General features: G+C 37.1%; 7 protein-coding genes and 1 long non-coding RNA gene across 15 annotated transcripts in view; 4 read left to right on the top strand and 4 right to left on the bottom strand.

Moving 5' to 3' along the window:
• The window catches only part of LOC111193758 (uncharacterized), a 7,860-nt gene extending 7,347 nt beyond the window's left edge, over positions 1–513 (bottom strand). The window contains exon 1 of the long non-coding RNA XR_007439274.1: positions 278–513. This is a non-coding gene — a long non-coding RNA (uncharacterized LOC111193758). The remainder of the gene's footprint in view (positions 1–277) is intronic.
• An 8,982-nt stretch (positions 514–9,495) lies between these two features.
• gli1 (GLI family zinc finger 1) lies at positions 9,496–73,596 on the top strand. The gene is made up of 13 exons (XM_007253396.4): positions 9,496–9,940; positions 60,368–60,471; positions 62,351–62,550; positions 64,659–64,760; positions 64,867–65,065; positions 66,046–66,202; positions 66,287–66,394; positions 67,513–67,650; positions 67,786–67,935; positions 68,091–68,255; positions 68,369–68,611; positions 68,743–69,055; positions 69,214–73,596. Exons 2-13 carry the CDS (start codon positions 60,401–60,403, stop codon positions 71,757–71,759), a joined length of 4,392 nt encoding a protein of 1,463 aa, XP_007253458.3. The 5' UTR covers positions 9,496–9,940; positions 60,368–60,400; the 3' UTR covers positions 71,760–73,596.
• Positions 73,597–80,598: 7,002 nt separating this feature from the next.
• Positions 80,599–128,039, top strand: LOC103034067 (zinc finger E-box-binding homeobox 2). Of its 3 annotated transcripts, none has more exons than XM_022675637.2 (8): positions 80,599–80,682; positions 116,057–116,308; positions 119,940–120,137; positions 120,711–120,928; positions 121,605–121,713; positions 122,290–123,626; positions 124,954–125,137; positions 126,003–128,039. In XM_022675637.2, exons 1-8 carry the CDS (start codon positions 80,625–80,627, stop codon positions 126,614–126,616), a joined length of 2,970 nt encoding a protein of 989 aa, XP_022531358.2. In that variant the 5' UTR covers positions 80,599–80,624; the 3' UTR covers positions 126,617–128,039. The 3 variants fall into 3 exon arrangements, with proteins under 3 accessions (XP_022531358.2, XP_007253496.3, XP_022531359.2); XM_007253434.4 differs by having other exon boundaries at positions 120,708–120,928; XM_022675638.2 differs by lacking the exon at positions 80,599–80,682 and adding an exon at positions 108,690–108,851 and having other exon boundaries at positions 120,708–120,928.
• Positions 128,040–134,516: 6,477 nt separating this feature from the next.
• On the bottom strand, positions 134,517–201,637 carry arhgap9 (Rho GTPase activating protein 9). 5 transcript variants are annotated; one of them, XM_049479135.1, is made up of 20 exons: positions 201,507–201,637; positions 177,179–177,655; positions 173,135–173,466; positions 164,403–164,633; positions 162,920–163,006; positions 154,988–155,044; positions 154,228–154,392; positions 151,753–151,824; positions 149,394–149,455; positions 147,413–147,500; positions 145,932–146,027; positions 145,284–145,382; positions 144,724–144,841; positions 143,094–143,213; positions 141,246–141,344; positions 141,034–141,111; positions 140,809–140,862; positions 138,752–138,886; positions 137,200–137,305; positions 134,517–136,359 (listed from the first exon to the last, which is right to left on the bottom strand). In XM_049479135.1, exons 2-20 carry the CDS (start codon positions 177,555–177,557, stop codon positions 136,167–136,169), a joined length of 2,571 nt encoding a protein of 856 aa, XP_049335092.1. In that variant the 5' UTR covers positions 177,558–177,655; positions 201,507–201,637; the 3' UTR covers positions 134,517–136,166. The 5 variants fall into 5 exon arrangements, with proteins under 5 accessions (XP_049335092.1, XP_022531357.2, XP_049335093.1 ...); XM_022675636.2 differs by having other exon boundaries at positions 151,753–151,821; XM_049479136.1 differs by having other exon boundaries at positions 164,415–164,633.
• A 2,047-nt stretch (positions 201,638–203,684) lies between these two features.
• On the top strand, positions 203,685–226,526 carry mars1 (methionyl-tRNA synthetase 1). 2 transcript variants are annotated; one of them, XM_049479133.1, is made up of 22 exons: positions 203,685–203,977; positions 205,410–205,500; positions 205,606–205,681; positions 207,597–207,728; positions 208,668–208,737; positions 209,002–209,174; positions 209,268–209,377; positions 210,610–210,726; positions 212,294–212,497; positions 214,053–214,254; positions 215,534–215,608; positions 216,288–216,458; positions 217,579–217,674; positions 217,767–217,884; positions 219,403–219,616; positions 221,351–221,482; positions 222,845–222,953; positions 223,561–223,752; positions 223,931–224,002; positions 224,470–224,496; positions 225,164–225,292; positions 226,057–226,526. In XM_049479133.1, exons 1-22 carry the CDS (start codon positions 203,701–203,703, stop codon positions 226,204–226,206), a joined length of 2,937 nt encoding a protein of 978 aa, XP_049335090.1. In that variant the 5' UTR covers positions 203,685–203,700; the 3' UTR covers positions 226,207–226,526. The 2 variants fall into 2 exon arrangements, with proteins under 2 accessions (XP_049335090.1, XP_049335091.1); XM_049479134.1 differs by lacking the exon at positions 224,470–224,496 and having other exon boundaries at positions 203,686–203,977.
• A 151-nt stretch (positions 226,527–226,677) lies between these two features.
• ddit3 (DNA-damage-inducible transcript 3) lies at positions 226,678–232,014 on the bottom strand. Its single transcript, XM_015606928.3, has 4 exons — positions 231,877–232,014; positions 229,722–229,786; positions 228,905–229,110; positions 226,678–228,575 (listed from the first exon to the last, which is right to left on the bottom strand). Exons 3-4 carry the CDS (start codon positions 229,043–229,045, stop codon positions 227,874–227,876), a joined length of 843 nt encoding a protein of 280 aa, XP_015462414.1. The 5' UTR covers positions 229,046–229,110; positions 229,722–229,786; positions 231,877–232,014; the 3' UTR covers positions 226,678–227,873.
• Positions 232,015–244,769: 12,755 nt separating this feature from the next.
• Positions 244,770–264,363, top strand: mbd6 (methyl-CpG binding domain protein 6). The gene is made up of 13 exons (XM_007253406.4): positions 244,770–245,309; positions 248,522–248,694; positions 249,637–249,776; positions 250,083–250,185; positions 251,015–251,183; positions 251,664–253,703; positions 254,244–255,064; positions 255,276–255,438; positions 256,695–256,834; positions 258,419–259,135; positions 261,354–261,403; positions 261,491–261,554; positions 263,077–264,363. The coding sequence occupies exons 3-13, from the start codon at positions 249,661–249,663 to the stop codon at positions 263,134–263,136; spliced, it is 4,443 nt and encodes a 1,480-aa protein (XP_007253468.3). The 5' UTR covers positions 244,770–245,309; positions 248,522–248,694; positions 249,637–249,660; the 3' UTR covers positions 263,137–264,363.
• A 44-nt stretch (positions 264,364–264,407) lies between these two features.
• Positions 264,408–286,676, bottom strand: dctn2 (dynactin 2 (p50)). The gene is made up of 14 exons (XM_007253405.4): positions 286,477–286,676; positions 284,026–284,094; positions 275,099–275,195; positions 274,927–274,988; positions 274,720–274,818; positions 273,399–273,559; positions 272,897–273,047; positions 271,838–271,903; positions 271,581–271,619; positions 271,355–271,432; positions 270,908–270,979; positions 269,020–269,122; positions 265,359–265,450; positions 264,408–265,236 (listed from the first exon to the last, which is right to left on the bottom strand). Exons 1-14 carry the CDS (start codon positions 286,510–286,512, stop codon positions 265,150–265,152), a joined length of 1,212 nt encoding a protein of 403 aa, XP_007253467.1. The 5' UTR covers positions 286,513–286,676; the 3' UTR covers positions 264,408–265,149.
• Positions 286,677–288,358: the final 1,682 nt, after the last annotated feature.

Below are 288,358 nucleotides of genomic sequence, written 5' to 3'. Positions count from 1 at the left end.
ACATTGTATGTGTGACTAATCGCAGTATATTAATATATAAACACTTTATATCAGCATCATTGCATTGTATGTGTGACTAATCGCAGTATATTAATATATAAACACTTTATATCAGCATCATTGCATTGCATGTGCTTCTAATCTAAGCATAATAATATATTAAAACTTAATAGCAGCTTCATTTTGCATTAACTGATGTTATACTGGTAGATTAAAGACATCCAAAGACCGTTCTTTTAGCAGTTATTGGAAATGCATGCATTATTAGATTATTTACCTGTAATTGCAGCTCTGCAGGTTTCTGCCCGTGCTCATTGCACAACTGCACAAATAACATCGCTCATCTTCTCCTCTGATTTCTTCTGGTTGTTTCTTGCTCTCCTCCGGGTTCTGCAGAAGTAGAAGACAGTGAAGGAGAAGCTGCCTTTTATGCAGAGCTGTGTGTGGTGTATCAGTAGCAGCTCTGGATCTCCAGCCAATGGGAGGAAAACATGTGCACGAGACCATCTGCAATGGAAAAACAAATCCGGTAAAGATGGTGTGGATTTTGCAGTGCAGGGGAGTATCGTCCAGATGCCTGAGGCCCAGGCAGCAGATGCACTCGTGCTCTATTTAAAACACACATGTACACAAACACACACCTTTCTATCTTCACACACACTCTCTCTGCCCATGACTGAGGCTTAAGCCAGGATGGCACTTGAGGTAAAAGCTTTTACTGGAGCTCTTGTTTGCTTTTGGCATCAGAAATCCTTTGCACTTTCAGACCTGAGGTGTTCTAAGTTCAAATGTCCTAGACTGAAACGCAACCCAAATATGGACAAATGCTAAGATGCTCCAACATTTTAACCTCTTAAAGCATCAGTCCTTAAGAGTTTTCTTCTTTTTTTTCTTACAAATTGAAAGCAGTAGTATTACTGAGTGAGGAGAATACACAATGTTCAAATAAATGACATCAGTATGCTTCTGCAAAGCACAGCATATTCAATCTAAAAGCAGTGTGAGGTCTGGTAGGTGTTTCTGGAGCTTTTTCTGATCATGTCACTTTCCAAAACTTTTGTTGTTTACCAGAACAAACACAGTGCTGCTTATGGTGCTGATATAAGTGCTACTGCAAACATGGAGATATCATAATGGAAAACCCAGTTCAAAATTCATCAGATTCAGGCAATCGAAAAAGAGACTGCACTACAATGCATGTTTTAAAAGTACTTTACGGCAAGCTTGGTGCAATTACACATTCTTACCAGAGGGGTCTCTAAATCGCTAAAACTCATGGACTGGCGCTTTTAAGGTCTTAGAACTACTTTTGGTTTGTAGCATTTGTGTTTAGTAGTATAACTTTTAAAAAAAAATTAAACAGTTGTTTTGCATATAACTACTGATAAATCTGTCTATTTCTCTGCCTGTCTCTCTAACTATCTATATATTATTCACACATAACTATATATTCCTTTATTATAATAAAATTGAGTTTCTTAAATTCTTAATGTAATGTTTTATTATGAACACATTTAAGATACATGCAACAAAATGAAGCCTGTGATACCAATTAACATAGTAATACATAATGTATCACATATTGATAAATTAAATTGTAAAAAAAAAAACACATTATTGCATGAAAAAGCAGCAGTGGGGATTAGATATTTTATGACTTTTTACTTTATATCCTACCTTTAGCTTGATTTTGATCCAAATCTATTTATAAATTTGGATAACATGATCAGAATTTACTTCCTGGAGTCTCAATCGTCCTTGTAAAGTGATGAGCAGTGAGAAGTCTCATGTTAACCATGTCCAGAAGTATCGTAAACTTCTTTCTGGGCTCAGAAGCATCCAGGATGAAACAGGCAAAACCTTTATAGTGGGTCAGACAAATCAAAATTATAGATAAATAAACACTACCAGTAAAAGGCCTAAATAATCTAAAACAGTATTTGGTTATTTTTAGTGATATAATGCATATAATGTATGCACTAACATGAAAACAAGAGAGCACACTTTGGATACATACATAAACACACAATAAACCAAACAACAGTTCTTCTATTAATGTTTCAGATTAGATACATTATGATTTCACACTTAATATCCTACCTCTCAGTTGCTGGAGAACTATTTTACTCATGATTCAGATCTAAAATCCAGTTATAAATGTGCATACTATGATCAGAATTGAGTTCCTGGAGTCTCACTCTTGATTGGAAAGTGAAGAGCGGTGATGAGTCTTCTCCTTTTCACTTCAGTGAATAAATTGGCACATTAACCTGTGTTCTGGCTGACAGCGTGCCATTGAACTAATCCGCCAAGGGTTGTAAGCCCTCAATGAGCTCGGCCAGACATCTGTGAATGGACACCTGTAACTTTTAGTCTATTTGTGAACCAAGTCACCCTTCTCCCATTCTTATTCACAGAGCTAAGCACAGGTGGCCCATACCTGAGCCCGAATAAGCTCAACTTTATCACAACTTTAACTGAGGGACAGGTGGGTTTCTCTTTAAAGCTTCTTTTAAAGTCTACTTTTAGATACAGCAAATGTTGCGTTTGACCTGAGGAGAGTGCAGATCAGACTATTAGAAGATACGACACTTAAACTGGCAAATTGCTGATTAGCCAGTTTAAGTCACATACACATGCATATGCACACACAGACACACATATTCTATAAGTCCAAAAGTGTGTAGACACCTGTTCATTCAACTTATTCGTATCATACTATTATCTATTATTATCTTATTAATAGAGATTCAGCTGCTGTAACATCCTCTACTCTTTAAGTAATCACTTTCTTTTGCAGGATCAATAATACATCAAGTTAGCTTATTTATTTTTGATTATGTAATGCCTTTCCAACTTCTCCCAAAGTTATTGGATAGATCTCCATCACTCTAGAGAACAGTACATTGTTGAGGAATTTATACTCCTCTAAACCCTTTTATTATTGGTTTAAACACAGTATCTACGAAAGGCTGAATCTTTAAAAAGTGAAGATATGCAGAGGATCTTCAGTTTGTAAACAAATATTCGAGAAAATGACTAAAAAACAGTCCTCAAGAAAGTGATTATGCTACGTAATTTCTTTAACAGCTTCAAGATGTTAAATAAAATATTTAAATGATCTATTAGCCAAACTGAGAATATTCCAAAGGGAATTCAGATTCATTGACAAAAAAAGAAACTGACATGAAGGAATGTGTGTGTGTGTGTGTGTGTGTGTTTGTTTTAAGTGTGTGAGTGTGTGTAGCGGGAAGCTGAAAGGGAGAGAGAGCGAGAGCTTATTAAGGCTGTATTCTGGTCTCCAACTGGCATATGGCTGTAGCATCTGCCTGAGAATAAGCTCTCAGTATCTGACTCGCCTAACTACTACACTCACACTCACTGACTCTCTCACACACACACACACACACACACACACACACAGAATGAACTCTCATTCACAATCTGCTCCTGGCAAGAGGCTAAATGCTCTCAATGAGATAGAGACAGATCGAGAGAGAGTAGCCTACTCTCCAGAACTATCAACACCCTGTTGTTATTCAGCTTCATGTGAATTCAGCTTCACTGTAGCATATACGAAATGAAAGATATCTAACCAACCCCTAATAGTTCTTTACAGCATATTTAAAAGATTTATTACAATACACTAGGAATACGATTTTATCCAAAGTGTCTTACAAATAATGATGTAGCAATAAGGGGAAGAAGGAAATAAGGTTAGAAGTAGTTAGTGTGTTTGAGGTGTTAGGAGAGTAAGGGCTCTTTGAAGAGCTCTGTCTTCAGGAGTTTCTTAGAGAAAGTGAAGGATGCTCCTGATCTGGTAGTGGAAGGTAGTTTGTTCCACTATTGCAGGAGAACAGTCTGGATTCTTTGTGTGAATATTTGGTAAAGCTAGGTGACGTTCACTATTGGAGCGCAGCAGCTGGGAGGTAACATAGACCTTTAGGAGTGAGAAAGAGGTAAGAGGGAGTTGCTTTGTTGGTAACCAAATACAGTTCCCTCAATTATTTAAGTCATGATAGCTATTATATATTACAGTGTACTGGTTAACGTAATTAAACCAAATCAGGGTCTAGATACTTATAAATGTATAAATTCAAAGTCTGAAAATTATGTATATTAGAAGATAGCCAGCTCCTTCACTAGTATAATGTGACAAAATGTAACATTCAGAAAGAGTAAATTAATTATTTTTACTCTTTATCGCTCTCAAAACAGGAGCATTCTACAAAACTGAAACCTGACAGCCTAATCCATCCTTATTTAACCCCAGCTCTTTATACACTATTTTCTGTGCCTTTCAAGCACTACGTCTGTTTAAGTCAAGTCAAGTCAAGTCAAGTCAAGTCAAGTAGTTTTATTGTCAATACTGCATATGTACAGGACATACAGAGAACTGAAATTACGTTACTCTCCTTCCCAAATTTTACACCAAGTACAGATAATAGATATAATAAAAGAGAGAATGGGAGACAGTATGTGTTCAATACAGCAGGGACACAAATAAACATACATGAGACAAAAACAAGGTGCAGTAGTGGTGGGGGAGAAATAGATATATAAATAGAAATAAAAATAAATAAGATATATAATATAAAAGAGTGGGAGACACTATATGTACAATACAAAAGAACACAATAGACATACGTAAGATGGAAGACAATAGTGCAATATTGATGGTGATTGAGATGGAATGACAGTATAAATAGAACCAGTATAACAGTAGTGCAAATATGGTATATAGCTTAAGGCTGTTAAGTAAAGTGAATGAGTGTGTAAAGTTCTTAAAGTTTTGGGGGAATTAAAGTGTGTATTGACAGTGCAAGTAGAGCAGTAGTGCAGGTATTAGGTGTGTAGTGCAAGTCAGATTGGTTTAACACTAATTCCAAAACCCCACATTTTAATCATTTTAACTCCCATGAGCCCCGGCGGCTCACACAGACTCACAGCCCAAAGTGAATCATGAGAGCAACAAATCTACCATGTAAGCACACTCCTAAAAGCTGGACTAAGCCACAGTGACATTATAGTGTATTGACAGTCATGTGTGTTTACCCTAAAATCTACTACTAAATTTACTAAAAGTAAAAGTACAAATATTGTTTTTTTTTTTTATTTATTACAGAAAGCAACAGTCAGAAGTTTGAATGTCATAATGCAGGCATGCAGCAAAGTGAAGGGCAGAATGGGAGTAGTGAGGTGTACTTATTAGATTAGCTAGATCTCCTGATTCAGCATTTATCATTGTAACGAGCAACGATGCAGCACATAAACAATGTGTTAGAGAAAAAGTAATAATCTCATCCAAAATATGTAGTGAAGTAAAAGTGGAAATAGAAGTAAAAATTATACTCCAGTAGATACAGATACAGTATTTTAATACTTTGGTACAGTACTGACTAGGGGTGTGCCATATCATATCGTACGCGATAATAGCGCCAAAATTTTTGAATATCGTGAACGATATTATACCCTGAAATATGGTGCCATAACACTCACCCCTAATTATCACATCAGGGTACTACTTTTTTGCTGTTTTAAGCAAAATAAAAATTCACACATTTATCATTTCCTATTATATATCTACTAGAGACAGATTATATCTCTCCAGTATCATTTATTTTTCTCTGTAATCCTGGATGTATGGAGATAATTGGCGTGCATTATTATTATTAGTGTCATGACATTCTGAATCATTGACTTCTGTTACAAATCTGCTAAAATTATTGTATTTTTTTAATATCTCAGCTAGAGATGTGCCATATCATATTGTTTACAATAATGAAATGTAAGTTTTGATTTGTTGCATTAGTGTTGTTTTTTTTTTTTGTCATGTCGCCAAGAGTATCGTTATCTCGATAATGCCATGAAATATCATGATATTATTTTAGGGCCATATCGCCCACCCTTAGTACTGACGTACTTCTACTTCATTACTATACATCTCTGCTGAAATCTTTTGCAACAAATGTTCTAACAAGTAGCCAATATTGGGTTGAATCCTTAAGAAAGCATTCACATTTTTTTAATCTGCTGACAAATCATGCCCTCGTAATTTTGAACATTGTACATTGTACAAGTTGATGGTTCTAAAGTGCTTGTCACATGTTCGGGGGTGTGGTCAAAGTTTGTTTCTAATTAATATATTCATTCGTTTATTCATTTAGTCATAAAAAAGGAAGACAATGTCAGTGGGGGCAAATGAACTTTAATTTCTGTACTGAATTAGCGGTACTGAGTGAGGTCTTGGCAACCCGGGCTGCTCTGCTGGTCCTCGGCTCCGCAGTCCTGCTCCGGGTAGTAAACCCGCTCCGGGTTTTCCGCTGCACCGGAGCGCGCGCTCACTCAGCCACACACAGCGAATCACTGCTGCCCAAACTCTGATATAGATATCGATCATTAATAACGTACAGATAGGTGAGGAGGTGTGTGACCTCATAAACACTGACAGATCCGGAGCTAAAATAACCACAGCTCGAGGAGAAATACCTCCACTTCTGTACATTTTAAGTTTCTTTAACCCAAAACTGTAAAATAAAATATAATCACCATGACACATAATACAACCACATAATACAACAGCTATAATAACAATACTAATAACATTGTTATATTATTATTATTGTCGTTGTCATATTAATATTCTTTATTTACTATTATTACTATTATTGCAATTATTGTCAAATATTAGTAATATTAGCAGTAGTTGTGTTGGTAGTAATTTTGGTAGTATTTAGGCCTGTCAGTATAGTTTTTTTTTTTTTTGAATGATATATTGTGCCACAAATTACTGTGACAATTGAAATTGTTATTCATTTAAGACCACTTAATGTCAATGATGTAATGATAATGGAAGAGCATTGCACATTTTTAGAGAGTAAGCTTTTAACCATAGAGAATATTTGGACATTACAAGACATCACTGTTATAAACATTACAGCCCATTCATACTAATATATTTATATTAATATTAATGGACTGCCAGTGAGCTTCCATGTGGGAGACTGGTGTTCAATTCCCGGTCTGTGGGACTGAATACTGCACTACACCAATAAGAGTCCTTGGGCAAGACTCCTAACACTACATTGGCCCTCCTCTGTAATAATAAAAAACAATGGGCCAATGTAGTGTTAAGTCTCCCACATGGAAGCTCACTGGCAGGCAGTGGTGTTATCCACTGCACCACACCAACCAATATATATATATACACAATTTCTTTTTTGTCTTTTTTTGTTGTATTGTTATTTAATTAATTTTTTGATGCTAATTATTTTGCAATATTTGCCTTAACTATTTTAATTTTAATCTATATTGAACATGATGTGTGTCCCCGTTAATGTAAACCTGAGGTTAAGTAAGGAATGATGATGATGCAGATTGAAGATGATCATACAATGTTTTACATTTATATAACTAGTTGTGACCTAATTTTCATAGAACAAATGTCATAAAAATACAGTGAGTACATAGAGTGTTGTGGTGTCATTTATATTACATCAGAAGTTTAATCTTTAAATAGTAACAGTCATGTTCCCACAATAAGGAAGAAAAGAATGTAGCATCAATACTCAGAAACAGAATTATTATTGTATTATTATTATCAATATTAATCAGGTTTTATCACATTTTACTGAAGGCACACACACAGAAATTATTTCAAGAATACAATACTAAAATATTAACTTTTTTTTTTTTACCAATATTATTACATACAATATCATATGTCAATTGAAATTGTATCAGACATCAATGATCCAACATGTCATGATACTAATAATGCACTTCATATAACTAGGATTGAAATAAACAATACATTTTTTTGTTTGTTTGTTGAGATTGATTAATAAAAAATTAAATAGAAAAAATAAGGCCCTCTGAGTCCCATTTTTTAAAGCATGCTCTAATAATTAATAATTCATACTCTTTAATTTATCTCAATAAGGTTTTATTGTTGTTTCATCTGTGTAATTCAACATTTCTTTTTTTTCCATGATTCCTAATGACTTCCGTGGATTGGATATAGAGCTGGACGTCATGGTGCGCCTCAGCACTTCACATATGTATGTATATATATATATATATATATATATATATATATATATATATATATATATATATATATATATATATATATATATATATATATATGACGCCTGAAGGTGGAATAGGAAATTTCACAAACCAATTTTAGTCTCAGCTACATTTTATTTGTTAATGAATTAAGAACAGTTATAAAAATAAAGTGGTTTACCACAATACTTCTATTTAACTTAAAAAGCCAGCTTAATGTATTACAATTTAATATATTTTAAAACGGCACCTGACAGAAAAACTAAGCTAACTAACACAGTCAACAGCTAGCTAGTTCACTTGCCAAATTACATTGAAGGTGGAATAGGAAATTTCTTAAAACAATTTTAGTCTCACAGCTACATTTTATTTGTTAATGAATTAAGAACAGTTATAAAAATAAAGTGGTTTACCACAATACTGCTAGTTAGTTAAAAAAAACTTAATGTTCTTTAAAATGGCACCTGACAGAAAAGCTAAGATAACTAGCTAGCTAGTTAGCTATCCAAATTACATTTAAGCTGGAAAGGGAAATTTGGCAAACCAGTTTTAGTCTCATAGCTACATTTTATTTGTTAAAAAACAATTCTAAAAATAGTGGTTTACCACAATACTTAAAAATGCCAGCTTAATGTATTAAAATTTAATATACTTTAAAATGACGCCTGACAGAAATGCTAAGCTATGTAACTTAAAGCTAGTTAGAAAGATAATAGCTAGTATTTTAACAAAAAAGGGTCTCATACAATATATGTCTAATCCTTGTTTAGCTAAAATATTATTTTGCTAAAATACATATCAACAACAGAACATTCTATGAAATTTTAAATTCATTTTATTACCTTATTGGCCTTAAAACTGCTTCCTGCTTCTTCTGTCAGGCTGTGGAGGAGTGTGGGAGGAGGAGTTATTTTTATGTTATTATATATATATATATATATATATATATATATATATATATATATATATATATATATATATATATATATATATATATACCCTATATATATAAGTGTGTAATTCCTTTATGATTTTTTGTTATCATTATAGGAGTGCCAGTTTTAAAGTTTTAAAATGCCAACAATATCGTTTATCGCAATAATTTCTGGGACATATAACATATCCATCGCAAATATCTGTTATCGTGACAGGCCTAGCTCTACATTATACTTTAAGTTCTTTAGAAGGCTCACCCCAGTGTCTGGAGTTTACCTGAGCGCACCTTTATTAGGAGGTGAGGTTGGGGATGTGTCCTCGCGCTGGTGGCTTGGAGCGGCTGGAGCGCGCGCAGGCCTCTCCGGCCCTTTCTCTCCTTTACCCCCTTCAAGAAAAACAAAAAGTGCACTTCCTGTTTCGGGGTGGTCCGGGGAGTGTGGGGCAGAGGGAGGGGGTGGAGGGGAGAGAGCAGGAGGGGGGGAGCAGGAGGAGGAGGAGGAGGAGATCCGAATTCTCCCACTCTCTGCAGCAGCGGCAGCTCAGCAGCTCTGACCGTGCGGGACCCGGACAGCCAGACATGGAGCCGCGCGCTGGAGAAGCCCCCTCTCAGCCCTGCCCGCAGCGCCCGCTGTAGACTAACTCTCCCCCGCAGCAGAGCGCTGCACATGCGGCCCACGAAGAGAAAAAGAAGCTGGAGGAAGGAACTCTCTTAATATCTGTCTCTCTCTCTTTCTCTTTCTCTCCCTCTCTTCTTCCATCTGCATGTGTGTGTCCTGCAGCAGAAAGAGGGGCTTTATTGGAAATTCTCGAACCCCCAGTGGGACGCTCTCGGCTTTCAGCTCGACTCCACAGCTCGCCCCTTTTTTCCCAAAGTTTTCCCGGGATCACTTTAAGGCCACACAAACTGATGCAGACGGCTGCGAGGCTCTGAAAGGTAGGCTGCTGTCCCACTTTCTTAATTCTTACCTAACTGACAACTTTAGAGGCAGTGTGCACAACTTTAGAGGCAGTGTGTACACTGCAGAGTTCACTCAGTGACTGGTGGAGGGGTGGGTGGTCTTCCCCAAGAGAGAAAGAAGGAAAGAAAGAAAGAAACTAAGAAAAAAACTTTGAAAACGTCTTCACTGTTTGCCAGTATTACATGTAAGATGTTTAATGACTTCATTATATAATATATGAAATTGTAAGTATATACTCTACTATTGACTATGCTGAGTGGTGGTCTTCTCAAGTAAAGTAGTGAGTTGGAGTGTTAATCAACTGGAATGTTTGCGGATTGATTAGCAAACCAAACACTCTCTCTATCCCTCTCTCTCTCCCTCTCTCTCCCTCTCTCTCTCTTTCTCATACATAAACTGCTGTGTGTGCTGGAGAGTCACTTGACAAAGATAGTGAACATAAGAACATAAGAACATAGTTAAGTATACATACAAACACTGCAAACAATCCTTCCAAAGCTTAGACAAAAAAGAGCAACATTACCATCTCCTTTAGAGATGGACGATATGACCCTAAAGTTGGGATAACGATATTCTTGATGATATGACAAAACATTATATTTTAAAAAATGTAAAAATAATATTTTTTAAGAATACACAACTTCAACAAAATTAATTTTAAAGTTTATTTACATAATACGTACACTGCATACATTGTATTATGGCATACCCCTAATTGAGACTGTACCAGATTGTAACTAATCATGATACTAGTAATGCACTCAATATCACTAGGATTAAAGAAAAATAAATGATACTAGACAGTTTTTTTTAGTTTTTAAATTGTTCCTTTTGATACAAACAGTAAAAAAGTTGTACACTAATTTAGCCAATATGACCCTACAATAATATCACAAAATTCCAGGGTATTTTTGCGATAGCCACAATATACACTGGTGTTGATTAGAGCTCAGGTTCTTCAGTGCTCCAGCTCTTGCAGGCCATCAACACAAACAAGTTACGTAACATAAACAGGTGTTTATTAGTCGTTTTTTGCATTTTTTTTCAGGGCCTTCTGAGTCCCATTATTTTAAAAGCATGCTCTACTAAAATGAGTGTTAATTTAACTCAATAAGATTTTATTGTTGTTTCATCTATGAAATTCAACATTTCTTAGTTTTTTTTCATGATTCCTAATGGCTTCAGTGGCTTGGTTATAGCTTATAATTCTGTATTTCTTATTTAAGTATGCTTCAAACATCATTTTGTTTTAGATAAACATAAAACAATACGTTTGTCTGCTTTTTATTACAGAATCAATCATATGTATGTACTGTACATTATCCTTAGGTTCTTTAGACTCACATTTACTCACATTTAAATAGCAAGCTAGATCCAGCCACAGGTCAGTTCAGTTACGTGTCATATTTAGTCATCAGACAGGGCAAAAAGTTGTCTGCTGGTGGTCTCAGTGTCCCGGGGTCAACTTGAGTGTGGTCTGGTGATCTGCAGCCCTGTAGAGGCTATACCAATTATACCAAAATGTAACACTCATACACATGCTTCTTAACATCAGAACTTTCACTCGGTACCTACTGAAGTTCTTCCCAGAATTCCTCCTCGAGGATGAGCCTTTTCCCTGGAAACTTTGTCTCTCTTTTGTCAGAATATCCCAAAGGAGCCGTCTGCTTGTGTTCGGAGGTCATGGAATTCCTGTGTGGGTCATAGGCTGCACCTCGGCAGCTGTTTCTTGTAACCTGAAATACTTGAGGTGCCAATATCTTTTCCAAATGTGCAGCCCACCACGCAATAGCCTCTCAGTAGTGACGTAGGTAGACTCTTGTTTTTGGGTGTACACAGTGCAGACAGAGTATGAGTGCGTGCTGGGATAACACGGATGTGGAGTTTTTGGGAACTTTTTTTACAGGCCTACACAGAACTTTCTCAGAAACTCTCTGAAAGATGAGCTCATTCACGTGTTTACATGGTTATATTTTCAAGTATTCATGTTCACATTATGTTATCTGTTGGTTTGGCTTGGATTTCATTTCTGTGTATTCCTTGTCTTGATATGAAACATAAAGCAGGTTGGAAGTGTAAACACGAGGCAGAGCAAGAGAGAGAGAGGGAGCAAAGGAGGAGAGAGATTTCTGAAAGAGGGAGGAGGTCCACAGTGTAAAAGCTTATGTAATCTTTGCTAATCTACGTAATTGCAATGTAAAGAGCTCAGTTAGGCTTTTACTGTGGTTAGATCCACTAAACATCTTAAACACAACACCTCAGAGTTTTTTTGGCCTCCTATTACTCGTTTTTATGAATTGCATAAACCTGGGTATTTCCACGCGAGCTAAGAGACCATACAGATTGATCTTATGATTTCAGGATCAGTAGTCTTGCCTCAGTTTTGTGCTTTTAAAGTGCTTTTTAAAAGTTTTAAAGCTTAGCTTCACAGAGCCCAAAACTATCATTATCCTTCCTCAAGCTCTGTCTGCAGGGCCTGCTTCCACTCACGTCTCTTGTCATTTCATTTAGCTCTGAAGAGGAAATCAGGAACGCAAGTGATTTACAGGATGACGTTTTCCTAGGAAAAGTGAGCCGTGATGTTTTGTGCTGATATGAATTAACTGTCATTGCACTGAAAGCCAGTAAACACACACACACACACACACATACATTAAGCACACTGTGACAGTGCTCTGCTCCAGGTTGACATGGTAGCTGAACTTGCTCTATGCGAGGTGAGAAAGGCTCAGTAGGGTTTCTTCCTCTCCCCTGTTATTCATTATCAGTGTTTGATGGAGCAGTGTTTGGGCCAAAAGGCTCTCGTTTGCACACACTCACACACACACTGCCCAACTTCCTTCAGACTCGGCCTCCCAGACCGCTCAAAGTCCTTCACGCAGAGGTGCGAAAGAGGTGGTGTATGCGTGCCACCTTTTGCTAACATGGAGGTGGAGAACTCAAGATGAAACCTCACTGTCAGATGAATGGAGCTGTTATGCCATTATCACGAGTGTATTATCCTGTAATAGAGCTCTTTAAGGATGTGTGAAGAGACATTCAGAAGCTCAGTCAGGGCTCTGTTGGTTGACTTCAGTTCTGTCTGCTGCATCTGTAACATATGGTTAATTACAGCAGAAAGTAAATATGGATGTGAATTGCTTAGCAATATTCTTGCAATATTTACTGTATATAATTCAATTTTCCTGCTCTATTTGTTCTTCTAATATTTGTTCTTCTTCTTTTTTTCTTCTGCTTTATTTTTACTGTATTTGTACGCCATTCCTCAGTGTTTTTGAGATATCTCCACCATTTTAATTCTAGATTTTTTTTAATAATAGTTGTTAAGGGTGGTTGATATGGCCCTAAAATAATATAATGATGTTTCATGTTTTTTTTTTTTTTGCAATAAGAATACACTTGGCATTATGACAAATCTCATTAAATAAAAAAAATATATTTTAAGAGTACACTACTGCAACAAAAATATTTTTTTAAATTTTTATTATTGCATACGATATGATATGGCGCACCCCTAATGGAGATATAAAAAAAAAAATACAAGAATTGTATCATATTTGTAACAGAGTGATTTGTCAATGATACAGAATGTCATGATACTAATAATGCACTCCAAATATCTATATATATATCCAGCATTAAAGTAAAATAAATATATAATCTGTCTCTGGTAGATACTGTATATAGTGAGAAATAAAAACAGTGTGAATTTTTCTTTTGCTAAAAACAGCAAAAAGTAGTACCCTGATGTGATAATTAGGGGTGGGTTATATGGCACAATATTTCAGGGTATAAAATTGTTTCTGCTTTCAAAAATAATTGTGATATTATTGTGTACGATACGATACGGCACACCCCTAATAGTTATAGTTGTATAATAGTATGATAATAGCTTTTTGGCTGTATGCATCCATTGGAGGTGCAATTTCTGTGTACCAATAAGCGCTGCACAATATATTGTAGACTGTCATCAAATGCAAAATATACAGTGCAGACTTTTTTGCTGCTTAATGCAAAATAATAATTTCCACTGTTCTCTTTTTCTATTGGATTTCAACATGTGGTGAGTTATACCTGCTCAGTCATTTTTTCTTCAAATTTTCTATGTATGCAGTTCATTAATAATATCAGAACATGTTAGATCATTGGATGATTTTTATATAGCAGTATATAGTGCTATAATTCTCAAAAATATATTATATTATATATTTTATTTTAATGTATTAAAATAAACTGTTCACCACTGTTCTGATTGCGTTAAAAATAAACTTTCCTTTAACTTAGAATTTCTAAATGTAAAAAGGTTTTCTTAAACATCTTTTACGCAATCATAATATATTTATATTTAATGAATCGTAACCCCAGTATTGTGCTACTTTCTGTATTGTATCCCCAAGTTCTTGCCAACATACAGTAATATAATACAATAAGAACCAACTGGGATACCACAACAACATCTCAGAAACAACTGAGCAACACCGTATCAGCCACAGAGAAACAACATAACAACACCATAACAACCCCCTGGAATACCACAGCAACCATGCAGCAGCCTAACAACTGCCTGGGTCATTTTTCTAGTTTATATTTGGTTCCCAAAATCGTTTAAAATTATGTTTTGACACTACACACACTAGAATTTCCATTAAAAATTATATTCTAAAGAGTGGCTGGTGTGGCACAGTGGATAACACCACTACCTGCTAGCGAGCTATAGGGCTGCAACTAATGATTATTTTGGTTGTCGACTAATCTGCTGATTATTTTTGTCGATTAGTCGACTGGTCAACAATTATTTCTGCCATGTCCTCCAACCCCTAAAATGATAGCAACAGCTGAACATGAGATTTAACAGGCATTTAAATGTCTAGATGATGTTAAAACATGGAAAGATATTACTGATATTTAGTGAGTAAATATGTAATCTGTTGTGTTTGGGCACTTTTGGAGACACTGTGTGAGTGAGCCATTTTCCCATCACCCATTGCACTTCTGTCTCCAGTACTTTGTGTAATAAGCAGTGCTGCTTCAAATAGAGATTAGTCGACAATGAAATTTGTAGTTGACAATTTAAAATAATCGTCATTTGCGATTCTATCGACTAATCGTTGCAGCCCTAGTGAGCTACCACATCATGTGTGAGACTGGGGTTCAATTCCCGGTCTGGGTGACTGAATGCTGCATTACACCAATAAGAGTCCTTGGGCAAGACTCCTAAAACACTACATTGGCCCACCTCTGTAATAGAAATAACCTTCTATAAAGTCACTTTATGTAAAAAAGTGTCAGCTAAATCTCCGTAAATGCCTAAAGATAATGTTGTTGTTGTTGACCATGATGTGTTGTTGATGTTGTTGTTGATGATAATGATCATGTGATTGCTGTGGTTGTTTGTACTGGATTTCTCATGGCATCTCCATTCGTTAGAGAAGAAACTGCTCATTTCTAATAGATCTGTTATCCTTTGGTGCCACTTGATTGATGAGAGTTGCTGTAAATTGTAAACAGCTAAATGAGCGTGGGTGGGATGCTCCTTGCTGTTCCTCCAAAGTGTGTGTGTGTGTGAACAGCATAGGCAGAGTCCCGGAGCAGGCAGGCAGGCGGCAACAAGTGGTGTGTTTTTTTTCCGTGCTGGATTCCTTTTTGGGGCTGCGCAGCGAGACGCACTCGTCACGTGAGCTTTCCCTTTGCCTCAGTCCCTCCCGCTCCTCCCCCAGTGTGGAGACCACCCTCATAGGGAGCGTAGCCCCCAATCAGCCCCTTTCACACCCTGTGAACCTGAAACAATCAGAGTTTAATAGCAGCTGTCCATCCTCGCCACAGTCAGAGAGAGAGAGAGAGGGACAGAGAGAGAGAGAGAGACAGAGACACATAGGGCCTACAGAGAAAAGAACTTGCGCTAAATATCCTCTCTCTCTCTTTCTTGCACTTTCTCGCTCTCTACCTTTCTGCCTTCCTCTCTCTCTCTTTGCTCTTTCTCTTTATCCCTTAGAGAAGCCTTTTCTTATGCGATCCATTCTGGGTTCTTCTTCTTTTTTCTGCAAAAAAAGGATGGAACTGATGCTGGGCATCTTTTATCTTCTTCACATTAATGAGGCTGTATTTTTATTTCTCTTTTTTTTCAAGTTTTTTTTAATCTTAGCTTTCAGTTCCTTCTTTATTTTTTTCCTTTCTTTCTTCTCCCAAAGCCACAGGTGTAGAAAGTGTAGAATGTCCCTTATTAGAAAGAGCTGAGACGTATCAGAAGCATTCAGGTGCGCTTTCAGTCTCTTTGTAAAGTTTTGGTCAGTTGATTGCTGGGTCAGTGACTCGGTCTACTCAACAAGACTTATTGAAGTCTTGGGGGAGGGGTTGAACAGCATTGCTAAGTAGATGGTTTGACACAAAAGGCCAAAGGCATTAGATGTTTAGCCTCGGGATCATCACTTCAGAGTCACCCAGACAATGGATGTGGCTAAAGGACGCTGCATCAGTAGCGGGAGCAACCAAACCAAATCACACTTTCTATCAGCGGCCTACAACTGGAGAATTATCAGTGAAAAATAAGACATGCTTCGGTATCTATTAAAAGCTCCTCAAAACTTCCCTAACATGCTCACTATCAACTCCTCCTACTCCTCTTTCTCTTTTTCTTCTCCTCCCCGGATCTGCCTCTTTGATCGGGGGTGGCTCCAGGACGGCCCATGTGGTAGATATTAGTAATAATACTGTAGTTAATGAGCTCCAGGTGCTAACGCAATTGTGACTAGCCTTTTTCAGCTCTCCACTCCTGAGCGTTCCTCTGTAAGAGCTTGTTGCTGGGTCTGAAACTTAGGGCAGAAGAATGGAAACTCTATCTGTGCTGGAGGGGCTGAGGAAAGGAGAGGAGCCACTTTGATTGCGGTGCCCCCTGAATTACGCTCCGGTTGCATGCTGAAACAGTTGGCTAATTGAGTTAAACAGAACTAGGCATTAACTTGAATAGTCCATTAAACTACTGAAGGGTACTGAAGCTGCTGAAACTGCTGAAAACTGCTAAAAAACTGCTCAAAAATAACATACAGTATTTTTTATAAAAAATGTGTGTGAGATATGCAGTAAACGTCGTCAAAGATGAAAAATCAATAATTTAAGATGGTATTAAGGAACCTAAGCAAGGAATCTAATAAATCTACATATACTATAAGTCCAAATCTTCCAATTCATGCATTCAACTACTTTATTCTGCAATCGGCTGTTGTGTTTCCTGGAATAATGGTCATTCATCCAATTCTTTAGGATGAGTTTGGTGTTTGAGGTTGAGGTGAGGGATGATCATCCAATATCCTGACCACTTTGATGCTCTCTGTTACTGAATACATTCAGATCCTCACAACATTACTCTGAAGTTTAGTAGAAAGCCTTCCCTGGACAGTAGAGACTGGACAGTTACTCTAACAAAGAAAGAACAAACTCACTTTTCAACAACCTTGCTTTTTGAAGAAAGCAATGAATAAGTGTGGGTCCCAAGATTCATACTGTGTCCACTGGGAGGTGCAAAGTTAGTCAATTTAAATCAGTTTTCCTCCATTATTTTCCCCAATCATGTTTCCAAAACTGTTTAGCATTATGCTAGTGTTGTGCACACAGAAACCATGACCATCCTAATTCTACCCACCTAGAAAGGGCAAGGACAGTTGCTCTCTCTGGGACTTGCAGTCACTGATTTCTGTCAGTAGGGATTGAGCTGCCGATCTCCCAATAATATGCCCAGTGCTTAGATAGCTGCACCATTTTGGAGGCGTGTTCATCTGATAGGTAATTCAGTATGCAGCTAGAGTAATGTTAGACTGGAATCCGAGAAGGTCTGGGTTATATTACAATATATATATATATATATATATATATATATATATATATATATATATATATATATTGTTATTGTGCTACATTAAAATGTCAAAATACATTTTTAGGCATATCATGGACATTGTCATTGCAGTTTATTTACATACATAAGTGGGATGATCCCTCACCTCCCAATTTAATTTTAATTCGTACAAAATAGTGGTTTGGATGTTGAATAATATAAATTTTTAAATGTCAGAATGAAAGATGAAAGACATTCTTGTTCTGCTTTATATTCTAATTTCAATACCTGACTTACATTTCAAATATTTTAGTTAGGCTGAAATCTGATTGCCGTGTGGGAAATATACAAATTTGCTTGTTGAGTCAAATTAAGGAAATTATTACTGGTTTGGTTGTATTGGGAGGAGTTTTGGTTGTTGACTGTATTTGGAAGATACAGAGAGGTTAGCACTGCTAAAATGTGGCTCCACCTTAAGATTAATTGCAGAATTGTACGGCGCAAAATGTTAAATGGAAATTGTGTGTACTTTTTTGTGTGTATTTTTTATTTTTAGTATTTTCAGTGCGCCATCACGATCATGATTTTTACTTTGCTAATCACATGTCAGAAAATATTTGGCTCAAACTGTTAATTTAACCATTTCCTTGCATCTCAAGCAAGCTTAACATATCCTGTAATTAAGTCTATATAGGCAAATCTGTTCAGTTGATGGTCATCACTGCAACACTGACCAGTCAGACAAAAAAAATCTGACAAGACCTAATGAACTTATTTTTTTCATTTTGTTCTCCTTGATCTTCACATCCAGTGGAGCTTCCTCTCCTGCATGCTGACCTCATCTGATCACAGCTTAACTAGCAATCTGATTGGCTTGTTTTTTTGAAAGGCGGGACTTAATCTGTAAAAAAATGCCATGTTAATCATAATGAAAACTCCTTTATTTCTACTGACTTTATACGCTAGTTTGATTAATCAGTGATTCAGTAAGTATTACCAGGTTTTGCTGATGGTGGACATTTCAGATTTCTCCTCATGCTGGAGGCCAAACCTGGAACTGAGTATTTCTGGCTCATCACTGAGAGTATAAAAGAAAGAATGGTTCAGAGATGTGTGTCAAACTGTGAATAACACATACCAGAAATTACTATGGCATTTTCTCTCTCTCTCTCTCTCTCTCTCTCTCTCTCTCTCTCTCTCTCTTTATCTCTCTCTCCTTCTCTCTCTCTCTCTCTCTCCTTCTGTCTCTCTCTCTCTCTTTCTGTTTTTCTCTCTCTCTGCTTGTCTCTCTCGCCCCTCTGTGGTTCTGTGCAGAGTAGAAAATGTGTGTTGTTGTATATCTCTCTAGTACAGTGTGTGTTTGTGTATGTTTGCGTGTGTATGCATGTGTGTGTGTGTGTGTGTGTGTATGATGACTCACGGATGTCCACCTCTGTGAGAACAGAGAGGGGGCGGTGTTTATTATTTGCTCGGTTGCCACAGAGACGGAGGAGTCTTGTGCTGTCATCAGTTTAATTATACGGATTTGATGTTTCCTTTCGCCTGGATTTTACTGCGTTTGACAAATTAGATACAACAGAGCGTCCACTCAATTAGCAGATCTGCTCGAAACAACGCTAGGATCTCCACTGTTTACTGGTGGGACTGTTCTGCAGACGTGTGAGAAGGAGTAGTTCTGAAGAAGAGCTGTAATTTATGGAAAAGTGGGTTCGACTGAGACCCTGCGGAGAGGCTTCATGCTCTGATCAGCCTAATTCACTCCATCAGAGGCGGGATAAAGATTTTTTTTTGATGGCCACACACTCGCTCACACACACATACACTCACACACACACATAAGCCGTATATCTAGTTTGCAACCTTGTATTAAAACAAAATTCTCAGCCCACACACACACACATACATTTTCTAAATGGCAAACCCAATTAATTCTCAGCCAAATAATATTGTTGGCAAGCTCTGAAAAAGAGTTTTGTTTCATTACCAGCTGAGCTTTTCAGAGCAAGAGCAGGAGGGAAAGATACAGAAAAGAAGGAGTGAGAGTTAACGTACAAAGTTAGAAAGAGAGAGAGACAGAGACTCAGACAAACAGAAAGAGAGAGACTCAGAGACAGAGAGACAGAAAAAAAAACTCAGAGAGAGAGGGAGAGATTTACAGAGACTCAGACTGACAGAAAGAGAGAGAGTCTGAGAGAGACAGAGAGTCTCAAAAAGAGAGAGAGTCTCAAAAAGAGAGAGAGAGAGAGACTCAGAGAGAGAGAGAGATTCAGAGAGACTCAGAGAGAGAGAGAGAGAGAGCTGCAGATTGTTTTAAATCCACAGTGAGTCAGGCTCTCAGATTTATGCCCATGGGCTGCTGCTGCTTCTTGGGTGGGCCGGAGCGGGAGGCTCAGCGAGCGAATCAGAGAAAGCTGCAGAAAGAGGGAGCTCTGCAGGCTTTCCTGTGAAACACATTTCACTCCAAACTCTCCCTCTTTTTTCTGCCTTTACTTCTCTCTTTTTCTTTACATATTTACTTTATTTCTTTCTTTTGTTTTAGGAATATATCCCTTATTAATACACCCAATGTCAATTTCTTTCTCCTTTTATTCCCGTTACTATAAGAAAATCAGTTCAGTGTTCCACTGCACTGTTTATATTACTCAGAAGTGAACCATCAGCAGAGGAATGCATAGATGATGACCTGAGAGAGACACAGAGAGAGAGAAGACAAAAAAGATTAGTCAAAGAAATGAGTAAAAATAGAACAGAGAGAAGGGACAAAATGAAACAATGTGGAAAAAGTCGAGAGAAAGGCAAAGAAATAAGGGAGACATTAAAAGAGAGAAGATAGAAAGCAAGAGAAGTAAAGAAATAAGGAAAAGAAAGAAAAGTGGAAAAAAGAAAAGGTGAGATACAACAGAAAGAAATAAGAAGAAAACAAAGACAGAAAGCAAATAGAAAGATTTAATGAAACAAGCTAAAGAAATGAGAAGAGAGGCAAAGAACAGAGTCAAAGGAAGAACAGCGGAGAGAGAAAGAAGATATATTGAAAGTAGAGACAGAAAGAAGAGGCAGAATAAAATATTAACAAAAGAAAAATAGAAGAAGCAAAGCTGAGAGTAAAATAAGAGAATAAAATGAGATGAAGAAAAGAGAGAAGAGAAAAACAAGAGAAAGGAATAGGAGTGAAATAAAGTACAGAGCGAGGGAGAAAGAGAGAGCTGAAGGTTGTAGACTCACTCTTGCGAGTGCAGGACTCAGTTTTACATCACACACCACGTGCCCGGGGACAGATCATGTTAACACATTCCTGTGTGTATTAATTTGTATTTTTCTGAACATCAAAGTCCTGCTGCTGCTGCTGCTGCTTTCTGTTCTGTGTAATGTTGGTTAGATGTCTGAGGGTCCAGAGCCCTTGTGCTGTTCTGCACTGTGTTCGTTTACAGGTTTGTTGAACGGTGTAGTGCGTATTTAAATAGAACTCAGTGCAGCTGTGAAGGCCAGGCTGAAGGGTGGGGTGGGGTGGAGGGGGGGTTGAGGTACAGTGAGTTCTCTGCTTGCTGCACTATAGGCCTGGTTTTCAGAGGGAGCTGGAGATCTGATAAGGCTCACTCTGCTATGAGCGCTTTCGTGCCAGTCTGCTCTGTTTGTTTTACACGAGAGAGAAAAAAAAAAATCAGAGCCCGCATCTCTCCTCCGCCTCGATTCCGCCTGGATCTAAGATGGAGGATGTGTTGTCGTGCCGACACTCTCGGCCTATAGGGGCGTCTCTGACTGACAGCAGAGTGACTGACAGATATGAAGACTGACTGTAGTAATGGATTGAAATAGAGCAAATGCCTATAATAACTACAAAATGCCAAAGTTACAGTAGAACGGAAAAAAAAACCTTCTTAGTAGGGGTGTGACGAGACTCTAATATCACGAGACGAGACGAGACATGATACTGGGTTCACGAGAACGAGACGAGACGAGATTTAAAAATAACATTTTAAAGAAAACGTCAAAAATAAAAAATGGCTTGAAAACTAGAGTTTTATTTGACAAAATCTTATAACGCAAACTTAACAGACTGGTTTCTCTCACACATTGATTTGATAAGAAATAGAAATAAGAATAAGAATAAAAAATAAAAATACAACTTTTCTCGGTCTTATATAGTGCAAACAATAAGTGCAAACCACAACCAGTCATATTAAGCCTATGGTTTGTGTTTTTTTTTTCTCCTAAATCTCTTGTAGTTTAACTATGCGTAGTTATTTACGCATGCGTATTTACTAGGGCTGTGAATCTTTGGGACAGTAAGAGCACTGTCTCATGGAGCTTTTTAACTGTATCGCGGAGCTCACCTACTGTCGTGCGGAGCTCTTTAACTGTACCACGGAGCTCACCTACTGTCGCGCGGAGCTCTTTAACTGTACCACGGAGCTCACCTCACCTTTCCCCGCGAGACAGGTTTAAGCTTGACGAGAAATAACATCACATTTTAATCTCGCGACATCTCGTTCCACACCTCGTCACACCCCTACTTCTTAGCTTACAATTGTATGTTTTCACTATGGTTGGTGGAAAAAATGAAGAGGCTACTCATTCTGTTATTAATTTCATAATAACAATGAATCTTCATTATAACCATGTTTTGTTTTTGGGATGAATGTTGTAACGGGGCTCAAGCTCTTTTATTAAATGCTTGAAACCAGGGTTCTCTCCTACTGTCATCATGAGAGGCTCCATCTTTTGGATCTTGTTGGAACAAACAAACAATGAGCCTGATTGTGGGGCTTTATTAAGAACAAAAACAACAGCATTACCTTAACTGCTTAAACTACACATATTTTTCCTAAGCATATTACTAGAAAGAGAGAGAGAAAGAGGGTGTGCCTGTACCGTGTATTCTGCATGCGTTTATGCGAACCGAACTGAACTATGACCCCTGTATCGTGACGGTTCGTAGAGAATACACCCCTACCATTAATGCATAAATACATTATTTACTCTCAAAACATTAGAATATCATTGAAAAGTTACTTTAAACTCATATATTATATGGATGTATTACACACTGAGTGATCTATTTAAAGCATTTATTTATTTTATTGTTGATAATTATTGCTTGCAGCCAATGAAAACATGTTTCCCTCTGCTGACAACTTTTATATAGATGTGGATTTAATTTTCCAGCAGGACTTGGTAAACTGCCCACACTGCCAAAAGTACCAATTGGCCTTATATAATATTCAGCTTTTCTGAGACACTGATTTTTGGGGTTTCATTAGCTATAATTCATAATCATCAACAATAAAAGAAATAGATCACTCTGTGTGTAATACATCTATATAATATAGGAGATTCACATTTTGAACTGAATTACTGAAATAAAGTAAAATTTTAATGATATTCTCATTTTTCTATATGCACAAGTAGAATTGTGTGCAAAAGACTAAATGATGATCTGGAGGTGTCTTGAGGAGATTGAGAGATTTTTTTGGGCTTTATTACAGAAATAAGACAGAATGGTGACCATCTAAACTAAGGAGTTGTTAGCATATCGCTTTCATCTCCAGTTCTAAACAAAAAAAACAGCTTCAAATGCTATTTTAAAGATCAGCCTTAAAGATCAGACTGATCCTTTCTTTGTTTCTAGACATACTGTACATACACACACCAAAAGTTTTAAACACTTTTAACACAAGAGAAAGTGTTTTCTCCCCTCCAGTATCGCTTATTACATTTTAAGTCTTATAACACGTCCGCTGTACTGCGTCTGCCTTCAGACTCATGCCTGCTAATACGTTATGAAGGTTTTATGGTAACAGACATGCTCGTAAGCCATTAAAGCGATTATTTACTGGCAAAAAGTGTGTGCATATGTGTGTGTGTGTGTGCATGCACAAGACCAGGTCATGTCAGTTAAGGAGTGACCGCATGTGAAAACAAGCAGAATGCGATGCTGGACGCCATGCATCTGTTTTTCATTGAGCTGCAGTCCCTCTTCAGGTCTGTAATAATTGCGGCCATTAATTACATCAGGGGTCTCCACCGTGTCCTGCGTTCTGCTCCTGACTCACAGAGCTCTCAGCTGCAGGGGTCATGTGAAGGTCTTACAGAGATATGCACAGAGAGATAGTGCCTATGAACCTTCAGTGTTTGCTCTCCTAGATCTCAGCAAATAATAGGGGCAATGGGAAAACATTCTCTTCCAGTAATTGTAAAGTTTCACTTAAAACCAATAATTAGGAGTAGACAGTGTAATGATACGTTATTACTGCCATGATAAAGTGCGTCACTTTATGCTTTATGATTAGTGTATTCAGATATTATAATTATAATCTTCTGCATCAAAAAAAAACATGTCTATTATAAAGAAACAAAACAATAACAGCAATTAGTAAAATTGATTGAATACAAAGTTGCTACATTTAAAAAATTCAACTTGCAAAAGTTTGAATGACTATTTTTATAAAACAGCAACATGTTGAGTTAAGATTATTTGAGTCAGCTAGAAAAAAAAATGTGAAAATGTGGAAACAAGTTTTTGTTGCATAAGATCATTTTTGTTTAAACTGTAGACAGATGAGATGCTGATTAGATGATATCAGAACATTGCCATACTCCTTTTATTTATTTATTTATTTATTTATTCATAATTGTTTTATCAATTATCAATTTATCACTTGATCATACAAAACATGTTTAGCATTTGGAATTTAGCTTTTTTCAATGAACAGAAGAAGCTAACAATTCCAAGCCTCTTAAAAAAATGTATCTTTACCTACTTAAAACATTAATTAATGTTTAATTTGTTTATGTGGCTTACTTAATCTGAGATTTGCTCACGTAAAAATAAACTTCTCTGTGGAGCTGAATGGTGGGGCTTCCATTCTGAGTATCCAGAATCACTTTTACCTCAGCACAGCATGTGGTATCATTCCACACATTGGAAAAGAGAATAGTATTACAGGGGGGTTGGGGGGTAGGTAGCTCCACTTTTAGCTTAAATGTTTAAATAATTCATATTCATGTTGTTTTTAAATCATTCTAAAATAGTTTGCAATACTTTTTTAATAGATTTATGAGACATATAAAGATCTAAAGGTAAGTTGAGGTTTTGGGGATATACTGTATTTACTGAGATGAGATTTGCTGAGATGCGGAGAAGGTACAGTGTTGTTAGCAGCGTTAGCTTAGCATCATCCATTGTAAACCAAAGAAGCACACATTGGATATCTCAATTGTTTTGACTAAACGAATGCGCTTGAAACAAGTGTTCAATTAATAGCTTATTCTTTATATATATATATTTTTAAATCAATGTTTGTAGTTATAGCTTATAGTCCTGTATGTATATATAACAATACATTTTAAATTATTTAAAAATATATATTTTCTGTATTTCTTCTTATATGAAGTTGCCATTTTGGAGATAGAATGTTTCATGTGACAGCAACAATATACTTTGCATATATAAATCTGTTTAAAAACTCAGAATTCCATCTGATTTCCATCTTAAAAATGTATCTCAAAACACTAATTAATGTTTAATTTGTTTAAATAGACACATATGTGGCTTACTTAAGTCTGAGATTCTTTTTGGAGCTGAATGGTGGGGCTTCCATTCTGAGTATCCAGAATGGACAACGACTGCACTTGAAACAAGTGTTCAAATAATAGCTCATTTTTAATATATATATATTTTTTTTAAATCATTGTTTGTAGTTATAGCTTATAGTACTGTATGCATATATAATAATAAATTTTTAATTAATTAAAAATATATTTTTATATATCTTCTTATATAAAGTTGCCATTTTGGAGATTGAAGGTTTTATGTGAGAGCAACAATATACTTTGCATATATAAATCTGTTTAAAAACTCAGAATTCCATCTGATTCCACCCTCAAATGTTATCAAGTATGTGTAATGTGCTTCACTGCAAAAAAATCCATTGGCAAAAACTAGACAAAATATATGTCAATTGATGAACATGCTTATATTAAACAAAACAAATCTGCCAGTGGAGTGAGCAAATTTGTCTTAGTGAGATTTCTCAAAATAAGTAGCTGCAAAGTTTCAAAATGCGTTAATTTAGATTTTAAATTACATATTTTTTTTGCCTTACATTTTGATAGAAAAGCTTAACTGTTGTATTTTAAGTATTTTAAGGCTGATTAAGAAAATAATCTGTACTATGTACAATTCTTAACCCTTGTGTGGTGTTTATATTTTTGTTACTCGTTTACTTCGTTATTTGTATTTAATTCAGCAAAATTAAGCAATTTTACATTAAAATGCTTTACACATGCTTGCTTCACCTAAATTGCAAGATATATAACCAGCTTACATGGTTAATATTTGCCCTTTTCCTTTCTTATGTTACATTTCTTTTAAAAAGTGCTACTCTTTTTTTATTAGTTTTTTAATAAAATGTAAAAGAAAATGAATTAAACTCAAGATATGAGTAGAAAATTTGTTTAGTTTCAAATTTACGAATGAAGCAATGTTTATTAGCCCTTGGCCAAACATACTGTATGTAATATAAATGTGTGTGTGGGTGGGGGGTGGTGTACAGTGTGTGTTTATCGAAAATGTGTTTTGATATATGTTTTTCACAAAAAATGAGCCAATGCCAATGAGTTTGAGTTAGAAAAAAAAAAAAAAATTGTATCATTTGATGAAAAATGAAAACGGGTCCCACAGACCCGAACACCACACAAGGGTTAAAAAGCCAAATAATCTTATCAGAGAAAGTTGCCTGAAAATGAGATCATTTCACTTGCTAAGATTTAGTTTTTTTGCAGTGTCTGGATGTTTTGAGGCTTTGTCTCAAATGTTTTCTCACCAGAAGGAGTGTCATCGCGTCACACTGCTACTGATGAGATGGGAAGATACCTTTTTAGCATAACAGAGATAATTATCACCAGTCAACTGTGTATGTGTGTGTGTGTGTGTGTGTGTGTGGGTGAGTGTTTGAGTGTGTGTGTGTGTGTAAGGGGCATGTAAGAACAGAAGAGGGTTAAAGTCACTGTTGCAGGGGCATATTAAAGCTACACTGACACTAATTCACTGTATGTACCAGTTTCGTAGCTTCACTCGTAAAATGATTGTTTGGGGTTAGGAGGAGATGGTCCTGCATCAGCATGAGATGGCTCAATTTGCAGAGACAGGAAGCGTTCTGGCAGAACTAGAAGGCGAAACAAAATAAACATGTGTTGATATGAACGTGGTGTTATTCAGCTTGTAAAATTGATTCATGATTCATTAGGGTTCTGTGAAGAACCATTAAGAACATTTAGTTGTACAACATGAATCTTGTCAGCTTTGTCCAAGAACACAGCAGCAGAATGTTAGAATGTTTTAAACAGATTAAAGTGTGTGTAAGTAAATGTAGGACCTAAAGCTGTCTGGAGATGTGTGTCTTATGTGTGTAAAATAGCATGTGGTAATAGATGTAAGCATTAGTATATAACTGCAATATAACTCCAAGGGCTTATTCTATGAGCAATATTGTAAGAGTTTGGTAGTCATAAAAAAATAAATATCTGAGTGGATTTGTCTATGATGGCCTTATTAGTAGCATAAATAGATGCTTAATTCTATGTTTATGCATCATTGTTTTCTTTTGATTTAATTGCCTTGTTTTTTTATGCTTTACGAAGCCTGGAAGCAAAACTGCTTCAATAAGATCCTTGTAAGATACTTGTAAGAACATTTTAGAAGTTTCTCATATTTTAGATACAGCTCTGGGAAAAAAAGAGACCACTTAAAAATGATGCGTTTCTTTGATTTTACCTAATTGAAAACCTCTGGAATATAATCAAGAGTAAAATGGATTATCGCAGCCATCAAACCAAGCTAGACTTCTTGAATTTTGAACCAGGAGTGGCATAAAGCTATCCAAAAGCAGCGTGTAAGACTGGTGGAGGAGAACATGTCAAGATGCATGAAAACTGTGATTAAAAACAGGGTTATTCCACCAAATATTGATTTTTGAACTCTTATATTTTTTGTTATTTCAGCTATTTTTAATTTTCTGAAAATAAATGCATTTTTATTTGGAACTTGGGAGAAATATTGTCTGTGGTTTATAGAATAAAACAACAAAGTTTATTTTACTCAAACATATACCTATAAATAGCAAAATCAGAGAAACTGATTCAGAAACTGAAGTGGTACTGTTTCCGGAGCTGTATACTGGATTTGACAATGGTATCTGGGTCAATTTTTAGAGATAATTCCATGCTATACATAAAGCTCAACCACTTTCACAAGTCTATTAAAGTTTACTTTACAACTCAACTGGATTCTAAGTAATAGTTGCCATGAATTCTGAATGTTAATTGGTGTAAAACACTTTAATTATGTGTTAAGTACTGTATATTAGTTAGACTTGTCTTGAACACATGCCTAACTAATTAATGTTAATACATTTTACATTTCTCCACCTTTTCACCAATCTAATCCCTTTAATTAGGATTAAAGTGACAGTCAGCAGAATCAGTCATGTCCCCTTGCTCCTCCTAGTCCATGGCAAATGTTGCACTGTCGGAGAACCACAGCAGCTGTTGTTGTTTCAGGTTCTGGGCTGATATTTCTCCTTCCCCCAGATGCAACTTCCCACCCCCCGCATATCCTTTTCCCCATCCCTTCCCACCCTCATCCCCAATTGCCCTGTTTACCCCATTTGAAAGGTTTCTGTCAGGATAGTCCACCTGCTGTCAGAGGTTTGGGGGGAGGTAGAGAGAGTTGGAGTTAGAGAGAGAGAGGTGCAAGTTTAGTGGAAGACCATGGCACATCTTCAGTGGCCTCACAACTGAGAGCAGCAGAGAGCAGGAGGATAAAAGGACAGAAGAAAGAGAATAAGTGGGTTTGCTCTGGGACTGAGGACTGAAGGCCCATGCTGAGACCGGCTCTCTGAAAACAGACTAAAAGGAAGATCATTTGCAGGCAAGTTCAGCAATAGTGAGATTGGTGGTGGGAAATATGGTGAAAATTTAACATTGGCATACATTAAAACTCTGACAGTGGGGGTACACAATATATATTTAAATTGTTTGGGTCATGAGATCAAAGGTCTTGTATTCTTCTTGTATTAAATCAAATTTGCAAATAAATAGTAAAAACAATTGTTTCAGTAAGTAAGAATTGGCAAAACATGGTTAATAATTTAAATGAATTTTAAACAGCAATACATATTTTCTGATAAAATGTGTGCACTGCCTATATAATCTGTGTAATGTCTTTTCATATTTTATGATGTCTGTAGATCTGTACTGCAGATACTCATTATATACTCGTTATTATGTCATTTACCACAATAACACTGATATATCGTCATATCGCCCACCTCTATTGGAGTATCTTCAGTCTTTTTGATTGCCTGTTGTTGTTATAATTATGGCTGTATAATGGCTTATAATGATCTGTTGAGATCATTATGAGGTAGATGGAACTTGCAATGGATTTGAAGTGTGTGTGTGTGTGTGTGTTTGAGAGAGAGAGAGAGAGAGAGAGAGAGAGAGAGAGAGAGAGAGAGAGCGAGGGAGAGAGAGAGACAAAAAGATAGCACTGTGTACTCTGAATTGGGAATGTAAATCCATTGTTCTGGGAAAGTCTTTCTCAGATGGACTCTTAGACTGACAGAGAGAAAGAGAGAGAGAGAGAGAGAGAGAGAGAGAGAGAGAGAGAGAGAGAGGAAAGTGTGTTCACACCTGGTTAAACAGTGAGGTGAGGGGTTTGTGGCCCATCCCCACAGCTCCACACACACACACACACACACACACACACACACACAGAGCCTGCATTTACTCTCTCACCTCTGCTCAGGTGCTGTAAACAACTGTATGTGGGAATCCCAGAAAGACACACACTCACACACTGATCGTTCTGTGAAGTCAATTTTATTAGAATTTCATTTCAATTAGGCCTAGAAAATAATTCAATATACGTATATACAGTATACAGCTCTGGAAAAAAGAAAATAAGAGACCACTTAAAAATGGTGAGCTTCATTGATTTTACCAGATTAAAAACCTCTGGAATATAATCAAGAGGAAGATGGATGATCACAAGCCATCAAACCAAGCTGAACTGCTTGAATCTTTGCACCAGGAGTAAAGGCATAAAGTTATCCAAAAGCAATGTGTAAAACTGGTGGAGGAGAAAAAACTGTGCATGAAAACTGTGATAAAACACCAGGGTTATTCCACCAAATATTGATTTCTGAACTCTTAAAACTTTATGAATATGAACTTGTTTTATTTGCCTTATTTGAGGTCTGAAAGCTCTGAATCTTTTTTGTTATTTCAGCTATTTCTCATTTTCTGCAAATAAATGCTCTAAATGACAATATTTTTGTGGGGAATTAGCGAGAAATTTTGTCTGTAGTTTATAGAATAAAACAACAATGTTCATTTTACTCAAACGTAAACCTATAAATAGCAAAATCAGAGAAACTGATTCAGAAACTGAAGTGGTCTCTTAATTTTTGTTTTAATAATAGTGATGTGATTTCTTTAAACATGTTTCTGATATTTCGGAGTATGTTATTTACAGTATCAGTCACTGACTGTTTCTCATTACATCAATTTTAATAATTACATGAACTGGCAAACTCATGTTTACATAAGTGTGTAGGTACAGCATCCACTGTGGGCTTTATTGGCAATTTATGTGGCATTAGCATTGCTTAAATCAATATCAGAATTACATAATATTGACCGAAATTACAAAATATATTGTAATATTCATTTTGGACATCCATTTTGGACAACGTCCACATCAGATTCCAATACATTTACAATATCAAATGAATAGTGTCTCTAACGTCCCATCCAGATCTTTAAGAACTCCCTTTGTACTCTCTGCATACTTTATCTGATCCAACCAGTCAGCTAATTACCAAACCCTCTAAAGCTAAAGTGTTTTTTGAAGCAGGAAAGCACTAAAATGTGCAGGGCAGGGGGGTGGGGATGGTACTCCAGCACCCAGGCTGGAAGCACTGCTCCAGTAGAAGTGTTTGCTGAGCTGGGATCAGCTGCTCATAAAGGGAATGCTGGCTTTTGTCTCTGCTATAGTGTCCATTAGAAGTCTAGAGGTCTTGTTGTTGTCATTGTTTTTATAAATAGACAGTTGTGTGACATTTTACATGTTAAATGTTAAATACTGGATTAACTTTACATATCAGTTTGTGTTATTTAAATGTGAGTTTAATATTTGATTCAATGTTCACACAATATGTAAAAGTAGCCAATATGTAAAAGATGACTGTATGAACACTAATAACTTTTTATAATTACTTTTTTTTTGGTTTACCCCTTGGAAATATAAAGTTAAAGTTGTTTGCTAATTTAATGCAAAGAAACTGTACTGACTTGACATAATTTCTTTACCATGATGGTGATAAAAGTCAGGAATCATGATGTCTACCACACAAAATGGGCATTTTTAACTTTACATTTATTGACCAGTGAATGTTTTATGAAATGTATATGCTAAACTAGTGTCAAATCTGAAAAAAGTAAAGAAAGCTTTGTTCTTTTGGGCCAGTTTTGCCTTACAATACTCTAAAATATATTTAAGGCTAAATAAGGCTCAGATCTCAAAACAAATATCTTAATAACTCTTTACAGATAACTGATACATAATTAAATAACTTTACATTAATTGAACAGTGAACATCTGAGATTAACAAGCTAAAATTTTATAATGTCAAATCTGAATGTTAAAAAGGGATTCTCTCAAACAGCATCTTAATAACACATATAATAATAAATAAGTAATACATTAATTTTCCTTTTAATCATTTGATTAATTAATAAAAAAGATTTTTGGTTCTATTGACCATCAGTCACCATGTGAAAATGTGGCAGGTTTATCTTTCATCAAAAAACTCACTATACCTTTGCTTGCAACTTATACAAAGTTACATAACTGTTTATTTATAAAATGAATTTTTGAATCGTCAATGAATTTCCACTTTAATGTGATACTGCAGTGCCTTAACATTGTCATCACTGGTGCTTCTAGATGTTAAAACAAAACCATAAATATAGATGTTCCTGCTGATTTTTTATTTTATTTTAACAACAATATTATAAACAAGCCTTTCCCGTTGCCCATTTCTGTGATGAGCAGGTGTGTGTGTGTGTGTGTGTGTGTGTGTGTGTGTGCGTGTGTGTGAAGCGCAGTCAGCAGCTCCCTGCTGAGGCACCTGTATCCAACGACACCTATTAGCCTGTCAGGCTGTAGAGAGGCCTGTTATAGAGGGAGATTTATACACACGCTGGCTGAAAGGGAGTGTGAGAAAGTGTTTGTGTGTGTGTGAGAGAGTGCACACAATAGCTGTTTTAGAGGAGAGTGAGGGTCAGAGGGCAAAGGCTCTCCATCAGAGCCAAAACCTCTTCTTGTACAGTACGTCTGTGGGGGTGTGTGTTGGGGGAGCGGGATGCTCACGTAGCATCACATGCATTCACACACCCAATGACACACTTACTTTAAGAGCAGCTCAGCTGCACTAAATATTTTGTTGTTTTATACTGTGTACTCATGAAAAACAAGGACACTTGTCTTTTTTAGACATTTTAAATGTCTGGACCTTTGACCTTCATTTATACAGAAATGAGACATGAGATTACTGAGTATAAGACTGGAGACTGCCAGAGAACACCTAGTCAAAACCAGGACTTATTTGGAATAGTGTGATTTAGACAGATAAATCTTAAGCTTTGCTGGGAAAAGGAAACTTGTTTGGTCTCTTTTAGGGCTGCAACAATTAGTTGATATAATCAACAATGTCCATTATTTAAATTTGCCGACTACAAATTGTATTGTCGACTAAACGTTTATTTGTAACAGTATTGCATTACACCAGGGGTGTCCAAACTACGGCGGTATTTTAGAAATAGAATTAAAGTTGGCCCGCTGTTAAGCAGGTTTTTATAATGTGAGATTCAAAGTTTGAAGGCTAGGTGTCAGAAACGGGCCAAAGAGTCTAAAAGCGGAGAGGGTGCGCATTTCTAGCGCATAAAAACGGGCCAAAGAGTCTAAAAGTTGCTGTAATTAAGGAGTTTAATATTAAAAGACATCATGAAATTAAACATCAATTTGAAAATTCTTAGTTTACACAACACTGTCAAAGATAAAGATAGTAAGTCAAGTAAAATGGTGTGTAAATGAAATAATCAGGAAAAATGTATTATTTAAAGTGGTATATTTCATTATTTGTTTTATTACAGAGTGTGGCCCGTGACTTCAAATATATTTCTCCTTCTGGCCCCCAACAAAAAAAGTTTGGACACCCCTGCATTACACAAAAACAAAGTGGGAGATGGGTAAAAAATTCACTCATAGTCTATATATTTACTTAGTCTTGCTCTAATCATCTGCAGCTGATGTGGTGCATTTGATTCTAATTTTGGTTTGTTTGATTTTTACAAAAAATCTTTCAGTGTTATAAGTTTAGTTTTATTACCTCCATCTCTCAATATGGCCTTTTTCAGCATTCAGCATTTCTCAATTCTCCAAAATGACCTGAAATAAAGCATTGCATTGACTTTCACTGAAAATTAAGAAGTTTTTTTGCTGTAAAGTTGCTGTTTTGAAGATACTTGTTTTTCATTGGACAACAACATCAATCAAGTTTTGTATAAAGAATAAAATGTGAGTGAATTCAGAGCATACTCACACATACATACACATCAGCTTGTTATTAAAATGCAGTGTCTGGGTGTGTGATGTTGTTGTTAGTATTTTGATGGTGGGAAAAATGAATTTTCACCTCAGTAAACAGTAGAGGAATTCCTTAAGGTGTTAAGCTAACAGTCTGTGTGTGGATGTGTGTTATGAGGGAATGTCATGCTATGAGTTATGGGCAATTTTCCGGCTGTGGGAGAATTACGGTTACTCGCAGTTATTTACCGTTATTTGCTCATCTTTGGAGCTGACGTTCTTCAGTCAGAGAGTGAGTGTTTGCTGAGGCTCTGAGGTGTGTGGCTCACCACCAGGTGATCCACACACACATACACACAGTTGGTTTATGCAATGTGGAGAATTATGCAGGGACCAGACCTGTGTTATTCTAACCATCTTGTTAATAACTTTACTGTCCATGATTATGGAAAAGACTTTTTTCTTTTTTGCATCTATTTATTAAAATTGAAAGTTATGAGTGTTTCCTATTCAAGTTTTAAAACACAAAAAAATTTTGTTAACAGGAACTTAAACAAATTGAGGACCATTTTTGGTCCTCATTTTTCTTCTGTCCTAAAAATGTACCAAAACCAATCCACACACAAACACACAAACTGGGTGGAATCTGGACAGCATTTTCCCCTAAAAGCCTCATCCAGCTCAGCCCAAGAAGCCTTGAGGCATCGTTCCAAAGACTGGACACACACACACCACACACACACACACACACACACAAACACACACACACACACATACAAACACACATAGACTGGAACTCCTCTCCAGTGGTACTAGACACGCCGGTCAAGGAGGCAGCTGTTTTAACCCCAGTTCTGGAGTAAAGGAAAGGAGGGGGAGATGGAGGGATAATTCACTGCCTCATCCCTCCGTCAAACAGAGCGGGTGAGAGCGAGTAAAGGCGTTTAGCAGGCTGAAGTGTGATGGCCGCTCAGAGAGAGGGGGTTTCTGTGTGGAACGAGCGGATGCTAAGGAACGGCAGCCCCTCTGGCTTTGTGTGCACAAGGGTCTTTACATAACCCACATAACCAAGTACATTGTCTAGCAACCGGCCAGCCGGGTCCTCCGCACAGGGGCCTACGTGTGTGTGTGTGTGTGTGTGTGTGTGTGTGTGTGTGGCAGGACAGGCTTAGACAGGCCCCCAGTCCGACTGTTAAAATGCTAATGTGTCCTCTCTGGCTTTAGGGCTTCATTCATTTAAGAGTTTCTGATCTTATGGATCTATTCTGTTCTCGTTCTCTCAAGTGATCGATTCTTGACTTGATTCTTGAAGCTACAGAATACTGTTTGTCAACCTGTTGAACTGATTGTGATAGTGTGCTGATTGTGATCTTATGGCTGATGAGAGGAATCAGTTAAACCTGTTGAATCCTGTTTAATTGATTGTACAGTATAATAAGTATTTTGGCTATTTTTTATCATTTATAGGCTTGTCAGAATAACTACATTATCAATTTTTTGTTCAGTATATGAACAAAACCTCAGTTTTAAAAAAAATGTCACATTTTTGAGGAGTGCATCACTTCACATTGGTTGTGATTTTGATCTCATCATCAAAAGCATCATTGTTTAGAATAAATTATTGTATCTTTTCACTTATAACATTTTCTATCAAATATTTGGGTTACCCCTAATTATTCGCCATTATGGTATGGTAATAGTAACACCTATAGTTGTGGTTCCATTCATTTAAGAATTAACCTCTCATGCTGTGGGACTTTTGTTATACACTAAGGATCATTACTAAGTAAGCTGGACAAGTTATAACTGCAATGTTTAATCATAATAATACTAGTTATAGTTAAATTTCATTTCGCATAGAATTGTTTAAGTATGTGCAAGTAAGATTTATTTTTTCTTTTTAGTCCTAATGTATTTTCATTTATCTTTCATTTGTCTGTGAGAGTGTGTGTGTATATGTGAGATTGTGTGTGTGTGTATGTATTTTGGTTGTAAACCTTAAACCAATAAATAAAAAAACAATGATAACAAAAGAATTGTTTAAGTATAAACCTAAAACACTGAGTCATTGTGATCAGATTTAAGATTTGTAATGCTGGTACTACATTAAAGTTGTGAAGTGTAAACATATTAAATGATTAGTCAGTAGTCTTATAAGTTCATTGTTTTAGTTGGATTTAAACATTGACTGGGCGACATAAGGATTTAACCTTGCACTGGATAATGAAATACACTTTGGGACTGTGCAAAATCAGCCTCAGTGAAGTGTGAAGTTTCAGCATATTTATATATTTTTAGAGGCACTGTAACAATATGTCTATTGAGATTTTTCAGTTCTCAAGGGCGTTTAGTGGTAGTCAGTCAAGATGATTGCAGGAAGCCAATGAGATGAGTGGTGACATGTCTTTAAGATTATACAAGAAGTCTGGCCGCCATGATTTACTGCAGCTAAACGATTTTATTGGGGCAATAGATGCCAGTCTCCTGCTGTTGCAGCTGGAGAATCTGGAGGCTCTTCTACTGCTTAAGTAGCCTGCTGCTAAACTTGGGGCAAGACGATAATTTGATATCAATATATGTTGTAATAGACAATGTTCCAATATTGATTATATGATTTTTAAACAAATTTTCTAATTTTTATATTTTATGATTTCATATTTAGAGAATCTGCTTTAAATATTTACTGATTGATGTTTATTACAGAGTAGGTACAACCATTTGTTTTTGGCATTCTTGGTATTTTATGTGGGGTTTTTATATTGTTCATATTGATATTAGAATTATGTTGTGTTGACCAAAATTAAGAAATATATTGTAATTAGGGCTGGGCTAAAATAATATCATGATATTTTCATGATAATGATTCTCTTGGCTACAAAACAAAACACTGAAATAAAAAAAATATATTTTAAGAATACACTACTGCAATAAAATAAAAACAAAATTTTATTATTGCATATGATATGATGTGGCACATACCTGACTGAGATATGAAAAAATGTATACGAATTCTATCAGATTTTGTTACAGAAGTCAATGGATTTTTATTTTGCTAAAAACAGCAAAAAAGTACTACCCTGATCTAATAGTTAGGGGTGGGTGATATGGCACGATATTTCAGGGTAAAATATTGTTCACGATATTCAAAATTTTGGCAATATCATTGCGTATGATACGATATGGCACACCACTAACTGTAATATAATTTTTGGGCAAATCATTCAGCCCCAACTATACTACAGTATATCATTATCAGTCCATACCAAAGTGAAATATACAGTAATTAGAAAAGTAAAATTTTATATTTCAAAACTAATGAACCTTTTGTGGATTTGTTAACACCTAGACTCACCCTCTTCACTAGACTGTTACTGTCAATAACTGTTACTACATCTAGAACCCAAATGCATAGTTTGGGATCCTAGTATTGCATTGCAGTTCACTGCCCTATAATTCTGAGGTTAGAACTTGCAACAGCATTTTCTCCCACAGAGACAATTAGCTTCTGTTGTAGATAGACCTCAGTGTAAGCAGGGATTTGTTAAATGCTGACTTTTGTATGATGTTGCTTAATTCTGTAATACACAGGCCTTCAATCAGGGTAATTAGTGTTGCTACCTGGGCTGGGATTTGATAAACAAACTGTAGACATTTGGGCAAATGGACTTTTAGATTTGGTTCTGGGTTCTGATAAAGGAAATATGACTGGGTCTTGAATTATATTATTTTTAAAGACATAACTAAAGAACTAACAGAAGTGTCCTCATGGCATTCACACCAGTCACACACTCCTTTGACAGAAGTAGAGACCCTGTGGCTGTCATTATCACGCTCTCACCGTCTCACCTTCTCATGGTAATGACCCATTTAGCAGCGACCATACACACACTCACACACTCCCGCCAGGCCGGAGAGGAAGCATTTACAGCAGTGGTGTGACATCTGCATTGTTCTCCAATACGCAAAGAGAAGGTGCTGCAGCCAGGCTATTGTCATGGGTCTGTCACCGAGCGCGGAGCAGCAGCTAGAGACAGAGGGACAGATAGAGGAGGAGGGGGATGGACGGACGGATAGGGCTTTGAAATGATGCGTAAAAGGGGAGCGCTGGTATTAGGCTAAAGGGGGCTCTGCTGTGAGCTGGACTAAAATCCCCTGCGGAGATCCATGATCTGTCTGCGTTAAGGTGAATGGAACCCAACCTCAGGCCTACAGTTCGGGCCAAAGAGCTACTAATGAGCAGCTGCTCCAAACCAGCCCCCTGCTACTCCCAACAATTCCCCTCACACACCTCCATCAAACCGCCATCAAATGACCCTTCTCCACCTAACACACACTCTGCGGTTCAGTCCAGAACTAATTACCAGCAGCCTCCCCAATCAGCTATTCCAATACCATACTTTCCACTAACGCCTACTGCAGAGCCTGGAGTCTGTGGACTTCTGTAGCTAGACTGTATCTGCGCCTTCTGATATTCTGATTTCTGCTGATTTTCTTCTAAACTTTAAGTTAATTCCACAGATATGCAATACGCAAAGTGAGATTTTTGGTAGGGCCATTTTTTCTTTGTCTAGTTACTCAAATGCTGAAATGAAATGTATCCTACTGTAAAAAAACAAAGTCTCTAGGAATACTGCATTAGAATACTGGTCACGCATAACAATATTCAGTATTAGTAAATACTGGCTCAAGCCTAAATGCCACCACTATAATTTGTTACGTTTGTACACATAAGGTGACAATTGGTCTATGTACGATTTGTTAACCAATATAACCTTTTTTGAGGCCCACACCACTAAATCAGATTGGGAATTTCTTGAATTGAGTGCATAAATGAACAATACCAAAACCAGACTAAATATGTATGAAAAATTACTGAAAAAAATCTACGAACATTAAAAAAATACTAAAAATATGAAAAATTTGCTCCATGTATGTAAGAATATTAGTATTGTTAGACACTCCTGCATTTCTCCCTTTTGGGAGAAATCAGATATTTTTTTAGTAATTTTATTTCTCCCAAACCTGGGAAATGGTTGATACATATTCTTTATTCGTTGAAATGGCTTAATTGCAGATCATATTTTGCATTAGGGCTGCACTGATTCGTCGATATAATCGACAGTGTCGATTATTTAAATTTGTTGACTACAAATTTCACTGTCAACTGATCATAAGTTTGTAACAGTACTGCATTACACAAAGTGTTGGAGCGCAATGGGTGATGGGTAAATGGCTCACTCACACAGTTTACACTCAACTTAGTCTGTGTCTTCAAAAGTGCCCAAACACAACAGATTACATATTTAATCACTAAATATCAGCACTTTCTACATTTAAACAACATCCAGATATTTAAATGCCTTTTAAATCCCATGTTCTGCTGTTTCTATTGTTTTTAGAGATGGAGAACATGGCAGAAATAATCGTCGACTAATCGAAAAAATTATCATCAGATTAGTCGACTACCAAAATAATAATTAGTTGCCATTTTGCATTTGAGAACACAATTATTTTATCTGGAAGAACATTATATAAACTGTACTGCATTTCTAACTGTATAGAAACAAATGCATAGATTTTATAGCAAACCACTTTATAATAACATTATAATAACTATGAAAAACAAACGCTTATGAAGACTAAAAACTAAGTGTGATATCATTTTTATCCATGTCCATTCCATTAAGTGAACAGCAAAGTACTAACCAAATCAATTATTGAAATTAAAAATGAGGAGTTGCTTTCTCAAACAATGTTTTTTAATGAAATGAAAACCGTATACATTGTATTACTTCGTATTTTAGCTAAGCACTCAATTAACTAGATTAAGAGTCTTTAAAGAGTTTAACTTGTATTGTGCCTCAAGTTAGATGTGCACTTAAATGTGTATGCGGTGTGTGTCCGTGTGTGTGTTGCAGAGATTGCGAGTGTGTACAACGCATATATTTGCACAGTGTTATCCAGCTTGCACGAGGCCAACAGAAGTGGAGCGACTGTCAACAGTGGGAGTCTATAAAAACGGCTCGTTGACAAAGCGAGAACAAACAGCCGTGGTTTACTCAGGATTTCCTAACAAACACTCGAGGAGAGGGGACACACCGCGGAGGACAGGAGACCGAGAGATGGAGGGAGAGAGAGAGAGAGAGAGAGAGAGAAGGAGAGAGGGAGGAAGAAAGGGGTGCTTGCTTGTTCACTGTAGTGTAGGGAGAATGAGAGGTCACTTCAGTTTCTGAAGCTCTCTGGTCATGTTAAATTGTTGTGTGATGTTGTTTACAGTGATGCTCATCACAGATCAGGTGCATCAGGTCGTAACTATAACAGTATTAATCTTTTCTACCTTTGATGACAGCTAATAATGAGATCATAACAGTCTGATGCTTCATGATGGAGGACCAAGAAAAACCCACATTAACTTATTGGTAGAGTGTAGAGTTACTGTAGGTCTGTCATGATAATTACATTATTGACTTATCGTACAGTAAATGGACTTGATCTGAATAATATTTGATAATTGATAATAAATAACTCTTTAAAATAAGACTACCTTTATAAAGACTTTATGAATGGTCATAAATGAGTTTATTAATGGTTATTAATTAGGTTGCAAATACTTTAAAAACCCATTAATAAGCAGTTAAATATATAATATATAACACATAACTAGAAATGGCAACAGTGAGTTGAAATTGTTTTTAAAATGTGGTTCCACACTTATTTATACCGTCAAACTTCAGATCTTTCTAAATACTTAAATTAAGTTAACTAAGTTGATTTATATCACTAAGCAAACAATAAATCACTGTAGCCCTTTCAATTGATGTGTTGTAACTGCTTATCAATGCTTTTTAATAAAGCATTTACAACCTAATCAATAATAATTAATAAACTCATTTATAAACCATGTATAAACCGTTTATAGGGGTAGTCTTATTTTAAAGCGGTACCGATAATTGTAATATTGACTTTTGAGTTTATTTGTATGTTTGTTCACATATATAATAGTTAAGAAACAGTGTATTATCCAGTCATACTTCAATAATGACCAATCAGTGCTTCAATAACTGTGTCTCCATACACACAGTGTGCACAAACTGCAGTAGGTGAAGAAAAAAGTATATATTTCCCAAACTATTATTAATTAGATAATTATAATGTTATTATATTTAAAAGGGTATAACTGCTTTGATATTCTATTCAATTATCATTATGTTAGTGGCATTAAATGGTCTTAAAACTACTCAAAAGTAAATTAAGACATGATATTGTATGGTATTGTGATACATTTTCTTATCGTTTTGAGAATATGCATTTTTTAGAGCTTACAGATCACTGACCCAACTTTTCATTTAATTCCAGACAAATTAAGTGCAATTAGTCATATTTAATTAGATGTGCAGCATTTTTTAAAATAAAATCACTGTGCTATTCATGAAAGAGTATTTAAATAGCAGTTTTTAAGTTCCATTGCGATAAATATTGTATTTTGAGAAAATGCCTTTAAATATATTGATATAACATACTTTTTCCCCGTCGCACACCTCAAGCAGCTGGTTAATCAGAAGCTTATGTAGTTATATATTATAGTTATAAATGATATAGTTATGTAACTGAAGATTATGAGTGTGAGGTAATGTAGGCCCACACACAGATTCAGCATTTGAAGAGGTTATATAAGGTAAAGGTGGGTTAACTCTGAGCTAAGTGTGGGTAGTGGTGTTATGAGGTCATTTCTGATAGGGTAAACAACAGGTATAGATCGTGGAGCTTCTGCCTCAGTAGAACCTTGGACTCTATTACAGACCTATACAGGGCCTCACAGTCACTGAACTCAAAGTACATTAGATACATCTCTGTTCTGCAGTATACAGCTCTGGAAAAAATAAAAGACCACTTTCTTTTATTTTACCTAATTGAAAATCACAGGCCATCAAACCAAGCTGAACTGCTTTAATTTTTGCACCAGGAGTGACATAAAGTTATCCAAAAGCAGTGTGTAAGACTGGTGGAGGAGAACATGCCAAAATGTATGAAAACTGTGATTAAAAACCAGGGTTATTCCACCAAATATTGATTTCTGAACTCTTAAAACTTGTTTTATTTGCTTTATTTGAGGTCTGAAAGTTCTGCATCTTTTTTGTTATTTCAGCCATTTCTCAATTTCTGCAAATAAATGCTCTAAATGACAATATTTTTATTTGGAATTAGGGGGAAATGTTTTCTGTAGTTTATAGAATAATACAACAATGTTCATTTTACTCAAACATGTACCTAACATAGCAAAATCAGAGAAACTTAAGCTATATTTCCTAATGCAATTGACCATTTACTGCTGCTGTATTAAGGCCAAGCAAAACACACTTATGTTAATAAAGTAACTAAATACATTTCATTTGTATTTATTATTTTAAAACATTTATTTAGTTTTAAAAATGAAAAAAAAAAAAACTTCAGTGCATCAAACTGCATCCAAATCATTGTGTTACATATACATAGAAATAGTGTAAAACACTTTACAATAATGATACATTAATTATAATAGTAGTTAAGACAATATTAATCATTACAAAATGTTGAAATAATGTCTCAATTTCATTTTATTTACAACATTCCTAAGTATTCAAAAGTAGTCATGTTTAAAAATGTCTTAACTTGTGTCAGTTAATGTTTAGTCAGGACATTACGTTTTTAACCATTTAACCATTAAAGTACTGTTAATTGTAGCCTTATTGTAAAGTATTATTATCTTCCAATCTCATTTGTGTTTTTAAAAATAATTTTCTGAATTTGAAATTGAAATGTGGTTTTAATATAGCAAAAGGTAACAAATGAATTACAAACCAATTTAAATATAATTAATAAGTAATTAATTTGTAATAGAGCTTCATTCACATCTACACCATATCAGATATGGTTTAAAGCTGGCTCTACTACTCAGCCTGTGGTGAAGTGGGAATCTCATTGGCTGAGCTCATGCAAATTCAACACAAATCAATTGAACTGAGTTTACACCACTTGATATAATGGAAAAAGAGACAGCTCTGTGTAATGTGTTAAATTCACTTAAGTCAAGTGTTTAGATCATTTCCATATGAATGAAATGTATTACATAAACTATTCATTTATGGGAAGACAAAATTGAATTAAGTTGAAATTGAATATGTGGCAGTGTCTCAAAGACAAGATTTGTTGAAATTGTGTTAGAAGCAGATGGCACAGGCCTTGAATACACACTGAAAGACTATTTCCTGATTAAAGACAAATATACTTTTTTGAGAAAGTGCAGCACAAAATGTACCTTGGTACAGCTGCAATGTGTGCTCCCAGACTCCTAAATTATGTTTTTTCTTTTTTTAGCTGGAGTACAATTACGCTTCTGTAGGATGCAGGAACACCACTAACTCTTCCTTATTAAACTTTTTCTCCTTTGTTCTGAACTTTTCGCTACATTTTTTGGGTCTTCTAAACTGGACGTCTTATAACTGGACAGTTACTGGGCAGTCTACAGCTACAGCTACAGCTTTAGCGAAGCAAACATGCATGCATATTTCACATATTTGCTTTTATGCGCTTCTGCTTATGTCGGAGACAGCGGTGTACAGTTAGGTAATAAAAGAGACTACAGGGATGAGCGGGGGAGGGAGGGAGGTGGTGAGTGCTGAGCGAATGTAGGAGGAGTGGGTGATTAGAATTCATCCCATGGAAGGAACAAAAGGAAGAATGAAACAGGAGAAAGAATGCAAAAGGAGGAGAAAAAGAGAGAGAGAGAGAGTGAAAAGATTGTACGTTTCCCCTCTTAAATCACGGCCTTTGAGTCGCAACACAATCGCACCGAGACAAGGGAGGAGAGGAGGGGAGAGGAGGGCCAAGAATAGAGGGATGGAGAGAGAGAGAGAGAGAGCAAGAGGGAGAGAGAGAGAGAGAGAACATTTATTATTCCGGAGGCTTTCTCCTCAGAGTAGGCCGGGCAAGCTGAACAGGAGGTCAACAATTGACTCAATTACAAGACAAACTTCCCCAAAGCCCTACAGCCTGGCTCTCAGCAGAGCCGCTCTCTAAACCACAAGGGCTTTTTTCTTCCTCTCCCTTCGCTCCTTTTGCACTCCCTCCTTCCTCTCCCTTTTCTTCACTCCGCTCCTCGTCGTAAACGTTTGAATGTTCGCCCCTCCTCAGGTAAGAGCGAGCCTTTAGCCTCTTCATCCACTCGAGCGTTCTGAAGAGCGGTGGGTAGCAGGGGAAAGAGAGAGGGAGCGAGTGAGTGCAGGTTAGAGGGGTAGAAGGCGTCTCTTTGTTTTCCCTCTCTTTCTGGCCCGCAGTGAAAAGAGGAGAAGTAGCTGGTGACCTAAAGAGAAGGGTCTAGTTCAGAAAGCTAAACCAGCTCCACTTGTGCGCTGCCCCCATTGCCCTGAAGCTCAAGTGCAAGATGGTGTAATTGTGGTAGAACACACCGATAGTAGTAGTTGTGGACACACACACGATTAAGGATCTGTTGGAACTGTGGAGAGGTGTAACGATTCACAAAATTCATGATTTACTTTAATACATTATAGCACAAATGTAAATACAGCTCTGGAAAAATGTAAGAGACCACTTCAGTTTCTGAATCAGTTTCTCTGATTTTGCTATTTATAGGTATATGTTTGAGTAAAATGAACATTGTTGTTTTATTCTATAAACTACTGACAACTTAGAACAACTTAGAACATTTATTTACAGAAAATGAGAAATGGCTAAAATAACAAAAAAGATGCAGAGCTTTCAGACCTCAAATAATGCAAAGAAAACAAGTTCATATTTATTTTAAGTTTTAAGAGTCCAGAAATCAATATTTCGTGGAATAACCCTGGTTTTTAATCAGTTTTCACGCATCTTGACATGTTCTCCTCCACCAGTCTTACACACTGCTTTTGGATAACTTAATGCCTGCACTCCTGATGCAAAAATTCAAGCAGTTCAGTTTCGTTTGATGGCTCGTGATCATCCATCGTCCTCTTGATTATATTCTAGAGGTTTTCAATTTAGTAAAATCAAAGAAACTTATAATTTTTGAGCTGTCTTTTATATATTTTTCCCAGAGCTGTATACTGTTTGTCTGAAAATGTGTCATAATAAAGTTCATTTTAATTTATTTTGAGTTTATTTACCCATTAAAAACTGTGCATGGTCCCTCTCACTCTATCGCATTCTACCTCAGTTTACCTCACTTACCTCATGCTGCCTCACGCTATCTCACTCTACCTTGCTCAACCTCACTCTACATCCAGCCTTGTTACTGTATGTCATTTTAGTTTTTGCAATTTGAGTTTGCTGTTCTTTATCATGTTATTTGCTCTCTTGTGGTGCGTTTATTGCTAAAATACCTATTGTGGTAATGATGAAAATATGATTCACACATCTTAAGTCCTTTTACAAACACATTACAGAATTACAGCAATAATGGAATCATATTTGTATGGAGATGTAAGCCTACACAAAATACTTTTTTCTATTTTTGTAGGAATGATATTTTTTATTATATTTTTTAAATTTTATATTAATAAAACAACGTTGTGCCTAATGCCTGAACATACTGTGAAGTATGGATTGAAAATAATATGGTGCTGAACCTAAATTAGAGATTAGCATCTAAATTGCGCTAAAGTGTTTCTCTGTATCCCAGATTAAATACTAGCTTTTAACTCAAGTTTCCAAATGTTTGTAATGATGCTCTACATGTAGTTTCTGAATAATCATGAAGGATTAAGAAGACAATGCAGGCTTTGAGTAGATCAAACACGGCTTAATCTGCACTGAAGACCAGGTTAACACAATGAAGCGCAGACTCAGAGAATGAACATTCACTCAGCTCAGCTTCTGCTGTGGTAATAAAAGACTGTAATTATATAACAATGAAAGAGTAGTGTAGATATTATAGATACTACAGATGATTTAGCGTGTGCATTTAGAGAATCAGACAGACAAATCTGGTGCCCAAAGACCGGCTAGGTCTGTGTGTTTAAAGAAAGAGTGCAGCTGGTATGTTGGAGAGTAATGTGTGATGTCTGAGAGAGAGAGAGAGAGAGAGAGAGAGATAATAGATCTGGTAAGCATGGCAGATTTATTAAAATTTAGGAACAGAGTCGCTTTTGTTTGCTTTAAATGATATTTAATACAGTCCTCAAATTATGTAGCCACATTACATTTTCAATTAACACAAAATTTGAAATTGAAGAGTCACAATGACCGATGTGTGCAAGTATAGTGATTAATGTGAGCATCAGAATATTCTTATCTTTAAAACAATCCCAATTCTAATTTATAGAAAATTTATAAACCAACATTTTTTTCACAATCTAGAAATGTTCCATCTTCTCTGAACCAAAGCTTATTTAAATTGTATTTAAAATTTGCCATAAAATAAAATTTTACGTTAAGGATTTTTTTTCTGAAATTTTTAGACAATTTTTTGCAAATTGGTGAAGCTCTCTCCATCTTTGCTTCTGAGAGACTCTACCTCTCTAAATTGCTCTTTTTATACACAGTCATGTGAGTGAAGTACCACTCCTAACTTTTTTTGAGATGTGCTGCTGCTATCAAGTTCTACATGAGTTCATGTTTTTAATTTATGAAACATGAACACAAAGTCTTATTTTCATATGATCTGATATAGGAATATCATGATGAGTTCTATGCTTATATCATGTATGAGATATGAATCTAGATTTGGAGATTTGGAAATCCTTACATTCTGTTTTTATTTATATTTATTTACATTTTTACACATTTTTACACAGCATCCCAACTTGAAACGGAAAACTGAAGTTGGGTTTGTAGCTCTGCTTTGTTGATAGGTTAATAGAGCAGTGATGCTTTATGGAACCTCAAAGGAACTCTGGGGAAACCAGAGATTTGCGCTTTGCTCTGTCTTCTGGATCAATGAGATTACTCAACCATAGAAGTTCTCAAGCAGAGCTCTGTCTATTCTTCTATCTCTCTCTCTCTCTTTTTCTCTTTCTGACTCCCTCTGTCTCTCTCCCTATGATTCACATTACTGGTAGAAGAAGGTGGAGGAGGGCAGGAGGCCTAAATGCCACACACAGTCAGTCTCTCTCTCTCTCTCTCTCTCTCTCTCTCTCTTTTATGCACACTCAAACCTATGCAGTGCCAATACCAGATTTTTTTCCATCTCATGTTCAGCTCCTTTTTTAGATGGCCTACATTTTTTTTTTTTTTTCTTTTTGATTCTGCGATTCTTCTCCATTTCCTCTCATTTTATTTTGGACACCCTAAAACTGAAGGTGAATGTTTGAACTCCTCAGGAACAGTGTGTGTGTGTGTGTGTGTTTGGTGTGTGTGTTTGTGATTACTTCACGATTTCAACATTTCTGGCTCTATTCTAAAAACTCATCTTTTGTGTTTTGCTTTGCTGAGGCTGTCCAAGTTTCATTTATGAAGCCTTTTATAAAGTTGTTATAGAGTCTGCTGCCCTGTTGGGTGTTGAGAGCAATTACGAGAAGCGTTTGGTTCTCTGCGTGCGCTCGTGAATGTGTGTGTGTAATGTGATCAGTGTGAATCCGTCTGCGCGGTGTGTGTGTGTGTGTGTGACCGCTGGCTGAGCGGAGCAGCCGTTGAGGCCACACACAGGCACTACAGCACACTCGGCTCTATGAGCTCCAGCGAGACAGAAAAATGACTCACACAGTTCCACCCTGCTCCACACTCAGAGAGGAGGAGCTGATCTGTTAGCTGTTAGTGATATAAATGGGAATGGATTAGATTATGATGTCCTCTTTATCAGTTTTGAAGGGGAGGTTCTGCATTTGTTTAGTTTCCTTTGCTCTACCACACCTGATCCAACTAATCATGACAAGTTTGTCATCGGTTAGCGTGAGGGTTTTAGACCAAGAATTATTCAAAAATGTGAGTGAAGAATGCCAGGAACTAACTTTTATAAACTTAAAAGACTCCTAACAGGTTCCTAAAGGTAAAATTAGGATTTCCTAGAAATTAAGATTTTTTTTTCTCTACACAGTATAATTAGTAAGATTAGAAATTTCAATCAAATCAATCAGTCATAATTGTGAAGCAATAATTGTTCACTATATGGTCGTGAGGACCCAGACATATGAAACCCAGACACAGAAAAATTGCTAAAATATAATATCTATTACATATAAATTGTCTGCTGACTCATGAGACATTGTTTTATTAAATAGGACATTTATAGGACATTAGGTATTTTTAAGACTTATAAATTATTTTAAAAAAAGGTAAATCCAAAAAAATGTTTATTTGTTATTCATTTTGGTTATTTTTTCAGATTTACCTCAATTATTCCTGTTTAAATAGTGTTTAACATGATCATGGCCCAGTTTCCCAAAAGCATTTTAGCATTAAGAACTTCCTCACATGAAGAGAGAGTGCTTGGTGCTAAGTGTGAAACTCTCTCAACCATCAACAGTAACACATTATTTATTTTATTTTATTGTATTTTTTTTGTACCATTTTTATCAATTAACCAATTTATACTTGCGCACTGTCCACATAAAAATACATGTTTTTTAAAAATATTTCCCCCGTCTGTGGCTTACACCACAGGGGGTAGCTTTATACTGTTTATATTTATATTGGAAAGTATTGCATTGATATTGACCGAAATTAAGAAATATATTGTAATATAATTGTTGGCACTACAATCACAACAAATTTATTATGCACTGTTTTGTTTTATAAGACAATGACATTTACTTACAGCCTAATATTGACACATACAGTACTGTACAATTGCTTTGGAGTTTTAGGCTCCAAAGCAAATTACACTAATCCATTTATCTCAGCAATATGAGTGTTTTTTTTACCTAAAAAAGCACCACATATGATTTGAACAGATGCAAATAAACATACATACAGTAAAACATGACAAGGAATTTTCATTTTTAATGAAGTATGTTATATCCTGTGAGCCGAGCTGAAGAACAAAGTGTAACTTAGTTCCAGATTTCTCCTGGATGCTCCTCAGCCAGCATGTGTATATTATGTTCAGTTCCATCAGCAGCTCACCTGATTTACCACATTTACCAATTTACCAAACCAGGTGTTGCTTAATATGATGAGAACTAGAAATAACTCTATTAAACTCAGAGGAGGAGAGATTAGGAGATGTTTTAAGGAAAACAGGGCTGTAAAAGCTCTGCTTTTTGTAAAATTGCTGCTTGTATTTATTGTAATGCTGTAATGTGTTTTACTGAGCTAATAAACACTTACTGCACAGATAAGAAGCTTTTTTATTTACTGAAATTCCCACAGGTGCCTAAAACCTTTGCACAGTACTGTATAAAATCGACACATTTAGCCTGTGTGTGTGGCCATTGTTAACCTTGTGAGACCCTCCAGCTCTGGGTGACCTGCTGTACATCAGAGAAAGGAAAATCCTGAAATTCCCTCTGACTGATGCATCGTCTCCCCTCAGGCACCCTGAAGCTTTTCTTAGCATCTAGGAAATTCAGAAGAGAGGCTGCTGAGAGAGGGACAAAAAACGGGAAAGTGGGGAAAGAAGGTGAGAAAAAGTGAAAGGAGATGCTCCTACAGTGTAGCGGGAGGGGAGCCAAAACACTGACTCATAGCTCTGAGTGTCTGTCAAATGCTTAAACACACACACACTCTCACAAACACACACACACATACACACACACACACAGACAGTTCACACGCTGAGAGCGAGTCTAGGCAGGCGACTCATGAGTTCAGACTTCACCTAAACAGCGTTTTAAACAAGGGACGTTTTTTACACAATAGTCCAGACCTGTGAAGAAGAGCACTGCAGATTTACTGCAACATTAAAAGAGCAAATACTGTTACAGTAACGCTTTGCTCATTCATAAACAAGGATTACCGGCCTGTCTTTACCGTTTGCATGATATTTTCCCTCATTTGCATGAGCTGTCAGCAAAAATCATAACAGAACACCACCATTAGTGATAAATTAACCATAAGAAACTGTTAAATACTGTAAATATATTTCAGGAAAACACTCCATCTGTCAACTTTCCACCAGTTTGACTGATATCAGGAGTTTGATGGTTCACATCCTGTTTTATTGTGTTTGTTGAGGTTCTATTTTTTTTCTTCCGAAGTTAGATGACTAATTTTAGCCACCTTCACCTTCAGCAGCCAGAAATACAGTCTCAAATAGGGCAGCCACAACAGACCAATCACATGACTGAAACCCCATAATAGAATTCAGAGGTGGTTTAAGCTTAGCTTGTTACAATTACTTTGTAACATATATTGTCCCAGATTTACTATAAAATAATAGTGATAAATAATACTGATATTATTGTCAATTTTAAAGCCCTTTTATACACATGACTTAATAGTAATATAATAGCACAATAATACACTTACACCCTTTTTGAGAGCAATGTAAATATATAGTTTATATAAATATTTTAATGAATGAAGCATCTTCTTGCTAAACTGTACATTAAGGCCATCAAAAAATATTGAGGTCATGTCCATATATTGTATGATAAGTGGATAATATGAGCCCTTTCAATGAAAAAAAAATAAGATTTTGGAGAAATTATTTATTTTCTCTACTGTTTTATGTAATTTTATGTGAATTCTTTTTTATGTATTAAAAGGTCAAAAAGTCAAAATAAAACACATTTTTTTTAATGTAAGAAATCAGATTCAGATTGATAACTAAAAAAATAACTGGGAAATAGCTGATTTTACCCAAAAGTGTTTTCCATTGATTGGAATGGCTCAGTTATCATCTTGTTTAAAGCTGATGTCCGTAAGTTTCAGGATTTAGTGCCCTCTCTGGTGAGAATGGGGAATTGCATCGAGCATGCGGATGAATCATTTTAAACTGGGCGGGTGTGATGCGGTCTCCTTTCAGAGCGGATGAATTCCGATTCCAGGTTATGTTCAGTCAGAAAGATAGAGAGCGCTTAGTCAGAAACTTCACTTCAACTATACACTTAGGTTTTACTATGAGTGAATGAGGTACTGAGCTCTGAGTTTCCTCTTCTGAAGTCTCCATTGCTCCACCAGCTGCTCGCATTCAGTAAAACTGAGCCGGATCCTCGTTTAGAGGCTGTACGTGTGACGTAAGTCCGTAAAGATGCTAAACGTGGCCAGAAGAACTCTCGCAAAAAGCAAAAACACCCCAGTTTGTAGAATGAATATATTATGATTAACAAGGATGGTCGTTTCAGCACACTGGTACCATTAAACACAATATTTTATCCATATTTTTCTCCACTCAGAAATGCTTCTGCTTTTAGTTTACAAACAAAATAATACAGACTGCCATTTTAAACACCTTATAGATATTGACCTATATTAGGTGTTAACTATGGAATGGCATTATTCCTAAAACACAAAAAACAACAAAGTAGTTTTTTAGTTTTAAAAGCATTTTCTTTCAAATAATAGCTCTAAAGATGTTGATTTTACCCAAACGGGCGAAAAAAATGATTTTTCACAAACATTTTGTAATACTTAAAAAAGAGCTGAATAAACCATGTGAAGGGCCATTGCATAAGAGTGAAAGACGGTTGTTTTCCTGATAATTCAGGAGATTATGAGTGCAAACACTCGCGACCGACAGTATCTCAGCTGCCGTAACCCACTGAAACCTGATCCTGGCCTGCGTCACAGTTCCAGTGTGTGGTCCGAGTGCAGGAGGACACTCAGCATGCGGTCGTGCCGTAAAGCCTGTTTGAAACTGTAAAGGTCCCTCGCGGTTTCTCCTGCCGTTACCTCCTCCAACAACCCAGGCCCGTTTTTACCTTCTTCTCTCCTCCTGTTTCTCTTTCTCTCTCTCTTTCCCTGTGTCTCTCTCCCTCATTCTCACTTTTTTTCTTCTTATCCTCCACCTCTTTTCCTCTTTCATCTGTTCTTCTGTATACCACAGCCCCCTGCTTTCCTGAGGTATTTATAGTAAAAGTAGCAGTGCTTTAAATACTCAGCACACACACACACACACAAACAAGCACACACACACACAAGCTACTGGGCCACCCATCATTATTACGATTATTATTTTACACACAATCCTTGTGGTGAACTCCAGTGGTTATTACAGAGGGTTAGCGGTGCTATTCTGGGTTGAACTGGCCAGAATAGTGACAGCATATGGGATTTTTCTGGTGTGTGTGTATACGTGTGTGTGTGTGTGTGTATGTGTGTGTATGTAAGGCCAAGAGAGAGTGCGAATAGTTCACTGACAGAACTGACCTTGCAGAAGGGAGAGAGAGAGAGAGAAAGAGGGAAATCACTAGTTTTCTGAAATTGTGTGTGTGCATGTGTGTGTGTTTGTGTAAGTGAGTGTGTGTATGTGTGTGTGCGCGTGCCTGTGTGTGTGTGTGTGTGTGTCAGGGTATGGCGGCCGCAGCTGGGTCCCAGCTGTGCGTCTCAGCCTTTTGGTGGAGCTGTTTTCCACTCCTTCTCCTCCTCATCTGTTCCATCCCTCCCTCCCTCCCTCCCTCCCTTCTTCCTCCCTCCCTTACATGGAGTTCAAAGAGATATCTGTGGTTTAGACACATTAATAAGCCAATACTGTAAAGCTGCACCATTTCAAACGTTACAAACACAGAACAGAGCCTGAAGAACAGCAGAGAGGATATCAGTGCCAGAAGGATACAGAAGAACATATTTAGGCAGAGATAGAAAGCTTTATTAGAGAGAGAGAGAGAGAGATAGAGAGAGATAGAGAGAAAGAGAGGAGAAATAATAGTGCTGAGCGAGGGAAAAACTGATGCAGTTTGGTTTATTTCTTCTATTCCCACCATAAATATCACCTGTAATAATTTCCATTACTCTCCTGTTTTATACTGTAACAGTAAATCAGATGTTCTCTTCAGTTTTTTCATGTTTTAACTCTATTCACCCTCTGAGTGACTGTAATAGAGCACCTTTTTTTGAGTGCAACAACTAATCACATTGAAAAGCAGCCAGGCTAAAGTACAGCTTCCGCACCGTTGGGTTAGTTTAATACAACTTACATTAAACTATGTTAGAAGTACACATCCCACACATATAAAAGTGTAATGGTTTATGCCAGGTTGCTTGTGCGTGGGTTCATCTATGTTTCGAGTGAAACTGACCAATAGAAACGCAGGAAATCAGTAAGGACATGACTGTATAACTGTGAGATGACTTTAAATGCAGCATTTAAATTGAACAAGTTCCTAGTATTTTCCTGAGCGTCCATTTGTCAGTTTTTACACCAAATATAGATGGATGCACAAATCCACCAATCCGAGATCTGAGGCAGATGACGGACCAGATAGACACAGCAACTCTCACCTACACAGTATTATCACAAATATTTTATAGATATATATTATAGAATCAATAAGAAACATAACATTTAGTGTAAAGTTTAAATGAACTTTAAACAAAAGAGTATTAGGAATGAACTTCTAAAACCTTCAGATTGTAAAAATTCTGATTTATCTGTTTATATAAAATACTAATAAAATAATAGTAACAAAAGTGTTATTAGTAAAGATATACATTAACAGTAAGAAGGAGAATGTTCAGAGTAAGACTAAGTGGCTTAAAGCAGAAATGGAAGGAAAAATGAACAGAGCTGGAGGAGGAGAGGTGTGTGTTTTGTGTGTGTGTGTGTGAGTGTGAGTGTGTGTGTGTGTGTGTGTGTGAGGTATAGGGGTAAAAACGGAGGGAGGGCGACAGGAAACCACAGGTATGCACCGCACAGGAGAAAGAGAGAGAGAGAGAGAGAGAGAGAAAGCAGGAGAGAGAGAGAGGGAGGAGGGGAATATTAAACTTTCCCTAACAACAGTTTACACTTGCCATGGCAACTGTTTGTGACATCACTGAAATGTCGGCTTCTTCATCTTTTCTTTAAATGACATCATCACAGCTTCTTTCTCGCTCTCTCTCTTTCTCTCTTTCTCTCTCTTTCTTACACACACACTAATACACTCACACACATGACACTTTCTAGTAGTCCATCATCTGTCAGCAGTCTCTCAGTGTGTGTGTACTCAGAAGATGAAGAGATCACTCTGCTGAAAGAGGCGGGTCCTGCTGAACACTCCAGTAATACAGGCTCCTCACCAAACCTATAAACAAACGTTTGTTTCCCTAAATCTGTTGTGTTACCAAATCCCACCTGGACTATTTACCAGTATGCTTTGAAACCTTGCACTCATAGGGTCCTATTTTACACCATGTGCAAGGCACATTGCGATGCTCATTGCTATCTTACACCCCTTCTAACAGGCTCACTGAGGTGTGAAATCAGTAATCGTAGTCGGGTGCAGATCAAAACAACCACACCGTGATCAGCTAGTGGAGGTGGTCTTGGTCCAGTTCCAAACGAAGTCTGGAGTGGTTTGCTTGTGGTGAGAATGTGATCTGGTCTCGATCCGACCCAGCTATCAAACATACTCCTTTTATTTGAGGTAAACTGCTGATAAGGCACAGTTTCATCTGATAAATTATCCAGATAACAATGAACAAATAGCATTTCTGCTCCATGCTGTTTACTCGCATGGTATGTGCAGCGTTCACTGTTCACAGCTGGATAATTTATCAGATTCTGAATAATTTATCAGATGAAACTGTGCCTTATCAGCAGTTTAGCTCAAATTAAAGGGGTATGTTTGATAGCTGAGTCGGATCAAGACCAGATCACATTCTCACCACAAGCGAACTGCTCCAGTTTTTTTCGTTTGGAACCGGACCAAAACCACCTCCACTAGCTGGTCATGGTGCGGTTGTTTTGATCTGCACCTGAATACGATTACTGATTTCACACCTCAGTGAGCCTGTTAGGAGGGGTGTAAGATAGCAATGAAGAAGCTGACATTTCTGTTTACTGCTTGGACATCCCATTGAAAACACTGTGTTTGAAAGCACAGCGGCCAGTTTCCAGCATTCAGTGTTAAAGCAGCTTCACACTGCACAGATATTCGTTCTGGAACACAAACTAATGAAATTCATTAGGTGATGTATTATCATCTGGTAATGGGAGAAGTTCATATGAATTGGGATTGGGTAATGGCCTTCCAAATTGGGAAGAAAATGTGGTTAAATTAGTTAGAAATTTAACAAAAAAAAGTTTAAGCAACTGACATACCGAACAAATAATGTTATTTGGCTCTTCTCATTAGGTAAATACAAGGAACAATATCTTAATCTGTAGAAATGTTGTTTTATTGTATTGTATAATAACTTAATAATGTAATTATTGTGACAAATCTAGAAGAGGTTATAAAAACAATGGTACAATGTAGCAATAGTTTACCATTGAAGAAAAACAACTGAGTGAGCGAGGGGGAAGAAAAAACTACAGTCTTGCTGTAGTTTGCCAAAATCTCTCTATCTTCTCTCTCTTTCTCTCTCTTTCTCTCTCTCTCTCTCTTCCTCTCTCTCCCTCTCTCTCTCCCTCTCTCTCCCTCTCTCTCGCTCAGGAACGGCAAGCTACATTAGAGCTGCCATTATCCTCTCCAGCTCATAACAGCCAGAACACCCACCTCGACACTGCTCAGGAGGGAGGGAGGGAACGAGGGAGAGAGGCAGGGAGGGAGAGAGAGGGGGAAATGTTTGAGACGAGTACGTACAGCCCTCTGACTTGTTTCAGGCCTCTTTCTCTCAGTCTGATGCGGAGCCAGTCTTTTGGCTGGAGACAGTCTCAAACTGTTTATGCTGCAGATGCAGCGAGTGCTGGACATGCTGGAAATGAAGCGCAAGTTTTTTTGAGAAGGGGACAAGCATAGGGGACGGGAGAAAAGAGAGAAAAGTTGAGAAAATTAGGGTCTGAGAAATGAATAGAAGCAAATGCTACTATCTTTTCTGTTGTAGTTGTTAGCCTATGCATTTTGGATTAAAACCTTACATTTCTGGTCTTTAAAGCATGTTGTTGGTTGATTCTTTATAAGAATAAGTATCAAAAGCCAAATTATGTCAAAAATGTAAAAAAAAAAAAGTCAAACAAACGAGTTACAAGCTTGCAAAGCGTATGACAGCAATAATGTATTCTTTTATTATTTATATAATCTGTCAAATTCAATATTTGTGTTATTTAATAATGTTTATATATAAGTGTTCATGATATGACCAATGTAGTGACTCGATTAGAGAGGTAAGGACCTTATAGAGACAAATCAATCAAATTACTGTTGATTGGGTAACATATGAGTAACAATGCAGCCATACAGTTTAGATAAGATATGCTGCTGTTTAATACTAAAGTAAAATCTATTTTTTATCAACAGTTTATAATCAAATAAGACATTCTAGATGTTTTTAATTAGCTATGTGACATTCTTAGTACAGTCAAGTCACTTTCTGTATGTGTGTGTGTGCGTGTTGTGCACAATGTGGGCTGATATCTGCTTTTTTTATTTGTCCACTGCTGAAGTGAAATGTGTTTTATAGTGTTTTATAGTGATGTAAATCTGCTATGTAATTGGTTTGTGTGTGTATTATCGTTAGCATAGCCTCCACCTATTTCTGAGTGTGTTGTTTAGTGCTGGTTTAAAAACTAAGAGTGTTTTCACAATAGTTTTATATAGTTTCAGGTATTATGTTATATCATTGTTACATAGTTGCATAGTTCAACACTGCAGAGTCTAAATAAACTCTTATTTACCTTCTAATCAATTTTCTTAGTGATATGGGCTGGGCAGTAATGTCCACCTTGAGGACACCGGATAGTATTTTGGAAACAGTGGTTAAAACAAAGAGTCCAGCAGTCTAAAGCACTGCCACTATGATCAGGAGATCGCTGGTTCGACTCTTAGTCATGCAGCTTTCCATCAGCTGCCGGAGCCCCGAGAGAGCACAATTGGCCTTGCTCTCTCTGGGTGGGTACAGTAGATGGCGCTCTTTCCCCTCATCACTCTTAGGGTGATGTCGATCAGCACAAGGCATTTGTGAGCCTTTCTGATGCTACTCGGTAATGTTGTAAAAAGGCGGAGTTCGAAAAAGAGGTGGAGTCTGACTTCACGTGTCGGAGGAGTCTTCACCCTCCTTGTGTTGTGGCATCACCAGTGATGGGATGCTAAATTGTTGGGACAATTTGCCAGCAAAATTGGCAGAAAAATGGGAAAAATTGGAAATAAAAGTCGAAACTGGATTGGGATTTATATTGTACCCTAATACCAATACTGAAAGCTTGAACACCATCCATTTTTTTTTTAAATATAGGCAGATAAGATAAGCATTCTATCATAAGATAAGCAATTATACCATGTGACCTACTATAGTATGCTATACTTTATGTTGTGCAACAAGCAGTTCTGCTTTATTTCAGGATATAGATATAAGTAGATAGGATATTTGCCCAATACTGCTTCTGGGTATTGGATCAGTGTGCTTTCTAATACACCTCTGAAACCGCATACAGTTAACAGCAGTGTACGAAGCAGACGCTGCCTTAGGGTCATGTTGTTGTGAGAATGAGGCAGTGTGTTGACAGGCGTTCAAAACATCATTTACTCATTAGCGTTATCTAATCTAGTGTTTTAGCATTTAGAGTGTCAGTTTCCTGGATAGGGATTAAGCCTAGTCCTGGAGTACACAGCACTTTCAATGGAGATTTTCCATTGTAAGGAAAATGTAGTCCACGGTTAGCCTTAATTCTTGATATCAAAAAATATCCTTACTCCTTCATCCTGGTACTTCATCCTTTAGGATTGTTTTTTATATTTTTCACTTTGCTCAAATTGTCTATAAAAGTATTTATTTGTTTGTTCCCTTTAACATGTGGTTGCTGTTTGGGAAAAAAGTCACTGTTAAAATTACGAGGAACCTTCAAGAAACATTTTTTTTTCTGAAAACATTTTCTTAAAGGGTCCTTAAAGGGTAAGGATCCCCTAGAAGTTCTTCAAGAAACATATACTGTACATTTAACAGTGTAAATGAATGCTGAGTGGGTTCTGGGTGGCTTGTGCAATGAGCTAGATGTCCGGGTCGTTCCTTTATAATGAACAGAGATAGGACTGAGAGATAAGACTGGGTCACAGGGAGGAGATTTAAAGGTCGGCGGGGGTGTAGAAACTTCATTTAAAACATAGACTAGAAAGGGGAGGAGCTTTAGGCATGGAGTTCATTTATTTCCCAATAAATAAGGAGATGTTTCTCCTTTGGGTGGTTATGTGAACAAACTATAAAAAAGGATGAACCTTTTGCTCAAAAAACATTACATTATATGTCCAAATGTTTGTGGATACTCCATCTAATGAGTGAATTTAACTACTTTAACCTTCAACCAGAGACAAGCATTGTTAATAGAACAGGACTTGAGCTGTAGGGGTAAAACCCCATTCAGCTCTGAGCTCAATTTTCTGGATAGTATTGTCATTTAAAGACATTTTAAAGGGCAATTATTATTATTTTTTTTAATACACTGCCTAGCCAACTAAAAGTCGCCACCAAAAAAAGGTCACACACTCTAATATTTTGTTGGGCCACCTTTAGCTTTGATTGCAGCACACATTCACTGTGGCATTGCTTCCTTCAGCTTCTGCAATGTCACAAAATTTATTTAAATCCAGTGTTGCTTAATTTTCCACCAAGATCTTGCAGCAGCATTGATGGTAGAGTCTGACCACTGCACAAAGCAGCTCTTCTCCAGCACATCCCAAAGATTCTCAATGAGGTTAAGGTCTGGACTCTGTGGTGAACTCTCTCAATCCATGTGTGAAAATGATGATCTCATGCTCCCTGAATCACTCTTTCACAATTCCAGCACCATGAATCCTGACATTGTCATCTTGGAATATGGCCGAGTCAGGGAAGAAAAAATCCATTGATGGAATAACCTGGTCTATATTCAGTATATTCAGGTAGTCAGCTGACCTCATTCTTTCAGCACATACTGTTGCTGAACCTAGACCTGCAGACCAACTGCAGCATCAACCCCACATCATTTACTTACTTAAATCCAAGTAGGGACTTTATCGTATTTTTTTTTTACGAAAAAAATTACGTTCATATCCATATACTTTACTATTTTTCATTAACATAAGCATCCTAACAGGCCTAACTGTGGACAACTGGAACTGTGTTCTCTGGAATGATGGTGCTCTAGCCAATACTGTTGGGAATGAGTTGTAGACTTGCACTGGATGATAAATGGGGTCCTGACTATTGCTCCTCTTACTGAATGCAATCAAATCCTCACAGAAATTGGACAGATTTTAGTAGAAATCCAATAAAGACAGTTACTTCTAGACAAACAGAATAAACTCCTTTCAGCAGAGGTGTCCCTATACTTTTGTCCATATAGCAGTAGCAGTAGAATGAAGCAGTAGAGGCAGGGCAGGATACCACTGCACCTGTAAAAGCATGGTGTGGCGTGTACCATACTTCTTTTTTTCCACTCTCTCTCTCTCTCTCTCTCTCTCTCTCTCACACACACTTTTTTGGACAGATCAGCAGTCTTCCATACGCGCACACACAGACGTAAGCTTTCCCACAGAATCACAGACAAAAACACACACACTTTCATTTTCTCCACACATCCAGTCTAGCCTCCTCCCAGTGACCCGATCCCAGAATCCCATTCCCGTGGCCCCTCTTGGTTACGTTCAGTTATTTATATAGATATAAACACATTGAGGTATGGTCTTAACTTACTGTATATAGCCTCATACACAAATACTTTCACACACTTTAAGTGTAATTAATCAACAATTCCTCTCTCCCTCTCTCCCTCTCTTCCTCTCTCCCTCTCCTAAACCGTCTCTCGCTCACAAACACCTGCCATGCGCTGTGCATTTAGTCACTGAGGCATTAACACTTGTTCTGTCACACACTCGTGAACACACCACACACTCCCTCGGCGAGGCAAAGCCACTGCTTTTTGTCACACACACACTAATCTCAGCTATACCCCCTGCTGATTTTGACAGATTTGTATGTGTGTGGCTATGTGGCTAATAGATGGGACCCCCCGTCCCAACTGCAGCGGTATTTTGTTCGGCTGGCAGCTGTGGCTTCATAAGAGATCTCTATTTACTGTATCCAACACATTAGCGCACATGTTATCAGATATACACCTCACAATACACACTCACTCACACACACACACGCACAGAAATATATTACTTTGCCAATATACAGTGGGCACCTGAGAATTTCACAGCAATTAAAAATGTAAAAAGTCAAATAAGTATAGACAAATACAGCTCTGGAAAAAAAGAGACCACTTAAAAATGACGTTTCTTTGATTTTACCAAATTAAAAACCTCTGGAATAAAATCAAGAGGAATGGATGGTCACAAGCCATCAAACCAAGCTGAACTGCTTGAAGTTATCCAAAAGCAGTGTGTAAGACTGGTGGAGGAGAACATGCCAAGATGCATGATTAAAAACCAGGGTTATTCCACCAAATATTGATTTCTGAGCTATTAAAACATTATATAAATATGAGCTTGTTTTATTTGCATTATCTAAGGGTCTGAAAGCTCAGATGAAAGTTCATTTTTTAGATGACAAGAGACTCTTGTTTTAGTACCGTTGCTTTCAGAACAGACCATACATGAGCTTATATCTCAGTGTTTTTGTACATGTATCTTTTCAATATGATAAATTCATTTGACTAGCTACAATAATGAGTCCAGGGGAATTCAAGGGGTCAGATGTGTAGAGGCATTGTAACTTAATTGTATTATGATTGTGTAACAGCTTGTTAATGACATATTTTGTTACATAAATCCTTTCCTTACAATCACACATATGGTACTACAGACTGTAAATCACTTCCCACACAGTTTTCTCCACTTCTTTTAACAAGATTTGAGACAGACATCATTAATATCTGATTACATGCTTCTTCTCCTTCCAGAGACTTCTGTCTGGAATAAAAGTGAAGTTGTCAGACTTTGCTTAAACGTTTCAAAATTTCTTTCATTTCCTGCCTCTGTGGTCTGAGCTGAGCTGTGTGTGTGTGTGTTCTCACAGGGGCTCGCAGGACTAGAGGGAGGGCTGGTCTCGATGCCAGTGGATATGCAGCCACACCAGGGGCTGTTTCACTACAACACCACTGTCAATCAACCAAGCAAAGGGTAAGGGCTGTGTTTATAACACACTACCACACAGAACACACTCCTCATACCTGCAGGGAGACGCAGAACAGAACAGAAGCAGCTGAATTTCAGCTAAAACACAGCTAACAGGGTTCTGTTCCCCAAATCAGGCAGTGCAATCAGGGGCTGTTGTAGCAAAAACTGCTGTACAACAGAGTTACAGTCTCAAACTTTCTGTCTTTCTCGTTCTTTGTGTTCTGATATTGTTGTAGAGATGGCAAAGCAGCTAAGCTCCTCCCCTCATCCCCTTCTGCACCCTCCTCCTGCAGAATGCCACCCAGGTTGAGCCAGAGTCAGCCTCTCTCTCTCTCTCTCTCTCTCTCTCTCTCTCTCTCCTTCTCTCCCTCTTTTTCCCTCTCTCTCTCTCTCTCTCTCTGGGGTAACCTGAGTGGTGTTTGGTCAGTCATGCGGAGAGTAGCAGCTCCCTGACCAGTCAGTAATAAGCAGCTGTCAGAGAGAGAGAGAGAGAGAGAGCAGTAAAAAGAAAGGAAGAATGTTCACCAGGGCTACCGAGTAGAGGACAGAAAAAGAGGAGAAGAAAGAAAGAGGGGTGTGGGGTAAAAAAAAGAACAGGGGGGTATAAAGGGAGGTAGATGGGGGCTCGGTGGATTAGTGCAAGGAGATTAGGCTGCTGTGGAATACACACGGTGTTCTGAGAGAATTACACTGAGCAGGCACAGCGGAGAACATGCTGAAAGAGAGTGGGAGTGAAGGAAAGACTGGAGGGATGAAGAGGCCAAGGGGAGAAATGCTGTGTGTGTGTGTGTGAGAGAGAGAGAGAGAGAGAGAGAGAGAGAGAGAGACAGACAGATCTAAAGGAAGACACTGAGAATCGAAGGAATGTGGGAATTCCCCTGCTGTGTTCCCTCAGACTTGCCTCTTGGTTGCAGAATAAAAGCACTTGGCGCCACCCAGTGGTAGTGAAGATACATCACACATTTTTTTATCGTTGCTGTCCAATGAAAAATAATAAAAAATAGTTTTCAAAGAGTTTCTTTGATTTTACCAAATTGAAAACTTCTGGAAAATAATCAAGAGGAAGATGGATGATCATAAGCCATCAAACCAAACTGAACTGCTTGACTTTTTGCACCAGAAGTGGTATGAAGTTATCCAAAAGCAGTGTGTAAGACTGATGGAGGAGAACATGCCAAGATACATGAAAACTGTGATTAAAAACCAGGGTTATTCCACCAAATATTGATTTCTGAACTCTTAAAACTTTATGAATATGAACTTGTTTATTTGCATTATTTGAGGTATAAAAGCTCTGCATCTATTTTGTTATTTCAGCAATTTCTCATTTTCTGCAAATAAATGCTCTAAATATTTGTATTTACAATATTTGTATTTGGAATTTGGGAGAAATCTTGTTCATAGTCTATAGAATAAAACAACATTGTTCATTTTACTCAAATATATACCTATAAATAGCAAAATCAAATAAACTGATTCAGAAACTGAAACTGAAAAGTGGTTTCTTAATTTCTTCCAGAGCTGTATATGAATGTTTGTCAATAGTTGCTGCTTTTCCTTCACACTGTGAAGCTCCAGCTCATCCTAATATAATCACCTCAAATCGCCATCTCACTTCATTTGGTTTTGATTAGGGGGTTAATGTGAATGATTAACACTTTTTTACTGTTTACTATGTAATTCCATATGTGTCCCTTAATATTTTTTTTGTCTTTAATATTGATATACAATGTAGAAAACAAATAAAGAATAAATAAAGAATAAATTAAGAAAAACATTAGATGAGAAGGTGTCTCCAAAGTTTAGTGACCTTTACACTAAGTTGATACTAAATAAATTTTTCATAAAACTCATATATTGATCTGCATCTGTGTGTGTGCAGTCTGGCGCCGTCGGTCCGTTCAGTGTACAGCGAGGTGTCGTCCGTGTGTGTGCCGCCCCCTTGTGGCCAGCCTGCACAGAGCAGAGCAATGTACAACCCATCCCTCACCCCTGGAGCCTGCATGGACCCCTACATGAGGGCCCCTCAAGCACCTCCACCCCATGGCATGCTGGGACACCGTGGCATGCCACAGCCTGAAGGTGAGTTACAGTACTGAAGTGTGGGTGTGCATACTGGGTTTAAAATATTAAAATATTGAAGCTCTATCAGGACAGGATTAGTTTCTCAGGGGGTTCTGGGGTAATTCTGTGATTTTATTCCCATCCAGAACGATCACGTATGTGTTTTTTTTCTCAGACGTCCTTTGACAGGCTGAATTACCTACTATTTTTCTCTGAACTCTATATACAGTGCCCTCCATAATTATTGGCACCCCTGGTTAAGATGTGTTCTTTAGCTTCTCATAAATTGAGTTTTGTTCAAAATAATATAGGACCACGATGGAAAAAAAGAGTAAAATACAACCTTTAACTCAAGTGAATTTATTCAGTAGGAAAAAAATCCCACATTAAGAAATAATTATTTAACATCAAATCATGTGTGCCACAATTATTAGCACCCCTGATGTTAATACTTTGTACAACCCCCTTTTGCCAACAAAACAGCACCTAATCTTCTCCTGTAATGTTTCACAAGATGGGAGAATACAGAAAGAGGGATCTTTGACCATTCCTCTTTGCACATTCTCTCTAAATCATCCAACGACCTGGGTCCTCTCCTCTGCACTCTCCTCTTCAGCTCACCCCACAGGTTTTCAATGGGGTTGAGGTCTGGGGACTGAGATGGCCATGGGAGGAGCTTGATTCTGTGTGCGGTGAACCATTTCTGTGTAGATTTGGCCACATGTTTAGGGTCATTATCTTGCTGAAAGACCCAGTGACGACCCATCTTCAGCTTTCGGGCAGAAGCCACCAGATTTTGTTTTAAAATGTCCTGGTATTTTAGAGCATTCATGATGGCATGCACCCTAACAAGGTTCCCAGGGCCTTTAGAAGAGAAACAGGCCCACAGCATCACTGATCCCCCGCCGTATTTCACAGTGGGCATGAGGTGCTTTTCTGCATACTCAGCTCTTGTGTTACGCCAGACCCACTTAGAGCATTTGTTGCCAAAAAGCTCTATCTTTGTTTCATCTGACCAAAGCACACGGTCCCAGTTGAAGTCATAGTACCGCTTAGCAAACTCCAAACGTTTGCGTTTATGATTGTGAGTGAGAAATGGTTTCTTCCGTGCATGCCTCCCAAACAGCTTGTTGGCATGTAGATAGCGCCTGATGGTTGTTTTGGAGACTTTGTGACCCCAAGAAGCTACCATTTGTTGCAATTCTGTAACAGTGAGCTTTGGAGAACTTTTTATTTCTCTTATCATCCTCCTCACTGTGCGTGGTGGCAAAATAAACTTGCGTCCTCGTCCAGGCTTGTTTACCACTGTTCCAGTTGTTTTAAACTTCTTAATAATTCCTCTGACAGTAGATATGGACAGGTGTAGGCGAGTAGCGATTTTCTTGTAGCCATTGCCTGACTTGTGAAGGTCAACACACATCTGCCTCACTTGAATGGTATGTTCCTTTGTCTTTCCCATGTTGAAGATAAATGGCCTCTGTGTCACGTCATATTTATACCCCAGGGAAACAGGAAATTGTGAATTACTAATTAAATGATCCTACATACTCTGATCAACTTCGTAAACTACTGTAGAAGTGACAGAAATACTTTTATTAAATTTATTTCCTAAGAATTGTTAGGGGTGCCAATAATTGTGGAACAGGTGATTTTATGAAGAATAATTATTTCTTAGTCAGGGATTTTATTTCCCCCTTAAAATTTACTTGAGTTAAAGGTTGGACTTTACTTTTTTTTCCCATCGTGGTCCTATATTATTTTGAACAAAACTCAATTTATGAGAAGCTAAAGAACACATCTTAACCAGGGGTGCCAATAATTATGGAGGGCACTGTAGCTATTTGTCCACTGCTATGCACTGTAATTGCACTTTGGGCGCACGTTTCCATGGAGATCCATGTAAACACAACAGCGAGTGGAAATGGAGGAGCTACTGAACGCAATGTCATGTGACTGAAAAAGCCTAAAAACTCACTGGTCCTCCTGTTTTTTCAATTGCATTCTGGATGCAAGAGTTTTATCACTGAGTAGAAGTGTGAAATGTTTCTTACACACGTCCCTCTGAGAAACTAATCCTGTCCAGATAGAGCTTAACTCGTATTATTTTGTATTTCTGTGTGTTTTAGGAGGCAGTGGCACCCCCTACTGTAGCCAAAGTAATATGATGACAGCGCATCACGGCTTCACTCACAGCCAGCCAGGCTCAGAACACATGGTTTCAGGAGACGGTAAGCAGGTCTTCTCAATGGCATCATACTGTATGCAAATTGAATACAAAAGGTTTTACCTCCTTCTCACACCATCTTTTTTTTCTCTCTTCTCTCGGTCCATCAGGATCTCGCTTCTCAACTCCCCGCTCCATACTGAAGTTGAGTAAGAAGCGAGCGCTGTCTATATCCCCTCTTTCTGATGCCAGTGTGGACCTGCAGACAGTCATACGCACCTCTCCCAACTCTCTGGTGGCATTCGTTAACTCGCGCTGTGGGCAAAATGCTGCCAGCTCATATGGACATCTGTCAGTGGGAGCCATGAGGTAAATGGAATACATAATAAGAATGTAACAGTGGTGGTTTGTGACAAAGTAAATGTCATTCATTACTGTACTTAAGTACAGTAATTAGTTTTATCATGTATCGGTCCTTTACTGAAGTATTTCCAGTTTCAGTCACTCTACTACACTTGAAACTCAAATATATTAACTCCAGTGCTTTAAGTTAGATCTGTCATTCATTTTTCATTATGTGCATGAAAACTCTATTTAACCTCTATTTAATGTTTATTGTTTTCAAAGTAATTGCAATATACAGGAAATAGCACATTAATTCATCTCAACAAACAAGCAAAAATCATTTGTTGGTAGCACACCAAAGATAATGAGCACCAGTATTACTAAAAGATTAAAGCAATAAAAACAGAAATTTAAGAAACATTACACAGCTACAAGTTAGTCAGATTTCAATATTCTACTGCCAGTACTGCCTACTGTTCCATTAAAACAATTTAGTAGTTTTACATCACACAGTGCGACAGTGTAAAATTGTGGGAGTGTCCATGCCTACATAAATATGTGAATAAATTAAATACAAAGATTTACTAAAGTTAAAGGAAACCACATGTTTGAATCTTTGTTTAAAACAAGTTTTATTCAATTTAAACATGTGGCAAATAATAAAACTTAAACTGAAATTTTGCTGGTTCACAAAAGCTAACTTGCCACTTGTTTTTTTTTTGTGTTTATGATAACTGTAATAGACATCAGTGTAATCAGACTAATTATGTCTAATAAAAAAAATGGTGATGCAAGAAGGACACAAGACTATTTACACATTAAATTCAATTAATTGAATCTTCTTATAAAGATAATAGTAGGACATCAGAGTCATAATAATGTATGCTACTTTAACTTTCAATACTTAAATATCATCATAGACCATGACTGAATGTTTTGAGTTTGATATAATTATGTATTAATTTTCTCTTATGTTAACCATTGCTATCTCTGTCTGGCTGCAGTCCATCAATGGGTTACTCTCCCTCCATGAACTACCAGTCCAGGCCTCAGGGGAGCATGTACGGAACTCCACTCGGCCACCATCCAGCTTCAGTTGGCCCTCCGACACGTCTGCCTCCCCACAACCCCCGGCTTCATGCACCCCCAAAACACGGACATGTAAGAGAGCATCCTGAGAATCCTTTTGTATTTTACTGTGATGAAATGATGAGAGATTTGAGCTGTTGTGGTTTGTGTGCTTAGCTGAAGACTGAACCTGTGCTGGGGAGCGTGATGGACGGAATTAACGTGAAGAGTTTAGAAGAGCATTCAGAGGGAGATGTGGCCAGTCCGTCTTCCACTGGAACTCAGGTATATATAATAGGTTGTTGTATTGTTTTTGTGTCTAAAACAGAAGAAATGCTGCCTTAATGCCTTAATGCTTTAATGCCCAGCTACACTTAATAATAAATAATATACTGGATCTACTTCTTTGTAACAATTATGTAACAATTTGCATGCATCTTTTTAAGTAATCCCAACTACCCCGAAAAAAAGGATGCATAAAATTTACTTTACATTTTTTTAAAGTAAATTTCATTTCTTTTAAAGTTTCTTTTAGTAAACTTATAAAAATAAATAAATTAATTGTAATTAGATAATATTGTATGCAGAAATAAAGTTTACTAACAGAAAGGATTGATTCAGCAAAAATAAATTAAGTAAAGTTTAATAAAAGAAAGGATTGAAAGTCTTGAAAAACGAGTTACTTAAATTTACATAAAATTACATTTTCTTAAAAAAGCAAATGCAGAAAGTTGTGAAATTTTCTTTAAGTAATTTTTACACATATTTTTTTCGGTGTACAGTAGATTGTTGTTGAGAAAAATCCATAAGCCTTATTATTATTGGACTAACTTAGCTTAGCTTAGCTAGTTCCATCAATTGCTCTTTTTTTATCTCCAGTGGCAGAAATATTTTTGCTGGATGAACTCAAAATTTGTCCGTTGTTGTGCTGATGCAAAATTGTTTGAGGTTTATATAAAGATTAAAAAATGCATCCAAACAAAATTACATTTTAAATTTGTCTTAACTTTCAATAAAAAAAAAAAAATCTTAGAATGTAATTAATGTTTTTGGTTAGTTGAACATTTTCTAAACGTTACAGTAAACATAATTGGAGCATTCAGTCTGTCAAATATTCGCAAAATATATTGCAGTACAGCAAAATACATATATCTCAGTGTAAACAACAGCAGTAAACAAACTTGTTTTCATGTTTTCTAACGTGCTTCATGATGTTAGAGAGTGTTTCAGACACTTGTTTGAATTGGAAAAGGCATGTACTATTAACCCTCTACTCTATTATGTCTATGGAAAATTAATTGAAGATGAATTTCACACCAGATACTTATGAAATTACTCTCCAGTGTTTATGCAAACATGATTACTTACATTACCTTGTACTGAATAAAACGTATGCTCTGCAGGATCCTCTTATTGGTCTTCTGGAGGGCCGAGATGATCTGGATAAAGAGGAGAAACCAGAGCCTGAGGCTATCTATGAGACCAACTGCCACTGGGAAAGCTGCAGCAAAGAGTTTGACACCCAAGAGCAGCTTGTTCATGTAAGATATGAGACAGCAGATTGCAGTGGATGGGCTTAGGAATTTTAGGGCCAGAGCCTTTATACAATACAGTGTGCAACCACTACCTGTCTTTTTTGCAAAATAATAATATATATATACTGTTTCCCTCTCCAGCACATCAATAATGAGCATATCCATGGAGAGAAGAAGGAGTTTGTGTGCCACTGGAAGGACTGCTCTCGTGAGCAGAGGCCTTTTAAAGCTCAGTACATGCTGGTGGTGCACATGCGCAGACACACCGGGGAAAAACCTCACAAGTGCACTGTAAGTTTCTATATGTGTGTTTAAATTAGTGTGCGTTTAAGAGTTTAAACTTGCGAAATGTATGTGTGTTTAAGCAACTCATAATGTGTTTAGTCTGGATTAACATGCCAGCGTTTTTTAATGTCAGTTTTCTGTTTTTTTTGTGTGTGCTTTAGTTTGAGGGTTGCAACAAGGCGTACTCTCGCCTGGAGAACCTGAAAACACACCTGCGCTCTCACACAGGTGAGAAACCCTATGTGTGTGAGCACGAAGGCTGTAACAAGGCTTTCTCCAACGCCTCCGATCGTGCCAAGCACCAGAACCGAACACACTCCAATGAGGTATGAAGCCAACATACATCATACAACTACAGACTAGTTCATTCTAATTCAGACAGTCACTGAAACTTTTAATTTTCACACTAATGCTGTATGTGTGGCCTTGTCTTTCCTAGAAACCCTATGTGTGCAAAATTCCTGGATGTACAAAGCGGTATACAGACCCAAGCTCTCTGCGTAAGCATGTGAAGACAGTGCACGGGCCTGAAGCGCACATCACTAAGAAACACCGTGGGGACACAGGACCTCGACCTCCTGGTTCTGCCCTAACTCCTGGATGTCAAGGTTCAGAGTTGCTGGTGGAAAAAGAGGAAAAGACCAGAGAAGATTGCAAGCTGCTCGCTCCGGAAAATGCAATGGTAAGAAATGGTTCTGTCAGTCTTAAAACATCTTACAAGTCATCATCTTACAAAGTCTTGCAAATGTGTTTTTTTATATTTTTTTCTCTCTGTCTGATTTTATATATCTTTGTTATATATATATTTTTAAGAAGTCTCAGCCAAGTCCTGGGGGCCAGTCTTCCTGCAGTAGCGAGCGCTCACCACTGGGGAGCACCAACAACAACGACAGTGGCGTGGAGATGAACCTTAATGCAGCTGGGAGTCTAGAGGATCTGACAGCTCTGGAGGATGGAGGGGGCAACAGTGCAATGGAGCCCAATGGAGGAGTGTGTTCTGGGGGCATGGGCATGTCTACACAGGCCCTGAAGAGGCTGGAGAACCTGAAAATTGATAAACTGAAGCAGATCCGCAGGCAGACACCACCAGGCCGGGGGGCAGGAAACAAATTACCAGCACTTTCAGGTAGAGGAGATGTAGAAATATAAAGTCGCATGTATATTTCATTGATTCTTTCCAAGTAACACGTCTTTAAACAAGAGTATATTGGACCTATACTGTTCCATTTGTGTACTTGAACTTGCTGGTTGTTAATACAGATCATTTTCTCTTTCTCCCCTCAGCATCAGGTGAGATGATTGGCATGTGTGGCCCCTCCCCCTTGCTTTCGAACCGTCGTGTGATGGAGCTTTCTACCCCTGAGCTGGGTGGAGGTGGAATGGGCGGAGGAGGAATGGGTGGAGTCGGCGGAATGGCTATGCCCTGCCCTCCCAACGACCGCCGTGGAAGTGGCACCAGCAGTCTTAGCTCCGCCTACACCGTGAGCCGCCGATCCTCCATGGTTTCCCCTTACCTGTCCAGCCGACGCTCCAGTGATGTATCTCAGGTCGGAACAGGTGGACATTGCCAATCTGTCATGGGAAATAATGTAGGAGGAGACCCATTATCCCCAGAGAGCAATCGCAGGACTGGGTTGTGCCAGGGCGGTGCCAGTGGATTGCCTGGTCTGCCTAGTCTCACTCCGGCACAGCAGTATAGTTTGAAGGCCAAATATGCAGCAGCCACCGGTGGCCCACCTCCAACACCTCTACCCAACATGGAGCAGCCTGGTACCCCTGGCAGACGTTGTGGTTTTATGAGTGACTACCAGGGCCAGCCGCTGCCTGCATTCCTACATCAAGGGGGTCCAAGGAGACACAGTTCCAACTCAGAGTACGGCACAGGCATAATCTATCCACACCAGGCACCTGGGAACAACACACGTCGTGCCAGTGATCCGGTGCGCTCTGGTGGGGACCCTCAAAGTCTCCCCAAGGTGCAGCGCTTCAACAGCTTGAGTAACATGGCAATGATGGGCCGCCGCAATGCCCTGCAACACTGTGGTTCTGATGCCAACCTCTCAAGGCACATGTACTCACCACGACCACCGAGCATTACTGAGAATGTAATGATGGAGGCCTTGGCCATGGAGTCTCAGGGGAACCCCACAGAGGGCAGAGAGCAAGGCACCACAATGCAAGGTGGAGACCGAACATACCTGGGCTTTCAGCAGTCTCAGCACCATCCTCATGCAGGCAACCAGCTCTCCCCTGGACATGAAGGCATTGGATGCATAGATCCATCCTATCAGTCCCAGATTCAGGGACAATACCAGGGCCAGCGTGGGGATATGGGCACAGGAGAAGTGATGGGCCAGAATGACATAGCCAACTCCCTTCTCCAGCAAGCCGAGTACAGTATGAGCACTTGTCAGCTTAGCCCATCTGGGCCACACTACCCAAGCTTGGGCCAAACCAATGAGGGAACAGGTCCCTGGGGACAGACCAGTCAACTCCAGAATCCCCATGTTGGTTTACACACAGGGATGCAGTTTCCAGATACTGGAATGCAGACTCAGCAGTATACTCAAGGCATGTATGATCCTAGTGTTGACCATAACCATCCAAGGGTCACTATCAAACCAGAGCAGTACCATCCAACCATGGGAGGGTCCAATGCATGCCAGAATGCCAAGCCTCTTCAGCACCGCCAGCCTGGTGCTATGGAGCTATGCCCGCAAGCATTCCCATCACAAACCCAAGAACAGGCTTTAATGGGCAAAGCCTCCAATCCCAGCTGCGACTTCCATCATGGTCAGATGAAGGTCCAGACAGGTCATGGCCAGCAAAACCAGGCTGGAGCGTTCCCAAGTGGTGGAAGCCTGAGTCTCGGCTGTGCAGGCTCTGTGCTGACCGAGGGCCGGAGGTCACAGACACCAATGTTGCAGGTGAAAGAGATGATGGTCCGAAACTACGTGCAATCACAGCAAGCCCTCCTTTGGGAACAGCAGCAAGAGCAGCAAGCAGCAGACAGTAGCCTCTCGGGGAAGCCAGACAGCATCGAGATGGGAGGACAGCCAGTCGTGATGCAGCACAGCCCACAAAATCAGCAGCCTACCCAAAACCTGTACCATAACACTTACCAAGGCTACACAAATCAGAATGTCATGAGTCCCCCAGCACAGAGTCAAATGACCAGTTCAGTGACAGTCAAGGAACAGATGGGTGGCATGCAGAGTTCCTGCTATGGTCATGACATGGTGCCGCATCCACCTCAGAGTCGAAAGCCACTGAGTCGCCAGAACAGTGTTTCCAAGCAAACAAGTGGTGCGTACCTGGGCAGCCCACCACACCTGAGCCCTAACCACTCTACTGCTAGTCCCAGGAGAGGAGTACGGTTACCACCTGTCCAGCAACAGCAACAACACACAGAGAATTTCTACTACTCAGGTCAGATCCACATGCACCACAATGTGGATAAGTCTCTGGACCCCCAGGATGGATCCTGCCTACCCCAGCAGCACCTTGCAGGAATGGAAGCTTCTACAAAGGCTGCCTCACTGGCCTATCCTGACTCTACCCCCATGTCCAATACTTTGGAGAACCTGGACTTGGAGAATGCTCAGATTGACTTTGCTTCCATCATCGATGACCCAGATCCTTCGTCTTACAGCCCGGTTAATCCAGGCCTGGGTCACCACACTTCTTCCTCCCAGGCTTCATCCCGTTTAACCACTCCCCAAAACTCCATCACCCTTCCCTCTGGCCTTTCCAACATGGCAATCGGAGATATGACCTCTATGCTGACGTCCCTTGCTGGGGAGAACAAGTATCTGAACACACTGTCTTAATGGGTCAACTCATGGACATGGACCATCATTCTGGCAATATTGAAACGTAATGAACTAAGTTGACTCCAGATGAATGACCCTCAGTGAAAACCAAAGGTTCTTGTGGACCTTCCTCCACTCGCTGTTTTCAGTGAGCCGCACTAGACTGGAATGGTCTCTAAGGATGGGTTGATTCTGGTTCTTCCCAGGATCTTACCCTTTCTGTTTGTTGGTTTTGTTTGTGTAATAATGATTCCTCAAACATTGCGTGGCGTTTCATTATCAAAGCTAAAGGGGCATTCCATTTGCCGTGATGGGACTGTTGATAATGAAGCGTTTTGTTTAAATGTAAATATATTATACCTTTAAATCAGAAATGGACTGTATATTGAGACAATGATATGGAAAAAAAAATCATCTGCTTTCTTACAGAGAGTAGCAAGAGTATTATAGAGCACATTTCAGTTTAGGTACTCTACAAACCAGCCTTTTAAACAGAGTCATTGGTACAAGTTACAACAGGCCAGAAGTGCATTTGCCCATCGTGGCAAATGATCGAGGTACAGGTGCAGGAGTTGGCATCTAGAAAATGACTGAAACAGTCAGACAGGTGGATGGAGAAGGTACACAACTCTGAAACTCTTAAATGACCAACAGTCATAATGCCTATGCGCAGTGCAGTATTCAAAGCCTTAACAGTTGTTAGTGTTGCTGATTATTATTCAGTTGAATGTGGAGGGTAGAAGAACTAAGTCTGAATCTGAATTCAGTGGAATCCATTTGACGTTTTCTTATTATTCTTCTCGTTTGTTTTCAGACAGGTAGCTGTAGTCAAATGGCACTGAGTCACTGTTAACTGTTGTCTGTTGTTTGAAGGCCTGGATGCACTAAGCTGATTTACTCTGATAAAACAGCTGGACATACAGTAGATTTTTAATGAGCTCATGATCATTCAGTACACAGAAAAGATGATGTAAGATGTAAAGTGCAATTTCAGTTTAGATTTCAACATTCAGTGTTAATTATGTGCCTACGAACATTTATCTACAATAAAAATAAATGGTTGCTCTTTGTCATTACAGTGTGTCATAATACCAGATTTACTTGTTGCCTTAGTGTTTCCAGGTCCTGAGCTGTCCTGACCACATCATACAAGCTAGCCTCTTAGCATTGCACTGACAACAGCACTAAGCTGAAGAACAATTATGAGAAAAATAGATATTCAGTCTTGTTACCATTTTTAAAAGTTTTTTTACCGTTTTTACAGTATAGTGTATGGATGCATTGCATTCAGGCGGCATCCAGTTGACAAGCTAAAGGTCTTTACGTCCAGTTTTAGCACACTTTACTCATGTGATGCCTCTCTACAGTGTGAAGAACTCTTTTTCGTTCTTCTAAGTATTATAACAGGGCAGGGTACAGTTTCAACCCCTAGCAAATCCCAGTGTTTCCCTACAGCTGGTCATGGCATACCAAAGATGATTGGCACTGAGAAGAGTGCATGTGCACCCTTTCGTAATACAGTCATGTGGCCGTGCCTCCGTAGTGCTGATAGAGAATGTAATGTGTTTAACATTTCTTTTTTTATTTTCTTTTTTTTCTAAAGAAGATTAAAACAGTTTGTGGATTTTGCATTTCTCTGTGTGTTCTGATGTTTGTCACAGTTCAGACTTTTTTCCTTTTTGCTGGCAAAAGATCATTAATGTAGTCATACAATTTTATGCTAGCTGTTATTACATCTATTTACAGGAAAACAAGTGATATATTTTTTGCATACCATTTTCTACATTTTTATACAAAAGTAAAGGTACTATATTTTACCTGTTTATTAATAAACACAGCCTGTGATGAAAGCAAAGCTTGTCTTGTTGCATCTTTTACATTTGCTTGGTGATGAAAATGATTATATAATGTTATAAAATAACGTGTATCTGGACTGTGGAAGAGGAACCAAACAGATGTGCTGCAATAATAGATTGTATAATAACCTGTTGGAAGAAGAGCATACTAAAACGGATTGGACCATTGAATTTTATCGAGCTTCTAAGGAGAGGCTCATTATTTAAGGAAGCTCTGGAAAGAACACTAGATGGAGCCAGCACTGAAACTCTGAGCCCTGGGCAACGATCAGATTTACTGCACTTCTTTCACACAACTTTCCTTCTGCTTTAGTTATTCTGCTACTATTTAAGTCGCGGACGCAATATTCTTCAATTTACCCACTTCTTGATATAAGATCAAGAGAAAGATTTTCCTGGACGGCACTGCTGAGTGTGTAATTTTGTGACCACTGCTCCCTGGAAGCCTGGGGTCAATAACAGAGAGCTTACCCTGCGCCTGTGTGTCTGTGTGCAGCACTAGAGAAAGTTCCTCCTGGCATAGTGTTCCTCTCTGAGTCAGTTTTCCTTATGATCTTCTTCTACTCTCTTGAAGGTGCCACAGCTTTATAGGGTTTCCTTGAGTGATGCCACAGAAGAACCATTTTTGAATCCACAAAGAATATTTTTTGCAAAAGAGCCGATCATTAGATATCTTAAAATTGGTAAATATGTACATTTATATTGGATTAATTGATGATACCTGTGGAAATTAAATCTCAACATTAAGTGTGTATTTTACTCACTGATTCACTGATATTAAAGTAAACACAAATAACAGTAATTTAAAAAGTATACATTTTGCATTAGTGTATCATTAAGTGATGGGAGTCTATTATTATTTATAGTTCTCATAATATCAACACCTGGTTTGGTAAATCTGTGCCTGATTTGGTGCTTTCCGAGAATTTAGCTTTTTGATGAATTTAACTAAATGATCTGGAGTTAAAGCTGCAGTTGGTCTGCAGGTCTGGGTTCAGCAACAGTATGTGCTGAAAGAATGAGGTCAGCTGACTACCTGAATATACTGAATATAGACCAGGTTATTCCATTAATGGATTTTTTTTTTTTTCTTCCCTGATGGCACGGCCATATTCCTAGATGACAATGTCACAATTTATGGGACTGAAATTGTGAAAGAGTGATTCAGGGAGCATGAGATCTTCATTTTCACACATGGATTGAGAGAGAGTTCACCAAAGAGTACAGATCTTAACCTCATTGAGAATCTTTGGGATGTGCAACACTGGATTGAATTATATATTGAGACATTACAGAAGCTTATCAGAACAATGCCAAAGTGAATGTGTGCTGTAATCAAAGCTAAAGGCAGTCCAATGAAATATTAGAATTTGTTTTTTTTTTGGCCAGGCAGATAAATGGTTTAAAATAATGTGATCAGCTGCCTAAAACCTCTTTTTGTAATAGTTTTGTATCTCCTCTACAAAAATGGTTCTGTTTTATGGCTTTTCTCAAAGATACCTATTTAAGCACCTTAATTTTAGAGTGTATGTGTAATTCTATACTAGTGTCCACCTACATAAAAACATAGTTTTACATTATTTTTGTTTTGTCCCACTCACACACTTCTTTAAAGCAACATCAGCATGGTTTTTAACTAGCATATCGCCACAACTTTGTGCTAATGAGTGTATGAGTCTGACCTGATTTAGCTTTTCTTATAAATAACCATATATCAACAATTTCTTTCTTATGGAAGAGATAAATTATTCTCTAACATCTGCTTAAATTAAATTTAGTATATTTCTTGGGGGCACTTAAATAAAATAACTTAGAAATTAAATAGAAATTAAAGGAACTGAGTTTTCCTAATAAGAGAATTTTTTGTATATGGTAATTCACAAAAAAAGCTTTTTTTTGTTACAATAAATAAAAACTGTTTATGAAAGAACATACAAAAAGCTCCAATATGATTCTGAATGAAATCATTTTACATTGACTTTCATTAAAAGTTTTATTAATATATATTTTTTTTATATTTGAAGAAACAAGATTTTTGTATGACAGTGACAATATCACTATATACAGGGCAACAATTCACTTTTCTAGTTATTAACACTTAACATAAAACCACTAATACTAAAATACCTGTATCTACCACTCCTAAATAAAATTAGAGATAAAGGTAGGTTTGACATTTCACCTTGGGCTTGAGAAAATTAACACAAGAGGAGTATTAATCATGTGCATCATATTTGATGTGTATCGAGATAATGTTTCATGATATTGTGTATCATGAAAATTTATTAAATATATTTATTTTAATCACCTACGCCTAGTTCAGAAGGATGGTGCAGAGGGTTAAACCAGCTTCAGATCTGCAGCCTCGGCCTAAGCCCTAATGCTTGGCACGCTGAGCTCGGTGATACAAATGGAAATGGTGAAAAGAGAAGTGAGGTTTTCACATGCGAGAAAAGTGAGGTGAGGATAATGACTTGTCTTTTCTTGCCATTCAAGTGAAAGCTTCTTTTTTTTTTTCTTTGTCACTGTTGGCATATAATTAACTACTGCTTAATATGCTCTTGGGGAGAGCTGCTCCCTGTGCTTTCTCTCTGAACCCCAGCCATACCTACACACACACACACACACACACACACATTCAAACACACAAACATAGTAAGAAACATGGTCAAAATCCCTGTGGATCACCACACTCTGGGCTCTCATGTGTGTGTGTGGGTGTGTGTGTGGCTGTAGGTGTATGTGTGGGTTTGACCATTTGGTGCCCAAATTCCTTAACTCCCTTAACTGCTATCAAGTAGCAACTTCTGGGGTTGCACACACACACACACACACACACACACACACACACACACACACACACACACATTTACAATCATCAGATGTTGTTTACAGCAAGTCTTTTTTTATAGATATCTTCCATTGTCTCATCAAAATCTCACACTTTCATTTTCCATTTTTTTTTTTTTTGTTATTTTGAGAGAAAACTGCATTCTATTCCAAAATTTGGTAAATACCTAAAGTTCTAAACAGAGTAAAATGTTATGGAGTTCTATTTACACACATTTATTTTACAAGTCTAATTAGCTTCACTGCCCCTCTTTATATAAAGACTATATAAAGTTCCTGATTTGGAAATACAGTGTGATGTTTAGTTTATGTTACAGTGTAATATAGATTACAGAGTGTAAACTCAACACAGAGAAGAGTATTACTGTCCCCCCCTCTCACCTCCTCCCTCCCCTCTCTCCTCTCATCCCTGATCCACAGCAGGGTGTTGCTTTCTTATCCCCTCTCCACCTCCTTTCCTCTGCCGGACAAAAGGCCTGTGACCTCTCATCCCTCTCTTTTTCTCTTTCTTTTCTCCACCTGGAATCCTCCTTTTTATGCTCCTGAAAGGACAAATGTCCATTAGCAACTCCAGAGAGGGTCAGCAAGAGGATTAGGGTGATTTTACTGTCAGTCCTCCTGTATTGGTGTGTGTGTGTGTGTGTGTGTGTGTGTTGGGGGGGCTTAATATATATGATTTTTTCTTTTTACCTTTTTTGAACTTCTTCTGATATTTTAACACCTCTTTTCTGTGACTGTAATGTAACCAAACTAATTAACTAATTACTTTCCCAGATTGTCTGGATAGGGATGGAAAGGGGCGCCATGTTCTGCGAATTGGTGTTTCCAATTATGTGTCATTTTCCTCCCAAAATAACGCAGTAATTCTGTGGTAACAATTAGCATGGTGGGTTTGTGGTGCTTTATGAGGGGGCTGAATGAGTCTCACACTAAATCCAGAGAATGAGATAACGTGTTACTTTGTGGGCCCTGAATCAGGACACCTCACCCGCTTGTAGTCAGTTTAGGAGGCTACACTCTAAGAAATATAAGTACAGATTTGTACTTAAAAGAGTACAAAGCTTGTCGCTGGGGCTGTACCTTATATTGAGGCACAAAAAAGTACCTTTCAGTGAAAGTCCTTTTTTGTACCCATGGTTTTTGTGGCAGTAAAGATCATAAAGATTATAAACATTATCATCAACTAAATATGGCTCAAAAACTTGATGATACAAAATTGTCTGGCTTTCAAATAAAAAATGTGCAATTTAAATATATACTGTTCATTAGTACAGTGATGCAGAATACTGAATGTACCCTTAGGCTGGTTAAATGGTACAAATTTGTACTTATTGCTGTTAGGAATGACTTTGTACTTCAGAGGGAACAAATCTGACCCCGTAAAGACCAATATTGTACCTTTGAGGGTACAATTATAAAGAGTGTACCTTCGAGTACAAAAAAGTACTCATATCGTACCTCTGTTTTTTAGAGTGTACAGTATGTAGAGAAATCATAGGAACACTACATTATTAACTTCTAAGTCTTCAGTAGACATTTAGCTCGTTGGGTTTTTTGGGATATAGTAAATATACATTTTTATAACTATTAATTAAAAATCAATTAACAGGATACTTATACACAACAACAGCAAAAATAACAATAAAACTATTATAACAACTAACTACTATTAATACTTCTATTACTACCCCTAATATTACCTACAACTACTTTCACTACTACAATAACTACCAATAGGGTACTATTAGTATTGCTACTACTACTACTACTAATAATAATAATAATACCTACTACTAGTACCTAATAATACTTATTATAATAATAATATTACTATTATAACAACAAAATCACTAGTCATACATTATGATTACTACCAATAGGGTTCTACTAGTATTACTAATAACACTACTAACTACTATTACTATTACTACTAATTCTATTACTACTACCACTACTACTTCTACTACTACAACACTGTAAAAATAACATTATGCCAAAAATATATTTGAATTCGGACTTAATTTAAAATGTATTCTTGCTTTTTTGTTGTATTTTCTAAGACGTTTTGTTCAGTCAGCTTAATAATACTAATAATCACTATAATACTAAATCAACACTACTACTATTATTATTATTATTATTATTATTATTATTATTATTATTATTATTAAAAGTTACATGTTATTAACTGATTGATCGGTGGTGTGCCAGGTGTGTTTGTTTGTTTTACAGGGTTAAGAGCACTAACAGTAAGAGCATGCATTAATCAGTAAAGTGTGTGTTGATGTATTAGCTCAAATGCACGATTAACGGTTTAAGCTGAGAGGAATCGTTTAGTCATTTTTACTCCTGCATTATTATGCCTCAGTGTGTGTGTGTGAATGTGAATGTGAGGGCAGGGGTCCTGAGTGCTGATGCTGCTGCGTTTTTCCGATGTGTTTTTCAGTTGCTAAACAGATTACGGTCCCATCATTCACATAATGAGCGACCAATACAACACTTCCTACAGCGATCAGCTGGACGGGGGGGGGGGTATTATTTGGGGGGGTTAACGGGTTAACGGGTCGAACTGTGAGCACAAGAGCACAGTACAACCAAAACCAACACAGTGAACATCTCTTTAGTGCAGCTATTCGCTTGGGATTTGTTTAATTATGTGTTTGTTTGTTTCTTTGTTTGTTTCTTTCTTTATTTTGTTGTTTTCATACTTATAATAATACCAATCAAGAAGAACAATGACTTTGAAAATTACACATTACTACTGACAACAAGAGTCAAATATGATTAGCATCACACCACATCACGTGTTATTAATAATATCTCTATATAAACATATGTAAGGAAATGTATGTTTGGTAGATTTTTTCTTTGTTGTAACAACGCTTCTTAACAATAAGTCATATATCTTGGAAAGACTGTAAATTTCGCTTTTAAATGGACCCACGTTTGTAAGGAAGTGCATGTGTGGTATAAGCAGCAGATTTGAATAGATGGGTTGCATCCATGAAAAAAAAATGCCGAATATTCTCTGCCAATGCAAAACAGCTTATTTTGCTGTTACTATTGACACTTGTCAGACTGTTCGTATTTGTCTACAAAAAAGTTACTTCTCAAAACCCACCTTTTCAGACTGCTTTTAATTTATAATGTAATGTAATGTAGAAATTTGGAGAAAGTATATTACAAAATTATTATAAAACCGCCTATATTCTTATTTTTTATGACTGTATCCCTTATTATTATTGTTATAATTTTACCTTTTACTTGTCCTATCTTTGTATGTATAGTGCCTATATAAACAAAACATATTATTATTATTGTTACTTGTTTATTTGAGCTTCTGGTGCATCCAGGCGCTGCCAATCAGGTGCTGCCTGATTAAGAGCACCTGTGAGCACGGGTCCTGCTACAGTGGTCAGTAGGTGTCTGCTCCAAGAATCAGCATAATTTCCCCAATGGTTGAACAAACTGCCTTCCACTACCAGAACATGAGCGTCCCTCTACATTTAATAAACTCCTGAAGACAGAGCTCCTTAAAAAGCACTTACTCTCCTAACACCTCTAACTACAAACTATTTTGACCTCATTCCCTGCTTCCTCGTCCTTTCCTCCTCTATATCCCACTATTTTCCAATGGCCTCCATTAGGTCCTTTCAAAAAATGTCTTTGTCTTATTGTTAAATGTGGGCTTCGCAAAAAGATGACACCCAAATAAGATCAAATTCGAGAACACTGTCATTCTTCTCTAGCATTGGCAGAGAAGATTTAGGATTTTTTTTTTCATGGGCACAACCTTAGCACATTCTCAATCCCACAATGCATGTTCATTACACGTTTTACAAATTAACAGGCTTTTCAACAATATGAGACTTATTGCAAAGAAGCATTGTTACAACAAAGAAATGCCGAACACAAATCATATAATAACTTTTATCTGTGCGCGTGCTCTGGCCTTCTGGCGCGTTCACTTTCCCCACTCTCCCCAACTCAACACCAGTCCAGCTCGTGAGTGAAGAGCAGTGTGTGTGTGTTGGGGGGAGTGTATGCAATCGTACATGCGTGAGTGTGTGTGCGTGTGCGCGTGAGTGTCAGTGTGCCCGGCCCCTTAATGACATCATCAACGCTGGAGCGCGCGGCTGTGGCGCGGCCGGAGAGCCCGGAGCGCCGGAGAGAGGAGATGGCGGAGATGAGAGGAGGGAAGCGGAGGAAGCAGGCGAACCCGCGCAGGAACAGAGGTACGGGTCGACCGGGAACCACCGGGGCTATCGGGGGGTCGTACACTTGTGGGGAGACACTGGTATACTGGCTGGAATGGGGTGATTTTGAGATGCGCGCATTTCCAAACTTCCACACATTCGGTAGCGCCGTCTCTGTTAAAGTAACGGGGTTTATGGGTTCTGGATGGGTTTAGAACATCTGAAGGTGCTTTGAGGAGGAACCTTAAAGAAAATGTGATATAAAAGCACATTTTCTAAAGGGGTTCCACCACAGTTCCAAAACTAAGAACCCATAAAAGTTCCCAAAGGAACATGATAGATAGCTATACTTCTAACAGCGCGCGCCGTGGCACACAGGCAGCGCACACAGTGAGCGCTGAACGCGGTTCTTTGAGCGCTGAAAGCTGAGGAGGGAAGCCGGTGAAGGTCTGAGGTGAGGCGGGCAACAGAAGTCCGGAGAGACCCTCAAAAGTGCTCAACATTTGGTGCACGAGCATCGCTGCTTCAGCCTTTATCACTTGTTGCATTAGATACGGAGTACCGTGAGTGAGGAAGCGCGCGCCGAAAGGTGCTCATCGCTGTCCTGCAAAAAAACTTATTGTAGCCTTTTTTGTCATTTTTCACTTCTGGACCTGGATTCTAAAGCTGACCTTTAGATTATCTTTTGATTTATATGATGAACTGAACAGTAGAATTGCTCAAAAAATGTTGTAGACAATCGCAGAAAGAGCCCGATATTCTGCAATTAATTTGGCACCTTTAAACATTTGCGAGAACTGTTTCAAACAGTTCTTTCAAACCCTAACTATAGTGTTTGTTCATTTCGTGTGTTTGTTCATAAACTGTTCCTCAAATGTTTTTTTGTTATTATTTCCATTAAAAGTTAAGAAGCTAAAACTGTAAAGTTTGCGATTTTGTAGAGATGCAAGGTTTTTAGTCACAGCGACGGTAATGGTTTGCGTTTTATTTACAGTAGGTTTGTAAAAAAAACGGTTCGTCTGTTCAAAAACAAGGTGGATTAAAAAGATTCACAATACATCTTTTACAGATTTTGGAGAATCCCAGGCTTAAAAACCTGCAAACCTGTTCTTTTTTTACGCTCCTTTTTAAAACTGTAATGTATAATTGTAACGTAAGACCCACACAAGCTGCATATATTTTTTGTTAAATTCTATTCAATTTAACTTTGCTATTATACTGATATAGGGTTGCACTCTAAAAACAGTGAAACAGCTTATACTTAATTGACACATAATATCACACATCTTTGTTTTTGCATTTTTTTTTATTAATTTTTAATTTTAGTTCTTTACATTGTGTCAAAATTTCATAGTTAATGGACCTATAGAAATACCCAGCTGGCTTCCATTAAAACATTTTGCAATATTGCAATTTTGGAGATAAAAGTTTTAGCATGACAGTGGCTGTATATTTTATTAAGAAGGTGAGGATAGAATTACCCACTAGCTAACCAAAATTCTCCTGGTCCAACATCGGTTTGCGGTACATGCTGTAGGCGACCCATGCAGGAACAGGAGTGTTTGAAAAAATATGCATGAAGGTGAAGAACCTTCACATGATAGTAAAGAACCTTTACATGATATTTAGATCATTTAGATCTCTTTTATGTCAGGTCAGAATTCGGCAATATGAAACATATCACACTAAAAAGATTAAAATTCAATATATTGTGATGTATGACAATACTGTAAGCTAGATAATATTTTTTAGGAAAACTGTCATAGTATAAAAACAGCCTATTATATTTATACACTGTGAGTAAAAAAAACATTTACTTTGATCCAAAATAACAGTGGGTTTTAATGACAGAATACAACACTGCTATTTAGTGGACAGGGTTTAAACACAATATAAACCACTTCTGACACCATTTTTTACATCCAAAATAATAATTAAAAATCAATACTGTGTTTTTGTAAATTGATACAATGTATTTTTTAGTACAAAACAAAACATTGTGATGCTTCGGTACATCCTTATTTTCTTTCATTCCTAACATTACAGTTCTCTACACTTTGAAAAGTTCTCCATTCACATACAGTATTGTGCAAATGTTTAAGGCAATTTCTTTACCAATTTCAGTAAAGAAAAAGCTTCTTATCTGTGCAGTAAGTGTTTATTAGCTCATTAAAACAATAGCATTGCAATAAATACAAACAGCAATTTTACAAAAAGCAGAGCTTTTACAGCCCTGTTTTCCTTCAAACATCTCCTAATTTCTCCTCCTCTGAGTTTAATAGAGTTATTTCAAGTTCTCATCATATTAATCAACACCTGGTTTGGAAAATTGGTAAATTTGGTAAATCAGGTGAGCTGCTGATGGAACTGAACATATACACATGCTGGCTGAGGAGCATCCAGGAGAAATCTGGAACTAAGTTACACTTTGTTCTTTAGCTTTGCTCACAGGATATAACATACTTAGTTAAAAATGAGAATTCCTTGTTATGTTTTAGTGTATGTATATTTATTTGCATCTGTTTAAATAATATGTGGTGCTTTTTTCAGGTAAAAAACTCATATTGCTGAGATAAATGGATTAGTGTAATTTGCTTTGGTGCCTAAAACTTTTGCACAGTACTGTACGTCATTCATTTTATTTTCAAAAAAGTTACTTTTCCTAAGGAACTAAAAGTGGTTATTCTGTGGCATCATGCAAAGAACACTTCTGGCAACCGTGATTTTAAGAGAATATCTGCTTTGACTTTATACCACTAAGGATTATTTTTATACAGCGCTGCACTGTGTTTATATCCTGTTATTAGATTTGAGGGTTGAGACACGGATGACTGATGATGATTGCTGAAGGCAGTCTGTGCATGCTTTAGCCCAGCCAGCGTTTTTTTATGAAGTAGCTCTTATTTGTACACTTGAATTAAACTTTCTTGATTATTGATTGACTGATTTATCGATTGATTGAATAATTTCACTATGGTTAGAAGTTCCTTGTATAATAAGCCTTGTCTGAGTTACTAAACAGGATCAGACCTGATAACATGCCGTTTATGGCAGTGGAAGAACTTTTTTTCGCTGGTTTGTGATTGGCTGTTGAAAAGAACTGTATATTTTGTAGACTTACAGAGTTCAGCGGAATGAAAACAATATGGACATATTAGGAACGATCTTACAGTCTAAAAGCACACATGTGAACTGCAGCAACTCATGAGTGTGTTCACACTTTAAAGCACACTTTGTTCTTAAAACTAAAATAAATATGCATATGTGTGTAAGTAAGTGTGTGTGTGTAAAGTGTCAGTGTGGTGTGAGAGAGGTTCCTCATTAGCATGCACCATGAGGTGTTAGCTTTTTCAAGCTCACACCCCGTTGTGAGCTCCTTCAAGCTTTGGGCTAAGGCTACTATCCACTGCACTTTCTGTAACACACACACACACTCACACACACACACACACACACACACATATGTCTGTAGAAGATTTATGCGGAAGTGGACAGTGAGTGAGGTGTCTCTCGCTCTTCACGAGTTGTGTAGTTCCTCTATTAGGTGGTAATGTTCCTGGCTGATGCTGCAGCTTTTCAGCTGAGCTGTCAGCCACAGCCTCACAATGGCCGGCACATTTCTCAGAAGTGTCAACTGCCTTTTCAGTCAACTTACTGTAACCAGTGACAGCCAATGACTGTAGCAGACAGCCAGGGTCAGAACGAGATAGATGAACCAGATGGAACCGTGGATGAACCAGATAGATGGAGGTATCTGGCTACCCTAAGTTGCACCCGGTGCAAACGCACACACACAGCTTGTCTAGTCCCTCTAGAGAAGTACTGCCAATGGAATAGGGCTACCATACCCCATACCAAACTCCAATACTCTTTGGAATAGTTGGAGAGTTTGAGATGAGATGAGGTGGGGTTTTTATAATCCAACATTTTGACCTGAACTAATGCAATCAAATCCTCACAGCAATGCTCCAATACTTTAGCAGAAGGCCTTCTCTTGACAGTATAGATAGATAGATAGATAGATAGATAGATAGATAGATAGATAGATAGATAGATAGATAGATAGATAGATAGATAGATAGATAGATAGATAGATAGATAGATAGATAGATAGATAGATAGATAGATAGTTTCTGTCAGGTCACATTCGTCCATTAAAGCTAACAAATCAGTGTAAACAGTTCAGAACAAGAAGGGCTGCAAACACTCTTAAAACTAAAAAACTGAACTGAACTAATGCAATCAAATCCTACCAGCAATGCTGCAATACTCTTGTAGAAGGCCTTCTCTTGACAGTAGAGACAGGTACTCCAACAAAAGCATGATATACTCTTTTCCATATGTCTTAAAGTCTTCAGAAGAAACCAGGAATGAGGAGATGCCTCAAAACGTATGCCTAAATAGTGTATAGATAGGTACAACACTCTTAAAACTAAAAACACTACAAAGGGTTCTTTGAGCCATGGCATGAAATTACCATTTTTATTTCCTTAAAAAGTGTGCCGTGTTTGTGACAGAGATCGTGAGTGTGAGTGTAAAGAACCTTTTAAACTGGTAAAGAACCTTTAAACCAATCGAAGGTTCTTTAAGCTATGTTGAGTCCGATTTTTGGAATATCCAGATTGATTGATTGAGTTCAGAAACCTTGTGAAATGAACTGATTTTTGCAAGTCAGATCCAAACCTCAGTTTAAGGTCAACTGAAATGTGATTACAATCAGATTTGTACTAATGCCCCTCAGTCTGGATGCTCTGGTTGCTCAAATTTGTATTGAATTTCAACGTGTCTTTTGCGTCACTCACAATTTGACAAACAACGATAGTTCTGATCTGCTCTGATCACTTGCAAAAAGCAGTGTGGACAGTCATCTCAACAGATGTGATTTGAGATCACATCAGGGTTTGCCTGCAGTCTGAACACAGCTTTAGACCATTTTTTCTTCAATTTCTGTTTTCACTTTTTATGGAACCAAAACATTTCTTTCTAATACTGCAGCCAGTTCAAACTATTGCAGATTCTATAGTGTAATTCTAATATCTGTGGTATAAATCGCAATAACTTTCCTGATAAGACTAATCTTACTCAATTAGAGCTACCCATGCATTATCTTTCTCATCTTCTGGGAAAAATTAGGATCATGTATCAGTGATGTACAGTACAAATGTCAAACACACACACACACACACACACACACACACGCCTTGTCTCCCACACACATACACACATCAGCACACCCCTTCGAGACGCTGCATCCTCTCCTGCATCTCTCCCACACCACTCGCTTCTCTCCGTCTGTCCCGTTCTCCTGTCATCTGGCATATGAGCATGTGTAGGGCAGATGACTGCGCTCTGCGGCGAGAGAAAACACACAGCCAAGCAGTTCAGAGACTCTGGGAGAGTTCCCTGGAATGCTGCTCGCTCACTCACGGGCTTGTTTCATGGGAAGAGTGACAACAACATAGTTCTCCACAACTCCTCAACACACCAAGACAAAGAGACACAGGGACATGCAACATTAATGCACAGCAATTTAGCAATTCATAAGGAAAGAAAAATGCCCTGCTTTTATTGTGTTGGCATGTTCCGTGGTGTGCCTCTGACCAAAGTATGTTTGGATGGTGGATAAAATTAAACAAACTCGACGAACAGAGAGGCGGAGAGCTCGGTGCGTGCTTTTTCGAGGCCAAAAACATCTTTTATGCCTTTTTTCTGCCTGTCTCGCTGACCAAAATATCAGAATCGAACTGAAGAGTGTTTTAAAATTTAATAAAAAATCACGTATTGTTTTATTAGGGGCCACAAGCGGCACAGTAAAAATGCAAGTCGGCATAACTTAAAAAAAAAGAGAAAATAGGTTTACATGAAGGAGATAATTATTAAATTATTTCCTCATTCTCCTAAATCTCATTTTTAGTTCTGTTTTACTGTCTCAGTTTGCGTAACAATCTACAGCTCTGGAAAAATGTGGATGACCACAAGCCTGAATTTTTGCACCAGGAGTAAAGGCATAAAGTTATCCAAAAGCAGTGTGTAAGACTGGTGGAGGAAAACATGCCAAGATGCAGGAAAACTGTGATTAAAAAACAGTTTTTTTATACCACCAAATATTGATTTCTGAACTCTTAAACCTTTTTGAATATAAACTTGTTTTATTTGCATTATTTGAGGTCTGAAAGATCTGATTTTTTTTCTCATTTTCTGAAAATAAATGCTCTAAATGACAATATTTTTATTTGGAATTTGAGAGAAATGTTGTTTGTAGTTTATATAATAAAACAACAATGTTCATTTAACTCAAACATAAACCTATAAATAGCATAATCAGAGAAACTGATTCAGAAAATGAAGTGGTCTCTTAATGTTTTACAGAGCTGTATATTGAGTAGTAAATGGGCTGCAGCTGAATTTAATGAAATAATGTGTAAGATGTTTAGTCTGTGTTCCTCTTATTTTATTACACTTGATGAGTAGTGATTAGACCACTGTGCTGCTATAGAGCTGTGAAATTACACTTAATTAGTTCTGAATAAATTCACTGTTCTATTCTTTCTAGGATGCTAAAATGTGTGTGGTTTCACAGTTTTAGAGTGGCTCAAGTGTCTAACTGCCTGCTCAGCAATAAACACCACAGTCCTCCATTGCCAGGAGTCTTCAAATAGTAAGGCCTCCATTCAAGTGATAGGGGAGACCTAAACTGTAGATGTTAATAAACATTAAACTATTTGAGGGGGAGGAGCCACAGGCGAATCAGTTTTTAGCTTATTTATTTTTAAGGCTCAATTCTATACGATAAATAGGCCTGACTTTTTTTTACATTCCATATACCTCAATCTAACTCAGTCTAACTCAGTCTAAATTAAAGTGTATACTATATATAGTTTATAGTATACATAGTATAGTTTATAATAGAGTTAAAACCTCATTAAGTGTTATGTAGTGAGAAGGTGTGCTACTGAAACACACGGATAATGGCATGGATGATGTCTAAACATCTAAAAGTAGTCTAAAAATAGTATTCAATATCTTATGTATGATTTTTCATATTATGCTCTATATGCATCCCTCCATCAGTGTCAACAGTTTTAAAAAATCCACTTTGTATTGTTTCTTTATTTTGGATCTTCAGTGCTCTCTTACTACAAAACCCAGCATGTATTATGCAAATACGTCATAAAACCACAATGCATCCCTGCAGTGCTCAACCAATGACTGCTGACTGCTAACCCATCCACTGATCTATACAACCTAGCTAGCATTAGCATTTCAAACAGCCTGACCCCAAAAAATTCACCACAGTCACTCAGCAGTGGTGCTTTTTTTAATGGTTTAAAGTACATGATCAACAGGTAGTTTATTTTGTTTTAAAGCAAATAAACTATACTCTTACTTATTTTTGCTTCTTAAATTATAGTTGACCATATATTAACTATTTCTCTTTGAGATAAATCAATTATAGTCTCTACTATTGTAAGTTATTTTATTTTATTTGCCTTCATGAATTAAGAATTTAAAGTTTTCATATAGCACACTTTAGATATTAATATTAATAGAATGACTTAATGCATGGTTATTAGTTGAACATGCTCAATTATTTCTCTATTGTAGTTAGTTACAAAAAGCAGTTTTATGTTAGAAAGTTCCCATGATTTTTTTTTTCTATTTTTTTGAAATTCAGACCATTGTTAAAAATCTTCACTGCATATTGTACAATGTAATTACATAACTAAAAAATAATAGGTTCATATAATAAACATACAGCTAAATAAAATTAAATAATTAAATAATACGCCCTCTGAGGGTCACCTTTAAGGGAATCTGACCTGCCTTTATACCTGGATTATATTAGAACTATTTAAAAATGACATATACTTTACGTATACTCAAAAAGAGCAGATAATGAGTGACAGAAAGTGATAAGAGAAGTTCATATGGTTATTATATGAAGTTATTGAGGTCATTGACCTGTCATTTTTGCACAGGTTATGATTCTGTTGGATGGTTACATCTCATTTCCTCTCTCATTGTCTCTCCTTATTCACCCCCCCCCCCCTTTCATCACTAACACCACCCTGCTCTGTTGCTTTCAGCCTCTAAATTGCCTCCCTTCTTTTTTTCAAGTGCCAATTTATTTAAACTCTTTCCCTTTTTCTACATTCTCCTTCATTGATTTCCAAACCTCTCTTTGTAGGCAGCTGGGGTCCAGCTGTGTGTCTGCTGTAGTGTGCGTGTGTGTGCGTGTGTGTGTGTGTGTGGTTCTCTGGCACAGTCTTGTCACAGTGGGCAGTGCACGAAAGAGAAGGGGGGAGGTGGCAGAAAGACTGTAAGTGGGAGTCGCTTGTCGTTTTGGATGACAGAGCAGTACTGGGCAAGAAATCAGAGAGATTCTAAGAGAGAGAGAGAGAGAGAGAGAGAGAGAGAGAGAGAGAGGGAAATAGAGAGAGAGAGACGGTGAAGAGTACAGGCTCCAAGGTTTATTAGCAGGGCTTCCCATACGGCAGGGCTGAGGCGTCAGACCCAGCAGGAGGGAGAGAATCAGAGAGACAGAAAGAGATAATCAGCAAATGGAAATACCGAAAAGAGAAGTGTGTGTGAGTGTGTGTGGTATGTGAGAGGTTATTCGGCTAAGGAAGAAACTCTTACACCAAAATAAATGTCAAATTTAACTTTTTTTTTTTGTCATTGATAAAGGGTTTAAGTACATAAGCAACTAATTAAAATAATGTTTTTCAGCAATAAGAAAAAATGTATGCTGTAAAAAAATCGCACATGACTTACAATAATACAGTAAACAAGAATAAGAATTAATTTCTGAAGTAGAGTTTAAAGTTTGAAAGTAGAGAGCAATATTTTCCATAAATAAGCAAAGAATACAAACTTCCATAAAAAAATCACAGTATTTAATAATATTAATCAATTTTAATCGATCTCAACTCTGTTTTTATCCCAAGTAATATTAAAATATAAAATTTTAGTCAGTTCTACATGAAAAACAAAGGAAAAAGAACCACATGATGTTCTGATTTAGCAGCAAGTATATTTTCTATAACGGACAGCATAGAAAAACATTATTTTTTAAAATAATTTTAATTTAGCAGTTGATTAGTGATTCATTTATATATATATATATATATATATATATATATATATATATATATATATATATATATATATATATATATATATATATATATATATATATATAACAAACCAGACAACCAAAAGGCCCTGTTTGCCTCACAGATGGTGAGGAAACCACAAAAATATATATTCATATAGTTTTTATAGATTGTTTTAGAGCACTGCATATATGTGTGTGTGGGTGTGTGTGTGTGGAAAACAGACCTTACACCAACTCCATCTGATAACACTAATAGATGTAGGTGTACATGTGCATGTGTGTGTGTGAGTGTATGCATTTGTGCATGCATTTGTTCATGTATATGTGTGTGTGTGTGTGTGTGTGTATTTCCTGGTGTTGAATGTGGCTTCTCCTGAGTGGGAGATTGTGTGTTCTGATAGGATGTTCACACGAAATATGTGATCCTCACTGTAACACACACACATGTTCATCCGTCCTGTGGTCGTAGAGGCTTTTATACGGAGGGCTGGAGTCGTGTACATGAATCTCAGCGAACACAGATTCCACAATCTTATAAAACTAACACACACATTGCCCTAATACAGCTTTCCTTATAGCTTCTTAAATTACTAAACGTATTAGTGGAATGCAAAAAGCTTGAAAAAATTATGGTATGCATTTTATGCCCCAATTATGACATCTGTATTTATCGGGACTAGAGCTTTTTTAGATTAGAAAACCAGAAAATGTTAAATGTTTATATATATTTTAAAAATATCATTACCTATTATTTACACTAATAAACTTGAATCACTAATGAAGTGTAACATAAAATAGTCTTGGATTTAAGGATTCAAAAGAGACATTGTTGTAATTTGCATAATATGTGGTACATGATGTAAAACTAAATTTTAATCTCATGCTTAGTTCCGATGAGCAATTGTTATATAAGATAAAATAAAACAAAATAAAACAAGAATAAAATATAAAATAAGAATAAAAAATAGTCAAGATAAATAGGAGAGAGTAGGGAAGTAGGGAAATGCAACTAGTAACTTTACTACATTGCTAGCAGTATTAAAAGTATTAGTAAATGAAGCAATGTTTAAGGCCCTTTTAGTCAATGTAGAGCATATAAAATACAATATTATTACCTAATTAAATAACACACCTTAAAAAAAATAAACTTTCAAAAGGGCTATTTTTATAATGAAAAACTTTCAAAAGGTTATTTAAGTGAGCTGATCCATTTAGATAGATCACACTAATAATTTTATTAATTTACTTTAAATAAAAAAATCTGTAAATGGAAATCTATTTAAAGTACAATTGTAAGTACAATTTAAGGACAAAAATGATGTTTAAAATGTAAGATTTTAGTCATTTAACTGCAATACATTTTTGAGTACACCTAAGTTTTTTCTAAAAAAAAATTTTTTTTGGGGGGGGGGGGGCTCCTTTCCGGCTCCTTTATCATTTATAAAAGTATATTTAAGGCATTTAGCTGAAGCTCTCATCCAAGCAGAATTAGGGTGTGCCCCAATTATGTAGTAATTAGTAAAACTCGTTATTTTTAAGTATAAGGTTTGTATTATAGATGACATGTTAAAGTTAATATAGGTAACATTTAAAAAATCACAATCCAGAAATAGAAACATAACATTTTTGAGTATGGTTCTGGCGGACTGCTGTAGTATGGTGTGGTTTGCTTATCTGGCTGAAATTGAACCCTAATCCATCACCCAATAGATACTGTTCTTACCCACTACAGTGAAACAACCATGTTTTAACAATAATCAATCCTTCCTCTCAGTTCCTCTAAATTCCATATTAATATTAGGTATTGATTGAAAAGATTTTTAGTGGCCAATGATTTCAGTTTCAGTTTCATGCACAACACTGTGGTTTATAAGAACTCGGCAGCTATTTGAGGAATTATTATAATAACTCTAAATGTCTGCAAATTAATCTTTATTATAATTAATAATTTGGTACATCTGCATGTTAACATTAAAGCATTAATGTGATCTGATCTCAATCTGACTCATCTATCAAATACACTTCTTTTTAATTGAGCTAAACTGCTAATAAAGGCACAGTTTAATATGATACAGGTATTAATCTATACAGGTATAAAAACACTCTTTTATACTCAGTAAATTAAGTACTAAATCAGAAATCATTGCAACCAAGCTGATATGTTTACAATAAAAAATCCCTTATTCAATTAAAACAAAAATTTAAAAAAATCCTTTATTCAATTTATCATGCATTCTTTATTACAGTGCCCTATGTTGGCTTTATCTCCCTTCAAACATACAAGTATATGCTAGTATTTTAATTGACAACACTAATATCAAAATAGCAAAATTGCATTTTTACATTTCTCTATTTTTTTTATTTACATTTAATTACTCACTATGAAAAAATAGCGTCTTAAGAAGAACAAGTGCGATTAATCGCAGTTAATCACAAAAAATTGTTGTGATTAATCTGATTAAATTGTTTTATCATTTGACACCACTAGTTTTGAATAAAAAAGTAATGGAGAGTAAATCCAGAAGAATGTAAGACCAGAATGTCTGATGTTTGATGGACAGTTACAGTATGTACTAGATCAGGTTCTGGTTCAGGTCTTCTGACACACTTGCAGCTGGACTGTGTGTGTGTTAGGACAGTTGTGCTGAGCGGTATGTGTGAGAGGAAGGTGTGAGTGCATGTGTCATCACTTCTCGTCTCGTGTTTGTGGAGTGGAAGTGTCCCATCTGCAACACTGATGAACCAACGCTGGACCGGCGCACGTTACACTGAGACACGAGCCGAGCTGAGCCTTTTGTTTACTCGTGAGGGACTGTGATACTGGTTGTGCTCGCACACACACACACACACACACACACACACACACACACACTCCTGCAGAGTCTCATTTGTGTGTGATGTGCTGTGATGGACTGGAGCTGCCTCAGAGCTGAGTGAAGTCTGTTTGTCTATTTGCTGCTTGTGGTAGAAACCCGCCACGCTTAATTTACACTGTTTTTTTACACACACTTGTAAATACAAATAGACAGACAACAGATGCAACAGACACACACAAACACACATTTGCTGGATTATGCATGCACCATTGCTGTATAGCATTTTGACAGAAAACACAAAACAAAACACACTAATATATCGTCATTTTAGACTTTTTTTCAGATTTGACATCATGGAATCTGCCCGTTTTGCTTGTTTATACTGCGTTAAAAGTTACTTGCAATAAAATATGTTAAGATATTACAATGGTTATTTAATTCTCATGTAAAAAGACTTCTATGTATGCTTAAGAACCGACTCATGTTATTTAAATACATTTATCTTAGTAATAAAACGAAGAAAGACATGTGATTCTCTCACTGGTAAAAACAGAGCTTCTCCACTATAGTTTTATATAGTTTTAGATTTCATGTTTTGTTTTTATGTTACATTGTAAAATACACTGCTGGGCCAAAAAAAAGGTCACACTCTAATTTGGTTGGACCATCTTTAGCTTTGATTGTAGCACGCATTCACTGTGGCATTGTTTCAATAAGCTTCTGCAATGTCACAAGATTTATTTCAATCTAGTATTGCATTAATGTTTCACCAAGATCTTGCAGCAGCATTGATGATGGTAGAGTCTGACCACTGCACAAAGCAGCTCTTCTCCATCCAGCACATCCCAAAGATTCTCAATGAGGTTAAGATCTGGACTCTGTGGTGAACTCTCTCTCAATCCATGTGTGAAAATGATGATGATCTCAGGCTCCCTGAATCACTCTTTCACAATTCCAGCACCATGAATTCTGACATTGTCATCTTGGAAGAAAAAATTCCATTGATGGAATAACCTGGTCTATATTCAGTATATTCAGGTAGTCAGCTGACCTCATTCTTTCAGCACATACTGTTGCTGAACCTAGACCTGCAGACCAACTGCAGCATCAACCCCACATCATTTGCTTAGTTTATTGGCCAGGCTCTGCACACTCTATACCTCTTACCTTCTGAGAACTCTCCTCAATGATACCACTCAGAAATAGACTCTACAGAAGACTAACTTCTAGAGTTTAAATTGTTAATGCCAAATCCATCCTAATATGCCCAGATCAGCCCTAATCCTGAGTTACTTGATTGGATCAGTACATTTCTAATTAGAACAGATGCAAATACACATACATGCAGTAAAAAGCAACAAGAATGTCTCAATCTTAAAAAAAAAGTAGAAGATATCTTGTGAGCTAGTCTGAAAAAGAACAAACCTGGAGTGTTCAGTTCCATCAGAACTCACCTGATTAACCAAACCAGCTGTTGATATATAATGATAACTAAAAAGATACTAGACTCCTTGAAGAGAGCTTTAAAGATGTTTCAATAAACAGTGATATAAGCCACCACATACTGTATGAATCTTATTTCGACCACCCCTACATCTCCAACATTGCTTTTTCAAACCAGCACAGCTATAAAACACAGCTCTGACCAGCAGCTCTCGTCTTCAAGCAGAAGGTTTAAAGCACCAGAGCACTGCACAATGGAAATCTCTAAATCGCCACCACAAAAAATCAAAATCAGGAAAGTCTGCAACCTCTCGCTCACGTTTAATGCCCACTCGCGGTAATAAGCTCCGAAAAATGTGGACATGTCCTGAGAGGACCAGAGCGCTGTGCTTTCCAAACCACAAGCCCTCGTGCGCTCTGAGCAAGTCACAAGACATGACAAAACGGAGCTCAGCGTGCAGTGAAATCGCTGCAGCCAGTCAGCGTGCGGCAGAGCGTGTAAATCCAAGCCTGTCTAATATACGTGTGAATGATGTGATAGATAAACTGCATGGAAGATAAACTGCTGTGGAAAGAAATTATGTAAGAGATCGATTCTTTTGAACTCTGTGGTGTCACTGATAAAACTCTTTCTTGCTGACACTGTTTTAGTCCTGCAGCTCTGGAGTGGACCAGCAAACGCTGACGTCCTGGAAGCACTGCTAATATAAAGCGCTTTAAATACCCAGATGCTTGTTTGGCAAAATAATAGTTGCAGAAGATGTCGAAACATTGCTGTGAGGAATTGATTGCATTCAATCAGAAGAACATTAGTGGGGTCAGGATGGAAGTGGATAGGTGTTGGTTAGATGGTTTTGGATCACCAGCACCACTCTTTCTTACTCAATCCATCAGAGAGTAGTACTGGTACAGTCAGAGAGTATAGAGCCAGCAGGAAGTGGATATGAGATGCATTGTCTAGAACATTGGTTCTGCCATTTGGAAAAAAAGAGGAGTGGTATTAAAACGAATAAACATTTGTGGTGAAAATGTGTGTGAGAAAGAGAGGGAGTGAAATAAAGAGAAAAGGGCAGGGAGAGAAAAAGAGAGAGATATAATGCTTAAAAGACAACTTTTGTAAGAGCTCAAACTGGAGAGCAAGTTTCAGAACTGGCTGCTAACCGCCAGAGACAATATGAAGAATAGCATCTGGATCATTTACAGAAAATATGTTTAACAAAAGCAAGAGAGAAAGAGAGGGAGAGAGATTTGAGAAAAAAGGTTAAAAAAGGAACAGATTATAATTTGAGAGAGAGGAAGATACATAAAAAGAACAAGAAAATAACAAGTAAAAAGGAGATTTTTTTTAGAAGCAATCGAATGTGGCAGAGAGGTAGAGAAAAAGAGTGAATCAAATTAGGAGATTTAAAATAGAGTGAAAGAATAAGAGAGAAAGATACATTTAAAGAAAAGGCTAAAGAGTTAGAAATGTAGAGAAAATAGATTTGATAGAAAGAGAAGAGGAGAGAGATAATACAAAAAAAGAACAGGAAAAGAGAGGGACAGAGGGAGAGAAGGAGTGGGAGAACAGGAAAGAAAGATAAATTTGGATAAAAAGACAGGAAGAGTGAGAAATTTGAGAGACAAAAGAGGGAACAAGAGATAGAGATAGGAGAGGGGAAAAGGGAAGAGAAAGGTATAGAGAAAAGCAGTGAGAACTGAGAGAGAGAACATGAGACAAAGAGAAATGTGAGGGAAAAGTAAAAGAGATGGAAAGAAAAAGAGAGAAAACAGTGAGATTTGAGTGGTAGAGAGAGAAAGATAGAGAGACAGAAAGAGAGAGCAGTATCTCAGCAGTAATGTAGGTTCTTGGCCGTGGATCTGAGAGTGTTACATCATGTACAGGATATAGGTAATACACTTTAATATCAGTAATGGAGAGTGGAGGTGTGAAATTATCCAGAGAGGCCTCATCAGAACACACACACACACACACACACACACAGAGGAGGAGGAGGAGATAAAGCAGGAGAAGGGAGAAGGTTGATAGAAAGAGAGAGAGAGAGAGAGAGAGAGAGAGAGAGAGAGAGTGATGAAGGAAGAGAAGGGAGAAAGAGGAGGAGGAGGGTCCCACTTTCCCCAAACTGTCGCCATAACCCCCCCTCACAGAGTCCCACTGACGCCACACGCTGCTCCTTTCCCCCAAAAACCACATCACACACACACACACACACACACACACACACACACACACAGAGTTACACACACTTCAAACGCACTCAAGCCCGCCAGCTTTCTGCTTCAACTTACAGAACTCAAATCCCAGTCATACTCTCTCTCTCTCTCTCTCTCTCTCTCTCTCTCTCTCTCTCTCTCTCTCACACACACACACACACACACTCCTCAGTGATACACATCAAAGGTCCTCTTAAACTTCCAGTTTGCCTTTTTAAACTTCCCATTTTTTTCCAACTCTCTCAATTTGTTTTATTGCGTTACGTTTTTTTCCACCATTCGTTTCTTTTTCTCTCCCTTTTGGAGAGATTAACACAGTCTCACACACAGTCACACACACACACACAGTCACACACACACACAGTCACACAACCACTTCCTCGCTGAAGAGGGTCGTTTTGCTGCATTGGCACTTTCTTTGACTTTAATTAGAGTGTTTCTCAAGGCGTTGGTTTAGGTTCATGTACGTGCCACACACACTCCAATTGATTCCAGCAAAATCACGCATACACTCTAGCACAGGCACAAACTCTAGCACATGCATCATGCATACACTCCAGCATATGCATACATACACTCCAGCACAGGCATACACTCCAGCACAGGCATACACTCCAGCACAGGCATACACTCCAGCATATACATACACTCCAGCACATACTCCAACACATGCATACACTCAAGCACATGCGTACACTCCAGCACATGCGTACACTCCAGCACAGGCATACACTCCAGCACATGCGTACACTCCAGCACATGCGTACACTCCAGCACAGGCATACACTCCAGCACATGCGTACACTCCAGCACATGCGTACACTCCAGCACAGGCATACACTCCAGCATATACATACACTCCAGCACATGCATACACTCCAGCACAGGCATACACTCCAGCATATACATACACTCCAGCACAGGCATACACTCCAGCATATACATACACTCCAGCACATGCATACACTCCAGCACAGGCATACACTCCAGCATATACATACACTCCAGCACAGGCATACACTCCAGCACATACTCCAACACATGCATACACTCAAGCACATGCGTACACTCAAGCACATGAATACATACACTCCAGCACATGCATACACACACTCCAGCACAGGCACACACACCAACACATACTCCAACACATGCATACACTCAAGCACATGCGTACACTCAAGCACATACATACACTCCAGTAAATGCATACACTCCAACACATTCATATACTACAGCACATGCATACGTACAAACACACCAGCACATGCATACACACACTCCAGCACATACACACACTCCTGCACAGGCATACACTCCAGTTTTGCACATGCATACACTCCAGCACATGTATACTTATACTTCAGCACATGCATACACTCCAGTTTTGCACATGCATACACACAGACTTTCACATCATGAGACTGTGTAAATAATTGTATCAGTAATAATGAAGCAGGCATAATAATGAATTATTATTATTATTTATTTGTTCCTTTATTTTGGGGGGTTGGGGTTGATATGCTTCCAATATGTAGATATATTTTTGATTATTTTATCTAAAAACAGTTCATCTGCAGTTCTTTATAGAGAAAGCTCTGCCGTGAGCACAGGGTCTGAACTCATACTCACATGCATATCCCTACATTGTCACAAGATGGTGCTGATACGTACCTGTTCATGTTCAAACAGAGCCATTAACTCAGACCTTATACTGTATCTTAGCAGTTGACAAGTGCAGTAGAATACCGGTACTTTAGTACACTTTCACATACTTTTTTTGGCAACAGCTGTGCTAATGTAATACATCATAAAGTAAAACTGTTAGGACACACTGAGAACATATGTCCTTTGTTATACATTTAAACATAGGGATGTATGATATTTATTTAAACACTATTAAAAGATGGATATGGTAATAGGTAAGCACATACAACTGAAGAAATATCTTACAATTATCTTACAATTATTTGTAAAAATGTCATTAATAGAAATTACAATTTGCCTGTATGGAAAAGTTGGAACACCCCCAAATGTATTGCTACTTAATATATGAATCAAATTAGAATCAAGCACAGCTGTAGATGATTAGAACAGGGTTAAAAATAAAGGGTTAAAAAGGGTATGGCACAATATCACCTCATAAAGAGAAACAACAAAACAACAAACAAAGAAGGAAGAAAAAAATAATCTTAACAAATTACTTTGGTTTGGTCTTGATCGTGAAGTAAGTGGATCACTATGGGAAGCTCTAAGAAAGAAGGATCAACAATTAGACTTTAACTATTTACAAGAAAAGCAACTGGTAACATAGCCAGATCAGACTGTTTTAGAACGTTCAGCCCAAGAGCAGACCACAAAATGAGTGAAACATCTCCAGTTATCTTAAAATGTCATCTTGAGGTCTGCAGGTAGCTGTTCTTACCAGTTAACAAATGTGCTGATGTAATGTGGCCTATATATTCTCACACCCAGGCAAAAATCTTTTTAACGTAATGTGAATCTGCTATTAGTTCTTCACTTTTCCTTCACCTGTAAAGCAGTGTTTTGTGTAAGTGTGTGTCTGTGTGAGTGTATTAGTGCTGGATGATTTTTTTACAATTAATTTGGTTAATTCGTATACAGTTTTAATGCGATTTTTAAAATGAAGTAATCGCGATTTTACATACAGACATTTTATCTTTTTAATCTAAAATATCCGAAAATGCTCCTCATTTCTGAAGTGTTTTTGTGTCTTACCGGTGCCTCCCACAGACCAAAGTGTGCATATTTTCATTATGGACTGAGCTAGTACCAGAAAAAGTTCCAGCGCTGTTTCAGCACTTCTGACACAAACACCCGGTGGGATAAAGCATATATTTAACTAGAAATAAATCCCACCCTTTCTAAAAATGCAGCGACATCGCTCTCCGGTGAGGATCTGTGATTAATTGTGGAAAACAATAATAATCTCTAATTCAAAGTTTCTTTTGTGACTCGTTTATTGCATTATTTTTTTTTCCTTTTTTTTTACAGCTAAACCTAATTTTAAACCAATTCTTTGTCATCAGGGGGGAAAATCGATTATAATTGAAGATCGTATTTTTTGTGAAAAAATCGAAGATTTTTTTTTTAGGCCATAATCGCCCAGCACTAGTGTATATATATATGTATATATATGTCTGATATATATCAGGACGATGTGTGGAAAACTGGATTCGTTAGGGATTTGAGGTAGAAACACCACTCGAGTTCGTAAAAGAAGAACCCGCTCTGCCTCTGTGGATACCAGGCATATTTGTCAAACCCGAGAAACTAATTTCTCAGAAGTGTTGCAACCCAAGTGCGACTAACGAACTCTCACATTATAAAGCTGTTAAGCTCAAAGAGACACTTTATTTGGGACCTCCTATTAAAACTTCAAACTTTTTGTGTGTGTGTGTTTGCATGTGTGTGTGTGTGCGCGTATTTGTGTGTGTGAGTTAGTGTGTGTGTTTGCGAGTGAATGTGCACTCGGATCCCTGAGAATGTTTTAATATTCACGAACCACGACGGTGCGGTTTGAGCAAATGCACAAAATAAAGAGCCACATCAGATAGCTTGGAAGAGGTTGCAAACATTTTCTTATGTTGGGAGGAGAAGGGGGAAAAAACACGAGAGGAAAACAAATTTGGAGGGGAAGAGCTGGTATTTATAGTGCGGTGTGAGCAAGAGCGAGGGAGGAAAGAGAAAGAGAGAGAGAGAGAGAGAGAGAGAGAGAGAGATGTGTGTGTGTGTGACATTACAAGAGTGTAATGAAGAGGAGTTTGATTGAGTGTAGTGCATGTGTGGGATCATACACTCTCTTCTGCATTCCAGTACTTTCCCACAAACCATATCACACACACACACACACACACGCACACACAGATATAGACTCACTTATACACGTACAGTCAAACTCAAATAGACTCTCACTTACACACAGACACACAGTGGAAACACTCTGTTGCTGCTACTTTCCTACTATCCTTTATATTTTTTCTATTTATCTTTATCTATTTTGTTATATTTTATTCTAATCTATTTTATTTTATTTAATCTTTATATTATGCTCTTTTGTGTGCAACTGAACCATCAGAATACAATGTCGTTCCATCTCATGTAGCACATGTGATGTGAATGACAATAAAGTCTCCTTGAATCCTTAAAAACTCTGAGTAGTTATAATCAGCTATTTACACAAAACCGCGTATTTTTAAACTTTGATGTTTTTTTTTTTTTACTTTTTGACATAATTAGAATGTGTATCAAGCTGTCATAATGAATGGACCAATAGAAATGCTCCAAAATAACTCAATTGAACACTCTAAAGTTTCTGTCCTGTAAAGTTGACATTTTGGAGATACAAGGATCTTAGAACAATTTCTTAAAAGTGAAATAAAATGAAATGAAATGATGTTAACCTATTTAAGCAGCAACATTAAGCAAAACAGGTATTTTTGCTCCTGAGCTCGGCCTACAGCATGGAGTGTACGGTGATTTGGGTCTGGATATGTTTGGAAGCTGCCCTTTCACACTTAAGAAATTTTAACATAAGAGATTCTCTGTGAAAGACATTTTCTTACGGCTGCCAGTGTTCATTGTGGATAATTAGGTATTTGTGTAAGAAACTGCTCTCATTGGCAGCTGTACATGTGTATTTGTTGACAAATGGAAGAGAAAGAAGCATGTGGACGGAGGCACTAAATTGTCTAACTTGTCAGAATTCTAAACAAAATTCCACAGTTCTGGTGAGTGGTCTTGTGCAGCTTCACCAGAGTTACATAGTGCAGTTAGCAGTGTTTCAGTCTGGAGTGATAATGACAGAGGCACAGATCATTACTATGATTCTGAAGCTGCTATTTTAAGGTACACATACTAAATAATGCTAATTAAAGTACCTGTGTTGGGCCTGAAAGTTTGTGACTGACATATAAAAGCAGGGAAAGAATGTAATTGAGAATTCTAATCATATTATTTTAACCAATAGTTCAAAAATGTTACTAAAAAAACTCAACTTTCTGTATTTATGTTTAATTTGAGATAAACACACTGATTGCAGAGATAATTAGTATGTAATGCTTTTGCATTATAGTACATAAACTGGACTGGCAGAATAGAATTAAAAGCTGTTAAATTCATGTTAAAATGTGAACCACACACACAACACACACACTAGACTCGCGTGTCAGAGGGGTCTGCATTCACACCTAGGTTTGATGAGAAACTTACCTGAGTCAAACAGGATGTAGTGTGTTTTGTGGCTCCTGACACAGCAGTAAGACGACTGCAGCCAGAAGACACACACACACACACACACAAATACACACACACACACACACACACACACACAAGGAGATGTGAAAATAAGAGATTTTCTCTAGAGAATATACACCCATCTGCAAGCACACACACCTCAGAAGTTTTTTGGTAAAAGGTGCGATTTGCGTGTATCTCATCTCGCTCTGATCGTCTGATTAGAGGATACTATCAGATGCTAATTTTTTCCATTGGTTTCTGACACACACACACACACACACACACACACACACACACACACATTCACACACACACACACACACACACACACACACACACACACACACACACACACACACACACACACACACACACACACACACACACACACACACACACAGGTTAACACACACACACACACACACACACAGGTTAACCTACTCACAGTTTTTTTCTCCCTCACTTTTGCTTTCTCTGCATTTTTCCACATCTCTGTGTATAAACCAGGCTACCATAATATACTATTACTGATTATGAACCAAAAATGCACATATTTAAATGTGTATATGTATAACAATGTGACCAAAAAAAAGAGGTCACACACAATGTAAGATCTATACAGCTTTTATCTTTAAGTTAAAGTATGTGGGCATTGATGGTTACATTGGTTGGAATGGACAGATTCATATTTTTTACATAAAGGGAGAATTAAGGAGTCTTATTAATGTTTTAAAATGATTGTAAAATAGGCCCACCTCTGGTCTAGACTTTCTCCCTTACATGGCTTTGTCATACTGACAAAGGCTTGTACATTAAGTCATGGCACATCAAATAACTGACTGTATGATTAAATGGTTATTTGCTTGGTTAAAGCCTTTTTTATATGGGTGGAAAACGTTTTGTAGACACCAAAAAGAGTTTTACTATAATTATGAGCCAAAAAATCATGTTTCAATACAATATCAGGTACCACTTTAAAATATGACTACCCTTATAAATGGTTTATAAATGGTTTATAAATTAGATTCTTAAGTATTATTGATTAGGTTGTAAATGCCATTGATAAGCAGTTACAACACATCCATTTAATGCTTTTTAATGCTTTAATGCTGATTGATGAAAAACACAAAGTAAAATTAGTATCTAGAGAGATCTGAGGTTTGACAGTAGAAATGAGAGTGGAATCACTACTTTACCATTTTTTTTAATCACTGTTGTCATTTCTATTCATATTGTTATTTATTTATTAACTGCTTATTAATGAGTTTTAAAGTATTTGCAGCCTAATTAATAACCATTAATAATCTCCTTTATAAACCATTCATAAACCCTTTATAAAGGTAGTCTTATTTTAAAGTGGTACCCAATATAATTATGTTTTTTGTTGGATTATCTTTTCTTACATGTTTCTCAACACATTTGTAAGCAAGTTCTCACTGGGGTAGTTTAAATCTACTAATTTTACTACACTGTAAAACCTGATAAGTTGAATTAACTGAAAACTTTTGTTGTAACCGATTACCTGATAAATTTTAAGTTCATGTAATATAATTTTTAAGTACAGTGAATTTAACAAATACATATACATATGTATTTAAAATTAATATTTTCCTGAACTTGTATTTAGTCTTCTTTCTGGTTTCATTCAACTATTTTTTTAAATACTCATAGAAAAGTAGATGAAAGAAAACAGTAAAGAATTAAAAGTACTGAGAGCACAGCGAGAACACAGAGTTACTGCAGCTCAGTAAATGATGCTTGTTCTACAGCCAACAACACAGAGACCAAGCATTTAATCCTAATAGGTGATCTACAAGTTTATCTAAGGTAGCACCAGGGGAATCACTACACACTGATGGTGAGTGTTAGTCAGAAACTGTTGGACACACCCAGTATGCAAATAGATTGTGACGACAGAAGCCAATGGAAAAGAAGCTATTAATGGCAACAGACTAAACTCAGTTATTAAAAGTTGATTCAACTCAAAGATCTCAGTTTAAGTGTATATGTACCCATGAATGTTCAACTAACTCAAAATAGTTGAGTATTGTTTAGAAATCTCCAATTTTATGTAAAACAGACTTAATTTGTTTGAGTTCAAACAACTTCTGTGTTTACAGTGATTTTTTTTTAAATCACTGTTGTCATTTCTATTCATGTTGTTATTTATTTATTAACTGCTTATTAATGAGTTTTAAAGTATTTGCAGCCTAATTAATAACCATTAATAATCTCCTTTATAAACCATTCATAAACCCTTTATAAAGGTAGTCTTATTTTAAAGTGGTACCCTATTTAATTATGTTTTTTGTTGGATTATCCTTTCTTACATGTTTCTCAACACATTTGTACGCAAGTTCTCACTGGGGTGGTTTAAATCTACTAATTTCACTACATTGTAAAACCTGATATGTTAACTAAACTAAACTAAACAGACTTAATTTATTTGAGTTCAAACAACTTCTGGGTTTACAGTGTACTAGTTTTCCCATGATATCACCTGAACCTCCTCACTCCTCAACACAATCCAGCACTGGATGAACAGTGTGGTATCTTGTATTGCCTTGTTGTAAGATCAAATCATTTTTCATGGTTCTCCACCAAGAAAAAATAGCTAGATCGCCCAAAAAACAATTAAAACAGTTGTTGTTTAACAGTGAGCAGCATCTCTCAGCGTCTTTATTGCATATATAAGCCTCGTAGCAGAAGGTATGGGCCGTTTTCAGGTTGCATCAGGTGTTCTCTGAAGCAGTGAATCTACAGTTTGTTTCTTGTGCTCTGATGCGGGGATGGTGTGGGTGTAGTCGTGAAAAAAGCGTTGTCATCATGCCCTTGGAGCTCAGCTTGGGGAATTTCCCCTGATACCTCTCTCCTCGCCTGCCTGAATATCTGCTCTAGAGTGATCTGAGTCAAGAGTCAAGGGTCTTACAAAAACACACACTTGTTGCACATTACTTTCGCTTGGTTTAATCTCTATTTCCCCGTTCAGTCTTTCTCAGAAGTCTTCCCTCTTTCCTGTCTCTCCTCAACTCAAAGCCACCCGCGAGGGACGAGCCCTGTTTAACAGGCCTACAGGGCGACGCTGTAGAGCATCCAAGCAGCACCAGTACACAGTTTAATGTGCTGTGAAGTGGAAAAGGAGGGCGCAATTTTTTTAGATCTGACCTTTTATAAAGTGTATGAAGTCAGTTAGAAAAACCATGCACTCAGGATAATCAAAAAGGCTTTAAAAAATCATATATCTTTGAGAATATTGAAACATTTCACCAACCAGGTAAAGAGTCAATTACATTTTAAATGCTCCCTCTCTTGTGTTGCTCTAGCTGGCTCAACATAGCAAAGAAAACCCTTGAAGAACCTTAGTTTTAAAGAATGAACAATCTTAAAGTATATATTATCCACTCTCAAATTAGAATTTTGATGCATTTCTATCATTAAGTTCTTAAGTCTTTGGTCACTGTTTTCAGTGTGAAAGCTCATTTATTATATAACATTTAAAACAGATAGAGATACATTCAAACATTTTTAGTGGCTCTAGTTAGGATGTAAAACCCTTGAACAACCTTTTTTTTAACTCATATATTAAGACATTTTTAGTTGAACATTCTTTAGGTAATTTTGACACAAAGTAAAATAAAAAAACAAACAAAACAAATACTAGCACTTTAAGGCATTTGAATTGTTAAGTTAGCTCTTGGTCATTGTTTTCAGTGTGAAGGCTCATTTATTATATAACAATAAAATATACAGATATAGATACATTAAAATGTTTTCCTTCTATTTTTTGCTCTAATGGCTCTATATAGAATGGAAAACCCATGATGAACCTAAATTAAAAGAAAGTACAATCTCAGCTTATATATTATCCCCTCTCAAATGCATTTTAAGGCATTTATATTGTTAAGTTATATCTTTTTTCAGTGTGGAAGATGGAAAACTCCCGAAGAATCTACTTTTTAAAGAATGTACAATCTTAACTTATATACAGACATTTTTGTTGGAAAAAAACAAATACCAGACTTACATTTATGTCCTACATTTCAAAAAGCCAACATAGTCCAGCTTAGTACCAGTCCAGCATAGTAGCATTTTAACCCTTTATGTGCCACAGAACCAGATTTCCAGCAGTCTGTGCTCCAGTAATTTAAGAATAACTCAGTCAGTTTAAATAGTTTTCCATGAAATTAATCTTATGATAACATTGACAACTGGAAACACAGCTACAACATTGAGATGAATGGACATTTATCAATATTTTGTAAAGTTGTCTAACCTCTCAATAATTGTAGAATACTGTATCTTGATTTTGTTCAGTCACTTTGTTTAATTGTCTGAAACAAAACTAGTTAAATAAATTGTTCCTATGTTTTATGTTTTATTTTTCATAGTAAATTGAACCTGAATGAAACATAAAACATTTTCTATATTTAAATAAATAATTAACAAAAAATCTGAAGGCAAAAGAAAGAGGAAAATTTTAAACTGAATTATGATTATAAATAATGTCAATTTTACATGTGGCCTATTTAACCCTTTAGACTCCATAGTGTTAAACCTTTTTGTTTCATGTTAATCTATTAATTACAGTAATTAATAAACAAATTTAAGGCTTCAATATTTAAAACATTAAGAACACAGTTTTGTATGTATTTCCTAAAACCTCTCCAGAAGGTTCCACAATTAAAAAAAAAACATATTGTTTAGTGCTTAATCAATTAAGCTCAAAGAAACTGAGCTTAATAGGCCATTTCTTTGCAAATAATACATTTTATAATTTCACAGTATGAGGTTGTGACACTACCTACTGCATTGTGGCACATACAGCTGACGTGTATATCATACTAGGATCAAACTAACCACGAAATTGGCATTGAATCTAGTGACAAAATACGATTTTTCATGATTTTATGGTCTTATAAAGATTCTCCTGTTACAAGTCAGTTACAAAGGTCTTTGGGAAAAGCTCAAAAATTTTAAGAAGGTTTAAAAAAGAACATGATTACAAATGGCCTAGCCTTTTACTTAGGTTTTGAGAAACCCAGCCCTGAACTATACTGGACTATTTATACTGATTAATAAAAAAAAATATTTTCTCGGTTTTATGGTTATGATTTAAGGTGTATACACCAAGATTTAATGCTTTTGTCGCATCACAAACACTCACACCCAAGCAAACTTTAATCCACATATACACACACACACACAGAATGAAAGAGAGAAAGAGAAACACACACACACACACTCATCCAAAGGTTTATAAACACAAATTTGGCTCTGTATATAAACACCATAGCCCAGCTTTATTACTCTAAATCTACTCGAATCCCTTTTTAGTGTGGTAGTAATAAAGTCAGACCGGGCCTCTGTAATCAGCTACAAGAACAAAGCAAACCACTTAAAACGCCTTTAAAAACAGCTACAGATACACGGCTGTAAGTGTGTGCGTGTGAGTACCCTCGGAGGAGCGTGATTACATCTGTTTAGTGTGAAAGAACAATCATTCATGTAAACAAGTGCTGCCAGAGTCACATACAGTAGAACTCACAGTGAAGATAACATCGAGCTGAACATAGAAACACACACTCACACACACACACACACACACACTCACTCACTCACTCACCCCACTCACCTTATGCTACCTTGTTACGCCCCTACGTGAACGCAGAATCTCACACACATATATCTATCTATCGTCCCCACACACTCACACTTCCAGTGACACACTTTGAAACTTGTAGTCAGTGTGGCACCTGGGTTTAGCTGAAGAAGCATGTTTTGCACGGGTTATCACTGCCAGACATGACTGTCCTCTGACACAGGTATTAAAAACAAGAAAATGACAAACACTGCGACAGAACCGCTAACGACTGATACACACGTTTCACAGTCTTCACTCTGAGCTTCTGAGCGTGGCTGTTCCGTTCTCTTTCTTCTCGTGTGTGTGTGTGTGTGTTAGAATGGCTGAAGGTTGAGTGTGCTTATGTGCTTTCAGATTATTGTCATGTGTTGCATATATGTGTGTGTGTATGTGTGTTTTTATTGTTTGTGACCGTGTGAACATGTGAATGTGTTTGTCTGTGTATGTGTGTGTATGTGTGTTCATTATTTCTGACTCTATGCATGTGTATGTATGTGTGTGTGAATGTATGTACATGCGTATGTTAATGTGTATGTGAATGTGTATGTGTGTGTGTATATGTGTGTGTGTGTTCCTTATTTCTGACTGTATGCATGTGTGTGTATGTATGTATGTGTGTGTGAATGTGTTTGTGTGTGTTTATTATTTGTGAATGTATGAATGTGTGTATGTGAATATGTATGTGTGAACATGTGTGTGTTTATTATTTGTGACTGTGTGAGCGTGTGTACACACTGTATATATGTGTGTGACTGTATGTACATGTGTGTGTGTATGAGTGTGTGTTTATTATTTGTGAATGAATGAATGTGTGTATGTGAACATATATGTGCAAACGTGTGTGTGTGTGTGTGTGTGTTTATTATTTGTGACTGTGTGAACATATGTGTGTATGTGTATATATGTGTGTGACTGTATGTACATGTGTATGTGAATGTGTATTTGAATGTGTCTGTGTGTGTGTGTTTATTATTTGTGAATGTATGAACGTGGTTTGTGAATATGTATGTGTGAACGTGTGTAAATGTGTGTGTGTGTGTGTGATTATTATTTGTGAATGTATGAATGTGTGTATGTGAATATGTATGTGTGAACGTGTGTAAATGTGTGTGTGTGTGTGTGATTATTATTTGTGAATGTATGAACGTGGTTTGTGAATATGTACGTGTGAACGTGTGTGTGTTTATTATTTGTAACTGTGTGAACGTGTGTACACACACTGTATATATGTGTGTGACTATATGTACATGTGTATGTGAATGTGTGTGTGTGTGTGTGTGATTATTATTTATGACTGTGTGTACATGTATGTGTATGTCTATGTATGTTTGTGTGTGACTGTGTACATGTGTATGTGAATGTGTATGTGTGTGTTCATTATTTCTTGATTGTGTAACTATATGTACATGTGTCTAATTGTTTGTGTGTGTTCATTATTTCTGACTGTATGTATGTGTGTATGTATTTGTGTGTACGTGTATGTGTGTGTGACTGCGAGACACCATAGAAGGCTGTAGGAGGTGTTGTAGCTGTGATGTGGTGTGCGTGTGACTCATTGTTAGAGTGTGAAAATAGTGGCGTCTGATAATTCCCCAAATGTTTTTAATGTTTTAAGCTTTAAGGACGATACAGACGCTGTTTCACGCAGAGTTTTATGTAGTAAACTCTTAAATGCGGTGGATTCAGATATGAACTCTCTTCATCTCGGCTGCAGAAGGTAAAAAAAAAAGCCTAAATCTTTTAATCTTGTGCTTGTTCTGCCTCGAGTGCTCAGCATGTTCTGTCAGAAATATAAGAAGCGCTGTGCTGTGGAGTAAAGTCTGGCTTATTGATTATATTCACTGATTCTGAAGCTTCATTTGAAGAGTTTCAGTGCTTGAGTTTATTCTCAGAGAAGAAAAGAAGCGTAGAGATTGATCTTCTTCTTTAAATAGCTCGAGCTGCTACGCTACTTTGTGTTTTCATGTGGCTTCTACTGTACTGATATCTTTTTCAGACTGTAAGTTTCCACAGGTTCACACACTAGACTCAGTGCAGGGATGCTCTTGATTCATAAACTATATGAACTGTATGATTTTCAGACAGAAGTTGTTCTCGGTGGTGAAGTTGAATTGTGAACTTTGCCTATGGCTTTTCTTGTGTGCAAAAATGAAAGTTGAGAAACACCTACATGCCATATAGCACCGCAGTGTTGAAATAGCACTTATTGTATTATATTACTGGATTGCATTGATCAATTGTTGTATTTTAGAACAAAATAATCAGTACAGAACATTTCAGATCATTCATTTCAGGAAATAAGCCAAATAAGTACAGTTTCTCAGGTTGTGTAGGACAGTTTTTAATGTATAAAAAACATGAGGTGAAAATATTATAAGTTTTATAATATATCGTAATGTCTAAAATGCTTGTAGATTGAAACACTAAGTCTACAATAGATCACATATAGCTCTAATGTTTCTAGTATATGTGTATATATTTGTGTTTATATATATATATATATATCATCAGCTTTCTACTGCTCCCAGATATCCTATGCGTATGTATATTCTGCACATCAGATAAAAAAAGTGTATCTGAGTAATTGAGTGATTTTTAATTATTATAGCTTCAAAATTTTGCTTATTGTTATGATTATTACCATCTGGTGCAGACAAGAACCAACAATGAAGTGAATAATTTTTAAATCCGTCTCACGAATGTTACTTAGGACACAATCTGCAGTATACTGGATAATATCACATATAAAAGTAACATAAATATGATAAATATCATATATCATGTCATATATTTAATTTGTGTCTTTTCTTATGTCTCATTTCTCTACACTTTACTGCTGGAATTTCTGTTTTTAATTAAAGCGTAATATATTTTAAAGATGACAACTTCAAAGACGTACATATAGTGAAATTATGTATGCGTGTAAACTCTTTGTGGGTTTGATTCGTTTGTGTAAAGGATACTTAAAGCAGTGTATGCGCAGCTGGAGGATGCCTGACTCTTCTGACATTCTTCTCTGAAACCCAAACTAATGACAGTAAATAACAAACAGACCAGGAAGACATGACCCATTTTTATGCATATATGATTGCTGTCAGGCAAAAAATTTTTTTTTTTCAAAATGTCAACTTTACAGCAGAAAAAAAAACTTTATTAATGGAAGTCAGTGTCAAAAAAAATAATTCTATTTATTTTGCATCATTTGTATTAGTCTGTTAAAAAATGTACTGCCAGATTTACTGTATTTTTTGACAGTGACAAAATAAATATTCATTTATTCCAGTCTTCACTTTTTGACATAATGTAACCATTTGATGATTGATCTTTACATTTTATCAAAATAATAAAGTTGCCATTTTGTAGATAAAAATCAGCAGCATCAAATTAAAGTTGTATAATTAGATACATATAGTTGCCTTACAGTACAGGTAAAGGAATCAGAGAAAGCTAATTGAACATGATAAATAGATTGATGAATGTATTTACTTAGATAGAAACATTCAAATAAAAACATTCAGATAAATTAAAACAAACAATACTGTCCAAAATTAGCAAAAAAAAAACATTTGTCACTTAAGTAAATGAGGTGATCTGCTAGTGGAACAAACAAATCCATGAATCCAGTGAATGTCAGTTGTTCTGACTGTGATTATCTACCTATATTCTTTCTACCTTGTATTAATTGTCCATCTTTTCCTACAAACAATATAAACATTTACATATTGACGTTTATATAGACTCTGACTGGATTTTTTTTTATTTGCGCCATTTTTACTATTATATATATATATATATATATATATATATATATATATATATATATATATATATATATATATATATATATATATATTTACTTTTAACCATCAGTATTGTTTTTATTATGTTTACCATGACTATTACAGTTATATTATTACAGTGACCTTTTATCAATAATTTATACAATTTATTAACAATTGATCATTGTTTTTTTTTTACTAGCAGATTCTGCAAAGCTGCTTTGCGACAATATCAGCGAACAAAAAAAATCCTGTATTAATACATTTGATTGAATGTAGTTGTGATAACAGCACATTCTTTCTGTGCTTTACTGTATTCATGTTTATTTGCAGTTCTTCTGATGTTACGTAAACTTAAACTATACAAGCGAAAATAATGAAAGCGTGTGAGACTGCTTAATACTTGCACGTTGCACAATAACACTAAATACTGTATTTACCATCATAACATCAGTTTCCTCACTGTGCAGTACCTGTTCCAGCCCTGTTTACTACATTTATGGTTCAACACACACAAATATATAGAGAGTGCCTGTTGGGTGATTTGTGCTCAGGTGTGTGTACGCAGACACAATCACAAGCGATCACACGCGATCCCACACGATCACACGCACCCCCACGTTGGCCCAGAACTTTACTGGCTGAAATTTAAGAGCAAGTGAAGAATGCGATTCAGCCCAGATATATAAATAAATCAGTCAGAGGGAGATAATGAGAGCCATCCCCGCACAACGCAGACACAGGCCACTGTCATTCATTCCCTGCCACGGCAACACGAATTATCCTCCACTCAGCCCTAATGCAGAGCAGGCCCTCTGCTCCTCCGCTCACAGGGAAACCCCAGCAGAGGAGGAAGCACAGCCCATAGAACTGACCATTCATATCAACAGTTCAGCTAACTTGTACAGTAAATCTGTTAAAAAAACATCTGAAAGGAGGAGCAGCAGATTAATATGTATATATATATATATATATATATATATATATATATATATATATATATATATATATATATATATATATATATATATATATATATATATCAGCACTGTCATGCAAAGAAAAAAATCTAAAAAAATAGCAGCTTTACAAGAGAAGGAATAAAGTTTTTTTTCCAAGTCATTTTGGAGCATTTTTATTGGTCCATTCATCAATAATTTTTGCCACCATTTGATTAATAACTGCCATATTCACCATATTTAAAAAAAAAATTAAAAACAGCCATCATGGCAATCATTAATATCCAGGATTTTTGTGAAAGGAAAGTTTAACATAAGTTGGTTTTCTTTCAAACTTTCCAAATTTGTCCCTCAATTTAAATACTGCTAGATTTACAAAATATAAAAAAAATTAAAATTGCCAATCATGGCTATTATTTATTTACAGAATTTTTGTGAAGAATGTGCTATAAAGGAAAGTAAACAAGTTGGACTTCTTTCAGACTTTTAATGCAAAATTCAGTCACTTGATCTTATTTCAAAATATTATCCTTAAGTAAAAGTCCAAACAAAAAGTCTGTTAGGTGTCTTTAACTGTAGATGTGCTATACTAGTCTAGTCTTATTCACAGATTTTCACTGCTCTTATAATGATGAATTTCTGTGTCCTTGTTAACTAAACAAATTAGGAACTTATCACTCATAAGGAAATACTGCTGAATGTCAGAATCTTGGTTAAAATTGAGTAAGTAGGTTTTAAGGATATATTTCTTCTTTCTGGTTGATGATCCACTGCATAAATTCATTTCACCAGAAGATGACCTGATTTACTTTAATCAGGGATCGATTAACTATGATAAAGTAGGAACTCTGAATAGTAGCTGCTCATCATCAACTACCGGTCAAACGTATTAGAACACAACCATTTTTTTTTTTTTTTTTTTTTTTTATTAGCAAGTTCTTCAGCTCCAGTGAAAAGCCTGAAATGATAGAGTAGTTAGCAGAGCAAATAAATTTATTTTTTAAAAACAAAAAGTTATGGCTGTTTTTTTAAGGAACAAGTCATTGATTAACATATTACAGCTGGTCTGTAGCAATACAAATAAACTGAGCATTGTTACTGCTGTTACTCTCTACTTCATCATTTACATGCTTACACACAGCACATTCAGACTTTCAACATCATAATAACTAGAAAAAGACCCAGAAACACAGAGAACTCTGTAACTATTAAAAGTAGAAGTCTTTTCTTTAGAAAAATTACAGATGAAGCCAGAGAGCGGTGAGTACTGTTTCCTACACCTTCAGAAGGTGCAACTCTTGGAAACTGGAGAAAACTGCTACAGGAAGAGTCACGTCTGGCTGACCCACATGGAAACAGCTTGCCTGGGCCATATATACTTATAAATACACTCTCTCACACACACAATAAGTAAACTGATATGTAAACCTTACAGAAGAAGGAAAAAAAATCATTATTATAAAATTCAGATTATGAATCAAAAAATTAAAAGCAGCACAAATGGAGATACAAGGTTTTTTTTGTAGTAATATCTGTAGTAATACAATATGCACTTTGAAATAGTATAATGGCAGTGTGTGTATGTGTGTCTGTGCTGATATAAGCTCTCTCAGAAGTCTACACACATGTGAGTGGGATTACTGCCCCACTATTCTGCACAGTCATAACAGTAAAGGTCATGTTGTGCACAGTGTGTGTATATGTGCGCAAATATAAGGTCTTATCCAAAACCTCAGACTCGTCTACATTTGTCCTTTGTTGGGTCATCGTACTGTACAGTCATTTCAGAAAAGGGCAAATTCTGTAGTTTGTGTGTGTGTGTGTGTGTGTGTTTGTGTGTGTGTGTGTGTGTGTGTGTGTGTGTGTTTGTGTGTGTGCATTTATGTGTGTGTGTGTATGTATGAATTTGCAAACCAAGTGGTGGGAACCCGCACTTGGTTAGTCCTGTACACTACTGCTGCAAAGGTGGATTACTCATGAGTGAGCAACAGTGGGATGGACACACACACACACACACACACACACACAGACATGCACGTACTGTCAGTGCTGCATTGTTATTTTTTTTTCCATCACAGTCGAACTGAAACTGCAGTTTCCTGCCATGCAATGCCAGCATGTTCACACTTTGACTACGAACTGATTAGCGTGAAGGTAGTGAACCCAAACGTACACACACTTACACACACTTACACACACACTTACACACACACACACACTGTACAGACACATCGGTCAAATGGGGAAAAAAAATACAGAATTCTGCACCCAACGGGTTAAAATGAATGTTTTCCTTTACAAGCAAAACAGCGTTTGTATATATTTTGAATTAAGTGAATTAAAATGGACGTTTCTGTTAAATAAATGTTTACGTAAAATGTATGTGGTCAATCTGATTCAAAAACATCGATCAGCTGTAGCCCTACAAGGAAAAAATCATATCCATATGCTTATAATCACCCCTTTCTGAGCAAAAAAATAAATAAAAAAATAAACATGCCTTAATGATTGAATTTGGATTCTGGAGCTCTGGTTACATTTGTTTACCATTTCTGAAGGAATTCTATCTTTGTTTTTTAATTACTACTCATTTTGGCTCAATGTCGAAATGCTAAAGTCATTTCACAGAACCGAGAGATAAAAGATATTCAGCTTCTTTTGAATAAACTGAATCATCAATCTCGTTTTCGGAAAAGCGCAGAGAAAGACAGTCCCAGCTGACTCGATATTCTGTTTCTGCCACAAATATCTTCTCATAATGCAAGTTTCTGGTGCAAAGCATGCTCAGCAATCAAAATCAAACAAATTAAAAAGACTTATTCTTTTTTTTTTTCAGCTGAACTTTCACTCTGTAAAATGTAAAACAAGACGCTCTTCAAAATGCTGGCGGTTGTTAATGTCTTTCAGTTCTTCATTTTCAATTGTTCTTCAGCCCAAAAATACTTCACATCACTTGGAAAAATTATAATGAAGCAAGTCTGGTGGGTGCCAGTCCATTCAAGTGTACATATAAACGTATTATAGCCATCTGATATGAATCATACGCTCCTTTTAATCAAGTCCCTCCGTTTCTGACTTTAAACAAAATAAGAGTAATAAAAGCTCAATAAGCAGAATAAGAAATGTAAGTCTGCAGGGCCAGCGCACATAAAACTAAACGACTCATTATATTTGAGCAACAGGGGATGAATGCAAACAATTTTACTAATTGTAAAATCAAAACTGTTTCAAACCCCTAATTTTAATCTCTTTCTTATGGTTCACCTCATATTCGCATATTGATTGTTCTATTGTAAGAGTCTGTTTATTTTTTTATTTTTTTCAAATTGAAAAAAGTAGTCTTAAGCAGTCTAGTTCTAATTAATACACTAATACTCAGCCTGAAACATATTGTTATGAGCAATAAATACATTTTCATGCACTATACTCCCGTGCTTAGTAAACACAGAATTGTATTTATCTGACACCACCTTATCTGCATCTGTATGTGGCAATGATGTGGATGTTGTTGCTCATTACACAGAATGTGCTTTACACTGCAGAAAAGCACATTAAGAAATGTGCATATAGTTATATGTAAGATTCCTGCATTAGTTACTGTATTAACATGTGTTTTGCATGTGGTTTGTTTTTATTTTATACACATAATAAATACACATGAATGAATTTGAATGTATAGCTCTGGAAAAAAATAAGAGACCACTTAATGATGATGTTTTTTCTTGATTTTACCTATATGAAAACCTCTGGAATATAATCAAGAGGAAGATGGATGATTACAAGCCAGAAGTGGCATAAAGTTATCTAAAAGCAGTGTGTAAGACTGGTGGAGGAGAACATGCCAGGATGCATGGAAAATGTGATTAAAACCAGGGTTATTCCACCAAATATTGATTTCTGAACTCTTAAAACTCTTATATGAATATGAGCTCTTTTTCTTTGCATTATTTGAGGTCTGAAAGCTCTGCATCTTTTTTGTTGTTTCAGGCATTTCTTGTTTTCTGAAATAAATGCCCAAAATGACAATATTTTTATTTGGAATTTGGGAGAAATGTTCATTTTACTCAAACAAATACCTATAAATAGCATTTTTTTCCAGAGCTGTATTTCACTCATAGTACCAAAATTATATTTGAATGATTTTTAATATCTCTCTTTATCTCTTTCTCTCTGTGTGTTATTAGTTGAAACAGAGTGCTCTCTGGACTCTGAGGGAGAGGATGAGGGGTGTGTATGGGGGACGGATGTGCCGGATGAAAGAAACGGGCAGGATAAGATGAGTGTGACGGCCAGCGAGGGCACAGAGCCCAGCAGCCCCTCTCGCTTTGCCCGCGCTCACAGCCTGAGCCCCCCTGACGAGCGCTGGGACGAGACAGAGGCCACGGGTCCCCCAACTACACCCGGGGAGACAGACAACCCTGCACACAACATGTACAGTAAGTAGCTGCCATTATTCATTACCAGATCTGTGCAAATAAACCTTTTAGATCTAAATTGTACTAAATTAAACTTTTTAAAAGGGTTTAAATAGGGTCCAATAGTTGTAGGCCTCACGTATGATTATACAGCAGAATTCATGTTAGGAGATTTAATTCAGTACTACAAATCATATTGTAAGTGATTTGATTTTAATATAAAATGCATGTGGTTATAAGATAACTCAATCAATTATTGGATGCTCTGAACCAGAACAAGCAGCCACAAACATAGAACTGAAAGGCCTCTCTTTTGGGTTATTCTGAAATTATTATATTTTCATGTTCACTTCCCTAAAGTGCTGGCCTATATTGCATTTATTAATAACTATTAACAATGAAACAATGAAAAATACAGGTGCTACAAATGTTTTTTGGGATCTTTAATTCAGTAAAGAGCCTTGCTTGTTCTCCACACTCTCTTATATTTCCATCATATCTCCATCATATTACAATTCTTTTTTATGGGATAAAACATGTTTCTTTAATGGCATCACTTAAAGAACCATATGTAGCACCTTTATTTTTAGGAGTCTAGTCCCACATTCAGGCTCTTTCCATTTAAACAGCTAACAGATCATGCTGGCTTTGGTTTTAAAAGACGAGCAGCACTGTATATGTATAGTGAAGAAGAGTTAAAAAAAAAAAAAAGCTCTGGGGGTTTTGAAGCACAAATGAATACCAGTTCTGTTACAACGCTTCTCATGGCCAAGCGTAAATCTAAATTTATACCATATTTTAAACCCATCAGCACTATTCCAAGCAATTATCTTTCATTACACTCATACACTTAACCCTCTATGTTTATTTTCTGATGAAATGAGTGTAATAATAGTCATCGCAGTAGTCGACTCTGTACCAGTTCTGAGAGTTCAGCAATTTCCAACGCCTCCGAGATATTAAAAATGATAATAGCCAAACCGTGGACGGAAATTGAAACCTCTTGCTCGCATCCAGATAACGCTGAAGTCACTGCAGTATGAAGGGCTCCTTTTCAAAATGTTGCCTCATCAAGCATGACAAAGGCCTGTCACATCAAACGAGGTGACGTTCCCATTCCGCAATCAAAACTCCAGCTTATGAGGCTTTCTTTTTATAATTACGGACATCAAAGAGCTCCGCAGCCTGCCTAGAAACATTGGCCGCGCTCTCTTTCTAATGAAGAAGAAACAGAGTTTTAACTGCAGTGAAGCACTCTGGCTCTTCTCTGGCCACATTAGAGAAAGCTGGAAATATGATGCCAACATCTGCAAACATTTGAAAAATCCTCCTCAAAGTCACAGCGCTCTGCTGGCATCTGTCCCTCTCTCTCTTTCTTTCGTTCTGTATTATTATCTGATGTTTTTCTCTGTCTTTTTTTTCTGCTCTCTGGCTGTTATTGGTCCCATGGGAGAATCCCAGAAACATTTCAGTTCTCATCCATCCAATTATAGAGCCTTTTAAATTCCCCTGATGACTTTCTTTTTTTTTCTTTAATAAGGACTGGACACACACACATATACACACATTTCTGTGTTTTATATTTCTGAATTGTTTCATATGGTGGTTCTCAATCTCAGTCCAATACAGGAAAGTGTTGTGTCTCCCTGCTGTAGCTTTCTCCTCATCACACTTAAATTCTACATAAACCTTTTAAATCTAAATTTTACTCAAGCAACTTTTTAAAAGGGTTTAAATTGTGTCCAATAGTTGTAGGCCTCACTTATGATTATACAGCATAATTTATGTAGATTTTTTTTATTCAGTACTACAAATCATTTTGTAAGTGATTTGATTTTAATATAAAATGCATGTGGTTATAAAATAACTCGAACAATTAATGGATGCTCTGCACCAGAGTAAACAGCCACAAACATAGAACTGAAAGGCCTCTCTATTGGGTTATTCTGAAATGATTATATTTCCATGTTCACTTCCCTAAAGTGCTGGCCTATATTGCATTTATTAATAACTATTAACAATGAAACGATGAAAAATATCAGTGCTACAAATTTTTGGGTCTTTGAGAAATGCCTTTTAAATTCCCCTGATGACTTTCTTTTTTTTTTCTTTAATAAGCACTGGACACACACACACATACACACATTTCTGTGTTTTATATTTCTGAATTGTTTCACATGGTGGTTCTCAATCTCAGTCCAATACAGGAAAGTGTTGTGTCTCCCTGCTGTAGCTTTCTCCTCATCACACTTAAATTCTACACTTTAGAATTAGAATTAGAGTTAATTAAGGTGGAATTACATTGATAATTCCAATAATCAAAAAGTGATCTAAACCGGCATTTAGAACTTTTTACAACCACATAATTCTGCCCGTGTCATTTATTTGTATGTATGTTCATGTGCTGTTCCTTTACAAGCTTACTAATGCACGACTTATCACATTTATTCACCCTGTTCAATCTTCAATCTGACATATAAGCAACATGAAGGAAAACTCAGGAACACAGAGCCCACTGAACAATTCAAGCAGCTTATACCAATGAAAAAATGCTGTGTCGGCCAATTATTAAAATAATCGTGATATTGATTAGAGGTAAGATAGCCCAGCACTAGAAAAAATAAATTAGAGTGGTTTGTTGTGCCATTGTATATTGTAGAGAAATCAATCTCTGCTTGTTTTTTTACAGTGGTGGAAAAAAAAACCTAGGGATCACAATGTCTACAACATAAATCTAGCATTTTTTTTTACAATTATAATAATGATAAAATAATGGTGCATTTGGAAGAAGTGTGTTTTTTTTGTCATACATTCTTAAAAAATTAAGGTATTTTAAATGGTTCTATAATTGATGCCATAAAATAACCACTTTGGTTCCAAAAAGATGCATATTTCTAGTAGAAAATGTGTGAGAATGAAGACTGAAAAACCTTTTAAAGGGTCTAGAGAAATTTCATTTGACGAGTTCACAAGTTCTTCACACTCATACATTCATATCACTTAAAAAAACATTGTACAAAACAATTGTAGCACCTTTATTTTGTGGGAATGCACAATAGCCTCCATATGTCTGTCCTATATCTGTTACTGTAATGCTGTAATGAGAAAATGCTTGAGGCTGAAACTTTATCACAAAACTACAGTAAAACTACTGGTAATTCTGTTCATATCTGTTCTGCGCAGTAACTAGTCTGTGTGATCTAACAGACGTCCACCGTTGTGGCCGCTGCTGTGAACAATTCTGAGTAGCTAGGTTTCATATCAGATCATTTTTAATGACTTTGTTTACTTTGTTACCATTTAATTTCACACAAATTTGGTTTTAAACTTATTTAAGTTATTTAATACTTACTTTACAAACTGATCTGGAATCATGAGCCACTATGTAAGAATGTGTACAGTTGAGTTTTGGTAGTGTTTGTAGTTATGTAGTCATCATCACTATACTGTACACTACTGCACACTGTAGAGTCCCCTCATGACCACTGAGTTAACTGAGGTTAATGTAAGAATACAGACAATACAGACAGAGGAAACTCAGCTTGGACCAGCATGAAAAGGCATCTTTTTTTTTTTCCTGGAACGAGTTCTAAATCAGACAGCAAAACAGATGATGAACTAACACTACCACATCCTGTCTCCGTTCCTTTAGCACAGAAAGATGCCCATGTGCTGGCGGACTGGGCTCGTTTTGACTTACTCATGCATCTGAAAAAAACGTCACAGCTTCCCCGTTCACAACACAGCCAGCAGCTCAATGGCTCCATCCCCCCCTACCACACGGGTGCTGTGCAGGACGACACACCATCCACCCTGTCGCCGGGAGTTCAGGAGTCACCTGAGGGAAAAGGTATCATTCCTACACTTCTGAAGGGTTGTTATGGGTATAGTTGCTGATACGTATGCTTAGTTTGGATGCTTGGTTTGTATGCTTGGTTTGATCTTTGGTTTTGCGCTGAACCTCGAAGGCCTGTGCAACGTACAATCAATAGAAGTATAATCATCGTTTAGCATCACTCTTGCCTCAAACCACATCAAGTTCTCAAGCAAAAGATGGAGCCTCCTGAAACTGTCTGACACACTTGTTATACAGTATATAAAGCGCTGGAGAAAAATAAAACACCACTTAAAATTGTTAAGTTTCTTTGATTCTACCAAATTGATTATCAAAAGTCTTTAAACCAAGCTGAACTGATTTAATTTTTGCACCAGGAGTAAAGGCATAAAGTTATTCAAAAGCAGTGTGTAAGACTGGTGGAGGAGTACATGCCAAGATGCATGAAAACTGTGAAATTGATTCAGAAACTGAAGTGGTCTCTTATTTTTTTTTCCAGAGCTGTAGTATGTCTTATTGATATGCAATAAACCTGTGTAATGGTGAACAATCATCACTATCAGTGAACAATTCTCTCCCCTTTAGCAGACGCAGACTCCGTAAGCCCAGATCCCACCAGGACAATGGTGCACTTCTGTCCGTTCTGCCAGCGGTCGTATGGATGTGAGACCTCTCTTGGAGAACACATGAAGCTGTGCCAGGTGCGGGAGGGTGGGAGCAGTGTGTGCCCGCTCTGTGGGTACAGCACTCCCTACAGGGCACAGATGGAGCAGCACCTGGCATTGCACGCCCAGGTTCAGAACAAGGTAGGGAATAGGGAATATCATATATTTTTATTTTTAAAGCTGCAGTCCTTAAGATTTTTCATTTAAACTTAAAGCAATAGTATTTCTGAATGGAGTAGGGGTGCTAATAAATGGGGCATTTCATAAAAGGTTTAATAAATGACATTATTAATGTTTCTGCAACCATCCCTGCAAAGCTTAATATATATTTATTCTAAAAACCAGAGTGTCTGGAATGTTTTACCAGGAGTTTTTTACCCGAGCAGGTGCGACACTGCTAATAGGGCTCATACAAGATCTACTGCGAACACAGAGAATGCTAATCCTTACATGATTAAACCAAAGAAATTAGAACAGAATTAGAAAATAAGAGAGCTGGCTGTCCATCCTGGATTAGTTTAAATAACCAGATTAATCCTCTCTAAAAGAAGGCTGCACCACAGTGCACGTTTTAAAAAGCACTATTCTGCATTCTCATTGCAACCACACATTCTCACCAGAGAGATTCTCTAGATCCCCAAAACCCTGTAGAAATCACACGGAAACTAGTGACTCCGTGTCACTATGATGAAGTCAAACTCTGAAAGACACAATAAATAACTATCAATCCTTTTGATCATACATATAAAATACACTTCAAAGTGTTAAAAATGTTGTGGACCTATTTGACATCAGTGTGTATATATTTTTGTTCCAGAATCCAGTGTCTGAGCCCAACATGGAAAAAAGAAAATTTCAGTGTTCACAGTGTTTGAAGGCCTTTAAATACAAACACCATCTCAAAGAACATCTGCGTATTCACAGTGGTGAGTAACATGCATCCATTTCTCTATTTCATAAATAGGCTAGAACATCCAGACAGCTGTTTTTTGTTGGTTGTTCCCAAAATAAATATATTTGCAATAGAATTACTCGATACAAATATAAAGCTGTGTATTGGCAAGGACTCTTTTAATTATACAAACCTGAAAAAAATCTTGGTACGTCCTTTTATTACTTGTATTGGTTAATTAAGGGTGCATGGGACCTTAAGGTGATGGATCTTTAAGCTATTCAGTGTTTATTTTCTTGCATTGCCCTAGTTTTAGGAATTAACATCTTTAGTATTCCATAATTGATAATTTGGCTATTTTGTTTCATTATTGGCAAGAAAAAGGTGTCCCGATTGCTCTTATCTCACCCTATTATTTACACTGCGCTACATTGCGTTGGTTTATAGTTACAGTTTCTTTAGAGCATTTTTTTTAACATGACTCAATTGTAGCATATTAATTAAATGAATTGGTAAAATCTGTGATCACAATTAATATATTCTTCAAACGTTATCAGTCAAGGTAGTAATTCATTTTATTTTATATGTTTTATTGTTGTTGTTCCTACAGGTGAGAAGCCCTACGAGTGTCCCAACTGCAAGAAGCGTTTCAGTCATTCAGGCTCCTACAGCTCGCACCTCAGCAGCAAGAAGTGCCAGGGCGGGTCAGGGAATGGAGCGTATTTTAATGGTCACTCCCATCCCGTCTACCCCTTCCCCTCCCCTACGTCCCCCCCTGTCATTGGAAGCAGGAATGGTAGAGGGAGGAGCTCTCCGTATGGCCCGATGGGTCAGTGCTTTCCAGAGAAGCTCCCCACTCATCAGGGACAGGAATCTATTACCCCTACCCTCTGGACTAAACAGGGCTGGACCGGGGTGTTTAAAGGGACCACGTTTTTACCCTTGCTGGGCTCTGATGGCAAGTTTGAACACCTCCTGCAGGAAATGCTGCGCAAGGAGGTGGTGAGGGAAGAGCAGCGAGGGAGGGAGGAAGGAGACGATGTGGAGGAAAGGGAGGGCAGACGCGAGGTGCCTGTTGGTGCCGTGTCGTGCCAGTGGTGCTTTCAGATCTTCCCCAGTGAGGTTGTTCTAAAGCATCACGAGAGATACCAGTGCAGGAACAAAGACGGACACACTGCCGAACAGTCGCATAGTCGAGGAGAAGGATCCCCACTCAACTTCTCTCGCTCCTCACAGGTTCCTCACGACACTCAGAAAACACCTCCCACCCCTAATGGACTGCCTAGAGATCTCTCTTCCCCACAGAGGGCATCTTGGCACTCTGTCCCTCAGCAGCTTCTTGTGCCACTACAGTCCCCTATGCACCTCCGCCCAGACCCTGTGCACTCCTATTGGCCAAACAAGGAAACCAGAAGCCCTCAAAACTCTACCCTCATGAGTCCCACCTCACCTTCACTACAGGAACGCAGACACCCGCTCTCCTCAGGCTTCAACTCCCCACCCTGCCTTGACCTCTCACGCACCACGTCACCATGCCAGCCCACCCAACACAGGCCATCCCCCAGATCAGAGAGTTGTCAGAATGAACCTCTCGATCTATCAATTCCCAAAACCCGTACAGGTTCAGATCCAAGCAAGGAGGCCCGAAAACGCGCCTGCAATGGCATTCTGCCACAGATGGATCGGAGGGATGCGGAGAGTGTATTTAGAAGGTTAACTCCACCCCCTCAGCACCAAATGGGCGGGGCATATACACCATTATTTGGAAATGCAGTTTTTAGCAACTTTCCCCTTTTCAATCCTGTCATCCCAAGTGGCCTTACAGGGTTGGGGCATAACGGTCTCACATCACTTCCTCTTACACCACCGGCTAAACCTGGATTTCTCTCGCCTATCACATACATGCTGGAGGCAGAGCCTGAGGCAGTGAGGAAAAGAATACTGCAGGTGAGAAATGCTGCACTGTTTTTAGAATCCCAACAAATGGCAACAATTCTAATACAGGTCTGGTCTTCTACAGTCCTAATTGGCTTAAATGGTTTACCCTCAAAGGGGGATGTTTTAATTAGAAAATGAAAATTGTCACATTCATTTTTATAATACTTGCTAAGTTTCAATTGTTTCCTCTAGTTTCACTCTGAAACATAATCCCAGTTACCTAATCAACCCTTACCAGTACTTATGGCAGTGTGGGCAGTGTGCCAAGTCCTGCTGGAAAATGAAATCCACATCGCCATAAAAGTTGTCAGCAGAGGGAAGCATCCTGTAAGATTTTCCAAAAAAAACAGTCCAAAGTCAGTGCAATGTTTTCACAGAAAATCTCACAGCACTTCATGCTTCCCTCTGCAGACAACTGTTTTGCAGACGCGGATTTTATTTTCCAGCAGAAAACACTGCCCACACTGCCAAAAGTATCAGTTGGTCTTATATATTATTAAAATTTTCTGAGACAATGATTTTCGGGTTTTCATTGTCTGTAAGCCAGACAGAAGTTATATATAAAAAAAAAAAATATATATATATATATATATATATATATATATGTATATATATATATATATATACATATATATATATATATTATATATAATCTAGCTGGTCTTAACCACATTGGTCCCTAATTGGCTCAAATGGGTTATCCTCAAGGGGGGGGGGGGTTAATTAGAAAATGAAAATTGTCACACGTGCATTTTCATAATACTTGCTAAGTTTCAATAGTTTCCTCGAGTTTCAGTCTGAAACATAATCACAGTTACCTAATCGACCCTTAACAGTAAATCTAAATATACTGTGACAAAGAGTGATGTTCCCTTCTGAGTAAGTCAGTGGCAGGTATTTAAGAGAACATCATATTGCAAAGACAATCAACGTTGCAATTTTTTATACCATACTAATACTAACAAATTATTACAGACTCTTGTTCATCATCTGTGAAATGTGTTGATGAGTTTGTTTCCCCTATTGGTGCTGTAAACAAGCAGATTACTCAGAGGGGAATTCCTGCCTCCACATACATAAAGGGCAGAGTGAATTCTGTGGTGATCTTAGCATCGCTACAAATTCTTAAAGTTACAGTCATATCCTGATTTCACAAAGTGAATGGAGGATTTAATTTGTGAAATCAGGACTTTTTAATTACGAGGACATTGAATGCATGCTGAGGGATTTAAATATACAGGCTGTGCATCATTACTAATAGATATTACTTGAAAATACAGATTATGACAGATAAAACACAAACATCTCAATTAACAAACTGATTCTTCTCTGTTAGAATGAAGCATTAAATCAAGGGTGTCTCGACTACTTCAGTCTGATTGAGGACGGGCTGGATGGAGATAATGGACCAGGGAGGAAGAGACTGAGGAAGACTGAGGAAGGATTGTACGCATGTGACATCTGTGATAAAAGCTTCCAAAAGAGCAGCTCTCTGCTGCGCCACAAATACGAACATACAGGTACAGACACAAACACCAACACTGACTCCTATACTGTCTATACACCTATATATCTCATTTAATGTTTTTTCTATGTTTCAATGTTTTTATTATATGTAGATTAACAGTGAAAACATAAAAACGTATGAAGGAACACATATGCAGTTATGATGTAAAAAGTCTTTAATAAGCTCTAATAAGCTGCAATTAAGTAAATTATGCAAATAAAGAACAAACTTTTGACTGGTACTGTATATTCAACTCTGGAAAAAAAATAAGTTTAGAAATCAATATAAGGTGGAATAACCCTGGTTTTTAATCACAGTTTTGATGTATCTTGGCATGTTCTCCTCCACCAGTCTTACACACTACTTTTGGATAACTTTATGCCACTCCTGGTGCAGTTTAGCTTGGTTTGATGGCTTTTGATCATCCATGTTCCTTTTGATTATATTTCAGAGGTTTTCAATTTGGTAAAATCTAAGAAACTCATCATTTTAAGTGGTCTCTTATTTTTTTCCAGAGCTGAATATTTCTCATACAAAAAAAAAAAAACTTTTGTATTTCCATTTTTACTGCTTTTTGCTTTTTGACATCATAATCTGGCAGTTATTCTTTATATTGCGCCAAAATGTCATGGTGAGTGGACCAATAGAAATGCTCTATATGAAATCATTTTACCGTAACTTCCAATAAAACTTCCTGTAAAGTTCCATTTTTTAGTATTTTTGTGTGTGACAGTGTCACTATACATAAATTTATATATGTGTATATATATATATATATATATATATATATATATATATATATATATATATATATATATATACACATATATAAAATAAATGAGATAGACAGCTGACTTGTCTTGTTTCTTCTCGTTTAGGGAAGCGACCCCACGAGTGCCAGATCTGTAAAAAGGCGTTTAAACACAAGCACCACCTGATTGAACACAGCCGGCTGCACTCTGGAGAAAAGCCCTACCAATGTGACAAATGCGGCAAACGCTTCTCTCACTCGGGCTCCTACTCACAGCACATGAACCACCGCTACGCCTTCTGCAGCCGGGACCACGACCCAGATGGCCCTGGAGAAGATCTCGTGATGGTGGACGGGGCCCTCTATCCAAGCCCAGGCAGGGAGCTCAGCGCAGGAGCAGAACAAGCTCCTCTCGGCCTGGAGGAAACGTCCACGTTCCTCAGCGACTCCAGCCTGGATGGAGCTCCTCTAGGCCTGAGAATGGAGGATGAGGAAGAAGAGGAGAGCTCACTCAGTAACCACGGGCCTGAGAGCAGGGTGGAGAGAAGAAGCAGAGGGATTGAGGAGAGGAATGGAAGCCTGGAACAGACAAGTGAGGAGAGAGAGCAGAAGAAGGAAGAAGAAAGTTCAGGGGCTGATGGACAGGAGATGAAATGCATCTATCGCAGCAGTAAAATCAAAGCGGAGGAGAATGAGGATGAAAACAGAGACAGGCCGGAGATGACTATAGAGACAGTATGAGACTTTTTAATATCAGCTTTAGGTTGACGTACCAAAGATGTGAACATACCCTCACGGACTGTACTGTACAGTGGACAGAGGAATCGAATACCTTCTCCCATAAGTGCTGAGAGGCCTACCTCTTAGAGGACACAGTGACTGTGATGCTGTGAACATAAACAAACAAGTGCCTTCAGATCTACACCAATGTAAAACATCTATGCAATTACAATAAATGCAGTCACATGCACATACAAGAGCTATAAGACCAAACCTGCACAGTAAATTAGCTGATCACTAAACGTTGTGTCCATAAATCACTGTGACCCCTATAGATCACTATAATAGGCATTCTTTTTTTTGTTTTTTTTGAAGTGTTTTAGAAAAACATATATATACTAGTGCATCTCAAGAAAATTAAATTAGAATATCATTGAAAAGTTACTTGATTTTAGTAATAATTCAGTTAAAAAATGTTAACCTTTATTTATTTTATTGTTCATGATTATGGCTTACAGCCTATGAAAACCCAAAAATCACTGTCTCATAAAATTGGAATATTATATAAGACCAATCAGTACTTTTGATATTGTAGGCAGTGTGCCAAGTCCTGCTGAAAAATGAAATCCGCATCTCCATAAAAGTTGTCAGCAGAGGGAAGCATGAAGTGCTGTAGGTTTTCCGGGAAAACACTGCACTGTGTCCAGAGTTTGGAGAAAAAGTGTTTTGGCTCTCTAAATCATCACTGATTGGTGGAAACTTCACACTAGACCTCAATTAGTTTGGATTGTGTGTCTCTCCACTCGTCCTCCAGACTCTGCTCCCTTGTTTTCTAATTAAAATGTAAAATTTACTGATGATCAGTGATGATTTGGAGAGTCATGACATCTGCTGGTGTTGATCCACTGTGTTTTATCAAGTCTAAAGTCAGCACGTCATGCTTTTTCCCTCTGCAGACAACTTTTAATGGAGATGCAGATTTCATTTTCCAGCAGGACTTGCCTCAATGCCCACACTGCCAAAAGTACTGATTGGTCTAATATAATATTCAAATTTTCTGAGACACTGATTTTTGAGTTTTTATTGTCTGTAAGCCATAATAATCATCAACAATAAAATAAATAAAAACTTAAAATAGATAAACACTCTGTGTGTAATACACCAATTTAATATATGAGGTTCCCCTTTTTTTAACTGAATTATTGAAATAAAGTAACTTTCCAATGATGTTCTAATTTTTTTAGATGCATATATATATAGTCATATGTTAAGATTCCAACACCCTATAAGAACATCTGTATTTTTAAACCTAATTAAACATATGGAGATTTGATCCTTCACTTGAACAACATTAAAAAAGGACAAAATATAAAACTAAACACATGTAACTTAAAAGGGGTCTTGTAAAATGAACTTAAATGTCCTTGTGGATGAAAAGTTAGAACATGCTGACATTTATTACAACTTAAAATCTATTTTTTAGTCAATGTCTAGAACACAGTGTAGCACAGCAGCTGTAGATGATTAGAGCATGGTTAGAGAGACATAGAGATTTTGGAGGAGCCTGTCTCAGTTAAACCAAGAAGCGCTCTGAGGCCTGTCAGAAAAATGTCATCAAGAGACTCATACTTGGACCACAGCTGATATGAAAGTACAGCTACTACTATTAGAACTAAGTTAAATAAATTTAGTTTAAAAAACAAACAAATATGGAACACATTAGAGCATATCTCAAGGTTCATCTGATATCATTCAAGGCCTTCTCTGGCAATTGTTGCAATCTTTCTCTGATTTCTATTCATGTACTTATTATTTGACTGGTTTTTCTTTTTTTAATACCTCCCATTAAAAGTAAACTTTAAGTAGCTTTCCATCAGCTGCCGGAGCCCCGAGAGAGCACAATTGGCCTTGCTCTCTCTGGGTGGGTGGATGGTGCTCTTTCCCCTCCAAGGGTGATGTTGATCAGCACAAAAGGCGTCTGTGAGCTGATGTATCAGAACTGCATCAGCAGTTCAAAAAGAGGTGAAAAGTAAACTTTAAATTAAACATTAAAAAAGTATAGTAGATGCTGTATTTTGATATTTACAGTAGCTACCTAATTACTATGCTGTGATTACAATTTACGATTGTTGTAGACAATACTGCTTTTAGGATGAACTTGCTAGGATGGTTTAAACTGACTAAATGTTGGCTATAAATTATTTAATTTATTATTTTGTACATTATAAATTGTACATAATAGTTTCCCAGACAGTGGAATAGTTAAAATAGTTTAAAATAGTTTCCCAGACACTTATCCATCTATAACCTTCTTTCTGAAGGCCCCAGAGAGCTTCTTTTTTATATCAGAGTGTTAAATAAGTCAGACTCCTCCAAAATCCTCTCTAACCATGTTTTAATCATCTACAGCTGATGTGCTGCACCTCATTCTAATTTTTGGCGTTTTAAGCAGTAATACATGTGGGCATATAGTCTTAACTTTTTTTCTTACAAGAAAATTCACTACTCTTAACATTTTACAGATTATTTTAAAACAGCATTTCTTCACATTTGTGTGTTTATTTTATAATAATTATATTACCTCCATCTCTTAAAGTTTTGTATGCCCCAATCACTATTGAAGAAAATACAAGCAGACAGACACAGTGTCCTATGTTTATGGATGGGTTATAGCACATGCATATATGCATTCAAAAAACCCCAACTGAATCTACAAGCATTTGCACTCTTTAATGTCAAATTGTGTGTGTTTTTAATTATGCTTGCAGTGATCTGTTGAAATAGCCAAATTCAGTATTAATGCAATATTATATAATATTAATGTATTTAAAAATTAAGAAGGAGAGAAGGGAAGAGGAAATTAAAGAAGAAAAGAAATGAAGAAAGATCGTAACAGTGTTAAATTATGTAAACCTGCAACTCATAAGGGGCGATGCAAAATCTTACTGCACTGAGCAAAAGACCACAGATACACTCTGAGACAGATTAGCCTACATTACTGAGGGGAGAGGGTTAACCATGCAACAGTTTAGCTAACAGCACTGCATCTGTAGCATTCACAAAGGGAAATGGTGCTTTTATTCAGGTCTGGCTCCAGGTTTATAATATTTTATACATGTTTATCTAAATGCAGTGTTTATCTGATACCACAGAAATGTTACCAAATGTATACCCCTTTAAGCTATTGAACTATTGTTTCTAATCTGCATCAGTGTTACTTTTTTATACAGAATCAGTTAAGCTTTTTGTACGATTTTACAGCCGCATTTGTTTGTGCATACACTTTTTTTTGTAGTCTAATAAACTTGTACATATCACGGCTCGTGTTATTAATCAGAGACTCTTGGGAAAAACAGTATTTGCTGAAAATTCCTAGAATGCACTCTTTGTTTCACTCCTCTATTAAGACCTGTCTCTTAAAATATATATATAAAAACCCCATGTGGAAACCTAGTTTTTGTAGGGACATCAGTAAACTGCAGTCTACAAAAATAGCTAAATAGTATGTCTCATCTGCTTCCCCCCCCGATGTGCACGGGAGCCCCCTTTAGCATTCTGAGTCAAATCTGGAGCTCGGGCCGTCCCGGGGGCACCAAACTACACAAATCATTAGTAAAAAAGGAAGCTGATTTTACACTGTTGGACCACTGTGTCCGCTCTAACCTCAACATGTAGTGTTATGACTAATATAGAATTCATGGAGACCATTGAGTACCATGCTCAATTAAAAATATATATATTAATAATAATAAATAAATCATTTAAACTGACCATACACAATTCTAAACATATAAGAGTTCAAATAAAAAAGCTTGACCAGTGAACGAAAGTCTAATTTAAATGTAATAAATCAAATCAAAGCCTAATCAAATCAAAGTCTATACAAAACTTAAAAAAGGGGAATACTGTGAAAACAATGTCTCTGCAAATAATTAAATGACCAATAACAAAAAAAGGGGTTTTAAGAGTTCTATAAAGAACCATGACAATGACAATCTCAGGAAACACTATGAATGGATTCTAATGGTTCTTAACCTGATACAACAGTTATCTTTATATTTCACTAGTCTTTTAGCTCTATTAGTGATCAAAAAGGATTCCACTGTGTGTGCATAAATTATGTGTTATGTAAATGAATCGTAAATTGGTTTCAAAAACTGCAATTAATTTCATGTGTGTTCATATAAATGACTAATGTGTGCCCATGCGTTTTTTTTTTTTTTACACTTAAGGGCTTCGTACTAATGTACTAAATTTGATTACAGATTACTTCATTTAGACATGACTAAAAATGGAAAAAGTCAATATCTCTGCAAATGAAACGTTTCAGAAATAAACTGCTTCCCTCAATCTACACATCATAAAATTTAACTTTTAAAGTAGCTCTGACTAAGCACTCTTGCTGACTCATCTAATTCGATGAAATGATGCCATCATCAACATGATTCAGAGGTCAACTCATTAATTATCTGCATGAAAAATGCTGTGAATAATGTTTGGATCAATGAATCATTAAATATTTTATTGCACTGCAAGTATTTTTTTTTTTATTCTTCTGATAAGGCTGCACTATTTGAAAAGTTCAGCCATACTGTGATTGATATATAGGTAATTAAAGTAGCAGTCATAAATTATTACAGCCTAAAGTATTAAAAGCATTAAAAGCAAGTTATTCATTAATAAAAATAAAAAAATAAAAAAAATAAAAAAAATCATATATATATATATATATATATATATATATATATATATATATATAGTATACTATATATAGTACAAAATTTGTGAACAATAAAGTGTTTTAAGGGCAAAACTAAAACCTGCAAAACCAACCTGAAATTCATAGACGGATAAAAACTATATAATAAAATAAAAATAAAAATAAAAATGTTTTATATGCCAATAAAAAATCTTATATTACATTACAAAAACACATATTGTGTAAAATAGAAAAATATGTCAAAGATCTTTGTGAAAAGAAGTAAAAGCTTTTTTTCCAAAATGTTTTTTCCAAAAGAAGTGAAAAACTAAATGGAGATAAACGTTTTTGTGTGATCTCAAATATATACAGAATATAGTGTAATATTTAAATGCTAATGCTTTGCTTTGGCCAAAGTGCTCAAAACCAGCTGAATTAACTGAAAAAAATGCGATTATGATCTTTTTTTTTAGGCAAGAATTTGCTAACCTCACATCAGCTGAGTATTTCCAGAAAAATGCAGGAGATAAAGTTTAGTTAAGACAGTTAAAGCAAGATATTGTGTCCATGACCTTTCAAATCTTCATACTTCCAAATGTCATAGAAGGTTTACAGATATAAAGAGAGAAGGGTGACTTTTACTGCAATATTATCTACCAATAGAATTTCAGATTTTATGATTGGAAAATGTTACATGCTCTCGCCTTAAAAAACAGAAAACTGATCTGAAACAATATATACTGCAGCTGAATGCATTCATTAACTGGGGTGTCCACACACATTGGGATTTACAGTATATTTCATGCATTTTCCTGTGACACCTTTTTTAAATGTTCTAATTTGTTCATTTAAAACTGATGGTTTGTTGTACTGATTACTGTTTTAACTTTGTCAGCAGACTGTCAGTCAATATCCATTAAATGATTCTCATTAACTAATCTGCAGCTGAGGAAATCCCCTTTACTCACAACAACTGCTCTTACTTTTTAATCCAGTGAGTCACACGGCCACTGGAGAATGACTCCGGTGTCACTCGCTGGTAGGATTGATCTGTAGGGCTTCACTGTAGTTTTTTTTTTACATCTATGATCTGTAATATTTTAGTACAATCTGGGTTAAATGGGAGGCAAATATAATACAAGTAAAACATGATGTGCAAAGTAGACTTCTGAACCTCTATAAAAACATTAAACCAAATAATTATAAATAAACTGATGCTTGGTGCACAGTTTTACCACAGTTTTAAGAAAGATTTGGGGTCTGAAACCAGTACTTTAAATCAAATAACATTAAAAAAGTGAAGAAAAGCTCTATCCGGATGGGATTAGTTTTTCAGGGGGACGTCTGTGAAAAATATTTCACACTTCCACTCAGTGATAAAACTCTTGCATCCAGACTGCGATTGAAAAAACAGGAGAATGAGTGGGTTTTTTGGCTTTCTCGGTCACATGACATCGCGCTCAGTAGCTCCTCCATTTCCAATCGCTGTAGTGTTTACGCGCATCTCTGTGGAATCGCACGCCCAAAGTGTAATTACGGTGCGTAGCAGTGGACAAATAACTATTTTATTAAACGCGAGGAGATGAAACTCAGAGATGTGCATCCGGACGGGACTAAAATTGGAGTTCAGTGAAAAAAACAGTAGGTAATTCAGCCTGTAATTTTCTCAGGGGACGTCTGAGAAAAACACGTACATGGTCGTTCCAGGCGGGAGTAAAATCACAGTGAACCCCCTATAAAAGAGAAACTAATCCCATACGGATAGGGCTAAATACATGTACAAGCAATAGAAAAAGGAATTTGTGCAGACCTGTCCACATGTTTCCAGATATTTAAGTTTCATTGATTACAGCAGCTTACCTTTATTGTGAGGACAATATTGTCAGGCAGTGTTGTTTTGGTGATTTAACACAGATAAATAACTGATATGTACAGTGATTTATCAGTCTCCACGTGCTTTAGTAAGTTCATTATTAACACTGAGGTAAATAACTAATCAGCACATTGATTCATCAGTCTACTCATGCTTTAGTTGAGTTCAGTAACACTGAGATAAATAAATGATCAGCACAGTGATTTATCAGTCTACTCATGCTTTAGTAGAGTTCAGTATTAACACTGAAATACTAAATAACTGATTAGCAGCAGTGATTTATCAGTCTACTCATGCTTTAGTAGAGCTCAGTATTAACACTGAGGTAAATAACTGATCAGTACAGTGATTTATCAGTCTACTCATGCTTTAGTAGAGTTTAATATTAACTCTGAGATAAATAATTGATCAGCAGCACATTGATTTATCAGTCTACTCATGCTTTAGTAGAGTTCATTATTAACACTGAGGTAAATAACTGATCAGCACAGTGATTTATCAGTCTACTCATTTATTACTCAGTTATTATGTATCGATCTACTCATGCCTACTATCACTTCAGATTATTAAAAGACTTTGTTCTGCATTCTGCATTAGTCTATGAAGTGTGTTTTCTACACAAAGTCATTTTAGTATTCTAAATGTATTATCTGGAAAATGTAAAAATTACTCTTATTTTAATAATATAATATAGATTATTTTTCTGTATGCATTCCAAATATGCATTTTCAATACTTACATCCCTGTAACATCCCAACCCTGTGTAGAAACTTGTAATTAAGTCCACGATGTGCCATCAACCACTGTTCCTCTACAAGGACGGAAGTTTCCCCACAGGACATACAATGCGGACAGACTTGTCAAACTCTAAAACCATTGTTTTGAAGCAAGTAGACATATCCAGAAAAGGTCATTTTACCACAAAAGCATAACATGAAATGGAGGAATGCGGGCGGCTAGGCTAAGCTAGCTAGAAGACAAGGTCGTTGGAAGCTTGTTGGAGTTTGATTCTTTAGGGCCTTAGGTCTAGAGGAAATCTCACACACAATCACAATCTCTAAAACAGGATTAAACAGCATCCTGTAAACGTGGTACAATAATCATAAATCTGTGATGGGATGGGCGATGTTTAGTGTATAATTTAACTGTTTACTTTAAACCACTAATGCACCATTATTAGCTACGTGCCAAAAGCCACAGAGAGAAGCCGATCCGGGCTCTGCGGTGACGTAGTGCGTCTGCCTGCAGTTTAAAATGTGAGAAGGCTTTTCACACTCCGTTCACACAAGCGTCTCCTTATGTTACTTAATCCCGAATCCAAACATAAAAGATGTCATTTTTTTCACAGATTTACTTCGTTGGTTTTTATTGTCAAATAATTCTCTCAAAGTACAGGATCTAGAAGAACAGAAAAAGAATCGGCAAATAATTAGACTGCATGTTGGCAAGACCCAAGTGTGGCATTTTTCTGGAGCAGAAAATGTTGGTTATAACAGTCTTCTGAGATGCCTGTAGGTCAAAACTTCTACGTTTTGATAAAAAAAAAGAAACATCATACATAAAAAAGAAATGTGTATAAATCAGAAAAAAAAAAATCTTCCAAATTACAGACTAATCTACATAACTTCATAACATCACAATATAGCAACTGGAATGGAATGGCTTTACAAATCACTGAGCTGAAACATGGGTTATTAGGTCAACACTGGAGGTAATAAAAAGTCTTGTTGAGCCTTTATAAGACACACCCTGCACATATGAGGTTTCATCAATTGGAAAACTGGTTTCTAAAGCAGTTCAGGCACAAGGATATACAGGAAAATCACGACAAATGTGAAGAGAAGGACAACAGTCGCATTTCTAACCAAAATACTCTAAGCAACCATAATAGCATCTGACTTTAGTCAATTTCTGCAAGTGCTTCAGTCATCAAACCCGTCCCCCTTGTAATAATAAGAAAATAAAACTGAATAAATATATAAACTTTAACATTAAAATCCATGTATGCTCTCTCTCTCTCTCTGTTCTTTTTCTTCTCTCGCACTCCTTCTTGTCTCCTGCCAAGCCACAGTCAATATAAAATTACCAAAGCTGTGGTGCTGGGGGGAAAAACTCCACATTTTTTAAACATATGCATTTTTAGCTTCTCTTTTGTTCTGTTATTAAAAGCAGAGATTTGGACCAATAGTGGCGAAGAGCTCCACCCAATCAGTGAGCAATATACAGAATGTACCTCTGCACTATCTGTCACGCGAACCACACACTCAGGCACACACACATACACACACACTCAGGCACACACACACACACACACACCACGACCATACCGCTGGAACAATGGAAAAGGAGATTACATAGCACTTTGGACTGAACCGTACCCCTTTTTTTATTTCGCCATTAAAAAGAAACGAAATGACTCAAACTGCAGTTGAACAACACGTTAAACTTTCGACCTGTGCTCATGTTTATGCTTATTGGGTGACTATTGCCGATTTTATTTTATAGTATTTAGTTGGTGTAGGCTGTATGTCTTTTTGGGCAACATAAAAGCTCTGTGTGGTTTTTCCCAAAGACACCACTAGCTGAACGAGACAATGAAAAACACTTGTGAGGGGACATTGCATACACACATACACACACACACACACAAACAAACATACACACAAAACACACACACATTTATACCCACAAAAAGAAACCAAAAAAAAAATAAGAGTCTTAACATCATTTTGGAGTGTGATTTGGTATCTACAAATAGACAATAGTTTTTGCTCAAGCACTCCTTGCGTTTATCCATGCGTCCAACTGTTCATCATCCATCCAACAGGATGAGATTTGTTGCATCGTTTTTTTATGCATCAGTGCAACTGCCCATTTCTAAAAATCTGATTTCTAACCGTCATTCAGGCATTTTTTTTTGTATTTGAGTTCAGGTTGTTCTGGTTCACAGTGGGCAGGTTGTCCAGGCTTCTGTACTGTTCGGTACTATAGTATCAGTATCAGAGGGAGCCGGGTGGGTCGGGTCCAAAGAGCTGGTCGTATTCGCTGAGGATGAGTTCCACAGCCTGGTTCTGATAGATCATATTAACAGCCATGTTTCCGCAGTCGCTCTGCGGCCGCATCAGAGTTGGCCCGAAGACGATGCCGATGTTTTGCGTTGTCATGCGATTACTGTCCGAGTGCTCCATCACCCTGCAAGGATGAGTGAGAAAAAGAGAGAATTAGAAAGAATAAGAGAAAGAGAGAGGATAAGAGAGAAACAGAGATACTAGGTTTAATGTTCACGTGTGCGAGAGTGCTCTAAGGACACAAGGACAAAGGAAGGGGTTAAAGCCGCAGTATGAGGCATTCTTCTAAAAATGCCATTCCCACTTAACCACAGAAGCAGCCAGAAATTGCTCAAAACTTCCACATTAAAAAAGCAAAGGGGGGGGGGAGAAGAAAGGGAGGAGAGGAGCTGGAGAACAGTAGAGGAGAGAAGAGGAGAGGAGAGAAGAGAAGAGAAGAGAAAAGGAGAGGTTCCAGCGGTGACGGTGGTGGTGCTGGTGCTACTTTCAGCAGCCGCCCCACAAAGATCACACAAGATGACAATAAACAGACAATGACAAAGCAAGGACTGAGCAAGAAGTCCAGACAATACATTGCGAATAGAAAAAAAAAAAACTAAAAAACTGAGGTTTAAATAGGTTGCTGTTTCATATAAATCACTTCTGTGTGAGAATACTGGTTATTTAGAGCCGGCTCCCTGGTCCATGTAATCAAATTCATTACCAAATTAGAGGAAAAACCTCTAATCTTTCTCAGCACTCTGTGATTTGATACATATGGGCACGCTGGGCTATCTATAGCACTCACTCGATACTCAGATATACTCAACCAACCAACTTTCCCCCCAAAAGGTGAGTAATGAGTGTATAACGCCTTCTAGTGGATGAAAAATGAAATTACATATAAAAGTTCCATATCAACAGTTGGGGAAAAGGCAGTTAAAATAGAATAGGATGTGTCACAAAACAATGAATAAACTCTCACCGCTTAAGGTGGCGAAACATGTGTCTCATGGTATCATGGTTGGGGGGAGGCATGCTGATGATGAGCAATTTCATCCGGTTCACTTTATCCAGGTAGTCAGACATCTCTACAGAACAGACAGACACATCCATATTAGAACAACTTACAGGAAGAAAAAACAACTCAATGTCACAAAATTATGTTGGTAATATGGTTGTAATATACACTACCAGTCAAAAGTCTGGACACACCACTTATTTTTCAATGTGTTTCTTTTTCTTTCTTTTTTATGATTTTTACATTGTAAATAATTAATAATAAAACATTATAGAATGTTATATAGAATGTCATTTCCAGAATGTTCCTTTATTTATCTTTGAGGACAGATCTGCACACTCTTGGTATTTTAATCTCAGTGTCTTCATGAGGGAGAGTCACCTGGAATAGTTTTCTCAGCATCTTGAAGGAAGGAGTTCCTGGAGGTGCTGAACAATAGTTGCTGCTTTTTCTTCACGCTGTGAAGCCCCGGCTCATCCCAAATCATACCATACTATGCTATACTATACTAAAACCTATGTTTCAGCTAAGTGATTTATGAAACCATTCTAGTTGCTATATTCTGCTGTTATTTTAGTCAATTTTTTTTTCCCTGATTTATTAAAATTTCTTTTTTCATGTATGATGTTTTTTTTTTTTTTCAGTCTAAATGTAGAAAATAAATTAAACAAAAAATAAAGATAAAGATTGAATGCAAAGATGCATCCAACAGTATATTTATACATTTGTATCAGTATGGTTTTATAATTAATAAAGGTGGATTCATGTAATTATTAACATGTAAAGTACTGTGTGAAAGTTATATACGTGGGCGCCGAGTGCTAAGTGGTCTAATGCGCTGCAACTATGAGCGGGAGGTCGCAGGTTCGAACCCCCGCTCATGCAGCTTTGCCATCAGCTGCCGGTGCTTAGAGGGAGCAAAATTGGCTCTGCTCTCTCTGGGGTGGGTAGATGGCGGTCTCTCCCCATCACACTTAAGGTGGCGCTGGGCGGCACGAGGTGTCTGTGAGCGGATGAATCGGAACCTAGCCGCTGTGCTTTCCTCCGAGCGCGCTGGCTGCTCAGGCAATGGTTCATCAGCTCAAAAAAAGGGGTGATTGACTTCACACGTGTCGGAGGAGGCGTGTGCTTGTCCGCATCCTCCAAGGGTCACGGGCGTCACCGGTGATGGGGACGCACAAAGGGGTGGGACAATTGGATATTTAAATTGGGAGAAAATGGGGAAAAATGAGGTGGCCAGAAGAACTCCTGCGAAAAGCGACCTGACACCCCAGTTTCTAGAATGAATATATTTGGCCTAGCAGGGATGATCATTCCAGCACACTGGTAACGTTACCATTAAACACAATATTTTATCCATATTCTTCTCCACTCAGAAATGCCTTTGCTTTCAGTTTAGAAACAAAATAATACAGACTGACACTTTAACTGTACATTACTTCATCCATCAATCCATTTATCTAGCAACTCATTCATTCATAATGCATAAAACAGTATCTCTCTTCTCCTCACTTACTGACGGTCTCCACGATGTCATGGAAGAATCCATAAGGAACCAGTGGTTCAGGAAGCTCTCTGAAGAAGAGTTTCAGAGCACCTGTTATCACATGAATGTCCTCCCACTGCGGGTCCTCCAGGTCTATTCGATCCACTAAAGCCACATCATAAAGAAGGGAAAAAGGAGGAGAGAAACCATTGGAAAAAGGAGAAAAATCAGAAATACACAGGTGGTTAGAGAAAAGACATAAACTCTTATGCTCAATGTTCTCAGACATATACAAAACATCAGACGTAACACACACATGCATTTATCACGATGCTGAGCCGCCTGCCATGAGGCTTCAGAAGAGGAACTGAGAACAGATCAAGAGATAAAAAAGACAGAGAGAGAACGCTGCAGAGCAAACACGAGGACATACTGTGAAAATGCGAACATTAGCCATTATTAACATTTACAGATGCTTTACAGATGCCTTTCTGCTGTTCACACACAAACACCAACACACAAGCACACACCCCAGTGGAGAGTCTCACACGAGAACTGGCTAATTAACCCCACTTCCAAAAGTAACACCTCTATATCGATCATTAGAGCCCATTATGAACTCCATGCAGGTTCTCACTGGGTCTGCTTTACCCTGCAGCGCAAGCAGAAAAAGAGACACTCAACAAACAGCATCACCAACCAAGCGATACAGAGCAGCAGAGCAGCATGCAGCCCTCACTCAGCTGCTTACAGTGACATCAGCCACAAGGTGTCCGTCAAAGAGCCCATGAGGACATGAAGAAGCCTGTGTGCTTTTAAGATGTGGATGAAGCTGCCCATGAGATCACATCACTGTAATATAAGTATGCCTCTCATTATAACATTTTATTTTAGGATGATAAACAGTGATAACAATGTTATTGTCATTTAAAGATCTTTTTATGCTACTGATATTTATAAATAATATTATAGGATTTATATATACTGCCTGTCAAAAGTTTGTTTTCCTTTTATATCCATCATTTTAAAACATGTTTCAAAAAAAAAAAAAACACTTATCAGCCTCAAGTAATGTGTCCCAAAAACAGAAAATACAATTAATGAGCTAAAATCCAGTTCTATTTATCAGATTTCTTAATCTGATTTTTTGATCTCACTCTAATCTAATAAATCGGATTACTGCGTGGTAATTCTGAAGTCACTCGCTGTTCAGGAACAGCATTTTGTTCTTTTTATGTTTTATTTATTAATAATTAAAATGTTTATTGTTTTATAAAAGGGTATAATTGCATTATTGCGTTATTAATTCATGTTACAAAAAAAAAATAAGTCTTTAAATTACAATAATACTGTTTATCGCAATAATTTATGGGACAATGTACAGCTTTGGAAAAAATAAAGAGACAACTTCAGTTTCTGAATCAGTTTCTCTGATTTCGCTATTTACAGGTTTATGTTTGAGTAAAATGAACATTGTTGTTTTATCCTATAAACTAAAGACAACATTTCTCTCGAATTCCAAATAAAAATATTGTCATTTAGAGCATTTATTTGCAGAAAATGAGAAATGACTGAAATAACAAAAAAAGATCCAGAGCTTTCAGACCTCAAATAATGCAAAGAAAACAAGTTCATATTCTTTAAGTTTTAAGAGTTTAGAAATAAATATTTGGTGGAATAACCCTGTTTTCTTAATCACAGTTTTCGTGCATCTTGGCATTTTCTTCTCCACCAGTCTTACACACTGCTTTTGCATAACTTTATGCCACTCCTGGTGCAAAAATCATCCATTTCCCTTTTTATTATATTACGGAGATTTTGAATTGAAGAAATTCATCATTTTTAAGTGGTCTCTTATTTTTTTCCAGAGCTGTATTTTGTCAGAAGAAAATGATTATTGTGAGTAGTTGTGACAGTTGTAACTGTTTAAATTGCATTGTAATTTATTCGTATCTACATCTTGCATATGAGCATCTGCTGTGATCAGTGCTAACGGGCAGCTTCCTCCTGGACCACAGACTGAGAGCAAGGCAGCTTTGGAGTGTGAAGGTGCGAGGATTTTCACTCCTGCTGATCGGGTGGGCTACCTTGCACTAATTCCTCTGGGAACAGATACCGTCCATCTGTAGACACCGCTCGCTCTGGAAAAATGAACAGGAGTTACAGCCCACCCACCAACACCCTACACACACCCTCTCTCACCCCGTTACATCAGAATCTCACCAGATCCTTCCAGAGCACAGAACAGAACGGATATATTAATGATATAAAACAATTATTATTACATTATATTAATGTTCTGTCTTCCTCACCATGATTTACAGCGAAGCGAAGCTTCTGGATCACTGCCAGATTCCCACTCACTCTATAGATGCCATCCGTCTCTAAACCTTAAAGAATAAACACACACACACACGTCTGTTATCTACTGATCAGAATCTACAGTATACTGTATGTAGGTGTAATCTTAGGAGGTATTGATGGGTTGATGTATAAGTGTCACAGATGTGTCACATGTTCTCACCTTTCTTCTCCACTGTTTCCGTGCAGTTTCTAACAAAGCGTGGCACTGTACTCTTCTCTCTCTCACACAGCACCTCCAAACTGCAGCCAAACACCTGGTCTGAAAGCAACAACCACACAAACACACACCACACCATCATTCACCATGACCTACTTTTCTGCACAAAAATGACAAACATTGCATATCTTGTAATATTTGGTTTGTAATGTCTCGGAACAGGTCAGTTTCCACTGTGAGGAACATAGTAAGGAAATGGAAGACCACAGGGACGGTTCTTGTTAAGCCCAAAAGTGGCCCAGAAGTGGCACAAAATCAGTGTGTAAGACTGGTGGAGGAGAACATGCCAAGATGCACGAAAACTGTGAAAATAACGGTTATTCCACCAAATATTAATTTCTGAACTTTTAAAACCTAATGAATTTTTGCATTATTTGAGGTCTGAAAGCTCTGCATCTTTTTTGTTATTTCAGCCATTTCTCATTTTCTGCAAATAAATGCTTGAAATGACATTTTTATGTGGAATTTGGGAGAAATTAAGTAGTTTATAGAATAAAACAATAATGTTAATTTTACATGAACCTATAAATAGCAAAATCAGAGAAACTGATTCAGAACCTGAAGAGGTCTCATATTTTTTTCCAGAGCTGTATGTATGATGATTATTTTGAAGAGTGTATACAATATAGTGAATGAGCTTTTCAAAACCTATGACAGGGAAGCTATCTGAGGATTTTAACTCAAGTGTAATTAGACTGTATAGGTGTCAGAACTGTTTGCCCACAGGGCCCATGATGGCCTTACAACTGGATGTCTATGGATGCCAGTAGAGGGCCCCATCTGGGATGTGGAAATGGGGACTAGATGGGGTCCATGTGAGCCTCACATGCAACCTTGAAGTCTTATTCTATTTCATTGATAACAACAACTTTTAGGACTTATGACTGAATTTATTAAATAGCAAATGCTACTGCAGAAAAAGTCTATAAACTGTTATAAATCTTCACTTAAAGATAAGACAGAAGGTATCCTAATGTTTTAACTGTCTACTGTTCTATATATATTTAAAAAAATCTGATTATCAACCTCATTTGTTTGCTTTGGGAATTCCTAAATTAAGATAAGATATTGTAAATCATAAATATAGAAAATACATGCTTTTGTAGTGTGAATGTGTGAACAAATTTGTCAAATCTCAGCTCAGGATTAACGAAAGGCATCTCAATAATATGAATTGTCCACTAGATGGTGCAATTTATTTATTTTAAAATTTCTACTTTTCTCCTGTTTTTTTCCCAACTTATCTGGCCAATTGTCCCAACCATGTCACAACACAAGGACGGTGAAGACATGCCTCCTCCAATACATGTGAAGTCAGACACCACCTCTTTTCAAACTCCTGCTGCTGATGCAGCATTGCTGAGTAGCATCACAGTGCACTTGGAGGAAAGTGCAGCGACTCTGTTCTGATACATCAGCTCACAGACGCAGCCTTGTGCTGATTGATATCACCCTTTGGAGTGATGACGGGAGAAAGAGAGCACCATCCACTCACCCAGAGAGAGCAAGGCCAATTGTGCTCTCTCAGGGCTCCGGCAGCTGAGGCCAGCTGCATGACAGGGATTCAAACCAGCGATCTCCCAATCATAGTGGCAGCGCCTTAGTACACTGGACCACGCAAATACTTTATTAAGTTTTAAATAAACATTTGTTCTTTACCCTCCTTCTACTGACTACTAGAATCTACTAAGAGCTGTTACTGATGACCTGAACTCCTGAAGCTCACACTGTGGCACCTGTGGCACTCTAGGCTTATATTAGCTGATAGATGTGCAGATGATGCTGGTTCACCTTTGATAAGCCCTTTCTCCTGTAAAGCCTGAAGCGGAGGTCTCCTCAGAATGAGCTTCTTCAGGCGACTCTTCACTCGCTTCCGCTCCGAGTTCTCCAGATTAGAGCTGGAGCGAGGGACTGAACAGAGAGAGAGAGGGAAAAAGAGATTAATTAATGCATGTAATTTTTGTGTTGGTGAATTATGCAGACTAAGTAACATAGGTATCATTTTTAGGAATATATAACTGCTCCTATTTTGAAATAAATACATAAAAACAAACACACATAAAATGAATCATGTAGATATTCCAAGTGGTTATAATTGGGTTTATTGATATTTATCAGTGCTTGGGTTAGAATTAGTTTACTTAATTTGATGTAATATATATTTTCTTATATTTTATTAAGTTTAAAATATACAGTACCAGTCAAAAGTTTGAACACATTGCTTTGCTTTCTGCACTGTAGATTAATACTAAACTCATCCAAATTTTGAAAGAAAAAATATGAAATTATTTACTAACAAAACAGTGAGAAACAAATCAGAATATGTTTTATATTTTAGATTCTTCAAAGTAGCGCCTTTTTCTTCGATTAGACAGCTTTGCACATCTTTATGAGGTAGAGTCATCTGGAATTCAGGCTTTCAGTTAACAGCTGTGCTGAACTCATCAAGAGTTAATTACTTAACTTTCTTGCCTCTTAATGTGTTTGAGAGCTTCAGTTGTAAAGTAGTGAAGAGGTAGAGTTACAGGTATACAGTGAATAGCTCTATTTTACGGAATGTTTTAATCCAGATTATGGTAAGAACTACTTAAGTAAGTAAAGAAATAAATGCAAAACTTCCAAAGTATCCTCAAATGCAGTCTCAAAGACCACCAAAAACATTATGATAAAACTGGCTCTCATCAGGACTGAACCAGGAAAGGAAGGGCAAGAGTTTCCTCTGTTGTACAGGATAAATTCATCTGAGTTACCAGCCTCAGTAACCGCAAGTAAACAGAGTATTTTGGTTTGTTTAACACTTTTAAGTTACTCCATGATTCCTTATGTGTTCATTTATAGTCTAAAAGATTCAATATTAACAAATAAAGGAAGAAAAACATTAAATGAGAAGGTGTGTCCAAACTTATACTGGCTGGTACTGTATGAATAAAAAGGAATAAAAATCATATACTGTTAGCATTCATTATGCTAAATCTGGTCATCTAGTGGTGAATTGGAATCAAATTAGCGCACAATATCTACTTTTTCTTCTAAATTAAAAATGTTAATTTTTAATATATTTATTCTCACTTGACTATAATGTGTTCCAATGTGATCTGAACTTTTTCAACAACAACTCTCTTATTGCTAATTTAAATAACTTTTTTAAAAGTGTGTTTAGGTCTCTAACACCTCTTCACAAGACTCTAAATGGGTGTGCAAAATACCCCTCTGTATAAAAGACGAGTAGCAGAATTGCATCATACATGATTATCTTGCAAATTAGCAAGTTGATATTGCTGATTCATTAATAATCTTTTAATAGAGGAGCACAGTCAAACCATGTAATTGAGAGAGTCCTAGTTCAGCCTAAGGCCCTTATGAGCTATTTAAAGGACTCTGTTTGTGTGTGTGTGTGTGTGTGTGTATGTGTGTGACTGACGTGAGGCCTTGGATCCCACTCGATTCTCATCCTCATCTCCACTCTGGTCCAGCATCTCCATGGAGCCAGCTCTCCTCAGGGAATACAGCAACACATTATCCAGAGGATTCTCTTTATCCTGCAACACAAACACATATCCGAACACACACAAAAACACACACACAAAAAATATCAAATATATGGTAATAATACAGATATTAACAATTTTATATTATAACAAACAAGCATATGTCAAATGATGCCAAAACGTGAAAAACAGAAAATGAAAATGAATAGACAGTAAAAAAAAAAAAAAAAAAAAAAAAAACAAATAAACAGTTAGATTGAAAAAAAATATTTTTTAGCATTTAAATTTTATCATTTAAATATATATTTTTTTAAATAATTTGAATAAATACATTGTTTAAAAATATAAAATTGTATTTTATTTGTTTTAAAAGTATATAAAAACAGTAAATAAAAACAATCCATTTTTATAAACTTGTTACATAATGTCAAATGATGCCAAAAAGTGAAAAACAGTAAAAATGAAAAAAACAAGGCAACAGCAAAGGACCCACCAATCTGTCAATGACTTTCTGAATGGTGCCGTACCACTCTCTGATTAGAGAGTCCGTCTCAGACTGCAGCAAAAATTCATTGCCTGTAATTGTCCTCAGCTACACACACACACACACACACACACACACAGACAGAAGACAGACAAAACACACACACATATCAAACATATGTTACCCTGTTTAGAGCTTTCACTCTTTTAATGGAGGAAGTCAGAGAGGAACTAGTGGTCGAAGTTACAAAGAGTTTCAACAATGCAATGTTTATGCTTTTTAAAGTGCTGTAAAATACTTTCACATAGTATGTCTATTATTTATTTTTATATTTTTATTATTGGAAACAATTAGATCATCTTTGTCTACTTCAGCTTTCTGTATTGTGCCACCTCAGCACATAATATAAAGTCATTTATATCAGCAGTAAGAGAGTTTTACTTAAAAAAAAAGGTGTTAATATACAATAAACAAATAAACACTTACTGCCAAAATAAGGGGAGTTTTCATTCTATACAAAATCACAGGTTTATAGAACTGTATTAATAAAGTACTGTATATCAGTCTCTGCCTGTATCTGTTTCTTCTGTATCTTCTGTGTCTCTTACTCTACCCATGATACTCATGTATCTCCCTCCTTTCTGCTCTCTGTCTTACCTTGAAGACATTTTTCCTGCTGGAAAGGTCATTGGCCCACTGCAGTTGAGCTCCTCTTAGATCCACACTGCTCTCTGGACAACTGTTACCCGGCTTCTACACAGACAAACACACACACATACAAATACAGAACAATTAATGTATTCTTTTGGTGTTGAATATAAATAAAATTATAAAATGCTACACTATTGAGGGCATGCATGTAATGTCACATTTGAGAGGTGTCAATATGGTTACGCCCAATGAGTGGCAATAAAACAGACGTTAGTGGCAGAGTGGCAGCGTTGGTATTCAGAGTGTGAAAAGAGCTGTAAAAACAGAACATAAATAAGGAGATAAGATAAATAAGTGAGAATCTAATGAACTGCTGCAGTTCACAGAATCAAATGTAAATCTGGCACCGAAATGTGTAGCTTTGCCTAGCAGGTTTTAGAGTTTTAGAGTATACTCTCTACTGTACATCTGATCCAACTTATGGACTAACTGAACAGCCCTCACTGAAACATGTGTTACAGCAGGAAAACATCCCAATTGCATACCAAATATCAGGGGTCGGAAATTAATTTTGGCCACGGGCAAGATATTTTCCAAGCCATTACGTGGCGGACTACAAAAAAAAAAAAATCTGTTTTAGAAAATGAAGGTAATGTAATGGGATGGAGTGCTACAGACAAGTAGCTCTCTAGCCCAGAGGGTTGTTTACCCCAATTGCAGAACAGTTGATCTCAAAGCAGGTAAACCCAAGAAGAAAGGAAAAACAAAAAAATAAATAAACACACCGCTCCTCACGTGGGGTCGAACCCGTGCCGTCAGGGTCGCGGTCCAATACACTACCACTGCCCCTGCTAGTGAACTGGTTTACGGCCGGGAAAAAACACCCTTATAAGGAGATAGGGAGCCCAAGAATGGGCGGAAAAACGACAACCGGTGGAAACTAAAGTCACACTGAGTATGATAGAGAAACAGGGGAGGGATGTAAACAAAAGCTAGCCAGCGAAGCATTTCATTTATTTATTTATTTTAATTATTATTCATTATAGTTTAAACAAACTCACAGGCCAGGTGTTTTATGCTTGCACGCCACATCTGGCCCACAGGCCACCTATTGCCGATAGCTGCCATATACTATTACTATAAGGTATACACTCAATACTAATCTTAATAATGTTGGCCTGGTAAGTTAGTACAGAAAATATTAACAGTAACAACAGGAAGTGATTAAGCATGAAGTGATCTCCAGCATCATTGTCTTTCTTTTATTTATTTATTGTTCAACACTTTATATGTTTGTATATGTTGTTTGTATATGCAGCAGTAAAACATGCAGTTCTCCAGCTGCCTGCTGCACTCAACTGCAATCTGCCATCAACCAGCATAACCAAATGTTTTTTTAACATTCTTTCTGAAATCAGGGGAATTAATAGCGAGTTTGTCCTCTGTAGCTGCAGTAACAGTCTCTCTGGTGCTAAAGGACCTCTTACCCAGCTGGCAGGACTTTGTGTCTTGGGATCTTTAAAGAATACAAGACTGTTCCCCACCAACACCACCCAGGAAGGGTTCCAGTTTTTCCTGCAAAACCACACACACACACACATATTCAGAGTTATATTCAGAAATGAGAGCACACAGTCGGTAAGTAGTGTGAGAACATGACCCAGTAATCTTTCGGTACTTTCCTGCATCAGTAAAAAAAACAATTACAGCAAGTTTTATTTTCTAACAGAGGACGTGCACAGATACACAGACTGCAGGACAGTATTTTAATGCCTGATATTTTCCTGCTCTCTGATCTCCACTGAGACACTAAAGCCAGCCTGAGGTCTTCAACTCCAGAACTTTCCAGATTTAAGTCACTAAATTTATGTTTTGTAATCACTGGTAGGTATATAACAATAGATAAGGAACCTTCAATGCCTTTTGGAAATGGGGTTAGTTTGCATTTTTCAACTAAATTATCACTGTTTTTAAAATCAGCATGTACAATAGCTTATTTGTGAAGGTTATTACAAATTATGACAAATTGCCCAATAAGGATTTTCATTTAGTAGTATCTAAAATAGATTCTTAACAGGGAGCACTCTCATTGGTTGAAAACTTCACTGGAAAAACTGAAGGCTTCCGATTGACCAGAAATAATATAAAAAGGAACTAAAGGAAAAATAAATAATATACTGTATGTCTTACATATGTCACTGGCTGTGGGAAAACAGCAGCAAAACCTTTGGTTATTTGGTATTTGGTTATTTACTAACGATAACCCAACCTTTTTAAAATATATGGTAAAATATATTAATATATGCGATTAAATGTTACAAACATCCAATAAAACAAAGTAAATACATTTTAACATGCTTCAAATAATGTCTGTGGTTATTTTATTAGCAAACAGCTAATATACTACTAAAATTATATAAATTCTATTTTATAAGACATAAGCATTATAGTACAGGTAGTTTGCTACATCATTTTACACCTGAATATATAAAACCTATGTGGATGTATGAAAGACTTTTTAAAATTAATTTAAAAGCCATTTGACCAGTGGTAGGATGGTCCCCCCTTTAATGTGAGTCTTGGTCCTCCCAAGGTTTCTTCCTCCTCCTGCAGCTCTGAGGGAGTTTTTCCTTGCCTCCGCGCTCACTGGGGGTTCTGTATTATGTATATTCTGTATATGTTTAATGTTTTGCCTGATTCTTTGTCCTGTAATCATGTTTCTGTAAAGCTGCTTTGTGCCAACACCAGTTGTAAAAAGCGCTATACAAATAAATTTGATTTGATTTGATTTTAACAGAAATTAAAATAAAGGCCTAGGCTAGTATTCAGAATTTAACCCTGGCAATCACTTCAACAAGTTCAAGAAAATAAGTTTTCTTTTAGTCACTTTACAAAAGAAACACCATGATGCCTTTTCATTTTTGGTTGGCTGTAATGTTTCTACAGAAAAACTTTTTTTTTATTCTGTTTGCTTTGAATTATTTAATGTTCTGATAATATATGATTTATAAGATATACATTTCCATGTAGAAAAATAAAAGAAAAATGAGAAGAACTGCAGGGGCCAGCAGTAAGACCAAAAACTAGCACTGTGAATTGTGACAGCTGAACAATTCATATGCATTCACAGGAAAAATACGTTTAATGAGATTCATTTTTAATGTATTAATAAAAAATATTTTTGCTTTGTTCAATCATACTTGCTTACATTGAAATACTGGAAACTTATATTATAGTGATTAGAGCTGTTTATTATTTTATTATAATAGTGTCTCTGAACTTTTAAAAGTAATAAATTGGGCTTTTTGATTAGAATCATGTGTTGGGAAAAGACTACAGTGCATTGCTTTAATACTATAGTGTCAAATAAAAAACATGGCCACTTGGCTACATGGTTATGTGTGTGTATATAAGTATCTATGAATGTGTGTGTGTGTGTAAGACATGTGTCCTTTAAGATCAGCTCACCTCAGTTTCCTGCCTCCCTCTGCTATCTTGGTTTTGTTCAGCAGACCTGCTTTTTCCAGCTCCTACATAAAGGAAGAAGAGTAAATGTTATCATACACATGTTCAGCAGTGATGTGAGGGGTGTTAATGTGGGTGAAAGGTTAGTGTGTTGTCAGAATGTACTACTAGAGAAGACTACTGCAGATAATCCAGTGAATAAATTTCAATAAAAAGTGTTAAACAGCAGAGATAAAGCCACAGCAGGTGAACAGAATGTGAAGCTTCAGAGCATTTATACGATTCATTAGTTGGTCTGATGATTTCTGACAATGCTGCTGCAGAGTTACTGAGTGTGAAATAGGCCAGTGTGAAATAGTGTCCAGCAGACCTGGGCAGACATGAGGAATGTGGTAATGCTATATTGAGCATTGTAAACACGAATAACCCACAAGCACATAAGTAACCATTTAGGAGAAATATATATAGAGAATGAGAACAAAGCTAAAGTGCTACAAAGATCTGTGAGAGTCTGGTTGTAATCACACACACTGCCAGAATGCTGTGTGGGCTAGAAGGTCTGGGATGGATAACTCTACAGCTGCTGAAAGATGGAGTAGGTATGGTGAAGTGATTCACATTTGGAGTTACAGGCACATACATATGTATAAGATATATGGTAAGATATATAAGAGAGAACTTAAAAATGATGAATTTCTTTGATTTTACCAAATTGAAAACCTTCAGAATATAATCAAGAGGAAGATGGATGATCACAAGCCATCAAACCAAGCTGAACTGCTTGAATTTTTGCACCAGGAGTAAAGCAGCATCCAAAAGCTACGAATACGACTACTTCTACTACTTTTACTACTACTATTATGACTCATACTACTACTAATACTATGACTACTTCTACTACTACGATTACTACTAATACTATGACTACTACGATTACTACTACTAATACTACTATTATTACTAATACTATTACTACGATTACTACTACAACTACAACTGCTACTATTACTATGATTACTACTACTATTATTACTACTACTATTACTACGATTACTACTACTACTTCTATTACTACTACTACTATGACTCAAACTACTACTACTACTATGACTACTACTATTACTACTTTTACTACTACTATTATGACTTATACTACTACTATTACTACTACTATTACTACTATTACTACTACTAATACTACGACTATTATTACTACTACTATTACTACTACTAATACTACTACTACTATTATTACTATTACTATTACTACTACTACTACTTTTATTGCTATTACTATTACTACTACTATTACTATGACTCATACTACAACTACAACTACTACTACCACTATTATTACTACTACTAATACTAATATTACTATTACTACTACTACTATGACTCATACTACTACTATTACTACTATTACTATTACTACTACTACTACAACTACTACTACTATTACTACTACTACTAATACTATGACTACTTTTACTACTACAATTACTACTATGACTACTACTACTACGATTACTACTACTACTATTATTGCTACTATGACTACTATGATGACTACTACTACTACTACTATTATTGCTATTACTATTACTACTACTACTATGGCTCATACTACAGCTACAACTACTACTACTACTATTATTACTACTAATATTACTAATATTACTATTACTACTACTACTATTACTCATACTACTACTATTACTACTACTACTATTACTAATATTACTATTACTACTACTACTATGACTCATACTACTACTATTACTACTACTACTATTACTAATATTACTATTACTACTACTACTATGACTCATACTACTACTATTACTACTACTACTATGACTCACACTACTACTACTATACTATGACTACTTTTACTACTACAATTACTACTATGACTACTACTACTACGATTACTACTACTACTACTATTGCTACTATGATGACTACTACTACTACTAATACTATGACTCATACTACTACTAATACTATGACTACTTCTACTATGATTACTACTACAACTACTACTACTGCTATTACTACTACTACTACTAACAACAACAACAATAGTAATAATAATAATAATAATAATAATAATAATAATCATATAATTATTTGTGAAGTATGACTTGTTACAAATTAGTTACAGTTGTACAGGTTTATGTTACAATTGCCATTGGAGTTAAGGTTACAGTTGTGTTAAGGCTCGTATTAAGATCAGGGTTAATGGAGTTATTAATAGGTTTAGGTGTAGTTGTGCATTATCCAGCTATAATAATATTAAAATAAACACACTCCGTGATACTTTAGTGCAAAAAGAAAGATGTGAGTGTGTGAGTCTCACCGGAGTCAGACCATCACTGTCCGGAGAGCTGTCTGTTGAGGGAGACTCCACCACCACTCGATACTCTGACTGCTGAGGAATATTAAAGAGGAGTTACTGCCAGATATGAGATATAAAATTAGGATGTATGTGTGTGTGTGTGTGTGCGTGTGTGTGTGTGTGAACTAGGCTATTTGTTGTTTGCATAATATTAAGGGAACATCACAATCAGTTTACACAATATTTAAGACTTCTCAGACAATACAAGCAAGACTGACACTCCTGCACTTCATATTACATACAGATTTCACACTTTATAACTGGGAGGATTGTATTAATTCTGCTGTAATTACAGAAGAAAATGACACTTTAAATTATTACTGTAGATTTAGAATTATTTAACACTTTAAATGGTTAATATTAGGTGTGTTGAGCTATTTAAATGGTTCTTGTTTCTTTGGTTTATAGCAGTTAGTTTGAAGTTTGTCAGTTTAATGAACTCAATTTGTAATAGTGTTTAAAGTATGACAAAAACACTACTACTAGAGGTGTGGTTAAAAAAAATATATATATTTTTAATTAAATCGATCTTCATTTAAATGACACCAAACGTGGCTGGGGTGCTAAGCTAACCCCGGCTGGAGCGCTAGCAGTGTCATGCGGTCGCCAGTTAGACGGAATAAATGTAGGTTAACCTGCAACTGAGTGATTTAATGTGTAAATAGTGGAATTTTGACCGTGTTATTGCTGTTAAGGCTGTTATTAATTCAGATTATTTTATCTCCAGCGATGAATGAGATTACCAGGCCAGGGAAGAGGCTCTGATAATGGGGGGAGCTGAATTCCGGTCAGACCAGCTGGTTTTGCCTTTGAATTCAATAAAGTTTTCTCTCTGCACATTATTCATTTAGCTTGTTGTCTTTTTATTATCACTATGCTTAGTTTAGTATCACATCTGTGGGTTTGGGTAAATTTCACATTTTTATTCGCAAATAAATAAGAAATGTATGAAGCATGTTATGTTTTTGTTTTATGTAACTAAAATGTCAGTATATACGTTTATACAGCATTGTAAAAAAAAAAAAGATGGCTTCCGAAGCCTCATTAATGATCTGTTCTAGATCACAAAAACATTTGAGTGGCCATTCCACATCTGTATAGAGATGTGAAGCACGATGTTGCAATTAACTAAGCTACATGATAATAAAAAAAGAATGTGACTGTTGTGTTAAGTCTATATAATAAAAACAGTAATATTTTAATAGTGGAAGTTTGAGTGTTCTTTGTATAATGACCACATTTAATATTCAAACTACAATTTTTATTATAACTGATATTTACCTCAATAAATCAATATTGAATCGAATCAGAACCTTGTGAATCAGAATTGAATCGAACTGAGAAATCACTGATGATACCCACCCCTAGCTACTACTAATAATAATATTAATAATAGAAATAATAGTATATTATAATAATATATTACAGATTTATTACAGTTGTGCATGTTATAAATGTACAACTGTAATAAATGGGATACAATAGGTAATTCACCAGAAGTTACAGTGTTATTATATGGAGTGTTAATATGTTACTACACAGTTATAAAAATACTTATTATAAAGTGGGGCTAAATAATACAAATTACACTGACTTTGTTTAAAAAGTTAAGAGTGTCGTTCACTAAAAGATTAGCTAAATATGTCATACTGAAAAATACAAAAAACAAAACATATATCAAAGATGCCGTAAACTTTCTATTTCTTTATGCAATTGAGAGTTTCGCTCTGTGGGAATCCAGAGCAGGTGGTTAAACGTATGTGGAGAAAAAAATCTACAGAAAGTAGGTTAATATTCGCCATCAAAAGTTTGTGGGCACCTACATTTCTTGTTTATTTTTAGTTAAAGATGTTTTTAATTAGTAATAACTTCCCATATTAAATAGAAAGCTATTGGCTATACATTGATTATGCAAAATTAGAAAGAACTGACAAAAGTAATTCTTTAGAAATGATGCTGTACTTCACTTCACTTTTTTCCTCTTGAAGTGTCAGCACTCAAACAGTCATCAGCACACTATGCTTAAAGCTGTTAAAAGCTAAAATTATTTTTCAGTTATTATATGGTAAAAGGTATATTTCATCAATTACTATTAAACTAACACGATTTTTAGAAAAAGGGACCTGGTAAAGTTAAAGCAAATCAAGTCAAGTCAAGTTAAATTCATTTCTAAAGCACCAACCAAAGAGCTGTTCAATACAGATGTATGCACAATTAAGTATATAAGACTAAACAACAAATAAGATATAAGATCAGTAAATAAAAGCAGTTTTGAAACATAACTTCTGCCGGTATTTTCCTTCTCTTCTTACGTCTCTGAAATATAATATATTTTTTTAAATATTAACACTATATTACTTAGAAAAAGGTCAGGTTGTCCACCAGCACTGTGTGTGAATGTATATGTGTGTGTGTGTGTGTGTGGTTGAACTCTACCTTGCCATTTGATGCGATTCTGTCTGTTTGGTTAGGCAGGAACATGGAGTAGGAGTGGCTGATTTGTTCTCCGCCCCCATCTAAGGCGGAGTTTCTGCGCTGGATGTCTGCGCTCATGAAGGAGGAGGAGCTGAGGGCGTCGGATGACGCTGCACGCTGCATGGTCTACAACAGAATAAGAGGACAGGGTAACACCTGCTCGTCCACAGCTGTTTTGTTACAGTATATTTCATCTCAGCTTGGGGTCCATTCTGTTTCATTATTATTTCTCTCATTTCAATTAACAAACTCGTTTACTGCGGGCACAAGCAAAGCAGCTTATCAGAGAGGCTGAAACCCCAAGTGTGTGCAGTGTGGCGGTGGAGATCAGCCCACTGGGTGTCCATATGGTCTGGATTACAACTCGGAAACCCCGGAGAATAGAGACAGAAACCTCTGATTTGGGGTCAGATATACACAGATCAAAGCAGCTGTAGTGGAGTTTCAGCAATAGTCATAAACTGCTGCCATCAGCAAGCAGTTTTACAGGAAGAGAAGATTTAGATGAGACTCTAAACATTAGTAAAACTAATAACTACACATTTAAAGTAGTTCATTTATGACTGTTTATGACCAGTGCTGTTGTTGGGTTACTAGAGAATTTAATTTGAATTAGTATTAAATTAGGTTTTAAGTAAGAATAGCCAAGCAAAAGCCAATCAATGACCAATGACACAATGACCAAGACAATGACCCTGTATTTGAAGATGATTTGCCTCACCTGACTCAGCTGCCAAGCATTTGCATTCTGTGTACTGTAGATGAAATCAGGAGAGAGCTGTGAGAGAAAGAGAGAGAGATAGTTTTGAGTATGAAAATCTTCAGGGCACAGTGACTCACATGCACACAGGCCCATATGCAAATACGCACTCTTTCAAGCAGCGACAGGATGCTGAGGTGGACACTCTCACCACCATCTCAGCCAAACTGAAACTAACCGTTAAACAGCAGCCGACAAGCGAAGAAAAGCGAGGCACTGTTCTGAAACATCCTTCAAACTTCAATCACCAACACCTCAAAAATTCTCCAACAACCAAAATCCCCCAAATCCCCAAAGTCACAAACCTGCATCATCTCTCCATTAGCTGTCAGGAGGCCTGCTATCTCTAAACTCTCGCTGCCGAAACACGACTGCGTTCCACTGCATTTCTACACTTCGCTTCAGTGAGCATGCCCTGCTCGAGCCGTGTGTTAGTTCCTGTCAGCTGAAATAATTGTCACACTCGACTTTCTTCCTCTTTGGTTAAAACATCACACCCAACTTACAGCAGCAGAGCTCCTCAATCTGCCCTCAGATTACAAATCCAGCAAACTCCAGCTTAATCCAGAGGGGAGAGTCCGACACTATATCTGACACAACCTCATATCTCTCACACCTCCGTCCCAATTCTTACCACACACGTCTATCCCACACTAGAAGAGTTTTTTAATCTGAACCGCAGCCTCAGCCCACTCCAGCCACGCATTTTTTTGGTGCTGAAAGGCTGAGCTTCCTCATTTTTTGGAGGAAGATGACAAAATCAGCTTGTAATGTTTCCTTCTTTCTCTCTCTCTCTCTCTCTCTATCTGTCTCTCTCTCAATCTCTCTCTCCCCCCTCTCTCTCTCTATCTGTCTCTCTCTCTTTGACTCAATCTGTCTCTCTCTCTCTATCTGTCTCTCTCTCTCGTTCTCTCAACCTCTCTCTGAGCAATACAGGAAGTGTAGCATTGTTTAAACTTTGCTGACCTTTAAACACATCCCCCCAGATCTGCCACGATAACTGTTTCTTAATGGACAATAAATGGTCCTAGTATTTATCAAGATAATTGATTTTATTATAAATTGAAAATATTTAAATACCACCAACAAAAACATATATAATTATATATATATATATATATATACAGCACCAATCAAATGTTGAAACACACCTTCTGGTTCTAAGTTTTAATAAGCTATATTTTATTCATTTTATTTATTTTCTACATTGTAGATTAATATTAAAGACATGAAAACAATTAAGGGATACATAGACACAAAAAGTGTTTGTCCTTCACAATCCCCTGATCTAAACCTGATTAACTGAAAGTTTGGGATGAGCTGGACCACAGCGTAAATAAGGTGCATGTATGAAACAAACATTTATACATATTTAAATATTTAAAAATATATTGTCGGGCCTAATTATTAGGGATTAGGGATGGATGCCAATCCAATTTAATTAATTGGGATCAGTATCACTCTGTTCATATTTTAAAGGGGCATTAAACCCCCAGATTTTTGCTGACTCCACCCTCAGCTCAAATTTGAAAAATGCTAAAAAATGGGAAGGGTACTTTAGGAGGGGCACTGGGTGATGTATAGCAGGGGTATTTAATTAGAATTCGGTATGGTCCAGTTAGAGAAAATTTCGACAGGCCAAGGTACGGACCGATTGTTAACTTGTGTTATGATTAAGTGCTCTATCACGCTTTAGTCACGCCCAGCGCGCTCGGCATAACTTTAGTTTCCGCCCGTTCTCGGGCTCCCTATCTCTTTAAAAAGGCGTTTTTTCACGGCCGCGTCCCAATTCAACAGCCGGAGCAGCGGGACCGCGACCCTGACAACACGGGTTCGATCCCGCGTGAGGAGCGGTGTGTTTATTTATTTATTTTTTCCCTTACCGCGTCTGCACAGATCTGATTGACTGAAGAGAGCGCTTGGTGACCCCACACGTGATTGGTCTGTGATTTACTGCACCACAAAGCGTGTATACAATTAAATCCTTCTCAGTAGGTTTGGGTCCGCATTGGACAATGTTTGGGACCGGACCCGGACCGCGGTCCGCCCATTAGTGACCTCTGATGTATAGGTTTAGAGGTGGGGCAGGAGGGAGAGCTGATTGGCAGCAGCACTGATATTATTGATTGACTGATCTGCATATTGTGATGTCTGCATAAATAAGTACCTGGAAACAGCATCCATGCCTATAGCCAAGGAGAAAATTACCACAATAAAAGTGTTTTTAAAGGACAGGGAAGGTTTATATAAAATTTAAGCAGAACTGGTATGATTCATTACTTCAAAGGAACATTTCAGGTATTAATTAAAAAAATATGGTTTAGGGTTTAGTAGCTCTTTCATATATTCAAGTCCGATTCTGAGTCTTTGTTTTAACCACAGAGCATCATCTGGTGTCTGCAGTGTAAAAGTATTTCATAGTAAAACATGAAAACATTAAATAATAACAATATCAAAAATGATATAAAACTATCACAAAAACTCTCTGGCTTATTTACAGGAAAACACACATCTTTTACCACCAAGAACCAAGTAGAGGCTAATGCTAATGCTAATACACTAATACACACAATACAAAAACAAAAACTGTAGCCAATTCCCCTCACTATGAAACAATTATTTAACACCAGTACTCAAGAAACTACAACAGATATCAGTCCAGAGTGTGTACCACTAATACACAAAAATAATGTGATTTTACTCATCAGCATTTCATATCTATCATTTTCTGAATGCCTCAAATAAAATGCGATATTCCAAATAGTGGTTTAAGGTCATCAAATGCTGGGTTGCATGATCCACATGTGTTCAAAAAACTATTGGAAATATAAAATGGAGGCATTTATGTAGGAAGGAGATTATGTTAGACATTTAGAAGTTTTATTAATTTGTTTAAACTTTTGGTTTAACTCTTAATTCTACATTTCCATATATATTAATTCTACCTTTCCATATATATTACTTACTCTGTGCATCCGGTTACCAATATATGAACCTGTTCTGGCCCCCAGCATTAGATCAACAGGCATTACCCTCTTAGCAGTAGCAGGATTAGCTAAACAAAAAAGCCATTTGAGGGAAATAAATAAATAACTGAAGCTGGCCGACATAATCTCCTTTTTAATTTGGCTCTGCCTTCTGCTCTAATCTGCACCATGAGGCAGACCCTCTGTGCTTGGGCAATCTGCCACTCTGTGTGTGTGTGTGTGTGTGTGTGTGCGTCAGAGAGAGAGAGAGAAGTCTGGCTAGAAAGTAAAGGATTGTCCAGAGATAATGTCATCCTGAAAATGCAGCACAGCTTTGTACTGGTACGTCCTTTTTGTGTAATAGCTCCATTTCTAATATGACTTAATCTTTTGTTAATCAGCTCAGTTCCTGCATAGTGCATTTCACTCACAAATGCACTCATACACACACACACACACTCCCACACAGCCATACACACATTTAAAAGGGGAAGCTGTTAGAGGGCAACCAGGGACAAACCTACACTTCATCTCTTGGATGTGACTATCAGGCTTAAGTGAACCTAAAACCATACAGCCTTCAGCTGTACACAACACTGCAGCCCTGCACAATCTGCGAAGAGGAGGAGAAGAGCAGCCATATCCCAGACTTACAGATTTACGCATTTTATCACAGATTAAACATACGTCAGCATTTCCCAATCCGCCCGTTCCTGGAGATCACTCCTCTAGTAGTAGTAAAATGAGTGGGAGTAGGATGGGATTGGGAACCACTAACATTTGCAATCTGAACAATTCCATGATTTTTCTTTGGTTCTTTTCATTTATTGAAAACTTGAAAGATATTCTTTTTACTATTCACAAATATTATTTTAAGAATTACGTGGTGAATGGACCAATAGAGAGCACATCTTTAATACTGAATTCTAATGAAAGTTAAGATTAAGATTTTTTCCAACTTTTATATAGCTGGCATTTAGGAAATTCATGTTTTTTCATGAATGTGACAATTTTTTATTAGAGTTGTCAACATTAACATGTTAACACATGCAATTAATCTGGAATCTGTAATGCAAATTATTCACGTGAGTTTATAGCAGTTTTATTTAATGATATAACACCATGTTGCTTACTACCGAGTTCAGAAGGTACAGTAGGTTACATTTATTTATACTTAAATTAAGCCTCTCTCTCTCTTTCTTTCTCTCTCTTCCTCACACACATACACAGCTGACATTTTACCCTTTCCAAGCTGTTGGAGATGGAATATGGAGCTACACTAGCATTTATTAAACATTAAACCCCCAGATTTTTGCTGACTCCACCCTCAGCTCAAATTTGAAAAATGCTAAAAAATGGGAAGGGTACTTTAGGAGGGGCACTGGGTGATGTATAGCAGGGGTATTTAATTAGAATTCGGTATGGTCCAGTTAGAGAAAATTTCGACAGGCCAAGGTACGGACCGATTGTTAACTTGTGTTATGATTAAGTGCTCTATCACGCTTTAGTCACGCCCAGCGCGCTCGGCATAACTTTAGTTTCCGCCCGTTCTCGGGCTCCCTATCTCTTTAAAAAGGCGTTTTTTCACGGCCGCGTCCCAATTCAACAGCCGGAGCAGCGGGACCGTGACCCTGACAACACGGGTTCGATCCCGCGTGAGGAGCGGTGTGTTTATTTATTTATTTTTTCCCTTACCGCGTCTGCACAGATCTGATTGACTGAAGAGAGCGCTTGGTGACCCCACACGTGATTGGTCTGTGATTTACTGCACCACAAAGCGTGTATACAATTAAATCCTTCTCAGTAGGTTTGGGTCCGCATTGGACAATGTTTGGGACCGGACCCGGACCGCGGTCCGCCCATTAGTGACCTCTGATGTACACTAGCATTTATTTCCTCCATTATCACTCTCAATTAAACTCACTACACTACTTTTTGCCCCATTCCCAAAAATACAAAGAGGGACCTCATTCAAATAAAATGATTCATGATTTAATTCAAGATTAAACACATAATATTGTTGTGATTAATACAATTTTATAATAATTCTATAATAATTCAATATAATTTCATTTTGCCAATCTAAGACCGACTGCTTTATACACATTTGAATACCCAGTATTAAGAGGGTATTCTTAAGAAAAAGAAAAAGTTAAATAATCATGATAATCACACAATTCTGTTTTGATTAATCCAAATAATTGTTCTAAAGAATTGACACCACTACGTTTAATGCAGGGGTGTCCAAACTTTTTTTGTTGGGGCCAGAAGGAGAAATATATTTGAAGTCACAGGAAACAGACTCTACAATAAAACAAATAATGAAATATACCTCTTTAAATAAATCATTTCCCTGATTACTTTCATTTACACACCATTTTACTTGATTTACTATCTTTATCTATCTTTGACAGTGTTGTGTAAACTAAGATTTTTCAAATTGATGTTTCATTTCATGATGTCTCTTAATATTAAACTCCTTAATTACGGCAACTTTTAGACTCTTTGGCCCATTTTTCTGCGCTAAAAATGTGCACCCTTTCCGCTTTTAGACTCGTTTGCCTGTTTTTCTGCGCTACAACTGCGCACCCTCTCCGCTTTTAGACTCTTTTGCCCCGTTTTTCTGAGCTACAACCGAGCACCCTCTCTATGATTTTAGACTCTTTGGCCCGTTTTTCTGCGCTAGAAATGCGCACTCTCTCCGATTTTAGACTCTTTTGCCCGTTTTTCTGCGCTAGAAATGCGCACTCTCTCCGATTTTAGACTCTTTTGCCCGTTTTTCTGCGCTAGAAATGCGCACCCGCTCCCCTTTTAGACTCTTTGGCCCGTTTCTGACACCTAGCGTTCAAACTTTGAATCTCACATTATAAAAACCTTCTTAACAGCGGGCCAACTTTCGTTCTATTTCTAAAATACCTCGCGGGCCGCTCCAAAAAAGGAAACGGGCCGCAAATGGCCACGGGCTGTAGTGTGGACACCCCTGGTTTAATGGGATCTTATAACAGAGTAGAATACTGCTATCTGGTGGTCAGGTTTAAACACAACACAAAATAAACCACTGTCTGTAAAAAATATTTACATTTAAAAATCTATTCTGTATTTTTTTTTAAATCAATATAGTATTGCAAAAAAAAAAAATCCTGCAATTTTTTTTTTTATATATAGATATTTTCTAACACAAAATCCCAATCAGATTTTTTTTTCTATAAAGGAATGCCATACCAGACAAAACTCAGGGTTCAAGTTGTGTGGATAGCTTGTCACAGACACATAAGTCAGAATCTGAAGTCTTTTTGAGACAGCTGATCAGTTCAGCTTGATCTGAAGAACGTCAGTGTTCCTCTAAACATGCAGTTTACTGTATACAGTGCTCATCGGCTGACCATAAGCTTCCATAGCTTGATACAGTAGCTATACAGGTTTCACAGATCAAGTACAAAACACAATATAGGGATAATATTTGGCTAAACCTGCAGTGCACCAGGGGCCTCATGTACTAAGACTTGCGTGGACTTCCTACTAAAATGTTTCGTACGCTCAGACCTGAAAAGTTCCGTACGCACAAAAAATTCCGGATTTATCAAACCTTGCGTAGGCAGAATTCCACGTACTTTCTCTTAGTACATCGCAATCAACTTGAAATCAAGCGCAAATGCACGAAAACATCACACCTGCCATGACTCCTCCCTCAATTACGCAGAGTATAATGTTATAATAATAATAATAATAATAATAATAATAATAATAATAATAATAATATGCTAGAGTATTATATGCAAGTCAAGAAAGAAAAGTGTTGCAAGACGCGTAGCGTTATAACTAATAATTACCCATGTTTATATTAATTATTCTAAGATGGATAATAAATGCTTTCATTTAAATGCTATAAATGAGTTGCTTACCAAGAAGCCGCCCGTCACACACTCAGCTTGTTTTTTTTATCCTCTTATGCTCTTGGAAATCTAAAACGGCTTATAAGTCAGTCGTCATCATGGGCCAAAAAAACATAATGGTCACGGAAAATGCGCTCTCAGTGAATCTGGCCATTAGCAATATTTTCCAACAATTCCAGCGCAAACTTTTATACATGTTTATATAATCTAGGCTAAGTGGAAACACGTTGAACGATTATTTATGTGAGCCAATGAAATTGTCTGATTAATGTACTTTATTTTACCCAATAATGGCTTACTACAATGTGTGAATAAAGGATATCTTAATAGTTGTAATTTCAATGCATCGCCTCTAAGTGTCGCCAAATGACAAAAAAGACGTATGCCCGAAACGAAAGTTCCGTGGGGAAACGCACTTTCTCACGTTCAAGTCAAATTTAGTACATCTGACCGTGAGCGTGAAATATGGCGTACGCAATGTTTTTGTGCGTCCGCACCTTTAGCACATGAGGCCCCTGGTCTTTAACCAGCCAAAATGGGCACATGTCACCCCACTACAAATTGAGCTCCACTGGCTACTTACAATCGCCTACAAGGTGATGACAGAGCAGGCCTCCCTCCCAAACTACCTTCCACTACCAGAGCAGGAGCGTCCCTCGCTACCTTTAAGAAACTCCTGAAGACAGAGCCCTTCAAAGAGCACCTACTCTCCTAACACCTCTAACAAACAAAGTACTACTAACCTCATTTCCCTCTTCCCCTCCTTTCCTCCTCTATCCTATTATTTCCTTTTCCCTCTTTAAGACCTGTCAGAAAAGTTTTTTTTTCTTGAACTTCTATGTCCTCTATTTCTAATGCACGTAAGTATTTGTAAGTTTGCTAAATGTTATGTAATGTAATGTAATGTAATTAATTGTAATGTAAGCTGTACTTTTTCACCATCTTTTTTGTTCTCAGAGTCATACTGCATGCAAACACAGGCAGACACATAGACAGACAAACACAGTAACACACACTCCACACAGCTGATTTACCCTGTGCAGTGAGTGGCTTCCTGAGCTGTGCAGGGGAAGTGACAGGTGGCCAGTGTCCCGTGGGAATGTCCCGGTGACTTGTGTGGTCTGTAAAAGAGAGAAAGTGAGAGACGAGGTGAAGCGGTTAGAGGTGTTGGTGGCTGAGTGGTTAGTGTGTGATATAAATTGTGATCAACTTAGTGCAACTTAGTTGCACACAGAATAAACTGTCAGACTGCAGTGCTTCTCTAAAGATAAAGGCTACCAGGAACAATTCATTACAATATATTAATAGACTGATATGAGCATTATTTATTGATCTACACATACTATAATGTGTGTGTAATGCATGTGTAGATGTATAAAGTACTAGAATACCCTGTGTGCATAACAAGCAGCCATGACTGTCTGACATTTAGCTCAATAATATAAATTTCCAACATGATTTTTAGTTGGAGCAGCACACTGTAAACCTATACGTTGTTTGAACTCAAATGATTTAAGTCTGTTTTACATGAAATTGTATATTTCTAAACAATACTCAACTATTTTGAGTTAGTTTAACATTTGTTGGCACATACATACATTCAAACTGAGATCTTGGTGTTGAACCAACTAATAATAACTGAGTTTAGTCTGTTGTCAGTGGCAGCTTCTTTTCCATTGGCTTCTGTCACAATCTATTTGCATACTGGGTGTGTCCAACAGTTTCTGACTAACACTCACCATCAGTGTGTAGTGATTCCCCCTGGACTACCTTAGAAATAAATCAACTTCCCCTTTTAGTTGTAAAAAGTTGATGTTTTCAGGGCGCCGAGTGGTCCAGCGGTCTAAAGCGCTGCCACTATGAGCAGGAGGTCGCAGGTTCGAACCCCCGCTCATGCAGCTTTGCAATCAAGCTGCCGGCGTTAGAGGAAGCAAAATTGGCTCTGCTCCCTCTGGGGTGGGTAGATGGCGCTCTCTCCCCATCACACTTAAGGTGGCGCTGGGAGGCATGAGGCGTCTGTGAGCGGATGAATCGGAACCTAGCCGCTGTGCTTTCCTCCGAGCGCGCTAGCTGCTCAGGCAATGATTCCTCAGCTCGAAAAAAGGGGTGATTGACTTCACACGTGTCGGAGAAGGCGTGTGCTCATCCGCATCCTCCAAGGGTCACGGGGTGGGACAATTGGATATCCAAATTGGGAGAAAAATGGGGAAAAATCAGAAATAAAATTATATAAAAAAAAAACTTGATGTTTTCATTTATGCTACCTCAAGTTTTCATTTTCCATTACTTAAAACATTTGAGCAAACCCAACTAATTAAGTAAACCTAATTACCTAAAACTAATCTGGTCTTACAGTATAACAGAAATAAAAAAGTTAAATCAGCTTCCCCTTTAGTTGTAATAACTTGATGTTCTAAGTTATGCTAACTTAAGTTTTCATTACCCATTACTTTTTTAAGGCAACCGGTTTCCTCCATTTTTTTAAGTAAATTCAGCTTTTTCGGGCTTTAAGTGCACCTGATTTGTTACTTTGTTTTGGCCGGGGTCGCTCTGTCGAGCTCGACGTGGTGGCTTCCACGAGCGCTCCTTGGTGACGGTGTGGACGTAGAAACAGCGGCCAGACGAGGGGTCTTTGTACTGATCCCAGAGCTGCAGAGTCTGTAAGGGCTTCTGGCCTGGGAGAGGATTGGGAGGCTCTGGACACTGCCTCCGCTCCTGCCCTGGCAATGAATTTTGGGAGATGTAGGCCTGTGAGAGAAACTGAGAACTGTTAGTTAAAACTGCAGCAGAGAATAACTTAATAACACAACTTACAGCTTTAGATGCTCAACCCACCTGGTCCAAATGTACTAGTGCATCTCAAAAAGTTAGAATATCATTGAAAAGTAACAGTATTTCAGTAATTTAGTTAAAATGTTCAAATCATATATTATATAGATGTATTACACACAGAATTATCTATTTTAAGCCTTTATTTATGTAGCCTAGTATAGATGTATGTAGTCTAGTATGAAGATGATCTGTGCAGAGACTCAAGAGAACTCCAGGTAAACTCCAGTCCAACTAAGCTTTAACTTTAATATATTTATATTCTACTAAAATACATTCATTTACAATGGGGCATATATGCAGCTAAAACAGGAAACAGCCTAGTGCATCCCAAATTATATTATCAACATTAACATTTTAATATAACATTATAGTCATTATGGCTTTTAGAAAAATGTGTTTTGGGGAGGGGGAGTAGTGCACTATAGGACTCTGTGTTTGAGCCTAAGCTTTTGTTCTTAATGGCTTTATATTTTTCCCCTTACATTACTTTTACTTTTAGACTATAAGTAGTTTTGAAACCATTACTTTTACACTTTTTCTTGAGAAAAAAAGCTTGAGTTGATCCTTCAACTCAAGAAATAAGAGGGTTCTGAGTATAAAACACTGTACTGTACTGTGCATTCTCTACTAAAGCTGGAGAACAGAAATACATGAAAATGATAAGAATGCAGATATGCTGAAAGAGAGGAAAGAGATTGCAAGAGACTGAGAGAGATATAAAGAGAGAGAGATAGAGACATAACTAATAGAAAAGACAAAAACAGACAGACAGAGAGAAAGAGACAGCCATTAAAGCCTTTCAGAAGCTGCACACAGGAAAAAAAACCTGACTTGCGAAGAACGCAGGGTGGAAAAAGCTCACAGAGAGGCGGATGTCACCTCCAGCACTAAAGTTAGACTGCAGATAAAAGCATTCACTAAAATGAACTTGGTCCAGACTCCTTTAGGCTCCCTCAGACTTCACTTCTGTGTGTTTGTGTGTGTGTATGTGTGTGTGTGTGTGTGTGTGTGTGTGTGTGTGTGTGTGTGTGTGTGTGAGAGAGAGAGTTTGGGTGTGTGTATGGGAAAGAGACAGGGCCAGGTAGGTCAGGGTGAGCTCATGGTGCCAGAACTGGATTACATAACTCAGCACCAGTGATGACCCACAGCCTGACTGCACGTGTGAAAGACATGCAGTTCTAAATAATCACCAGCAGATGGAGGTCTTGCTGATATTAGCAGCAGCAGCAGCAGGAGAAAATAACATTTCATAACAGCTGTGCATTCATTACAATAGATTATTGTGATGCTCTTTTTTATGAAGCTTTCTAAAAATCATCAAATACATCCTCTACAAATGCTGCAACACACAGCAGCACAAATCACAAACAGAAAAAGCAAAGAAAGAGAGAAAGGGAGATAGAGAAAGAGAGAGAGAGAGAGAGAGAGAGAAATACAGCAAACGTGAAAGAGATAAAGAGAAAGCTAGATAGAGAGAGATACAGAGAGCGAGAGAGATAGAGAAAGACAGAAAGAAAGATAGAAAAAGAGATAAACAAAAAGATAGAGAGAAAGAAAGATAAAGAGAAAGAGAGAGAGGGAGAGAAAAAGAGAGAGTGAGAGAGATACAGAGAGCGAGAGAGATAGAGAAAGACAGAAAGAAAGATAGAGAAAGAGATAAACAAAAAGATAGAGAGAAAAAAAGAGAAAGAGAGAGAGGGAGAGAAAGAAAGAGAGAGAGTGAGAGAGAGAGTGAGAGAGAAAGATAAAGAGAGAGAAAGAAAGAGAGAAAGATAAAGAGAGAGAAAGAAAGAGAAAAGGAAAGAGAGAGAGAGAGGGAGAGATACAAAATTTCCAAATTACCATTAAATAAACATCTGTATTTTACCTGCATCTACTAGGACTGGTTTGAGTTAGAAGAAATGTAAGGCTTTATATGGCTGAGTGACTTAGATCTACATGTTTTGGTCTTCTACAAATTCCATGCATAAATTACACGTAAGTAAAAAATTAAACTTACTTTCTATGTACACTGTATACAGCCAAGCCAACAAATGAAGACACCCCATTAAAACGTTTCTCTTTTTTTTATATTTAAAAACATGTAAAAACATGTATTTATAGTATTTGAGCAATACTATAATATACTATAATATATACTATAATAATATACAGTAGCTAACCAACCAATCCTATATCTTATTATAACTAATTATAACTTATAACACATCTTATTGTCTAATATGATCAAATATATTAATGTAAAAATAAAATAGTACACCTACACATTTACTACCCCTTAAAATGTCTAAAAAGAGTTAGCCATTTAAATTTTAGCTAAAGATTATGGTTAGCGAAACTTTCGGGAGGGTGGAATCAAGCAAGTAAATGCAGTCATGTTATACATCAACTATTAAAGCAACAATAAAATGCTCTATTCAAGGGAAGACTAGTTTAGTTTAGTACTGCACACCCAAAAATCCAGACAGCATCACAATGAGAGCAATCATCGAGCCATAGTGCCAGCATGTTAGGGTGTAGTCACACTAGGCACAGTTTGGTTAAATAGTGCTGGAGCACAGGTCTGCCTCCTCCCCACTCCCCTGCCAGCCTGCATTCACACAGCGTTTAAACAATCCGTGCCTGAGCACGCTTATGTCATGTACTCACTGCTCGCACTTGGATAGGCCATGTAAAGCACCCTCTCTCAGGAGTGTGTACGCACTGCATGCATGCTGTGCTCGAGTCCAAGTGAACCATGCTCTGGCTTACTTCTTCAAACGGGCAAGGTCATGGTTCAGTGTACTGTGCCCGGGCACCGTTCGGAGCGATCACACTAGGCAAACGAGTCGTGCTTTGGCGGGTAACCGTACCTGGGCATGGCACAGACTGTCTATTGTGAGTAAACCCTTAGTCTGCTCGTTTAAATATTTCATTTAAATCTACTGTATATTACATTATATAACACTGCATCTACTGTACTTCTAATATACAGTAGGTGATATACTATATTCTATAATAATATTTTCTCAACAGAAAACAGCTCTTGGGTGTAAACTGGATTCGTTCCACCTCATGTACCACATGTGATGCGAATGACAATAAAATCTCCTTGAATCCTTGAATCCTTCTGTATTGTGGCAGGCCACTCCCTCTATAAAAACTCTTCACAGCTCATAGTGGGTTCCGGTATTCAGGGTAAGTTGCTGTAATTTTTTGACACACAAAGTCACCTTTGATTCAGTTGCAGAGGGGAAACTGTTGCGGTTCAAAGGAAGTTTTTCCGCTGATGTCGTTTCTGTTCATAGTGTGTGTGTGTGTGTGTGAGTGTGTGTGTGTGTGTGTGTGTGTGTGTAACTGAACACTCAACACTGCTCTAAACACACAGATACAAACACTTCCAGCTAATGGTCTGTTCGCCTTGATATAAACACACAGCAGCGTCATTTCTGAATACAGCTGAAGAAAGCTTGGTGTGTGGTGTCAGCCAGGTCACCACATAGACACAGATGTGTCATCATTTCCCTTCAGGCATTTTAGAAGAAATATCATAGCCCTTGACTAAGCCGTGTGTTTGTGTGTGTGTGTATGCGTGTGCAGGTTTGTCTGTGTTCGTGTGTTTGTCTGTGTGTTTCTTGCTTGTCGATAGTGCCCATATTAGCCTAAGGTTAATCCAGCACTGCCAAAGATTGGCAGTGTGAATGGGCATATCAGTGGACACATCGGTGTGTGTCTGTTCGGCAGGCTGGAGTTCTCAGGCTGTGTACTGGATTAGAGGGCAGCTATTTCTGACTCTCTGCTTTAACATTTTAGCGAGGAGTATTTATGGGTCTGTATCAAGAGTTCATCAAAAATAGAGGGTGCGTTTATAACTTCAGAGCCTCATGGTGTGACCAAAACTGTAATGCACACTCTGGTGCATTTGTGCCTATGTGTGTGTGTGTATGTGTGCGTGTGTGTGTGCATGGTTTCATAGTTGATACTTTCATTGCAAAAATGCTTTAACTTTGACACTCGATAAATAGGAACTAAACTACAGATCCAAACTATCAGGCAGTTTCCCAGACAGGGATTAAGCCTAGTCTTGGACTACACAGCATTGCAAATGGAGATTTCCCATTGACTAGAAAATGGATGGATGGATGGATGGATGGATGGATGGATGGATGGATGGATGGATGGATGGATGGATGGATGGATGGATGGATGGATGGATGGATACTTAGGAAATAGATACTTAGGATGGACAGACGGATGGACAGACGGACGGAAAGACAGACAGACAGACAGACAGACAGACATATAGATAGATAGATAGATAGATAGATAGATAGATAGATAGATAGATAGATAGATAGATAGATAGATAGATAGATAGATAGATAGATAGATAGATAGATTACTTATGTCAAGATTAGGGTTAGTTTTAAGAACGGATACTTTATTGATCCCAAAAGAAATTTTAGGAATATATTCTCTGTGTTTTAACTAAAAGGTTAAAATATACTTGGTTACTTATGTCAAGATTAGGGTTAGTTTTAAGAACGGACAGACGAACGGATGAATGGACGGACGAACGGACGGGCGGATGGACAGACAGACAGACGGACAGGCGGACAGACAGACAGACAGACAGACAAACAGATAGATAGATACTTTATTGATCCCAAAATATTTTTTTGGAATATATTCTCTGTGATTAAACTGGAAAAAGGTTAAAATATATTTTTGGTTACTGATGTTAAGATTAGGTTTAGTTTTCAGAGTAGTCATGTATTTTTGAATGTTTCTTTTATTTATACAAATAAAAAGGTAAATATACAGCTCCAGAAAATATCAGACAAGACACAACTGCATGAATTTTTGTGCCAGGAATTGCATAAGGTCACCCAAAAGCAGTGTGTAAGACTGATGGAGAGCATACCAAGATGCATGAAAGCTGTGATTAAAATCTGGATTATTTATTGGTCTGTATCAAGAGTTCATCAGAAATAGAAGGTGCATTCATAACTTGTGACCACAACTGTATTGCATACTCTGAAGCGTGTGTGTGTCCTCATACTTTATACTTTCATTGCATAAATGGTTTAATTTGGCAATAAACTCAGAGATGAATAGGGACTAAACTACAGATTCAAACTATCAGGCAGTTTCCCAGACAGGGATTACACCTAGTCTTGGACTACACAGCATTGCAAATGGAGATTTCCCATTGAATAGAAAATGGATGGATAGACAGATACTTTATTGATTCCAAAGGAAATTTTAGAAATATAGTCTCTGTGTTTTAAATAAAAGGTTAAAACTTACTTTTAGTTACTGGCATATGTTAAGTTTAGGGTTTGTTTTAAGACTAAGCATGTATTTATGGATGTTTGTTTTATTTACAAATAAGACGGTAAATATACAGCTCCAGATACAAAATAAAGAGACCACTTTAAAATGATCAGTTTCTTTAATTTTACCATCAGACAAAGCTGAAATGCTTGAATGTTTGCGCCAGGAGTTTAATAAGGTCACCAAAAAGCAGTGTGAAAGACTGGTGGAGAGCATGCCAAGACGCATGATAGCTGTGATTAAAAAATTCTGATTTCTGAACTCTTAAAACATTTAGAAAGTATTGCTCTTTCTAAATTAATATAAACTTGTTTTATTTGCATTATTTGAGGTCTGAAAGCTATGCATCTTTTTTGTTATATTGATCATTTCTCATTTTCTGCAAATAAATGGTGTAAATAATAATATTTTTATTTGAAATTTGGAAAAAATGTTGTCAGTAGTTTATAAAATTAAACAAAAATGTTTATTTTACCAAAAACATAAACTATATATAATATATATAATAATAAAATCAGAGTGATACTGATACTGTTGAAGTGGTCGCTTAATTTTTTTTTCTCAAGCTTTATATACCTTTTTATACAGTTTCCCAGTTTTCCAGACAGAGATTAAGCATAGTCAATTTTACATTGAAAGGAAAATACAGCTATATCTACATACTCTTTAGAAAACTTATATTTCCAAATGTTTGTGGACTTCCCTTCTAATGATTGCATTCAACTACTCAAGTACTAAAAAAATTTAGAATTCCAGGTGTGATGCTGGAGCTCTATTGATGGGATGAGTTGGGCAGATGGGAAAGAGGTGTGGTGGAGATCATCCAACATCCTGATCTCACTGATGCTTTTTGTTGGCTATAAATGCAACTCAATTCTCTCAGCAATGCTCCAAAACCTAGTACAAAACCTTACTCCAAAAAAGCAGGATAAACTCGTTTTTAATAACACTGATTTTTTTTAAAAACAGTGAATGAAGAGAGAGAGAGAATAAAAATCGTGAGAGTGAATATAAAAAACAATGTACATATATATGTACGTATGTGAGTTATGTGTTTATGTGTGTGTTACGTAAACTGCATAGTGGGAAATGAGGAGCTTGTGACCTAAATGTAGCTGTAATCCCTGATTACTTAGCTTAGAGTCATGAGTGCACGAGATAGGCAGAGAAAGAGGGAGGGAAAGAAAGAAAGGGAAGGGGGTGGGAGAAATAAGTAGAAGGAAAGAGACTGAATGAGTATAGATTGATCAATAAATTAAAATTTTAAATAAATTTAAATATCTGCCTGAAAATTGTGACATGTTCCTGAGGCAGGGATTTTTTATTTTCACTAATATTTGTTTATATTTTATAACTGTGTGTATGTGTGTGTGTACACTACACTACTGTGTAACTACTACATTGCAGGTTTTAATTCTCTGGAGAAAACCACACTTATAGTTATTTATCTGCAAAGTAAGCATATATTTACTCTGACCTTAACATAACAGAATAAATACAAAAAGGCATTAATACAATAAGCTATGGTTATGTGGCCTGATTCAGCGAATCAATACTTCATTAAGTTAAAAGATGTGCTGGTGGTAGAACTAATTGAATCCATGTAATGCCTGCAGTGTATTAAGGAGAAGTGGAGCCAAATATTCTATTTTACCGTTTTAACTCTATAGGTGGGATATCAGTACTGACACTTCTCCAACCTGCAATATTCTGGAAGTAGTATCAGCTAACAGATAACAGCATTGACTATCTTTGATGATAGTGATGGGTGGAGGTGGTGGTCTATCCATTCTTCCATCCATCTCTGCTTTCTTGCACTACCAGCCAGGGTTTGCTTTGGCATTGCTGGGGATAAAGCTTCTAATTGTCCATGAACATAACCAGTTCTTAGATGGGAGTGTCACTCAGGAGACAAATCAAAAGTAGCGAAAGCAATGTATATAGAAAAATATTGAATTTAATATCTGCATTGGCCAAAAGTGGTACTATGTAATTTCTAATAAATATTCAATAGTTATTTAATAAACATATTTATTTCCTTTCTTCTTACTTAGTTGGTCCACCTTTACGATATAAAGTCAGAGACAGAAGCTCATCTGTTGTTTCACAGTTAGATTTGGTCATCCTCTAGTCATTCACATGGTACTGCTTTAAGGAGCTGCCCACAGCACACTGTTGGCCTGGATATTTCTGGTTGGTACACTATTCTCAGTCCAGCAGTAAGGCAGAGCTGTTTAAGACTCCAGCAGCACTGCTGTATCTCATCCACTAATAATATAGTGTGCATTGCCATTTTTTTACTCTGATTGATTAAATCAGTAATAAGTATATACAGTTCTGGAAAAAAACAGACCACTTTACAATAATGAGTTTCTTTGATTTTAACAAAAAGAAAACCTCTAGAATATAATCAAAAGAATAAAGTTATGCAAAAGCAGAGTGTAAGACTGGTGGAGGAGAACATGAAAACTGGAAAAAAACAGGGTTATTCCATCAAATATTGATTTCTGAACTCATGAACTTCATGAAAATTAACTTGTTTTCTCTGCATTATTTGAGGTCTGAAATATTTTCTGTTATTTCAGCCATTTCTCATTTTCTGCAGATAAATGCTCTAAATAACAATATTTGTATTTGAATTTGGGAGAAATGTTGTTGGTATAGAATAAAACAACAATGTTCATTTTACTCAATAATATACGTACCTATACATAGCAAAATCAGAGAAACTGATTACACATGCTTCTTTAAAAAAATATTACAGTGTATTCTTAATAAAGGCTTTACCGATTTTCTTTTATACAGTGACAGAAAATGTAGTATAGAAAAATCGGCAAAGTTTCTCAATATAATACCCACAAATTATGCTAGACAAGACAAGACAACCATATATACTATACTTGTGCTAGGCACAGATGGAAAAAGCCTTTGTCTTTTTTTAAGCCATCCGTGCAGTTAATACACACATACACACTAGTGAGTATACTTAGAAGACACAGGTAAGCCACCACTGCCCTACAATGCTAGTGTTAAATTATATTAATTATATTGCCATATTTATAATTTTTACAGTAAATATGAATATATTTTGAATGGTCTACCTGGATGTGTCCATCAGTGTACCGCCGCGTGACGCTCGCCATGTCCCACTGGCTGTAGGACTTGGTGGGGCTGCCTGGATCCGGCCTGCTGCTGTGGGCTTCCTCATACGGGTTCTGGGGTAAGTTACAGGAGCTTTGGCTGCGCGGGATCAGGCCGCCTGACCCCACCGACCCTCCGGGGACTGTGAGGTGGCGTGAGGGTGTGGCTGAGGAGGTGGACAGGGGAAGCGTAGGGAAAAGGGTGCCTGCTGAGTCCCGTCCCATGCGCTTGCTTGTGAAGGCACTGTTTCTGTTCAGGTCTTCCATAGAACGACAGAATGCTTTGGCAGGAACTGATTAGGAAAAAGAAGAGAAAACAAGTCGGAGCGATATGGTTCAGTATTCGCACATGTACTGTTTACCACCTCAAATGCTACCAGAGAGACAATTAGTGTTCGTTTGATGAACAACTCTGTAGTAGTGATTTTAAAGGCATACAGGTCATTGTCAATGTGAGTCCCTATGAGCAATCCTTCACCATTATCTTCTTCACTGTGTGCCGACATAGATCCATAAATCAGCCTTTACACAGTTGTACCCCGGGGGAAACCCATATGAGGCACTTCCTGTTTAATCAGAGTTTTTCTAGTTGGTCAGACACTAGAGATGCTCCCTAGAGATGAGTCCAGATGAATGTAAAGCTATGGAGCTATTGTGCAAAACACAACACTAGTTTCAACATGGCTGTTATATTTCAGAACAGATAGTCAGATATGTCAGACAAAGCATGTTCTTTCCCTAAAACGTTTCCTCTGACATGGACTTACACTTATATAAAAACATAAGCTTAAGCTCATGCATCAATTTACATATCTAGGGCTTATAATAGATTCACAATTGTCTTTTAAAAAGCATGTAAAGAATTTGAAGAGACTCATTTTAAATACCAAGCCAGCATTACTGATCATGAATTCAATGAATTATCCATACAAATATTACCGTATTTAAAGGGCACAACAAATTATAAGGCTCACTATCAAAGAACATCTATTTTCGGGCGCACCTAGTTATAATGTGCATTAAGCAACACTAGTAAGGATGCCTACATTGAAGTGAGCAAGGGTGTCGCCATGTTTCCCTTCTAATAGGAAAGCTGGGGGAAGTGCCTAAAGTAAACAAAACTGTAATTCCTACAAAAAATATATATTTTTTTCAAAGTCAAACGAGTGCTGGATGTTAATCTACACACAGAATTCTCTCCTGAAAACTGTTTGTTTGAATGAGTAAAGTGCTTTCGTTTATTTACAGTAAGATTAGAATGCCAGCATTTTGTCTAAAGGTGAGTTTTCAGTGAAGTTTCTCCAGCACTAAGGCTGGGTGCAGCAGCATTAGCATTAGCCGCTAACCGCAGCTCTAGCACAAAAGTAACATGTATTGCACTCTACCAAGGAACACAGACACACAAACACACACATACTGAACCAAAAAAGGGAGGTTATAGCATATTCTTCAAAGTGTCAATTGCATCATAGCAAATATTAACATTCCTCTCATTGCAACCATTAACTCGAGCTGTGGAGAGTTCCATTTACATTATGTCTATGTAAGACAAGGTCCAAGTTCCTAGAGAAAGGGAGTGAGGAGGTTTTCAATGAAGCGCAACCGTCCGTTTAGCAGCAGGAATGTATTTTTATTAGTTTTAAATTTATATTGTTAATCAACAGATCAACCAGTCTGATTTTTTCCTTCAATGCATAAATTCACTGGATCTCTTTTTCAACTATTGTGTTTTATGGATTAGTGCTTTGCGTATCAGAGAGGAACCGTGCCAAAAGAGTGCATATAATGAATTTGGTCAAAATATAGCACATGTACACTGTGAAATAATGATGTGGATTAATGTGTTTTTCCTGTTAATAATGTCATGTTAATGTTAATAAAGTCCAGTGGACAGCCAGTTTAATTAGAAATCTTAAACCAGGACATTTCTAGTCTGGAAAGTACAACAGCAGCAATAAAAAGGCCAGTCTTTTTCTAAAATGTAATGTTTTAATGAGAACATGTATGAGTAATTTTGGAGAACTACAATCCCTCACAATTTACTTGTAAATTCTATTGAACATCCTGTGTTATCAATTCATCTAAATACAAAACAAAGTGCATTCATTTTAAGTTACTTGATACTACCCAACAGGGATGTTATCTGATTATCTGTTATTCTGCAGCTAGAGATAAAGTTTCACACACACTGTCTCATCACAGAATGTGCAGCGTAGCAGTGTGGTGGTGGTCATTCACACATGTTGCATTAGCAGTTTGGAGTGGTTCAGCACTTGATTTTTTAAATATCACTGTTTGTGGTATTTAACACACTTTTTTTCAAATCTGATACACAGTCAAATCAGTCACATTACTTTACTTATTCAAAGAAATACAATTAATGATATTTTAAGGTTTCTGACTCATGGTTGGGTTTTTTAGACCATTTTTATTTTAAGCCGGCAGATCAAGCAGGAAAAAATGTGTAGGATAATTTCCCTTTTTTTTACTATGTATTCTTGCATGAGAGTGAGTTTCACAGTACAGTACCAGGAATCCAGGAGGGTTTGCACAAAGCAAAATTTCTTATTAACTCATAACTAACAACTCATCAAAGATAAGTTCACAGACTTTGGCAAAATCCCCATTATCTCATTAAAATCTGCCACCAAAATTCTCTTAACATGTGTATGTATTTTTGTTTTTCAACAGTGCCTTTAAAAGGGGGTTCCCATGTCTGAAATCCCAAATAATGCCCAAATAAAGGGTTGGGTGTCACAATTCCAAGAACTGGTACTCGTTAAAAACTCGTTACTACTAACACATTTACTTCTTGAAATGCTAGCAATGGTCCGTTCTGTATTACATCATCATTGTGAGAGAAAAGGAACCGATGAAGTAAAGTATGAGTGAAAAGTTTCTCTCTTGTAAAGGAAGCTACACCTTCAATTGGGCTAAACAAGCTCCATGGACCTTACTAGCACCTCCAGTATTGTCAGACATAATACACTCACAATGGGAATAAATAAAATTTAAACGATACCCAAAGCAAGGCAAGAGAGACTTAAGGCCCTATCAATGTGTCACTTGCCATTTTCTTAAATAACCAGGTGCACTCTGACTTTGGCGTGAACATCTGATGGTTTACTGTTGTCAGGGTTCAAATCAGTCAGTGGTGCACCAGTGTTTTCTGTTGGCAAGATAGAAATACACCAGAAATTTACCTGAACGCCCTTCCAGACCACCATTCTAATTAGTGTAGATGCAGTGAACGAAATAATGACTGCTGATTTTGTAAGTTTGTGCACTGACAAAGACAGGAACAGTCTATAATTTTAAGGGTAGGTTAATTTTAACAGTGAGAGATAGAATATCAAACACAAAATCCAGAAAATTACATTGTATGATTGATATAAATGTATTTACATTTCACAGTGAGAAATAAGTATTTGACCCCTTTGGCAAATAAGACTTAATATGATGACTGGCTAGGCCACTCAATCACCTTACTGTGCTTGTTTTTTAAGCCACTCCTTTGTTGCCTTGGCTGTATGTTTTGGGTCATTGTCATGCTGGAAGACCCAGCCGCAACCCATTTTTAATATCCTCCATCCATTCTCCAATTGATGTGGTGAAGTAGTCCTGTGCCCTTAGCAGACAAACACCTAGATAGCAATGACCTTTGCAACATGCCTTGTGCAGGGTGTAAGATAGAGTCCTTATTGTTCTAAAGATCCATGTACTGTAACTACCTTGATAATTTAATACCTTGCTCTTGAAGAGATTTTGGGAATGATAGAAGTTTGGGAATATTCTCTACTGTTTTATACTTTCTCTATTTGGACAGTGTGACACTGATTCTAGTTTGCTGGTGTCATTAAATTTAGAAATGGAAAATAAATATATAAACACATTTTATCAAAATTCAGTGCATGCAAGATCTTTAGTTCTTGATTTCTTATTATAGGGAATCCAGGATCCCATAGAATTCCATCAGATAAACCCAGAGACACACAAAGACTATACCTGAGCGCTGTGTCTGAGAGCATGGTGTGAAGGATGCTCTTGTCGCCAGTCTTTGAGAGGAGGTTATTGGCTGGCTGCTGGTCTGCGGAGTGTGCAGTGTGGAGATTGGCACCTCGATGACGTATGTGGCGGGGACATACACTGGCTTGCTCTTTATGCTCACTCCGAGCCGCCGTGCCTGCCACCAGTCAGCGTTGGTTTTCCTCAGCAGGAGAAATCGCTCGCCCTCATGTATGGAGACAACACGACCATCCGCACCACGGTACGAGTAGTCATACTGAGCCTCCAGGACCACCGTGCCGCCTGACACGGACCCCCTGCCCACTGGGAGGCTGCAGGTGGGTCCGGCCGTGCCCCGCCGCCAGCTGCTCGACAGCATGACTCTCAGTGGCAGCAGGTGGAGGCGACGTCGCCACAGCAGCCGCTGGCACTACAAGGTAGGGACTGGGGACTGGGCACTGCCCACTGTGCCATGCTCTGAAAAACAGGGTGGAAAGAAACATTAGCACATAGCACATGCTTTTACATTTACACTAACATTTTTGAATATGGTGAACGATTTTATACCCTGAAATATCGTGCAATATCATCCACCCCTAATTATCACATCAGGGTGCTACTTTTTTCGTCTTTTTAGCAAAAGAAAAATTCACACTGTTCCCGTGTCCCATTATATATCTACTAGAGACAGATTATATCTGTCCAGTATCATTTATTTTACTTTAATCCTGGATATATGGAGATATATGGAGACATTCTGGATCATTGACTTCTGCTACAAATCTGATAAAAGTCTTGTATTTTTAATGTCTCAGTTAAGGGTGTGCCATATCATATCATATACAATAATAAAAAAAAATATTTTGTTGCAGTGTTGCATTTTTAAAATATCTATATTTGTTATTCAGTGTTTTGTCATATTATTGTCATTTCATTGTCATGAAATATCGTGATATTATTTTAGGGCCATATCGTCCACCCTTACTGGAGAGTCAAATTATGAAACACCATGAAGAATGAAATTTTATTATATTTGTTATTCTAAAATCTCTCTCTCTCTTCCTCTATATATATATATATATTGCAAAGTAAAGTTTTATTACTTTAGATACAAGCTTTATTGTTAAACTTAGTATTAATTAATATATTTGCATTTTTAATGTATAATATTGTAGCACAATCATGCATGCTTCTGTTATTTTGCAATCTTCAGATTAATAAGAATCATCTAATTTTGTATTACATTCCACACATACTCGAATACATGATGTTATACTTAAATAGCACCTTTCTAGACACCTAAGGACACTATACAATTTATATTACACACAACCATTCATCCACTCACACGCACGCCAGTGAGAAGCAGCAGCCTATCAATCGTGCCCAGCATACTCTCAACCAGAAACGACCGTCCACCTGGAGTACTGCATCGGCCAGTGTGAAGTTGCCAATTCATATTTGGGCATCCAGAGGAAAGCCAAGCAGACAACATGGAAACTCAACCCATACAGGGACTTGAACCCAAGACCCCAACCTTGGAAGATGAATGTCTGATACAATGTGTCATCTACATAAATAAACACATCCTTGATTTACTGTATTTGGTAGACACACTTACACAGGTTTAATAAAGTTACAGACGTCTGCAAACTGTAGGAGTAACAAGACCAAAACTTGGTCACGGTACTGGAATTCCCATTTTTCTTTACAATAATATGAAAAGTGTTTTGATTTGTTATCATTTTAATACCACAGGAAAGAAAGGGTCTCCAGTAACTGCCAACGTAAAAAGCAACCAAAGCAAAAACAGCAGCCAAATATAGATCACAGACAAGCAACATGGATTTAAAAGTGGCAGAAGTTCAGGGAAACTTAGAGAAGAAGAAATGACTGTTGAGCCACTGAAGATGAACTGAAAGTCAAGTACAGTGGTATCATTCATTGTAAAAGAGGCACACTTGGTGGTCAATGAATATATATACTATATATATATTATAATGATCAGGTCTGTTGTAAAATGCCATTAACCTACAATAAACTAAAACAGAGACATGATAACGTCAATGACTTGCCAACTCACACACCCATTGTGCTTTGTTCTTTGTTCTTTTGCATGCATGGATGTTAGTCCTGCTCTGTGGAAATGTTGGAAATGATATCCCTCCATCAGAAAAAAAAAACAATCTGTAAATCATTTGTAGTCACCTAACAATATGTTGATACAATACACGGTTTGAAAATAGCCATTACATTAATAGGCTCAATAACCAGTCTTACCAGTTTACTAGACAATTTGTTTTAGCATTAGATGCTAACTTTGACTGCAGGTGAAGTCTAAACACACTTTTTTAACTTAAGTAAACTGTTAATTGGTATGTATAAATAAGTATTTAATATAAATAGTGAGTTGGCCTCTCTTTAAGCTCCATATTCTTAGAGAAATGAAGAACACAAATGGCCCTATTTTATCTACAGTGCATCGGTTAATAGCGTATCACACAGCTGGATTTGGGGTGTGTCGATGTGTCTTTGGTATCGTGAGGACGCAAAGATTATGGCTTGTGCATGTACTAATTATCTTAATTAGTCATGAGTGTGTTTTGGGCGTAACATGAAATAAACCAATCAGTGTGTCAGTTGCCATTACCGTTAAGAACCAGGTGAGCTCTGACTTTGGCACGCTCGTATTTTAACAGCGTGGAACTTTTGTGCATCTCAGCGGAGGATACTGACCTGGGCATTCACGCTGCAGCAGCTTATTTAAGGGAACAGTTCAATGATTTGGATGGACGAGCAAATACTATTTGAAATATAATGTATTTTTCAGCATGAATGAGCATGAATATCCAATTGTCCCAAATGATTAACTAAAAGCAATTTCAAACTACTGATTTTTTCAAAGTTTGGGTATTTACTAACAATTAGAGTGAACTTTCTTAAAATCCTGAAGTCAATTATGATTAAGACTTGATTTTAAAGAGACTTAATATTCTACTGTTTTTTAATTGTATTATCTTATTATAGTAGTCAACTGGTCCACCAAAGTGAAATTATTATCATTAGCTACACAAATAGAACTGTTTACTTGGCTAACAGGATATCCTACAGACGAGACGTGAAACCTGAGGTCAGCCTTACTTACACTATTAGTCATTTAATGTGCAATGTTTTTTTTTTTCCAAGGACCAGAAACTTACTTAGAAGTCTAGTGTACTGCTGAGTTCCACATTAATGCTTCCATTGCTCCTAAATCAGCCATATCTACATATACATCATCAAATAGTGAAAGTTTCAATTGTCACAGTCTACATTGTCAGTCTTTCAGTCTATGACAAACACAGCAGGAGAGAAGGACATGTAGGAAGGAACAGATATAAATAGAGGAAAAAATATAATAAAACATCATAAAACTGAACCTTCAACATAGTGTTCCCAGTGACTTCAAAGTCTTTGTTAAATTTCTAATTGCACAAAACTGAGCATATTTGGAATGGTACTGTATACTGAATGGTATTCGTTTACTCACAAAAAACTCTTTCCACAAGATGTTGTTTCCCAAACAATTAAGCAGACAAATAATTAGAAAGGTTCTTCAGAGCAGCAAACTAAAGAAGTTAAAGAACCATCTGTGGGTAACATATCGAAGACTGACCTAAAACATAAAGTTGATATTAGTCTGTAAATTCATAACCACTGTTTTACTAATACTGTAACAGTTACCAATAATGTAATAAAAGTGTGCACTTATTCAAAGATTTAATAAAAGGCTTAAAATATATGTAATACAACCTCAATAATGTTATAAATTATACACTATAAACAAAGGACTAATGACTCATTATTACATAACTTATTTCCTTATTAGTGTTTATTATGTTTTGGAGAAAGTATTATATATTATCTCATTTCCAGGTATTGTAACATAGAAATTTAGAAAGTTATTACAATATTAATTTAAGCTTTCAACAACTAAAAGAGCTTTTTTCCACTAAAGTGAAGAACTATTTATTCAGGCACAGAGTTATTTAAATATGCAATGCTGTTCTTGAGTAGAACTTTTTTTAGGAGTGTATGGGTGTAATTATGTGTTAATGGCGTAATTATTATAAGACATGATTCCTTTTTGCTAAAGATATAGGAAGATTACAGCATTTAATCATTTTTTTTTTGCAAACGTGGCTTGCAAACTGCAGTCATGCATTACACTTAATTTTTCAGAAAATCAATCCATTTTAATAGACTCGTAAATTTAAAAGACTTGTAAATGCATTGTGTGTGTGTGTGTGCATGTTATACTTTTATGGTTGCCTCTGATTGGAATATGTTTTAGAATAAGACAAGTGCAATTTCCCTTTATGTCTCTTTAATGATTTGACATAGCTTTAGAGTTGAATTAGTTTAAATGTGCATCCTAATAAACTGGATTTAAGAGAAGCTACTGTGGGTTGATTGCAGTAGGACTGTACATCTGTATAGCAGGCGGGTTCATGTTAGAACAGCTTGGTATACAAAGAGTGAATAAAACCACAGGGTTGTCTGTTAGTCTGCTGTATGTCTGTTTGTGTTTTAGTGTGTGTGTGTGTGTGTGTGTGTGTGGAGGAAGGGTGGGGGAGCTTTGATAATCCTCACTGCAGAGTGGTGCGGTTGAATGGTGCTTGGTTAAAACCCTCCCTATCAGCATATGGAGCACACGTGCATCCTTATTACACTCACTCATAAACACACACACACACACACACACACGTGCACACATGCACAGCCACACACACACACACAGACACAATGGATTTTAGCAGATGTCTGTTCCACTGAGTAGCATTTGAATATAAATGATCCCAGAGTGTAAAATTCTTGTCCTGTTCTGTCCTCCCTTCTGTTTCTCTCTTTAGCACATGGCTCTCTGTGTTGTTTTCCTTGTCTCCACCCCTGTCTTTAGTGCTCCCATGTTTCCTGTTCTCTTTCTTGTATATATAGCCCCTTTGTTTCAGCATTGTTTGTCAGTTTTTGTGTGTTTTTCCCCGACAATCAGGTTGTTTCTGTGTTTCTTTGTATCCAGTCTTATTGTATCTGTGTATCTTTGTTTGTAAATAAATTACTTGCATTTGCGTCCACCGTATCTGTCTTATTTGCAGTCGCAATTCCGTGATAGTTAGCTAACTATTGAACTAATCCAGCATACGCGCTGTTTTATGACTAAGCAACGTGTAACCCCTTCAGCAGAGCGCCGAGAAGGGGTTAGACAGCCATGGCCCTGCCCCCGGAGTGAAAATCATGAATCTGATTGGTTAGATTGTCCTATGACTTTGCTAACAGATTCATTACTACACCCTTCTCAAAATCAGGAGAAGGGTCCAGACAGACAAGTGAGCAAAAGCCATTTTAAAAAGCTTTGATTGGTTAAAACAGCTGTCAGTCATATAAGAGTCCTATAGCAATTAAAAACACAGACTAATGCTTTGAATTATTTGCTTTTTTTATTTTAGTTCATTTATAAAATAAGTCCATACACTTACAATAACTATAATATATATATATATATATATATATATATATATATATATATATATATATATTTCCTGATTAAATATTATGTAATTATTTACATGCACCTATTGTCACCCCTTCTCTAAAGGGTTAGAAGGGCCTCACTGCACACCACTGACTTCTACTGTATTTTACAGTCATTTAGAACACATATAAAATGCAGATGTTCACTGGTGGCACTGGATAATGGCTAAAGTGGCTGTGTATGCTTTGTAGCATGGTGCCCTCTGGTACATTTCACCACCACTGTAAATAAATCTGTTTCTGTAAGTTTCTCTACAATGAACCGTTTCACATTAATCGCACTCTGAACATCTTTGTTTACATCTCAATGACTGAATTGTACAGAATTCCCCTGCAAGACCAGAGAGCCTGTGTGTGTGTGTGTGTGTGTGTGTGTGTGTGTGTGTGTGTGTGTGTGCATGTGTGTGTGTATGAAAGTGTGTGTGTGCGATGATGTTAGCACAGTAAGGCCACAAATGTACGCAGATACAAACACAACACGAAGATGCTTAAGAAACAAAAGGATCAGCTTAAAAACTCGACCCATGTCTCATCACTTCTGCTTCTCAGGCAGTTGAGTCGGCCTCATGCTGCACACAGTTTCTCTGTCTCTACAGGAAGTAGAGAGGTGCAGTGAGGAGGAGTGGAGAAAACAGGAAACCACACATTTAACATCACCAAAAGTCCAACAGACACAGACCAGATCTCTACTACTTTTCCCAATCGCTTTGGTTCAGCAAATTCATTCTTTTAGTTCTATTACATTTAGTTTAAATTATTTTTAAAAGTTTTCTTTTCAAGTTTGTGTTATCAGAAATCTTTCTCACCAATTTCAGACTTCTATGTAATGACTTATCTACTACAATATTAAAAAAATAACTGCCCCCAAAAGTAACTACTACTAGTGACTGTTTTGTCCACACTTGGCAGTAACAACTGCAATCAAATCTATTACTTATCTATTTGGCACTTTATTGATAAGCAGCACCTCACCTTAGAATATGAAAGACCTATTAATACAAACACTAATGACACATTACACACTTATTAACCCATTAAACTCACATAAAACGAATATTAAGCACTATATAATAGCAATAACAGCCTTACATTAGAGTTCTGCAAATTACACACTAATAACAAGAATCAAACTAATTTTAAGTGATAATTCAAGCTCAATGTTTGTATGGTAACAAAGAAAGTTAACAACAGTGTTTATTATGCATTTCTGATAATAATAATTCAATTAGAAGTGTCTAAATTGGCTAAACTGGCTTTACCAAACAAAGAACAAGCCCTTAATAAGCCCCCCTGAGCTTCATCTAAATTGAATCTGAGGATATATGTAGCCCATGGAATTTCTGTCGTTAATAAAATATATAAAACTTTATTTGCTTTATTTGTACATTTACATAAATGAATCTAATACTTAATATACTGCTTTTTGAAAGTGTTAATTTTTGTGTATAAAATATCTCTTAATTTAAGTTTTTCAGCTTTTCACTTTTAAAAAAGTGACCTTTCCTAACTTGGTACAAGGCCATATGCAAACCAATACATACAGACATCAGCAGGCCATTTGCAGCTTGTGTACACACCCCTACATACGCACACACACTCACACACACACACACACACACACACACACACTCACTCAGACTCATGTGGTGCAAGAGACACACTCGTCCCTGTAGAGTGGATAGAAGCGGCTGTACACCCAGCCTGTGCCAACAATGAAGGGCACAAAGATCAGAGAGAGAGAAAATAAAAGAGAGAGAGAGAGAGAGAGAGAGAGATGATGATGATGATGATGATGATGATGATGCAAGCATAGCTCAGTCTAAATGTCCATATCCAATTTTTCCCAGATGGAAAACAATGTGAGGAATGGCATAAGCTCCATATTAAAATATTAACTATGGGGAAATGGGTCATTCTTAAACCGTTCATGAGAAAAACAGAAATAATCCTTAAACTTTTGGGCTGAGAGTATGCAGTATGCAGGATAGCAGCTAAAAATGTGTGTGTGTGTGTGTGTGTGTGTGTGTGTGTGTGTGTGTGTGTGTGTGTGTGTGTGTGTGTGTGACACCATATCTCCATATCTCGCTCCTAATCCCAGCTGACTGATCCTGGATCAGCCCCTTGAGCCACAGCTCCTCCATTCAGATCAGATTTAGAGGAGAGTTTAAACTGCAAAATACTTTGTACCACCATACACACACACACACACACACACACACACATAGTACCTCCCCTTTATTACAGTGTTTTTTTGTATCTTAAAACAGCACCTGTAGAATTATGTTAACGTAACTGTATTAGTGATAATGACAGATAATAACTACACTGTAATAACACTTACAGTTATTATTTGTAGAAAATCCTGAAATATTCAGTCCACATGCTGGTTCTGTCAGCATGTCAGCTTTCAGCTTGTCCAGAAATGCATGTGTAAAGTGTGTCCTGAGTTTCATATAAATTGAATCTAAGGATATATGTAGCCTATCAATTTTTTTTCATTATTAACATATATAAAACTTTTATTTGCTTTATTCATACATTTAAAGGAAACTGCTACTTAATACACTGATTTTTTGAGTCACAGCTCCTCCACTTAGATCAGATTTAGAGGAGAGTTTAAACGGCAAAATACTTTTTACCACCATACACACACTCACACTAGGGGTGGGCAATATTATATCGTATACAATATATCGTGACACAGAAATATCATGATATTAAAAATCCATATCGTGATAATAGGGCTGTTCGGTCTTAAAAGTAATCTATTATTTACTGTGAAGCTTTAGGTGTATTTATTGTATAATTGTTTTAGTTTGCAGTTTATATGCATGCACTAAATATTCTGCAATATTATTTGCTGCATTATATTATTTTATGCTATATTATGATTATGCTGTTATACTATTATACTATATTCCTGAAATGATTTAATTATTTTAGTTTTCCTATATAGCCAAGTATATCATTATCGCAAAAATACCCTGAAATATCGTGATATTATTTAAGAGCCATATCGCCCACCCCTAACACACACACAAACACACACACACTCCACCTCTCTCTCTATTACAGTGTCAAGCTCGGTTGATCAGCTCGCCTCAGTGATTCAGCCATTGATCCACACTCCTTTATGCTGTCACAGGACACACACATCAAATAACTGCCTCTCATTTCACTAACAACGGAGTTAAAGCTGATGCACATCAGATAGACTGCTCATACTCACTTATTTATTCTGGAGTGTATAGTGTAAGGCAACACCAGGGTAAACACAAAAACACATACAAGCTTTAATTATTGTTAATACTGTCTTAATAAGGTCTTAGTTTGCATTACTGTATAAGGAAATTACTATCATCTTATTTTTTGCTAAATTAAAGCAACACGTTGTAGAATTAAGATTAAGGCGTCTCTATTATCGCTACTCCAGGCTTGGTAAGGAGCTAACTGCACTTTTTTGTAACACACTGGTTAAATATTGGTTTGAAAACTCTTGTAATAACTACACTGTAGTAACACTTATAGTTGTTATTTGTAAAAAATCATGAAATACTTCCTTAGTCCACACACTTCTTTCTCTGTAAGTGCTGGTTCTGTATCTCTCAGCTTGTCCAGAAATGCATGTATAAAATGTGTCCCTCTTAAGTGGTGGATCACACTGTGAACTCCACTTTCAAGAACTATCAATAGCAAGAACTATCAATTCTGCAAGAATGCTGCTTTAAGCAAGGCAGAAAAATACATTTCATTTATCAGAAGCACATAACCTTCTATTACCTTAATAGAAAAGCCAGTAGTAGCCATTAGAATGGGAAACTTAATTCATTCAAATTGCAATGTATTTGTAAAGCAATGTTCACAGTGAATAGAGCCAGAAAGCACAAAAAGCACAAAGCAAAAATAGCTTTACAAAGATCCGTGTCTGAGCCTATTTTGAGCAGGACAATGGTAAAAAAAAAGCAAGGAAAAAACTCCCGAAGATCAAGAGGAAGGAAACTTAAGAGGAACCAACCCTTATATCCTTATCCACTAATAAAAGCAAACTTTTCTTTTAATCAAGTCAAGTCAAGTCTAGACAAGAGGCTTTTATTGTCCTTCAATCTGAGTACATGTACACAGTGTTAGAAAATTACGCTCCTCTGAAACCAAGGTGCAACATGGAACAACAATACAACAGACAAACCAACAAAAGTGCAGAATTGTAACGAAAGTACAACATAAAATTATAACACTACAATAAATACAATAAATACAGCAGATGAGACAGTTTAACAGACAGGACAGTGCAGTAAAATAAAATGTTCTAGTGAGGATAAAGTGCAGAGATATGTAACATACTGTAACATATAAAACATACATACTCTCTACACAGCAGTAACTGAGGTAGAGTTTATAGTTCTATAGAATGAAACAGTAAATATTGCTGATAGGAATAGAGACATTATGGTCTGTGTGTGTAATGGGTGGATTTCAGTACAGTCATTAGATTTAGGCCTCAAGTTAACATCATTAACTTATTACACAATATGTTGGCAAGACCTCAATTTGTTTTGTTTTTGCTGATCTCAATATTATTACTCATATTGTTTTATTAGCAAGGAGAGCCCATTAATGTGAATATCTTGTTATGCTGACTTCATTTAAAAGGCCTGTTTAGTTTTTTATATATATATAATGTAAATATATATGCCAATTCTTTAAATTCAGTTCAAAAGTTAAATGCTTTTTAAAACTATGTCCCAGTTTTTTCTGGGAGAATACAGTATTGTGCAAATGTTTTAGACACCTGTGGGAATTTCATTAAAGAAAAAGCTTCTTATCTGTGAAGAAAGTTTTTTTTATTAGCTCAGAAAACAACAGCATTACAATAAATACAAACAGCAATTGTACAAAAAGCAGAGCTTTTACAGCCCTGTTCTCCTTAAAACATCTCCTAATCTCTCCTCATCTGAGTAAAATTGGTAAATTTGGTAAATCAGGTGAGCTGCTGATGGAACTGAACATAGACACATGCTGGCTGAGCAGCATCCAGGAGAAATCTGGAACTACACTTCTACACTGTTCTTCAGCTCTTGGCTCACAGGATATAACATACTTAGTTAAAAATGAAAATTCCTTGTTGCGTTTTACTGTATGTATGTTTTTTTTTTTTTTTTGCATCTGTTCAAATCATATGTGGTGTTTTTTTTAGGTAAACACATTGCTGAGATAAATGGATTAGTGTAAATTGCTTTTGTGCCTAAAACTTTTGCACAGTACTTTATATTGTCTACTTAACATAATTATTATTTCTAAATGGCAAAGCGATAAAAAAATAGCAATCTACCACATTGATTGGAATGCTGAAATTTTTTGCAATATAAAAACCATAACTCCTATGTCGTGATGCATTTTGTTATTGCCTGGTTCTTGCAAATACACAGCTTTAGAGACTGTAAGAGGAGTTGAAGCTGGTGTAAAGTGTTTCACCATGCAGGCTAACTTATACACACGCTGTGTGGTAGTGCTGTTAAAGGACTGATGCGTAGAATGAGCAGCAAGTGGGTGAACAACCGGGTCTGGGCAGAACTAAACCAGAGCCGTGGAAACAGGGTACCAGTAATGAGCACACACTCGCAAACGGCTGTACATAAGCCCAAGGTCGTGGTGCGCACTGGTACCAAGCACTGACCAGGAGGAAATAACCCCCCCAATACTGGGCTGTCATTCACTGGAACTGCGTTTTCTGAACTTATATTAGCATCTGTACATGTACATTTACTGAGGCTCGGGATACTAAAAGCAATCAAACCACCACATATCTAGTATAATTTTTATCAAGATGTTTCCAAAGGATTTTTTTCTTTCAATTTACTTTTAAATTACAATGGGTGATACATACATAAACATGTGTTCTTAAATGGTAAATTTGCATTGTATCACTTTTAAGTATTACAGAAATCTCCAAAAGCTGAGGGGAAATTGACTTCAATATAACCTGTGATAGAAAATTATTATAAAAGAAATTAAACAGAATAAATAGGTTAATTCACTTTATAAAGGTGATTATTTTAATGTTTAAGCAGACTGACATGTTAGGTTTCTCAAATATTAACAATGAAAGAACAAACTGTTTTTATTTCATTCTAGAGAGACTGAACTGTAATATCATGATTGTAATAAATTACATCATTTTTCACTTACATGTCAAAAGTCATGGGATAGCAGTATGTAAATTGATCATGAAGGGTAACCTCAGGGATTGGCTTGGAAATGCCCACACCTGTAATTATGAGTGAGTGAGGCTAAACACTGGTCAGTGTGTTCAAGGCAAGATGTCCTGAATTATTATGGGATTTAGAGTGAGGCCTGTGACACAGAGTGTCACATGAACAGTATAGGACATTAAAATACTGATGTTGGGTAGGTATTTAACATTCCTCGTTCCACAATGTAACAAATAATACATCATAACAGGCAACTTAGTAAAGAAAAAAAAATACTTAAGGAAATGAAGATCAGTCAATACAAAAAAGAACTCAAGCTAGTGTCCTGAAGCACAGTCACAAAGTCCATCAAAGGTTATGATGAAACTGGCACTCATATTGCTTTTGTGCCTAAAACTTTTGCGCAGAGTTTTTTTAACATATTAAAAAGTACTAATTTACAATGTGGGGGGAAAAAAGAAAACCACTGACCAAGAAGGTGTGTCCAAAGGTGTGACTTGTATTGTATATAAAATGATTACATCATTTGTGAAATATCTTTTATAAAGAAAAGGTTAAGAAAGTATAAAAGCATTGTGATATTGTATTTATTCATATGTATTTTTGATACATTATTATTAAAATACTTTTCTTTAGTTTAATGTGTTTAGTTATACAATGCAAAAACAAATTAAAGAACTCGAGAAAGTGTCCTGAAGCACAGTTACAAAAACGTCAAAAACGAAACTGGCTCTCATCAGGACTGCCCCAGGAAAGGAAGAGCAAGAGTCACTTCTGTTTTATTTTAACAAGTTAAAAAGTATTAATTTACAATGTGGGTGGAAAAAATAAAAAATAAAATCATTGAAAGAGAATGTGTTTCCAAAAGTGTGACTGGTATTGTATATAAAATGATTACATTAATTGTGAAATATCATGTATTAAGAAAAAAGTTAAGAAAGTATAAAAGTATTGTGCTATTGTATTTATTTTTATGTATTTTGATTCATAATTATTAAAATACTTTTCTTTAGTTCAATGTGTTTAGTTATACAATACAAACATTTCAAGAACTCAAGAAAGTGTCCTGAAACTGGCTCTCATCAGGACTGCCCCAGGAAAGGAAGAGCAAGAGTTACTTCTGTTTTATTTTAACAAGTTAAAAAGTATTATTTTACTATGATATATTATGTATTAAGAAAAATTGAAGACATTAAGAAAGTATTGTGATATATTGTATTGTATTTATGCCGTATCACCCACTATTACTAGAGAGCGTTGAGTTATACGAAGCACAAGTAAATTATAAGACATGTATTCATATGTATTTTTGTGATCAAACACAATAACATATACACACACACAAACACACACACACACAAAACAAACATACTTGTACACACAATGTATTAAGCCTGCAATGTATTTTCGTAGTCAGTGTGGTTCCAAATGTGGCCAATCAATTCACTCACCACTACAATAAATAATACTGAATAGCTGTACAGTGACCTATAACTCAATTTCTCATAAATTAGGTAAAGCGTACAATCAGATCTCTCCCTTTATTCCTGTAGAAGACTTGTATGTTTATTTGTGTGTGTGTGTGTGTGTATCACGGATCACTCATAAACTACTCTGAAACCACTTCAGAGTGGAGACGTAAAAAAAAATAAAAAAGCCTCCATCTAATTTCTCAGACAGCACCTCGCTCCAGGGAGTGTACAAATGCAACAATCTTTGCATCACACAGAGCAATATCGTTCCCTCTCCAGCAAGCAGCCAATCAGCTGTGCCCTAAAAGCTCCGAAGCAATCCTATTGGTCGGTCCGGAATCTCGGCATGGTAACTGAAAACGTAGGAGAGAAGAGCCAAACTAAAGAGCCGGAGCATAGAGACAGTAGTTCAATCTCGCATCGACAGAACCAGTACACTGTCCACTGTCGGCTGCAGCACTCTCCCGCACGCTAACTCCTGAGGCCTAATGTTGTTACGCAAAGAGTGATAAACTCATCTACTGCTGATTTTATACAATGACTTCTGCTCTTTCTGCTCTTTATGGCTTTGACTACTGCAGAGCCCATCATTAACCTCCTTTATAGCAGAAGATCATCATAATACACAAATCAGGTGTTTGCACTCTGCTTTGCATGTCCAGCTCTGCTCTGCTCCAGCAGACAGTATAGATAACCAGCACGGTGTAGTGTGTAGTAATACAGTACATATCTTACACAAGCTCATGAGTTTTCAACTTTATCTATTTACTACAACCTTAATGAAAACTTTCTTTTTTAACACATTTAAACACATAGACATTTGATCTTCATTTGAACAATACTAAGCGATGCAGGAGACGGTTATATGGTTACATATCTAAACACATTATATTGAGAAAATGTATTTGTCATTTGAAATGTATCTATAAATGTAATTGTAAATATTTAATTAGTAAAAACAAACAGTTCTATGATAGAGAAATAATTCCTAGGACAAGTTGGCGATCCCACTCATTTTTAACAATAAAGATGAAACAAAGTAAACTAATGTCTGAGGTTTAGATACAGCTCTGGAAAAAAAATAAGAGACCACTTAAAAATGATTAGTTTCTTTAAATTTACCAAATTGAAAACCTCTGGAACATAATCAAAAGAAAGATGGATGATCACAAGCCATCAAACCAAGCTAAACTGCTGGAATTTTTGCATCAGTAGTGGCATAAAGTTATCCAAAAGCAGTGTGTAAGACTGGTGGAGGAGAACATGCCAAGATACACGAAAACTGTGATTAAAAAACAGGGTTATTCCACCAAATATTGATTTCTAAACTCTTACAACTTTATGATTATGAACTTGTTTTCTTTGCATTATTTGAGGTCTGAAAGCTCTGCGTCTTTTTGTTATTTCAGCCATTTCTTTTTTTCTGCAAATAAATGCTCTAAATGACAATATTTTTATTTGGAATTTAAATAAATACAAATAGCAAAATCTGATTTAAAAACTGATAAAAAAAACTGATTTAGAAACTGAAGTGGTCTCTTATTTTTTTCTAGAGCTGTATATTATAAGGCAGGCTCGTACAAAACCCTGTTCTAATCATCTACAGCTGATGTGCTGCGCCTTGTTTGAATTTTATACTTTTTAAAAGAAACAGAATTTTTTGTAAAAAATAAATATATTTTTTATACATGATTATTAAAAGACATTACTTCAGTTTAATGTGTTTAGTTATACATTGATTCTGTCAGAAATCACATCCACATTTAAGGCAGGAGACCTCTCCGGCAAGCCGGCAAGCAGCCAATCAGCAGTGCCCTAAAAGCTCTGAAGCAGCCCTATTGGTCGGTCCGGAATCTCGGCATGGTAACTGAAAACGTAGGAGAGAAGAGCTCATGAAGAGTGCATGACTTTTGCCATGTGTCATGTCAGGTGGGTTGTGTGTGGGGTCTCCTTCATTGAATGTGGATGTGATTTCTGCCAGAGTCACTTATCTGTTTACATGGACAATTCTAGCCAGACACAGCCAGTGGCAATCATTACCACCCACTGAGCTGAGCTGTTCACTGTAAATGGTAATGCCTTCTATGATGTATTCCCAGTACACATGTGACACTGTGGATTAAGAATTATTATAGATGATCACACATTTTTAAAAATGTGCACATCAGTATGTGTTCCTTCATCTTCCTATAGTGTAGTAATTTTCTAATGAATTTATATGTTTAAAGATGCCAAAAAAACAATGGTTTTCCTGAGTTGTCCACAAATTTTGGCAACTCGTCCCGATTGATATCTGTAGTTAATGTCTATGAGAGTAATTTCTTTGCACTCTTTCATTTATAACAAATTTAAACACAACAATGGGCTTCTACTGACAGTGGGCTTAGAGTCAAAGAGACAGGCAGACAATAGTGAGGAAAATGCCGGAGCATTCCTGACAGGCTTTCAAAGACTTTGTTTGAGAAAAGGCTTTACCAAGGTCATGAATGAGTTGCACAGCTTGATTATGCCCTGCATGGTGTGTGTGTGTGTGTGTGTGTGTGTACTGGGGAGGGAAGGGAGCACGTGTCAGTGTGATTTTACCATTACAGGCTTTTGAACAGAGAGATGAGGCTGGGCGCACACACTGAGCTTACGGCAGCATATCAGCAAACACATTGATCCAGAGAGAGGGGGGAGACTGAGAGAGAGAGAGAGAGAAATAGATAGAGTTGTAGAAAGAGATGAGAAAGGGAGAAAGACAGAGCGAAAGAAAAGGAAAAGTGAGCGCAAAACAGTGAGAGACATAGATATAGAGAGAGTGACAGTGCGAGAAACAGAGAGAAACAGACAGTATAAGATGTGTAGAGAGGGAGAGAGAGAGACAACAAGATATATGCAGAGAGAGAGAGAGAGAGAGACTGATAGAGAGAGAGAAATAGAGAGTCAAAGAAAGAGATGTAAAGGGAGAAAAACAGAGCGAAAGAAAAGGAAACGTGAGCGCGAAAGAGTGAGAGACAGAGATATAGAGAGTGACAGTGCGAGAAACAGAGAGAAACAGACAGTAAGAGATGTATAGAGAGGAAGGAGAGACAGCAAGATATATGCAGAGAGAGAGAGAGACAGAGCTAGACGGAGAGAGAGACAGACAGAGGGATTGAGAGAGATGTAGAGGAGTGAGAGAGAAAGTGACAGAGAGATAAGTGAAAGACAGTGAGATATACATAGAGAAAGACAAAGAGGGACAGACAGAGGAACAGAGACAGAGAAATAGAGAGAGACAGAAGGAGATATAGAGGGAGGGAAACAGAGCGAAAGAATAGGAAAAGTGAGAGAGAGTGAGAGACAAACACAGAGAGAGAGAGAGAGAGAGAGAGGGACAGTGAGTGAAACATAGAGAGAAAGAGACAGTAAGAGAAATGTAGAGAGGGAGAGAGAGAGTGAAATATATGGTAGAAAGAGAGAAAGTCAAAGCTAGACAGAAAGAGAAACAGACAGAGGGATTGAAAGAGTTGCAGAGGGAGAGAGACAGAGCAAGACAAAGGGACAGTAAGACAGAGAGAGAGAGAGAGAGGGAGAGAGAGAGACAGTGAGTGAAACAGAGAGAAAGAGACAGTGAGAGATATGTAGAGAGGGAGAGAGAGAGAGAGAGACAGTGAGATACGTTAGAGAGAGAGAGAGACAGACAGAGGGATTGAGAGAGTTGCAGAGGGAGAGACACAGAGCGAGACAAAGGGACAGTAAGACAGAGAGAGAGAAAGAGAGAGAGAGTAAAGGGGGGACAGAGAGAGTGAGAGACAAAGAATGAGAGAACAGTGAAGAGACAAAGAAAGCGAGATGTAGGAAAAGAGGTAAAGAGAGAAACAGAGTGATGTAGTGAGAGACAAAGACATATATATATATATATATATATATATATGTGTGTGTGTGTGTGTTCATCTTTAAAACAAATGAAAGATATAGGAGCAATTTCCCAGACATGTATTTAGCCATCTTTTCTAGACATTTAATTACATAATTAAATTTATAGCATTTAACAGACTTATTATTACACACACACAAATCTATATATAGACTTGATATTTTCCACCATTCTGTGTGCTTTAATTTCATGTGCTAACCCTCAACTACATTTAATAAGGCACATATAAAAACTAAAATATATAGATTTTTAACAAATTATTATTATTTTATTTTTTTATTTTTATTAAAACCTGATTGGGAGATTCACTCAGTATCTCAATAAAATATGTGATCAATAATTATCATGTTTTTGACATATCCACAACATTTTATACAAAATAATAAAAGTAGAAGTTTAACATCTCACTGACCCCTACTGTTTCCAATTAAAGGAAATGACATATCTGGGTGCAACAGTTTTTGCAGATTTTATGCAGTTTCATATCAGAGGTAACAGAGTTAATCAAGACACAGACACAGACATAACATAAACATTTTATAATACAAATGTAATCTAAGACTAGGCTTAATCCGTGTCCGGGAAACCAACTCATACAGTCATAAGATGACCGTGTGAGTGTGTGAAAGGTCATTTGAAAATGTATAAACAGTGTGGCACGGAGCAGATCAGTCCAGTTGTTGCACAACAAGCACATAGTGGTGTATGACTATGTCATTGTGCATGTGTGGTGTGTGTGTGTGTGTGTGTGTTTCATATATAGGGTCAGTACTGCACACACCACAATATCACATCATCCTATCAGAAGCAGGTCGGCTCGGGGGCGCACTCTCGCTCCACTTTTACCGTTTTTTAGTCAGAGCGGACGGATGTCGGACGGATGTGCCCACAGCTCACAGACTCAAACTGAAACTGCGTGTGCCGTGCAGGAGAACACACAGCGCTGTGATTAAAGCTGAGTGAGTCGTCTTGTGATTCTAAAACAAAGGTGACCACATCCTTTTTTCCACATCATGACCTACACTGCTCTCCTGAAGCTCAGAGACCAGGTCTGGCTCTGTCCTGATCAGGGCTGGGGGCACTAAAACTTCTTAATAATAATAAAAAAAAATAATAATAATTAATTAATTAATAAATAAATAGTTGAGCTTACTTGATGATTCTAATGTAATGCTGACTGTACAACAAAGGAAAGTTTTGATGGCGGCATCAACAGCAGCCAAAAAAAACAATCTTAAAAGGATGGTTTGAAGCATAAGAATTCAAGGATTTAAGAAGATTTTATTGTCATTTCACATCACATGTGAGGTTAAAAAAATATATATATATTCTCAGCGGTCCAGTTTACACCCAAAAAGCAATTTTATAATAGATAAATATAAGAAAAATAAAATTTATAATAAGGCAACAACAATTTATTTGGACTGATGTCATAAATTATGTAAAAACTTTATAATGCTGATGTATATGTTTTGTTTAGATTTTACATAGTCTCCTATTTTAACTTTTATATGTAATTAACCCCCCATGTTTTTTGTTCCAATTGCAATATTCCATTACAATGCAGAGATTCCTAATTGTAAAAAAAAATAATATATATATATATATATATATATATATATATATATATATATATATATATAAAAGATACAATAGTTGAGGAAACATCAGCTACAATAATTATAGTATCTGCAGATATGGGGAAATTATATTTAAGACCACATTTGCATAATAAAATGGGAAAAAAGCAAAACAGCAAAATTAAGTTTAAAGACTTTAAGAAGACTGTATCATTAACAAATATATATATTTTTATAAGATATAATATTTGCACAAATAAAAATGGAACTGTTCATACATTGAAAATAGGGTCCGTATCAGTTATCATACTGGTTTTCATTAAGTATACATGTCCCCTTTTTCCCAGAGTACCTTCTCCACTAGCTAGCCCCCTGGATCCATAAATAATGCTGTTGGTTCCACAGTAAACCAACTTACATACAGGAAATGTTTAGAAATTGCAAAATGCAATGCATAAATATAAAAGAAAAAAAACATTATTTGGAAATTTATTTACTGCATTACCAAAAAAATAAGTACTGATCCTTATTTCACGTACCTACGTTAAACCAGATCATTTTCCTCCTTATTTCTTCCCTTATTTGAATTTCTCTGGACCATTCAATCAAATGCTGATATTTAATCCTTACAGCAAATGTGGTCACTGAGCTGCCCAGTCAATTCAGAGCCAGCATTCAGCATAAGCAAACATGGTATCATGCTTCTATAGGCAATAGCAATGAGGTCATGCAATTACCTACAATAATATAGAACAGGAGTCTACGCCCAGTAGCTTAGGAGGAAAGACAACACAGTGATGGTAGGTAAAACAAAGGGAAAGACAAGCCCAGTATGCAAACAGATGGAAACCAGAGAAGAGAACTGACCAAACATCCATCAAGTAAACCTGACAAATCATGATATTTCACTAAAACTACTCATATTTTGAGGAACATTAAGAATGATTCAGTAGAGTGTAAAGCCAACTAATAACAGCTAAACAAAAGATTACAATATGTTGATTAAACAAGAAAAAAACATGATATTAAATCATATCATATGACATATAACCTTATTTAGGTAGAAAAAAAAATGTTATGCAATACTTTAGCAAAAAGTAGCACTAGAACTGTCCCTAGAGCTGTGTGTAACAAGTAACTCGAGTCGTATTTGTGTAAAATACTGCAAAGTTACTTGATCTCTGTCTCTTGCACTTATTTCACTTCAGCTTGTCAACAAATGCATGTGTACAGCTATCCATGAAGTGTGATTTGTATTTACAGCAAGGGTGTAAAAGTTGATTATCAAACTCAGATAAAAAAGAAAAACATAATAATTTTCACATAATTCTGCTTTAAAGTTCCTTTTTTGTTTGTTTCTTGAGAATATGGAAATATTCATAATTATTATTTGTACTGTTACTGAGAAATGACTGTATAAAACGCGGAAAGTACAGCGCCTCTCAGTTTTTTAGAGCATCTACTGAATAGTTGCAGAATGCAGAATGTGTAGCCCCATCCATTCCCATATGTTTCTTCTCGAAACTGCATTTCTATTCCAAGTTGCAACCCCAACAGTTAGTTTTCCCTGTGCTAATATTGACACATTTTTTTTTATTTTCCAGAGAATTTACTTTTTATTACATTATCCTGCTACACTGCCTGGCTAAAAAAAGAATAAATGAAAGTAAATGATGTGGGGTTGATGCTGCAGTTGGTCTGCAGGTTTAGGTTCAGCAACAGTATGTGCTGAAAGAATGAGGTCAGCTGACTACCTGAATATACTGAATATAGACCAGGTTATTCCATCAATAGATTTTTTCTTCCCTGATGGCTCGGCCATATTACAAGATGACAATGTCAGGATTCATGGAGCTGGAATTGTGAAAGAGTGATTCAGGGAGCATGAGATCATCATTTTCACACATGGATTGAGAGAGAGTTCACCACAGAGTCCAGATCTTAACCTCATTGAGAATCTTTGGGATGTGCTGGATGGAGAAGAGCTGCGTTGTGCAGTGGTCAGACTCTACCATCATCAATGCTGCTGCAAGATCTTGGTGAAAAATGAATGCAACACTGGATTGAAATAAATCTTGTGACATTGCAGAAGCTTATTGAAACAATGCCACAGTGAATGTGTGCCGCAATCAAAGCTAAAGACGGTCCAACCAAATATTAGTGTATGACCTATTTTTCGTTTTTATTTTTATTTTTTGGCCAGGCAGTATATTTTGTGAGATGGTAAAGTTATTGGATCAGGGTTATACAACTTTAGAAGTGATTGACTGCCTTGGCTGGAACAGACCATCTACAGGCCCTTTCTGTTGATTACTGGAGATACCTGTCGAGCTGTCAGGTAACTATATATTTATTACTATTACTGTATTTCTACTATTCCTATTGTTACTGTGGTGTAAGTCTGATGTTATCATTAAAAAGACATTGTGATTAGTCTAATTAGTTGTTAGCCAGCCACCAACATCATATTTTATAGAAGTATATAGAAAAAACAACACAGTATATTATTAGTTTACTTTACAGGTAAAGGGTTGTGTCAGACAGATTTTATAAATATGAAAGTGCGTTTTCTATACTATGAAAGGTTTTTCTAAAATTTGATTGAAACAAAATATAAACTAACAGTTTGGTGTGTTGTCCAGCTGAAGAACTGAACCCCAGTCTTCCACAGGTATGACATGTGGTTAACCATTACCCTATACCCTGTACCACATACACACACTTTCAAATTACAGACAGCTAAAAAACATGCTAAACATGAGTCAATCTTAGTCTAACTAGTGATATAGTGAAAACAATATTAATAATCAGTTCATAACTTACTCAAATACTAACAGGTATACAATAAAATTTAAATTAAAGACGACACTGACGCTTTACCTGCACTAAAGACACGTTAGCATGTTACTGCTCTTCATTCGAACTTATTTATGCTGCTATAGCAAAATGTGCACTCTGGACATCAAATATTTTGTGTATTTATCTTGATATCTATTTTATTCTGTTCTATTTTATTTTATTTTATCTTTATATTTATCTTATTTTAACAATTGCTCTTTTGAGTGTACCACATGTGATGTGAATGGCAATAAAGTCTCCTTAAATCCTTGAATTCTTGAATCTATTTTGCTGTTATCTTTGTATTACTCTCTAACTAACAGTCAGTTAAGAAGCAATATTGTGTTATCTGCATTAAAATGTTTTGTTTTGTTTGATTTTTCGCCTTTTTTGCCATCTTGTCCTGTCCCTGCTTCTGTGGCTGGCAGAGGGCATTTCATTCGAAGACTTATGCAGAGATTATGCAATATTACAGACCCCACTGCTCTTACATAAACGTGCACTTGCCTCCAGTACTTTACCACTCAGGTCCTAAATGAGTCCAAGAGCTGCGCTAGCCTGTAGATTATCCCCTCATGCAGGCTGCCCTGCCCACTTGCCCCTCTGCCCTGTCTCTTCCCTTCTCTCTGTCCAGCTCACGCAATCAGCATGAGGACACACACACATGCATGCACACACACACACACTTTCCGTCAGCACTCAATGGCCCAATTGTGCACTATTTATTGTCTGAGAGATACAAATAAATTCAAACTGACACTAGTCCCTCGTGTGTTTATGGTTTGCTAAAGTACAGAGATAGAAGTGTCAGAAAGTGTCACAGAGTGTTTTAATGCTGAAGTAGGGCTGAGTGACAAGCTCATAACTTATACTGCATTACTGACTTACTGTGATGTTGTATTTTTTGGTTTTAGTTAAACTTTTAGACTCAATTCAGATCAATTTAAAGATGATAAGGCCTATGAAACAGAAAGGCCCTGGTGGTGTCTAGTTTTTGCTATATTTGGTTCACTTTACTCATAGTACACAAGAACTGACCATTAAGTGAGTGTTTATATGAAATTCATGTATACAGTACCACTCAAAAGTTTGGATAAACTTCTTCTCATTCACTGTGTTTTCTTTATTAAACACATAAAGCTCTACAGAAACACATATGGAATTATTTTATAAACAAAGAAGTGTGTTAAACAAACCATAATATGTTTTATACATTTATCTTTGATGACAGATCTGCACACTCTTGATGAGATTTCAAGTGTTCAGTGTTTTCATGAGGGAGAGTCACCTGGAATAGTTTTCTCAGCATCTTGAAGGAAGGAGTTCCTGGAGGTACTGAACAATAGTTGCTGCTTTTCCTTCACACTGTAAAGCTCCAGCTCATCCTAATTAAATCACCTCAAATCACCATCTCAGTTCATCAGGTTTAGGTCATACTGTTTATAATGTAATTCCATATGTGTCCCTTAATTGTTTTCATGTCTTAAATATTAGACAAAATAAATTAAATAAAGAAATAAAGAAAAACCCTGAATGAGAAGAGGTGTGTCCAAACATTTGACTGGTACTCTTTGCGTATACTGTATGTGCTACAATCCTTTAGCACAGAATTAGCTCATAATCTTTATCAATGCAAATGAAGTATGATCCAATACTCTGATATAGTTGTAAAATATGCATATTAGATTTCATCAGTATTAACCAGCTCTATGTTCAACCAGGCCTTACAGAACAAGCAGATAAGACTTGCAGAAATGCAAACATTCCCCAGCACCCCTGGAGAACACTGGGTCTGCAGGAGGTAAATAAGTAGGCTAGAAACTAAGTGGCCTGTGGAGGCTGGCACAGAAAATACTGAAAACTGCTGAAACTCAGACCCTTTTAAAGGTCTAAATATCACTTTTCCTTCTGTTTTCTTTCTGTTATTCTGCCAGAATAACATAAACTTACTTGATCAGCCCTTATTTCCTCTATACATCTTGTTCTGTACATAAACAGCTCTAGAAAAAAAGAGACCACTTAAAAATGATTAGTTTCTTTGATTTTACCAAAGTGAAAACCTCTGGAATATAATGAAGAGGTAGATGGATGATCACAAGCCATCAAACCAAACTGAACTGCTTGAATTTTTCCACCAGGAGTAAAGGCATAAAGTTAACCAAAAGCAGTGTGTAAGACTGGTGGAGGAGAACATGCCAAGATGCATGAAAACTGTTATTTAAAAAAGGGTTACTCCACCAAATAATGATTTCTGAACTCTTAAAACTTTATGAATATGAACTTGTTTTCTTTGCATTATTTGAGGTCTGAAAGCTCTGCGTATTTTTTGTTATTTCAGCCATTTCTCGTTCTCTGCAAATAAATGCTATAAATTACAATATTTTTATTTGGAATTTGGGAGAAATGTTGTCCGTAGTTTATAGAATAAAACAACAATGTTTATTTTACTCAAACATAAACCTATGAATAGAAAAATCAGAGAAACTGAAGTGGTCTCGTAATTGTTTTTTTCCAGAGCTGTACAGTACATACCACATGTGCACTGAAGAAGTCCTACAAGTAGTAAGACAGGGCATCCACGTGCAGAAGACACATGCTTATATTATATTTCTATTATCTCTTCCTCTCTTTAAAGTCAGTTTTAACAGTTTAACACACTTCATACCACACTATTTATACTACTAATAGTATAAATAAAGGGGCAGGAGTATGTAAAAGAGCTGATCTAAATGAATAAGTTGTGTTTTTGTAACTCACCCGTAGCTGCAGGCGCATCCGCGTGTTTTAATCCAAATGCCATCAAATCAGCAGAGCGTTTTATAGCACCTCTAACTCACCCATACAGCAGCAGCAGCAGCAGCGCGCGCACTGCCGCTCGCTCCTCACTCTGCCCCGAGCGAGAACCTGTTAGTGCCCTGTCACGTGACCAGACAGGATGGGAGGAAGGGGGGGGGGGGGGGGGGGGTTCTCACTCTGGCTGTGTTCCGATTGGAGTCCATGCCTTCTCTGGGACAAAAAAGTAGCACACTAATAAGGGCACTTGTTTTTTTTTTATAGTGTAATAAATTGTGTACAGATTCCCAACACTTACTTGACTGTAGAACATATACAACCATTTATTATAAGCAAAAATATATATTTTTCTATTTACTTTCTTTACTAGTTAAAAAAAAAAAAATATATATATATATATATATATATATATATATATATATATATATATATATATATATATATATATATATATATATATAAAGGCTCTATGAATAAAAAGGCTCACCAGATAAGATGGACAGTGGAAGAAGTTTATTGGTGGGATAGTGAGAGAGATTTGGATAGGATAGACGGGATGGCAGCATTATAACAGCATTGATAGCATGGATTAACTTTTAAATTTAAATAAGCTTTAGAAAAAAATCTTGATGTGAATGTTGGCAGATTTTGGTGTGGAAATGATATCAAAGTTTTATACAAAATAATTAAATCTGCAAAAAAATATATAACTAAGAAAAACGAGGTTTGATAAATAATTAAAAGGAAATGCAAAACGTGTTACAGATGCAATATTTCGCTACTAATGCACTACAGAGTTATAGCTTCTAAAAGTTTGAATTGCTAATCACTGTATAAATTATTTAGTTAACATAAGATAATGTACCTACCATTATAACATACATTGCTCGTAATGCCATGGGCCTATCTATATGCTAACTTTACTGTGCTGTTTACAAACTTGTAGGTACTTCTGTGGGAGGTAAAAAACAAAAACAAAACAAAAACACCTAAAACAAAACAAAACAAACAAAAACAAAACAGGACTGACATACTAAATTATAATTTTGAGATACTAAGTTGTTATTTTGCGATAGCTATTCATTATTCTGAAATGTTAAGTAGTTATTTTAAGATACCGTCTTATCATTTTGAGATACTAAGTCATTATTTTGACATACTAATGAATATTTGAAGATGTTTTTGCTGGCATTGTATCTTAAAATAATAACTTTGTATCTCAATATAATGACTTAGTATCTCAATATAATGACTTAGCGTCTCAAAATATTAAGACAGCATCTCAGAATAACAACTATGTCAAAATAACAATTTTGAATTTCATATAATAACTTTAGTATCTAAAAATAATATAATAGTATTTTTAAATACTATTTAAATAAAAAATTAGTATCTAAACTAATGTCTTAGTATTTCAAAATAACAACCTAGTATCCAAAATTAATGACTTTGTATTAAAAAGTAATGAATGATAGTAAAATTGCATCCAACAATAATGACTTGGTATCTAAAAATAATGAATTAGTATCTCAAAATAATGACATAGTATTTCAAAATAATGACTTTGTATTAAAATATAATTACTTTTTATCTAAATATAATGACTAGAAAATAAGGAGATTTGCATAATTTACATAATAATAGGGAGGGGGGTATTTTAGGGGGCAGCAATGGAAATACATGAGTTTAATAGAGGAGGATTTGTAGGCAGCATAGGGATAAATGAGTTAGCAACCCACTGGGCAGACTTTCCATAGTAGCCTAGATCTACTGAGCACACTAGAATGCGGATTGGAACGCGGCCGCTGAGCCTGTTAACACGCTGGAGAGAGTAAAGCAGATTTCTCAATCAGAACTTTTTCTACTGTAGTAAGGAATAAGTGAAGGGAGCGAGTTAAAGTGAGGATATATTTTATATTAACAGGCGCCACTGTGTAACCACACACTTAACAACATGTAAAAATATAATATAATAACTTATTTAGCTAACCTAGTCTTTCTATGCTTGGCGCGTCAACAAACCCAGCGACCAATGGGAGTTAACCCAATCGCCTTTGCGACACAAGAGGTGGTTTCTGGGTACTGTAGTCCCGGCGGCGCCTCGGTGCTGTTACGTTACAGGCTGTTCCGATCATTAAGAACTACAACTTTGTTTTAGATGTCTGGGGTTGGTGTACAGTTGCATCAGCGTGTAGAGGTGGGGAAACCGGCTGAGTTGAGCTCCCCGTGCTTTACAGACAGAAACAATCAGACCCGCCAGACCGAGCAGTCTGTTCCCATCCCGGAGAGACGCGGAGAGAGCGAGCGAGGCGGAGAGCGCGAGGCCGGGCAGATGAAGCTGTTTGTGAGTGAGGGGAACCCGCACTGTGTGAAGGCGCTGGCGGCGCTGGAGCTGTCGGGGCTGAAATGTGACGTTCAGCTGGTGAACCACGAGGGTGAGAGAACTGAGCTGCTGACCTGCTCTTAAACACACTTTATCTATCTGTGTGTGTGTGTGTGTGCGTGTGCGTGTGTGTGCGCGCGTGTGTGTGTGTGTGTGTGTGTCTCTTACGTCCTGTATCCACGTAACTTGGCTAACTTTTGAAATGAATGAATGAATAATATCGTTTTTAGTGTAATACAGTACCAATAGTTAAATGTAATATTAAAGACTATATTAAAACTATTCAGAAACACATTCAGAATGATTCTATAAATAATGTTAAACAAACCAGAATATGTTTTTATACTTTAGATATAGATAGATACTTTAGGGCAGATCTGCACACTATTAGTATATTATTCTCAGTGTCTTCATGAGGGAGAGTTGGAATAGTTTCCTCAGCATCCTGAATACTGTGCATTCATAAACACTTAGAACAGCATATAAGTTTGGACACACCTTCTCATTCAATGTTCATTCTTTATTTATTTATTTAATTTATATTCTACATTGTAGATTAATATTAAACAATTAAGGGGCATTGATTTTTCAACTATTGTTCGGCTAATGTTATTGTTAAGAAAACTATTCTAGGTGATGAAGACTTTAAGATTAAAGTACCAAAAGTGTGCAGATCTGTCCTCAAAGCTAATAAAGCTGTTTAACACTTTTTGTTTACAAAGTAAATCCATCTGTGTTCCTGTATAACTTTAATATAGTATTCAATATTAAATTTACTATGTAGAAAATCATAAAAAGAAAGTAAACACACTAAATGAGAAGAGGTGTGTTCAAACTTTTGACTGTTACGTTGCACAATATAAGAGGTAGGAGAGGCTCTGTATGATGTAAAATTACTTTGCTAAATGGATAAAAGGAGCTAGATTGTTCTGGTTTTGAGACCTGTGCAGTATAGACCTTGTCAGTATTATTGTGCTTCCTTCAGAAACTTGAACACTTTTTATAACTTGTGACATGAATAGTCAGATATACATACAGTATGTACGTATGTTGTTTTTGTGACATCATTGTACCGTGAATTAAAAAATAATGGCTTAGTGTTTATCTTTGCTTTATCTGTGCTTGATGCTGTGAACGACTGTTAGTGAGAAGTGAGCCCTTTTAATGAATAACCGCATTTCTCCACATTCTCTACTTTTCAGTTTGTTGTATATTTCTAGTTGAATGGTTACCAGTGATTGATATGGTTTTTCATTGGAACAAGGAAATAAAACTGTTTTTAAATATAAGAAAGCTTTAATTCAGTACCCGTTTTATCAGGACAGATTTAAGTAAGCTTTCCTGTACTTTCCTGTAGCTGCTGGTCAGGTGTAGATGAGAATGCTAGTGGGGTATTGTGAAAGCTCAGCTGACTTCATTGTCTGATTGTCTGTTTGCCTGTGGTTTGCTTAATTGTCTGCGTGTCTGTGTGTGAATATTCTCAGAAAGAGTGGTGCCCTTCCTAAATCGTCCAGTCATACCTGTTCTGCTGCTCCCCAGCGGGCAACACCTCTTCAGTGCTAATGCCATCTGCCAGTGAGTATCTCTCTTAGCGTAATCCTGAACTTGGCACTGTAGGTATCTGACTCTGAGGAGCGAAAGCTTTGTTAAGCATTAAGGTAAATGTTCATGTCTTCACAGATTACTGTTGGAGATGGCTGGGAAGTCCACTGATGAGAGCAAGCAGTTACTGGAATGGGAAGCAACAGAATTGCAGGTCAGGATCTGCTAACAATTATGATGAGTTATAATGCGGTTAAGGATGTTGTTATTACTCATAACAGGTCTGTGCCCAGTTACAGGTCTGTAGTATAAGAGTAGCATATTAGTATAAATCTGCTTGGTACAACCTTTTTAAACCAACCATTAAAATAAAATACATCTCTCGCTACCTTTAAGAAACTCCTGAAGACTGAGCTCTTCAAAGTGCACCTACTCTCCTAACAACTCTAACAAACTAACTACTTCTAACCTCATTCCCTGCTCACCCTCCTCCTTTCATCCTCTATCCCACTATTTTCCCTTTAGCCTTCTTTAGGCCCTGTTTAAAATGTTTAAGCCCTGTCTATGTCCTCTATTGCCAATTTACATCATTATTTGATGTCAAGTCACTTTGGATAAAAGCGTCCGCTAAATGGAATGGAATGTAATTAGGGCCAAAACACATCTATGATCTGCATGAAGGACAAAAACAGACCTCCAAGATTACTTGTGACTTCTCTGAAATTAGAAGCATGCATGGTGAAGCAGCAGTTACCCCTAACATGCTGCTCAAAGTTGAAACCAGCTGCCAGAAGTTCTCACAAATGCCTTTGACACTTAAACACAGCAGTGGGAGATAATGTAAGATGATGTAAAGTATTATATCATAATTTTTAAAGACATGTTTACAATACACAAAGTTTTTTTAAATATTATGACATAAATATTTAATTAAAAAAGGTTATTGAAATGTTTTAAGTTCATGCTCTCCATTCAGATATTATATACACTGTCTATAATGAAACATGCATTTAGTGTTTTTTAAGCACTGATCTTCATATTACACACAATGAGACACACGTTTTCACAATACAATAAAATATTGTCATATGGCCCACCTCTATTTGAAACCTAATTCTTTTAAACTGCCACTGTTGGGCCCTAAAGCACGGGTGACTCTTAGTCTTTTTAACCAGAAAAACTCTTTGGTCTTATGAGAAACTTTGTTCTTTTCAGTGACACCAGTTTTCTTGGCACCAGTTTTTGTAGAACCAAAAATATATCGCAGAATATGTCACAATAGAGGGAAGAAACCTGCTATTTTTTGGTTCCAGCTGTGAACAATTATTTTTTGGTCCAGAACCTATATTTGCTTGTGGAAATGCACCACATGGTTTTATGTTGGTAAAAGAGGCATGTGAGTGCACCAAGGGCCAAGTGACCCTGGCTTTCTAAGTAGGGATATTTAAAAAGAAGAATTTCATTGTTCTACTAAAATATAATGACAATACAGGCACATTTAATATAAAATAAATTAATGTTTTTCCCTTGTATGTTTGGTTATGCTGTTTTTTGTGTTTTTTTTTTTTTTTTTTTACCTAAATCCACCACATTGTGACACGCCCCCACTCAGTTGTGCCCATTTTGGGACTGACTAGCCCAGCTGCTAAACCAGGCTGTAGCAACCACACTGATCTACGTATCTTCAGTTAAAACACTAAAGCTATAATGCGGTTTTGAGTTTGTTTTGGTGTACTGAAGGGTGTTTTCTTGTAAAGCTATGGAGTTCACCTAATCCCTAAGTAGGGTCACGTCCCTATCCCCAGGGATGCATAAAAATATAAAACTACTACTATATAGATACAGATGTTTTGCCTCTATTGAAAATGTTTTCTATATGAATTAGTCAGTATTTAATACATGTACTTGACTTAAACAATGATTACATATCAGATTCATCCTTGTTTTGCTAAACAGTGTCAGCTGAAATTAGTTTAGTATGATTTAATCATTATAGAATATTTAAATGAACTTCTATGGCAGTTTTAACTACCCAGAACACAATAGCTCTGATTGCATTTAAAAGTCCTGAGGTACAGTATTCTATATGAATTCTTTAGGGGTAATAACAGCTTATGTTTGTGTACTAGCCGGCGCTGCTGCAGGCACTCCATAAGCAGGCACTACAGGGGAAGTCCAGCGAGGCTGCTGCTGTGCTGAAGGGACCTCTGGGCTGGCTGGATCAGTACCTCTCCAAACGGACCACATCATTCCTTACTGAGGTAAGCTAAACACATAAAGTCAGTAGAACAGAAGAACAGAAGGATTTGTACTTGTGTGTTGTACTTGACGGGACTGAAAACCAGTCTTGATCTTGATTGTTCTCACAGATCAGTCTTTCTGTCCAATAAATTCCTGTCCATTTTTTTTTTTTTTTTTTTTTTTAAACAACATTTTTGTTTGTATTCTGTCTTCAGCCCTGTTGAAATGTAAGCCTATCAACTATTCTCTGTGTATCCCACATTTAGTGGTAGGGGTGGATGATATGGCTGTAAAATAATATCACAATATTGCAGGGTATTTTTGCCATAAAGATATTCTAGGCAATATGACAACATTCAGTTAAAAGAAATAATAACATCAAGAATGCATTACTGCAACAAAATGAATATTACCGTTTATTTGTCTATATTATTGCATATGATATGATATGGCACACCCCTAACAGAAATTATCATCAGCTGTTTTTTAGCAGGATTGAGATACAATAAGTAATACTGGACGGATATAATCTGTTTCTTGTAGATATTATTTAATGTGAAATGAGAACAGTATGATTTTTTTTTTCTACAAACAGCTAAAAAGTTGGACTCTGGTGGCTCATATGGCCCTAAAATAATATCATGATATCTCAAGGTATTTCTGTAATAAGGATATTTAAAACTGTTGGTGCTGTTATTGTGTACAATCAATATGACAATATGACTTATTTGGTGGTAAACATTACAGTCTCATCTTTGGAAAAAATAATAGTTAATCTCAGTTTGAATAATAATTAATCAACTCTGTGTAAGCTCAAAGTTGTTAACCACCATTATATGTCTAAACGTTTGACTGGTACTGTATACTCAAGTCCAAAATGGATTAACTGCACAAACATCAGCTGGGCAGTAGGAATGTGTGACAACCTGTTTCTGATTTGTGTTCCTATTGTGTTTCAGGAGATATTGGCAGATATTGTGCTGGGGGCAGCGTTGTATCCTGTTCTGTCTGACCCAGCTTTTGAAGTTGGTGAGATGAGGAACAATGACTTTTTACTCTAATCTATTATATTTATGTTTTAAAATATATATATTTATGCTCATTTCTGCAAATGTAATTATATGAATTGTATTTGTCATAATATATATATAATTATATATAAAAATGTTTTGAGATGCACTGGCAATATGTGTGCTGTCATGGCAAAATCATGATTTTATAACCTTTTCATATTTTAGTACGATCTGTATTAAAAGTTAACTAATTTCTTCCTTTTAATTTCTTTGGTTACAGGTGACTTACCGTCACTGCAGGCCTGGTTTAACCATGTAAGGGAGCTCCCAGCGTGTCAGTCAGCTGCTCAGAAGGTCCTAAAGGGGAAGGGGCTTGAAGCTCTGAAGGGTTTCCTTCAAAAGCAGCCAGTTCCTCACCTACAGCGAAGGGACAGCCCACCCAGTGCCTCTGAGGTACCTTTTATACATCTGAAAAAGTCACCTCTGCATGCAGGTGTACTTAACTTTAGAATATGGACTGAAGTGCTAATGCACTCTTGTCTTTAGATGGAAGAATCAGAGCCTGTGATGACTCAGGAGGAGATTGAAGCAGCTGCTCAGGCCTGCAGAAAAGGACTTCCACAGTGCTCAGCCACCCCACAGAAGAAACACCCCATGTAAGATTGTAATCCACCTGTAGAGGCTACACCCTGTAAACTCAAACACAACGTGAGTCTGTCAGTTTACAGTCTTACTGTAAGATTTTGTCTGGTTGCCAGATTGATAAGGGTGTTGACCGATATCTCTTTACACATAATTTGAAAAATTATTAGCAATTATGTTTAAATTATATTTGGAGTAGAATAAATGGAGATTTTCCATTAAAAGTAAAATATAGTCTACAGCTTAATTGTTGTTGTTGTTTCCACCCAATGTGGCACTTTCCTAAACAAGACTTAAGCATAATCTTATACTTAACAGCATTGTGAATAGAGATTTTCTGTTAAAAGAATAATACAGTACCAGTCGAAAGTTTCTTGTTTAGATGACAGTTTTGCTCATCTTGGCACTTGGAATTCAGGCTTTTAGTTAACAGCTGTGCTGAACTTGTCAAGAGTTAATTACTTGGATTTCTTGTCTCTTAATGCGTTTGAGAGCATCAGTTGTAAAGTAGTGAAGAGGTAGAGTTACAGGTGTACAGTGAATAGCTCTATTTCAGTAAAACTCTAATCCATTGTATGTAAAAAGCTACTCAACTAAGTAAAGAAATTAATAACAAAGGAATGAAGGTCAGTCAATCTGAAAGATATCAAGAACTTTTGAAAGTGTTCTCAGGTGCAGTAACAAAAAACATCAAAATGTAATGATGAAACTGGCTCTCATCAGTATTACCCAAGGAAAGGAAGAGCAAGAGTTACCGTCATTTCTGAGTAGCATCACAGTGAGGAGGAACGCGCAACGACTTGGTTCTGACACAGACGCCCTGTGCTGATCAACATCACCCTTAGGAGTGATAAGGGGAAAGAGTGCCATCTACTCACCCAGAGAGAGCAAGACCAATTGTACTATTTAAAGGCTCCAGCAGCTGATGGCAAGCTCAATAATTGTGGCAGCACTTTAGACAACTGGACCACTCGGAGCCCCAGCTACTTTTTAAGTATCAAAAGATCATCTAACTTGCTGACATTACTAACCTTACTCTTGTCACTGAATGTAATCAGATCCTTACAGCTGTATCTAATAGCAGAATCTAATAGAAATTCTTCCCTCAGGAGTAGAGGCAGTTACTCAAAAGCTGGAAAAACTCTTTTTAGAAAAGAATATCAGACGCAAAAATAAATGTGAATAAAGTAATAAATGAATGAACTGGACCTGTTTTTGACATTGTGAATGTTTGGTATATCCTCAGTTTACCAGAAGAAGGAAAGAGGAACGTGCTGTTGACGAGTGCACTGCCCTACGTAAACAACGTGCCTCACCTGGGAAACATTATCGGCTGTGTGCTCAGCGCTGATGTATTTGCCAGGTAACAGCTGGTGGATAAACTGCCTTTCTCCCTTTTCTACACTTTGTTCCTCTCTTACTTTGGTTACAGTGTGGTTGGTTTTGATTTTGTTCAAAATTTATGAATGAAATTGCCAATTTGTTATGTATGTTGTTGTTATAAGCTCTGAATGATACCCTGTATTTTTTTCTGCTTTAGTGCTGAACCTAGAATTTATGTGATTAATTAATAACCATGTGATTAATTATTAACCATAATTTCATTGATTGACTGATTTAGCAGTTCCTGAAATATAAACTGTCAATTTTTTTGATATGACTTTTTTTTTTGTTGCTATAACACAAAAAATAATTCCCAGTACTAGCAGCAGATTTTGAAAGCTGCCACAAAAATACTATCCCATACTCAGTATTGCTGCACTTCATCTGATTAAGCTAAACAAGCTTAAGTCCTACTAATTAAATGGAAAAAACATTAATAATATCACTGTATCGCAATAATAAATTGCAGTATGTTGAATTGTGTTTAATATATGTTTAATCTTCAGGTTTTTGACAGTACACAATCCTAATTATTTTTATTCTACTTTGCAAAGTATTGCCATCAGTAGCTTCTTGCAAATCAATTAGTTCTCTGTGTTTGTTTGTATTTACTTGTTAATGATGCTTTTACTGTCTTTCATTGTATTTGCTTCTTTTTGCTTCTTGCTCTATTTGTTCTAATCAAAGGGCAACATATATTAAGTAGATATCTTGTATAAATAGTAATTTGACCTAAATCACAGTCTTGCCATTATTCAGATTCATCTATATTTTTTTCTTTAAAGTGGCAGTCTGTATTATTTTGTTTTTAAACTGAAAGCATTCTTAAGTGGAGAAGAGACAAAATATTGTGTTTAATGTTTTTTCCTCTGGCCACATCATGCGTCTTTACGTACTTACGTCACACGTTCAGCCTATAAAAGAGGATCCGGCTCAGTTTTACTGAACGCAAGCAGCTGGTGGAGCAATGGAGACTTCAGAAGAGCAAACTTAGACCTCAGTAGCTCATTCACTCATAGTAAAAACAAAGAAACAAAGGAGTGCAGTTTTTGACTGAGTGTGCTTTCTTTCTCTCTCTGACTGAACATAACCTGGGATTGGATTCATCCGCTCTGAAAGGAGACCGCATCACACCCTCCTAGTTTAAAATGATTCTTCCGCATGCTCGGTGCAATTACACATTCTCACCAGAAAGGGGCCTTTAGTCCCAAAACTTAGACATCAGCTTTAATGACACAATTTAGTAAATACAGTAAATGCTATATTTATTCCAGCACTTCCTGTGGTGTACTGACTCCAGTATGATGACCTGACCGTGTACAGCTTATGAATATTAAAGAGTTTCATGCATTGCTTTTGTTTTTAAGTAAATAACACTTTCTTTAATCTGTAACATTAATTAACTTTTATAATAATTGAATTTGCCAACTAATCTCAGCAAGCCATTTCCCCATCTCTCTCTCACTCTTTCTCTCTCTCTTTCTCTTCACTTATTTATTTATAAGTGATTGTTATTTTTTTTAACAATGCTTCCTGTTCCCCTGCAGATATGGACGTTTGCGAGGCTGGAACTTGCTGTATGTGTGTGGAACAGATGAGTACGGCACTGCGACGGAGAACAAGGCTCGTGAAGAGGGCCTGACGCCACAAGAGATCTGTGACAAATACCACGCTGTCCACTGTGCCATTTACAAATGGTTCCAGATCAGCTTCGATTACTTTGGCCGCACCACAACCGAGCGACAGACTGAGTATGTTAGATTACTGTGAGACACTATTGGTGCTTTTCCAACAATGTGGAACCGGCATTGTTCATTTTTGTGAACCCCAAAAATGTATATCACGGTATCTTTCAAGATTCTGACGGTTTCACGAAATATCCCTGTATTTTTATTCTTTTATTTTTTATATTTTTTGCATTACTGGGCTTTTATATAGGTCTGTGACTTACTCTACTGTTAGGAGTACATATAATATAAACACTAAGGCTTTAAATGAAGGCTCTGATTACAATTGGGTTTATTTTGTCCCACAAATTTACACAATATATGAAGAAATCAGACTTAATTTGCAGAAAAACAGGTAAAGAATGTAAAACATAGACCTTAAAAAGAGATAAGCCAACAATTTTAACAGAGCTTCCTTTACAAAACTATTTTAATTAATAGTTCAAGCCATTGAAGGCATTACGATATTAAAATGGCGCATGCACACGCTGCGGCTTACCCTGTCTTCCTGTCCTGGATGGGTTGATGGCTAATTTCGCTGGTGTGACCATGTGACAATAAAGGCAATTCTGATTCTGATTCTGAAAAGCAGCCACAATTCCCTTCTTTCTCCAGTCAAAAAATAAATTGAATTAAAATTATTCTTCATGCTGCAGTATTAAAATATATTTAGTTACTGCTCATCTCGAATCATTGAGCTTTAGGGAGTTTTATCACTTATCACTTTATAACTTAATAATAGTTTTAGTTGATTTTTGGTTTTATTGTCCATGTCTGCACCGATGTTTTAAAAATGCACTGTGTAGCGCCGAGTGGTCCAGTGGTCTAAAGCGCTGCCACTCTGAGCGGGAGGTCGCAGGTTCAAACCCCCACTCATGCAGCTTTGCCATCAAGCTGCCGGTGTCAGAGGGAGCAAAATTGTCCCTGCTCCCTCCGGGTGGGTAGATGGCGCTCTCTCCCCACATCACTCCTAGGGTGATATCTACAGCACTGGGCGTCTGTGAGCTGATGTACCAGAGCCGCTGCGCTTTCCTCTGAGTGCGCTGTGATGCTACTCGGCAATGCTGCATCAGCAGCAGCTCGAAAAGAAGCGGTGGCTGACTTCACATGTATCGGAGGAAGCTTGTGTTAGTCTTCACCCTCCTGGTGTGTTAGGGCATCACTAGTGATAGGGGGAGTCCTAATGAGTGGGTTGGATAATTGGCTGTGTAAATTGGGATTAAATTATTTAGAGATAAAACTATACAAACAAAAATGCAATGTATGGTCATATAAAATTTGCCTTGAAGGCATGGAAAAGTCATGAAAAAAACATGGAATTTTGATTTTGATTAGAACATGTATGAACCCTGGTATATCAGTCAGAAACAGCCTGAAAGTTCCTTCTAGCTTTAGTGTAAACTCCTGACTTATTATTTACTTCTCTAGCTTGAGGTGTATTTTCCATTATGGTTATGCATGTAGTAACTTATAAATGATAATAAATGATAGATAAGTCAGTTGAGCTATTGAGGAGTTTATGAGGTTAATCCTAATCTCTTTCTCTCCTTTTTTCAATTCTCTCTCTTTCCACTCTCAGAATCTCTCAGAACATTTTCTGGCGTCTGCATGAGCGAGGCTTTCTGCTGGAGGACACAGTTGAGCAGTTACACTGTGAGAACTGTCAGCGTTTCCTGGCTGACCGCTTTGTGGAGGGTGTCTGTCCCCACTGCAGATACCCAGAGGCCAGAGGGGACCAATGCGACAAATGTGGGCGTCTCATTAATGCTGTGGAGCTCAAGGTATGAACCCAGACCTTCTTCAGTTTTCTTGTGGTAAAAAAGTCAGAAACTGTTCATGTTAAATTGTTTTAAATGCTTAAACAGGCACAGATTTTAGAACTGCAAGAACTCAAAATCACACAGTCAATCTTTATTTAGAGTACATTGAGAGGTGAGAGCCATTTCAAAAAATGTGTATTAAGAAATGGGTAATAAAAAGGAATAATCAGGATAATTATATAATTAAACTCATTATTTGAAAATTGAATTGAACTTATAAAACAGAAACTAATAAACCATAAACACATTTCTTTAACATTAGATTTAAGGCATTTTAGATTGCATGTTGTTGCTGTCGTTTTACAAATTTTTCGAGTATTCTTATTGGACAAATTTGACACCTTCCAGATTAATAGTATGCCAAAAATAAAAAAAAATAAAAATTGAGATGCAAGGTTGCTGTAACACTGATGATCTATATCAAACACACAGCCTTATGCTATAATATGAATAGTTGAATTGTAATTCCTGATTTTTCTTTTTTCAGTTTTAAGTTATATACGTGCATTTCACTTCTGATTTAGCAGCATGTTGGCAGCTAACCTGGGTATTAAGGCTGGAAATCACCAATAGTGAAGGTAGACTGTGACCCGTGTTTGGGAGTATTAGAGAATCCAGGTCAAACTTTTGAGAACCTCCAAAATTGTAGTAGTATTTGAAACTTCAGCATTAGCATTATTAGCTCCCAAATATGATTTTACGCATTTGACTCATGTGGGTTTTTTGCTTATAATATATGCGTATGATGAATAATAATTTGGTAATCTGTATTATTTTACACAAGTCACAAATATTTGTCAAGGCATCTTTTAATCTATTGAATCTGAGCTAAATAAATAACCGCTAATGTTTGCAGCATTAACATATGATAGTTATTACCTTTTCTTTTCAGTTCTTTTCAGAAAGATTCAGTTGGAGGGTCTGATTAAATGATTTTACCAGATATATTTAATTTTAAGTTTAAGTGGCACTTAAAGATGCTTTAACATCTTTAAAAGAGGTCAATGATCCAAAACTGGGTAAAAATCTGTGCATTAATGCTTGGAGTAAAATAAGTGGTATTTCGTAGATATAATCAATATTGAAATAGAAAACACTCAAAAGTATTGAAAAATGTATACTAACATTTCACAAAACATTGGTCATTCTGCAATGTAACCACTGCACATGTGTACATTGCGTTTTCGATGCTAAAATGATAAACTGTTGACAATATTTTTTTCTTGTGCTTTCCTCACAGGAGCCGCAGTGTAAGGTGTGCCAGCAGACTCCCGTCGTTCGTTCCTCTAAACATCTGTTTCTGGACCTGCCCAAGGTATAGTTCTCTATTTACTGCTCTCAGTAACATTTATAATGAAGTATGAATTATTTTACTGTTTCAGCTTAAACCCCAGTAATATGATGAGTTATTACAAATAATCAGCCTAAAAGCAAAATTGCTAAAATTGTTACATTAATGCTTAAGAACCTGCATTACATCATCATTAGTTTTATTAGGTTTTTGACCAAGGTGATTTTATGACATATTAGTTACAAAATAGTTATTATCAAAAGTGCTACACAAACATACTTGGATTTTCTCCCCCCAAATTTTTTTTTAATATGCAAGTCCATATGTGTCTCTTAATTTTTTTCAAGTATACAGTATTTATCTACACTAAAAATACAATAAAATAAATAAATAAAAAATATATTGAATGAGAGGGTGTCTGAACATTTGACTGATATTGATGTTTTGAGAAGTTAGTTTTGAAATCAGTATTATTGATGTATCTATGCATACTATTTATAGCTGAAACCCACTTAATATCCTAGGAATATTATTGTAGATATATTTGTTAAATATTGCAGATATATATATATATATATGTTAAAAAATAGAATCATTGATTTATTTTAGTTAGAATGCGAAGTTGTATGAAAATATGTGTATCTTTATCTCTGTTCCTTTATGTGTGTGTGTGTGTGTGTGTGTGTGTGTGTGTGTGTGTTAGCTTGAAAGCGAGCTGGAGCAGTGGCTGGACAAATCCACAAGTTCTGGGGACTGGACAAATAATGCCAAGAACATCACTCGCTCGTGGCTGAGAGATGGTCTGAAACCACGCTGCATCACCAGAGATCTGAAGTGGGGGACGCCCGTACCTCACCCAGACTACAGTGACAAGGTAGGAGGAGACATGAGCTCATCACAGCAACATTTTACCTGCTAAACTACTGGAATTATATTACACAATCCCAGTTGTTTTGGGCCACCGTTATAAAATATGTGGCCCTTGATTGGATACATATTACACTCAGTAAATGTGTTACACTCTAAATGTGCAAATCATATATTATATAGATGTATTAAACACAGAGTGATCTATTTTAAGTGTTTATTTATTTTGTCATTGATGATTATGGCTTACAACCAAGTCTCAGAAAATATTTTAAATTATATTAGACCAATTGGTACTTTTGGCAGTGTGGGCAGTGTGCCAAGTCCTGCTGGAAAATGAAATCCGAACCTCCATAAAAGTTGATCTCAGCAGAGAGAAGCATGAAGTGCTGTAAGATTTTCTGGGAAAACACTGCACTGACTTTAGACTTGATAATAAAACTCAGTGGATCAACACCAGCAGATGACATGTCTCTCCAAACCATCACTGATTGTAGAAACTTCAAACTAGACCTCAAGCAGCTTGGACTGTCTCTCCACTCTTCCTCCAGACTCTGATCCCTTGATTTCCAAATGAAATGCAAAATTTACTGATGATCAGTGATGGTTTGGAGAGACATGTCATCTGCTGGTGTTGATCCACTGAGTTTTATTATCAAGTCTAAAGTCAGTGCAGTTTTGTTTTCCCACAAAATATTACAGCATTTCATGCTTCCCTCTGCTACTGACTACTTTTATGGAGATGCAGATTTTATTTTCCAGCAGGACTTGGCACACTGCCCACACTGCCAAAAGTACCAATTGGTCTTAAATAATGTTCCAATTTTCTAAGACTCTGAATTTTGGGTTTCATTGGCTGTGAGCCATTATCAACAATAAAAGAAACACATGCTTAAAATAGATGACTCTGTGTGTAATAAATGTATATAAGTTTCACAATTTTAACTGAATTAAAATAAAGTAATTTTTAAGAATATTTTGATTTTTTGAGATGCACTAGCATAGCTGTACATATTAATATCAAATTAGAAATATAAATTTAATCAGTTGGAATGTGGCAGTAAGGCTTATATTGTGAACGTTTCTACAGTTGTTACAGCTGTTTTCTTTTTTTTTTTTCCACCAAGGTCTTTTATGTGTGGTTCGACGCCCCCATTGGCTACCTCTCTATAACAGCCAACTACACCAGTGAATGGGAGAAGTGGTGGAAGAATCCGCAGCAGGTGGTGTCCTTATCTTACCTCTGTGACCATATTCAGCTCCTCCGTGCTATTTCAGGTTTCTATAATGAGTTTTTCCTGCACTCGTCCTGCAGGTGGAGCTGTATAACTTCATGGCGAAGGACAACGTTCCGTTCCACAGCGTGGTGTTCCCCTGCTCTCTGCTCGGAGCTCAGGATAACTACACACTCGTCAACAACCTGGTGGCTACAGGTGACTCTCTCACACAGATTTTAACCTTTACTTATTTCCATATACAAAATAAAACATCAACAAGAAAATAACATATTTTTTAGAAAAGTATTAAATTTGATATACAGTTTATTACTCAGTAGAATGAAACATTTGCTACCCAAATTTAGAGATAAAGAGATAAAAGACTTTTCCAAAAATGCAAACAATACCTTTTGTTCTACTCCTCTGTTCTAGTCCTCCAGGACCAAGTTCAAGTTCAATCTCTCTCTCACACACACAGACACACACATCCGCTGGCATTCAAATCCTGGATTTTTAGTGGTACTGACTAGTGTTTGGTACTTCTAATACTTCTCTCTCTCTCTCTCTCTCACACACACACACACACACACACACCCACACACATACACCAACACACATATAACAGTATGGCTAACTTTCTTGTGACAGAGGTTTGAAAAAGTGGTGAATGACAATGAAAATAAAAGCAATAAATATTTGCTTAATTATTTGAAATTATTTATTTATCATTATACAAAGGTGACCCTCAAAATAGACTTATTCGGATATTTTATTATATTTAAATAAAAAGCTTTTTATATACAGGTTCATTGTTATTTATTTTGTTTATTTGGGGTTGAAATATATTTGATTGTACAAAATATATGTACATATATGTATATGTAAATGATTAATCTCAAATACATTGTTTCAGATGAGATTACTTAACAAAATGCAACACCCAATACAAATTCAAAGACTGTATATTGTCTCTGTCTATAAAACAAAGCATGTAACATGTAGAAATATACATTTACAAGAGAAGGCCAATACATGCTTATAATTTAATGAAAGTTAATAAAAAAAGAGTTTATTTCAAGTAGTAGCTGGAAGTATGTTTCACACTATGTTTCTTAATTTTATTATACAAAATATTCATTGTAATATGCACCAGGAGTAGCAGATACTTAACATTTTGCTGCATATAATTCAGATTTACATAATTTTTACTCTCTGTAATTAAATGTACAGTTGGGTCAGTGTTTTAAGCAGTGATTATAACCCTAAATTGGCATATTGTCATATAAATTACAATACAAACAAATTGTCCATTCAATTAAGAGCTATTTCACTGGTCCCTTCAACATGAAATATTAACCCAGTGTACAGAGCAGCTACACAGCTAAACTTAAAAAAAAATTACAGCAGCAATAGACAAAACAATATATAAAAATTCACAATTTTAATAATTATAGTATTCCTTACTCTGAACAAAAAAGTAATTACTTTTCACTGCCCCTTTTCACAGATGTGTATACACACACACACACACACCAGACACATCATTACCTATACGTTAAATAAAACAAAGTTCAACTGTATGAAACAGAAATACATTACAAAAATATATATATTATATATATATAAATATGCAGATTGTGTAAATGTTGTACCTTTCTACAAATTTATGAGTATGTGTATGTGTATTTATGTGTGTATATCTTAATTGATTGATTTATTTATTTTTTTGTACAGAATATCTGAACTATGAGGACACAAAGTTCTCTAAGAGCCGAGGTGTGGGGGTGTTTGGTGACATGGCTAAAGATACAGGAATTCCGTCTGATGTTTGGCGTTTCTACCTGCTGTATCTGAGACCTGAGGGCCAGGACTCCGCCTTCTCCTGGGCTGATATGGCTCTGAAGAACAACTCCGAGCTGCTCAACAACCTGGGAAACTTTATCAACAGGTATAAAGAACACATACAATATACAATACTATTCCAGGTGACTCTCCCTCATGAAGACACTGAGATTAAAATACCAAGAGTCTGCAGATCTGTCCTCAAAGATAAATGTGCTGCTTAGAAGAATCTAAAAGTGAAAAATATATTCTGGAGTGTTTAACACATTTCATTTATAGAATAATTATGCGTCTGTGTTCCTATATAGCTTTAATATAGTTTTCAATATTTAAATTAACAATGTTAAAAAAAAAATCACAAAAAGAAAAAGAACGCATTGAATGAGAAGAGGTGTGTCCAAATTTGACTTGTGCTGTATATATACATATATATCTTAATCTTCAACATTCACTGGGAAAGCTGTCTGTAGCTGGTAGTTCAAAACACTGTAATTCATCTCTCACCCTGCATCTCTCACGATGGATGGTCTTCCCTCTCCACCATTGTGTGGTGATGCTCTCAGAATGGTGGTCTGTTAGCTAAAATAACAGAATTGCTGCTCTTCTAAAAGCATTAAGCAGATGAGTGGTCCTGTGTTGTTTGTGACAATTTAAAAAGGGTCTTTTTGCACTTTTAGCTGCACATGCTAGTCTTAACCCAGCTAACAAACTTTTGGTTAGTAGAACATTTCCTGTACGTTATAGTTGGCGATCTTAAGTTATGTTCAATCTGTCTTTTTTATTTTTTTAGGTGTTAAAATATTTTTATTTAACGTTTTTAAACGTTGCTGCAACGTCACTTGTGTCAGTGTTTTAATATTTAGTTATGTTACTGAATGTTACTTTTAGGGCCCTCATTTCTTTTATCTCTATCTTATCTATAGGCGAGCAGTGCACAACCGTGCACAACGCATCATGATTTAGGGCGTTTCAGTGTGTCTTTTCTATCGTAACGACGGGAAAAGTATGCCTTTCATGGCTTCAATTGTACCAGTTTGTACTAATTAATCATCATCTCTTAATTAATCATGGGTGTCTTTTGGGCGTAATGTTGAATAAACCAATCAGCGTGTCAGTTGCCTTTCCCTTTAAGAGCCACGCTGCTCGTTCACGCTGTAAAGGTGCGCAAGCTGCTCATTTACGGGAACAGCAATGCTATTTTATTTCATATTCTTTTTTTAAATGTTGACGTAAAATTTGGGTTTGTGCACTTCTATTTGTTCTTGTGTGTGTAACAAGTGGGCGTGTACGCTCGCTGAGTGCACTTAGCGCACCTGCGTTGCCAAGGTAGCAGTAAACATTTGACGGTTGAGTGTCAGGGTCCTAATTAGTCAGTGGAACACATGTGTTTTCCGTTGCCAAGATAGCAATACGGCAGAAATTTACATAAACACACCTCACTTCCAGACTGCCACACCCATCAGTGTAGATATATTCACACGCATTTTCGCTATTAAACGGCACAGGTGCAACACATGAAAATAGACTGTTGGCAGTGTGTAAGATAGCGATGAACATTGCGGCGCACCTTGCACAGGGTGTATGATAGGGCCCTTAATGTTTCCTTAGTGTTAGTATTCGTCTAGCTGGAAACGATATGTCACATGTTTTCAGAATGTTCCTGTTACATTATTTCTTTATTGTTACAGGTTAACCTTCCTGGAACCTTTTCAAAATGTTGAAAAACATTCTTATAATGTTCTCTGTTGGCTGGGATGCATCCTTGTTAAGTGACTGGGAAACCTGTCTAATGTATTAAACTTTCCTTAACCGAATCCCGTTCTCTCTCTCTCTCTTCCAGGGCAGGGATGTTTGTCAGTAAGTTCTTTGAGGGCCGTGTGCCCGAGATGGTGCTGCAGGATGAAGATAAGCGTCTCATTGCACAGGTGTGCTGGGAGCTTAAGCAGTACATCCAGCTACTGGACAAAGTCAGGTCAGAAAACACACATTTTTTCATTAAACTGAAGGTTTTATCTTTAGCCAATGATTTTTTTTTCTTTAATTTTAGTCATCAGACAAAAAAAATTCAATATTGATTTGTTGTAATTTGTTAATGCTCGGAATCACATTAAACACAAAACAGCATCTCATTAGGGGTTATATATTTTTGTATTATTTAATATAATAGCAGAGGAAAAAATTCTAATGCAGATTAGAGAACTATTAATTTCTTAATTTTTTTAATGTTTCATGACTAAACAATAATTATATATCTATAAAGATCTAATTAAAATAAATAATAAAATGTTAACATTTTAATAACATACCTTCAGTATAATCAAGCAGCCAGTAATAATACAGAGTTTGGTTTTCAGATCAATGCCTCAAAAGATTGGGAACAAATAACAGTATTTTATTCATCTTCTGTTTAATTGAATTATGCAATTCAAATTGAATCTGTATTTTAATTGATTTGATTATTTTACTGATATGATGTATTAATATGAACTACAAATAGTAAGAGACTATTAAGAACAGTGTGTTCTTGTCAGGAAGTTCTAGTAGCAAAGGTTACGTCCCGATGTCTCCTCGGTGTTCCCAAACGTCGCAGAGATTTCTTCAAATCTCATTGCAGCAGCAGCAGCTCACCTGATTTAATCTAAAGCAGCACTGAATAACCAGTAACCAATCAGAAGTGTTGAATAATAGTGGGCTGCTGTGAGGAGAGCTTTGTTGGTAGTACATATATAAATATAAGCAAAGTGACACAAAATTGAAAAATTACTGTATAAATATTATTTGTATTAATTCTAATATCAGTTTATTTCGAGCAAATCTTTCTTAATACCTCCTTAAATAGCTTTTTACTTTTTAAGTTAAATTTTAACTTTTTCACTGATGGTTCTTAAATAACTTTTACTACTTTAATATTTATCATTTATTTAAAGTCTTTCATTGTCCTCATTCACTGATAAAACATGGGTCAGTTCTAATAAACAAATGAATGTCAGTAGTGTTAAGTTGAATGGGTAATTTAATGTATTTATTTTATACATTGTCATTATGACCATTTTACCCAAACAATTCTAAAAAGATTATAATTTTGGAAAAAATATAGACCATATAGAACATTCTATATGAATACACACAAATTGTGTTTCCCAAAAGGTCAAAGGTCAGATATCAAAAAGAAAAGAAATATCTTTTTCTTTATTATAAATAGATTTTTGTTTTGTTATTGGCTGGAAGGGACATATATATATATATATATATATATATATAAAAACAAGAATTAAACATTTCATAATGCTTACCATAAATATCTGTCTGCTCGTTTCTAATTGGTTGTTGCCAGGATCCGTGATGCCCTAAAGTGCATCCTCAACATCTCTCGCCATGGCAACCAGTATATCCAGGTTAACGAACCCTGGAAGAAGATCAAAGGAGGAGACGACGACAGGCAAGTGAACGTGATCTGCCATCCTGTGGGACCAGCAAGTGGGATTGGGGTGTGGGGTCACTTTATTCAAGAAACGGGTCTCACGACCGGCAAGCTTTTTAATGCATAGGAATTAATGCAGACCCGCCTCGTAATAAATCAAATACAAAAATAAGTAAAAAAAAAAAAAAAAAAAACATTTTTTTTATTAATTTAAATTGTAAATTATTGAACATTCTCCCTAAATAAAATTCATTTTTGTAGTCATTTTTAATACACCAGTTAAATAGCTTTTTAAATTTAAAATAAGTTAAATTGTTTTACTTTTTCACTGATGATATGGGTAGAAAATAGGTCATTTAATTTCTTCATTGTATTTACTACAGATTTATTGTTTTATACAATGTCATTAGGAACATTTTTACCCAAACAATTCTAATTCTTGTGGATTAAAACAGACCATATAGAATATTTTTAATCCATGGGAGTTGATCAAGTAAATAAATTAATTATAAATTAATTCGTAAATCATTAAATATTTGTCCTAAATATATATTTTTTTAATTTAAGCTTTAGTTTAAGAATTGTTGAATTTGCACCATTTGACGTGTGTGTGTGTACGCTGTAGGCAGCGTGCGGGCACGGTGACTGGTGTGTCGGTGAATGTGGCGTGTCTCCTATCAGCCATGCTGGAGCCCTACATGCCCACGGTCAGCCAGACCATCCGTGACCAGCTGCAGGCTCCAGCTCACTGCTCCAGTGCCACGTTGGGCACCGACGGAGGTTTCCTCTGCACGCTCTCAGCTGGCCATCCGATCGGCACGGTAATGATCGTGTAATAAGCATGTAACCCCTGCGTTCTAAATGTGATTGCCAGGTGTTTAATTCATAAGTTGAAAAAAAAAATAAACCAATTAAAATAAATGAAATGCATTGCAGTCATATGTTGCAGTCATACATTCTATTTTTCTCCATGTGAATTTATTATTTTACTCTTGACAGGTCAGTCCGTTGTTCCAGAAGCTGGAGTCTGAGCAGATCGAGGCTCTGAAGAAGAGATTCGGAGGACAGCAGGTGTGTTTTAAAAATCTCTAATGATGAGGAAAAGTGCAAATATTCTTCAGTGTCATTTAACAAAAAGGCCCCGTGATTAGTGGTTGGTGAAGGAGTCATGATACAGCAGTGAGGTGTCTGCTTGTTACATCATTGCGGGATAGAACAACAAGCTCCACATACACACCTGTTGCAACACTTCTGTTTTTTGTGTTGTTTTTTTTTCTGAAAATGGGAGACGGGGTGATTATTTACAGCTCTGGTCAAAACTCACTGCCCACAGCAACAGCAAAGAATCATCAAACACCCACTTTACAATTTACACATTAACACACACACGACGTACGACACTGTGTCAGTAATCCAGGGCTGTCCAGAGTCCCGGGGCAGCGCCACGGCACTGTTCCGCCAAAGTCCTGCTCACTGTTTAATGTAATGTAGTCCTTGTCCTGTCTCATTTCTCTTCACTTGACTTGCCCTCTTTTCAGCCAGAGGACGAGACCCCTGCAGGAGAGGTAGATCTGACTGCAACTGTTGCTGTGCTTTTGTGTCTCCGCACTCCCACCTCCACTTATGCGCCGAGCGTGAAATTGATCTAGCGACGACGTCTGTATTCAGACCGCAGCAGCGCTGGGATCAAAGCCCAGTACTGTCAGTCACAGCGTTACCTTATTATTTTTTTCTTCTCAACTTGGAATACAATTTGCCTGTGGGCATGCAGAAGAAAAAAAAAACGTTCATCCAAAATTCAGATTTTAAATAAACTGCCATCTGTGCAGATTGGCCTTTTTTAATCGGCACAAGAGAAAGGAATGGCAATTTCACAGCCCGCATGAGCACTAACGTTTACTAAAATTAATGCATGTTTGTGGATTTGTTTTTTTACCCTAAGGGTTACTAATTGTTTGCTTTTGTGAAATCTTATTTTCTAGCAGTTACTTTAGTTAATTTACCGTCCTTTCAATCACAGTCACTTTTTTTTTTAATGTTGAGTTTGAATTGTCGGCTGAAGTGTGTGTGGAATGAGTGTGTGGAGTGATATGAGCATTACTCTTTTATTATTTTATAGCGTTTACTTTTCCATAGAATGAAACTCTGCTAAGAAGTGTTTAAAAATTCAGTATAATAAAATTTTATTTAATATAATATAATATAATGTTTATGCGTTGTTTTTGTAATCAGGTCCCCAGCAGCATGGTGAACTCAGCACAGCCCAAACCGCCTGCTGCTGTAGAGCCCACTGTTAACGCAAGTGTGAGTGCAGCCGACCCGGAGAGAGCCAAACAGCTGGCTGCTGCAGTGGCTGAACAGGTCAGAACACACACACACACACACACATACATATATACATATACATAGACACAATTTAAACATGTCAATAGTCATAACATTTTCTTTTCAGTGTTTTCAGCATGAGGCACAATGTTTAAAGTGAAAGAAAATGGAATAAATAGACATTCCCAGCAGTTTCAGTTTTCTGATCATATTTCATATTCCATAAGCTACCATGTAATAAAGGCGTGGTTGGCCACTTGGCCACTATTGAAAATTCTCATATTTTACTAAATTAATTATCTACAGTGCGTCTCCATTTTTGGTGGGTTTTTTTTCTATTTTACTGGGAGTTGTTTTGGTGTGTTTATTTATATTTGTGTCAAAATTCATCTCCAGAACAGCAGGATTACAGTAAAATGAAAAATCCTTCTTACTTGTTTATTTTGAGCATTTCTATCGGTCCATTAATCATAAAATTTTGACACAATGTGAACGGCGGCTACTGGTTTCCAATTATATTAAAAATTTAAAAATGGAAAACAGAGTTGCAAGGTTTTTGTGTGTGGCAGCATCGAGATATGTGATTTAAAATCACTGTCATAAATTTATTTCACATCGATTACCAGAGGTTTAAAACCTGACTGCTTTAAAACCAAATGCTTAATTTTTAATTGTAATTGGTTAAATTCTGTCTATGGCTGTAATTTTAGAAGCTGCTTTTAGAGAGGTTGTCGTATGGTGTTTTGCTCAAATATATTTTAAACACTGTAAATGAATGTGTGTGTGTGTGTGTGTCTCAGGGTGATAAAGTGCGTGCTCTGAAGTCTCAGAAGGCGGAGAAGTCTGTGATCACAGCGGAGGTCACCAAACTCCTCGAGCTGAAGAAGGAGCTCGCTGTGGCTGAAGGCAAAAACCCTGAACCCTCCCCTCAGAAGGGAAAGAAGAAGTGACGAGAGGAACAGCGGGAGAGAGGATTCCATCCTTTGGGCGTGTAGGAGGAGGTACAATGTGCAGGGAAATTTCCAACAAAAAAAAATGTGTGTGCTCGAGGAAACATGAAGCCGTAGCCAGTCTTTACCGAGAGGCGTGGTGACTATTTTAGTGCAAACACTGTACAGCTGCACGACTGTAACAGAAACCACCATGTGTAGTTAAGCAGTCCCTTCTGGTTTTCTTCATACACCCCAGTACTTTTATCATAGCCAATAATAAAATGCTGTACGGATCTCAGTCTTTTTAAATTTCAATAAAATATATGCATTTGTATTTATATATTCATCAGACTCATTCTCTTTTACTTGTTTTATATATATATATATATATATATATATATATATATATATAAACTTTATGTAATACATGTATTTAAAAACAACAATTTATAGACAGTAATGGAAATAAAAAGGGAAAATTCAAACGCGTTTATTTTGTTCAAAAGTTTATTAGTAAATGTGCCCAATACATAAAGTAAATACAAAATGAAATTCTAACAGTTGTTTAACTATGTAAATACAGCCATATTGTCATGCATGCATATTTTATTTATTACACATTACTATAGTGCTACAGTATGAAATATGATTTGTATATATATAATGGTAAATGATTTAAATAGGCAGATAATAGAAAAATAAATGTAGGTTGGAGTGAACTGCACATTGTAGCTAATTCTATTTTTAAAAAAGAAGAAAGATTAAGAAAATTACTGAAAACCAAACAAGAGCTACATCCAACCACATTTCTCACCTTTTTTCCATACATACACGCTTAGAGGCCTTGGCTTGAGCTGAGCTTCAGAAAAATAAAAATAAACAAACAAACAATCTCATAACGCATTCGCTCTGAAAAACATTCCTGAGCTGTTAATCTCTGAACTAGGCGTGGCTTTAAAATATTAATGTTGTGTTTATAAGCCCTTTAATTATTGATGATGAAACAAGATGTTGAACTGCATCTGTAAATGGATTACAATGAAATGCACCTGGAATCCTTACTTAGAACCATTTTACACTTCTGCAAATCGTTTTCAAGGGTAAACAGACAAACAATAGTACAGCTTTCTAAAACTGATAGCTTACTACTGAGTGCTTGCCGGTTCCACCCACCCCAGGAGTCTTATTACCATCTTATAGGCTGTCTCTGTCTTATTGCTTGCTTTTACAGTATTCTTCTCAATGTGTTCAAAAGCAACGTATTGCAGCTACAATGTTTAAAAGGAAGATGGTCATCAACCCACTGTCAGATACCTGTGTAGCAAACCATGTATCAAATTGTAAATAAGGTGCCTGATATTGAGGCTTCTCCTAACAGCATTAACTCCAGATCTGGGGTCCGATTATCTTTCTATGGCTAGATCTGACTTCCTTATCATGCTTTCTTACACTCTCTCTGTCTCTCACTCTTTCTCTCTTTCTTTCTTTCTTTCTTTCTCTCTCTCTCATCCGTTCGTAGGGGAGACTCAAAGTGAATCCCTCTGTTCCCCAATGCCCACATGCCTTTTTTCCTCTTTCTTCTTTCTAAATGTGCATTTCATGTGAACTACTGGACTTTTTTCCACTCATTCCTTCCTTCTTTACAATCTTTCTGTCCATCCACCTCATCCCTGCCCTCCCGCCTGTCACTTCCTGGTGTTGACGAGCCTTTCGATGAGTGCACGGCGTGTCCGCTGCACCTCTTCTCCTAGCCGCTCGATCTCCGCCTTCAGGCGCTCGTTCTGGTCAGTCAGCTCCTGCACCTTCCTCTCGTTCTCCTGCTCCCGTTCCTTCCGGCTCTTCTTCCCCGAAGGAGGAGAGGCCAGGGCGCTTCCCCTCTTCCGCTTGCCCAGGCGCTGGGAGGTGGCGGATGAGGCGGAGGCTGGTGGGGAGAGGCTAGGAGGTGAGGAAGGAGGGGAGCAGTTGAGGGACGGCGACTGTGAGGCCGAAGATGACGGGGAACAGGACGAAGAGTCGGGCACGGTGGGCAGGTCTTCCTCGCTGGCAGCCGGAGATGCGGGTTGGGGGTGTGGGGGGTGCTGGTGGTGATGGTGGTAGCCGCCGGTCACCATTACTGCCCCGGTTTCCACCAGCCCAACTCCACCCTCGCTCAACAGCTCGAAGAACTCCGGTGGCAGCAGGTCTCCGCCGCCACCGGAGCTCCCCGCTTCTGCCGCCCCGCAGCGCTCCTCCTGCGGCGGGGGGCTGAGGCAGGAGGCCGGGGGGTGGCCGGGGAGCTGCATCGGCTGCTCCTCCATCACACGCTGCACCCCCTCCCCCCACACCTGCCCCTCCGTCAGCCAGGTGAGGGAGCAGCTCTCCAGAACGTCCAGGAACTCTGGCTCCTTCTGCAGAAACAAACAAGATGACAGAACGAGAGGTTATTTACCGAGAAAAAAAAATTGATGAAATCAAATGAAAATGCAATTCCATTCCACAGCACTGTTCCCTCTAAGAGTGAGTATTGGGCAAAATTGATCTGCATCAAGTGGCATCTCTGCCCAGGTGTTTCCTCTCCAAATTACCACTTAAAGGGAACAGTGGCAGGCAGTGGAGAAAAGCAGGTCGTCAAAAGCGTCAAATGCATTTACGGAGGAAAGAAAGGAGGAGGGAGAGCGTAACATTTGGAGGCAGAAGAGCAGAAAGATGGCAAGACGGCGCGTTTGACGTGACTGACCTCGGCGCAGGGCGGGGCACGTGTGTGCTTGGCCCCACCTGCGTCGGAGCCCAGTATATCCTGCAGGTCCTCATACCACGCCTCCAACTCTGCACCACACAGCGGCCCCACGCCAGGGGGGTACAGCCACTCCGCAGTCATCCTCACCAATCAGCCGCTAACGCACAGACACGATTCGATATGCTTCCACACCCAGCACAGCAGACCTGGCCCAGATACGAAAAAATAAATAAATAAATAAATTTGTCAAATTTGGAAAGCAAAAATATAAAAATTCTCCAACCGCTGTTTTAGGTCACAGCGGGAAACAAGGTGCTTCGGTAGCTCCACTAAAAACAGGCTCACATACAGTACGGTATTGAGTGTGACTAGCAGCAAAGAGTGGTGGAAGAATATCGAAATTGCAGTGACCCATCGTCGCCAAGATCGAGATTGACAGATTAAGGCGTTCAGTGCTACAAGGACACTCAGTGGCCAGAGGGAGTTACTGCAGAAAGCACAGCCGTCCAACTGTAGGCATTCTATACTATACACACAGCTGCATGCACATGCTCCTTAAAATACAGCTGGACATTAGTGTAACATTTATATTAAATCAACTTTATGACAAATAAAAACACCTCACGTTGGCACCTACAGGTCACCTTTACAGCCAGTCAGACAATTTCTAATTCAGTCAGATTTTAAGACAAAAACACCTCACATGCAACAGTTATTATTTAAATATGAACTATTTGACTCCTTTTTTTTCTCTTAGAAAACTGACTTGAATTTAATAAAATAAATAAATAATTAAACAAGAGAGAGAACAGCTTACCTTAAAGCGTTTCTTCTTAATCAAGTGTGATTGTGGGACGATGGTAAAATTGTGTCCCAGAAATTCTATTAACAAAAAAAAAGGAAAATTAAAGCATTAATATGTATACACATTTTATACACACTTAATGTAATAGCTGAATGTTCACATTTCAGAAAATATAATAATTATAATCCAAATTTCTCCAATTGTATAACAAATACCAATGTTTTTTACACCCTGTGTTGAAAAAAGTGAAGGAAATTTGTATTAGTGTAGTTAAACATGTTGGAAATGTCCAGTAGAGTGGAACTCTGAGGTTTATTGATTGTTTGGTTGAAGAATAATAAAGCTAAATTGAGGTCATTGGGTTTTTATGTAAACAAAAGGCTGGTTGGGAGGCCGGTGGCGCCCTCTGTGGGAGTGTGAAATCAGAGCCGAAGAGCTTTCTAAACAGCCCCGTCCCATCAGCTAATGGACTGACTTCCTATAGGGGCTGAAGGCTGTGCTCTAATTCAGTATCCTCACAATACTGCCTGACCTCTCTCACAACACAAGACAGAAAACAGTAAACAGTAGAACTGACACTTATTAGAAGCCTGGGAGGTAAGTAGTTTTGATGGATTTGCTTTAAAAGCATTAAAACATTATTCTTTATTATTTTTTTGAAGGGGAAGAAAGTATTAGTGAATAGCGGAGTGGCATCCTAATGTTTGACACAATAATAATAATAAATACACTTAAAATTTGAAGAGTGCATAATGATGGTTACTATTATTATTATTATTATTATTAGGACATTAGAAGAAAAACAACTTCCTGAATTAGAGGATTAGAGGTAGCTGCCCACACGTGAAACTGAACTATAAAAATAATAGTACCTGAAGCGAATATAAAGACTATATAACCTCGAGTCTGAGCGGAATAAATGAAAAGTTGAGGAGAAACTTGCATAACAGTGTGTGAGAGTGAGTGTGTGTGAGTCCAAGCCAATCTGGACAATGGTTAAATAAACTGTAAGCCAGCCAATTACGTCATGGAAGCAAAGTACAGGACCGGGGAAACAAAAGGAGAAACCAAGACAAAATAAAAGGGCAGCTATATAACATCCTAATTGTCTACAAATTGTATTTTACATTGATTATTATTATTGTTTAATTAATGTTTAGCCCCATCGAATCCCTTCTATCGAATAAGCTTTAAAATGAAAACAAAACCTTTATTTTGTTTAATCTGTATTACATTTCACAGCTATAGCGAAGTTTTATATATATATAATGTAGAATAATATTATTGTTATTTTTTATTATTGTTAATTAATAACACTTACAAAAGTCGTAGGTTAGTTGGGTTGGTTAGTTAGCTAGCGAAGTGACAGCTGACACGCGTGTCAAACTTTGGAAGAAAAAAACTAACAATACATAAAATAACTAATAATAAATAAAGTAAACAAATAAATCATAAAAATGCCGCTAATCCTTTCCTGTGTAGGTATATCTATTTGTTGGAAAATAAAACAGATGGTCTTACACAAAAAGGTACACTTTTCATAATTGTACCCCTTAAAAAGGTATAATATTGGTATCATATAGGTTAAAATGTGTTCCCTCTAAAGTACAAAGTCTTTCCTAACAGCAGGGAGTAACTTACAGATTTGTTCCATTTAACCAGCAGCCAAAAGATACAATCAGTATTATGTATCACTGTACAAATATACAATATATATTTTAATTATACTTTTTTTCTAATTTGAAAGCCAGAACATGTTGGATCATGTGTTTGACACATATATTAAGTTGATGATAATGTTTATAATCATTACTGGTACAAAATAAGACATTCACTGAGAGATACTCAGTTGTGCCTCACTGTAAGGTACAGCCCGAGCGACAAGCTTTGTACTCTTTTTTTTTAGTACAAATCTGTACTTTTTTTTTAAATATATATATTGGTGTGTATTATATAGCTCAGTATAGAAAGTCAGTCCTGTCAGATTTTAGAGAAGCGAGGAGGAGCAACTGCGCTCCAAAAACAGCCGCGGGAGCGCAGCCAAAACACGAGCGCTCTCTCTCTTGTTTTCCCAAAGCGAAAAGCAGGAAAACAGGAAGAACAGAAGGAAAGTTGAACTAAAACGAAGAAAAGACAATACATAACAAATGATAAAATCGCTACTTACCCTTTTTCGTTTATTATGTCGTTTTTTGGTCTCTCTTGGACTCGGGGTATGTATGTATTTTTGTTGAGGTTGCTGATAGCTCATGTTAACCATTGTTCAGTTGAAGTCACCGAGTGTGAATTTCGGAAACTCCCGGCTGCTTTTATACGCGGCCACCGCGCCAACCAAACCCCGGAGGAGGGGCCTCGGCTGCAACCTAGCGCAGGTCGGCGGTGCGCGGGGCGGACGGGCGTCTGCGGGGACCAATCGCGAGCGATGCTTACAGCACTTTTGCTTAGAGACATCCAATGAGCGCGCGAGCTGAGCGCGGATAGGGCGGGCGCTGAAGCGGTGCTGGTTGTGTCTCCGAGAGGAGTTTGTGTGAACAGAAAGCTGTGATGCAGTCCTAAGACGGGCAGGACGAATTTGGGGCGTAAGGGAGTCACATGAAAGGAATGATGCAATCGTTGGCAACCGGTTTCTAGTCGGAGATAAGACTAGCAGAAACCCGAGCATGTTTTATTAAACAGCCTTGTATTAAAAGGAAAACCAGACAAAATACCTTATAAGGGCGTAAGAAAATGTATCCATTTTGCTGGCGTTGGCAATACACCCTTAAAAACAGAGCATTATATCCGTAGTTGTTACGAGTATCTGGGCAGCGCTGCTCCTCTCTTTTTTGTGCCCCCAGCACTTTTCTTTTCTTTTTTCTTTTTTTTCGGGGGCAAAGTGAGATGATAATAATAACAGCAGTGAAGTGTCGAACTGCATTGCCTTTCATCTTTTAGCGTTAGTTCAGCGTTGCCCACTGGAATCACGGAATCACCTCAAAAATAATAAAAACCACCCCCCTCCACTCTCCACCTTCTCCTCACACCCCCCATCCCACGCCCTTCCGCTGGGGTGCCGTTTAGCTTAATGATTCCCTGGCACCTCGTGCTTCATATGTTCACAACAATAGTTTAATAGTTAAATAGACATCATTCATAGTATAGTTTATATTATAAATATTAATATTATAAATATTATATTTTTTCTTCACACAGTATTTAGCTAATTATCACGAATAATGAACCAATACTGTATAATGTTCCAAAATTACTGGGAACAGTATGAATTAAATACACTTTTAAAAGTTAAGAATGTTTTTTTTTTTTTTTTGTATATATTCTTGAAAAAAAAAGATGTTAAGGAGATTATCATAACACATTATTTACAATGTGTTTAATCATATTAAATCATATTAATAGTCTATTAGGGATGGGCAAAGTAAAAAATACATATTTTATCATATTGTAATGCGTTGTGTTTAATTATAATAATACACAACATATCGTATTTTTTTTTGTATTATTAGTGTATCGTGGATATAGTCAATGCTTAAATAACAAGGACCCACTGCACATTTCTGCTTATTACAAAACTGTATAGTCCCTGTATGTATTTTTAGAACAGCCTAAATTTTAGGGTATAAATAAAGAGGATGGAAGAGTATTTGAAAAACACTATATTACCAAAAGTAGATGCTCGCCCATTCAAATCATTGAAATCAGCTTCCTATCACTTCCATGGCCAAAGGTGTATAAAACCAAGCATTAGTGAAAGAATGGGTCGCTCTCAGGAGCTCAGTGAGACCATGTAGCAACTGTGCGTAAGTCCAGTAGTGTAATTTCCTCACTACTAAATAGCACTGTATATTCCACAGTCAACTGTCAGTGATATTATAACAAAGTGGAAGTGAATGGAAACAAAAGCAGCTCAGTCTCAACTCCACTCTATCAACAGAGATATAAAATGCAGTGCACAGAGGAACCAACTTTATAAAAAGTCAATCGCCTTAGATTATTAGCTCAAGCCTCATATCACCAAATGCAAGGCAAGTGAGCGGACATTTTTGACAGTATAGTGTATTTTGTCACAATGTCAAAACATTCCAAATACAATTAATAAAATATTGCAATATCGTGCAAATATCTTTTTTCTCTATCATGACAATATAAGATAGTTTGTTTTTTTCACATATCGCCCAGCCCTAGTTAACTACTTGATTGAAACACAACATAGAGGGTTTTGTCTTTGAAACTTAACCCAGTGATTGCATGAGCTCTTCATGCCCAGACACACCTCTCTCTCTGTCTCTCTCTCTCTCTAACATGTTGACTATCTATCTTTCCTATCATAAAGATAAAGGAGGTTGAGTCACGCGCAGGCAGATGTTATCCTTCCAGCAAGAGTGAATGGGGTCACTTTTATCCCATGGGAAATAGAGTGAATAGAGTGGGTTGGATTGGATGTTATTGTTGTAAGCTAACTAACTTTTGCTTTGTGGACTTTTTTTACTACTCTGTTGTTTTGTGTTGGATTTGGTTTTGGACTATTTTTTTACAGGGTTTTACACTCTTTTACAGGTTTTGCACTCTTTTTGATGTTTTTTAACGCACTTTGTACGCCCTTTTCTGGCTCGTGCGTGCTGGGTGGGATGTGAGAACTCGAGCCCCACTGCAGGGTGACTGAAAAGGCTCGTGGGCCGCCGCGGTGACCGAAGGATCATCTCGTTAGGAGCCTGTGCGGAAACTCTTCCAACAACAACAAAAAAAAAAGACCTGAGAGTTTGTTTTTCTGGAGCGCCTCGCGCCTCGACATGCGCGGCGCGGCGCGGAGCGTGCGCTGTATTGCCTAGCAACAGCGCGAGTGGAACGCGCGCGGGCTTTTAGCGAATGGGAGCCTCACGTACTGTTTCCAGGAGCTCGCGAGCAGACGCGCCGTCCACGTCACGAGTGGGGAGGCTGTTGCTGTGTGTCCGCGCGCTCTCTCCCCGCCGCTAATGGTTATCACCTCCGAGCGCCGCACGCTATTGGCAGCTTAAGCCTTTATTCCCCAAAGTTGCGCGCGCTCTGCATGGGCACTCCGGGCGACTCCTGTGTGTATGCAAGCATGTGTGTATGCATGCGTGTGTTTGTGTGTGTTTTCCCCCCAAACTTTGAGGACACGGTAGGATAAAGTAACCAGGTGCTGAGAGAACCGCATGGACACAAATAATGAACACTTTGAGCACGCGCTTCGCTGTTTTAAGAGTTAACTAACACACCTGTCCATGTCCCACAGCTCGCTATTGGGTTCCATATAGTTGTACCACACACAGAACACACGCACGTGCTCTTCTGATGGATCTAATATGATGGGATGTTGTTTAGATGGTTACAGACACTGCATGCACAAGGCATCTTTTGATTCTTTTGATTGCATTCGTCTTTATAGTTTTATTCAAGCTATATCTGGACTTTGGTAAAATTCTTAACCTTCTTAAGCAGCAAATCTGGGTTCTATAGACTGGCACACCCTAAAATCTGAATGCTTAAATGGTTAATTACAAGGAGAATACTATTTTAGTCTAAAGCACTAAAAAGGTTTTATACCTGTTATATAGATCTACACAATGGTAAACTACTATTAGTACACTACACTATTATCAAAATTGTGTACTCTAGTACACTAGTGTACTCTACTGGAACAGGGTAATACTTTTAACAATACCAGAACCCACATTGCTACAGTGCTATATAAAACCATATTCTATATATTTTAATGTTCTTAAAAAAATGCATGCAACAGGTTTTCTCTCATCAAAAATTGCAATGAGCATTTAACCAATTCTTTGGATTGTCACTGTAGCCTACTATACAGCAGTCCTATATATTGCAGAAGAATGCACAACATGGGTAGTACAGGTTGTTAGATGTGTAACACTAGTGTGCAATAGTGTAACCACTTTTTGATTCTATATTGAATCATTTTAAAATGTTTTTTTTTAATAAGCCATATACAGCAGTTCAGTTCATCTTTTACGAAGGACCGAATAACCCTTTTTTTAATAGCAGTGTTAGATATACAGAAAAACCCTTTATAGAGATAGAAGTGTACAAAAAGTGTAGATTTGTTTTTTGACTTTTGACTTACTTTGAACTTGTATATAGAAATTTAAAGCACAATATCATCTTATGTAAGAATCTCACACAGAACCATTTAAACATTGATGCTGTTCTTTGAGTTGTCATGGTTCTGTGAATAACTCTTCTTAAGAAATGTCCTGTAGGTGTATAAAAAGTGTACAGGTGGAATAACAGGTATTGTTTTATTTAATATGAGTTGATTGATTTGAGGAATTCATATCCATGCTCGGCTGAGCTCAGAGAACATGTGGACTAAAGGAAATGTATGTCTACATATTTGGGCGTTAATGGGTTAAACCCTGTAGGTGTTCAGGCTGTATGTAAGGATGCTCGGGGGGATTTGTTTGTGTCCGCCTTTTTCTTTGTTGCTTTCCTTTTCTGAATCAGTGCAGTTTACTCTTTGTGTGTGTGTGTGTGTGAGAGAGAGAGAGAGAGAGTGTGTGTGTGTGAAAGAGAGGTTATAAGTGTAATTTAATTAGTTTAGTTTAATTTAAATACTTTCTAACCTGTTCAGATTACAGATAAACAGCACGTGCCTGGCAAAGCTGGTATTTACCCACAGCTTCATTAGGGTTTAGCAGATGTCTGCATACAATGGCATCACCGCCCTCCTTCTCCCCCGCTTTCCCTCAGAGCTGGTGCAGGCGGGCTGGAGAAAAACATCTCAGTGACACAGAATTCCAAGACATTGGAATTAATATGACACCTGAATCTGATATTAGTAGTTACCTGTGATTTAGAAACACACACATATACTTATTTATATATACATGTACTGTATATATTGTAAACACACAGTACTTTGCCGAAGTATTAGACACAAAAGAACACTATTTCAGCAATGCTTCTTGTAAAAACTGGATTAATTACAGGTTAACATTAACATAAGTACAGTAACATAATAATAACAACATAATGAATCTAATAAAGTAGATATTATGTGAGCTAATCTGAAGTATAAATATTGGTTACAGACTTCTCCTGGACGTTCCCAGCCCGCGCCCCAGAGGATCTGTTTAATTCTATCACCAGCTCACCTGAATCAACATCATTAATAAGCACTAATTTACCAAACCAGCTGTTGAATGAAAATTTTTAAATAATACAAGACTCCCACGAGAAGAGCTGCTTTGGGGATGCTTTAATGATGTAACAGTGATTTATTTTTTTTGCATTTTTTCTAATAATATTTAAGGTACACTTTCTGCACAGGAAAGGGTAAGAAAAGTTTTTTTTTAATTTATAAAGGTGCCTAAAACTTTGGCACATTACTGCTTACATAAATGGAATTAAGGTAATTGGGACATGAAGTCAAATAAAGTTTATGTTCTTGTATAAAGGAAAACATCCTTTTTTTTTGCTGAGCTATAGCTTCATTCAAAAGTATTTACACACTTTAATCATTTTTTTTTGGCTATTTTAAATGGGAAAACTGGTCCTTATCTCTTTTAATTCAGCCTAATATATAGAAAACTGCCCTAATGTGGAACGCATACATTTTCTTTGGTGTCTGATAAGTCAATAAAACTATAGAATAATTAAGCTTAGATTATAGGATACAAACGTATACCCAGTCCCAGTCAATAGATGAGAAAAAATCAACATAGTCTGGAAAGGTTCTAAAAGCCTAAATAAGCTTCTGACTTTACTTAAACAGTAAATAAATTGTCTTCATTGGCGTTAAGCTATATAAATTAAAGCCCTGTGTAGTTTCTTATGTCGTGTGCTTGCTGTGACCGGTGTTTTCCACCGGGCTCTTCTGCAGTCCACAGTGATGTTACACTCTTCTGGGAGTCGTTCTTTTGAACTGGTTCAATAAATGGATTTTTTTGTAGCATCCATGCATTGTTAATGTCCGAAACTGAGTCAAAAACAACTTTACACAACTGTGTTAAAACCTTAACATGAAATGCCCCCTTGATAAGACCATACACACACACTCATACACTCACACTCATACACACACACTCATACACTCACACTCATACACTCACACTCATACACACTCATACGCACACAGGACTGGTGAGTCGATTATAAAATCATAATAAATATTGATTAATGCTAATAATTAACATGTCTTCTTTAAGCATGAATGTAACATATATACAATACCAGTCAAAAGTTTGGACACACCTCTTCTTAAAGAGTTTATATAAAAATAAAGAGTTTTCTTTATTTATGTAATATAGAATTATGTAGTAAACAGTAAAAAAGTGAAAGTGATATTAATTTCACTCTTAGCTGAAGTAAAGCTTAAGCTGTCCACAGTGTTGTGGTAATTATAATACATATTTTTGAAATCAAAATGTAGGCTTTAAATGGAACAAAGATACCATGAAAAATTCAGCTATTCAATTCTGCAACTTAAGATCAAGCACGTTTTTATCAGATGCCAATTTCCACTAAAATTGCTTGCAGCATGCCATCACAGGGTGGAGACATGCATAACATTAAATAAAATTGTAAATATAAAGTGATTAAGCTGGGGAAATTGGGCTGTGATTTCTGTTTTTTGAAAGATTGACAACCAAAAAGCACAGTGTTCTGATAATCTGTTCTGTATTTGTTTCAATGTTGTTTTGTTTCTTTTTTGGTGATGAAAAAGATGTATTTTGGTGTAAAAAAAAAAAAAAAAGAATCATATCCCAAAAAAATCCCAAAAATGGAAACTTTACAGGAGAAAAAAAAACTTTCTTCAAAAGAAGTCAATGTAAAAAGATTTTATTTGAAAACATTATAAAGCATTTATGTCAGGTGCTTCTTACACACATTCGGACACAAAATCACATTACATAAAAAATGAAGACAAAACAGCAAAATTTTATTTTATTCAAGGTTTCTGGAAAGAATTAAAGTCATATTAACAAGAGCCAATTTTTGATGACCACACTCTTGGATCAGAGCATATTCAGAACCAGGGCAGGTGAAGTGAAGAGATGACAGGATCATGGGCTTCCAAGGTTGTTATACAGCTCTGGAAAAAAATAAGAGACCACTTCAAAATGATGAGTTTCTTTGATTTTATCAAATTAAAAACCTCTGGAATATAATCAAGAAGAAGATGGATGATCACAAGCCATCAAACCAAACTGAACTGCTTGAAGTTTTGCACCAGGACTAAATGCATAAAGTTATCCAAAAGCAGTGTGTAAGACTGGTGGAGGACATGTCAAGATGCATGAAAACTGTGATTAAAAACCAGGATGTCCAACAAATACTGATTTATGAACTCTTTAAACTTTATGAATATGAACTTGTTTTCTCTGCATTTTCTGCACATAAATGCTGTAAATGACAATATTTTTATTCGGAATTTGGGAGAAATGTTGTCTGTAGTTTCTAGAATAAAACAGCAATGTTCATTTTACTCAAACGTGTACCTATAAATAGTAAAATCAGAGAAACTGATTCTGAAACTGAAGTGGTCTCTTATTTTTTCTAGAGCTGTACCTATAAAGAACGCAAAGGGAGAAGTTAGTCCGTCTGGTCTCATCCGACAGCAGAGTTACTGCAGCACTAATAGCTGAAAAGGTTAATGCTGGGTGTGTATTGGCGAGTCCATGCTTTTAAGGGTCAAAACTGCTTTATTGACACAAGGGGGAAATACTGTTATTATAGCAAGTGGTTTTAATGTTATGACTGATTGGTTTAAATGTGTACAATTGGATCTACTTTTCCTTCCAGCCGCTCTCTCTGCTACACACACTCAGACATAGATACACACACAGACACACACACACCTCCAGATGAGACGCAGTGCATAGACTATAGCAGAATATCTTTATGTCTGGTTGTTTCACTAAACAGTCAGTTTTATTAACATTTACCACAATGGTTTTTAAATATCTGTTTTAATGTCTGGTTTTTCTGGTTTTCCCTGTAGAAAGCATGATAAATCTGCTCATTGGTGTGTTTCGGAAAGCTTTTGGAAGTGTTGGAGTTGGTATTGCTTGCTGTTGGATCAGCAAAATTGTTGCATTCCCGTCTCCATCACACTCCACCATCTGGGAAGCGTTACGGTACTGAAGCGTCAGACCCTGAACCACCAGACTCAGTCTAAAGAACAGTTTCCACCCTCGTGCTGTGAAACTGGTCGCACCTGCATCATCACTCATCTGACTGTGAATAGACAAACACACACAAACACACACACACACACACACACACACACTGCTTTATGTCTGTCTGAATGCCTCCCTCATCATAACACTGAAACACTGGCACATCATCAGTTAACATAATTGACTGTTTGCCATGTTTACGTAGCACTGTGAACATACAGCACTGCATCTATTTATCTGTTTACAGTTGGGTTTAAACATGTTTACATCCTTTTGTCGAATTACATGTTTAGTCATTTTTTATTAATAAAAATAAGCGACTCCAAAAAACAAAACAACAAAAAAAATCCAAACCAAAAAATATGTTGCTATACATTTTACAGTCTGAATTTTAAAAAATCTGGGAAAAATAAAACATAACACACACTTATAAGGACCATTAAGAACCATGTTTGTAAAGGTAATGTGAATTTAAAGAACCTATAGCATATCCAAACAATATTCAGTTGATGTAAATGTTTTTTATTGATTAAAATCTGATCATCTCTATTACACTCACACATCTCTATTACAAACATGGTTACTTATACAACCAAAAGTGGTTCTTCTATGGGTATGCTCACTTTTTTTTTAAGTTTTTAAAGATTTAAGAGGTTTATTTATCATACAGTCAAGCGGTAGAATTAGCCAGAAACTATCCTAATTAAACATTTAGACAATATTGATTAACAGGCAGAAAACTGTTAACATTTCAATATCTTAACAGAAATACATTGTAAAAGATTTCTAACTAGTTGTATGGACTTTATGGACTGACTAGACAAAAACTGCAGATAAAACTTGCTAGTCTAAACAATTATGCAATATTCATAGCCTATAGCCATTATTAATTAGAAATAAACTCTATATTATAGTAGAAATTTCATCACTTATCAGTTGAGGACAAGCCCTGAATGGTAGAGATTAGTTCAGTGAAGGTGACTAGTCTTGGAAAGCTATTACAATGGTCTAAATCATTTTATTTTGATTGGGAACAATAAATTAGCTTAAGTCACACTCCTGACATAGATCATTATCCTAAAGTGGCAGAATCAAATGATCTGATCGACTGAGGGTTTAGGAGATTTTAACATTGGTGAACCAGTCAACAAACAAATTAAATAAAAAAATAATTTGTATTGAATAGAGGCTATGCTTTACTATTTTCTCTGCATCTTAAATTAAATAATTAGACAATAATATTGCTTTAAAACATGTGGACATCTGTCTTCTTATTTTCATGAAACAAAACAGCTCATTCGACCAGGGGTGCTCAAACTTTTTCATATGAATGTTTGTATGACTTAAATGTATACTATACTATACTGTGCAAATGTTTAAGACATCTGAGAATGTTTTATAGCTATTTATAGTAGTATTAGTAATAGTAAACAAACAATGGAACACAAACAATATGATAAATATAAGTAAGGAATATGGTCATTATCAGAATAAGAATACAAAATAACTTTCTAACACTTTACTACATAGGAATCATATTTTCTAGCTGAATCACTTTAATTTTCACTTTTTATCTCCTTTCAGGCATGAATCCACCCTGCCATGGCAAGCCATATGCATAACGTTGCTGTCCAATGAAAAACAAGTATCTCCAAAACTTTAAAGGGGAGAGATAAAACCTTCTTACCTTTCAGTTGAAGTGAATGTAAAAAATGTTTATTTCAGGTCATTTTGGAGAAATTCTATTGGTCCATTTATTAAGAAATTTTGACACAGTGTAAGGGAAAGTTGGTCTGTTGAAATTATGTAGTAATCTAAAAATCTACTTTTTAGATTACTTGTTTTTAATTGAACAGTGATGATATTTGTTCCTTCACAGTTTTGATGTACTCAGTTTTAATCTACAAAGTTAAAAATAATAAAAATGAAGAAAAACAAGAATATTAAGAAAAACATTACATGGGTATGTCCACATTTTTGACTGGTACTGTACATTTTGATTTTCTAAATGTATTTTAATTAATGTGATTTTATACCATAACAGGGTGGACAGCTTATCATTATATCACTGTCTAATGAAAAACATGTATCTCCAAAATGTTGCAATTATGTTGTTTAACCACTTAAAAGAATAATTTAACTTATCCAGGCAGCACTGCAGACATGGTATAAATATTCATTCCCCTACATAAAAAAACTGTATAAAATATATAGAAAAAGTACTTTAAAATAACGGTTAACATTAGTTTATATGTGTAAAATGTGTAACTTCAGAGTAAATTTTGGAAAACATATTAGTACATAGTGTTTGTATAAAATTGAAACATCTATGCTGCAACACAAAAGGCATGTGATATAATACCAGGCATACTGATATTGACCCAAAACCTTGATAAAGGTTATTCAGGTGAGCTGCTGCTGGAACTGAACAAATCTATACATTATCTGGAGTCCACAGAGAAAATCAGAACTGAAACCTGTGATCTTTTAACAAACATAGCAACAACATTACCAGACATTTCTGTTTTTTTTTTTACTTTACACTAGAAGTGGGAATCACAGGGTATCTCCACGATAACTATGATATCACAATACTTTGATTCTGTGATACTCAATATATCGCAATACACTTCTCTACGATACATCACAGCATCTGTGTTACTAAAGAGAATTAAATACTTCTAAATGAGAAGACGTGTTTTTGCATATTTTTGAACAATATATCACTGTCCCTGACTTTACCATTGTATTACAACAGTCTATGATTTACAGTCTATACATTTTTAAGAAAAAGAAACATTTAATTATGTCGTAACCTTGAATCCAAATAATAACAGCCGTGATTGAGTTATTTAACCATGTATGACAAATCTATTCTCCTGATCACAGAATAGATTTGTTCAGCTTTAACATACGTATTACACGTTACTTTTTTCTCTATTATTATTATCTATTTAACTGCTTAGAAAATAATTCTCTGTTTTTCGGAGAAAGAGGGAGAGAAAGAGGGAGAGACCACCAGGGGATTGAAGTAAAAAAAGTTTATAAAAATTTAATTGTAGTAACCCTTCTGAATGATCTACATTTCTAGTTTACATTTGGATGCACAATTAAATATTCAATTTTTAAATTATATTTTAGTTTTGTGTCAGTGCCATCATTGAGTCTGAAGGTTTTAAATAAAAATGTAATGTAATTATAAAGGATTTTTTTAGTGTATTAATGAAAATGTATTAAATATTACTTAGTGTTCATTACAAGAAAAACACCCTGCTAGTAGGCTTTTACACAGTGTTGTATAAGTGTTTACCCCACCCTGTAGAAAATACACTGTGAATGTTAGAATGATTTCCCAACTCTAATCTCTAATCTGTTATCTTTATACTGTGGATAATACAGTCCTTATGAACTTTGACAGCAATCAGAACAATGTTTCTTAGATCCACCCTGAATATTTTCTCAGACTTTTAGTAATTGGAACAACACCCCCTTACCCTGATACTATTTTAAGCTGAATTGTTGTTATATGGTTGATTTGTTTAATAAAAGATGTTTGGGTTTTCATACAAAACAATATACAATATATGAACACACGTTATATAATAAAAACAAAATATGTGACAAACACGTGGAAATAAATTCACATGTATATCTACATTGTTTGTTGTGATTGTAATAAAACCTGGTAATGGTAATAAGAGATTTTCATTTTTACTATAACTGTAGTTACTATTAGTAACTGGGTAGAAAAGTATTCATGTATTACTTCCTAAAACATTGTTTTCCTGTTTTTCAGAGAAAGAGTGAGAGATAGAGAACTAGAAAATACAGAAAAAAAGTATTGAATAAAAACCTTTGGAATTATTAGAATTTCTGTATTATCTGGATGCACTATAGCAGGGGTTCTCAACTGTTCTTAGCCCGGGACCCACATTTTCTCATAGTCATTAAGTCACAACCTACTTTTATAGAATATAAAAAACAAACCAATGTATTTTTGAAAAATAGCCTTTAAAAATGTAAACACCCAAATGCATGCAAAGTAATATTTTTTAATTTAAGTATTTATTTTTTTCAAGCTGTCTGCGACCAGTTGAGAATCACTGCACTATACCACTAAATGTATATTTTTATTTTCTCCAGTTGTAAATCACCAACAAATAAAATTACATTACATACTTAAATATTACAGAAACATCAAAATTCCTCACGAAAATAAAAGGGTCCTGCTGACAACAGGAAACTAAGTATACTGTATATCTTTGCTGTCCAATGAAAAATATCCCACTGTGCAAAAGGACACTGGGCCAGATCCGGTTTGAATTGTGCCGGATCCAGGCCAGATCCTTTTTGCTATCTGGGATGTATCTTCATTTTTGACAATTTTTAGTTTATTACATAATTTGAACAGACAAACCGTCCATTACACTGTGCCAAAATTGTTAGATGAATGGACCAATAGAAATGATCCAAAATGACCTAAAATAAATTATTGCAAGTAAAGAACGTTTTATCTGTCATCTGTAAAGTTGCTGTTTTGGAAATGCATGAAATTTATTGGACAGCAGTGATATGTAACTGTATATGATTTTACTAATAATACATTATATATTTTTTATATATTATATTATTTTTTTCTTTTTAAAGGTATAAAGTTTTAGCAGGAAATCGAGATGTCATGAAATTCACTACTTTAGAATATGAGCATTTGTTATATTCCACACCCCACATAAGTGTGTGTGTTTAATGACGAGAAACGTGAACTGAATTAGTTAGCTAGGATCTAAACAATCGCACTGTCCGATTCCCTGAATTGAGTCAGACACTTTTACGGAATCGGTTCGTGAATCAACCTGAGAATCGGGCCGGGCCAAGCTTCTCAGCTTCCCATCACTCCACTCCAGAGTGCATTGTGGGTACGGAATTCCCTGGGCCGAGGGGCGCCAGTGCGCAGGTCCGAGAGGAAACTCCATGATTTTTTTTGGCACGGAATCCTAAAGGAAAAAATAGGAACTTGAAGTGGGGATTAATTGAAACGGGGCATCACAGAACCGCGATCCGAGTCCGGCGCGTCTCCAGCGGCTCCGCGGGCGAATGGATGCGTTCTAAGCGCTGGATTAAAGAATCGCGGCGGTCTGCGCGGCCGACGACGGAGATCCGCTCGAAATTAAGATCATTTCGGGGCGACAATGCAGCGGGCGCAATAAAACCCAGCTAGCGTTATTGCTCTTTGTTTTTTGGGCAGGACGGACAGAGGGAACCGAGGGAAAGGAGGGGGGAAAGTGGTGAAAAATCGTCCGACGGGGAGGACTTGGAATACAGGCAAACAAACGGAGGCAGTTGCGGGGAAAAGTCTGTCAGAAAGGCTCCTGAGCTCTGCGAGTCCGGAGCTCTGCGGCGGAAAAGGAGAGCAGGAAACTTCATAAACACAGAGAAGAAGGTAGCGTTAGCTAACCTAGCTAACTAACAGTTAGCTATGTGTGTGGTTAGCCTGCCCTGCTAACGTAGACAGGCTAGATAACTTAGCGGGCTGTGCAACTCACACATTTTGTTAATGACTAGTTAGCTATTTATTTAACTCTTTTCCTTGCCTCACTTCACGCTTAAAACTCTGTGCAGACTTTTAATTCCTCTTTAGCATTTCATCTTTAGCCAATTAGCATTATAGCTAGCTTTAGCTAGCTAAATAGCAGATAGGCTGGTTGGCTAGATAGCTAGCTACTTGTTATGGAGGCGCTAGTTTAGCCTAGCTAGCGTTCGTTACCTTAGCTAACTAAGCTTTGGTATCTAACGTTAGCGCACCGTTTTAAACTGACTGATCCGCTCTTTTATCTCCTTAATTCTTTTAGCACTTTGTACAAAGGCAAATTCCCAAAATGCACATTCGTTAGCTAGCTAACGTTATTCACACCAGGATTTAAGTTGCAATTTAGCTAGCTTAGCTAAGCTAACTAGCTATCTGCACTTCTAAAGTATCGTTAAGTTAGCTTAGCTAAGCTAACCCTTCCACTGAAGGGAGTGCTGTGTTTGTTTTTGTCCAGGTTCTTCATTTATTAACGTGCTCTCTGAAGCTAGCTAGTTGATTTCCTCTCATGTCATGGTATACAGTTTTGAGCTTGGACATTTATTTGGACCTTTTCTCCTCTCTCTTTTGTTTTCCACAAGTTTAGCTAGCTAAAAAAGTGAGATTAGTTGCTGTGTTGTGTTGCTAATAGACATAATGTATTAAAGCCTGACTTTTCAGGACGTCAACAATATTTCTAATGTTAAACTGCTGTTTTCTCTTCTCTGTTTGGTTTTCTACAACTTTAACTAGCTAAAAGAGTGAGCTAAGTTGCAGAAATGTGCTGTTAAGAGACATATTAGACTGTATCAGACACTGACTTTTTTCAAGACGTCAAAATTTCTAATTTCTAGTATTAAACTGCTTTATTACAAGCTGCTGATGTACTTTATCTTATTATGACATTGCACTGTTTTTAGATCCATATATTTCAAAATAAAGTATCTTTCAGACTTTAGACTTTAGACGTTTAAACATTTAAACAGTTGATGAAATGTGCTTTTGCAAACATATTGTAGCTTGAGTTTTTAAGACGTTAAACGTAGCTATTCCATAAAGGTCCAGATACGTTTCTTAATATTGATGCCAAACTCTAATTTGAATTTTTGTTCTTAATCTGAGAACATGACAGTTTATTTTATGGTTAAAATCCTGTTTTAACATGACAAATGTTTTAACTTATGACATTTAATGCCATCGCATCTGAACTAGCTCTATGGAACATTTGTTTGAGGCATTTGAATTGTTAAAAACTGTTGGGCCAGATTAGTAAAAGCCAAAAGTACCCTATTTTCTTTTTTCTCAGGGTCTAACCCAGCACACCTACATTCTGTAAACATGGTCATATAAACTAAAACACATTTTCACTCTCCTGTAGTGATCATCCCAGAATGTTTAATATATGATGTCACTTAGGAACTTAACAAGTTAAGTAGGAAAGGATGCCGTAAGGAACTTTACACTATATCTTTTAAAGGACCTGTGACATGTCATAACCATGATGCTGCTAATGGTGCTGATACTAGAGCTACTGCAAACATTGAAATATCAGAACAGCGAACTCTCAAACAGTCTTTATCTGCTAAATCACTTTTCATTTAGCCAAAGAGATGCGGAATTCCAACTGAAGAGAGCTGACAAGCTCCAAAAACACGTTTTAAAAATACTTTTTAGCATGCTTAGTGCAATTATACATTGTTACCAAAACCATACAAACTATCACTTTAAAGTGGATTTGTATAACTGTTGTGACATTGATACATTGTGAAATTGAAAACTGGTGCTAGGTCTGGGTACTTATCTTAATAATAATAATAATAATAATAATAATAATAATGTGTAAAATGTTTTTACAAATTATTGTTTTTGCACCTTGTCAGCTTTATAGTTAATAAGAAACAGATAAAAATAAACAAAACAATAAATAGTGACCATTATTCGACAAGCCAAACACAACAATGGCATGAACAAACTTGTCAAAACCTTAAGGGGAACCAAAACTCACAAGGGGGTAAATGGTGTAAGATCAACGTAACAGCACATATGTCCATTATTATCTATTGGTGTACTGATCGTTGATATCAAAAAAATATTTTTACATGAGAGGCCTTCTTAACTTTAAATAAGTCATTTTAAAGCATTTCTGTCTGTCCATTGATCATCTAAAAAACAACTTTCAGGTTATGTCATAAAAAAGAACAGGTAAAATTGAGATACTTGGGGCTTTTGTTCGACAATAAAGTGGTTCGTGTCAAAGTTTGTGTCAATAAAGTGGTAATAACAGTAAATCTGAATCCGTCCCGTTATATATCCAAGTGGTGATGCATTAGGTTGCCACAGAAATACACAGTACTGTAGATTGAAGGTGTGAAGTATAGCAGCTGCCGGGAATTGAGGGTATGCCACTGGTTTTAGGGCAGGTACCAGGATATGCCGACTGATAGTCTCCTGGTATTTTTCTACACTTTTGCACTCTGCCATGTAACTGCAGTTGTTTTTAACTTTTGCTTTAGTTTGCTTTAGAATTTGGACTGCAGCAAATGGAGACACTGTCTCCTGCCTGTCGTCCAAACAGGAAATTCTGTGACACCTTTCACACCTTTGCTTAGCCACACTTCTTCTCACGCTCTTCCCTGTGTTTCTTTTGTAAAAGAAGGCAATCCTTAGAATGACGGCACACAGGATTTACTTACACTTTCCTACAGCAAATTTTCTTTTTTTCCTACTGATCCAGTGTATTTTCAGTACTTTTCAGTACGTTGTGTATAAGTTTATGTAAAACGTGATTATTTCTGCAGGAATTACTATGGCAAGCTGCTTTCCTAATTAATCAATCCAAGCACTGTTTTATATGACCCCCGAATTTGGTGTTCCTTCTTTGTGGATATACTATGGTATTTTTGGAGTAAGAAGAAATTTTTGGAAGAATTTCTGAAGAACATTTCTTTAAACTAATCCTGTTGTAGCTCAGCCTTTTCCAAAAAATTCCTCCACGTTGTTTAGTAAAGCATCTTTTATGTGAAATGAACTACTGTGAAGTATTAATACACTGTTACATGCTGGTAAAAATATCATTCTCTTTGTTTCAGATTGCCTCTTCAAGACAAGACAGAAGATCCTGAACGCAGAAAAGAAGAGAGGAATTGTCTGTTTGGCTGGATTTGTGTTCAGTTGTTTTTAGCTCTGGTAACGCTATCTGAGATGTCCTCACAGGGGTGGATTTCATTGACTGTGCTGACTCAGGCTGTATAAAGATGAAAAGGTACTGTAGAAAATAAACTGCGCTGTTGCATGGTTTACTTGTTCATGTTGAAGGTATGATCTAGCAGAGTTGCTAAACCTGGTCCATAACTAGGTTTTTGCTCCACAGTAGCAATATGGAGAGAGGAGTACATATGCTGAACATTTTTATTTTCAAATTGTTAAAATGGATATTTATTTTAAAAATGGGTAGGCTCCCCTTTAAGGCTGGAATGCAGTGCTCCAGTCTGACAGTTTGGCATTGATTGATTTTGCTTGAGCTTCCAGACACAAGCATTTGTGTGTTGCCTTCATGAGTTAGGCATGTTTGAGTTCAGTGCAGGCTGAAATGGGTTGAGGAATAAGTATTTGAAGTTCAGTGACATGTGAAATTTAGATAAAACACTAGGTTATCAGTTTCAAGTTAATTAATTTGGCTGCTATCGCAATTTTAATGTTATCAGCATGAGACCTTTCTAATATATTAAGGTATCATCAAAATTCAGTTGAGTTGATCCTAAGACAATGGTATTGTGATTGTTTTCTTGCTAAACTGTATAACTTATCAAAAACACAGTATAAATTTTTAATTGATAGTTTTCATGTAAAGATTTGTTGTTGGTGGTCTTTAGTTCTTACAGCTAGAGAGTAGTGTTGTTCTATGTGTTCAGATCCCTCTGTTCTGTTTATTCAGATATAATGCAAATTATCCTGTGTGTTTAATGTTACATCAGGTTTCCTGAAATGTGATATAACATCTCACAATATATCGCCTTATATTGAGTCATATTTCCTCTGTAGTGATGAATTGCTTAAAGTGACACCGCTCACTTTTAAGTTTTGTGCAAAACATAATTTACTCACTTCCTTCTCTGGAGTGATTATTTGACATCTGCTTAACTGCTGAACATTAATGTTTTACTCATATCTGAAGGATTTATAAGCTAAATGTGTGGATCTGCAGGAGCTGGATGCGAGGTAGCCGAAAATGACGGGGGGCAGTGAGAATGCAGCAGGAGAAAAAGATGGTGGTCCAACGCTCACCGCTCAGGTCCCTGTTGGCTGGCAGAGAAAAGTGGAGGATGGGGCTGTCGCTTACGTCAGGTAATTTTGCACTCGTTTTGCCCTTTCTTTCAAGTTCTTCTGTGGCATCCTTCAGAGAGCATGTGAATCGGCAAACAGATGTGTGTGGAAATAATTTCCATTAAATTATTCATGGAATAATCATGTACTGCCAAAAATAGAAGGACAGTTTTTAGTACAGCATCAACAAAGTGTTTTGCATAACACCAGGGTGCCCACTAACACAAAGTCTGCATATTTACCCAGCCTTCTGTTAGAGAACTCTCAATAGTCCTGAACTGCAGTATTGGTGGCTTTATTTTAATTTCATTGCTTTCCATCTTTTAGCCCAAGTGGTACAGTCCTGTGCTCTGTGGAGGAGGTGAGGGTGTATCTGCTGACGGACAGCACATGTAAGTGCGGACTGGAATGCCCACTTGTCCTTCATAAGGTAAGATCCCAGTTTTTTTTTTTTTAAACAGTCTTGTGCTTCAGCCAAGTTAAAAAAAAAACATACCTTGTTCATATTGTGTGTGCAGCACTGTCTACAATTGCTGCATGTATAAATGACTTTCACCTGGTAACCTAACTAACCAATTGTCAAACCTGTTGAACCATGTGGACAAGCTGACACTTCTTCCCACAGTTTTTCACTTTCATAACTTCAATTACTGACACATCAAACAAACAAACAAGAAGTTGTTTCATAAACCCTAAAATAAAGCCCTGTGGGACTAAAAGGATGACTGATAAGTCAATTATAAATGTAGGGTTTTCTGTGTTTATTAATGTATCAAGTTACTAAACGTTTCTTAAGAGTGTATGCCAAGTTATCCTAAATAAAGCTGGAAAAGCAACACTCCCAAAGTATGGATGAAGCATCAAGCTGTTAACTGATGGACCCTCAATTTATTCAGATTTATTGACGCCAAGCACAGATTGTTATTGTATATGTCCTCAGACTGTTGTACATGTAGAACTTGTGGTATGTGTTACTCTCCTGTAGTCATCAAATTCTTACTAGTTTATGTCTAAATCAGCTTGTCAAAACACTACTGTAGATGGACAGTCTTAATGATTAAATTCAATCTTAATTTCTTCACGTATTTAATCATGAAGTAGTTTTGGTCAGTTTTTAAGAAGCACAGTGTTATTTTAAAAAAGTGTAGAGCTTCAATGTGTTAAAAATGATAAAATATAGCTGTTAAATCTTTTAAAATAAATTTAATTGCAGTATTATATTGTGGTCTGTATGTGTAACTCTCTTTCTTTCTCAATAGGTTTTCAACTTTGACCCTGCTGCAGTGGTTCAGGCTCCAAGTCATCAGTCGGGGAAAATAGAAGAGGACATGACGAAACTCTGCAACCATCGCAGGAAAGTGGTCGCTATGGCTGCTTTGTGCCGGAGCATGCAGAGCTCCCAAATTCCATTACCGGCTCATGGTACAGGTATGCCAGTCCTCATTCTTCAGTACTGAACGTACATTTCACACAATACTGCTAAAAATAGTGTACTTGGCCTTTTTTGCCCAGCAACTGTTTTTTTTTTGTGTACATTGGTCGTAAGCTTTGCTAGTGATTGATGTAACGCAGTGTCTTAGAAGTTGTTGATTGACGAGCTTACAAATTATTTTATTTATGTTATGTCGAATCGAATGCAAATATGAATCAGTGATTCAAAGTTATTTAAAAGCCCATGCATTGATATCAGGCTCTGAGCTGGTGTATAAACAGCCCCAGGGAAACTCAGAGACGGTAAAGAGCTCACCTCAGACACTGGTATACAAACGTTTTTTGCAATCTGGGTTTTTAAAATTACTCAAAGAATCGCTTCATCCCTACATAGAATGTACACGTCCAGTGCTCTAGGACCCAGACGAGTGCTTATTCATTGATTTATGAAATCATTTGTGATTGTGTGTTTTTTAGGGAGTGTTGTCGTGTGCTCAGTGGATGGCAGGGAGCCGAGAGGGTCCATAGTGGCTCGTGGAGACATGGGTCACTGCACTTACCTGACCCAGCCGAGACTGAACCAGCCCAGACCCAGCAGCAGTAGCAGCTTTCCTGTGCCCTCCCCTGTTTCTCTCCTACAGAATGGATCTGTCTCTCAGCCTACCTCTGTACTGACTTCAGATCAGAGCTCACCATTAAAGAGGCCGCATGCTCAGTCACCAGGGCTCAGCATAGCTGCTTATGGGAAGCAGCAGTGGAGCCCCCATCCTGCCATTTCCCAAGCCATCCTCCAACGAGCACCTCACAAGCCCCCTTCTCCCAGCACTATGAAATTCGACACACATACGCCTGCGTACCAGCAGGATCTACCCATCTCCTTTTCTTCTCCCCCTTCATCGTCATCACCTGTATTTAGCAGGGCAGGGCAGTCCCATCTGCAGGGAACAATTGTGAAATCTCCTTCTCCTCTTTCGGTCTCTTCATCCCCTTCTCGTGCTCGGGACTCATTCTCCCCACATCAAAGGTCTCGTCATTCCTCCACCTCCTCTCTTTCTGAGGGAGCTCCAGGTTCTGTTCTCTGTCATGCTCAGGGGGTTAAACCACCCCAGTCTCCTCTGCACTCCAGCCATCCTTCTTCACCCAAACTTCTTCTGCCCCATGCTAGCCCATGCCTTCGCCAAGAAGGCGTTTTCCAGCAGTACAAAGAGTGCAGCACAAACACCAACATCAACTCCACCCAGCATCATAATGCACTCAGCAACCAAAGCAACCTTCACGCACCGCAGAATCCACAGTTGGCCCATAGCAGCCACTGCGACAGGAGGAATGGGTCAGGGGCCCCAGGTTTGCTGGGTCTCCCTCTGGGTCAGATCCTCTGCCAGCAGAAGAGCCAGCAGCAGCAGCACATCAGCAGCTCGTTCCCAGCCAGCAGCCTTCTGTCAGCAGCCGCCAAAGCCCAGCTGGCCAGCCAGAAAAGCCAGAACCAGTCCGGTGCTGCTGAAGCAACGGCCGCACTCCCCGTTCTGGACAAGGACCAGCAGTCAAAGGTATTGATTAGCACTTTAAACAGTAGCCTTCATGCTCCTGCAGGCCGAGCTCAGTCTTTGACAGCCTTCTTGCTTCCTCACTCTTCTTCCATTTCCATGACCCCGCACACGCTGACGGAGAAAACGTTACGCCGCAAACGCCAGCGTCGCTCGCCTACTGTGCTTAGCATGCTAAAAGAATCGCAGATGAATCGGACCACAGGAGATCAAACTGCTTCTTCCCTGCTTGTCCCTTCCCCCTCTTCATCCTCCTCTTGTAGTTCTCCTCCTCCCCTCCCTCTCTCAGAGAACCACCTCATAAACTCCCGGCTTTCTGGTGCTCCTCCGGCCTCTTCCAACAGTGTTGTGAGGCAACCAGAATGGGAGGAGGGAAAAAAGACTGTACTTGCTAACCCCCTTCCTCTCTCATCTCCCTCTGCTTCTTCCCAGCCTCTGTCCGCCCTGCTGCAGCTCCTCAGCATGCAGAGTGCCCAGAATGCCAGCCAGTCCAACAGTACCACGACACCTGCTGTGCCAAGCAGACAGTCTATAGCGTTGCCTCCTTCATCACCCAATCCCATCACCTCCCAAACACCCAACTATGACAGCCATGTCCACATGCAGCAGCAATCTCAGCACCATAACTTGGTGCCCTCTCTGGATCATCTTGCTCAGCTGCCAACTTCTCATCCCATTCCTCTGATGAGTGAAGACACAGACGGAGCTGCAGTAAACCTCAAAACAACACCAAACACTGGTGTTCTAAACTTGAGCCAGCCACACCTAGGCAAAAGCGCAGGAGCCGAGACTTCCGTTAACAGCCAGACCCCTGGAGTGATGAGCCAGCCTAACTCAGCCAGCTGCCTGCGTTCTCCCACCCACCCAGAGAAAAGCTGTGCGTCCAAACCAGGGGAGATGGACTCAGATCACAACATTTACCAGACAAACCAGCCAAACCAGTCTAGCCACAACCACCCTATAGAGAATGAGGGTAAGTGTGAACAAAAATTGATATGTTTTATATTACTTGGTTTGCATCTAGAGCTTAGCCTGAACTCGTAAAAATACATGTCACATAACTCTGTCATAGCCTACGTGTATTACTTCATACACTACATGTCTTAGTCGTGTGCCCCTGCGCCTTAGCTTGATGTGCACCTCCCCAGAAATGTAACTAAATGTCGCACAACGTGGATAGCAACAGCTGTGATTGGCTGCTGAGCCTCATGTTCCCATCCACACCTGCATGCCTTCACAGTATAAACTGAGGATGCTTACAATAGTATAGGCCATTTGTGCAAGCTATGCAGTAGACTCTACGTTTACTCCTTTCAAGAAGTTGGCCCACACTTAGGGCCGTCTCACTCTCGTAGTAGAAATTTAATAGATTACATAGCAGTAACCAAATAATTAATTTCTGTTATTAAGGTTCTTAATAATAATAGTTCTTAATCGCAATTACTGAATTAATTATTGAATTGAGTTCCTGAGGTTTAAAAGAGTGAACTGACTGAATGTATCTCCCCTGCAGGTCCTGTACTACCAGAGGAACCTCAAAACTTGGAGACTAGACTGCTTACAGGCTGTGATCCAGACCCTAGCCTTCCCCATCCCCCTGCCCCTACTGCTCCCTCAGCTGATCTCCCTGGCTCTCCAACTGACCCCACAAACGCCCTGCAGTTGGCCGAGTCTTTCCCATTCATGACGCAAGAACAGCTGCTCCAGCTGCTCTCCTCTACTGCCGGTTTGCCCTCCCTTCTTCCCCCTTTCTTAGGCTCTCTGCCTCTGGGACTCTGGACAGGCGGTCAGCCACCTACCACAGGAAATGTCACCCAGCCGCCGCCACCGACAAACAACCTCCTCAGCCAGGCTCCTGCCCCACTCAACATTCTGCCTTCCACTCTCGGAGCTCAGGGGGAGTTCCCCTTGAACCTCATAAGTCTTCTCAATCCACCGGCTCCAGCTCCAGGGCTTGAGGTTGGTGAGAAGAACCCCGGGCTGCAGGCTCTGCTCATGGCGTCGTTGCTCCTTGGGCAGAACCCTGCTGCCATACTGCCATTACCCGGACTCAATCTGGAGCTTCCACCCCCGCAGCAGGTATTTGGGGAGGGAGTGTCTCTAGAGAAGACCCCTGCTCCTCTGCTGGACTCTGTGCTGATGGGGCCAGGGCTCCTAGAAGCTCTGCAGGCTCTAGCTCCCCCCGCAGACGGCCAGTCACTTCTGCTCTCCGCCCAGCTTACTCCTCCCCTTCCTCCTGCCTTCCTGTCCCTCAACCCCACCTTGCTGGCTGCAGCTCTCGCCCAGGCAGAAACCCTTCCCAACCACACACCATCCCCCCCGCCTCACACTCAGGTACACTTATGCGTGCACTACTGCTGATTGCATGCCCTGTGTACGTACATGCACACTTATAGACACACAGACACACACACATCTCCATACACAGTGTTGCATGTATGTCTGCATGCTGTAGGTATCTATGTTATCTTTTCAGGTTCTGTAAGGTTTTGTAGGTGAAGTGCTGTGTGCTAAAGTTGATCTCTGTGATCTCTGTGCTGTATAGGGGAGTCTTTCCAGCCCTGCTTTGGTCTCTACCTCTATGTCCTGTACCCCTCTGTTGCCTGTCTCTGGGCAGGAGGTGTGTGACTCACTGACCGAGCAGGAGAAGACCAACACCCAGACGCCACCTCCATTTCTGCCTCCACTACTCCCTCCCGGGGTCCTTGGTGAGTAACTCTTAAGTAGCACATACTGCTAAGATTCTGTATTATTTGTATGATGCTGATGCTAAGCCTTTAGAACTGCTGATGAAGAGTCCATGAGAAAGAGCTTATAAAAGTTATTCTCAAGTTTCTCATTGGGCTGTCATCTATGAATGTTCTCAATCTCTCTCTTTTTAGCACCTCACGGTATCAGTTTTTCTTATGTCTATTGGAGCAGTTCTGTTCCCAGAACTAATTGTGGGACTAATTTCTAATAGGCACAAATGACTGGAAGATTCAGTATCTCAAGATTCAGGAGTCTTGTACTGTAATTTTAACAGCAACTCTGTTTTTAACAGTTCTATAAAACCAAGTGGAATGGAGTTGTCTTTTTTGCCCATGTTGTTCAGCTTTGACATGACCTTGATTTCAGTGAATTTCAGCTTCACTGTGTCGGGTTTCTGTACTGTATACTAATATTTTTTTTGTATTAAAACAGGGTTCTTGAAATTAAGAGATTATTAAATGTCACATTAAGATTCATCGTGTGTAAGGACTATAGAAGGCCTAGTTTGAACAAGGATACTTATACAGCATGAAGGACAGTCATTAGCATAATTGGTTGCATAATAAGTTACTGTTTGATTTGGGTTATTTTTAAAATGCCACTCATTTCAGCGGTGATGATGGGACTCTTTCGGATCAGGGCAAATTACCTATGAAACTTTCTAATCCTAGTTTTGTCTTTAATTATTTATATTGTAATATATTTTTGTAATAAGGCAGTCATCAAAAATAAAAAGCATAATGAACGTTTTACTTTACTAGATAAATAAAAAGTTGCCATGTTTGCACTTCTACCTTTGTGATATGGATATTCACTAGGGAGGGGGGATATTGATATTGTGATGTACATGTGCAATATTTAGTGCGATGTCAAATTACATTTTTAAAAGCATTTTTGCTTCTTAATGCAAAGAAATATTATACTGTTCATATTTTACATGACAGTACAGTATCAGTGCAGTAACAGTATAGTATCTGTCTAATACTATTTATTCTACTCCAATAATTGATGCATAGTTTGCATCATTATTATTGTAACATTTTAGATCACTGACCTATAAAAAAACAACATATCTCAGAACAACAAAATAACACAATTTAAATTTTCCTCACTGTCACACTAATCAAGGGGACTAGCACAGTAGTTGATGCTAATTGTGTTTTTGGTAAATATCACTGTGTTAACCTGCTTGTTGTTTTGTTTCTGTGTGCAGGTGATCTGACTGCTCTGGGGAATATTAACAGTCTGCACAGTTTACTTGGAGCAGGGCATTTACTGCTGCCCCAGGCTCCCTCTCTGGGCATGCCACTGCCACAGAACCAGGCTGGCCTCAACCCACTCACCTGTCTGCAGGTAAACCACTTAACATGTTCAAAATGTTATATTTACTCTGTGAACATTGCCCCTCATTTACAGTCACTGACTCTGTGCTTTATATGACACAGGGATAAAGTAAATAGCAAACCATTGACAAATGAACTGAGAAATTATACCTTCAGAAATGTACTATTTTAAAGACTTTCCTAAAATCTGCTTCTTTGGCGATGTCTGCTGACCAAATACAAGTACATATGTAGTAAAAGCTAGTATTTTGAAAATTACTGTTTTGCGTGTCTTGTGCCGTTCACTGGTGGATACAGTCTCACTATACTCTGGATTTAAATGTTTAGCGTAGGATATTCTTTGGATGTGACACAAAAATCGCTGTTAATCCTTCTGGTTCATCAAATCCGCCTGCTGATTATTCTTCCCACAGCATACAGAACATTCCTCAAACACAACAGAAACATTATGACACCATTATCTTTGTTAAACAACATATATTGCCTCTAATGCAAATAGTGTGTGTGGCTTAATTTGTATGTTTTTAAGGCAGATTTGAGGAAACCATAATATAGTGCATAATGAAGATCTCATTGACTTCTTGGACAAAACATTGCACCATATCAGTATCATGTTTCTGTCATGATTAGGGCTGCAGCATTTATTCAACCTGATTAACTATGTTGATTTAAACAAAATGTTGACTCCAACTTTCAGTGTCGACTGATCTTTAATTTGTAGCTGAACTGAACAAAAATCCTGGGGACACAACCACAATGGGCTGCTCAATCACCAGACATTTATAAAGTACTAGAGGTCTAGACTTGAGTAAATGTACAAGTGCTCTACATTTTTGTATTTAGATATTGCAAGTAGTTTCTTGTAAAATGTAGTAGTGAATAAGTAAAAGTACAGTACTGTGATATTAGTGTAGTTATTACAGAAAGGTGTGGAAAGTTCTCAGAGTGAAAGAAAGCAGAACAGGAGCAGTGTGATCTTATAAGATCAGCTTAATCTCTTGATTCACTTAATGATGAGGATCTTCATCAAACCCACTGACAGTGCAGAACATCTACCGCTCTGACTTTAGTGATAATGTGGGTTTGAAATGTTTACAACATTTTTATAATTGTATTGAGTTACTCTGATACATTTTTTTTATGTGCTACATTGTTAAAGTATTAAACTCATCCAAAATATGTAGTAAAGTAAAAGTGGAAGTAGGAAATAAATAATACTCCAGTAGATACAGATACTGCATTTTAGAACTTAGATACAGTAGTGAAGTACTTCTACTTCATTACAATACACCTGTCACTTACATCACACTCAACTTACATATTTTACTAAATGTCAAATAGCACTTCTAAGCATTTACACGGCATTTAAATTCCGTGTTATATCATTTTGATGCGATAGAGGAAGCTAGGAACATGAGCTGTACCACAGGAAGCAGAGATATGGAGGTCATGACTAATCGACTAATTGCACAAATAATCGTTAGATTAGTTGACTACCCAAATAATAATTTGTTGCTGTCCTAGTCAGGAAGGTGTGTGAGCATGTTTGTCGATTTTTGCAATTAATAAAATGTCATTTACTTTCATGTTCCAGCTGTCAATGGCTCCAGCACTCATGGGGGAGAAACCACTGGCTCTACATGAGACGAATCAGACGCAGGAGGACATTCCTCCCTCTCAGTTGTCCCAGGACTCCCTGCTCAATCCTGGACATGTTCAAACACCCGCTCAGCAGAGGGAGGAGTCAGCAGGGGTGACCGAATCCGGTCTGTTGGATCCTTACGGTTCCTTCATGGACACCATCTACACTTCCTTTCTGCAGGTCAGTGGGCGTGGCTCTGAGGGAGGAACTGACTCCACCCCACTCTCGTATCCCGAACTCCCACCCCTCCTGCAGCAGCCCAGCGGCCCGCCCTCCCTCAGCCCTCGCCGAGCATGCTCAGTACACAACCCTGACCTGTCCCGGCTCAGCATGGAGGCGGCCCAGTCTCCGGCCCGGGGAACACCAAAACTCACAGAGGACCCCTCCACCCCACCGCCCAGCAAACCTGCAGGAGCAGACGCCTGCCCCGCAGACGCACCCCTACACCTCACCTTCATGGAGGAAGCCAAGACCGACGGCTCTTCCAAACTCTGCGTCTACAGCAATGGAATCGGCTCAGGGGTCGGGGCGGGGGATGATGAGGACGAGGATGATGAAGAGGATGATGAAGTAGAAAGGCAGCCACAGGGCTACTTAAGCCCCAGGGAGAGGGGGACCAGTGACACGATGGATCAGACCATGGGTAACGCAGACACGGAGCAGGGCAGGGTGAGTATTTGTGTTGGGAACTGACCACAGGCAAAGTGCTTTGGGGTTGTTGGTTCTAATTCATTTCTTATTTTAGGTATAAATAAGAGGCTGCACGATATATTGTTTAAGCATAGTCATCGCGATGTGCGCATGCGCAATATTCACATTGGACATGCAATAATCACAGGCCGTGCAATGTCACTTAAGGCAATTAAATCAAACACGTCATGTTGCAATGTTTTGATTTTTGACACTGTAAGAAGATACACAGCGCTGTCTCTGTGTCTGTGTGAGTAACAGGCTGCTGCTGCCTGAGAAGCGTGAGGAATAGTGCGATAGTGAAAGGGGGGCGGGGTGGTGCAGGAGTAAACACAGGGTAACTGCATGGCCTCTGTCCACATGGTTGGGCACGTGCTTGTAAACGCAGTTGTCGAAAGCTCTGCACCTTAGTCCAGCACAGTTTTGTGCAAATATTTCCAGTTACAGCTGAATTCATACTTTTAATCCCCTTTAAAAAAAACAAATTTAAATGCCTGGTTAAAGGGCTGTATTGCTGTTTTCCTCTGGTTTCGAGTGCTTGGTGCTGTCTCAGCTCATGATCGGTCCGGAGGTGAGAGAGCGTGCAGGTGGGGGCGGGGCTGGTGACGTCATCAGCCCTGCATTGTTTAGTATCACAATATATATCTTTAAAAAAAGAACATTTGCAATATCGTGCAGCCCTAGTATAGAGTCCTGAAACATAGGTGCCTGAATTATTTAGTTATAGTGTATCCGTTTGAAAATAGATTTAGACTTTCTCTTCATAAAAGAAATTAAAAATCTTGTTGTATTCTGTTGAACCGACAGGGCTTTAGATTTTTTGTTGTTGTTGAATCGTTAAGACAGTAGTGTAAAAAATGTTCTCCTTGTCATTAGTCCTTAGTAAGTGTGTTTTTAATAACCATTATTTATTTATTTATATAGATCAAAGGTCATTACAGACGATCAAATTTAAAGCTGGTCACTGATAGACCCATTGATTAGTAATTTATCATTTAAAAGAGAAAATGAATGAAAAGTGAAACATACTGTGCTATCAAATGAAAGGATGTTCTCTGTTTTGTGTTCTGTGGTTTATGTACTATAATGTAATATCCATAATGTTGAGGACAAATGTATTTTCCTTGATCTGCTTCTCTGCTCCACAGTTTAAACTTTAAGTTTCTTGTTGAAATGATAACACATTTTACACAATTCCTCTCATAATGAGGCACCATATGGTGTTTATTATTACTGAGATGTGTTCCACTGCTTTATTAGACACAGTACATTAAGATATCGCAAACAGCAGAACTTTGTGTTTTTTAGTATTCAAAGGAGAAATCTGGTGTGAAATGGACTTGGGTTGTAGTGAAACATGATAATGAGTACAAACTTTTTGTCTAATAGCCCACCTCCGTTCTCCCTAAGCATTCCAAAGTACAGCACTTTTAGCTGATGTTTCAGCTAAACAGGCTTACAATGCTAGTGATGGGGGCATAGCATTACTTTCACCAATAACAAGCTCAAAGTAGCTCATTGCTTCATTGGTAGAATTCTAATAGCCTTAATATTTAAAACCAAGGCACTGAGAACTTGCATTGTGGACATATAGTTTACAAATAGGATAGGGGACAGATTGCAAAATGAATTCAGTGGAAATGCAAGAATATTATGCAATATTATTAAATTAATATTTTGCAACCTGTTATCAGAGCCCTCAGATTTCTACCAATAAAGTGAAGCTACTTTGAGCTTGTTAAATACTAATTTCTTTGCATGGGTAATACTATGCCACTATTGGGAGCATCAGGTAAAAGCGCTGTATTTTGAAATGCATGGGGATAATGGAGGTGGGCTATTCGACGAAAGTTTGTACTCGTTATGATGTTATGATATTATGATAATTCACTACAGCCGTAATCCTTTCACACCAAATTTCCCCTTTAAACAACAGTAGAAAACTATTAAATTCTGAGAAAATCCCAGAAGCTAAATCATTTTCTGCTTAGGTCTTTGCTGGTTTTACTTTTATACATTGTCAATATTTATATTAATTTGCTAATTCAGTGATTATACCAATCCAATAATGAGTTGATTACAGACATGATTAATAGATATATTCAAACTGAATACTTAATTACTAGTTAACCAGTCAGTGTTACTCTGAAAGACCTTCTGATTAAGTCAACATGAACCTTATCTTTCTTTGGCGCAGGCTACAGAAATACGTACAGGCGCCAGAAGAGGGAGAAAGAGAAAGCAAACGTGAGTATGATTATAAATGAGGAAAATAAATCACTGTTTATTGTTTCCATTCTTTAATATTTAATATCTTGTGTCTCTTTGTGTTAGGCTGCAGAGAGGAACGGAGATTCCAGTAGAAATTGACAGCATCATAGAAGAGCCTGCAGCTACGGTAAGCTGCAGCTGAAAAACTCTGACACTGTGTACAGTACCAGTCAATATAAAGTTTGGGCACACATTTTCATTCTTAGTTTAATTTATTTTCTACATTGCAGATTAATATTAAAGACACAAAAACAATTAAGGGACACGTATGGAATGATGTAGTAAACAGTAAAAACTGGTCTACTGAAATCTATGCTCAGCTTGCATAAATATTGATAAATATCCTTTTTTAACACAGTTTACAATTTTTATACTGACTGTGATTAAACCTAAATAAAATGCAGTTTGTGGACTTTACTTGCGTGTGTGTGTGTATAGTGAACATTAATATATTTAACCATAGAAAAGTAATTTGTCAAATTACATATATATATATATATATATATATATATATATATATATATATATATATATATATATATATATATATATATATATATATATATTTATTAGTAAGCAACATATTAAAGTATCATTCTGTAACAAGAATACAACTTTTTTTATTTATTTTTTATTTTGCTTTTAGTGGAAGTCTGTTTCTATGAATATGTGATTAAAATTTAAATAACTACTGCTAGATTCACATTATTTCAAAAGGTGAGATATAGTTCATTGAAAAAAAAAAAAGTATTGAGCTTGGGTCGGGACACAGCTCCCCGAATCGGTCCTTAGTCATTTATTTAGCGAGAGATAAAACTCTGGATACTAGGTTAAAATAAACTTTAAGAGCAGTAACTACATCCCTGTAAATATATTAATACTGCAGCTTAAAGGATTATAATTATACACACTGTACTGAATGTATTTGTTAACTGTGGTTGATTTGAATACTGTAATGCCTCTTAATGATTCAATAATAACATACTGTAAATTGGTATTAAACTTGTGCTTAACTTGTACAGTAGAGCTTCTAATAACTATATCTCTTTAATACTAAAACATTGAGTATTTGAGGTTTGTTGATAGTGTTTATGAAACTATTTAAAATATTTAGTTTTGTGAAGCAAGCTGTATTAAAGGTGTTGGTGTATCTCTTTTTAAGGTCTGTTTTACATTTAAGCTAAAGAAGTCTAATTCCCTCATATGTTGTGTAATTTTGTGGGACAAATTAAACCCAATATTAATCAAAACCTTCATTTAAAGACGTAGTATTTTACATTATATGTACTGCTAACAGTAGAGTCACAAACCTATATTAAAGCCCAGTAGTGCAAAAAAAATATATAATAAAATAAAATAAAAATACTGTAAAACCATCAGAATCTTGAAAAATACTGTGATGCTCAGCACTGCTATAGTATACAAGGTTTCCTCTCTGACTCTGATGATCTGTATCTCTTCAGAGAATGTGCCTATAATAAATAGATAGACCCGGCGGGAAGAGCTCATCAGCTCGAGCGTTTATGTTTAGTCGTGTGCATGTAAACAGGATGCATCACAAATGATTCTGACTTCAGGGGATGTTTGTGGAAGACAACAGCAGGTGTGTGGTAATTCATTTCTAATCCTGTTTGTTTTGTGTGACACAGATAGCACTGCCGAGGCCGGCGAGAGCTGCGAGAGGGAAGCGGCGGCGCGTAGTCAGATAGACGTTCCAACCAGAGCCCTTATCCTACTGTACTTTACCCGCCAACACCAGCACTGTCACTATGGCAACACCACAAGGGCGCGTCAGGGGCGACTGCGCCGCACTGTGAGGACCTGCAGAACAGTGTCTGTCTCTCCAGAAGCCCTGTTACCTCACTTCCATTCTCCTCCTGCTCTCCGTCGCTCTGTTACCATTCTCTCTCTGACCTCTGCCTTCTAGTTCCGCATCTGTAGTGACAGTGATGTGAACAGTATTAGTTCTGGAACTGGCTTGTGAACACTACTACACTCAGATTCACTCCAGCTAAACTTTAGTGCGGTGTATTGTGTGCGTGCGTATCTGGTATGTGTGAATGTGTGGTGTGTGTGCGCTTGTACACATTTCATACATTTTTCACGGCAGAAAATGGAAATTGGATGCTTGAAGTTTGTTTTCATCATGTTTGTCTCAATTTATTATGGTCCTACACCACCCTCTATCTGCCAATCACTGTTACTGCACTATAGCTTCCTTCCTATTAGCCATCATGCTGGATGGAGTAGGTTAGGGTTCCATCTAAACTTTGACCAAAAGGAGATATAAATAATAACTGGCTTTTCATTGCTTTTGTGATAATCTTAAGAACCTCACACTTTTCAAAGGACAAAAAGCTACAAGAAAAAAAAACAAGTCAAACAACCTCATGAGTAGAATTTCAGTCCCTACACACAGCTGGGGGTTGTGTGTGTTTGTGCGTGTGCACGTGTGTATGGGAGTAAAGTATGTACTGTGTGTGTGTGTGTGTGTGTGTGTGTGTGTGTGTGTGTGTGTGTAAGTTGCGGGGTTGGGGTCTGATACTGTGATCAGTGGCGGATTCTGCACGGATGGACAGAGCCGTACCTCTAGCGCTCCGTTAAGCCTGAAACCCGGCTGCCACTTCATCAACGCAGGCACAAGAATATTTAAGTAATGGTTTAAAGTAATAATGAGGATGATTATGCAATTTTACTAATGAATTTTATGTAAATATGTACAGTTTTAGTATTTTATTTTGTACACTTTTTTAGGAAAAAAATGATCAATTTGTAAAGTATTTCTTCCTCAGAAAAACTCCTTTCCTTTCCCATATTTACGTTTGATTTGTAAAGAGAATACTTTGTAAGTTGTGAGCAGTAGCATTTCTTTTTTTTTTTTATGGGAGTTGACTTTTTATTTAACAAATTAAAACGTTTACCAAATTCTGAGTACATCTCTTGGTCCTGAGTGAGTGATTGAATAAACAATCAGTGCACATTTCCTCAAAGCATGTTAAATTTATTCTCACGTCTGGAGAAAGACAATTGTAAGTTTGTATGCATACTGTGTGTCAAAAGCTTGAGTATAACCTGTGGAGATCCATTATCATCATCATAATACAATAACAGTTACAAGCAACCGAGTGTGATAACAGTTCAAAGTATACAGGCATATTTATATATTTATATACAGCGTTGTTCAATAAGGAAACATCTTCCTGTAGACGGTGGCCAAAGGCAGTGGCTCTTATGTGCATTTCTTTCATGGACTCTCCAAGAAACTCGTTCATAGAAAAGTGAACTAACATTTAAATACGTAGATGCTTCCTACTTAAGGACGTTGAATTACCACAGTCTGATCTATTTCAGTTATTTAAGCCTAGTTAAAAATGAGTTTCCATGAATTTCAGAAAGAAAAAAAAACCTCTGGAATTGATTCTTCTAAAACTCCATCAGGAGTCGGGAGTGGAATTTAGGCAAGTGGTTGAGATATGTTGCTAACCACCTCCTCTTGAGAAAGAGCCAAAATAAAAAACAAGGAGGTGCAAAAAAGTACTAGGTCTCTGTAGTGTTGGGGGCGCATTTGCTCTCAACCTTCAACTACACCATTTCCAACTTTATTTCCAACATTCAGCGTTGTGAAAGAAAAGGCTTACGAGGAGAAAAAGCACAAGATTTAAAACAAGGAAACAACCTTTTTGCACATCCCTCCATCTCTTTCTCTACTTGAGGAAAAAATCCTATTTTGAGACTTTCTTCATCCTTTGTTCGAGTGCAGCGAAGTTCTCTTCCACTGAGACCAGGTTCTCCTTCATCGTTTGCTGCACCTGCACGCGGAGATTAAGAGGGAAAGAGAGAGTAAATACATCACAGAGGATCAGAAAAGATCTTGCTGCAGGCGACGGAATAACTCGTCACTAAATACAAAGACAAGAAAACAAGCAAGTACCTGTGTGAGCAATGTGCTGTTATCCTTCAGCGAGTTGTTGATCATCTGCTGGGTGGTATCCAGATGGGTCAGCAGCTGTCCAAACTGCATGGCTGTAAGAGATAGTAAGGGCAACAAATTACATAAAACTAATAAAGAAATTTATAATTAAATATTTAACTTTTCACTCAAGACAAAAGTGCATGGGTTTTTTTATTTGATTTCTACTTTTACCACAACTTTCTTGCCAATTTTTAAGGCTAATTACTCAATTCTGTTCATATTAACTCCCTTAATCATCAGTAATGCCCCTCAACACTCGGAGGGTAAAGACTAGCACATGCCTCCTCCTCTACATCATCACTGAAAGGGAACACTGGATGAAACAGGTCACACACAAAAAAACTTATCCAGTCCTGAGAGAACAGGGCCAATTGTGCTCTCTCAGACTCCAGCTGCTGATGGCAAGCAACGTGGTCAAGGATTTGAAGCAGTGATTCTTAGATCACAGTGAGAGCACCTAAAGCCTTGTATGCACTACACGACTTTCAAAGTGGGAGCAGATTATTAACAGATTGGATATATTTTACACTATACGACTGTTTACTGAATCTAAACCAATATAGAGCACAAACTACACAACTGCGCATGATCCACACCGCCACCAGATTTTCTGATCACACCTGCCACCACGCATGTGCAGAAACAAAAAAAAAAACGCTGTTGGGTAAAGCGGTGGATTCGGAGGCGTGGTCAGCATGTTATATACACACAGAGCTGGAGGTAAAAAACACCCATTTATACGATGGAATGGAAAATTTGAATAAAACTGTGCTGATGTATTTGTTAGCTCAAAATAGCTTTTCTCCGTCGATAAATCAAAAAACACAAAGATTTGTAGATTGCAAGTTTCCAAAACTTTCTTTGTATTTTTATTTTTTCAAAACTTATCCAGGCCTGGAAATTGCTATTTTGAAATTCCATGACTTTTCCTGCTTTGTGTGATTTTTGTTGTAGCTAAACGGATACTTTAGTAAAATGCATCTGGCACTATGTAATGTCTATGGTTACACAGTTTTATAGTGTCACTTTTGTTCTGCTAATATAGGCAAAAGACTTAGACTGTCAGCTTCGACTGTACCAGAGTGTGCAGACTAGAGCCAACTAGCACAGGCCCTCCACAGCTAGAAATCTGGGTTAAAATTGGGCTAAAAGACATGTAATTGCACCTCCAGCTTTAGTCTGCTTGATCTCTCAGAGCCAGTGTGCCACCTTTAACATCTCATAAGACTTTTGTTAAGCTGTTACTATAAATATGCTTGGCAGTAACACTGCTAATAAGAATAAAAGTAATGACAAAGAAAACAGCAGCAGCAATTTAAAGAGTAATAGTCCATGTGAACATCAGTGTAATCAGTAATGGAAGTGAGGATCTGCTCAGAGGCAGACAGCTGTAGCTGGAGGGTGGCCAACTGATTTGAATAAATACACACTTTATATCTCGGTCCTGATAGCCATATTTTTTACAGTATATATTCAGATAAAGTAATGAGTATAAGTGATGGACTCCTCCCACGGTAAAGCTTAACTTGCATGCTTTAGAGACCCCTATCATGAGAACATATTTACACTGCTCCACAAGACTCAAGACTGTAAATAGAAGCGCCTGCCTATCACTGCCCACACACTCGCCTTCAAAGTGAGATTTTATTCAACTCCACAAACGTTCATCTTACTGATCTCCTGCTATACTGAATGCATTCCCACGAGTTAAACAGTCAAAAGATGTTTCAACGCAACTTGCTTAAAAAAAAGAAGAAAAAAACCCTTTCCTATTGCTCACACATCTCATTAAAAACACCCATGGTGCTCTTGCTCGCTTGCTCTCTCCCTATAACTCCAGAAATGCGACTCCAGAAGTACATCATCATGTCACACAGGGAGGAAAACCATTATTGAAGAAGTTTACATTTATAGTTTGGCAGCAAAAATACATATTTTAGCAAAAATTCGGACGCTTCTGGCAGAGGCTGATGTGTAATATGAGCTGTAGCCATTTTTATCAGATGTGTTGAGTCATATAGCTTTGGAGATAATGCCCAAACTTATGTGGACTCTACTTTAGGGAGCAAGAGCATGCTTTATATTTGCGAGTGTACCAACAAGATACAAACCATTTGTAAATACTGTAAGTAAATCCTACACATGACTGTTTCATAGGCAGTTGTACTAATCCCTTTACTCTGTACTGTATTTAAAAAATGTTCTGTCTCTGTTTGCACTTCAAGCATAGTCTTAATATGACTGGTTATGGTTATGCATAATTAAATTACAAGAGATTTAGGAGAAAAAAACACAAACCATAGGCTTAATATGACTGGTTGTAGTTTGCACTTATTGTTTGCTCTATATAAGACCTAGAAAAGTTTTATTTTTTATTTTTATTCTTATTACTATTTCTTATAGAATCAATGTGTGAGAGAAACTAGTCTGTTACATGTGCATTATATGATTTTGTCAAAAAAAACTCTAGTTTTTCCATTTTTCATTTTTGATGTTTTCTTTAAAATTGTATTTTTAAATCTTGTTTCGTCTCGTTCTTGTGAACCCAGTATCGTGTCTTGTGTCGTGATATTAGTGTTTTGTCACACCCCTAATACGTACACTTTTAAACTCCTCAGTGTCTTGTTTTAAATGTCAGGAACCAATGAAATTCAAATAGGAGTTGAGCAATGCTAAACTCCTATTTGCTAGCATTGTAAGCCTGTTGGGAGCATCAGTTAAAAGCATTGTATTTCAAAATGATGGGGGTTAACATGTTTTTTTATTAAACCCAAAGTCCATTTCACACTGGAGTTCTCCTATAACATAAAGCAAGATGGATTATGTATTATCTAATAAAGTTCAATTTGTTGATCAAGTTCTCCACATGGAAGATTCTTGTGAGTAAGATGTGACCGTAGCCTACCAATTCCAAATGTAATATGTTTTTCTTTTTTTTTTTTTACACTTTATGGAAATTTATTTTATTTTAAAGTTATGTATTATGAACTGTTGTGCTATTGTTTTGGTTTTACTTAAATTAATAATTAAAAATACCACAGTGAGTCCTGGGGTCCAGCATCTCCATTAAAAACAGTAGTTAGAAATTTTTAGAGGGTGACTCCGTATGGAGTGTGACCGTCTTAAGGTTTAGAGAAGCAAGCAGATTTTCAGCAGATTTCTTCAGACATCACTGAAGATCAGTGGTCAATAATCAAACAAGACACACAAACATGGTGTGTCTTGTTTGAAGATTGTCATGTCATGGAAAATGAAAACAGTGAACCATCAGTTTCCCCTTGAATCAAGAAACCTGTAGAATAACATTTATGCTTTACTTTTTTTAACATGACTTTGTACATCCTGTGCCGTGATTATTGACTATTGGTAGTGCCAAAACAATACACTGTGCAGCCCTAAACCCTGGCAGTGAGTGATCACTGCCATGATTGGGTCAAATGTGGCTGTTAAATCCTGTTGCACTGCTGTGCAATGGTGAAAAATATTTAATCTGTAAATTTTACATTTAAAATGCCTCAATTTGATTTTCATTTACATTATATCATGATAGAAAAATGCATTATGATAATCTCCAAACCAGTGATTAGGGAAACCCCTGAGAAAGAGGAAGGATGTATACCTTGCTCGTGCAACTCCTTAACAGCTATCAGTCTCTGGACCACCTGAGGGAGGGAGGTTGCCATGGCATCCCATTTCTGCACCATGTCATACAGCTGTGACACCTGAATAAGACACAAATGATACAGGTCTTGAAAGGGATCAGTGATGGAGCTACAGTGACAAATATCAAAATTTACATAAATCCATCTATGCCATTACAAAACTCATTATAATAAATTGTTTTGCTACACTCCATCAGCTTCCCAATCTCACCACTTCCACTCTTTTACATATTTTTCAGACTGTAAGGCACACCGTATTATAAGGCGCACTATTGATGAACTTCTATTTTCTGGTCTATTTTTTTTTTATTATACATAAGATGCACCAGATTATAAGGCACATTAAACTACACTAGTAAGAATGCCCACATAGAAGTGAGCAAGGGTGTCGCTGTGTTTCCCTTCTAATTGAAAAGCTGGGGCAAGCACCTAAATAATTCTTAAAAAAAAAAAAAAAAAAAAAAAAAGTCAAACGAGCGCTGGATGTTATTCTACACAGTTTTCTCTCTTGAAAACCTCTGTCATTATTTGAGTGAGTAAAGCACTTCTGTTTTTTACAACAATCTTAGATTTCAATATTTTATCTAAGCTGGACATAAATGATGGCACACACGCAGAGTTCAGTCCAATATACTCGACTCCGAATGGCGAAAGAGCTAGCGCTGCTTTTAGCAGCTAATGCTAATGCTGCTGCACCCAGCCTTAGTGCTGGAGAAACTTAACTGAAAACTCACCATTATAACACTGTACTTTAGCAGAGTGGCTTAACTGCTCCTTAATACCTGACTGGTAGAATTCATACATAAGGTGCACTGGATTATACTGGATTAAGGCAAATTTGGGAAAATTAAAGGATTAAATGTGCCTTATAGTCTAAAAATTAAGCTTGTTATATTATGACTAAGTGAAGTAACCCACCCAAACATTAAATAATACATACACAATTTCATGACAATATAATCAATGTTTTGTGTGAATTGGCTCTCAACTATTAGAATTCTTATTGGCGACATAAATTTTACATGTGGTCAGAAGAGAGACCAACTGTGTAGTGTAGTGGGCTAACACTAACAAATAGATGGTACAGCAAGATTAAGAACACAAGGAGAATCTATTAATAGGCAGTACAGATAATTGGTCGAGACGATTTAAAAACAAATGGCATAAAAACAGCAGTCTAAATACAGGAATTGCTCATACTAACCTTGCATAAGCAGGAAAATGAAAAACACTATAACATACTTTATTTACTGCTTAGGTGACTAACTATGCCTTAGTTAAGAACAGTTAGTTAAAGCCACAATCTGTAAAAAACACCAGTGTGGAATATTCTGTAGTCCACAGTGAATCTGTATATTTAAATTCCCATATTTGTTGCATTATAAGGCGCACTATCAATGAACGTTTATTTTTTTTGTCTATTTTAATACATAATGTGCACTGGATTAAAGGGACATTTTCAGAGACACTATAAGGAGCATCTACTTCAAAAGGTCTTGCCGCTCGGTGGTGGGGGGTAGCTAACTAAATTAGGTTTAGCTAAGCTAAGTAAACAAAACTTTAAAAAAAAAAAAAAAAACTTTCTTTTAAAGTCAAACGAGCGATGGATTCCCAAATTTCGGCTAACCGCTAGCAGTTGACTGATAAACTTCATACACTGATGATTTTTGAGAAAATGAAAGGTAAAATTAAGTGCTCCTTATGGTGCAAAAAATATGATAACACTTGATGCAGGTTAATCACTACAAAAAAGCCTACAAATTTTGATTTGTTTCAGATTATCCTGAAATTGAGACGCAAGTAAAGCTATTGGAGAAAATCTACTGACTGAACAAGTGAACTCACCTTGTTTTGTGTTTCAGCATCTTCGATTGCAGCCTTGTGCTTTGCAATTTCATTCATTTTCCCCAAAACGCTCTGAAACAGAAGCACAAAATCACTTGACAATTCAAGCGGCACATTTAGATGAACCAAAACAGATTGATTCAATTTTGACATGTACATTTGACCACTCAGCTTTATATACAGGAACATGTGTAGGAAAGAAATCCTGGATTTATTCACCAGCCTGATATCTAAGTCCTGATTACACAATGCTTTACTGAGCAGAGCAGCACACTGCTCTGTAGATGAAGCACCTCAGATCAATATCAATCAATAGCACAGTAACTCTTTGCAGATCCTCACAGCGGTTTCATGCTTTCTGTAGACAAGGTTAAATTGCAAAAGCTTTTACGAAGGATTGGCAAATTGCCCTCTTTAAGGTATATCACTCTGAGTAGTCATGATTACCTGCAGTCTGGCTTCAACCTGGTCCAAAGTGGCTGCGTCCAGAGCACTGACTCGAGCCTCCAGTAGCTCCATAGTCTCCTATGTGAAGAGAGAGAATAGGGAGGGGGAAAAAAAGTCCAAAATTGGTAAAAGAAGCAGAAACAGAAATAATGAAACATCAAAATAATAGGAGACAAACAGAGCAGTTACAGATCACAGGTTCTGTAGCACTAGTAATTTTACTCACCATTAGGTTTGCGCCCTGAAGTCCAGCACTGAGAGGACCCTGCCAGATACAGAAAATACAACTGCAGTTTACTGAGAAATACTTTGTGCTCAATTTAAACCTTGCTTAGTCATCCTTTCAAAATGCAGTAAACAGATTTCTGATAATGGGCCAGACGTGACCCAAACTAATGAGTAAATAATCATCAGAGCGATGGCACTCAGCTTGAGAGCGGACTGAGAATAAAGAGAATGTGTGTGACGAGTAAGTTAATGCACCTGCTTATCTGAGCCCGAGCCTACAGCAGTCTCCAAGTCCGCCAACCGCCTCTCCAACTCAGCAATCTGCTCAGAAAAGAGGAAGATTAATGACAGAAATAACATCACTTAACAAAAAAATCTACTCAACATTGAAATAGATACTAAACTTAGAATATGCTAACAGGGTTGCAAAATGATATTCAGATCATATCAACATAAAACAATATGGGTTTAAAAAAACATCATCAATTTATTTTGATTTGACCAATATGATAACTAATGATTTAAATAACTGCTCCTTATTCACCAATGTGTCTTAAGAACATAAATGTCTTAAGAAACCTACATATTTTTTAAAAGAGATTCTGACATTGTTTTAGTACAGTATTGTCCAGTTTACCAGGACAAATAAATCTATTATTATTATTATTATTATTATTAGATCAGAGCAGTTAAAAAACACTTTCCATCCATCCATCCATGTATCTATCTATTTATCCATCCATCCATTTATCTATCTATTTAGATATCCATTCAGCTATTTATATCCACCCACCTAACCACCCATCTCTGTATCTATTTATCCACCCACCTTACCACCCATCCATCCATCTCTTTATCCACCCACACACCCATCTATCTATCTTTCTTTCCATCCATCCATCCATGAATCTATATCCATTTATCCATCTATTCATCTATTTATCCACCCACCTAATCACCCATCTCTACATCCACACACCCACCCCTCTATATTTCCATCCATTTATTCACTCACCTAACCAACCTTCCATCCCTGCATCTATTCATTCTCCTACCCACCCACCCATCCACCCACCCATCCACCCACCCATCCACCCACCCATCCACCCACCCATCCACCCAACCATCCACCCAACCATCCACCCAACCATCCACCCAACCATCCATCCAGTTTTTTCAATCATCTATTTATCTACCCACCCACCTATCTATTTATCTTGTCGTCTGTACATCCATTCACTCATGCACACGTACGCACACGCACACAACAGAAGTCAGCATTGTCCCAAACTGTAGTAAAAGTGTGTATCTTACCTTGGCAGATTCAGTAAATCGCTCATGTTCAGGCCGGCTGTGCAGCTCGTACAGCACAACTCCATCTGGCCCTTTGGGTCCTGATCCCTTCCCCTCTCCCCCTGCACCACTACGCATCCCCCGTGCCACCTCCAGCTGAGTCATCAACCGCCTAACACAAACACACAAATGTGATTCAAAAAAGCATGAATAATAATAGAGAAAAAGCCCCAGCTGAACCTGATTAGCAGTAATAAACTGAATCAGCGCATTAAATAACGCCTCATTGTTTTTGCCCTATTTTTAATACTTGTTTCCTTTACTAGCCCTCAGCCATTTAAGAACACTCCCTACTTGTTTTTATCAACAGTAGGAATTTCTTTTATAGTGATCCGAGACCACTTTGTCCTTTCATCAACTAGAGCTATGACACCATACCTAGAGCTCCATAAAAACCTTCATAAAAGATCACCATAAAAATCTATGAGCAAGACACTGTACACCCCCACCCCCGGACACTCACTTGGCAAGTGCTCCATCTGGGTCAGCCAGGTTGATGTGGGCATTTGGTCCCAGCAGCGAGTCCAGGTGGGCTGAGACTAGCTGCTGTTTGAGCTCAGCAGCCCGCTGGGCCAGAACCACAGGAGTGAGGCGCTCCTCAGCACTGCTCTCCTTAGTGCTTACCTGCAAACATATACATTTTAAGAGACGAATTCTCACTAATATACATCTGGGAAAAGAGTTATTCGGGAAGCTTTGCCCTATTTTTTCAAACACAGCCACTGATTAATGCACTTCTTGTTTGTTCTTTAAATCCACAGACATTTACCTATATTTTCTTTCAACAACAACAAAAAATCTCCACCAGGCTTAATCCGGGTCTGTGAAAATGTTTCAAATGCAGTCACAATTAATTGTTATACAACCGTTTACCAACCACCACAGCCGAAATACAGTACAGTACAAATGAGTGGAGCTAAACTGTGGTGGCCGAATAGATAGATATATTTAAATAATATTTTGTTTTGTGGCATCAATAATACAGACATTTTAAAAGCATTTCTGCAGCTTTAGAGTGAAAGGTACATTTGGAAACGTTAGCACTACAAAACCACAAAAACACTACACATTTCTTTATTTCAGTAAGTAAGGGAAATTCAGTTTTCCATGCTTAGGGGGCTCTTTAAGCAACTATAACAGGCCTTCTACACTCACACACTCTATACCTGCACTACTGCTGATACTGCACTGTAATACCCACTATAATGCCCCCTACAACTGTGACATTTAAAGAGCTGAGGGCACTCATTTACTTTACCAGCCTTAAGCTTTATACCTATATTTGAATGGTATTGTCATTCCCTCTTAAATCCCACCCATCACTATTGCAGTATTGTCTTGTGTCTCTCGTCTCACGTATGTCTATATCTGTGATCTTGTAAGTTGTACATTTTGAGTCTCTCATTCTTATATATTTATGATCTTATTTTGCTGTACTTGTAACTTTGGGAAGGAGAGCAATGTAATTTCAATCCTCTGTATGTACTTTATATTTGTAGCATTAACAATAAAATCACTTGACTTGACATGATATGATTTGACAGCATATCCAGTACTGTTCTCCAAAATCTAGACTATTTCAGAGTAAGGGAAAAATTCCTCATCACAGCTATTTCTCCCTGAAAATAAGTGAATCTGTAAAATCCGAGGTCATCTCCAACCCTAATACAACACAGTTGATTCAGGTAATGAAGCATCTAAGCACTAGAGCTACAGTAGGAGGGCAAAATAAGCAAATTATGTGAAAATGTAGTTTTGTGTGTTTCTGGATGCTGAAGCCCAACCTGAATGTGTTCCACCTCCTGTGTGAGCTCCTGAATCTCGTTAAGGATTCGCTGGTACTTTTGCTGAGGTGTTTCCTTCACCCCACAGCTCTCTGCAAGCTAGAGAGAGAGAGAGAGAGAGAGAGAGAGAGGATGAGAGGACAAGCTAGAGACTAACTGAGGTCAGTTGTCATAAGCCTAACAGTAAACACTGAAAGGAGAACTTACCAGCTCATAATCTCCGGACTCGTAGCCCACTCTACGAGTCTTGCTGATGCGTTCCGAGAAATCTAAGGTCAGACAGGTTACAGTAATGAGATCAACACAGAAAACATAATCATTAAGATGCAGCAGTTCACATTACAAATTAGATGTGGACAACCAGCCGTGTTTTACTTACCGAGACCCTTAGTGCCGACACGCTTGTCTTTGAACTTGTCATAAGCGGCATTGGGGTTGACCACAATACGTTCCACGCTGTCACTACACAGCTCTTCCTATTAATGAAGCAAGCGGGAACATACAGAGATGGAAAAATGTGTTAGGAGTCGTTACACAGCGCAAAAAACCCAAAGGCTCTTTTTACACCAGGAACTGAATTGGCACGTGCTTACGCTTTTTCAGTGCCGAGAACCACCTAAATGTGTTTACAATGAACTACATCCAACTTTTATTTAAGCAAAAACAGATCAAGAGGCACCGTTTGAGATTGTCTCCGTACTAAATCTAGACTGAAATAAAGACTTTATATTTTTGGGATGCACAATAATATCGTAATAGAATTACGTACGTATTTTCCGATAATTGCTTTTTTAGAATCATCAGCATCGGCCGATACAGACAATATTTCAAACAGATAATTGCTGATGTATTTATTGTATGCCAGAAAAGGACCAAGAAACGCTGGTCACACTACTACAATTGGCCAACAATGGCTGCGCTAAAACTTATTGATTTGAGCTAGTTTTTATTTTTTTTAGTAAATAGTTACTTTAATAAGTTACTTTACTTTAAAATCTAGTAATTATAAAGTTCCTAGTCTCTATGCAAGTTATAAATGTGTATATCAGCATTGGCGTCGGCAGATATATACAAGTGTCATATCAGATATGAGCGTCGGCCCAGAATTTGCACATCGGTGCATCCCTACTATATTTACATCAAGCCAACCTGTCCATCTCATGTTGATGGGACTAATACCAAATAACACATTTTAATTCCATAAAATTTATTCCAGATGTAAAAAACAGCCCAAAGGTACATGACACACACACACACACACACACTAACACAACACAAGCACTTTTTAGAACAATTTGAGCATGCAGTGTTTTAAGCCACACTGAATTTCAGGTAGAGTGGTGTAATGTAGTATTATGGTAATGAGGACAACTGTGTAGCTTAAGCCTTAAGAATACTGATTTACAGAAAAAGAAAAGAAAACCTTGATTATAATGCTGGTCTCAAATGATCTGATCATAAAATCTCTGAAATTTCAATATACAGCTGATTTACAGTTGATTTTAACTTTCCTTTCCCAATCATTCAATCAGTCCCATTCTCACTCTCATATATACACTGTGACAAAAAGACCTGTGGGAATACAAAACTGGATATTTGGAAACATCAATTGATGAAGTGTTTAGTTTACTACTGCTGAAAGCTGAGCTGAGAAAAGCTACCAAACCTAAATGTAAAAGCAGTTACTTTGTTAAGACTGAGACTGATTTATTCTTCTGCATCAAATAATGTATAGTAGCTTGAGCTACAGAGCTGAGTGAGGCTGGATCTCTCAATAGAATCAATTAATGCTGCTTATTGATTTAATTGATTTAAGTGAATTAAAAGTAAATTACACTCTATCTAATACTAAATCTAATTCTTGCATAGTGTTGCTTTATTAATCCAGTTTCATATACCCCGGTACGGACAGGCACTGGAACAAATCACACACAAACAAGCAAATTTAGGGTTCAGGGGGAAATGAATTATGTGCTAGATGAAGACGCTGACTGCACAGGTGTTTGGGGTTGAAGCCACTAAAGATGGCAATATACCAAAAAGTTTTTCCTTTTTTTCGGTACTAGACCGAAAAAGTGAGTGAATCAGCCTTTTCATGGAAACCTTGTAAAACATCATGGTGCAGTGCTTCTATTATGTTCTGTGCACTATATCTCAGGATGAAATGTACTTTACTTTTTGGAATAAACCACATTTACAATTGTAATTATATCAGTATTGGCCAATAATTGCTTCTTTTTTTGGGGGTGGCCGATATGGCCATTTTTTTCAAACTGAAACTTGCTGATGTATTTTTATATGTCAAAAAACACCATGCAACACTGGCCGAACTATTACAACTAACCGACATTGGCTGTGCCACTTTAAAATGCATGGATTAAAGCTCTGTGTTATGCTGTGTTAAAGCTGTTATGTACTCCCAAGAGGGATATCTGGTTAGTGGAGTCAAAAGTCTTTACTGTGCTTTCCCTACCAGAGATAAGAGTTAGTTCAGAACTTCCTTCAGTACTACTTATTGCCTTCTAGTGGTTAAATAGGATCTGCAGTGTCCTGTGACCTCGCACATCCCTTCAGCAACCTATAAACCATGGATAGTTTAGGATGTTTCAGGCCTGAATCTTAAAGTCTGAGTCTTTGTTACTGTGCTGCAGCAACATATTTTGGTTGACAATTAGTTCATAATTAATACATAACTGAAAGAATTGTCTACAAAACAATCTTTTTTTTCTTATTTTAAACTTCTACATTTTCGCCTGTATACAGGCCACAAGGGTAGGTGATATGAAACCCTTTTTCCCTTCAGTTAAATAAGTTTGAAAAATAAGAGACTTTGAGGGCTTTGGAGACTCCTATAGAAGACTTGAAGGAGCTGCCTGTTCTCTATGTATTTTACTTAATAATTTCAGTTCAGTAAGAGAAATCAACTTCAATTTCTTAAACTTGAAAATAGACATAAAAACTAGACAACTGTAACAAAACGAAATGTATGGACATTATATGATTTATTTGTATTCAGGAAAATAATTATTTAAACTGAAGTTCATGACAGCACCAATTTTATGATTTTCATTCATTACATTTTGTGTCTGTTATTTTGATCTTTAAAAAATAGAATCCCCCCTTTAAAACATCCAAATCAGCATGTTCTGCTGAGATTGATCGAATACTGATACCTGCTAACTGATAAGTGCCATCTTTAGTTTACTGTCAATTACAGGAGAAGGGCTAAATATCCTTTAGGCTCCACTACCACAGACTACAGATGCTGAAACAACTGTATACTATATGACTTATGCCAAGATTAGCAATGAACTGGTAAAATGAGGAAGTTTTGAAATGTGGGTGGCAAACAGCTTCACAACAAGCCGGCAAACATTACAATAATGATATGAAGATGCACTGAAAGCAAAAACCAAACACTTGTAAACAGACATTCTGAGACAGACATGAGGGCTGATTTTGATCATTTTGATTAGGCTGTGAGGAGTGGTTAGATGTTAGGGGGAATCACTCAGGCTCTTACCAGCTCCTTGGGTTTCCAAAGACAGTTAGAGAAGAAAATAATAAGAGAAAAAGAAGGGAGAAAAGACATACAGGGAAAGGTAGAAGGGGGAGAAGGATAAGAAGGGAGAGAAAGAGAGAGATAGATAGATATTAATGTGGTTATCACAAGACATGCACAACAGGAGCTGGTGGCGGAGAGAAAGAGAGGGCTGCTTGTTTTAAGCATCACTGTTGTTAAGTATTCATCTATTCATCGTGTGGCCTTTCTCCCTTTCCCCACCCCCACAGAGCAAATTTCCAGGCAATAGTTCCAGTAGCTTCTCACACCACAGAATCAATGTTTGAGATTATATTATAGCAGTGTTTCCTATCACTGGTCCTGGAGTATCACTGCCCTGCATGTGTTATCATCCAACAAAACTACTTTACCTGGAGAATGGCTTGTTAATTAGCCTATTAATTGGATCAGTTGTGTTAGATCAAATAAAACAACAATAAATTATAAAAAACAAAAAAGCATTTTACTCCAGGTCTAGGCTCATGGAGATGTTTCACAAAGCAAGATTTCTCAATAAGCTGGACAACTTAAGCCAAAGAAGAGGGTCATCCTATAGGAACATCCCAAACATCTCCCGTCAGTCATAATTAAGACTTAGCTTGGGCTAAAGTTTGTCCAAATCTATGACCCCACTGTTAAGCAAAGTGTAGAGATGCACAACTATATGAAAATCACAATTTTTATCATTATCATGTATACAGCAACCAGGCCTCACTCCACTCTTACATAAATACAAATACAATACATTACAATAAAGTTTCAGTTACATGGAATCTAGACATAATAGATTTATATTATAGGTATTCTTATAAATTATATCATTAACCAGCCAATCACATGGCAGCAGTGCAATGCATGCACTCATGCAGACACAGGCCAGCAGCTTCAAGTAATGTTTGCATCTCAGTGACTTTAAAGCGAGGCATGATTGTTTGTGCCAGACAGGCTCTTGAGTGTATCTATAAGTTATCTCCTGAAATGTTGAGTTTTGAAATTGAGGTTACTCCACAGTATGATTAAAAAAAGAATCCTCCTGTATATTTGGTGTAAGCTGAACTTTGAGAAAGCTAGGCTGCAACAGCATTAGACCACAGAGGGTTTTACTTGATTCAGCCAAGAACAGAAAGCTGAGACTGCAGTGGGCACAGGCTGTGCTCAACAAAGAATAAAGAGCATAAGTTGGTCTGCTGAATCCCACAAAAGGCAGGCTCAGGTTTGGTACCAGCTGCCTAAAATCATGAACCCAACCCAACCCAACAGCTCAGGCTAGTGGAGGTGGCGTAATGCTGTGGGAAACGCAACACTGTTTTCCAACAATGTTTTCCAACACAGTATTATTTTTTTTCCGATACATGTGAAGTCAGCTACTGCTTCTTTTCGGGAGAGAGCACCACTTACCCACCCAGCAGGCCCAAATTTTCTCCCTCTGAGCGCCGGAGGTTTGATGGCAAAGCTGCCTGAGCAGGGGTTCGAACCTGCGCCCTCCCGATCATAGTATAGATCTTTAATTATCAGTTTACATGTAAAAGTTGGTGTCAAACAGTGGATCATTTTGAGTTTTTAAACCTTGCACACCAGATGGCTGTGTTGTACTTTGTTGTTAGATCCCAGAACTGTCTTTATAAATATGAAAGGTGTGTTTTCTATACTATGACAATTTTCCTAAATTTGTATTTATACAATCTCAATACAGCCATCTTGCTTACAGTCAACCTGAATCATACCCTAGTATTATTGTTGCCCAAGTCTCAAACTGGTGTCACAACCTTGACAAGAGTTTAAGGTTCTACTAGCAGAGCACCTTTGGGATGTGGTAGGAGATTCAAAGCATACGAGCAGCTGGAAAATCAGAAGGAATTGTGTACTGAATTATATGTCACATTAACATGCAACAGAATCTCAAATGAATGTCTCCAAGATCTTGTGGAACTGAGGCTTTTTGAGAGCAAAATATGCTCTAGCCAGTATTATAATAGGGATTCTACTAAAATGTTTGTTGAGTGTATATCTGCAATGCAGCTTCTGCACATCGGCAAACGTGTAGATGATTGGTGCAGCCCTACCTAGCTGTTGAAAACTCGAGAGCCATAAAAACACAGTATAGTCCTTAAGAGCTCCCTTCAAAGTCTTATCTCCAAAACACCCTGTCCAGCAGATATAGAAGAATGCCACTCTTCATGCCCTTCAACTGCCTTAGCATTTGCCTCTCCAGCACTTGAAAGCCACAGCAGTAATCCCTCTTGTTTTTGCTCTGATTTTCGTTTCAATTTCTTTTCGTTTGTCTGGCAGTGTGTCCATCAGATACTGATGTTATTTTCTCTCTTTATTTCTAGCTGCTGAACAGATGATCAGAACTCTCGACTAAAAATATATTCTAAGGCTTCTTTGCTAATGTGCTGTGAATATACTAAATTATTGACAAGCAGCTAAGTATCCTTGTGTTGATTAGTTTAATGTGAGCTTGTTAGTTTTTTTTTTTACTCTTGTTTACAGAGCCTGGAACATTCTCAGAGGCTATGTTGCTCTGAGCACATATTTTATTAACAGCAACCAAAGCATAAAGAGAATTTTGCCAAACATTAGGATGAACTAGGGCTGTACAACACTGTATTTTCCGCACTATAAGGTGCACCGGATTATAAGGCGCATTATCAATGAACGTCTATTTTCTTTTCTATTTTCAAACATAAGGTTCATCGAATTATAAGGTGAATTATGCGACACTAGTAAGGAACTAAGGGTGTAGCCATGTTTTTCTTCTAATTCAGCAGGTCTCGCCACTGGGTGTTAATCTTGACAGATTTCTCTGCTTAAAAACTCTTTATTTGGGTGAATAAAGCACTTCTGTTTATTTACAGTAAGCTTAGATTTCCAGATTTCCACTAAGCTGGGTGCAGCACCATTAGCATTAGCGGCTAACTGCTAGCACTAGCCACTGTTAGCACAAGTAAATGCCGTGCAACAGTGCTACACTGAGGAACTACACTGAGTGTACCCGTAAGCCAGGGCGCTATCAGCTAGCATTTCATCTCACGTAGCTTGTTTTAACACGATAAACAGCCTGTAGGCTACAGTCTGATATACTCACCTCTGAACACCGAAAAAGCTAGCACTTAGCGTGGCTAGTGGCTAATGCTAATACTGCTCCCACCTCTGTGCTGTAGAACTAAACTGAAACTCCTTACTCCTTACAACCTACATACATACATACATACATACATACATAAGGCACACCAGATTGTAAAAGGCACTGATGATTTTTGAAAAAATGAAAGAAATTTAGGTACGAAAAATACGGTACATTATCATAATCACAATGTGTGTACGCAGAATAGTCACATTGCAGGATGTTAAAGACACATTAGACTATTTAAATTTAATATGTTAAATAATATGTTTTTTTGCTGTTTGATACAAAAGGAAAATTTCCAATGTTCTCTTTTTCTAGGACATAGCTGCCCAATAATGTTTATTTAGCTTAGAGTGCATTAGTATTATCGTTATTTTATGTTGGATTGTTAAAAATATAAAGAAATATTGCAGAAAGAAATGTCAGATTTTTCCAATATGTGCACCCCTACAATAACTGTTCTGACTTAAAAATTTATGACCCCATCGTTAAGACATCCAACTTACTGAGAAACCTATAAAACACTCCTCAGGTATGCAAAGCTCAGAGAAATCCCTAAACACAGGTCCCAGAGAACACAGCAAGTTGAAGCCGGGCAAGGTTAGCAAGAGAGCCGTGGAACCTCATGTATTGTTAGATGGAGGCTAGGCAACAGCAGACTGGATGCTAGTCACAGACTTAAACAGCTGTGCATGCGGGAGACTCTGTCTCTGAGCCTGAAAGAGAAGGATGAAAGGGCTGAAGCACTGTCCCCTTCAGATCAGAGAAACAGCAGGTGCTACACATATGGGTCTTGCACTGAAGACACAAGGCAGTTAGTAAAGGAGCATAAACATACAGTATCCTCACACTCACACACACACACACACACACACACACACACACACACACACACACACACACACACACCTTTTACAATCTTACATTTGTTGGTTTGTTTCCTTTTTTTATACTTGCACTCACAAAAAGCAGTCTGTATGTCACTGAACACATGATGTAGTGTCTAGACCTATAAAGAGATGATGTCTAATGCCAAGAAGAGCATCTCTACATCTCTACAAGCATTTATAATGAAATCAATCAAAGCTTGGATGATGAATGGGTTGTCCTCTAGTAACAGAGTCTACACGTGCATATAATTATGTATGCATCTAGCTAAAACACTACAGCCATTATTTTTTTGGACAGTGCAGTGCAGAACAGCATGGTTACAAATTCACAATCAAGCCAGAAACCCATTTCAAATTTAGCTAATTTCAACCAAACAAGTAGTAACCGTAACTGCCTGAACCTGTTGACATTAATTTTAAGATAGTACTGTTTAGAAACATATAGAGGACATAAAGTGCATAAATGTATTGTTTTAATACTGATTTATTAACTATATTTATTGTTCAATTAATTGGCTTCAACTCTAACCAAATAAGATCTTTGTATGTTTGTGTATATTACTGCTTCTACAGGACCAAGTCATGCTGCAGTCATCTCTGTGGTATAGCCTCATTACTCATTGCATATTATCCACCTGTATCATAAAACACACTTTATTGCATTCCATTAAAAATATATGTTTAACGTTTAACTGATTGGTTTGAGTGGTTTATTAATCTAAACTGCAATTAAGAGTACAATGCTATGTCATCTGTTAATATCGTTCTTTGCTATTCATGTTTCAAGTTATTCAATCATGACTACATACAATTTAATATTACGAAGTGATTTAAATAAAGCTAAAGAAGTAAACACATTTATGGTTTACCTTGTAGAAGTACCCCACATCTCCTTTTTGGTTGAATTACACATTTTAAAATTGTCAAAATGTTAAAAATAGTTGTTGGTTGTTCTTTTTGTTGTATCAGATTTAATGATGAATGGATAAATTAAGAAGTTAGTCTTCAAGTTGCCATTATAGAGATACTTGTGCAAGCCAATCAGCAATCTAGATTTTAGAAGTATTTTTATTCACATATATGTTAAACAAAAAAAAACTGACACTAGTATAGACAGTGTCACAGCATGACAGGATTGAGATGTATGGGCAGTACAGCAACGTGACACTTTGCTGTACATAAAACAAATGTTGAGTAGAGATAAATCAGATATGTATTGATGTTATTATACTGAACTGTTTTCTGTTAACACAATACTGTGTCGCAAAAGAAATCACATGACCGCCACATGGCTTCCACAGTGCCCTACTCGCAGTTGTATTGCGGTAAAGAGACTTTTGTATTAGGAAACAGTAACCATACTGTACTGCACTGTCCGGCAGAAAAGCACCATTAGAGGCACAGAAGAAGAACTAAAATCAAGCACATAATTTCAAATCAGAAAGAAATAAAAGTCCACAGTTCTATGACTGATCTTCCCCGATTGAAGAAAAAAAAAGAGATTAAAATTAAGATTAAAACCCATGCAGTCACTTCGTCAGAAAAGGAGGACCTCTTACTTGCACAAACTAGAGTCCAGGGTGGATCAGAACAGGGAGAGTGGGTGGGTGGGGTGTTGTGATGAGGAGGGAAAGTTCTTATTAGGTTAACTGTGTGTCAGGCATAATCACACCTTCAATAAACACATATGAAACATCAAATCAAGCCCTGTGTTGATCACTTACCGACTCAAACTGTGCTTGGTCATCCTCAGGCAACTCGCTGGTCTCATACACATCAGGCTCGTTGAAGGCCTATGGAGAGATTAAACAATCCTATTAATTCTTTAATTCTAAAAACACAATAAGGCCGAATGTTATGAAAAGCAATCTAATTGCCAGAACAAACAAATAATATTCTGAAACACATAAGATATAATGTACATCCAAAAGCATAAAAATAACCCCCCTAATTAGTGAATTTAGCTGATAAGGTGAGAAGGCAACGTAAAAAGTCTTAAAATTGCGCACACAACATAATGTACATCTTGTTTGTATGATCTCTTTTGTCGTTTGGACACTCTAGAGTACATCCACATGAGGCCAAGGTCACCATGCCCTTAAATAGAATTATACAAAACCACCAGCATTGGGATGTGGATATGCAGATCTGGGTTATCAAAAGTGAATTACCTCCATTTAATTTGTTTGTGCAGAGCCTCTGAAGTACCAAGGTTGGAAAAAAATTATATTTAGAGACCTTAAGACTGAAGGAACTATTTATTACATTGAGAAAGAAATACTGAAGCGGTTGATTTAACTGTTAAATAGAGAAAATGATTTGTTAAATTGAACTAATGATTGATTAAATTGGAGGAATTATGGGCTGATGCCGATTTACCCGTTAGAACACATTATAAAGTTACAGAAAGATTAAACACCCCAGTATACCATTTATATACCTTTTATCATCCAACCCACTGTATACAAACAATTAAATAAAATGTTTCATCTGAGCAATTTGTTTTCACATTTATGTCTTCACATTTATTTAAATAGCTAACTGATTCTTATATAGACGGGTTACAGCTGTAACCCCTCTTTTTTTTAACTAACAAGGTAAATAACAATAACAATAGATCTATTGAAATTTAAAAATAAATAAATAGCTTAAATCAACTCATTTTAAAGTAGCATGGCCAGAATCACTTAATTCTTTTCAGGTATACAATAAACACTTCATCTAATATAGTCTGGAAATATTGGTCACATTCTCTGATGCAAATGACAATGAAACTAAAAAAAAATATTGAGCATCCGTAGTTAGTTTTTTTTTTCCGTATGATCCAAAAATAATTACATAATCTGGAGAGAGCATACTCCTCCAATGTCACTAATCAATGCTCTCCTGGCTGAATGCAATCCATCATAATATATTATTTATTTTACATATGGTTAGTTAGCTAGTGTATCTGTACTGTTAAAGTTGGTGTACTGTATGCAAACAATGGAATGTTTCATCTGAGCAATTTGTTTTCACAGTTATTAAGATAGCTAACTGGTTCTTACATTGACTAGTCACAGCTTTAAACCCTCTTTTTTTAATTAACAGGTTAAACAACAATAACAATAGATATATTGAAACTAACAAAAACAAAACGAAATTAGCTTAAATTAATACATTTTAAAGTAGCATGGACAGCATTGCTTAGTTCTTTTCCGGCATACAATAAACTTTATTGTATGAAATATTAATATTAATATGAGCAAATATTAGTATCAATGCTCTCCAGGCTGAATGCAATCAAATCATCACAAAAAGGATCCATCATCCTTCATAATCATCAAACTGAAAACCATTGGACAATTGGCCTTATTGACAGGATGCTTTATTTTTGTTAGCTAACCTATATTTAATGTTTTAATATATAGTTAAGTTAGCTAGCTACTGTAGTTATCTGTCCTGTTGAAGTTGGTGACCTGCCTGGCCGCCGCCCTTTAGACAGCCGCTTCCACAACACTGCCAACAGGGCAACTGCAGGACTGAGAAGCTTTACTTAAAAATCCTGCTGTTTTTAGTAATAAATTTAGAAGTAAATAGCTATAGAGATTTGTTTCGTTGTTTGTTTTATGGCAATAATGAAGAAGCCAGTTAGCTAGCAAGCTAATAAGCTGCTTGACTGAAGCTAAAATGCGTTTACAGCCCTGCCAAAACAATAGCATTCTGGTTAGTTAAGCTAAGCTAACCTAGCTCAAATCTAAACCAAACACTTCCCGGTGATTTTCAATAGGATTTTGTGCACAAAAAATAGCTATATTCACCTATTTAGCTACAAAAGATAACTAGCTGAGGCTGCATTGTCTTCAACCGGCTTTTCAGGGCGGAGTAATAATGGACAGCTAGCAAACGCTAGCTAGATATGTTAGTCAACTAGCCAGCTAAGCTAGGCTAGCTACCAGACGCTCTTTTCTAGCTAACTTCACTTTTTAGAAACACAAAGCTGTGAAATATCGCCCATAACTGCTGCAGCCATGTGCCCCAAAAATATCCACACCCGCAATAAGTCTATCAAAATTAATAATACGAATGCGGCTGGTTAACAGTCCCTTTAGCCACTTAGCTGCTAACGCTAAACGGAACAAGACACCGTTAGCCCGATGCTAACACTGTGCTGGTATTAAATTATAGACACTTACAATGCCTGGTAAATTGGCGTATTTCGGATCTGCCATCGCAACCAAGAAGAGAAACCAGAGCCGCCAGTGAAAAACTCAGATATTCCTGTAAATAATGTCCAGGTTTAAAAAGGGCGTTTATTGATGCAGATAGGGAGAGAACTGAGTCAGCGACCTGCTGCTGACAGAAGCGATAAACCCGCAGCAGTCTCGCGTGAACTGCAGCCAAAACCCACCTCAGTACAGGCACTTCCCAGTTTAACCAGACCACTCACACTAACACCACTTTCCCAGTTTAACCAGGCCACTCACACTAACATTGCCCAGTTTAACCAGGCCACTCACACTAACACTGCCCAGTTTAACCAGACCAGTTCTACACACTGCCCACTTTCCCAGTTTAACCAGGCCACTCACACTAACACCACTTTCCCAGTTTAACTAGGCCACTCACAATAACACTGCCCAGTTTAACCAGACCAGTTCTACACACACACACACACTGCCCACTTTACCAGTTTAACCAGGCCACTCACACTAACACTACCCAGTTTAACCAGACCAGTTCTACACACTGCCCACTTTCCCAGTTTCACCAGGCCACTCACACTAACACTGCCCAGTTTAACCAGACTCATATTATATAGATGTACTACACACAGAGTGATCTATTTTAAGCGTTTATTTATTTGAATCAGTGTCTTAGAAAATGTTAATAATATTTTATGTAACCAATTTGGTAATTTTTGGTACTGGCAGTGTGGGCAGTGTATCAAGTCCTGCTGAAAAATGAAATCCGCATCTTCATAAGTTGTCAGCAGAAGGAAGCATAAAGTGCTGTAAGATTTTTCAGGAAAACACTGCACTGACTTTCAACTTGATAAAACACAGTGGACCAACACCAGCAGAGACATGTCTCTCCAAACCATCATTGATCCAAGCAGCTTGGACTGTGTTTCTCTCCACGCTCCTGTCAGATTCTGGTTCCTTGATTTCCAAATTAAATGCAAAAGTTACTGATGGTCATTGATGGTTTGGAGAGACAGGTCATCTGCTGGTGTTGGTCAAAAGTGTGTACAAGAAACTGAGACGCTATGGACGGAACACTATGGTTAGTTCTTCAATTGTCAAATAATGTTTTAATGTTGTTTTACTATACAATATTACAAATAATATTCACAATCAGAGATTGGACTTTTTTGTGTTATTTAGCAACAACTCCTTTTCGGTGTGTTATTATGTAGGGTAAATCAAAGGTGATTAGGGCATAAAGTGAAAGGGGACAGTTAAGCTATATGGTTCATTTTCTTCTGGTTATAAAAATCCCTAGCTATAAAACCACAAAATATAAATTAACATCTTTAGTATTACAGAAATGGACAATTTGTTTGACAATGTTGTTCTGTCCTAATCAGCCTCTATAGTTTTATATATAGTAGTAACAATAAATAAAACAGTATTGATATTGTTAACTGGCCCAGCACAACTGGGCACACGTATTAGAGGTGCAAACATAGTGGAGTGAAGTTGTATTTAAAGGATAACTCTGGTGTGAAATAGACTTGGGGTGTTGTAAAACATAATAGTGAGTACAAACTTTTGTTGAATAGCCCACCTTTAGCCAATGCTGCCAACAGGCTTACAATGTGAGTGATAGGGGCATAGCATGGCCCATGCAAAGAAATTGCTAATTTTACACATTACCAGCTCAAAGTAGCTCCAATATTCATGTTTTAGCACTGAATAAATTTTGCAATCTGTTCCCCTATCCTACCTATTAGTTGGTGCTTGTCAGTCGACTTCTTGTGACTTAATACAGTTTAATAGACTACCTGTGCACAATCAAAGTTCTCAGTGCCTCATTTTAAATGTCAGGACCCTCAGAATCCTACAGATTAAGTGT

This window comes from Astyanax mexicanus, chromosome 5 (genome assembly GCF_023375975.1).
Source record: "Astyanax mexicanus isolate ESR-SI-001 chromosome 5, AstMex3_surface, whole genome shotgun sequence".
NCBI classification, from domain to species: domain Eukaryota; kingdom Metazoa; phylum Chordata; class Actinopteri; order Characiformes; family Acestrorhamphidae; genus Astyanax; species Astyanax mexicanus.
This window is presented reverse-complemented; position numbering and strand designations above follow the sequence as displayed.

Coding starts and splice junctions, on each gene's coding strand:
- mars1 (XM_049479133.1), top strand. CDS start 203,701: ATGTCTGGGGTTGGTGTACAGTTGCATCAGCGTGTAGAGGTGGGGAAA. Junction 210,727..212,293: donor AGCGCTGATGTATTTGCCAG/GTAACAGCTGGT, acceptor GTTCCCCTGCAG/ATATGGACGTTTGCGAGGCT. Junction 212,498..214,052: donor ACAACCGAGCGACAGACTGA/GTATGTTAGATT, acceptor TTCCACTCTCAG/AATCTCTCAGAACATTTTCT.
- arhgap9 (XM_049479135.1), bottom strand. CDS start 177,557: ATGCTGTCGAGCAGCTGGCGGCGGGGCACGGCCGGACCCACCTGCAGC. Junction 143,214..144,723: donor AGTGGGATCCAAGGCCTCAC/GTCAGTCACACA, acceptor CTCTCTGTTCAG/TCCCTCGCTCCAGCTCTAAT. Junction 141,345..143,093: donor GGAGAAAGGGCTTATCAAAG/GTGAACCAGCAT, acceptor TGTTGCTTTCAG/ACCAGGTGTTTGGCTGCAGT.
- dctn2 (XM_007253405.4), bottom strand. CDS start 286,512: ATGGCAGATCCGAAATACGCCAATTTACCAGGCATT. Junction 271,904..272,896: donor GATTTACTGAATCTGCCAAG/GTAAGATACACA, acceptor TTTTCTGAGCAG/ATTGCTGAGTTGGAGAGGCG. Junction 271,620..271,837: donor GCTCGGGCTCAGATAAGCAG/GTGCATTAACTT, acceptor TGTATCTGGCAG/GGTCCTCTCAGTGCTGGACT.
- ddit3 (XM_015606928.3), bottom strand. CDS start 229,045: ATGACTGCGGAGTGGCTGTACCCCCCTGGCGTGGGGCCGCTGTGTGGT. Junction 228,576..228,904: donor GTGCCCCGCCCTGCGCCGAG/GTCAGTCACGTC, acceptor TTGTTTCTGCAG/AAGGAGCCAGAGTTCCTGGA.
- LOC103034067 (XM_007253434.4), top strand. CDS start 80,625: ATGGCGGAGATGAGAGGAGGGAAGCGGAGGAAGCAGGCGAACCCGCGC. Junction 120,138..120,707: donor GGAGTCACCTGAGGGAAAAG/GTATCATTCCTA, acceptor TCTCCCCTTTAG/CAGACGCAGACTCCGTAAGC. Junction 120,929..121,604: donor ACGCCCAGGTTCAGAACAAG/GTAGGGAATAGG, acceptor TTTTTGTTCCAG/AATCCAGTGTCTGAGCCCAA.
- gli1 (XM_007253396.4), top strand. CDS start 60,401: ATGCCAGTGGATATGCAGCCACACCAGGGGCTGTTTCACTACAACACC. Junction 64,761..64,866: donor ACACATGGTTTCAGGAGACG/GTAAGCAGGTCT, acceptor TCGGTCCATCAG/GATCTCGCTTCTCAACTCCC. Junction 69,056..69,213: donor CAAATTACCAGCACTTTCAG/GTAGAGGAGATG, acceptor TTCTCCCCTCAG/CATCAGGTGAGATGATTGGC.
- mbd6 (XM_007253406.4), top strand. CDS start 249,661: ATGACGGGGGGCAGTGAGAATGCAGCAGGAGAAAAAGATGGTGGTCCA. Junction 256,835..258,418: donor ACCCACTCACCTGTCTGCAG/GTAAACCACTTA, acceptor TTCATGTTCCAG/CTGTCAATGGCTCCAGCACT. Junction 259,136..261,353: donor CAGACACGGAGCAGGGCAGG/GTGAGTATTTGT, acceptor TCTTTGGCGCAG/GCTACAGAAATACGTACAGG.